Source organism: Eulemur rufifrons, chromosome 4 (genome assembly GCF_041146395.1).
Source record: "Eulemur rufifrons isolate Redbay chromosome 4, OSU_ERuf_1, whole genome shotgun sequence".
Classification (NCBI taxonomy): Eukaryota; Metazoa; Chordata; class Mammalia; order Primates; family Lemuridae; genus Eulemur; species Eulemur rufifrons.
In genome coordinates, this window is record NC_090986.1 from 63,706,548 (window position 1) to 63,994,905 (window position 288,358).

Genomic DNA, 288,358 nt, shown 5'->3' on the forward strand with positions numbered 1-288,358 from the left:
TGTGGAAGATTGAATAAGCAAACGTGACTCTAACTTTCTAAAAAGACTTCTTTCCACTTTTCCCCTGTTTAACTCTTTCTTCTAATTAAAAAAGCTTAAACTGTAAAATCATAAACTAGTCTACCTGCTTTCTATATACCTAAGGTTAATATCATTTTCTCAATAACATGATTAAGTCATGTTTAGAAATATGCGAGCACCAGCTGCAGGATGACACCCTGCGGGGTCTCTGCTGCCAGTTTAGTCCAGGGACACCTGCTCAGGATCCTGGTGTCAGGTCAGTGTCCCAGTCAGCACCTACTGCCCATTTTCCAGCTGATGCTTTCTCGGTAGACAATCCTTCCTCTCCAAAATGTTTACTATTTGCTTAGAACAACGGTGGATAGGTCTTCATGTGACCCACTACCCAAACAATCAGCTTATGCTATTTCTCCAAAGCACAATTAATTCACATAATTTTGTCAAGTCACCTGGACCTCTTCATTGCATTAGAAAACATTTAAGATATCACCCAACTCTGGCCTGAAAGTTCTGGAATATCTTGTGTTATCACCATTTCTAAGTAGCTTAGTGGTCTAATGGGCATAATTAACTTAATCAGACAAATATAAAACCTATTTTATACTGTCCTGAGAGGAGTCAAATTCTTAATGTATTCATAACTTAATAAATTACAAGTCAAGAGTTGAGACACCAAGTTAACTTTGCTCCGGCCCTTGTTAGTTCAGGCTCCCAGATTTCTGCTTCAAGTTGGAAATTGCCAATACAGTGTTCAAAACATGTCATACCCACGAGTCACATCTTATCATCTTTCATATCCATATGACAGACCAAGCCCCATTTGCTGTTTAAATTTTATTATCATTGTTATTAATAATAAACCAATAGAAATAGGGTAACAAGGAAAAGTTCAGGATAAATAACTTCTTCCTTACAAATCAGAACACATGCGGACACACACATCCTCCTCTGGTGTGAGTTATTTCCTACCCACATTCTGTCCTACAGCACAAATAGTCATACAAAACAGTCCACAGAACAATGTGAGCAGCTCAGCCCAGCTGTGTAAAGCCTTGGGCTGATTCTTGGTCTAGATTACCAGCTTCTCCACACTAAGCGTGCTTGTGGTTTCATCCTCTTCATTTGACCCGAAGTATCCCGGGAGGTCCAGCATCCTCTGCTCGGCCTCTGTGAGGCCAAAGGAGGAATTGTCATAGAAGGCGAACTCGGGGTGGGCGGGGAAGCTCTGACACTTGTCTTTCCTACATTGAGAAGGGCTCAGAGGACTGACCCGCTGGTAGCCTTCTTTAGGGGATGTGGGGGAAGACTGCTTTCTTGAGACACTCCTGTGACTGGGGGACGGTCCCCTGCGGGCTCTATGAGGCTCTGTTCTCTCAACTCCTGCCACTGGTCCTGCCTGGCGGTCCCCCAGGTCCGGTTTCCTTGAGGACTGCCCCACGGTGTAGGATCTAGGGACAGGGCCTAATGGACCACCGGTTCCGCCTGCCCCTTGGGAATGCTCCAGTTTCTCGGGAAGCAGGTGGGCGCCCCGACTCTGAGGCCTAGATCTGTCCTCCGCCTGGTCCCAGGTCCGCGTCCTGGAGCTGTAGGCGGGGGCCTGCCGTGGCGTCAGGGTGGACATGCTCCTCTCCCTGAACGGCCGGGCTTGCTTGGTCTCATGAAAACTGGCCGTCCTCCTGAAGTGGGGATTCCTGGGGTGGCTCCTCTCCGACGGGCCCCCTCTGCTGCCCACATGCCTCATCTGGGACTTGCGGATCAGGGTCTGGCTGGGGCTGACAGCACAGCCGGCCTGCGACACACTGAAATCCAGCCTGGAGGGGGGCCTGTCCCCGGCACCGACCGCAGGCTGGTCCAGAAACGGGGATTTGATCCGGAACTTGTTTGCTGCCGCTTCTTCTGAGCTTTCCAAGTCTAAGGGGGGGCTGGCGGCAGCGTCAATGGCAGTGTCCGTCAGGGGACTCTGAGACACGTGGTACACCTTGGTGGTTTCCGTCAGACCCTTCTTCTTCATCTCCTTCAGCTGCTGCTGGGCAAGGCGGTAGCTGAACAGAGGGGGGATTATCTTCTGGGCATTGGACTGGAAGCTCTCGCTGCCGGAGGCATCATCCTCGGGGGTGGCAGGAACGCTCCGCCTGTAGGTCAGAGGGATGCCCGCGTCCCCCGGGCTCCCCGCGGGCCCGTCGCCCCCATCCGAGAAGCTCCCGCGCGGCTCGCTCAGCTCGCAGATGTTCTCCTCGTCCGAGTTCTTGCGGAAGCCGGGGGAGTGAAGCGAGCTGTGCCGAGCCGGGGTGCTACACTTCGGGGGGCGGCCAAACCTCCTCCACAGCGTGATGAGCACGGTGGCGACGATGATGAACAAGCACAAGGATATGCCAGTGACCGTCACGATGTTGTTGGACTTCACCGGAACCTGGGGCTGAAGAGGAGACGGGCTGGATGGCCAGAAAGCTGCAAAAAAAAAAAATGGGAAGAACAAATGTATTCTCCGGTATTGTTTTCTCTGTGTTCTAAGAGCTCTGAATGGCTTGACCTAATTATCTAGCAGTTAAGGAAAGAAGGAAAATAAACAATTTCTGGTCTTACATATGGATGTCTGCTGGCAACTGAAGCCAGACAAGGTCACCACCAAAGGGGGAACACCATAAAAACAGAGACCCATAGAAGTGAGGTGACTGGGTGAGCCACCATCAAGGCGACGCCTGTGCTCGCCAGCTCCTGCTGAACTCACCTTAAATTTTCTGCACAAAAGCAGCATGCAGGAAATTTCAAGGGAAAATCAAGGTTTTCACTTACAATAATGTAGACATGGTATCTAGTTAAACATACCTATGAGAGGCACATTGGAAACTTTTACCAATTATAAAATTTGAAATGCAAAATGATTTAGATATGTTAAATTTAGGTAGCCTAATTTGCACATTGTAAGAGAAACTAACTGATGAAAATAAGATTGTCGGCAATATAATACAACTCATTTGCCCTTCTATTTAATAACCAGAAACTGTCTTTGCTAAGTGCTAAAGCCGCTGCTTTCTCCCTCTTCTATTTTCAGCTGCTCACTCTCCTTCCTACTTTCCATGTGGTGTGGGTTCATCTTCTTTTTCCCTGCTCTCTCAAACTGCCTTGTCCCACGGTCATCAAAATGTTTCATCAAGTGCAGGCACCACCTGGAGCTGCCTGATTGCTCTGGCTTGGATGTCCAGTACTATGTTGAATAGAATTGATGACAGTGAGCATTTTTGTCTTGTTCAAGTTCTCAGAGGGAATGCTTTCAACTATTCCTCATTCAGTATGATGTTGGCTGTGAGTTTGTCACATATGACTTTTATTATTTTGAGGTATGATCTATCTATGCCTAGTTTGTTGAGAGTTTTTATCATGAAGAGGAGCTGGATTTTATTAAATGCTTTTTCTGCATCTATTGAGATTATCATATGGCTTTTATTTTTAATTCTGTTTATATGATAGGTCACATTTATTGATTTGCACATGTTGAACCATCCTTGCATCCCTGGGATGAAACTCACTTGATCATGGTGAATTATCTTTTTGATGTGCTATTGGATTTGGTTTGCTAGTATTTTGTTGAGGATTTTTGTATCTATGTTCATGAGGGATATTGGTCTGTAGTTTTCTTTTTTTGTTGTTGTGTCCTTTCCTGGCTTTAGTATCAGGGTGATACAGGCTTCATAGAATGAATTGGGGAGGATTCCCTCCTCGATGTTATAGAACAGTTTTAGGAGAATGGGTACCAGTTCTTCTTTGTAGTTCTGGGAGAATTCAGCTGTGAATCCATCTGGTCCTGGGCTTTTATTTTGGGGGGAGGCTTTTTTATTATAGTTTTAATCTCTCTACTCATTGTTGGTCTGTTCTGGATTTTTATTTCTTCCTGATTCAACTTTAGGAGGTTCTGTGTTTCCAAAAATTTATCCATTTTATCTAGATTTTGGAGTTTGTTTGCATAGAGGTTTTCATAGTAGTCATAATGATATTTTATATTTCTCTGGCATTGGTTATAATGTCTCCTTTTTCATTTCTGACAGAGCTTATCTGAGTCCTTTCTTTTCTATTTCTGGATAATCTAGTTAATGGTCTATCGATTTTGTTTATCATTTCAAATAAACTTTTAGTTTCATTGATCCTTTGTATTGTTTTTTTGGTTTCCATTTTGTTTAGTTCTGCTCTGATCTTTGTTATTTCTTGTCTTCTGCTAGCTTTGGGTTTGGTTTGTTCTTCTAATTCCCTGAGGTGTAACATTATGTTGTTAATTTGTGCTCTTTCTGTCTTTTTGATGTAGGCATTTAAGACTAGGAACTTCCCTCTTAGGACTCCTTTTACTGTATCCCAGAGATTTTGGAAGCTTGTGTATGTCTTTGTTGGTCAATTAGAAGAATTTTTATTTCCATCTTGATTTCATCATCGACCCAAGAACAAGAACAGGTTGTTTAACTTCCATGTATTTGTATAGTTTTAAAAGCTCCTCTTGGAAGTGATTTCTAGTTTTATTCCACTGTGGTCTGTAAAGATACATGGTATGATTTCGATTTTTCTGAATATGCTGAGACTTTTTTGTGGCCTAACATACGACCTATCTTGAAAAACATCCCATGTGCTGATGAAAAGAATGTATATTCTGCAGATGTCTATGGCCATACCACCCTGAACATGCCTAATCTCAGAAGCTAAACAGGGTCAGGCCTGATTAGCACTTCGATGGGAGAATGTATATTCTTGCAGTTTTGAGTAGGAAGTTCTGTAAATGTCTGTTAGGTCTATTTGTTCTAGAGTCTCCGTTTAAATTCACTGTTTCTTTGTTGATTTTCTGCCTTGATGATCTGACCAGTTCTGTCAGTGGGGTGTTCTAGCCTCTGGCTACTATGATGTTGCTGTTTATTTCTTTGCTTAGATCTGGTAGAATTTGTTTTATAAATCTGGAAGCTCCTGTGTTAGGTGCATATACATTTAGGATTATTACATCTCTTTGTTGAATTGCTCCCTTTATCATTATAGAATGATCGTCTTTGTCTTTTTTTATTTTTTTACCATTGCTAATTTAAATTATGTGCCTTGGTGATGTCCTGTTTGCCTGAATCTTCCAGGTGTTTGATGCCCTTCTTGCACCTGGATGTGTAAATCTCTAGCGATACAAGGGAATTTTTTTCTTCATTATTCTCTCAAATAGGGTTTCTATGCTGTTTGCTTTATTTCTTCTCCCTCAGCGATACCTATGATTCTTATATTCATTTGCTTAACATAGTCTCGTATTTCTCAGAGAGATTATTCATTCTTCTTGATTCTGTTTTCTACATTTTTGACTGGCTAGGTTAATTTCAAAGTCTTGTCTTCAAGCTCTGAAATTCTTTCTTGTGTTTGGTCTAGTCTGCTCTTAAAACCTTCTCTTATATTTTAAAATTCCCTAAATGACTCTTTCATTTCTAGAAGTTCTGTCATATTTTTTCTTATATTATCTATCTCATTAGTAAATTTTTCATTCATGTCCTGAATTGGGGGAGGGGTGGTTTCTCTGTGTTGGTTTTCAACTTTGTCATCGATTCCCTTGATCTTATTTTCCATCCATATTCTGAATTCCATATCTGACATTTCAATTTCCTTTTAGTTGAAGTCCATTGCTGGAGAACAATAATGATCCTTTGGGTATGTCAAAACTACCTGTTTTGTCATGTTGCCAGAGTTCTTATGCTGGTTCCTTCTCATCTGGAACCTCTTCTCTCAGCTCAAGATGGATAGCTATGTGGTACACCTGATCTCTGCTGGGAACTCTGTTGCTCAGTGAAGAGGAGGAGAGGCCCCTGGATGGTGTGCCTGAGTCCTACTCTGGAAGACTGACCAGAAAGTAGAGGGGCAGGTGCACTGTGAGCCCTTAACACTGCTGCTCTCCTGCATCTCCCCATTCCCCTGCAGTTGTCACAGGCAGTCAGCATGTGCAGCATGAGCATTTGCCCTGGCCCACCAGGGGCAGTGGGGAGGTGGCAGCAACAGGTCTGACACTGGGATAGACACAGCGCTCTGGAGCTGGGACCTCAAATGGCACCAGCTGCAGCACCCTAGGTTCCTAAGCCAGTGGGACTCTGCTTTACTTTCTCTCTGGAGCAATGCTGCTGCACAGTCTCCAGTCAGCTCCCTGTGTCAGTCTAGAGGCCAGCTGTGATGGGGGAGCCCTCCTGCAGCTCTAATTTCAATGTTTGCAGGGGAAGTGTGGAGCCCCAGGGTTCTCTCCTCTGTCCCTTCCCCATGTGTGGATGCCTTCCCCAGGTACCTCCGATCCTGCCAAGCAAGTCGCCCCATTTCCCTCTCCTTCACTTTGGGAGCCTCCCTTTACCTTCCTGTTGATTCCCAGTGTTCTCTCTTGGTCAATCAATCCAAAGGTGAATATCTACCCGGCACCTTCAATCCTCTCCATGAGAGCAACATGTGCAGGCTGCTTCTAGTCTGCCATTTCTGCCCCTCCCCCTCTTCTCACTTTACAAAGACCCTTCTCCAGTCCTTCCACACTGCCACAGCCATATTCTGTTCCTGGTCTTCTAAACCACACTTACAGAAAAAGGAGTCCATATTTGCTAGACTTACTGGTCCCATATTATCACCTCTGATCTCCTGCAACCTGTCTCCAGCACTCCAATCGACCAGCCCCTGCCAAGGTCATGAATTTGGTTTTAGTATACAAATTCAAATTCATTCTGCAGCATTGGCTACCGTTAGATACTTCTTGCAATGTTATCTCCCTCTTGGTGTCAGTGAAAACACTCACTTGTGTAGTTTAGAGAGAAAAGCATGGATTTTGGAGCCAGGGAGATCTAGATCCCATTCCTGGCTCCACTAGCTCTACGGGCTCCATTGAATGTCCCACCACCTCCACCTCAACATTCCCAAGACTTGGTCTCTTCCCCCAGCATCTGTGCTTCCTCTGATATACCTGATCTGAAGGGAATGGCACCAGGTCCACGCAGTTGCCAGTACTAGACCCCTGGGTTTCATCCTTCATTCCTCCCTCTCCATCACTCGCCAGAGTCTTTGAATCCTCCTCTCCCACATCACCACTGCCAGCACTTCATTTGTCACATGAGTGTCTGAAAAACTCTCAACAGGCAACTCTGCTGTCATGCCTACCCTTCTGATTTATACTCTATGCTATAGCCAGGGAGATCTTCAAACACACAGGTCCAAACCTCTGAAGCCCCTCAGGATCTGGCCCCTGCCTACTTGTCAGGCCTTGTCTCTCCCACTCCCTCCTGGCACTCTATCCTCCAGCCACACTGAACTATTGCAGTTCTCCAGGTCTCTTAATGTACCATCACCTTCCATGCCTTCATTCACTGCTCCATTTGCTGCAACTCCCCTCCTCACCTCGTTCACCTGGGAGACACCTTCTCCGCTCTCAATCTTTAGCTCTAGTATCACCACTTCCAAGAATGGAGGTATTCCCAGCATGGATTATCACCCCTTCAAGCTTTCATAGCATGCTGTGGATACCTTTCTCATTGCAGGCCCTATATGGTACTGCGTATCAGGCCTATTTATGTGCCTTCTGAGCTACTATATCATAAGACCTTTCAAGACAGGGCCATGTCTTATTAATATATTCCCAACCCCAGTCACAGGAACTTGCACATAGTTGGTTCTCAATAAACATCAGTTTAATTAATTGATTGATTCATTGTTTAAAAAGTATTAGTAAAATGATCAACGTTCCACTAGACGGAACGTAGGTGCAACGGCAATTGGATCCTCCTACTCCCTTGTTGAACAAGATAGACCAAATAACATAGAGCTACAATCAGACCTTGGCATAAAAACATTCTTTTAAGGCCAAAAATAATCTCTAAACTCCTAACCAAGTGAAATAGTTGAATGAGGAAAGACTTGTTCCCTGTTGTATCACTTCTTTCATCTGAGATAGCTGCTGCTGACACTGGGTAGCAGCATTGCTATTCCACATTTTGAACCTCTTCACTTAGCTGTTATCTTATGACTCTAGCGAGCTCCCTTAAAAACCACAGCTGGAGAAAAGCCCAAAAGCTGTTGGGCTTTCCCATCTCTTCCTCAACTAGTCTTTCCCCTTTCACCCGCAGTGAAGGAGATTTCCTGATGCTATGCAGCCTGCAAACAGATCTTTACATTCCCAAGGAAAGGAAAACAGGTTGAGAAGAAAAAAAGAACACTCAGAAGAAAGGATCATTTTACCCACATATTCATTTATCTGAGGAACACTTAGAGTAGAAGTAGGGGAATCTCTGGCACTTACCCTTCTTGCTAATTTATAATGTACAAATTTCCAGTTCCCACACAGTATTAAAGAATTAAGATTCCAGAATATGAAATAATATCATGATTTTTTTACATGAGATGATGTATTTAAAATGCTGGCACACAGCAAGTAGTCAAGAAATGGTTGACACTGTTGTCACTTCTAAAAGAACAGTAAGACAATGCCAGTGGAAACTGATTTTAAATTCATTTAAGTATATGAAAGTCTAGATAGAATGTCTGAATACAATATGCCATCCCAAAATTGAGAGGATAGGATGTATAGGAAGGAAGTTATACACAAAGAAGGAGCTGTGGAAAGTGAAGGGGACTTATTAAGAAAAGAGGAGACAGAGAAGAGAGCCTTAGAAAACAGTATGAGATCTAATTAAAGAAACAATGGATTTGGGGTGGGGCCCAGGACTCATGAAAGAAGACAGGCAGATGGAGGGCTGGGAGAAGAGCCTAGGTCTGAGGCTGCCATAAGAAAACAACAGAAGGGAGAATAATGTCCTCAAGATGCTGGAATGAAGGGAACAAGGTTTATGGTACTGGCTGAAAAGATGAAACAGCAAGAAGGAGTTTCTAAGGCCACAGGTGAAGACAATGGCTGAGATATTTCCGGGTGCTTTGGCTAAAATGTGCTCTGAGATCCAAACACAGAAAAGCACCTAACTCCTCCAGATCCCAAAGAAATAAGGAACTAAGGATGGTTAACTTAGTTGGAGAGCAGAAGGTGGCAGGACTTGACAGTAGGACTTTATCTAAGGGTCAGAACTAGAGCAAAGGCCGGCCAACCAAAAGGAGGTTGCATATCAGAAGGTGGGATGGTGTGTGGGAAGAGGGAGGATAGTTCGTTGCTGTAACTTATGGTAAATGAATGAGATTCGGCTCCATAAGCTGAAATAAACCCAATTCAGCCACGTGTGCAGCACATCTATAGGCCACTTACATCAAATACTCATTGAAGAACTACTAGTGTGTGCCTTATAAATGCTTAGAAAGTGTGGGAAGGGCCAGTCCCCAGGTGATAGCAAGAAGAAATCTCCTGGCTGGGCTTGGTGGCTCACACCTGTAATCCTAGCACTTTGGGAGGCCAAGGCAGGAGGATTCCTTGAGCTCAGGAGTTCAAGACCAGCCTAAGCAAGAGCAAGACCCTGTCTCTACAAAAAACAGAAAAACCAGTCAGGTGTGGTGGTACAGCCTATAGTCCCAGCTATTTGGGAAGCTGAGGCAGGAGGATCGCTTGAGCCCGGGAGTTTGAGGTTGCAGTGAGCTGTGATCACACCACTGCATTCCAGCCCAGGCAGCAGAGTAAGACCCTGTCTCAAAAACAGAAAAAATAAAATAAAAGAAAGAAAAAGAAAAAAAGACAAAGAAATGTCCCTACCTCCTCCTCCGGCATAAGGGTGGTAAAGAATAAACTTACGCCAGTGAGGGGATAAGACAATGAGTCTTAGCCCATTTTTTATAAATAATGGTCTATGTGGTCCCCTTGGGCTTATCTGGCATTATGGGGAGAAAAATGAAGGAAAACTGTTTTCTATAGTTTTGGTGGGGAGAAGCAGAGGGAGAAATAACAAAAAATGTTAGGAAGAAATGATTATTCCTCCCCCATTTTTGTATTTTTAAAAATTGTTTAATACAGCTGAATCCTTACTTTAGGTATATTTCCTTGTCATTTCCCTATTCTCTACAGTGTTAAATCCCATCCTCTCACTGGTAGGCTTCTCTTCCAGCTACTCCCAGTCTTAGCCACACTCACAAGTACAGGGTTAGTAGAACCAACAGCAATCACAGAGCATTAGTGAGTCCACTCCTGAACTCATCCTAGTGATTCTTAGGCAGGCCTGGATTCAATACTCCTTCTGATGGAGGCTCCGTGGAGACACTCCCAAAGGAAGCAAGAATACCTACCAGCACACTCCTCCAGGGAACACAGGGAGGTCTCCGAGGACATTCCAGGGCAGCCAGGTCTGGAGGGGAAGGAAGTGAGACACACTCGGCGACGCTCTCTGACACCATCCCCACATGTGGTGCTACACTGGCTCCACGGCTGCCACAGTCCCCAAGTTTCTGCAAGGACATAAGTCATGCTTTTAACGCTAGTTCATTTGAGATTCAGTATTTAACTGTACCCAAATGAAGCAGCAAAACTCAAATCTCAGGCCTTGAAAAGTCAGTGAGTAAAAACATTCCCAGAGATGCAGAAAGCTGGAAAGAGTGTTGCTCCGAACCTTAAAACAAAGAAAAGCTGCATAATTTACAAAATCTCAACCTTCCTAGAACAAACCAGAGAGCTGAGGTCATAGGACAACCAACTATCTTGCAATATAAGGAAAGACAGGCTCCTCCAAGGAAAGATGGGATGCAACGCTTGTTTACCTGGGGCAGATACCAGCCCCCATACAAGCGGGGGAGAGGAATTCATCTAAAAAAAAGCAATGAATTGCTAAAAGCCTAATGTGGACTAGCATAGAATATAGAACCCTGAGGAGCCACATATACGAGCAGAATCTACAACCACTTGTAGGCTCTTCTCCACAGATCTCACCAAAGGCTCACAGGAAGGACTGAGGGCAGGTGCAAGCCCAGACAAAGCCTCCCTCATGGTGGAGGCCTGAGGAGGGAAGGGATAGCACTGTGGAAAAGACACAAAGCCTCACCCAAATCCTTCTCCCCAGCTCCTCTACCAAACAAAAGCCTCAACCACTGGGGGAAAGGCAGCAAAGCCTGTCATCCTAAGAGTACAAGTAGAGACTAAATGCTGCTAAGGAATGAAATAAGAAAAACTCCTTCACCCTTGGGGAGGAGGCAAAAATATCCTGGGCCCAGACTACTAGAGACCTAATGGGGAGGGGCAGGATCACCAAGAAGGCCCCATCCCTGATACTCATGGACATAGCACTTGCCTAAGAGTGAGGCTGAACCACTACAAGAGAATTCCCTTCCCCTACTTCAGGCTAGCAAGTACCAAGTATCAAATAACAGCAGTCCACTGTAGGAGAGAGGCAAAGCAAGAGGTGAAAACCTCTCTGATGTGCAGGCTCAATCCTAAAGCTGAGGATGGAAAAGAGGCACGGAGAAAAACCCTCTGGCAAGGCAATACCTTCCCTAAACACAAAGTAACAGCAGAAAATTTTGAAATCTGTGATGCACTGAGGGCAGCCCTAGCAACAGGAAAAACCCGAACATGGCTCAATTCCTTACTACATTAACCCAATACTCACACTAAAGGCCTAGCAACAACAGAGGTATGCCCATTTCCAGGCATAAATACCTTAGTGTCTATAGTTCCAAACTAGATATCCAGCTTTTGACCAAAAATTACAAGACACACAAAGAAGCAAGGAAAAAACGATAAACTATCAAGACAAAGTAATCAAGAGAACTAGAAAACTACCAACCCAGTAAAAATATCTTCCCAAAATTAAAGGAGAAGTACTTTTTCAGACAAATAAAAACTGAGAAAATTTATTACCAGCAAGCCTTCACTACAAAAAATGTTAAAAGAAATCCTTCCGGCAGAAGGAATATGATACCAGACAAAAACTTGCATCTCTACAAAGAAATGAAGAGTGCTAGAAATGGTATATATAAACGTAAATATAAAATCCATTTTTCCTAATTTTTAAATGCTCTAAAATATAATTGATAGTCTAAAGCAAAATTGTAGCAATGTATTATGTGTTTAATAGCATATATAAAGTAAAATATATGACAACAATTACACAAAGAATGGGAGGAATGAATTGGGAGTGTACTGCTCAAAGGTTCTTATACTACACGTGAAGCAATATAATACTTAAAGGTAGATTGAGAGTAAATATATACAATGTAAACTCTAGGACAACCACTAAAAACATTTTAAGGCATAAACAATACACCAATATTATAGTTAGAGTAAATTATAAAAATATTCAATTAATCCAAAAGAAGGCAGAAAAAAAGAAAAACAAAGAACAGATATTACAAACATAAATCCAGCAAAACAGATCTTAATCCAACCATACAATGATAACACTAAATATAAATAATCTAAACACATCAATTAAAAGACAGAGATTGTCAGATTCGATTTTTAAAAAGGTATAATCCAACTATATGCTGTTTTTTAAAAAAAAACCAGATTTGCCTGTAAAGACATATATAGGTTAAAAGTCAAAGGATAGAAGAATATATGCCTTATGAACAATTATAAAAAGAAAAATAGAGTGGCCATATTAATGTCAGAAGAAATAAAATGCAGAGCCAGGGATAAAGAGGGACATTACATAATGATAAAGGGGTGAATTCAGCAAGGAGCCTTAATAATCCTAAATGAGGATGCACCTAACACCAGAGCCTCAAGATACACACAAAACCCTCCCAGAACAGCCATTATTGATTGATGAATGCAAACTTCTCTTCCAAGCAGATACATAATTATTTCCAGGTAGAATAACTGAATAGTTCTCTATACACAATTAACCTAAATCTCCTCTCTATCAGCACTCATCCAACCTTAAAACCTATCAGGTCCTGCCAACACCAGGCACCAAAACATCCTCTGCATAAAGGTTGTTCTTCATCCTTTATGGAGAAAAACTTCTAATGCAGCCAAAGGTATATAAAGCACTACAAAACATGAAAGTATAGGGCAGATGCAATCTCTGGTGAGCCAAGTGGTGCAATCTTTGGAGTGAGTAATGGAATATGAGTTCTTTACAGCAATTAAAAGTCTCTGAGGATTTTCACAAGAGTAGGAGCATTATAAACCAGTATCCTGGAGCAGCGTCAACTGAGGCATGGTAATTATGTTCCATCCAGAGGTCCAACTAAACACAATATTGGTTCTGTGCCTCCCAGAGCACACTGCAGCTCCTCCTATGGCAGAACAATGAGCTGGCTTTGTCCTCAAGGCTTCAGAGCTGTTCCAACACTAAGCCTCCAGTGCTTAAAAAGCTTTGAGAATCTCATATTAAAATCTCTCTGAGTTAAAGTATTGTGATTTTTTTTTAAAATCTACTGGGAATCCCACTACTATGAAATCGAAATTGAAAATTAAGTCAATGTATAGTTTCCCCTTCCCTTGTGCTCATATTTAAGACAACAAAAAGTAGAATTAAAAAAACTAAAAATCCTTTTGTTATTCTTTCTGAGCCCTTCTTTTACTTTATATAAATATAATTCACTTAATTACATAGAGTCATTTGTCAAACTAAAAACAAAAGTCCTGTTAGTGGGGATCACAAAACAATCAAAGTTTTGATAAAAGCATAAATATTAATGTCAAAAAATTCCATTTTGAAATGTTAAGTATTCTTTTCCCTTGAAAATAAAATCAAAGCTTATAGGATAATTAACAATAAAAATAAACATTTGACCTAAGTTTTTTATGTCTTTATTTCTAAATCAAATTAATCAAACAAGAAACACAGGAAATCACTCAAATAAAGCAATGATCAAATTTAATCAGAAAAATTTAAAAATGCCTTAAGTAACTCTATCTCATCCCTGAAGATCTGAGCTAATAACTTTGAGGAAACCAGGAGTGATGGCACCTCCCTGTAAACCCAGCTACTCGGGAGGCTGAGGTGGGAGGACTGCTTGAGCTCAGGAGTTTCAGACTAGCCTGGGCAACAAAGCAAGACCCTATCTCAATTGAAAAAACAAACTTTAAGGAAAATACCTGGCAAAATGAGAACTCATGAGATAACTATAGTTTTTGTATTAGAAATGAAAAGCAAGATGACCGATACCTCAAATGGTCTTACTTCAATCTTACTGTTTTGTTTTGTCCTGCTTAGATGTCCACACGTACACTCATGCTGTATAACAAACCTGCTTGGCCAGGCTAAATGCCTTTCAGGCTATTACAGAGGATATTAATTCTGAATGAGCAAAATTTGTCTGGAATGTGAAAAGAGAGATTTGTTCTTGCCCACAACACTACCTGAAGGAATACAACCTATGAAATATTCATATCCGCAAGACATTTTGCTCTAAAGACCAAGGTAACTAAAAAAACTATGCTTATGAGAAAATTCTACAGACATAAGTGAGTAGTTACAAGGAATAGCAGGAGCAAAGGGCCCTGTGATAAGCAGTTCAGATTTTCTTTGCATAGAACAAGGCTCACTTACACTGAACAAGTCATGCTTATGTCTGGGTCAGTGGACTCCCAAGTGGTTACAGGTCTTCCAAGAGGGCTGGGTGGCATAAGATGAGCCAGTGAGTTGAGGAAAAAATAGAATTTCTGATTTTCCAATCTAAAAGCTTTACATTGTTTAATACACGGATTGACAGTTGATTATATGGAAGGCAGTTATAGAATAATGATAAAAGCGAACTCTCAAACTAGTTTACCTGGGTTTGTGTTCTGGTTCTACCACTTAAACACCATTGACCTTGAGCACATTACTCAATCTTTCTGTACCTCCATTTCTTCACCTACAACATAGACAATATAATGAGCCTAATTCATAGAGTTGTTATGAGGACCAAATGGGTCTGTAAAGAACTCAGAACAGTGCCCACTGCAAAGTAATCATATTATATAAATGTTATTTATCCCATGGAAGGGATTAAAGATCATAAATAGTCATTTTTGGCAACATACAGTATGTATTTGCTTTAAAATGTTATTTACATACTATCCTAAGGTCCTAAGACATATTTGGAGAAAAGAGACAAACATATACACATTATTCCATTTTCAAAAGGAACTGAGAAGAAATTCAGTGTGAGTCAGTGGCTCACACAAGTCACGGTGGGTCCCTAAATGATGCCATTTGGCAAAAAAGACACTCTTTACTGCTTAGAGCTATCAATCTAAATAGAAAATGAATAAAAGGGAACTCGCTCAGTTCAGTCATAAATTTAGCCACTAAAAACACAGGAAGTCTCTGAGATCCCTATTGTGAGCCTAAATTTCATCTCTCAGCCCCACAGAGCCAGAGCTGCTGTGGGAGAGCCACACAGAGAACTGGGGGTCCCCAGGTGTGCTTAGCTCCTCCAGTTCCTGCTCCAGGAACTGGGTGTGTCTGGCAGCTGCTGCGTGGGGCAGCCCCACACGGACCACCCTCAGCCTGGACACGCGAGAACCACCCCCCGTTCTGCCCCTTTCCAGCATCTTTCCACTGTTTGTGCTGCGGGTTGTAAGAACCCCAGTCTTTAGACACTGAATCGAACCACGCGTGAAAAGCCCACCAGCTTGGGAAACCAACGAGGGAGCCCTCCTGCCCCCAAGTGCCTTTAATCAAATGGCTCAAATTTCTTGACTTCCCACCATTCATAACCATTAAATTCAGTCAGAACTTTTTTCACTGAACAAGTATCTTCTTTAGAAAAGGCAAGAATGTCTTGGATGATTAAATTAGTTCAATCTAATTGTTTTTCTCCTCATACCTAGCTGAGACTAGCCAGACCTGAGTTCAGTTTTCATGTTTATAAGCACGTACTGAGCACCTATTAACGTGCCAGGCACACTGAGTGGGCCAAAGAACATAAAAAGCTTCATGGCAGCACGAGTCGAATTTTGCCATCAAATAAGCTTCCCCTGTCTGTGGGCTCAGGGAAAGGCAGGGGGAGGAAGACATTACACAAGCAATGGCAGAAGTGATAAACGCCATGAAAGAAGACCTAAAGAATGCTGCACCAGCTTACAGTAAGGGAATCGAACCAGCTCGAGGTCAAGGAATAGTAACCTTAGTGGAGACTTGGAGGATAGGTGATTATTAACCAGGGGCATGTGGGAGGACAGTGTCTTAGGCGCCAGCCCAGAGATGGTGGCTGCAGAGATGGGGGAGAATCCATAGAGGATTCCCATCCTCATGCCAAGTGAGGTGACTGGAAGCTTTTAAGCAGGGGAATGGCCTCAGCTGACCTGAATGTTAAACAGTCCCTCTGGCCGCAGTGGGGGAAGGAAGCGGAGGCAGGGAGGGAACCAATTAAGAATCTGTTGCAAGAGTCCCGGTGAGGAGTGGCAGAGGCTTAACCCAAGTAGGGCAGTGGAATCGGGGAGAAGTGGAGAGGTTGACACCCAGGAGACAAAGCCATCGGACGCAGTGGTGCATTATATACAGGAGGACACAAGCAGGACTCCTGGTTTCTGGTTTGAACAGTGAGATGGGTGGTGGAGTGCCACACTGAGGAGCAGGGCTGGGCATCCAAGGGTGAGTCCAGTTTCAGACATGCTGCTTTTGAGGTGCCTAGGAGACACCGGAAGGATGCCAGCTATTCTGCAGTGCTTGGATGCAGGCCAAGAGCAGGGGACGACAACCATCTGGTTAGCATCAAGACTAATCACTTGGCAAGTGTGTGACATAAAAGAGAAGGTGACTGGCACCTGGGGGATGAGACAGGTGGAACTGGCAGGCAGAGGCAGCTGTGAAGGAGCAGCCAGGGAGGAGGGAGGTGAGCCGGCGAGTGCGGGATCCCGGAATCAAGGTCAATGAAGACGTGGACTGAAGTGCCCCTGGGTCTGGGGACTTGCAACTTATTCCTGGCTGCTTCTGTGAGAGCATTTTCAGGGGAGGAGTCGGGGTGGAAACCAGTTTGCAGTGGGTTGTAAAGAGAATGAGAGGCAAAGAAATGAACCCAAAAGGGTAGGCCATTATTTCAAACAAAGTTTTTGGGCTATAAAGGGAAGAGGAGAGAAAGAAGGTGATGTCTGGGGAGAACATGGGGTTAGAGATGGTTTCTGTTTTGATTTTAGATAACAGAATTAAATATATTTCAAAGCTGATGAGAATGAGCCAGTAGAGGAGGGACAGTTAAAGACAAGAGAGAGAGGAGTACTGACTAGCAGAAGGTTCCTGAAATGAGCAGAGGGGCTGGCATCCACAGTGCAGGGGAGGAGTGACAGGTCACGGTGACAGGAAGGAGAGGAGAGGGTGGGTCTGACAGATCTTTTGGTGGGAGGGTGCAGAGTTCCACCTAACAGCTCTCAGCCCCCTGTGTGGCAGTTGGCAAAGTCAACTCTGAGTTAACCAGCAGGTAGGGGCTGAGGTCTGAGGAGAGTGGAGTAGGCCTGAAAGCGCTGTTGTACAGACCAGGAGCATGGCCTGGCCAGGGTGACACGCCGGGCAGCATTCAGGCCCCGTTGATGGTGGAGGTATTATGCACGCATAGGGTAACTATCTGCCTAGGTGTGACCTTGTCATGCAGCCTTGGCAGCCTGGGTACAGCGGGCGACTGGCAGATGGCTAAAGTCATGCAGAGATGGGCAGGTGCCTGGGCAGGTGCCCTGAAAGGACAGCAGGGTAGAGGAGTTTAGGATGTTGGTGGGAGGGTAGTGAAAGGGATGGATCACAGAATCCAGGCTCGATAGAGAGGCGAGTGCAAGCAGGGAAGTGCCCGGTGGACGGGGAGAGAGCCGAAGGAAAGGGACTTCTGGGAAGAGGAAGTGGGTAAATTTACAGCAAGGAACACGGGGCTACAGACACACACAGTCAGAGGCTTGTGCAGTCGGGGGCACTGGGCTTAGTGGGCATGAAGACAAGAACAGCAGGCAAGCGAACTAGACCATCTCTGCCAAATTAAAACCATGCTGAGACCAGGCTTGTACCCAGGAAAAGAGAAAGAAATGCAAAGAGCTGTGTGGAGAATGGATGGAATTGTCACAACCCCGCTTCTCTGTGAGTAGGCAGGGCCTTACACCAAGAACCCAGAATCTGGAGAAGTTTTCAGAAATCTGTTTTGATTTCTCACTAAGTCTTCATTCCTATAATGAATGATGTAAGAGAAAAGAGAGAATGCTCAGCTAGAGGCAGACAGAAATTACTAACTACAGTCTGGGATATAGCTTTGAGTTCTAGTCATGTCTGCCATGGACTTACAATATAATGTAATAATGGGATTTTTAAAATATAACAACAGCTAATGTTTATTGAACACTTTCTGTATGCCAGGTAGCAAGCTGAGAAGGTTACATGTTTATTTCATTCAACCCCACAACTCTGAGGTAGGTATTTTATTATCCCTATTTTACCAATGGGGAAACTGAGACCTAAAGAGGTTAAGTGGGTCTGTTTACCACTGGTCTTAATTTTTCAGATAAAGATGATAATGTCAATTGGTACAGTATGAGGAATGAACCATAAAAATGATAGTACAACCGCCTAAAGTTCACCTAAATTGTAAACAATAATTTTGATTACATGAAAACACAGATTTGACTTAAAAATGTTTTAAAATCTCAATACCAACCTATATTTCTCTGGATTAGCATGCACTCCTTCTCCTTTGTGGAAAAATGGCTTCTGCTTGAAATGCCAAAGTCAAAGCAGTATTTATTCTTCCCCATGTCAAACAAAGTACAGTTAAATACTGTTCTCCTCTCTCCCAGGCGCAGGTTGTTCTCGGCCAGCTGAACAGTCCTCCCCGCAGGGTGTCCGGGGGTGTCCTTGAAGACAGCGATCACTCCCTGGACGAAGATGCATGGCGGGGGCAGTACCATCACCTCCACGCCGGACTCACACGTGAGCTCTGGCACCATCACCAGTTTGTATCCGAACTTCTGGGCCAAGTCAATGGGCCCCGTGGAGGTGATGACCGAGTCTCGCCCAAGCAGCCTCAGCACCACAGTGACATAGGCTTCTGGCCCCACAGGTGCACAGCCAAACTCAACCCACTGACCTTGAGCGAGTTCTGTCCTTTTGCTGGCTCTTATCTCCAGCGGCTGCCCCGGACTTGTTCTTGCCTGGGGAAGGCTGTTGGTGAAGATGACGTCCACCATGATGTCGGGCTTGTCTGCAGGAAACGGGCATAGCGGTTGATTGGTGAAAAAGCCCACCTGGAAGGTGCCTTCTGCTGCCTTGGAGGTCCTATTCAAGTCAACGTGAAAGACAGGCCACTCCACCCTCAGAAAGGCACTTTTCTCCCACCAGGAGACTGGAGTGCTATTGTCTGTCGCTTCTAGAGTCATTGTGAACCAGTAATCGCCGGCCTCCTTGAAATAGAAGCACTCGAACTCCAGTGTTCCCTGGGACTGGTTGGTCAGGAGGTACTTGGTGGTAACAGTCTGATTGGTGTTGGCCTCCAACAGCAGGACAGATACATTCCTCAGCGTCCCATTAGCACCATCAAAATACCGGAAATTCACAGACACCGTGTTGTTGCTTAGTGCTACATGGCCTGGCTCTCCCAAGAAGAGATATTCAGCTTTTCCAAGAACTGAAATAAAATGGTCAGGATTGGTTTTTAAAAGGTGCGATTTTTTTTTTTTTTTTTTTTTTTATGAGACAGGGTCTTGCTCTGTCACTCAGGCTGAAGTGCAGTGGCACAATCATAACTCACTGCAACCTCAAACTCCCAGACTCAGGCAATCCTCCCACCTCAGTCTTCCGAATAGCCAGGACTACAGGCACACCCCACAATGCCCGGCTCAAAAACAGCACTTTAGACAGACTAGAAGTTAGAACTGAGCCAAGGGTAATGTGAAATGATGCCGAGTACAGATCTGGGAACTGGGTATTGTGCGCTTTCCATTCTAAAGTGGCTCTGTTCTGTCATCGTCATTTTTCATAGTTGTGTTTAAAATAATTAACGATACTCCGAATTCACAATGCTCAACAATGTAATATATCTGTAATGAAAATCTATAAAGCTAGAATAACTGACAATTCTCAGGACAAAAATCTAATACCTCTCATTTTCCATTTTAATCATATTCTGGTATTTAGGGAAAATGGATATACAGAGAAGAGAAAGCTTTATTTAAATGACACAATACAAACTGCTGTAGATTATTTTAAATCTAAGACTCTAAATTTACTTTAAAGTTATTATTTTCTGATATTCAAGACAAACACTTGGGAATTTTTACCAGCAAAGGAACCAGTGTCCTCAGTTTGTGTGAGGCAGAAATTTTTGGATGGATAAGAAATATTGACACTTTACTCTGCATGGGTAACCCCAAGGACAGGGTGAATGTTTACGAAATAACTTGGTTTGTCCTTGGCAATTTTAATGACATTATAGCGAGTGGTATTGACCTAGATAGGACAGACGACTACTGGCTTCCCAAGTATCATTCAGTTAGGATCAATTATACCTTTTAAAAAGATACCCCACAGAGCAGCTGAAGAGGACAAAGAACACAGACACACAAGAATCCTTGTTTCTATTTTGAACCCTATCCAAATACGTATCAAAGGAGGCAGAATTTGGCAATGCAACAATCAGCTGGCCCATGGTGAGAGTAAGAATTCTAGATTTAAGGGACTACAGTGCCCTTTAGGTTTGAAAAACAACTTACATAAGTATGAATTTATTATTATAATATATGTATCATACATATATAATACATACATAGTATAAATGTCCAAAGGATGAAAAGGGGCTCATGTGTTTTTGGTTTTGGCTGGTAGTCTTTAAAATACCCTTATAGATATTCAGGCAATGATTATTAGAATCAGCACATGACTATCTTGGCACACAGAGGTGGGTTTGTTTTTTTTTTTTTTAAATTAGCTCAGCACTTCACCTAGTTCTTATCTGAGATAAGGTGAAATAAAATATCTAAAATTGGGATAGGCTTGAATTCTTGATCACTTGTTTGAAAACTATAACAGGATAAAGTTCTTTTTTTTTTTTTTTCCATTTAGGCAAAACAGAAGTTGAGGAAAATTCCCTTTTGCTTGGAACTGACTCAAGGTTGAGGAAGGTGGCTGATTCTGGTGCAGCTTGTGCGCTAGTTCAGAGCCGACCTGGCACCTTTCGTGAACTAGGGCTAAAGAGACTCCAGCACTTACCACAGCCACAGGGAGAAGTTAAGACTGAGAACAAAATCAGATTAATTTGAATCTGAAGGGGGCAGGATGGCTCTATGGTAGCATTTTAAGATTAAGAGACATACACCACTTAGTTAAGTAATAAAAGTCTATTATGAATGACAGAAATTGTCAATGAGGCAGATCAGATTCTGACTTAATGGGAAGCCAATCAATGAAATAGACACGGATGCCCAGTTGGAAATGGAGAACAAAGACGCAATTGATGGATTGCAGCAGCAGCAGATAGGAGGTGTGTATAAAGGGAGAACTTGCTACTTTACTCCAGAACTCCTGTTCCTACAGACAAGAATACATTCTCATTTAGAAAACTACGATTTGGTTCTTTCACATCCTGACTACTATAATAGTTTTCTCTATGCTTTCATCTTCCCTCTCCCCATTTCTTTATTGTATTTAAAGTAACTGATGTCTCTATATAAGCATGTTGCTTAAAAAAAAAACACAACTAACCTGTAATGGTATATTTTGATCAATATGAAGTGGAGATAAAGGGAAAAAAACATATCTATGAAAATACCTTCCTTTCCATTAGTGACCTATACACTCAAACTTTATGCTCTATTTTACACTCATTCAACTTTTATTTTTATATTCTAGTGAGATATCTTGCTCTTAACAACAACAAACATCCTTGCACACTTGGTTTAAATGGAGAATTTTGATGTTTTATTTATCATTATGCAACCAAGGAGACTTATAAATTTTTGTAGAAGACTGTTACATGTAGAGCAATCTGGTTTTAGGTAGGAATCAATTACTTTAACAGAATTAAATTCCACATTAGTTTTCCTTAAATGAAGCATCTTCTTGTTTAAATAAACTTCTTAAAAAAGAAAAGACTGAGAAAGGAGATCTACTAAGTGAAATGAACAGCACATGCTCTGATCCATTTAACTGGCTGTAACACTGATATTATACAAGTCAGTATTCTTTATCTTTGGGATCACAATTTTTTCATCAAATTTGAAAACAATTTCCACTCCCATACCATCAACTGCTTAGATGTCTATGAAGTATCTGGAAATCATCAAAAGAAAAGTAGTGAAGATTATGTCATATTGTTGACTCTATTGGTTCACTAGTTGCATAAAATTCTGAGAATGGAAACAAAATGAATGAAGAGAACTAACTTTAAGCACCTACTATATGTTCAGACATTCAAGGTGTTTCATATTGTTGGTTTTATTGTATCACAACAACCCTGTGAAGTCAATATTATTGCTAAGGTTGAAAGAGACTAAGAAACTTGTCTAAGAGCACACAACCATCAAGGATTGAAATTCAGATTGGTTCCAAAGATACTTTAGCATCAAAATTCTCTTGTCAAGTGAAACCTTATGTAGAACCTCAATATACAAAACATCACACCATGTTTGTGATTTATTATACTGAATTACTGGAAAATCAAAGAGAACTCAAGGTAACATGCTTGTCTCCAATTTGTTAAAATGGAAGTAAGCTGTTGTTTATTATTTTTAAAAAGAGTTAAAATATATGTAAAGTGAAATTTGAATCAGTCATGCAGAACCCCTGAAGCCCATAAGAGAACCCAGGATTGCAAAGATCACACTTTAAAAGATATTGCACTATAGACCCCACCCTGCGTCTTTCATAAGAGTCATCAATATAATACATTTATAAACCTCACACTTATGTTTATTGCTACCTGCAGCATTAAGTATACTCACGATACTCACCATAGTCACAGAGCACCACCAACAATAGATTTGAGAAGTCTTTCAACATTGGTTTCATTCTGATCAGCAAAATCCCAGGTCTTTAGTCTCCTCATGTCCTTTCTCACATTCAAATTGTGATTTAAAAAAAAAAAAAAAACACCTGAAATTAGAACCTCAAGAAATGATGGCTCCACTCAATGTGATTCATAAAATAGTAATCATGAAATGACAAAACTATCCAAGAAGTCAAACTTCATAAGTGATACTGGAAGGAAACTAGTGAGGACACAAATTTTCCCTGGGGCAATGACCTGTAAGCCCCTTTTATTCCATTATAGCTCACCTGTCAAGAACATCCAGGTATGCTCAACACCAAGATTATCTTTGCAAAACACCAAAGTCTCTTCTCTTTATAGCATATCCTTAAGCGGAGAGTTTATTATTACTAGCTTAATTTTATCAAAGCTAATAGCCAATTTGGATAATACATTTTCACACTATGTATCTGCCTGGCATTTCACACTGATCCATTTACTAAATTTTTGCCAGACTTTCATTTAGTGTTGTGCTGTGTACACCCAAACCATCCCTGCCTGGCTTCCACAAGTGGGCTATTAACACTTCCTTGCCCAACCGATGTGTCATCTGGATTATTTCATTTCTGGATTCCTAGGAGGTACAGCAAATGATCAAAGCTTTAAAAAAGATACTCACTGTATTACAATTAAATGTGAACTTCACGTGGCCCTGACTTTCCTTGTTTAGGGTAGTCTAAGGAGAAAACACGTAAATTACAATTATCATCCTCTGTCAGCCATGCAATACCATTGCTGCTGGTACGCACCAGGAGACAGATGATTCACACAGCAGTCTTCCAGACCACCTAGGAGGGCAGGGAAGACCTTTTTGGCCTGTGGTTCAGTGTGATTTGTGGAAAGAAGCACTTACTTTGATACAAACAGACTACTAGACCATAGAATAAGATGCAGGGCATTTAAGAACAATTTTTTTCATACTAGAGTCTAACAAACTATGTGTTTTTAAACATAACCAAATAATATATTTTCTTAATATTTATAGTCCCCCCATTACTTTTAGTTAACATATTTTGATAAGCAAGTATAGTATATTCCATATACATGTTACATCCCTTCAGATAAGAGCAGAAATTAAAGGAATTAAGAGGACTGGTTGAAATAAGCCAAAATTCAATGGAAAGGAAACTGGTGTGTCTCTATTAGCTTTCTGTCAGTATGAGTCGCTTGAACAAAGGAAATACTGTACTTCCTCAAAGGGAAGCAGAGATTTGAAGGATGTGAAGTGTAATTATGAGGATGATTAGGGCACCCTCCTTTCCTCAGCAAAAAAAAAAAAAAAAAGAAAAGAAAAAAGAAAAAAAGAAAGAAAGAAGGAAAATGAAAAAAAAAAAAAAAAACCCAGAAAATTCTGTTTTAGTGGAATTACCCACAGATTTGATCTAATCTTTTCTTTGAACACGGACTGGGAAACCTGGCCAAAGATAGCAGGTGAGGCCCTTGCAGAAAGCATCACCATATCCCTTGGGCAAGTGTGGGTACTCTGGGAAATCAAAATGCTTCCTTTATGTAACTGACACTCAGTAACCAAACTAAGGAGAAGCTGGTTCCCCAAAGTTGAACTGGCAACTCCCAAATTGCTCACTTCTACCACTATAGAAGTTAAAGCCCCTGATCGTAAATGATTTTGTGATTATAACACATTTTCCTTCTGACGAAAATGACCGATAAAACAGAATTGTGTGATAATCTACGTTTAGAACTGAATGGAAATGGACTTATAAAACAAACCAGCCTATCAATTATTGTCATGTCAAAATCATAACATGCTTCTGTAATCTTTTTTCCAACCTTACTTGCTTATTTTCTTTGAAATGTTGTTCCCAATACCATGACTTGCTACTTAAAATGTGTGGCTTGAGAATAGTTCTCAGAAAATAAGAACTTAAGTATACTTTAACACATTTGAAAATAGTTTTCTATAGCATTCACATACATAAAAGTTTATAGAGAAATTCTAAATGTATCAGCTTTGAGGGTGGGGAGAAGTGAATATTCTCAATGGCTAATAGCATCACTCAACCTTAGACCCCACGTTTATGCTGAAACCAGCTAAGATAGACGCTTCTATATCCCCCTTCACTAGCTGCACACAAAGAAAATGAATTAGGCTAATATCCATGGGAACGATGACTTGTCAAAGAATAAAAGGGAAAACAAAAAGAAGCAAAGTGATTTTGTCCCTTCTGACAAACATGCACATGCTCATGTGTATATCTAAAAACAATACTTATGAGAAGAAAATCCCTAATTCCAAAGCAGCTGGTGTAAATAGTCTTTCTTTATGTATTCAGTGCAGCCTGCTATGCCCTGGTCCCACGGTTTGGGTGCAGCTTCCCTGGGAACCTGCGCGCTCGCCCCATCTACTCAACTTCCCAAAGGCCCGCAAGTCAAGTTCAAGCCTGGAAATCTAGCCCCGGGGTCGTCAGCATAAGGTCCTCCTAATGAGCACCGTTTTGAAATGCTTATTCTCTCATGCTGTTTGTGTCCCAGAAAGGATTTTATTCGGGGGTGGGGGAGAAACAAACTTATTCTGCAACGCTCGTTACTCCCAAGACGCGGTTTTTCAAGTCTCAACAGTGCGGTCTCAACACCGGTCTGTCTATGGCCGGTCTCAGTCACTCCGCAACACCTGCGCCAGGCGAGAGCCCGAGTCAGGTAAAAGTCGGGGCTCCGACCCGCGGACACGGACGCCTTTTTAAAGCCTGTCCCCTGGGGCGGAGGCGGGTGCATGGAGGCAAAGCCACCGTCCACCTGCGCTTTCGGGCTGCGGGGAGGCGGCAGGGTCCGGGGGCATTTCCCGACCCCAGCGGAGCCGCCGAGAGCCCCCGCGGCACAGGAGCGCCCGCCGGGGCGCGGGCACCGGGCCGCGGAGCGCTCTTCTTACCTTTCGGGACTGGCGAAAGCAGCCCGGGGCCGGCCGGGCGAGGCGGCTAGGCGGGCGGGAGGCCTCAGGGGCCGCGAGGCAGAGCGCGGAGCATCCCGCGTCCCGACTGTGCGCCCTGGCTCCGCGGCGCGCGGCTCCCGCAGCCCCGCCCGGGCCCGCCCCCTACGGCGCAGGGAGGGCGGGTACGGGAGGGCTGGGGGCACTGGGGACCGGGCGCGGCCCGCCTCCGCACCTTCTGGGCAGCGCATCCCTTCCTGCCCGCCCCCAGCTCGCCGCTGCTGGACAGGAAACCCGCGGGAAGCGCGCGCGGCGCGCCAGGGTCCTGCGGAGACCGGGTCTGGCCACCGCAGACGCAGATCACCCCAACACGCACCCGACCCGCAGCCCGCCAGGGTTTTAAGGGCGAACCAGCAGTCTCCTGACACTTCAAATTCAATCCCGCCTCCCCTAGTGTCATTTTTTTCTGGAAGACCACAAAAATAAGTCATTTTAGCGGCATAAACATTCTTTCCCAAAAGTTATTGAAGGATTTCAACAGAACACAGTTCAGGTAAATGGCATCTTCGTTTTCCTTTCCCTGGAATCAGAATTGGTTATTTAATTACACTACACTTTTTTAAAAACTGTACTTTGCAAGTGTTAAAAGTTGTCTTTTAAAAAGAATGAGAGGATGGATTCCGCCTTAACAGTTGTGTTGGTTACCGAGTAACCAACCGCATGTGCAACCAAGCCGCATGTGCAATGCGACTTACCATTTGCTTTTCTTTTACACAAAATATACCACTTAACGGACAAAACTAATGTCTGATGATGGAAATCAGAGCACAGTTGTGGGCTCTGGGGAGCAGGCCACTGGAAAAAGGCACCAGGGAACTTTCCGGGGGGTGATGGATATGTTCTATTGGTACGGATTTACTATGCATTTGTCAAAACTCATCTGGCTGAAGATGTATACATTTAGGTGTTTGTAAACTTTACCTCAATTTTTAAAACGTTAAAAAATATGCCATTTGCAGGCCCTTGAATCTATCACTTCATTTTTTAAAAGGTATTACAATTATTTATATGTTATCAGAGGTACCAAATTTTCTAAGTACTTACCTTGTCAAATAGTTAATAGTAACAGTACTAATAAAATCCAAATTTTCAAAGGCTTTAAGATCATCATCCAGTTTCACTGCCAGTAGGATTATCTAGTCTAATATCCATTCATCAACTCAAGTTGGGGTTTCTTTTCAAATACATGCCACAAGATCCCTGGCATTTTCAGTTTTGAAAGCAAAAGCTCAATGGAGTGAGCTTTGGAGTTAGATAAATCCTAACTTGAATTCCAGCCCTTCCTCTATAACCTTGAGTAAATTACTTAATCCCTCCTTGCCCATATTATAAAAGGCATATACTAACACTTATTTTGAAATAATGCTATTTTTGAAATAATGCTATTTTGAAAATCATTTTCAAGTATTTTGAAATAGTTACTTTGAAATCTTTAGATCTGTAGTGATTAAGTGAAACATATAGAAGGCAACTTGCTCTGCTTTAATCCTTCAGACACACTCTCGTCAAAAAGCCACTCTTCAGGGGTGGGAGTAATCCAGATACAAGTGGCTATGTATCAATGTGCTTGGTCATTTTTAAAATAACAGCTTTACTGAGATGCTTGGGCAATTCTGTATTCATTAGAATTCCCGCCAAACTGTATTAACTGTCTGTACTGGGCAATTAAGATACAGTTCAATCTTTTTGAAAAGGAAATATAAAAGTGAAGGGGGAAAAAGAAAGCTTTCCAAAGAACAGTGGTCATGGACTTGTCAGTATTGAACTAAAACTAATACAACTCTCAAGATAATTCTCTTTCTGGGTCAGTGACTGGTCTAGTGACTGATCTGCAAATTGTGTATTTATACACCATCATTTCAATTACTCCCATTATACAAATGGAGAGATCTTTTATTTCCTTGGGTAATATGCTGAGATGAAAGCTATAACTGACTCGTGATTTCTTATCAGGACACAAAGAACACAAATGACCCAATTTTCACACTGTAATCACAGCCTGTAATATCAAGATCTTACATGTGTGTAACCGGACTTTTGAGTGCTTCCCACATCATGGATGTGGCCCATGTCATGGAATCTGAATAAGATCTCAGATGGGCTGAGCCATGACAAGTCTGGGAAGCCTCTTGGGAAGAGGGTGAAAGACATGGATTTAGGTCTGCTAGTCAACTCACAACACAGTACTACAATCCAACCATCACTCAACTCAGTTAATACTTAACTAGGAATCTACCATGTATAGTTGCTGACTAGGCCAGTGAGAATTCAAAAGAAATGTTATATGTAACACTCTCTGAACTCAAACCCAATTTCTCTATTTTCTTATGGCATCAAGACAACAATTAAGAAACCAAGACAAAATATAATCAAGTATATGGGACAGACAGGAACTTTTATTGAGTTTAGAAATAGTATTAGTAGAGCTGTGTACTGGACCTCGATATTCCTAGAGCAGGTGGGATTCAGCAATGTATAATCTGGATTAGTGGGGGTGGGGTAGGTAAGTGAGTGGGAAGAAGTAATGAGAGGAAGTCTGGAAAGACAAGGGAAATGTGTCGAGGAACAGGAAGGGCACACTTCATACTGTTCCCTTGACCCAACACCTTCCACTTACAATCTCTTGGTCCCTGTGGGTCTTGTTTACCAGGCCCTTCCTCTCCCTCAGAGCCTGCCCAGAGCCCTCCCTCAGGACTAAAGGCTCCTGCTGTCTCCCACAGCAGGGCTCCCATGCCCCTTCCACAGCATTTACCTCGTTCCTTCTTCAGTGAAGTTGCTTACATGTCTATTTCCCCAACTAGGCCACTGCCCTTTCTTAAGGGCAAGGACACATCTTATTCACTTCCTGCCCTCACTGCCCCACAGAGTTCCTCACGCAAAACTGATGTCTATTCAAAAAAAGGTTTTGTTTTCATTGAACTCAATGGGAGCTAAAGTAGGATAAAGTGAAACCAAATTATAAAGAGGTATATACATTAGAGTTCATTCACTCAGTAAATATTTATTGAATGCTTAGCATGTGCCAGGCCCTATTCTAGGCTCTGAGGATAGATCCATGAATAAACCAGATAAAAACCTCTGCCCTTGTGGAGCTTACACTCTAGATCTATCATAAGGGATAGGATTAGCAATAAATATACATAAATTCAACCATACCTATTGGCAAAAGACACACACATTTAAAAAGTGTAATTATTAATGCTATAAAAGTCAAATGTTGATATGCAGTTAATATATATTATACTTACTATATGCATAATATATTCATACCTACACTCCCCAGGGATTTAAACTTTAAGACTATAAAGAGAATTTTATTGGCAATTTAGATTTTCAAGGATCATTTTGAGCGTGCTCGATTTTGTCCTTCGGCACAGTCTTTAAAACCTAACCACTTTAAAGTTGTGACTCCACTGTACCAAAATGAAGACTCTCAGACTGTTGGACAAAAGAGAACCATTTTAAGTACTTGAGCACGAGATTAATGACATGAAAAATCCATGTTCTCTAAGTCTGGTAACAGGGAACAAGAGAAAGTACATTTATATGAATACACATGGTTGATCAATGGTGAAATTCACATCAAGAATTTTAAAATAACCAAACCAATTCATGACTCATTTACCATCCTTTTAAGACAACTAAAACAGTAAGAGCTTGATGTCATAAATATTTATAAGCAACTCTTGATTATAAAATCTAAAAGAATTCTTAACATACTGGCTTAGTATGACCAAAGGTTTATCATTTTCATATATTTTTCAAAGAGTATTTAAAAAGAACACCAAGTTAAGAAAAATCATTTTAAAATTTTGCAATAATTTTACTCTATATACATTAATACCAATCATTTAACCCTGAAAACAATCTTCACTTGTACAATGTAAAAAATTTGTTTTTGACAGTAAATGACTAGAAATATTCCATTACCATAAAGCTATAAAGAGATTCATGCTCCTAAGAGCAAAGTTAGGAAAACAAAAGGAATAATTATACCGTGATAAGCACCAAGACAGAACTTTTTTGCACTTAGGGCCTGATTGGTTGTATTTAAAAATAACATTTACATTACAGGGAAAAAAACACCTTATTTGGCAAAAAAAAAAAAAAGGATATAAATACATACAAAAGTCTGGAAACAGTGAAGAATGGCCACTTTAAAAATAACAAAATCAATCATACTTGTTTTTTAATTAATGTGACATTTGCAAAATATATTCATATGTTACTTTTGTTCCTCTATAGTTCACCTTACATAATTCAGATTGCTCCATTTTTGTTAATCAGTTGTCACACGAAAGTAAATAAATATGTTGAATTATGTAGGTTTACAGCAATGAATCCAAACCATTACAGCTAGATGTAATAGCTCCAATAATCTTACTTGCAACTCATTCCATCTGGTGAAACAGATTATTGTTTATCTTTGTAAACTTTTAAAAACCTTAGCCAGGTGAGATAGTGTGTGTGTGTGTGTGTGTGTGTGTGTATAAGTTTGCCAGAGCAGTGTGAGTGTGAGTGCAACCCAGAGAGAGGCAAGACACGCAAACAAACTTACACAATGGTCCAACTAACCCCTAAAGACTTGGGTGGCCAGATGCTGAATTACCCCCAAAATAAACCTGAGGCTGAGCAATAGGGGGAATCAGGGGATCTGTCACCACAATGAAGAGGCAGTGACAGGTTTAGAAAATGAAGACTAAAGCAGGATGTCTTGGCCACAGCATTCCTGTGACACTGGAGGACACAAAGCAGCAACAGTGACTTTTCAGGCAGCGATCAGAGATTGGGATCCCCTGGGTCTGCAGCTGAGGGTCCCTAGCACTTCCCCAGAGGTCATTTGCAGCAGCCTCCGAAAGTGGCTCTCCCTCCACCTCACGCAGTGACAATGTCTTAGGGGTCCTAGAATGTGACCCTGGGCATCTCTCCTCCTGGTGCCAGGGGTTCTCCCAATGCACACACTATCCCTTCCAGAGGCTTGGGCAAAACCATCATTACCATTCCACTTCCAACTCAGTGTCATAAAGGGAGTCTCCTGTCCTGTGGGGTCCCTGAGTTTGAGGTAATGCCAACATACTGCAGGCAGTAGCGCAGTAACATATGAAGTCAGGCAGTCTACTTAAAACTCAAGCAATCTACATGCAGTATTAGCCAGCTTTTGTTATCTCAGTAAGACTTTTACTGAAATATTTTCCCCACACAACTTATAATGTATGGGGCAAAGAAAAAAATATTGCTGGAATATGATAGATTTTTTAAAGTTCAGTGTTGAAACTCCTTAAAGGAAAGAAAAGGAGACATATTACTTTTCCAATTCTATTTCCTGTCTGTGGCTTTGAGGTAAAAGAGCACTAAGGTTCCTGTGAAGCTATTTAAAGGTTGCCTCTGGCCTTCCACATACGCAACAGTCCTAGGGAATTCCTGAGCTGTCTGCCTCCCAAATTTGTAATCATAACTCTGGGCATGTCTATACAGCTTTCTAATTCAGTTTCAAAATCCACAGCATTTTTTAAATAAAATGACACAGTTGCATTCTTTAAATGCTAGCCATGAAATCATCACTTAAAAAAATGAAAAGAAGCTAGCTGGAGTATATAGTAAGTCAAATAAAATTCTCTCCTTTCACAGAGGTGTTTATTTGATCTGTTGAAGACATGCCTATGACTGTTTCTAAAAGCCCCTGGGAGGAGCCTCTTAAGGCATGCTACAGTTTGATATTTTGTTCCAAGGTTGCCAGGTTCTTAAACTGCCCTTCAGGGTATGACTTCCCTCATGAAAACCCCCCAAAATGGGCACAATAGGCCCAGAGAAAAACCTCATTTATAATCCAGTGAATTTTAGTCACACCAAAATAATAAGCTAACCTGTCCCAACATGCCACTTCTCTTTTCCTTCCCTGCAAAACTAAATTCCCTTCTTTATAGAATGGTTAGATTTGAGGATCAAGTTAAAATCTACCATATTTCAAGTTAAACTCTGAGGGTTCTGCACAGCTATGGCATGATTTTAAATTCATATTGGCATTCATTTTTCTGTATTTTCCTATATGTATCCTAAATAAACTTCCCGGATCATAATATTTAGGGAGAAATTAAGAAAGTTTTATATTCTACTGCGAAGTTCCAATAAATTCTCAGGTGATCAGGGTTTGTCTCTTAGTTCAATGTCATACAGCCTCTATATGACGCAAGCACATGGACAAAAAGGATTTCAAATATAAAACCCTTAGCTCTGTGTCATAAATAAATTTGGGTAAAAACGCAAGCCTTCCACTGAGTCATCTCGGCAAAGATGGCCCATCTTCTCTGCAAGCAGCAACCTAAAAAAAAAAAAAAAAGGAAAAAAACACAATTATCTGTCCATGCAGAAACACAAACACACATGATGTTGAAATGAAGGGCAAGGACCTTACTTACCTTTCTTTGGCCAGGAGGACAGACATTCCCACAAGCTTAGCAAACTCTTCTGATGTTAGGGATCCCTTTTCTGAAACCTAACAGAGAAATACAGCAGGGAAAAACGTGATTAATTTAGAACACCCAGGTACTGACCTTAGGCAGAATGTATACCAGCATATGCAGGAAATAATTTACTGAAATTTCTGCTAAAATCCAAAGAATATTCACTACAGAAGTCAGTCTTAATGCTTAATCCTACAGAAGTTGAAGACCCCAGAACAGATATACTAGAGGCTAATATATCAAGATGAAGCTCTCTGCAATGCAACAAAGGCACTGTACTAAAGCCTATGAACTTATGAACTATTTGATAGTCTGAAAAGGAACATATAACAAATTCTAACTGAGTGTGTATTACATGCTCCAGTAAGGGAACCTATATATAAGTTTAATTTAAAATATGTGGTAAAAATATCCAGTCTTGGGGTTTTTGTCTAGTTAAAAATGAGAAGTTTAATAAATATATTATTCAAATTATACTCACATAGACTCATAGACTCATATACTCACATAGCTCACATAGCTCACCATAGAGGCTATGAAGATAGTACTATTTCAAGTATCCTAATGAGAGATACTGACAGTTTGGCCAGTAAAATCCATCTAAATTACAGTTGCTTTTCACATTTTTTGAAGCAATTATTTCACAAAACAACTTGTAGTGTTTTATAATGCTGTTTAAGTAGGTGTTACTGAAAGAAAAAGTTCAACTATGTTTAATATTCTGATTAACAAAGTTAGAAAGCTACTCTCAAAACTGAGCTTCAATAGAAAAGAAAGCACCTCACTAATTCTACTTCTCCTTACTTATAAGATGTTAAGAGTGTCAAAAAGTTTCAAAAAGCTCTCAGTGTATGACTTAGATTAATACTCATTCATTGTTAATGATAAGCCCTTTTTAATTGAGTCTGCAAATGTTACTTTTCAGTAAAGTTAAATTCAAAAGGAAATCCTGTTTCTCAAGTTGCTAAGCATTTGGGTCTTGGTGGCAAGCTCTAAAGACTGGAGGAAACCAGCTTCACATACTGTCTCCAGGGCTGAGGCCACCATTTCCTCTTCCTTGTGGGACTGAAGCTCGATCACCATGACGCCGCTGTCAAAAACGCGGAGCCTGCAAACCACAGGTGCAAGAACAAAGCAGGAATCATCTAGGATATTCAGCCGCTAAGGAGGAGCACATCTTTGTTACTTTCTTTGATTCCCAGAGATGAAGGCAAGATTAACACAAAACAACATTTAAAACCTATCCAACACAAGCAACTATGGCATAACTAAAAAGCTTATGAATAAACAGATAATAAAATTATGAACTAGAATCTACATGCTAAATAAAATGTCTGGCTACCTTTTTTGTAACCTGAGGATAAAGAAAATAAAATTCACAGCTGAATAGCTCCAAACACTAACACAAAATGTCCAAGGGAAGAGGGGCTAGTTATTCTGACCTCATGGGAGGAGCCACATTCTTTTTCCTTCCCCTAAGTGGACAAGAGTCTGCCTTCTATCCCTGTTAGAACATGCCCGGCCCTGGTAAAGATGAAAGCCAGGATAACAGAAGATGCATGAAGTGCCAGGTGAATCCTGCTCACAGATAATATAATTTCAAGAGGGCAACACTTTGGCTCAGCACTCAGGATGGTAACCTTGGCTAGGCTTTCCCATCCACCCTATGCAGAATCGTGGTTACAGGTGGCAAACTTCCTGCAGAGATTCCTTTACCTGAGAGGTAATTTCAGTGCTTCCAGCATCTTGCATGCATTCACTAAATCTTCTGGTGAGAGCAACTAATGGAGAAAAAAATCCAGTTTACACTGCAAATTAATAAAGTAATGCTATATAATTATAATGATCACTAAAACAGAAGAGGAAATAAAAAAATTATCATTTATCAAGGATTTAAGGTGACTTAATCATTGCAAGACAAAGCAGATTAACTAAGTTTTCATTAAAGTAGTTAACTATTAACGAAGTATTCATTAAAGCAGTGCTAGCCCCCCCCGAAATATAATGCAAGCCACATACGTAATTTTAAATTTTACAGTAACCACATTTAAAAAGTAAAAAGAAACAGGTCAAATTTTTAACACGTATATTTTATTTACCCAATAGATTGAACATGGTACCAATTCAACATATAATCTATAAAAAAATTATTAATGAGATATTTAACATTTCCTTATTCTGTACTAAGTCTTCTAAATCTGCTGTGTACTTTACACTTACAACACATCTCGATTTGGATTAACTACATTCCAAGTTCACATTCACCACACATAGGGAGGTATTAATAGCTACTGGCTACCCTTTTGGACAGTGCAACTTTAACAAATCAGCACAGTACAGTGGTGGTAAGTACAGCTTTGCGTCAAATAGAATGGCTCCAGAGCCAGTCCAGCCTGGGTCCAAATCCCTGTCAAACCACTGTCTCTGGGTATGGCCCTTGTCACATTATTTCATCTTTCTAAGCCTCAATTTCATAATTCCCAAATTATCCCCTATGTGAGAACAATAAAAGTAGCTATATCACTGAATTATTGGGAAGATAAATAAGGTAACACATGCAGAGTGCCCAGCAGATAGTAAATACTAACTGATAGCCATTATAATCACTATTCAAATAACGAACAGCAAAGGCTTAACTTGTGGGACTGGGGTGAGTCATTTGCATGGAGGTGACTGCTAACACCACAAGGCTTTGTTTGATTGCTAGGGCACAGAGTACCTGGACAGAACCTTGGAGGCCAAGGATATCTGGATGTGAAGGGACGAGAGCTGAAGAATAGCCACTGCTGATACACAGCCAAAGGGGCAGGGCAGCGTCCCCTCTGCATTACCTACCAGGCAATCAGTCAACCAAGTTAACTGAAGAGTTAGCGATTGCAGAGAAAGGGCTTCCTGAGCAACCTTACTCATCACATGACAGAGACAATTAGAGTTGAAAGGTATCACTCAGTCCAAACCCTTATTTTAAAGGTAAGAAAACTGAGTCCCTAAACAGCACTATTCGTAATAGCCAAGATATGGAATCAACCCATGTACCCATCTACAGATGAAGGGATAAAGAAAATGTGGCATATATACACGATGGAATACTATTCAGCCATAAAACAGAATGAAATCCTGTCATTTGCAGCAACATGGACAAACCTGGAGGATACTATGTTAAGTGACATAAGCCAGAGAGAGAAAGACAACCATCACAGGATCTCACTCATATGTGGAATCTAAAAAAGTTGATCTCATAGAAGAAGAGAGTAGAACAGTAGCTACCAGAAGATGGGAAGGGTAGGAGGGAGGAGGGGATGGAGAGAGGTTGGTCAGCGGGTACAAAGTTAGAGTTAGGTGGGAAGAATAAGTTCTAGTGCTCTGTTACACAGTAGGGAGACTACAGACAGTAACAATGCAGTGTATATTTCAAGAGAGCCAGAAGAGAGGATTTTTAATGTTATCACCACAAAGAAATGTGTTTAAAGTGACGGATAAGCTCATTATCCTAATTTAATAATTATACAATGTATACCTGCATTGAAATATCACATGGTGCCCCATAAAAATGCACAATTATTATGTGTAATTATAAACAAAAATAAAATTTTAAAAAGAAAAAAACTGAGTCCCAGAGAGGATAAGTAAGCTACTCAAGGTCACACAGCAAATCAGGAATAGAATCTACCCTCCTGGATCCCAGAGCAGTATTCTTTTCATTGTACCACACTGCTTCTCAAAATAGCTTTGATATTCACAACCCTTCCTCAAATTGTATTCATTGTAGGGGAATTTGTATTATTTCAAGAAAGTCTATATTTAGTTAAAAGAATATCTAAATATTCTATTCTTACTTCCATTCCTCGAGCTCGGTTTACTAAACAGTACACCTCCGTCAGTGACATTATTCCCCCTCGTTCCTGTTAAAATATGAAAAAATTTTAAAAATATTATGTTATAATTAGCACCAGTTAGCATTTCTTAACATAAATCATAATCAAAGGGAAATCAGAAAATTTCTTAAAAAGCTTTGAGAAACTATATTTATACACAGGAGAACCTATTCATATACCACAAAGCACTTCAAATTCAATATTTGGACTTTAATGTCATTATTACTATTTTAACAGTTACTTAAATGAAAAGAGGGTCTCTATATCATGTTTCAAAAAGTACATTTAAATGTTTTAAGTTATTCCAGCTAATAAATGAGGAAAGCATAGAATCAAATAAGAATATCACCATTTTGCAACCTTAATGAAGTAACGGTTCTAGGTAATGACTGTCAAAGCACACTTCATAAGATAAACAATTTGTTTATTCAATAAATAGATTGTGGGGTGGGAGGTAAGAGAGAGAGGGGAAGGAGAAACCCGTGGAATTAAAAAAAAAAAAACCAGACTTGACAGAAAAGTTGACTAACTGCAATGTATCCTGATTTAAGCAGATGGACTGTGAACACTAACTAGATATTTGATGATGCTAAGGAATTATTTTTAATTTTTTAGATGTGGAATGGGATTATAGTTATGTTTAAAGGAGTCTTTATCATTATAGTTATATACTGAAATATTTACAGATAGAGTGATGTGATGTCTGGGGTTTGCTTTAAAATAATTTTGAGTGGAGGTTGGTTTACAGATGAAGCTGGATGATGGGCACGTGGGGATTCATTATGCTATTCTCTTTTGGCATAAATTTCTGATTGCCTGAATACTATGCGACTAAAAGATGAATCTGTATTATGGAATTATTAACAGTATTATATAGTAAAGACTAGATATATGGAAATATATCTATACAAACATCTATTTCCTTTTGAAAATAAGAAAAGCTTCATAAAAAATAGATTCAAAAAGTTATACATGGGCCGGGCGCGGTGGCTCACGCCTGTAATCCTAGCACTCTGGGAGGCCGAGGCGGGTGGATCGCTCAAGGTCAGGAGTTTGAGACCAGCCTGAGCGAGACCCCGTCTCTACTAAAAATAGAAAGACATTATATGGACAACTAAAAATCTATATAGAAAAAATTAGCTGGGCATGGTGGCGCATGCCTGTAGTCCCAGCTACTCGGGAGGCTGAGGCAGTAGGATCGCTTAAGCCGAGGAGTCTGAGGTTGCTGTGAGCTAAGCTGACGCCACGGCACTCACTCTAGCCTGGGCAACAAAGTGAGACTCTGTCTCAACAAAAAAAAAAAAAAAAAAAAAAAAAGTTATACATGTCTAAGATGAAAACTGAAACAATGTAGATTACAAAGAATCCTAAGTACATTGAACTAATTTAGTATTTCTGAAAGACAAAAGTAACACGTCAGTTGACGATAACCATATCATGAAAGGAGTTATGTTCTTGTTAACATTTCTGATGACAGAATAATTTAACACAGTTTTAAAAGAACACTTAGGTCTGGTTTTTACCTCTAAAGGCACCTGCAATATTCCAGCCAGCTGTTTGGCCAGCTGCATGTGGTACTGTGTGCCTGAGCCGTAGGTTTCCCTGGTAACTGGGTTAGCTATTCCCATGCTCAGCAAGTACGATTTAAACCTGATGGTCTATAACAAGAGAGGAGAAAATGCACAAAAAGACTATGCAGAATTAGTTTCCCCACCCCAATAATTGAAATCCTTCCATCATAAATTCAATTTCACTCAATTATCTCTATATACACCCTTTTCTTCTACTGTGTTTCTGTACTGTGAACTATAATGGAGCAGATTTCTAGTAGTTCCCCGCATAAATCTAATTGCTCTCCTTCCTTCTATCCAGGTCTCTCATATGCCATTCACTTCACAAGGCTGGTGTGAGAGGAGACTTAGATAACAACTCTGCTGTATTTAATGCTAACCAAATGATACAACTGAAAACTGAGGAAGGAAAATGGCTGTTACCAGAATGCAGACAAATTTAATGAAACAGACATCAAACTTAAGGATATGTATGAAACAGCCATTCCTTACACATCTCAGTATGTCTGTTTTCCACACTCCAAAAAAAGCATGGAAATAACCTTTAATCCCAACAGAATTTTTATGGTTGACTTTTTCCTTTAGCACATTGACATAAGCCCCTCAAGTCCCAAAAGAAATAAAACATTACATTGAGAAAGCAAACTGGTAAACCACAAAAACCTCACTGCATTATTTGTGTAATCTAGTTTCTAATGCCTTAAGAAAAGCAACCTTTTTACCTCATCTTCTGTGATGTCACCTTGTTTGTCTTTAATTTTATTAGCAATTGACTTTGATAACTCCACCATTTCCTTAGCCTGTCAAATGAAAGTAAAGACTGAAAAGAAATAGTCCCCAAAGTGTCTGCTCACAAAATATATTTTCAAAACAATATCATAATTGGTATGAATTTAATAGACGTAAATGACATATACCTTGATCATTAGTTTGCTGAGGTCTTCAAAGGCCTGGAATGAGAAATGAGTTTTGGTTGAAATCTGTCTAAAGAATTTAAAATGTTTTAAAGCAATGAAGCACCTTCTATTTTTCCCTATGATAAAAATTTATGAAATTTTCTTACAAATACCAATTTATTAATAAAATATTTATATAAGTAATCAATCTACCTTATTATAAAATTTCAGTTTAGCTAAGAAACCATAAATTTTCCAAAACAAACTGCAAAAACAAAAAAACTTCAAGTTTTCAAAGAGAAAATTATCATAGATTAAACAAACAAAAGGTGACATAACTAATAGTTCAGAAAATTTTATTTACTGTTATTTCACACAAGTAAGAAAATCTGTCACTGGTTTTTCCTAAAATCATTTCCTGATAGGAAATAAAAAATCAAAGGCACTGCAAAGCTTTTCTGGTTGAAAATGACAATACACAGCTGCAGGAATACTTCTTTAGGCACAATAATTTTGGCTTTAATATAAAGCAGATGTGATTTAACTGAAACAGTAAGCCTCAGCTTCTAAATATTAAACACATTATACCTGCAGCTTCAGATGTAGTGGCCATCACAAAAGAAAAACTTTCAAATATCACCAAAACGAACCTAAATAAAATCCATCAATTTTTTAATTTACTACAGCAAGTATCCACTTCAAAGGCCCTTGCAAACTTAATCAGACATATTTATAATAAATTATTTCAAGTTACCGAAAATATACTGCCAGTGCAGAATATCTTGTCTAATTAATGTGCACGGATGCTATTTTTAAAAACCAAATAAGCAACTTGTCATAAACTGAAAAATCGGTCTACACAGTGTTCTGATATATACAATGGTGGCTCCGATCTGCTTATGCCCATCTGCAGGAAAGTACTCCCCACCTGCAAAAGGATTTTGCCAGAAGAATAGTGTGTTGTGAATTCTTATGGCCAACTCACTGAGGCTAATACTGAAAACAAAGGGGAATGTGCACACACCTAACAGGAATTTCCTCAGATAAACAAAAGGCTGAAACACTGGCTTCTTATCAGCAAGAGCCAGCAGATGCAGGAAACCCTTTGTGACAAACTCTGGGCACTAGCTCTGAAACTAAGTCAATGCTAACATTTAAATGGAGGGCAAATCACACACCAACCTAGTTTTCAAAAGTAAAACACATGAACATTTTACTTCGGATATATAAAATATTAATAGATTTCTTTTACCTGTGTAAAGAAAACTAGTAAGACAACACTATTAAAATTTTACGTGGTAAATAATTTTATTCATTGTAGTACATTTTTGCAGAAAAAAATGCTAAAATAATAAAGTCCACATAGAATACATAAATTAGCCCTTATTACTTATAAATATAGTCAATAAAAATATAGTAAATATTTTAGTGCCTTGAAAGAATTGTCTATAAAATATTTTAAGTAATTATAAAACACAAATAAAAGCTTCCTTACTTTTATTTCTATTATTATTCTAAAATTTGGTATTAGCCAACTATCAAAAACTGGGTGGAAAAACTACAATAAAAATTAAAGCAAAACAGATGCATATACCCATTCTATTATTTTATCTGCCAGTTTACAGAACCTTCTATCCCTCCACCACACCCATAGTCAAATTGCCACTACAATTTTGATAAAAATGGCATCTGTTTTAATACCATAATGTACCATCTTAAGGTGAGTTATAGCACTATTTCTTAGTGACTTTCAGTCATTATTTTGGTTATTAGTTTCAGTGACTATTAATATATTCTTGAACTGACTCCTGATTCTGTGCCTTTGCATATTCCATTCCCTCTACCTGGATCCCTCTTATCCCTGCTGGTTATCTGCCAGAACCTGCTCATCTTTCAGGCTTTGACTTCCATGTTCCTGCTGCTAACAAGCCTTCCCTGATGCCAACAGAAGTTAGAGGCCATGTTGTACGTCCCTGCTGCAGCCAGTACATTCTCCTCACAAGGAAATTCTCCCATGGTAGACAATGCCTCTTTGCCTGCCTATGTCTGGTGCATCACCACAGTATCCACAGCCTCTGACGTAGGGCCCGGCACAGGGTAGAGAGAATGACTTCCTGATGAATAAACCAATGATCAATAATCAAGGATAGAGCACAATGCTTCGGTAGAATCCTCTGAGCTATGGGACTCCGTGAAAATTAGGCAGAAACAGAGTAACTTATTTCATAAATTAAGAAAAACATTATTTTGGATATAACACTAACTTATGATGGCAGCAATCAAAAAAGGAATACAAATAATGCAAAATTAGTTCACTGCTCCATGCCATCTCTGAAAGTGGGAAAACAAAGACGATGACAATAGGCGTTGCTGAAAAAGGACAGAAACAGCACCTTCTGGGTGGCGATGCTGCGTACTGTTAGCACCTGCAAACCAGGAGACCTGGGTTCTCATCTGCCTGGTTCCAAATCTAGTCACTTGCTCTGAGACAAAAACCTTCTCTGGATAATAAGAACCCTTCTAATGCTAAAATGATGGAATTTTATGGGAATAGAGGACTCTGAGGAGATGGTGACTGTGGCAGCATAGTTTCTGAATTTCTCAAAATCACAACATAAAAACGGAAGGATTCAGAGGAGATAGTGACTGTGGAATTTACCTTACAAGCTATTATAAAACACTAAAGAATTACTTTATAGCATCATTTCATAAAAATTCAAGACCATTTTTATATAAACATGGAAAAACCAATGATATGGTTAGATGTATTAACTAGTTATAGAATTTAATGCATAACTAGTTTTCTTAACTAGAGTTCTTTCCCTGTCACTTGAATTTCCTCATATATGATGAGCCTTCAGAAACACTGTAATGTACATGCTTGGGGTTGTCTTCTAGTAGATGTGGTGGGCTGACTGGTTTGGGCCATTCTTACTGTGTCTAGTGCCCAAGTGGTCATAAGCATAAAACTGTGTGGTGTCTGGCCAGGGACAGAGGCCACAGAACACCATTTTTCTCTCAACTAGCTTAGCCAAACTTCCAAAATAATGATACAGAGGACCCTGAGCTCATTAGGAATATCCTCCCATCAATTCCATCTAGACTTTAAAATTTATATGCAACATTCTGATGTTTTCTAACAAAAAACAAATTTGTGTTTTTTATTTCTTTTTAGAAAAAGCTTTTTAAAACTTGTTTCGGTTAAACTCTGCCAACCCAAGGTAGATTTGCTAAAGGGATTAAGAGGCTATGTAGCTTCAGGCAAACTATTAATAAATATACTCCAAATTATAGAATGAAATTAGTTACAGATGCATCCAAATGAACAGACGCAAATGGCTGAAAAAGATGGTGAACCAGAACTTGTTTAAGAGTTACCTCAGAAATGTTTTTGTCAGTTTCTTTTCTTTTTTCTTCCAGTTTCCTTTCAATACCTACAATTCCTACAGCCCTTATTCTTCCTGGCTGGAAAAAAAAGTAGAAAATAAAATATACAAAATAGGAAGGAAACAAAATCTTTTGTAACCCACCCCATTGTGTTTTCAATGGCGGGAAAGGACTCACAAAGAACCAAAGAAAAACAGCATACAATTACAGCTAGCTTCCTTTCAAAACATTTGTTTGTTTTTCTGCTATATGTAATGATCTTCAAATCATTAAAGAAAAACCAAATATATAATAAATGGCATATTTACTTTGCATTTTAGATGTAAATTAATTTTTCTATTCTTTTTTGTTCTTTGGCAAGGTATTATGTATCACATATTTAATAGGGCCTCAAATTTACAGAAAATTATAGTTAAAAATTCTGGTATTTAACAGTTATTATCCAAGCTACTTTTACACATTTGAGTGCCTGTCTATACTTGGTAATTAATTTAGACTAGCCTGGAAAATATCACCCGGCTGCACTATCTATTTTCTCAAATGCCACACTAATTATGAAGAACAGAATGCAATGAGTGAAATCTAACTTCTACCACCTTCGAAATTACTCTGGTAAGTAGGCATTTATATTTACTAAGTGACTACTGTCTTTAGAGCACTAAATTAGTGATGTGAAAATAAATTTTTTATCAGAATACTATTACAGGATTTTGTTTTTGACAAGTTCTATAATCACAATCTTTTTCTTACTGAAGATGTAAGTACAGAGTTGAAGATACAGATGAACAAATAGTTTAAAAAATACCTGGGGTCCTCTATTTGTTTGTAATGACTGGGAAACTGGCACGTTCTCCCATCTTCTCTGTGTCATTTCCTCTGATAAACGCCTGTAAAACTGTTATGCAAATACACACACTTGAAATGAGTCACTCAGGTTGTGGCATCCTCACACAAATCATTACTTAACATTTCTTTAGTTTAAAGGTCTGTTCAGTCATTTGCAACAAGCCTAGAATTCTCAGAGACATCAAAGGAAAATCAGAGGAAGTTCTTTTCTTGGATCAACTTCAGAAAGCACAAAGGAAAAAAAAAAAAAAGAAGGACTTGACCTTCTATAGAAAGTGGACTATTCTCAACAAAGAGATGAGTGACAATGAAATAAACAGACTTACTTTAAACAATCCTGTATATATGGATTGTTTTCAATCTACAGTGAAACAAACACAGTACCAGGAAAAACATGCCACTATTTTCCATGAAGGAAGCAGAGAATAACTGTCTAGTTAAAATCTGAAGCCAAAACGTAGGGCCAAAACATGTCCATGCCCATGAAAATCAAATATATTTTTCAACAACTGTGAGAATGACTCAGTCAGTCACTCATATTTTAGTGACTATGTGTGAGGAACACTGGGTGAGGTACTATAGAAAACAAAACATATATAATTTATTATATTGATGGGGAGAATAAAAACACACTTCTAAGTGTATTAAGAATAGATGTATAGCAACTTATTAATCAGAACATATAAAATATTATTAATATATTATACTGCAGAATAAGTACTTTAGTGATTAGAATCATATGGCGTTAAGATAAACCGCTTAAGTTGACCAAACTTTCAGATACTGAGGTAGTTTAACATTTCACTGCATTTATACTCTGTCCCTTTAATCTAACTATACCATTAAAAATTTTACTAGTAGCCAAATATTTAATAGCATATTTCCAGCCTCTGCTCCTCCTGCTTTCCAATCCCACTGAAACCTAAATCTTATATTCTCCATTCTCTGAAAAGTCTTAAGATATAATAAAAATTTCATTGTAAAAATATGGTGAAACCTGGTATATTATGTAATAATGCTTTCCATTGTATTAACAAATCACAAGAAAAACACACACACACCCCTTTCTCGCACAATTTTATTCATATAGAAACTTACTTCAATCTGGCCATGTTCTTTGAAGGAGAGTTTGATGTAGGAGTTCCTACTACTCTGGAATGGGCCAGGTTCTTTGTTAGGAGGAGCCGTGTGAAGATGAACCACTATTTTGGCACTGAAGAAAGAGCAAATATAATGTATTTAATTGCCTTAAAAATCACTAATTCTATTTTCATAACTTTTAATATATTTCAAATCACTTTTAAAATTCATGCAGAGACAAAGAACAACCTGAAAAGCATCCTTTTTTAAAGTTTGTGTTAATTCACCATTAATGAAGCTTTCAAAAATATCTCTTAAGCTATGAACCAAAAGTTTCAAGTTACTAACTCTATAGATTAAATTAAAATGTGGTTTAGAAAATATGCTCAAAATAAATTTGCAAAATTCTGAGTAGTTTATGATGAGGGTTTTCCATCTACAATCATCCCCAAAGGTTATAAGGGGGCCTATATTACTGCCAAAGCATACTACCTTACTCAATTTGAAAACAAAATGTGAAAACTTATCTGTAAAACCGGCCAGCTGATATTTTATTAAAACTCCATCCAAAACTAACACTCTACAGTGTCATTTGTTGGAAAATGCCACTCTATCACAGTATGATGTAGAAAGATACCCAATAACAAAAACAATTCTCAAATACTGCTGCTCTAGGAACACAAACTACCATTGTCTTTATGACTACGATTATCTTCTATGCTATTAAAAATACCACTGTATTTGTTCAGCTTTATAAGTCTGTTTTCCTCTTTTTATCCAACCTGCTCAATAAGCACTCTTCTATAAAGATTAGGGAAACTAAAAACTCATATTCAAAATATCCTGGACACCCATCTTAGAGCTTTTTCTCTCTGATTGCATTACAGGTACACACCTATAACTCAATTTTACTTTTCTTTGTGCCCATTTGGTTGCCTAAATACTACTATAAAACTGAAAAACCTGGAGTTGGGCCTCCTCTGCGTAATGAGTTCACTCCTTAGTGAACTGGGGCCAGCCTTGTGAGCACTCTTCATCTATTCCCTTGTGGTTAACATCTTTAAGTGAAGTGAACAAATAAACTGCACGAGCAGAGTCATAGGACTGTCTGAAATAAATCTTCAAGTACAACAAGAAAACTATGACAATTATGATAGGGTGGCTGAGCAAAAGCATTTCACAATCTTTGAAACTAAAAACCTCAACCATACTATCAGATTTTGTCAAAGGACACCCAATGAAAAGCTAAAAGACAATGACACAAATAAAGTTTAAAAATCCCAAAGCAAGCATAAAAAATTCATGCCACATTTTTCATATATTCTTTTATTGAGTCATTCAATCACTATATTTCACCAAATTTAAAATCTATGAAATGAAAGATGTTGAGTTCAGAGACATTAAAAGGTCAAAAAATACATATTCTTAAATCAATACGGTAATTCTTTGAGGGGCTGGGAACTAAAGAGAATCTTTGAGAAAAGTTAACTTGGCATATTACTGAATTCCTCCTCACTGGAAATGTTTAAAAAATAAGACCACTAATGTGAAGGCAAATATTTTAAATATTTTTGTTACAGAATTTAGATTTCCTTGGAACACAAAAGAAGAGAATTCAAATGATCTGGAACAACCTTTAAGTTTAGTTTTTAGAACTTGATAAGAGGGAGAAAAATGACAAGGGGGAAAATATACATTATCGGAGCAATCCACTCTTAAAAATCTATGGCTTATTAATCTATTCGAAATGTGTTAGTTTCTCTTATGTCAAATAAGCAACATTTTATGGTAACTATAACATTATGATTAAGGCATACATTGCATGTCCAGTGAAGTTCAACATTGTTTAACCTCTGTTGAACTGTCTAATTATGCTAAACTTAAAGATGAGCCTACATGGGAAAAAAAAATTCTATGCCAAAAATATTTGTTCATAAGTCTTCTCAATTACATGTACTTAAAATATAATGCCAAGTTTTTGGTACATTTGAATAAACAGGAACATTTGAACTTACGCCTTTACACCAGGGTGGCCACATCTCCTGATTTGCCTGGGACAGTCCCATTTATGCTCATTACCCTGTTCTAATTGTTCATTGTACCCCTTATTATTCTTACAAATGTCCCATTATGCACAATAACTATTATGATATACTATTTAATCCTGATATCGGAACAAGTTGAACTTGAGAAACAAACTTAATGACCAGCTAGAAACAGGAGCAAAGTCAGTTATTTTTGTCAGTTGGGTTATTTCTGATTTTAAGTATGAAATGACAGGTATACAGACATGTGAAAGCAAAGTGTCTGTGGAAATATATCCAATGATGGCTGGGCCACAATTCTTTATTATGTCCCATGTACAATAATACAAAGTTATTATAGCAAACCTTTGTACTTTACTCATGCTTTAAGAATGACTTTATACATCAATAAGTCTGAGGTAGGACCATGCCTTACGGGACCTCTTGACCAAAACAGCAGGACAGGAAATATTTTTTGTGAATAAAGACTGTACTATATAGACCTCACCTCTTCCCAATTCCAGCTGCCTGTTCTTCAATGAACACAATTTGAGAAAGAGGAATGGCCATGCAGCACTCCTAGGAGGAAATGAATAGAAAACAAGATCCATAACACTTGTCAGAAATCCTTGTTTTATAGTTTTAGAGTGCCACATACCTTAATAATGAAAATAATGAAAAATGATATTATTTTATTTCTTTAATGAACTTAAGGAAAGATTAAATAAAAACAATATGGTGGTGGCATTTTGCTGCATAGAAGAACATAAGAGGTTTAAAAGCAGCTGAAACTACCTTTGTTTTTGTAATAGGTGCATTTTCTAAGAGAAATATTTGTATGAAAACTTTTCACATGTAATATTTTCTTATATAGAAAGCAAAAAATTAAACCTTCATCAAAACAATTTTAGGGAGTACATTATATAGGTGATTTTTCATCTTTTTTATAATTTTCCATACTTCATCCATAAACACAAATAAAATTAGTTTTAAACAGAAAATATTGAAGTAGTTTCTCTTTGTTAGTACATTTAATTTTAAAAACTAGTATACATGAACAGCATATAATAGGTCTAAAGACTTCTCCAAATTGGTCTCTTTATATGATAATCAAAAAATTATATTAAGATTAATCAACATATAGTTTAAGTTTAATAACCAACACACCCACCCCATCCTTCCCCAAAAGATTTCTTTCCTGAATGTACATTACTTTTAAAAGAATTAGACAACATTAACAGGCATGCATTATCAGCAGTGGCAATATCAGACTTAGGGGGCAAAAATTAGTTCCTGGAGAGAAAAAAGGTCAGATATTGCAATGGTTAATATACTTTCAGGGGCCACAGTACAGTATATATTAATAGTTTATTTGTGGTATTAAAATTTCATGAAGGGGAGCAATTAGGAAAATAAAAACATGATGAGATCGCTATCTAACCAGCAACACTGAAATTAATGTATATATACTTTCAAGTTGAAGCTCTTCAGAATAAAGATATCAGCTCTATATGTAAAACTTTTTCTTTCTAAAAAAATTGGGGGGAGGAAGTGGCTCCTCCTCTTGCTGACTCAGAAGCAGTAATACCTAGCAATATCTCAATATCTAGGTAAAAAGTACGCACTTCATGGCAGACCTGTCCTCCTGATACTCAACAACAACATGGGAGAACCAGTAGTTTTAAGGACACAGGAGCCCTTTTTAAAGACTTCTCACAACTGATAACAGAATTATTCCCCTGTTACACATGTGACAGTCAGGTACAGAGTAGGATTTGACTGGCATTTGCAAAGCAGGAGTCTCCAGGATTCCCCATCCAGTAACTACACAGACTTTTCTGAAGCTGAATAAGGGACAACACCTAACTCCTATCTCTGTACTCCATTCAGAGAAATCATATGGGACACACTTTTTGATATTTTGAAAAGGAAAATTTATTACATCCATTTATAGTTTTGCCAGAAAAGCAAAGAGAAAGAAAAACTTCAGTGATTTAAAATCTACATCAGGGCCAGGCACAGTGGCCCACACCTATAGTTCCAGCTACTCAGGAGGTTCAGGCAGGAGGATCACTTGAGCCCAAGAGTTCAAGGATATATTGCGCTATGATTGTATCTATGAATAGCCCCTGCACTCCAGCCTGGGCAACATAGTGAAACCCTGTCTGTATAAGTAAATAAATAAACAAATAAACGTACAACAGATGCAAAAACTATATCTTACATGATTTTTATGATCTCTCCAAATCAGTCGATGTGTACTAAGAAGGAGTGTCCCAGCATCAAATTTTATCTAAAAAGAGCATCATAAAATATTAATAACATGTCACTCAATGTGTTCCAGATTTTTATCCTCATGAATTTTACAATACTAAGCCAATCATGTAAGTAAACATTTTACTTTTAGAACAGGCTTATCACAAATCAAAGAGAAGCAATGCTATATACTTCATAAGCTATATAGCCTCTATAGAATTAGGAAAAAAGTGCGAACAACCAAGATGTGTAACAATAGAGGAGTGCTAAAATAAAATATAATAAATCCATACTATGCAATCAATGCAGAGGTTAGAAAGAATGATGAGGTAGAACTGTATAGACTATCACAGAAGTCTAAGACATCAAGTTCGTGGGAAAAAGAGCAATTTAGAGCATATCATATATGTTGTTTGTGTGTGTGCATACACACACATGAATAGTAGAAAAAGGTCTAAAAGGAACACACACTTACCTGTTAACAATCATTATCTCAGACAAAGTGTGAGGGAATGGGTGGAAGGGAAGCAAAGAGCCCATTTTTAACTCTACACTTCACTAGAGCATGAATTCATGTATAACACTCATATAACTGTTTTTAATAAGAAGAAAATCCAGAAATAGAAACAAACACATACAAAAATAAACATGGATTGAGACTCAATCAATGGCACTGGGACAACCAGGTTGCCAGGTAGGAAAAAAACCCATAAAGTTGGATTTATACCTAATATATTGCACCAAAATGAATCTAGATGGATCAAATATTTGAGTAAAAAAAAGAAAAAGGAAAAAAATTATAAAAACACTAGAAAAAATCATGAGAGAATTTTTTAAATGATCTCAGGATGGAGAAGGCCTTTCTAAGAAGGCATTACACCCATTGGCATTAGAGGAAAACACTGATAAATTCAACTCCACACATCATATACAAATTTTTCATGGCAAAACCCACCAAAAGCAAAGACAAAAGACAGATGGCAGATTGAGAAAAATAAATGCAGCTCACATCAGCAATGAAGGGCTAATTTCCTTAATACATAAAGCACTCTCACAAATCAATGAGGAAATAGCCTATAATCCACTAGAGAAATGCACAAAGACTATGCACAGAAATTTGACAGAAAAGGAACTACAATTGATTCAAACACATTAATAGAGGCCCAACCTCCCTAATAGTAAGAGAAAACCAATTAAGAGAATATTAAGATACCCCTTTTCATCCCCTTTTCATCCAGATTGGCAGAGGTCCAAAAGGTTGATAACATTGTGCTGGTGAGGCTGGGAAAACAGGCATTCTTATCCATTGCTGGAGGGACAAAATCTGTAGAGGGCTATTTGTTAATATCTATCAAAATTACAAATACACACATCCTTTGAACCAAGGGTACTTGTCACTTCCAGGAATTTATCCTAAGATAAATTCACATGTGCAGGATGATATAGTACTAGGTAATTCATTGCTGTTTGTAAAAGCCAAAGACAGGAACCAATTCAAATGTCCATCAACAGGGAAATGTACACCCACGCAATGGATTACTGGGTAGTCATTAAAAAGAATATGGAGAATCTTTATGTATTTATGCTGTATTTGATAAACTCTGAGATACCAGTGATTTCCTGATTTCAAAATTGTTAAAATGTGGGGGGAAAAATACACTTAGAATTGATGAAATATGGTATATTCTCCAGATACATTATTAGGTGAAAAAAGCAGGTTCAGAACAGTATGCAGAGTACATTACAAATTTATATTTTAAAAAGGAAAAAACAATATATTTCACACAAATACCTACATATGACATAGATACATAGGTCTCTCACTAGTGGCCTCTGAGGGAGAATTGGATGACGAAGAGGCAAGCGTGGGAAGATTTCATACTCCATCAAGGACTGCATGTTGGTGTCCCCGCTAAATTCGTATGTTGAAGCCCAGACCTCCAAGATGATGGCATTTGGAGATGGGGCTTTTGGGAGGTGATCAGATTTAGATGAGGCAGTGAGGTGGGGTCCTCATGATGGGATTAGTATCCTCATAAGAAGAGGAAGAGACAGGAAGGCTTTCCCTCCATTAGCACACACTGAGAAAAGATCATGCGAGCACACAGTGAAATGGCAGCCATCCTCAAGCCAGGAAGAGGGCTCTCACCAAGAACCAAATCTGCGAGCACCTTGAGCTTGTACTCCCCTAGCCTCCAAAACGATGAGAAAGAAATGCCTGTTTTTTAAGCTGCCCAGGATAGAGCATTTTGTCATAACAGCTGAGCTAAGATATACTCTTTGGGAACTGTATCACCTATTCAAACTATAAATTTAAGAATGTTTTTTAAAACTACAATAGTCACAAAAAAATGCCAGCTCGGTCTTCAGAACCAAATCTTTTAACTCTCATGATTTGTTATGATATCCTGAAAATTATATAAATAAGCAAATTTAACAGTTGGAATCCAAGAGATTAATGAATTAAACCCCTTCATTTCTGTTAAAAGCATGAAATACATCAGAAGCTTCTACTAACTCTAATTACTAGAGAATAGAATTTGCAGTAAGTAGGACTTGCTTGTATCCTTTCTAGGAATATTCAGTTATTTTAAAAGTTACAAGGCTGGTCCCATTTACAACACAAACTCTAAGGAAAGCATTTGAGTGAAGGTCCAGTTTATTAAAAATAATAATGAAATTCTTTTGAGTTTAAAATAATGTGGTTAAAAATGTCTGTCAAGTTAACCAACTGGAGTATTATTATATATCATTCTTAAATAAAAATAATCATAAATTATGCGTACAGTTGACAATACAAGAGACTCATGATATTAATATACAGTAGGAAAAAAATCCAAGTTTTAAAACAGTATATATAGCATGATTACACACACAGAGAATATGTCAAAAGTAATTGTTTAGGGGGAGTAGGATTACTGATTATTTCAAGTTTCTTCTTTTGGCTTATCCATATTTAACAACTTTATTATCTATCTAATAAAATAAGAAATTTGTCACAAGCATATATAACTTCATGTAACTCTGAAATGTATATGTTATTTTTTGTTAAAGCAATCACACACAGGAACATTTGTCAGAAAGTCCTTGTTTAAAAATAACCAACACACTTTTAGACATATATTTTAAAAAATTGTTTTCTAAGAGTAGGGTCTGGCTGTATTATTGTTTTAATATTATTAAGTATTAAATAATGATATGGTTTATCAACTTTAAGGATAAGTACCGCTGAACCATTTAGTCTAAGTACACTTTGTGAAAGACTGCTCGACCAACACACTTCAACACATCAGAGAAGAGACCCTATGAGTTCCATGTTTTCCTCTGAATCAGAGGTAAAACGTAGGTACTCATAGCACTTAATACAGTTTGGCTTCAAATGTTTTGGTTAACCTCATTTATGCAAAACCAAATAATTGAGCTTAAGATATTTTTTAAATCTTTTTTGCCAGTGAGTAAACTTTCCTTTTCTAAAAGCAAATACTTTATTAACTTGAGAATACATGATGCTGCATTAGAACATGATAGTTCCAATTAAGAAACTTTGCATTTTCTCTTATTGAAATCCAAGCATATGGATGTTAATTTAAAGCTCAGGCCAGAATATGTTCCATAGCTACATCAATTAACAATGCACAAATGTTAAATGTTGCTGCTCTAAGTGAAGAAATTGTGTAATAGTTCCCTTCAGGGATTTCAATGGATTGTGATCTAAAGCTGATAGACAAGTTTAGGCTGGTTTACTTCTATTACTCAGAGCTAGAATAATTTTAAATACTTAAAAGTTGATCTAAGGCACTTACTATTTTTTTAATTGACATTTTTTTCTGTTATAAAAGGAATACATGTTCATTGTTGAAAATCTGGAAAATATTTAAAGAAAAGTCTGAAAAAGAAAATGAAATCTCTCATAATCACAGCAGCAAGTGTGTGTGTGTGTTTATATACACACATACATATATGCATAATCTTTAAACAAAATAAAATATTTATAGTTTTATAACTATAAGCATAGTTATAAAATGTAGTTAGCAGCCTATCTTTAGCAATTCCTCATGCTAATTAGGGCATGCCATAATTTATTAATAATTAACCAATTTCCATGGTGCACATTCAGATTGCTTCCAATTTTCCCCTATACATAATAATATTAGATATAATATATAAAAATGCTGAGATGAGGATTCTCATATGTAATATCTTTATGCATCTCTGATTATTTCCCAAGGGTAAATTCCTAAAAGTGAAATAGTTAGCTGGAAGAGAATAAGCATTTTCTAAATCTTCTGGTATATGCTGCCAACTTGACACTTTACACATTACTAAACTTCTTACATTATTTTTTAAATTAGCTGAAGCTATGGAAGCGTCTGTGAAGTCAAACAAATGACCTGTCTACCTTACTTAACAAAACAACACATTATCCCGTCATAATGGGGCCATGAAAACTGTGCCTGTATAAACGAGCAAACATGCATTTATTCATGAGAGGCACTTGGGCATAGGAAAGAACAAAGTCCATTGGATCTGGTTTGGAATTCTAGCTCCACCCATCACTAGTTGTGCGACCTTGGACAGCTCACAGTTTTCTTAATGTTCAACAGTGGGTCTCAGTTTCCTTATCCTGGGGAGGATTAGCTGTATTTAACATTTCACCAAGAGTGGCACTGGTGACCACCATATTTTGAAGTGCTGAGCACCAGCAACAAAGCACAGGCTTTGGCAGTCTGAGCAATAGAGATTTAAATACTATCTCTCTCTGTGGATCTTAGGCAAGTCACTGTATTTCTGTGTATTATTTTCTCATTCAGTAAAATACCTCACGTTTCTGTTGAGAGGATTAAATGAGATCATATATACAACTCCTGGCACACAGTAGGTACTTTAATTATTTGGATTTTTTTCAAATGTGTCTCACATTCACAACAAGCCAGAAGATACAAGGATGAGTAAGGCACACTCTCCACCCTCCAGGAGCATCTAACTGGTCTAGAAGACAACCATGTGCACATAGTTTGAGGTTGCAGTGAGCTGTGATCACACCACTGCACTCCAGCCTGGGAGACAGAGCAAGCCCTTGTCTCAAAAAAAAAAAAAAAAAAATGCAAGACCCAATTTGAGATCAAGGTAATAAAAATGTTAAGGCAGTAAATGAAGTAAGTCCAAAAAGATTATTTAAGGAAACACCTTGACTCAATAACAGAAGCAACATACTCCATGAGAAATGCCCCCAAGAGAGTCAGGGGGCCCGATCCAACGCCACCTGTGCCTGCAAGGTAGCTGTAAGCACAGACCAGGAAATGTATACAGAGGGAAGTTCCTTAACAAAACGGCAAGGAAGCAGAGGTAACAAGTAAAAACTTCTGGAAACTAAAAATGCTTGTGGGTGACTTTTAAATTTTTTCTAATTCCAGTTTACACATTTCAATCCAAGATGGGATATTTTGTACTTTCACCAAGTATCCACAAAATGTTTACATTTCATATTTCTCTTCTCAATTTGCAAACCCATCTCCTAAGGTTTGTGCTTGCCTTACAAGGCGTGGCCTACTGTAATACATCACTTTACAAAACATGCTCAAAACTCCTTTTTAAAGAAATTACCAAAAAAAGAAACAACCAACCCCCCCCCCCCCCCGAACATAAGGCAAGGACACTCCAATGAGGAAGACACAGCTACATCTCTCGGAAATCCTTTCAAAGCAATCTCATCTCTTAGCCCAAAGCAGCCAGACTAATCCCTCCGACTCCCATAAGGTCAGGCCAAAGCCACCGCAGGGTCAGGGAACGCAGAACCACAGCTCGTTCCCAACAGAAAGGGGGAACTGGGCTGTCCCAGTGATTGCGCCTGAGACTCAGTGTCATTAGAGGTTCTGAAACCAAGCCAAAGAACTCAGCTGTCCTTATCGCCACCCCGCCGCCTGCAGACGGACAGCAAGCCTTCTCCCAGGCGCACCCCGGCTTTGTCCCCCTCAGAATTTCGGGGGGCGGAGGGAAGTGGCCCCAATCCGCGCCTGCTGGGAACCGCTCCAAAGTTGGGCACGTCCGGGTAAGCTCGGCTGGCGTGGACGACGCCGGGGAGACGCCCGGGCGCCCCAGGCCACTGGCGACCGGCCGGCGGGGAGGGGACCGAGCGCGGCACCCGGCACACAGAGGCCGGCCCGGGCGCTGAGGGCCCAGAGCGAGGCCGGGGGCCCGGCCGGGCCGAGCCGGGACGCGCGCCCACCCGAGCCCCTTCCGCTTCCGCCAGCCCCTCGGGAGGGCCGGCCGCGGGGTGTGGGGGGGCTTGCTGCCCTACCTTCTCCTCGCCGTCGTAGATGCGCACGCCGCGCTGCTGGATCACCAGGGTCTCGTTGATTTCCAGGAGGCCGCTGGTCCACACGAAGCGGTCCATGGCCGCCGCCCGGCCGGCCTCCGCCGCTCACCCGCTCCCTCGCGCCGGCGTTCCCGGGCCGCGAGCCGCGCGCCGGGCAGCCTGCGGCGCCCCCTGGCGGCGGGCGGGGCGGAGGCCGGCCGGGAGGGAGGAAAGGAGCCGAGAGCTCTGCGAGGGCCCGAGCCGGCGCCGCGCTGAGGTGAGCCCGGGTGGAGGCAGGCGTTCGTGGAGCGCCCCCGGGCGCTGCGTCCGCCGACGGCCTTTTGGAACCCTTGATTGGCAGGCGGTGCACCCCATCCTAAACCCAGAGTTTAGAGGGGACGTGGAGGGGACCCACACCATAGCTTGGACTTCCTTATTGTGCATAATGCCTGCATTGCCTGCACATTTGTGGCAGTTTTCTTGTCACTGCCCAGCGTGTTGCCATGCTCATGAAAGGCAATAACCTTTATAATAACCTTTTTGTCAAATGAATATTTATGGCACAAATTGTTTTTATAGAGCTATAGGCAGTATGTTAAGTACTACTTTGTGCTACTCTTTTTCCCCCTTAAGATTATTTTTATTTAGTCAGGCGCGGTGGCGTGTGCCTCTAATCCCAGCTATTCCGGAGGATGAGGCAGGGGGATCGCTTGAACCCAGGAGTTGGGGGGGCCAGCCTAGGCAACATAAAGACTCCCCTGTACCCCCAACCCTGTCTCAAAAAAAATACTATTTAAACATTCATAATGTTAATATAGACCTCATGAATTTACTTTAGAAAATGTTTCAATATGTAAATCTTCCATAGTTTAGCTGTTTGTTGGTCTGTCCATGGCCACTGCTCACACCAGCCAGGCCACCACCACTAGCCCTTCCATTTTATTTATGTATTTTGCCTTATAAATGCAGCACTTATATTTGTCCTTCTACAACTAACATACATTTTTCTTTTTAGGATTATTTGCTTAGCGTGTTTTCCCAAAATAGAATTACTGTTTTAAGGGGTAGAAACACATTTTAGAAAGGCAACCAGATATTGGTGATTGACTTAGCCAGGATGCAGTGTCACCAGCAAATTGGTCTCTTCCCAGGACAGGTAGCTCTGACTAAATAGTCATTAACATTTTTGTTAATTTTTACTACTTGACAGTTATTTTAATTTTGTTTCTTTTTTCCCTCACTACTAAGGCTATTTCTCTATAACTTTTAATCAAAAGACAATCATTATCCTAAAGAATGGCTAACAATGTATGAAAGTTGAATATCCTCCATTTAAGAGCATAGAAATATTACTTTAGACCAAATTAACGCGGGTCATAAGAAGAGGTCCAGGAAAGGAGACCAAGAAGTAGGCACCATTGAGGCAGCAGGACAGCCAGGAGGGCGTGGTGTCCTGGAAGCCAAGTGAAGAAAGTGTGTCAGGGAGGAGGAAAGGAAAATATCTCTTAACATGTCAAGTGCTAGCGGGACCAAGAATTGATTGCTGCTTTTAACCACGTGGAGTTTGGTGACCTTAACAACAGTGGGCCCAGTGGAATTCAGGAAGAGAAAATCTTATTGGAGTGGTTCCAAAAGACAAAAAGGGGAGAGGAATTGTAGATGAGGAGTAAAGACACTCTTTGAGGAGTTTTGCTGCAAAGAAGAACAAAGAATTGGTTGGTAATAGGAAAGAGAAGTGGGGTAGAGAGGAATTTTGATTTGTTTGTTTTTAAGGTGGAAGAAATAACAGTATGTTTGAGTGCTGATGGCAATGATTGAGGGCAGAAAATTGATGTATGAGAGAAGGGAGACTTGTTCGAGCAATGTCCTTGTATAAGGGAGAGGGAACGCACAAAAGAGCGTCAGAAATGTTTCTTAATGGTGGAGGAGAGAGGAGTATGTGAGTGCAGGTGTGCAGAGGTGGGTAGATACTGTGTTGGGGTTCTGGGTTGTTAACAGTTACTTAGAGGAGGAAGCGAGGCTGAGAGAGAGGAGGTACGGATGCAGTAAGGAAGGTATGATTGCCTGGCCCACTTGAGGTTCCCTGACATGCATGTAAAGTGAAACCGGGGTAGAGTTTCTCCAGCCCACTGAACAGCAGGGAGGAGGGAAGAGGCAGATTTAAACAGGCAACACTAGGCATTGCCAAGGAATGGATTGAGAGCAGAGAGAGGGAAGTGTGTAAGCAGGCCTGGTGCTAGACTCCTCTTCTTTTCTGAGAGACCTGCTCTTTCTGCCTGGCACCTGTAAGATTTTCGCCTCATCCTGGAGGTTCAGAAATTTCACCTGGTGCAAGAGGTGGGTATCCTTTTTTGATGTTCTGCCTGTGAGTTGGTGAAGCTTTTTAATTTGAAGATTCAAGGTTTTTTTTCTCTTCAGAAAAGTGTTCCTCTATTATTTATTTGATTATTACTTCTGGTCTTTTTTTTTTGCCCCTTGAGACCTTATTATTTGTTTATTAATAAGCCCAGCAGAGCTGTCTGTCTCCCATGTCCTTACCTTTTCCCTCATGATGGTCATTTCTGTACATTTTTAGACTGAATTTTGTTTTCTTTTAAGAGTGACCATTCACTTTTCCAGTTCTTCTATTTGGATTTTTAAATTGGGAAAATGTTTTTGAATGTTCTAATTGCATCTGCTTGAGAGTTCTCGTTCCATTTTTAATATCGTTTTCTTCTATTACATTCCTGAGCTCTGCACTCCATAGTAGCCCCCTATTCTGGTTCATCTTGGTCCTTCCCCTTTGAGCTACTGTTTCCATAAGTGGCTTAAGATCACTTTTGCCTCTAGGTATCAGTGTATATGAGATCCACCAACACCTGTGCAGGTCAGCCTATCAGGGGCTTACATGGCAAGAACTGGCAGGTGTTTTTGTTCACGGGACCAGAGGTAATTAGGTCAGTAGGTTTGAAAACCTCTCTTCAGAGTCATGTCAAGAGAGCCCTCTCAGTCTCAGCCTACTTACCCATTCAACAAATATTCAAGAAATATTTGCTGAGCACTTACTATGTGTCCTGCACTGTTCTGGGTATTTCAACTCTTCTCCATTGCTGCTGGCAAGAGAAACAGCTGGTTTCTCCCAATTGGGCTGAGCTGGGACTCTAGGGTAAGGCAAGTGAGGCACTCCTCCCAGGGGCAAATTTAAGGGGCCACCAAAAAACTCATTCATCAAGAGAAATGATATTTTAAATCATTTAAAAAAATCAAAATTAATGCAAAAAATCCATGATAAATAAAATATCCACTTTAAACAAAGGCAGAATCCAACAGGCCAGGATCAGAGTAAGCAGAGTGCCTCACTCACCTCCCCTCATCTCAGTCTTTCAGGTCCAAAGCTGCCTGCCCACGTGGGCAGAGGGCAGATGGCAGGCTCATTCTCTGCTCCCAGGGCTCCACATCCACCATAGTCATGGAGTCAGTGGTCTGTTGCCAAGCTCCACAAGAAAGGTAAGGCTCTTTCTAATGAATATAAGCCATCTCTTCCCCACTGAATTGAATTGACCTATTCTAAAATTCTGTGGGTATTTTGGTCTATTTCTAAACTGTCTGTTCTGTATTTCATATTTTTTAATTTATAGCATGACCTTATGCCCATATAACTAAAGGTTCTTTGAAAACATTTTATTGGTTGTAATATGCCATCATTGTATATCACAATACCGTCATTTCTTGATTTTTGAGCATTAGATTGTTGATAACTTTTTAGCCTTTTTTCCCCCCATTGAAAGTAGCATGTGACTAAGTGTCCTAATCAGATGTGGAAATGTGCATTTTTGCCTGGGCTTTGCAATGATCAAAATGCTAGGCAGTGGGGACATGAAAACGAGGTTATGTTTTTTGCCCCTGAGGAACAGTCTGTAGTACACAAATAAGAAGATTGACATGATAGCTGGTGGGATAGACAATTGTACAAGAGTTTCTTATTTCTAGGCTAGAGCCAGGAGAAATGTCACATGTCTTAGATATGCCAAGAAATGAGAACAGAGGCCACCGCACTGGTCTGGGTGATCCATCCAAAGAGGAGAACAAGGCATGTGTATTCTCAGGGTACTCCAGACAAACAGAATCAACAGAATTTATTTGGTTTTATAAAGTTATCCTTTGAAGAGCAAAAGATTTTCATTTTGATGAAGTCCAGTGTATTTTGTCCTTTAGAGTTCATGTTTTTTGTCTCCTGTTTAAGAAATTTTTGCCTAACACAAAGTCACTAATATTTTCTCCTATGTTTTCATTTGGAAGTTTCGGAGTTTGGATTCTTACATTTAGGTCTATGGTTCGTTTTGAGGTTGTTGAGTTTGAGGTTTTTTCTTTTTTTTTTTTCCAACAGTTTACCCCGACAGAGGTTTTTTGTTTTTGGACAAGGGTTGAAGTAAGGGTCAAAGTTAATATTTTGCACGTAGATATCCAGTTGCCCCAGTACCATTTGTTGGAAAGATTATCTTTCTCCTCTGTTGTCTTAGAAACTGTAAAAATCAATTGGCCAGATAGGCTGGATTACATTTTTTGGAATCTCTGTTGTATTTCATTGATTTTGCTTTACATCAGTAGCACACAGTCTTCATTGCGGTGGCTTCACAAGTCTTGAAATCAGGTAGTGTTAGTCCTCCAACTTTGTTCTGTTTCCAAATTGTTTTGCCTACTCTAGATCCTTTGTATTTCCATTCAAATTTTAGAACTTGTCAATTTCTATAGAAAAGCCTTCTAGGATTTTGATAGAGATGGGATTGAATAGATTAGGAGAAAATGGGCATCTTAACAATATAGGGTCTTCCAAACCATGAGTGTGTTATATCTCTCCATTTATTTAGGGTTTCTTTAATTTTTCTCAGCACTATTTTGTACTTTTCCACAGAATGTTTTTACCAGAACTTCCTACCTTCTGAATCCAATGATTCCTTTCAATTTCAATCCTACTGGACTTCTGCAGCACCCAACACTGTGGTCAGTTCCCTCTTCTTCAGCCTTTCTCTTCCCTGGACTTTGTGCCATCACCCAGTCATCATTGTCCTTCTATCCTTTGGATTATCCCACCCTGTTCTCTCACAGGTGCCTTTCCTGCTTCTCATGACCACAGGAGGAACAACTGAAGCTAATCACTGATACTCCAGGTGCCTACAGTTTATGATCAGCTATGTTGGCAAAGATCTGTTCTGGAAGAAAGTCTTTGGATGTTTTAGAAAAGAGTCTGCCTTACTTCCAGCAATTGTGGGATGATGATATTAAAAAGTGTTTCAAAAAGTATACCGTCCTTGAAGTGGGTGAGTCTGGAGATTAGGAGAGAATTGCCATATAGGAAAATCTAGCAGTTTTGCAGGTTTTCCTACTCACCATCTTAGCCTATTGATATCTCCATGGTATCCTTTGAGTCACTTTCTTTTTTTACCATGCCCTCTTAAAAAAAATTATTAGGTGAAATTCACATAACATAAAATTAACCGTTTTAAAGTGAACAGCTCAGTGGCATTAATATATTTACAATGCCACACAACTACTACCTCTATTTAATTCCAAAACAGTTCCATTACTCCAAAGTAAAACCCCTTCCATGTTAAGCAATCTCTCCCCAGGTTCCCCTACCATCACCCTCTGACAACGACCAAACTGTGTTATTTCTCTATGGATTTCTCTATTCTGAGTATTTCATATGAATGGACTCATACCATATGTGACCTTTTGTACCTGGCTTCTTTCACTTAGCATAATATTTTGGAGGTTCTTGAGTCACTTGTCAACTGTTCTATTTTGTTAAACTGTTCTCCACCACTTAATGGGAGTCCCTGGTTACCCAATCTGGTGAAATTTAGGAAATGATCAACAGTAGTGACAGCAGTATGTAAACAGCAGTGATGTCTTAAGGATGGTGATGGGCACTGTTTGGCTGTTTGTTCTCCTACAAGTGGCCATAAGTGTAGGCAAAGTTATGCTAAAAAGGGGACATTTCATCAAGTAAAAAACTATTGAAAATTCCAAACCAAATTCCTCATTAGCAAGAAGCAACCATAGGATGTCAGAAGAAGAAAAGGAGACAAAAGTGGGAAAAACTGACCATCAGACCTGGGAAAGAGAGACAGGGGAAAATCACATCCTCCTGCCTCTGCCCCCACACTTAAAACCTGGCTGGCTGGAACAGAGTTCAGTCCAGCCTTAACTGCAGTGATCAGACAAGAGGGAGAAATGTGAACCCAGTCCTTAAAACCAGGAAGGCATAGTCCAGATTCTCCCCTAACTTCTCCATTCTCACCCCTAGGACCTTATAGCTCCGAATTGTTTAGTTCTGTCTTGTGTATTGGGTATTTATGTGGGTTTTACGAAGGTGATATTTTTAGACGACGAGGACTGAAAGATTACGGCAGCACACAAATGCACAAAATCTACAACAAATGCTATTTTATCTTCACAGGAGGATTATATGTAACCTTGGGGAAAGGGTGGGCTCTATTCTCAGTTTACCCGGTTCTCCTTCTTTCCTCCCTTTTTTGCACCTGATAATTCCGTAGTATAAAGGAATGGAAAGTAGATCCCCAATTTAGTTCCCCTTTGCAAACATGGACAAAAAACTTCTAAGCCTGTCTCCTCATCTGTGAAACAAGAGATGATAACCTCCCACTTCAGAGTTACGATGCTCAAAATGAAGGAATATTTGTGAAAGGGAAATCCACATGCTTTTGGTACGTGTTTATGTCCTCAGTGAACACGCTGATGTCTGGTAAGAGGCGCAGCCAACCAATACTTTGTCTTTTTCTCGTCTGCCTTCCTCAGTGGACTGTGAGGGTCTGAAGATGTGTCCTATCTTGGATCTTGGTCAACCTAGTCCCGCTACACGGTGGGGACTTAGAAGGCCGACTCATTCCAAGTCCTGGACGAAGAGCGTTATTTAGGTTTGAAACCTGCAGACTTAGCTCCAACCGAACAGGGCACACGCCAGGCCCGCCCCCGGCAACGGCAGTCCAGGCTCCGCCCCCTGCGCCCATTGGCCCATTCAATTCACGCAGGCACCAATGGGCGGAGGCGCAGCCGCGCCATCACAGCCAGAGTCGAACCGCCGTCTGCAGTCTCCGCCGCAGAACCGCGAAGGAGTCTGAGGTGGTCAGACCCGAGACATAAGCTCCGACCCCCGGCTGCGTGCGATGAGCACCCCGGCCGTGCCCCAGCACCTGCAGCTGCCCCCGAGTCAAAGGGCCCAGCCCGCGTTCGAAGGTGAGGGGCCGCGGTGGCGGCAGCGGCGCGAGCCGCTTGTTTGCTTGAGGGTACCCGGCGCGGCGCGGGTGGACACGGGCCCAGCGGCCAGGACCTCTGGCTTGCTGACCAGCTTCACCCCTAACCGGTTGTGGGAGAGCCCTAAACGGGTCGTTCGGCCTAGTCCAGTCGCGTTCTTGGCATTTGTGGAACGGGTCATAAGAGGAGTGTCTGCGGCTGCGGAGAAAGACCTCCTGCGGAGGAATCCGCTTAGCGGGGGCCATGCGCTAGGCTCGGGTTCAAACCCACTATTGGGACCCGGGGTCCGCGTGGGCTAGGCTGGGCGAGCGCCCAGGCCGACTGCGCCTGCGCCGCCCCCCCCCCCCCCCCCCCCGTGCCCCCATCTCCTGAATCAGAAGCAAATTTCCTGGACGGGCTGGGATCAGCTGATCTGTTGTTTACAATTTCACACCTTCACCTTGGACTCTGTGGAAACCTAGGGTTGGATGAGTTTTAAAAAATAATATTGTTATTCCTTTGTTATACACATGGGAAAACAGAAAAAAGAAATTCTCACCTAACCCAATTCTGGTAAATTAGAACTTGGGAGTCTAGAGTTTCTCATCTCTACCATTTAATTTCTTAAAGCTTGGCTTTCAGTAACCGTATGCTGAAAATGATTTTTCACAGAAGAGAATGTGATTCTTATGCAGAATGGTGGTGAGGACCTTTTATGGTAACAACGTCTTATTAATGGGATTATTTCTCAAAGGCAATATGGAATTGGGAAATTTTCTGTTATATAGAAGATGTGATCTCAAGTGGAACAGTAAAATCTTCGTATAGTCAACAGTATTGCTGTTTTTGATGATTATTTGATATTTTAACTTGTGTTGACTTGTAGCTCTTTCCTTATGTTATTTAGATCAAAGAAGACAAAAACTCAAGGAACATCTCTTGAGAAGAAAAACATTGTTTGCGTACAAACAGGAAAATCAGATAGTATCTAGGTGAGGTCAAGTTTATTTCTTTTCAGTTCTGTAAAATTGTATCAGAGCTGTCCAAAAAAAATGTAATGTGAGCCACATCTGTAATTTAAAATTTTCTAGTAGCCACATTTTGAACATTTTTTTAAAAGATGAAATTTAATAACATTTTAATTAAACCAATATATCCCCAGTAGTATTATTTCAACATGTAATATTAAAAAGTACTGAGTTATTTTACATCCTTTTTTGGTACATCTTCAAAATTTGGTATATGTTTTACACTTTCAGCATATCTCAATTTGGAGTATCCACTTTTAAAATACTTAATAGCCACATTTAGCTAATGGCTACTTAATTGGATGGTACAGCATTAGATCATGGCTTTCTGTATAAATTCATAATTTAAGAGAAAACAATTTGAAAGCAAAGTATGTATATAAACCAGATTATTCACTTATGGTTTACACAGTGCTACAACAATCAGTCTTTATATAATTTAGCAAGGATTTTACCCAGTATGTGGGGAGTCGTTATTCAGGGAAGGGGTGAGTGGCCCTCCCAAATGCTTGGAGATTATTTATTTTAGTCTCAACCCTCTATAGAAATATCCTTGTATTATTTCGTTAAAATTTTTTAAATGGTACATAGTTGTGGCAAAAACAAAAACCCATGAAAGTAGATGAAGCAGAAAGTCCAAAGGTTCCCTTACTCTAGAGATAACTAATAACATCCTTCCAGGCTCTTTGCATCTAAGAATAAGTACCTGGGCTAAAATCTGTAAGTCTCCTACTACAGCTGTGTAACTTCAGGCACGTTACTTGCTGTCTTTCAGTCTGTTTACTTATATTAAAATGGGATAGTAATGCATACTTCTTGAGGATTAAATGAGATAGTGAGTGCATGGTGTTATGCTTGGTATATAGTGAGAGCCCAGTAAGTGGAAGTATTTTTTAATAATCTCTCAGTGACATTACATACAGTGGACTGATTCTTGGAATAGTTAATTCTCCTGGTTTCCTTAATTTTCTTTCAGCATCATTGTCATCCTTACAGGTTAAAAAAAGTCTCACTTTCATCTGCACTTCTTTATGTTAGGTACTTTATTTATTGATACATTTTGCTTTTATGAATGCTTGATACCCTTTCTTATGGGAGAATATGGTCAGATTCTGCTAATTTCTAGGAGATGGAGCTGGTAGGACTTAGTGATGGATTAGGTATGGGATGTAAAAGAAAGAATGGACTTAAAGGATATCCTGAATGTTCCAGATTAAAGAAGGCTAAAGAGACGTGACAACTAAATACAATACTTGACACTATACTGTCTCCTGTATTGGAGGGAGGAAATGGTATAAAGGACATTGTTTGGTCAGTTGGCAACTAAATTGTGGACAATAGGTTAAAAGTAGTGTATCAAGATAAATTTATGAATTTGATAACTGTACTGTGGTTATGTAAGAGAATGTTCCTATTTTTAAGAAATATTTTGGGATAAAGAGCCATGGTGCATGTTACTTACCTTTAAATGGTTTGGGTAAAAAATTGTATGTACTCCATACACATATTTGGAGGGTGTAAATGATAACACAGATGGGATAAAATGTTAACAGTAAGCAAATATGAGTAAAGAGAATATGGATATTCTTTGAACTATGTATATTTTTGCAACTTTGTATAAGTTTGAAATTATTTTGACATAAAAATTTAAAAATAATTTCTAACTTTACATTAATAAGTAGATTTAGTTTAGAATAAACATTTTCTCCTTCACAAATCTTATATTTTTTTGTTTAAGACAAAAAGATGATCTTAGGTTTTTGGTTTGAATAACTAAGTGGATGATGATACCACATATTGAATTGGGGAAGACTGAGGGAAGAGCCAGGGTATCAGGATTTCTGTTTTAACTTAAGTTTGAGGTACCAACAAGATATGCCAAATAGTTATGTGTCTAAAGTTCAGGGGAGGGGGTTAGAGCTGGATACATAAACAGAAATTATTAGTGTAAAGATATTTATTTAAAACCGTAGGATAGAATGAGATTACTAGGGAGTAAGTAAATGAAATATTCAAATAAGTTGTTGATTCTTTACTGCATATTTAAATAAGGAATCCAACAGGGTCAAGGGTTTATAATACTCTTAAACATAATAGGAAAAAAAATTCTAAAACATTATGGAGCAGCAAATTATTAAATAAGACAACCCATCAGAGTAGCAGCTTTTCAGAATTAAACAGTTGTATTTCACAATCTGTAAAGTGTGGATATGCTAAGACTTCTTTGTTTACATAACCCTTCTGAGGGCAGTTTTAGAATAACAAGATAGAATAGGATTATATATTTTCATTTAAGTCTCCACACTGGACAGGTGAGTACAATGGGTTCTCCTTGTCATCCTGAATTTTTGGCTAGCAGTTAGCTACCCAGATACGCTGTTCAATGGCACATTTTGATCCTTCTTCACCATCATCAAAAATGTATATAGTACAAGCCGTGTCAAAGCTTTGCCCCTTCTCCAAGCTGACTGGGCAAATAGATGTGAAAGGCAATGTAACCAAAATTATTAACTATGAAGGTACCAAATTTTATTGATTATAAAATGTACTTTTTTTCCACATTTTAACATGATCTCTGAACTTGGGATCTATCTTAGAATCAATGGCATGTCTAAACGACAGTATTTTTTTCCTGTCTTCAGAGTACACAAAACTGTTAAAATTACCTGCTAAGAGATTCTCGGGGCTTGTATTTGCCAGGTTTATAACTGTGAAAATGAGTTTAGGTCAGATTCTTGAGGAAGCATTTGCTTTGGATAAATAGCCTAAATGCAATACCACCTAAAAACTAAGGTCCATATTCTAAATGTATCCTAATGTAGATTAAGCTGTAAATGGTACATGGTAGATTTTGGGTTTCTTTTGGGAGGGCTCTTTTTAAAAATTTTTTCAATGTGGTATGTCTGTTTCTAAGTACTTAAAACTAACCCAAGAAGGTGGTATTAATAAAGGTTTATTCAAAGACTTGTTTGAGTGACTAGAGAGGAATGGTTTGGAATAAGTTTATCAAGTGTTTACACATTCTATGGGGAATCCTAAGCCATTTGTTTGCACTTTAAAAACTATTAAGTCTTGCTTAGGACAAATAAATCTCAACTCGAGTCTTGATTAAATTTAAAATATAAAATTATGAGGTCTGTTAATTGTTAATAATTCCCTATTCTTCTTTCCAAAAAGGAAACCATCTTGGTACAGGATTAATTAATTATTTTATTTTATGTTTTTTAGTAGAGGCCACAGAGTAGCGACTTCTGAGAATCAAGTCCAAGAAGGGACAAAAGTTCTGAAACCTAAAACAAAAATGGTAAGAGGTGGACATAACACTCATAACCTATCTCTTTTGCCCGTTTTCCTTTTCTAAACTCTTTCTGAAAGAAATAAGTTCTGAAATACTGATTTGTTTTAAATAACTCTTTTAGGCTGATAAAGAAAATGTCAATAGACCTCCAGGAAGCAAAAATAATACAATAGTGGAAAAAAATTGTATTCCTTTAAAACCTTCTAATGAATTAGCCAATTCAACTATAGTAATTGACACGGATAAATGTGAGGATAATAATAAAACTCTGCAGTTGTTACCAAATGAAGGTGATCCCCAAAGTCAACATATGACATTAAGCCAGGCATTTTACCTTAAAAACAACAGTAAAAAGAAACAGATAACTACAGAAAAATCAAAGCAAGATGCTAACATGCCCAAGAAACCTGTGCTTGGATCTTATCGTGGCCAAATTGTTCAGTCTAAGGTTAATTCATTTAGAAAACCTCTACAAGTCAAAGAGGAGAGTTCCGCAGAAACAAAGAAACTTTCAACTACTATCATTAAAGCCACCAAGCCTCAGCCTATAAACACCAGCAGTGTCAAAGTGAAAAGTGATAGACCCTCAAATATTACTGCTGTCACTAAATTTGTGCGCACTACATCTCAGAACACACAACTTGCGCGACCTCATATTAGAAGTCACCATGATAATACCCAGGACTCCATGAAACAAGGCATCAGTAGACCCTCTGGCAACATTACGATCTGGAAAAGGCCTCATGAAAAAGAATTATTACAGTCAAAACCAGTTTTATACAGTGTCAAAACCAGTTCTTCTCAGGACATAAAAAGAAATAAAGTACTATCAAGAAGCATGGCATCTGAAATTGTAGACAGGCCTGCTTTTTCTTCTAATACCAAACTGATGGAAAAGTCAAAACTCACTGACCAGCGAAGACATACCATAGCAAAAGCAACTGTTAATGATAGATCAGCTCAGCCCAAAGAAACCTCAGAACAGAGAAAGTAAGTAGATGTAATTTTCTTTATTTTATTACTTTAATTTCAATAGAGTATTATTGTGGGTTTGGTTTGTAATTTCCTTGAATGTATTAGAATTTTCTTTCATGGTTTTTTTCTGTCATATGCAGGCAAATTTATGTTGTGAAACAATATAATCTAAAAGTTATTGTGCTTAAATGTGTTTTATTAGGCTGCGTTGTTTTGTTTTTAAGAGATAGGGTCTTGTTCTCTGGCTGTGGCTGGAGTGGCACAATAATAGCTCACTGCAGCCTCCAACTCCTGGGCTCAAGTGATCCTCCCACCTGGGTCTCCTAGAGTGCAGGCACTACAAGCATGAGCCACCATGCACAGCCAGAATGCCTTTTTTAATCTAAATTAAATGCTTAATAATAATTGGGAAATATTTTATAACCTCTCCATTTAAAAATGCATTTGTGGGGTCTTTGAGCATGTAATTGACATGGGTATGTTTTATTTTTCTTGTATTTCAAATGTGTATTATGTATATGCTACTAGTATAGAACTACTTAAAGATCTGAAATACTTTCTAACTTTTCCTGTATTTGACAGAGTTCTATCAGCAATATCAAAGTAATGTTTATATGTTGCTTCTAACTGCAGAGCTCATCTGAATGAGTGGAGAGCTGGCAAAGGAAGAGTGCTGAAAAGGCCCCCTAACTCAGTGGTTACCCAGCGTGAGCCTGAAGGACAAAATGAAAAACCAGTTGGGTCCTTCTGGACTACCATGGCAGAAGAAGATGAACAAAGATTATTTACTGATAAAGTAAACAACACAGTTTCTGAATGCCTAAACCTGATTAATGAGGTAGAGTCATTATCTTATATTTGTATAATATCTTACAGTTTGCAAATTACCTTCATAAACATTATCTTACTATATTGTCAATCTTTTTGACAAGGTGATGTCAGGGATATTATGTTGACTTAACATTAATTGTGAGATTATTCTCACAGTCAGTTAATTGTGAGATATACTGCCTCATTCATTCATTGCGAGATTGTTAGCTTTTAATTGACTGGATTTTTCATTGAGTTCATATTAATACACAGATTGAGTATCCCTTAGACAAAATGCTTGGGAGCAGAAGTGATTTTGGATTTTTTTTGGATTTAAAAATATTTGCATATACATAATGAGATATCTTGGACATGTGAGACCCAAGTCTAAATACAAAATTCATTTATGTTTTATATACATCTTTTACACATAGCCTAAAGTTAATTAATTTTGTGCATTAAATTTTGTGTACATTGAACCATCAGAAAGCAAAGGTGTCACTGTCATCCACCCATGTGGACAATCTATAGTTGTTTGTCATCACCATTATTCCTGACTCTGAATTTATATGCTACCTATAAGCAGTCATTTTCTCACACTTAATCACACATAAGTACACATAACAGTAAAAAATAGGACATACCATTAATAGTGAAAAAATGTGTTCAGGGTAAGTAAGCAGGATAGTAACATTACCAGAATACCTGTATCAGCTGTTAGATAGTAACAAACAATGGCAGGCTTTCAGTCTCCACCTTTGATGCTATCTTGTGATTAAAAGGTTACTGTACACTGTCTTTATTTTTTTATGTGAGAAGAAACATCAGAAGCAGTTGTGGGACCAGGAATTGTGTCCTCTAGGGTTGAGGAGGCATTCTGGTAGAGGGGTTTTTTAAATGTTTTCTCTAGAGTCACTGCCTCATTAACAATAGTTTTTGTCTTAGAAGTCTCTTTTTGATTTTACAAACTGACATGATTTGTTGTTCTGTTATGAATTCATGCCACTCTAGTCCTTCAATAAGTCCATTATAGGTGATCACCATGTTGTCAATGAGCACTTTTTCTGCAGTGTTAACATCATCATCTTCATCGTCATGTCATCATTCAAAAGGTTTTGGATTTTGGAGCATTTCAGATTAGGGATGTTCAACCTGTATCAAAGGAATAATTAGGTTTTCTGCCTGAGTTATAAATATTGTTTTCCTCTAATATGTTAACATAGAATAGACTGGGATGGATATTTACTTTTCACATCTAATATTTTGTTTCTTACATTTATTAAATATATTCACAAATTTTTTTCCACTCATTACATATTTTACAAAGGATGGGGACCCTGCAAGCCTTGGGGCCACACTGGCTTTCTGGATCCTTGACTGCAACCTTTTGACTGAATCCAAATTTTACAGAACAAATCCTTTTATTTAAAGAGGTACAGCAGAGAAAGATGAAGCTTTTCTTGCCTCCGTTGTTGCTCAAAAAAGAACAGTCTGAAAATAAGAAGGCTGCAGGTTCTCATCCCTCAGAATTTTGCTTATTTGGACCAAAATCCCATAGGGAAGAATAATCAACTACAGAATATTTGCTTTATTTCCTTGCTACTCTTTAATCTTATTTCGGTCACTCACTAGTGTCTAAAATCCACAGCAAGACTGAATGCAAGGTATGATTTCAAACCTTACTCTACTCTTCATGAGCATCTTTAAACCTTTTGTGGTTCTGAGGACCAGTGAAAGTTACAATCATGAAAACTCTGATTCTATTCTTTTCTGGCCAATTGAGGTTTTTTTCATTTTGATAATATAGAATTTTTCTGTGCTGCTATTTACCTATATATAATTCTTATATAAACCATTATAGATTTATTTCAACCTTAATGTCAAAACCTGACAAAGATAAGGGGAAAAAAACCCTGCAGACTATCCTTGCTCATAAATGTTTGGTAGAAAGTATTAACAAATGGAATCTCACAATATATAAGAGGATAAATATCAAAACCAAGTAAAGCATTAGTCATTTTTTGCTAATAAATATCCCAACTAATACTTCATTTTTGCTGCCTTATGCTCATGGCTGATATGCTTCTTGTTAGCTATTCAAAGTAAGTTTGGGGTAAGGAGGATGATAATAGTGAATGTTTTTATGACTATCTATCAACTTTTTCTGCCTTTATCGCTTATCTTGATTATAGTAGACCCAATTATTAATTGTTCTCAGTTTGTAGGCTAAAATACATCACACTCATTATTTCTTGCTGTTTTAGGGATGCCCAAAAGAAGAAATACTGGTCACACTGAATGACCTGATTAAAAATATTCCAGATGCCACAAAACTTGTTAAATATTGGATATGCCTTGCACGTACTGAACCAATCACGAGTCCTATTGAAAATATTATTGCAATCTATGAGAAGGCCATTCTGGCAGGGGCTCAGGTGAGATTAAAATTTGCTGATCTTTATTATTACAGTGTAGACGTTTCACAATTATTTTGGACCACATCACAATGTAACTTGATGATATGGTTGTATACGTACTCGTAATGAATGTTTAAAGGCCACAAGGATTACATTATAAAAGCTGTTTCTTAGCCTTCTAAAACTTTGCTCCTATACTAGGGATAATCAGACATTAGGAAATGGATATAAGCTGAAATGTAAATTTAATGAACCTTTCTATGAGAAATATTTTAGCGTGTCATTGTGTACATTTCCTGGTTGGGAAATTTATCTGGGAAACTAAATTTTTAATATTAAAATTTACTTTTTGAATATAAAACAAATGGAATTAAATTAGCTTTTAAAATGTTATCAAACTCTCATGGTTTTATGAGAGAACTCTTTCACTTTAGGCGTATACCTGAATGTATTCAGTATAAATTGGTCCTGCCTACATATAAATGATAATAAACTAGTTTCTCTAACATGATTACTACCATGGTGGCTTGATACCATACCTCTCTCACCTTTTCTAGTCTGTTGATATACAAAGCTTTGGGTATGGAATAAGTCATTTCTCCAGAATTTTGTTTGGTTGGATTTTGTTTGTTTTTATGGATAAGTGTTCCTAAAACTTACTTCCTTTTGACCAAGTTTCTCAGAAACACATTCTTGGAGATTGTTTACATAGAAAACTTTTTTTAATTCCTCTATTTAGCCTTTTTAAAATAAAGGTCTATTCACTTTAGTCTCACTAAATCCAACAAATGCTATTTGCCTTTTCACCTGAATCAAAAATCCGATATTCAGCAGATAGTCTCTCAGTGGCTATCATATGTAAAACTCTTTCTAGAAGGTTAATTATATTAACAGAATGCTACCTGGAACGGAGTGTTAGGTCTCTACTACGTTGACTCAGAAAGGACATTACTTAGGGCAGTTTATTGCAGTGCAGCTAGGATACAAAATTGGAGCCAAGGCTCACATAGAAAGCAGTAATGTAAAGAGAAAGATAGGAAACTAGAAACCAAGAATCAAAATTAGCCAAGACAGCCAGGCACGGTGGCACATGCCTGTAGTCCCAGCTACATGGAAGGCTGAGGTGGGAGGATTGCCTGAGCCCAGGAGTTCAAGTCCAATCTGAGCAACATAGCAAGACCTTGTCTCTTAAAAAAAAAAAATTTAGCCAAGAAAATTGAAAAGGTAACTGAGGATTTCAGGACTAAGTTCTGGAACTAAGACTGTGAGCCAGAGCTTCCCTTACAATATCTTGAATACATTGAATGGAACATAATAAGTGCTTATAACATCTGTCAAATAATGGACACAGTAAATTTTTTTTTTATTTCAGCATATTATGCGGGTATAAAAGTTTAGGTTACATATATTGCCCTTGCCCTCCCCCACCCAATCAGAGCTTCAAGCGTGTCCATCCCCTAGACAGTGCGATGACATCGCACTCATTATGTATGTATACACCCATCCCCTCCGCCCCCCACATCTGCCCAACACCTGTTTAATGTTATTCCTAAATGTGCTCTTAGATGATGATCAGTGAAACCAATTTGATGGTGAGTATATGTGGTGTTTATTTTTCTATTCTTGGGATACTTCACTTAGTAGAATGGGTTCCAGCTCTATCCAGGAAAATACAAGAGGTGCTATATCACCATTATTTCTTATAGCTGAGTAGTACTCCATGGTGTATATATACCACATTTTATTAATCCACTCATGTATTGATGGGCACTTGGGCTGTTTCCACATCTTTGCAATTGTGAATTGGACACAGTAAATTTTTGAATGAATGAAATACATCAGCCTTAAGCTGTTCAGAGATACATTTAAAACGTGAAACAAAATATAATAACTGAGTTTCAGTGTAGAAAAAAAATTATTAAACTTAATATAACCAGCTCTTTATCTCTTCACTAATTTTGTTCATACCAGGCAAGCAGCAATAGTTAACAAATGCTTAAGAAAAAGTATGAAGGGAATTTTCAAACTGATGAAATTCTATCCTTTAAGTTCATTTTTATTCTATCAGTGTTCTGAGAAGCATGGTTTAAGTTCCATGGCCTTATTTTAAAAAACTGTATGAAGTTTTAATCACTGGTTTTAATATTTTCAACTTGGACAACCTAGTTAATGTCTGAGAATGTAAAACTTATATGAGTATGCTTTTTTCATTATAAAAAATTAAGCCTATTGAAGAGATGCGACACACAATTGTAGATATTCTAACAATGAAGAGTCAAGAAAAAGTTAATTTTGGTAAGTTTCAGTTTCTTTTGTTTCCTTCAAGTGAATTGTGATTTTATTAAGTTTCTTTGCTGAACTTTTTTATCATTGTTATTAAATTACTTTTAAAAATATATAGGTTCTTTCTTTGTACATACTTCTGTTGACCTACCTCTAAAATAAGTGGCTTTATGTAATATAAAGAATTTTTAATTAGGAGGTCTGGTTTAAAACCCAAATTTGTCGTTTACCTCTCTAGGCCTTAATATCCCATCTTAAAAATGAGGCAGTTTGATGATGATCTCTAAAGACCTTTCACCTATTAAATTCTGTGATCTGTTGTATGCTGTAAAAAAAACTCATTCAAGAATTCGCTTTGCTAGATAGTAGATTCATTAACTGTCAGTCATATAAAAGGTGTGAACATTTTCTAGATACAGATGAAGGTTGTGCCAATTACTATGACGTTAGGCAAAAAATTAACCGCTGATCTGTAAAATGGGGATTATTGGGACCACTGAATGAAATAATGTTTATAAAGCAAGTATCATAGTCTGTATACACATAGTAAATTCGTTAAATTTTAACCATGAATAGTAATTAACACTTAAGTAGGAAAGGAAATCAACATATAATTGTAAGCTAATTGGTACCCATGTTTACAAAAATTATTTCTAATTTTTTCCTATAACATTATATATCACCTAGTCAGCAAATATTTCAGTGCATATTATATACAGTCTGTTTGTAGCTGGTTATTTTCTTTTGATTAATTTTAACAAAAGTCAAACAGTTTAATTTTTTTTTTTTTTTTTTTTGAGACAGAGTCTCACCCTGTTGCCCGGGCTAGAGTGCTGTGGCGTCAGCCTAGCTCACAGCAACCTCAAACTCCTGGGCTGAAGCAATCCTACTGCCTCAGCCTCCTGAACAGCTGGGACTACCTACAGGCGTGCGCCACCATGCCCAGCTAATTTTTATATATATATATTTTTAGTTGTCCAGCTAATTTTTTTCTATTTTTTTAGTAGAGATGGGGTCTCGCTCTTGCTCAGGCTGGTCTCTAACTCCTGAGTTCAAACAATCCACCCGCCTCAGCCTCCCAGAGTGCTAGGATTACAGGTGTGAGCCACTGCGCTCGGCCTCAGTTTGAATTTTTTAAGGCTTTTGTTATACGCTATCAAATTGCTTTCCAGAGCAGTTATAGTACTCTTACTTTTTTTTTTTTTTTTTTTTTTTTTTAAAGATAGTCTTTCTGTATTGCGCAGGCTGGAGTGCAGTGGCTAGTCACAGGGACCGCAGCCTTGAACAACTCCTGGCCTCAAGCCATCCTCCTGCCTCAGCCTCCTGAGTAGCTGGGACTACAGGCACACACCACTGCACCCAGCTGTGTACCCTTATTTTTAGTACACAAAACGAATTTAAAATGTAGAGACCTAGGTCAAGGGCTATACTTTAAATAAAAGCAAAGATCATACTGGAATTCTAAATTGTGTTATGTAAGTTTTTGGTTATCTGTTATTACCAGAAAAAAAAAAACATACCTGTTCAATGCGGTTAATATGTTAATGGCTGTGTTCCAGGAGGTCCTACTTCTGTTGGCAGTTATGCTTTGTTCAACAGGGATTATTTCAATTTATGGTGACTGTTAATATGCACTTGGGAACAAATGGAAGATGTATATGATCTGATCTTACTAATAGTGTTTATTGAAGGAGCTTGAGAAGGAATGGTCAGGGAGAGAGGAAAGAAACTCAGGAAAGGCTAGTATGCCAAAAACAGAAGGAAAAGTTTTAAGAATCACCCGATCATGTCTCTTACTCACAAAAGACAGCAAAGTGGAAATAAAAATTTCATTAAAAAAGCCTTCTTCCTCATAATTCTTACTGGCTGTAAAGATAGGTGGAAAGATAAAACCAGTATTTAATCTGATTAAGTTACTCTCTGTATCTTATTTTTCCTTAATAGAATAACACTAGTTTTTTCTAGCAAGTAGGATATTTGTTAGTCGTCAGTTAGATGGGGGAAAATAAAAGCTATCCATAAACTGTTGGCTTTCTGAAATGTATAATTATAAGTGCTGGATATAAAACCAATTTTATAAATCAAAGTTACTTGTAAACAGCAAGAGAACTTATGTGGGAAATATAAGCTAAGTAATACTAGAAACAAGCACCACTTGGGTGTCTCTCAGCTACCTCAAACCCAAATATCCAGACTTGAATACCATTTTTCCCTAAGTCTGTTCCTTATCTCAATGAGTAGTGCTGTCAAGGTGTCCAAGTCAGCATCTTGGTGTGATTTTTTTTTTTTTTTCCCTCTCTTTCCTACCTCCCAATCCCTTTTCCCTAGCCAATCAAATTCAGTTTAACTTCCTAAGTATCTCTTAAAATCCATCCACTTCTCTCCATCCTTACTCTCATTACTTTAGCCAAGATGACCTACAACTCTTACCTGGACTACAGTGTAGTTTCCAAACTCAGTTTCTTACCACTCTGCTCTTGCTTCATTCCAGTCCATGTCAACACTGCAGCCAAAATGCCCTGTCACTCATCTGCTCTAATTCCTAACTCTAGCTTCTTCTCGTTACTTTCCCTCTCCCCAACATCCCTGAATTTCTCTCTCTCTCTCTTTTTTTTTAATTTTCTACAAGGGATTATACCATCTTTTCCCTCCAGAACTCTCCAAGCTAGTCTTCTACTTTTTCTTAACCTAATTGCCACTTATCCTTTAGACTTTAATTCAAATCTTACTTCCTTGGAGTGGCCTTCCTTGATAACTACCCTGATACACCTTCCCTTCCCTCTGTAACCTAGGTTAGAGGTACCTGTTTTGTGCTCCCTGTTTTTTCCCTATGCAGTATGTGATGTACTTGATTGCGTATTTTACTGTCTTGTCTTTACACTGTGAACTTGATGTTGATAAGGACAGTGTCTGATCTTCCTGACCACTGTATCTCCAGTGCTAATGCAATGCATGGCATATATTAGGCACTTAAATATTTGTTGAATTAATAAATCTATATTCTGTCTTTCTTTTTTTTTTATTTCTTTTTTTTTTTTTGAGACAGAGTCTTGCTCTGTTGCCCGGGCTAGAATGCCGTGGCATCAGCCTAGCTCACAGCAACCTCAAGATCCTGGGCTTAAGCAATCCTTCTGCCTCAGCCTCCCGAGTAGTTGGACTACAGGCATGTGCCACCATGCCCAGCTAATTTTTTTCTATATATATTTTTAGATGTCCAGATAATTTCTTTCTATTTTTAGTAGAGACGGGGTCTCGCTCTTGCTCAGGCTGGTCTCAAATTCTTGAGCTCAAGCAGTCCTCCCACCTCGGCCTCCCAGAGTGCCAGGATTACAGGCGTGAGCCACAGCGTCAGGCCTCTCTCATCTTTTTAACTTCTACTCACTAAAAAAACCATAGTTACATCATTTCAGCAAACGTCTCTTAGTAAAAATCTTTAATAATTTTGCTAATAATTAAATCCAGAGGTCTTTTCAGTTCATTAGATATACCAGGATGTATCACAAGTATTTCCCATCTACCATGTTTTATTTTGAACTCTGTCTTCTCTCATTGCTTCCCCATACCCATTTCTCTCAAAAAAGAAAATGAAAAAACCCTCCTCTCTTGTTAATGACTCCTAAGCAAGAAATTTTAGAAGAGATGTTCCTAAAACATGTGCATACTCATTGAGACACAGACATGCATTCATTTGTTCATTAAGTTCTCACACAGAAATACTTCTCGGCCGGGCGTGGTGGCTCATGCCTATAATCCTAGCACTCTGGGAGGCCGAGGTGGGAGGATCACTCAAGGTCAGGAGTTCGAGACCAGCCTGAGCAAGAGCGAGACCCTGTCTCTACTAAAAATAGAAAGAAATGATCTGGACAGCTAAAAATATATACAGAAAAAAATTAGCCAGGCATGCTGACACATGACTGTAGTCCCAGCTACTGGGAGGCTGAGGCAGAAGGATTGCTTAAGCCCAGGAGTTTGAGGTTGCTGTGAGCTTGATGCCACGGCACTCTAGCCCAGGCAACAAAGCAAGACTGTCTCTCAAAAAAAAAAAAAAGAAAGAAAGAAATATTTCTCATTTGCACCCTTCCTTCCTATCTGACCTCTTACTAACTTCCTTTGGCTATTACAATCAGAGTGTTACTTTTCATTCCCTGCCATCCTAAACAGTCTTTTACATTGACCAAATCTAATTGTCTCTCTGATGAATATTTTACCAAACTTCTTGCATATAAAGCTCATTACAGTCCAGCCCCTGCCTACCTATCTGAGCTCATCACCTCCTGCTCCCACTCCCATCTTGCTTCTTACCCTATATTCTAAACACACTGCTCTTTAATGTTATCTTAATAGACAATTTTCTTTTATGCTTCATACCAAGATTGTCTTCCTCGGTCTCATCAAGTACTCATTTTTCTAGACTCAGCATAAATGTTACTTGTGAAGCCTTCCCTAGCCACAAGAAAAAGTTAGTTCCTTTTTATGGGTTTTAATAAACCTTTGTTCAAGTGTGTCTCTTCCATGGCATGTAAATTTAAGGTACAGGGATGATTTCATTCTTACATTTGTATCTATAATCCCTGACACATACAAGATAGTAAATATTTGTTAAATAGCTAGCAGCAGTATTTGCTTAGAAAAAGTAATGGTTAGGAGATGGCAGTTTTGTTCTTTTATTTTGAAACTTTGGCCAACTAGGAATAACTTTAATGTCTTCTGATTTTGTTCTTAAAATTTGGCCAAAAAAGCTTAACCTGTACATGTATTTTCTATAGGCGAAAATATTGAGGTTTGTGCAACCAAGGAACAAGTCCAAGACATCAAGTGTGAAGATATAGGTGTTAATGTAGAGCCAGTAAAATCAGAAATAGAGAATAAACATCATAGAGATGTGCTATTTCAAGATTGTGAAAAAGAGCCAACCAATGATGTTAAAACCCCCAATACAGGAACTAGGGGAAGTTGCTTAATTAAATATAATGTATCTTCTACACCATACTTGCAAAGGTAAGCTTTTAAAATGTAATGTGGTGTGATTTGTATTCATGCTTAGGGATAATAAGGTATTTTTAAATCTTTGAGATAGTTTCAGATTAGAACTACCACTTATTAATATAGAAAAATTTTCAAACAAATGGAATGTCATTGGAACATTTTACCTTTTTAATACTATATTTGCTTTCCTTTTCTTTAAATGTTGTCATTTTGAAAAAGAAAACTTTTGGGCCGGGCGTGGTGGCTCACGCCTGTAATCCTAGCACTCTGGGAGGCCGAGGCGGGTGGATCGCTCGAGGTCAGGAGTTCGAGACCAGCCTGAGCAAGAGCGAGACCCCGTCTCTACTAAAAATAGAAAGAAATTATATGGACAACTAAAATATATATATACAAAAAATTAGCCGGGCATGGTGGCGCATGCCTGTAGTCCCAGCTACTCGGGAGGCTGAGGCAGTAGGATCGCTTAAGCCCAGGAGTTTGAGGTTGCTGTGAGCTAGACTGACGCCACGGCACTCACTCTAGCCCGGGCAACAAAGTGAGACTCTGTCTCAAAAAAAAAAAAAAAAAAAAAAGAAAAAGAAAACTTTTACATGATTTTACTTTCATCGCTGTGTTATTAACAACAGTTGGTCTTGGAATTGAGGAATTAAGTCAATTCTACTGATACTCAGGTATCTATTATGTACAAGTTGTAACAACAAATAGAGAAAAGAGTAAGTTCCTCACTACTTGCAGTACCTCTTCCTTTCCATAAGACAACCAATCACATGCTTATAACATACAAGTTATAGTATGATAAACAGCATGAAAGTACAAAGTAAAAATGTTGTTAACATGTTTTAGAATTCTAGGAATAATTTTGTGTTTTTTCAGTGTAAAAAAGAAGGTGCAATTTGACGAAACAAATCCAACATTTAAAGAGCTGAAGTTCTTAACACCAGTGAGACGTTCTCGACGTCTTGAAGAAAAAACTTCTAAATTGCCAGATATGTTAAAAGACCATTATCCCTGTGTGTCTTCATTGGAACAGTTAACAGAGTTGGGAAGTGAAACTGATGCTTTTGTTTGCCGCCCTAATGCAGCACTGTGCAGGATATACTCTGAGACTGAAACAACAGAAGAGAAATAAAGCTCTGATAAGAAATAGGGTTTTTATTATTCCTGGGGTGTTTTGTTTTATGTAGCTTTGAATTTCCCTAGTATCTGGAGTTGACCAATTACCTGTGGATCCTAAGTATTCATGGCAGGGAGCTCCTTTACTAACATTCATTTTATAGCAGGAGTTGTGCACAACCCAGACTGTTGTGCCTGTGTCCCGTGGACTGCCTCTGGGTCTTCACTGTCACTTTTCATCAATGATAGTGAGTCTGCACCTGTAGTCTCTTGGCCTCTTTCTTTTGATTGTACTTGAGGCTACCAGGAAGGATTGTTAACTACATACCCCATTTGTAAGAAAAGGTACTTTGTGTAAGAAAGAATAGGTGCTAAATTTAGTGGATATTCAAAACATTAATCGGAATTCCTTTTGTAACTTGACTACCTAAAATTTAAAAATTTTAACTTCCAAAGTTTCATTTGATAGTTTATAAAACTATTAGAGTGGAGTTAGGGAGGAATATAATATTTAATAAATATCATTCTAGTTGGTAACATTTCCAAAATAACCATCACTTACACTTGCTTTCTTCTCCATAATATAAAAACATCACTGTTAAATCATGTCCCCTGAAACATGACAGTTACATACAGTAAATAGTTTTCTTCTCCCCACTCATAAATACCACCAATAATATTGTTTTATAAGATCCCAAACTAATACTTAAATGGCATACTTCCTCTATCAACTCTATAGTTTCAAATAAGTGAATTTTTAAGTGTAAAAGATGAGTTTAGAAACTATTTATGTAATATGAATTTGATTAAATATCACATACATAGTCTTATGTTCATTTCATTTGTATAATATCTCTGTTCTGTTTATTGTCTCATGTTCTAGAGAGTAGGATTTTTATTTTTTAACTGTGTACCTAATACTTATATAATAAATATGTCTGTATAATGATGTCCCAGTGATGTTTATTTCAACAAATATTTTATGAAATGCAGTTGAACCACAGTGAATGAATTTGAGCTTTGCTTTTGAAATACATTGTAGTAAGATTTGACTTGGGGTTTTTGACACATGAATTAAGTATATGCTTACTGGTGAATTTCCTTTTAAAAAATGATCATCAAACTACTTATCTAAAAATTAGTTACACAACTTTTTTCACTTTAATAGAAATAACTATCGTCTTTAGTTTTTTTCATACCTTGTATGATGAATAACCCAAAATATGTTTGGGGGTTTTTTTTTTTGTTTTTTTTTTGAGACAGGGTCTCACTCTGTTGCCCGAGCTAGAGTGCCATGGCATCAGCCTAGCTCACAGCAACCTCAAACTCCTGGGCTCAAGCAATCCTTCTGCCTCAGCCTCCTAAGTAGCTGGGACTACAGGCATGCGCCACCATGCCCGGCTAATTTTTTCTATATATTTTTAGTTGTCTGGTTAATTTCTTTATATTTTTTTAGTAGAGACGGGGTCTTGCTCTTGCTCAGGCTGGTTACAAACTGCTGAGCTCAAATAATCCATCCACCTCGGCCTCCCAGAGTGCTGGGATTTCAGGCATGAGCCACTGCACCTGGCCTCCTGGCTAAGTTTCTTAAAAGTGTCCTACACTCCTTGCTGCCTCTGACCATCCCACCTCAATCACTGTAGTCTAGTTTCTCCTCAACACATCAAGACCACCGTATTGCTAAATCCAATGAGTTTTCTTCTGACATCGTAACTGTCAGCTTCGAGCACAACCACTGTTTATGGCTATAATATCTCTCTTTCTGACATTGCTGAAGTGTTGTAGTTATTAGCCCGACTCTGGAATCACACTACCTGGATTCTAATTCTGGTTCTACCACTTATTGGCTGTGGATCCTGAGGCTTATAACTTAACCTCTCTGTGCTTCAGAGGTAATAATTGTACCTACTTTTAGAGTTATTTTGAGGTTTAAGTGAGTTAATAACTAACACTTATCTGGTCCTAAGGTAAGCACTTTACATGTATTAACTCATTTAAAATAGTACCCAACCCTTAGTAACTCATATGTTGTCTATAATAAGAGCATTTTATTATATATTTCTGGCTATTACCCAGTTTAGAAGCTCCCCTGGCTGGGTATCCATAGCTTGGCAACAGCTGCATAGAAAAGAGGCCAGACCTTCTCTCGCTGTTCCCTCTCCCTGACCCTCACCAGTCTATGCTTGCTGTGATATGGGTTGAATTGTCCAACCCTCCCCGCAAAAGGTATGCTGGAGTCCTAATGTGCAACACCTCACAATGTGATCTTATTTGGAAACAGGGTTGTTGTAGATGTAATTAGTTTAAGATGAGGATTAGGGTGGGCCCCCCAAATGATATGACTGATGTCCACATGAAAAGGGGAAACTTAGACTCAGGGACAGCACCCATGAAGGAAAGATGATGTGAAGAGACACAGGGAGAGGGTGGCCACATACAAGTCAAGGAAAGTGGCCTGGAACAGATCTTTCTCCCCCAGCCCTCAGAAGGAACCAACACTGTCAACACCTTTATTTTGGACTTTTAGCCTCCAGAACTGTGAGACAATAAATTTGTTTGTTTAAGCCATCCAGTTTGTAGTACTTTGTTACAGCAGCCCGAGCAAACCAATACGTTGATGGGACAAAGGGAGGAATCCTTTTCATGACTGTCAACACTAGGTGGGAAAAAAGGAGTTGGGCACCTTTGTCACCTTCTCCCCTGATGCCATTACTAACTTAAGGTGATCGAAATCTGCCCATTGCTCAATTCTTAGGAGCAGTAGTCCATCGGAATGCAAGCTATAGTAGCATTCTGGGTACAGGCATGTGTAGTAGTTATTGCTGTTGTTTGTTTCTACTTGAAAGCAGTCTTTTTTTTCATTGAGTACAAAGAAAGCAGTGCAGATGTTGCAAATGTTGACCGTTTGTAACATTATACTCCAGAGTCCCTACTGTTATCACCACACTACAGAGTGTGTGGAACAAAGCCAACTAGCTGACCAGAGCAACGCCATTTTGTTCCTGAGTGACATTTTGCAACTACCTGACTGCAGAATGACTTGCTGATGCTGCAGACAAAATTGCTGCCTCTTATGAAAAGGACTTTATGGAGAGTACTGAGTTTTTTCCAAATTCCTGAATCAAGGACTTTTGCCTAGAAACTAACGAACTGATATGCTAGCCCTCTACCACCAAGCAAAACAGTTGGTCATGAATGAACTAATGAGTACTAACTTCCCTTTATTTCCTTTAAAAACCCTACCCCAAAATAGCTGGTCAGGATACAACTTGAGATGCTTCTGGAATCCCCGCAGCTGGATTTGCAATTCTAAGACCACTGGTAAACTTCTTTACTTGGATTTCGGTCTCTGTGACTCTTTGGTTGACACTTGTTATAGTGAACACATTAAGCACTTACAAGTAAAATATGACTAGATATTGTTCACAATAATCCTGTAAGCGAGGTACTGTATTTTTACATAGAGAAGTTTAATTACTTTGCTGGTGTCACCAACTATCACAAACGTAGTGGCTTAAAACAACATAAATTTATTACCTGAAAGTTCTCAAGGTCAGAAATCCGTAGTAGATCACACTGGGTTAAAATCAAGGTGTCAACCGGACTTGCTTTCTTTAGGAAGCTCTAAGGGGGCAATTTGTTTCCTTTCCTTTTCCAGCTTCTTGGGGCCCCTTCCTCCATCTTCAAATCTCCCTCTGACTCCGACCTCCTCTCTGGCCCACCTTCCACTTTACAGGATCGTTGAGATTACACTGAGCTCACCCAGATAATCCAAGATCATCTCCCTATTTTAAAGTCAGCTGATGAGCAACCTGAATGCCATCTGCAACCTTAGTTCCCTTTCGCCACGTGAGGGAACAAATGCACAGGTTCCAGGGAGCTGGACGTGGCCACCCTGGGGAGTGGACATGGGGAAGCATTACTCTGCCCTCCCCACTTGCTCAAGGTCACACGGTTGGCAAGTGCTAGCTAGCCCTCAGTGCTGTGGCCCAAACCTACCTGCATAGGCTGTTCGCTTAAACTGGAGACAGAACTCATGCTACGGGGAGAAGGGGGGGGGCACTTTCCCTCAATATTATTAGCATTATTCCAAAACAACCTGGAGCAACAGCTTTAAAACGTGCTCTTTCCTAGGCCCGGCTACTCCGAGAACAGCGCCTCCCGCCTGACCCAGGCGGCTTCCTTTACCGTAACCAGAGAGACAACCGGCCCTGCGCGCTCCGCGGAAGCCGCCAGTGGCGGGGCGGGGATTCGACGCGGGTCGCCAGGGACGCGGGTGAGCAGCGCCTCTGGAGGCAGGAACGTGGCGGGTGGTCGCGCCGTGGGACCTGGGGAGCTGGGGGTTCCTACGAGCGGGATCGAGTGGCAGACGCGCGCTCCGGCTCCGCGCCACCGTCCGGGCCGCAAATCCCCCGCAGCCCGCGGGGCTCAGCGCGCGGGTCCCGGCCAGATGCTTGGGGGGGTGGGGCGGTGGTTTCCGGAATAAGGATTTGGTCGCTGGTGAACGGGGTGACGAGTCCCCCCGCTAGTGCGGTTACTGCGCGTGCACTTGCTAAGCTTAACCTGTCTCACCGGTGATTCCACTTCTGAGCATTTGCAAAACACTTTATTAGGGTTTTTTTGCCTTTTTTTTTTTTGTTGTTGTTGTTGGTTTTTTTTTTTTGCTATCGACATGCGAAGTGACCAATAGATATACTTGACACTTTCAGATCATACTCAGGTCTTGTGATGATCTTATGGGTGTGATATTGAGTAAGGGCAGACAGGACAAAATGTGGTTTTCAGCTAAGAAAAGTCTGGTTGCTCTTGCTTTCCAGTTACTCTCCGTTGCATAGAATTAAGGCCCCGAAGAAACAAAGAGCAGAAACATGGGAAAACTTGGCTTCCTTGTTAAATACCAGGGGTCAGTTAGTATAGTGGCAAAGGACTTCTTTCACGTGCCTAAACACACTTCAAGACCTAAATGTTCTTGAAAAGAATTGTTTTTGAAGACAATGCATCTGATTTGGTTGTATGGAGAAATTATTTCTAGGATTTCCTGGTAATTCCATGATAAGCAGGAGTACAAACTGGAAATTTTATAGGTCACTATGTTACAGGGTTTAGTTTGTGACTTTTTCTTTACCTGTCATGCTTTCTCTGCCTTATGATTCTTTGTGGTGTGATTTTTAAAGCAAAATAAAAACACTGTAGGTAAGCTTTTTGAAAATCCAAGTATTCATTATAGTGTTTTTTCCTGTAATTAAAAAAATGCATCACCTTTCTAAGGTTTAGTAATAATAATACCTGCCACTTATTCCGGACGTTCTATGTACCAGGCAAAGTGTTAGGAACTTATTCATTCATTCATTTGCTTTGTTGCCTAGGCTGGAATACAGTGATGCAATCATAGCTCACTGCATCCTCAAACTCCTGAGCTTCAAGCCTCTGGAGTAGTTGGGACTAGAGGTGCGTGCCACCACACCTAGCTAATTTTTTAATTTTTTGCAGAGACAATGTCTTGCTATGTTGCCTAGGCTGGTCTCGAACTCCTGGCCTCAAGGGATCCTCTTGCCTCAGCCTCCCAAAGTGCTGTGATTACACGCAGTACAGGCATGAGCCACTGCACCTGGCCCAGAAACTGTCTATTCATTTTCTCTTATGTATGAAGCAGTCCTATTAGCTGCTTCATCCTGGAAATGCAGAGGGGGAAGCTGAAGTCAAAGACTCCAGATGTGTGTTTAATATCTCTTTTGAGTCCCAGGCACCTCCAGCTCAACATGTCCAAATAAGAACACATTGTCTCCCTTCTCCCCCATGTTTTGCCCCACCCCTGCCACACTCCCACCACCAGAAAAATCAGACAAACAAAAAACCAGACATAACAATCATTGTGCCTTTCCTCTCTCAGGAATGGTATCACCATTCATCCAGTTCATGCCAGAAACCTGAGAGTCAACCTTGCCTCTTTCTCCCTGGTTGTCCTGCATAAATTTATCACCAAGAATCTTGTCAGCTTGTCAGCTGTTACTACATACTTCCGTCCCATTTTTTCAGCCCCATTTCCACCACCCTATTCCATTTCATCATTATTTGCCTGCCTTATCTATTGTGGGGGCTCCTAACTGGCCTGTCTCTGATCTGGCCTCCTGCGCCTCCACCATCTGGTCCATTCAGTCTGCAGCCTGAGTGAGTGATTCTTCTAATATGCAAATATGATGATTTTATATTGCTTCAGACACAGCCCATTAATTATCCTGAGGATAAAATCCAGCCACTTAAATATGGCTTACAGTGGCCTTCAGATAAGACCCTGTCTACCTTATTAGCCTGTTGTTATATTCTTTCAATTTCTGGTACTGAACACAATCTCTTTAGTTTTTAAATATGTGATTGCCTCTTCCTTGATCGTTCTGTCCCTCCTGTTTGCCTAGCCAACTTCCATTCATCCTTCAGGCTTCAGCTTAAATATCATTTTCCTAACTCCCCTGGATGTTTCTGCTGCAGGCCAGCATAGATCTTTCTGTAAGACTCACCACCTTACATTTGTTGAGGATTATGGTTATTTCTGCATGGGATGTCCACAATGGCAGTGACTGTGAGAGATTTATTCAGGATTATAACATCTGACTCAGAGTTGGTGCTGAGAGTCTACCTTGAAGAGAAGAAAAACTTTTTTTCCACCCTTTTAAGCTCAGTACATGGAGCCCTGCAAAATAAATGAACAAGAGACAGGTTCACAGGAGAAAAAGTTTATTACATATGCATGAATGTAAAGAAGTGTTAGACTAGGGAGCTTATATACCATTTTAACAAAGAGTGGTAAATTATGGAGAAGGAACTAGGGAGAGGGAAGGTTGCGCTTCTTGGATAAATTGTAGGAAGAAAAATATGTGGGAACTAACAAGATAAGGGTTATTTAGTAAAGTTTGTTATACAGACTCAAGTTGGTGCCTTCCTCATTGATAAGTATTATTCTCTTCCTAGTACTGGAGAGGAAGACACACTTATAAATGGAAATTTGTTGCTTGTACATAGGAAAATTTGTGCCCTACGTTTAGACAGAAAGGAGGAGGGCAAAGAGCAAATTGCTTTCAGCTCAAAACAATTCATACACTGAAGTGGCGTATTTTGGTGTGACATACACCGGTCCCTTTCAAAAGGAATAAGTTGCTGTTGTCATGATGAATTACACAACTTTGAATTCATTCTGCCTCTTGAAGGTAAATTTAATACTCAGTTGTTTCTGTTTTTGAATGTAGTTTGGAAGAGCCCATGATGACTGCATGAGTGGAGCCCAGCTGTGAGGCAGCCCCAGCATGGATGACTACGTAGTCCTGAGAGTGATCGGGGAGGGCTCCTTTGGCAGAGCTCTTTTGGTTCAGCAGGAAAGCAGTAATCGGATGTTTGCCATGAAAGAAATAAGGCTTCCTAAGGTCACTGCTAAAAAAATTCACTTACATTGAAAGTGTACATGTAGTTTGTGTAAGAGAATAACTTCTTGATGTTTAACATGGAACTTCTCCTTCATGCAAGACATAATCACTTTATTCATTAGTTTTACAAGGGCTTGATATATTTTATGTGATTCTTAGGATATTGTAATTAACAAAGGGAGAAAAATTTGGTGGTGATTACTGTTTATTTTATCTCACTGAGTGATTGGTAATAATTTACACTTTTGTACACCCGACAGTGTATACAAAAAACAAATCAGGTGCAATATTAATGAAAAAGGAACCTAAAAATAAAATGAAAAACAAAGACCTAAAATGGTAACCTTTTAGGTTAGGAACCTATTCTGTGGATAAGTTTATGGGTTTTATTTTTCCGTAGACTAATACTGCGTATTATAGTTGTCCTATGAAAGAATCCATGCCATGGAGACTACATACTAATATTTTGATTAATTTTTTTAAAATACATTTTAATAAAATTCTCAGAGTGGTAGGCCTTTTTTTCCCAATGTATTCTTAACTCGTTCAGTGATTCTGAAACTTGAGTGGGCATCATAATCATCTGGAGGGCCTGTGACAACAGATTGCTGTGCCCACCCTCAAGAATCTGATCGGGTAGGTGTGGGTGGGCCTGTGAATTTGCATTTTTAACAAGTTCCCGATATGTGCAGATTCTGCTGGTCTGAGAACCCTTACGCTACTGCATAATCAGTGGCAATTTGTTGGTTGTAAAATAAATAAATCATTGAGGATTTCATCCTCATAGAGTAAGTTAGAGATAAATAGTTTGGGAAACTTACTTTTTATATCATCTTTTGCATCCGTGATGTAGTAATACACCAGCATAGTCTTTTTTTATTTGGGCCAGTGAACTGATGAAATGCAGACAGTCAAAACATGAGATCCTTTTTTTTCTTTTAGGACATACTGTTTTTGGTGGCATACTGGTTCTCCAAGTCAGATGACACTTAGGCTCATATTAAAACTAGTTTATGTTCTGCACGTGTAAAGAATGAAAAAAAAAAACGTAAAAATACAAGGAAGGGGTCAGCTCATGCATGCGAAATATAGCCATAGTTGAAAAAATCACCACATATTTTCTCCTGGAGTTTGATAAACTTAAGTTGGGTCAAAGTGTAGTGTTACAAAACTATGTCTAGCACTATATCATACACTGAGGTATTATATAGTATTATATATAATAATGTAATTATATTATTAGAAAACTATTTTTTAGGCATAACATTAAATTTGTGTTTATTTAAAATCTTTTCCTAGTCTTTCTCTGATACACAGAATTCTAGGAAGGAGGCTGTTCTGTTAGCCAAAATGAAACACCCCAATATTGTTGCCTTTAAAGAATCATTTGAAGGTAACTATGAATTCCCCCAAATACGTGCATTTCTGATTTTGATTTATGGCCACTATTGCTTTCCTAAAGAGTCTTATATCTGTTTTAGCTGAAGGACATCTGTATATTGTGATGGAATATTGTGACGGAGGGGATCTGATGCAAAAGATTAAACAGCAAAAAGGAAAGTTATTTCCTGAAGATATGGTAAGAGGTTGACTTATATAGTTTCCCTCAGGGTTTAGAAGCAACTTTTCTCGTGAAGTTTGTATAAGTTAAAATAAAAGCATTTATCTGTGATTACCTGACACACTAGTTAGAAATGACTGATTCCTGTATCGGTGTTAACTGCTTAGTGTCTGCAGGATGTGGCCACCTGAAATGGTTTTAGGAAGTAAAACTGGCACAGATTATAAAATATTAAGGCATTCTTGCATGCTTAGAAGAATTTCAAAATTGCGTTACTCATCATATTTTGTACTAGGTATTTAAAATCTTGATTTTTATTGTACTGTAATTTTAGAAGGCAGGTGGATGTTTATTGTGTATTGCTAGACCATCAGAAGAATGAAGCCTGCCATTTCTTTTTCTTAGAAGTACCTATACTCAATCTTTTTCCTTCTAAAGCTCAGAATGTTCCCATAAGTCCAGGACTTGCTACATTTTTAATCGCATACTAAATATTTTTGTAATGAATTGGCTAAGGAAAAGATTTAAATAAACAGCACCAATGGGCTTAATTTGATTTAGATTATAGCTAAACCATGAATGTACAATCAGTAAATATAAATCAATATTCTTCATTTAGAATTTGTATTGTTAAAAATATGGGCTCCATAGAACGAAGTCAACTTTGGCTTCAAATGGATGAATCTCCATAGCAAAAATGGAAAAAAAACATCAGTTTGACATTTAATTGTAAGCCCCCAAGGCACCTAGAGATTGTGGGTACTATTGACTGGGGATTTATAAGCAAAAATTGCTGACCTCAAAGGATTGTTTATAATATAATCAAGTCTTTTAACACTGCCATTTGAATATTCTGAAAAAGTCAATGAAAACCCAATGTAATGATTACACTAGGAAAACTGTAGCATATTTATTTCTAAGTAGTGAGGTATCTTTATGTATGCATTTAAGAAATACTTTTATTTGGTTAAATATAAGAAAAATATAGTGCAAGTTTTATTAAAATAAATTGCTGTTTGGATCATACATAAGATAATGAGACATGAGAACCACAGCTTTTCTGAGTTTGTCTAGGTAATACCGAATCTTAGTTGAACTATTACTTTCAGGAATTCTGTACTCAGAACTTATATAAAACCTTGGTCAACTAAGGCCTAGAGGTGATTTTTGGAATTTTGGGTTAAAATGAAGAAGCTATTTGCATTTTTGCAAATTGTTCATACTTTTTTTCTTACAGATATTTAATTGGTTTACACAAATGTGCCTTGGAGTAAATCACATTCACAAGAAACGTGTGCTACACAGAGATATCAAGTCCAAGGTGAGTGGAATACATTTTTAGACTTAACACTGACTGCCACACTAGAAAAAAATTTTTTTTCCGTGGGGCCATGGTGTTTTATTACGAAAATAGAACAGAAACTTTGAAAACAAAACGATCCTTTCTAATTCACTGAAAAGTTTATTTTTTTTATTGTTTTCTGTGTTTTTTTCAATTTAAAAAGTAATATAAAAACTTAGGAATTAGTAATGTAAAAAGTAATGTGAAAACTTAAAACATAGGTCGTAATGTAAAGTGTTTTTCTTGATTTGCCCGGCTTAAGTATAATTTAAAGGTAAACATAAATGGAAAAACGAAATTTATTGACTTCTATTCATTTAATCCATGTTTTTAGAATTAAATTGTCAGTATTAATTGTAACAATAAGAACATCAACAAGTAAGATTTTCACAAACCAACTGCAGGGTTTTGCCCAGGTTTGGCTTCACAAGGCCCCGGGCTCAACACTAGTGTCAGTTAAATACAACTCACATAGCAGTTGATGTGTTAAAAAAGAAACCAAGACTATTTCATTGTCTTTTTCTATGTTATTCTATGTCCTTTGGGGACATATTTATTTAGTTTAGAAGTATTTTTCAGCCTAATATTTATTTATATAGTACTTACTTTTTAAATTTAAAAATATTTTCCCTTAGCTTTATTAAGATATAATTGACAAATATAAATTATATATATTTACAGTGTACAACATGATATCTTGATGTATATATATGTGTATATACACATTGTAAAATGATTAACTCAAGCTAATTAACGTATTTATCGCCTCACATACCATTTTTTATGGTGGGAACATTTAAGATCTACTCTCTTAGCAATTTTTAAGTATAAACATACATTATTATTAACTATAGTCAACATACTGTAGAGATCTGTAGAACTTAGTTATTCTAACTGAAACTTTGTACTCTTTGATTTAATATTTATATTAACCAAATAAGGTACTACTTGAGAAAAAGTCATTGAAATCTCTGTGGTAGTACAGTCACGTGTTGCTCAATGACAGGGGATACATTCTCATAAATGTGTTGGTGGGGAATTTCGTTGTGTGAACATCACAGAGTACACAAACCTAGATGTTATAGCCTACTGCACACCTAGGCTATGTGGTATAGCCTATGGCTCCTAGACTACAAACCTGTACAGCAGGTTACTATACTGAATACTGCAGGCAGTTGTAACACGGTGGTAAGTATTTGTATAGCTAAACATACCTAAAATGTAGAAAAAGTAGGATAAAAATACAGTATTAAAATCTTACATGACCATCAGCATATATGTATTCAGTCTGCTGTTGACCGAAATGTCATTATGCGGTGCATGACGATATATGTTAATGTGTTCTCAGCTCTGTTAGTGACCACTTACAAAGTCCATATGTTGACACTTGGGCCTGCCACCAGGTGAAGTCACTCTAACACAGGTTCCTAGTTGGTTGATTGGGTCTGCTGATACAGCCTGAAACCTGCTTGCTAGATTTCGAACAGTCATCCTGAATTCCCACACAGGGGAACGTGCAGCTGTCAAGAGGGGATGGTGCCATTCCTCTCAGGGACTTGGCTGTCAGCATTTCTACCCTTAATCTCCATCGTCAGCAGGCTTTGGAAGACAGCTTCTCTGCAGACCTCTGCCTCGTAGTTGAATGACAGCAGACATAATCTGAGTTCTTCTTTTTAAATGCAGAATATCTTCCTCACCCAAAATGGAAAAGTAAAATTGGGAGACTTTGGATCTGCCCGTCTTCTCTCCAAGTATGTATCTCTGCTCTGTCGTAGTGACAGTAATCAAAATGTCTATTTTCAGGAATGCTCTGTAATCATTCTTTGCCTTTTCATGGTTTTAGTCCGATGGCATTTGCTTGTACCTATGTGGGAACACCTTATTATGTCCCTCCAGAAATTTGGGAAAACCTGCCTTATAACAACAAAAGGTAAGTGGTGTACTTAATTTGGTGCATGGGTGACTGGTGACAGGCATTGTAGCCTGCAAACAATGCTAGAATCTGGTGCCACTTTAAAGCAGATGCATGGCACATGTTGGTTTTTTAAATATATATTTGAAAGTAGTGTGGAATCTATGTTTGTAGGCTTCTAGATGAAAGTCATAGTTTTCCAACTGTTTTTAATCAGAGCTGAGAGGAGCTAACTGTAAATACTGAAAGAAAGACTAGTCATTTCTAGGGACAATATGAATTATATCACGGATTCCCAAACTTTGCTCCTCCTGCTTTTAAAAATCCCAGAGCCTAGGTTGCATCCATACCAATTAAATCAGAATGTCAGTGAGTGGGAAGCAGGCATCAGTAATTTTTCAAGATCACCAGGTGATTTCCAACATTTGGGAACTGATAGATTATATCATTGAGTTAACATTTATATGGCTAGATCATAACCACTTGGTTACTAGTTTAATTGAGTGCAGGAAGTTAGTATGAAGACCTTATAATTTAAAACAATATTTTTTCTGAATGTAAGTTATATGTGCCCGTTGTGTGGATGGGTGGATGGGGAGGATTGGAAATAGAGAGATGTCTAAGAAAAGAAATGGAAATCACCCACTTTTCACAACTACGAATAACATTTTGATGGGATTTTTTTCCCCATCCATTCACTTTTTCCCCCTAAAACTATTGATATATTCTATATACAATTTGGTCTCCTGTTTTTTTCACTTTATCTTATATCATATTCATTTCCCCACATAATCATTCCTCTGGTTTTGGCTGTATATTTCCAGTTTTCAGTACCATAAACAGTGCTGTGATTAACATACCTTTTGTGCATAAGTATGACATTGTTTTATATCACATTTTTGGCATGGATTCTTAGAAGTAGAATCTCATTACTTTCTGCTGACTTGCTTTTTGAAAATGTAAATAGATTCCTTTTAGAGTAGAATTGACTGAACTTGGGATAAAACAGTTCTAAAGGGACTTATTGGGACAATTGGGGAAATTTGAGTATGGACTAAATATTAAATAATGTTATTAGGCTGGACATGGTGGGTCACCTGTAATCCCAGCACTTTGGGAGGCCAAGGTGGGAGGATCGCTCAAGGCCAGGAGTTCGAGACCAAGTTGGGCAACATAGCAAGACCCCATTTCTACAAAAAATAAGAAAAATTAGCTGGGTGTGGTAGCACGCACCTGTAGTCCTGGCTACTTGGAAGGCTAAGGCAGGAGAATTGCTTGAGCTCAGGAGTTCAAGGCTGTGGTGTGCAATAATCATGCCTGTGAATAGCCACTGCATTTTGGCCTGGGCAACATAGCAAGACTCCATCTCTAAAAAAGAAGCAAAGACAATGTCTAGAAGCTGACTAGTAGATGGTGAGAATGATGGAGGAAACAGAGCAGGGTATAGGGCCAACTATAAAACTCTTCTGATTTTGAAGAGCTATTTTGTGGAAGAGTCAATAGTCTTGTTCTCTCTTTGTTTGGGAACACAGAAATAACTCTGAGGGGTAGAGAGATTTCCCAGAGTTCCCAGAGACACATTTTGCCTTTTTTTTTTTTTTAAGAGGCAGAGTCTTGCTCTGTCATCCGGGCCAGAGTATGCAGTGGTGTGATCATAGCTGACTGTAGCCTCAAACTCCTGGGCTCAAGCGATCCTCCTGCCTCAGCCTTCTGAGTACCTGGAACTACAAGCACGTGCCACCAGGCCCGGCTATTTTTAAAATTTTTTGTAGAGACAGGGTCTCGCTGTTTTACCCAGACTGGTCTCAAACTCCTGACCTTAAATGATCCTCCCACCTTGGCCTCCCAAAGCACTGGGGTTACAGGTGTGAGCCACCACACCCAGCCACATTTTGGCTTTTGGTAAAGAAGAATGCTATCCCTTAGAACTGTCAGGCAGGGGAACAGACTGTGACCGAGTACAGAGCTGTCCATTAGGAGATGCAATCAGAGGGTGCACAGGGCATTCCGAGAGGAAGCTGCACTGAATGTCTTCCAGAGTCCTTCTTCCAGCAATGATAATCTGAGTCTGCAAATATTCCCTCTTGCTACTGAATTCCCGTATGTTACTGGAGTGATATCTGAACCACTCTCATTTGGAGGGATGAGGGCTGGGAAGCAGAGAGTTTTATTGCAAACATTACTCTTAGTAAGTGTCTACGTATTAGACCAAAATTACTGTATGTTTTAATACCTAGGAATTACTTGTGATATCTATTCTTATTAAAGGTAGAATAATTTTTCATTTTCCTGTGTAGGAAAATCCATATATTTTCACATGTTAACTCATAATCCACTTGTTATTACACTGCTTCTTTGTGCTTCCAGTGACATCTGGTCCTTGGGATGCATTCTGTATGAACTCTGTACCCTTAGGCATCCAGTAAGTATGGCATGCAAAATGGAAGAGGCAGCTTGTCATATCTGGCTAAGTCCTAAGTAATGTGCCAAATTCCAGCTGGCAGTTTGCTTTTCTAGGATGAAGTCATTATAAAAGTTTTCATATGTTTCCACTGCCATCATCTTTGCCTTGAGCTGCTTTGTAGCATATACTAGTAGGAAATTTCCATTGTTTATTTTCTGTTGTGCCATATATCGCCTGCCTGTCTGCCTTCCCTCTTTCCTTCCCTCCTTCCCTCCTTTCTTCTCCTCCCTTCCCTTTGCTCCTCCTTCCCTCCCTCCCTCCCTCCTTTCCTTCCTTCCTTCCTTTCTTCCTTCTTTTTGCTGCTATTAATTTTTTTATCATATTTTGGTAAAATATATATAACATAAATTTTCCACTTTAACAATTTTTAAGTATACAATTCTGTGACATTAATTACATTCACAATATTGTGCAACCATCACTACTATCTATTTGTTAAACTTCTCTATCACTCCAAACAGAAACTTTGTAACCATTAAATAATTACTCCCCATTGTACCTTCCCCACAGCCCCTGGTTACTGCTATACACATTCTTGTTTCTACTAGCAAGAGTAAGTATTAAGGACTGCAGTGCCCTGAATAGTTGGCACAAGATCTGTTGTCTTTCGTCTACTTGAAGGCAAAAGTCATTCTCAAACCTGTAGGAAATGCAGAAAATCAGTATAATGGCTAAAAAAAACCAGAGGCAAAGCAGATTCAATCTTATTTTTCATTACCTGAATTTTTCTTTAGTTATTTGTTGGTTTTTCTTTTTTGATATCTTCACTTGCATTTTTTATTAGTAGGGCAATATACTTTCAAGGCAGAATGCCAACGTGTTCTTACAAGGCTGATGTCTAATGTTAGTTCCAATATATTTATTATACATTGAAAACTTTTAAAATGTTACTCCAGTCTGTTATGCATTATCCCACTCTGTCACTTATGAAACTTTAATCTTGACTTTAATGACAAGAGTGATGAAAAGGATTTTGCAGGAGAACTGGAAGAGTCTGAAGTGTGTGTTGCTTTGTAGCCTGCCTGGCAGTTTCTGGGAAAGAGTGGAGCAGAGGAATATTATACTTTTTAGAGGCCTGTTACTATCATTTGACTTTTTAAAAAGCCATATGTATGTATCACTTTGATTTTCAAAATATATTAAAAATATATATCTGCAAAAACATTGATTGTGACAAATAAAGTACCCACAGTAGGAATTGATGGAAAGACTTTCTCTAGAGGGGGCAGCTTTTTATTATTCACGTGTTGCCTTTCTCCTGAACCACCATAAAATTACAGAACAGTATCTTAAGGATCCCTCTAGAAAGAAAAATGACCAGACATCTGACACATTTATAAAATTAAAATAATTTATATGCATTCAGTTCTGCTGGTAGTATCTGATTTCCATCTTCTTTCTCTGTATCTGCTTTTAAAGTTAAATTTTTTACTTTTCAGTTTCAGGCAAATAGTTGGAAAAATCTTATCCTGAAAATATGTCAAGGGCCCATCAGTCCACTGCCCTCGCATTACTCCTACGAGCTGCAGTGTCTCGTCAAGCAGATGTTTAAACGGAACCCTTCACATCGCCCCTCCGCTACGACGCTGCTCTCCAGACGCAGCGTGGCTCGGCTTGTCCAGAAGTGCTTACCCCCTGAGGTGCGATAGTGTATGATAAAACAGTGTGTTACCTTTTAAACACAATTACAGGGTACATATACTTGTGAAAATTCAGATGATGGGCTGGGCGGGGTGGGGATGCCTGTAGTCCCCGCTACTCGGGAGGCTGAGGCAGGAGGATTGCCTGAGCCCAGGACTTTGAGGTTGCTGTGAGCTGTGATGACACCACCGCACTCCAGCCCAGGCAACAGAGTGAGAGCCTGTCACCCCTGCCAAAAAGAAAAACATTCAAATGATGCACAAGTGTACTAAACACTAAAAAGTTAAAACTTCCTCCCCGTCCTCTTTTCTCCCCCACAATGCTGTTTCCCAAGTATAATCACGGTTCCAGTTTGCATATCCTTCCAGGCCTTATTCTAGACATAAATAAATGTCTATGTTAGTCTCGCCATCTAAATAATATGTATTCTTTAAATGGCATTTTTATTTTTCAACTTTAAGTATTATTTTGCTGAGGAATGCTGACAATTAAATGACATTATGGCAATGTCTATAGAACAGTAGATTTCATATCTTTAAATTTTCAACTTTACATTTCAGATCATCACAGAATATGGTGAACAGATATTAGAAGAAACAAAAAAAACTAAGCATAATACACCAAGCAAAAAGGGTAAGAATGTTGGAAGGACTATTTATTACTAAATGCTCTTAAAAATACAGTAGAACAGAAAAGGAAAATGTAATTTTCAAATTATTGAAATCATTATCAGAGATACTCCTCAAATCAAAATTTCCTTTTTGTTACTCCAGACATAATTTTATACTGAATCTTATCTTTTAATTTTATTTACTTTTATCTTTTTCCCTGGAATAACAGGGATACAAAAAAAAAAAGCCTAGTTTGGACACTTTAGTGTGTAAAGATTGTTCTCTGTGTAGTGTTGGTACCATATTTACTCTGGCTTGTTGTGGGTCAGGTAGACGGCTTCTGTGAGCTGGCCTAGGAATCTAACCATGAAAATATAACACTGATCTTACAGGAAAAATACATCCCCAGGTTTCTGAAGAACCACCATTCTTTTAAAAACACAGAGCCTTTTCTAATATGAACTGGGGGCTTTGGGTGATAGTGATGTGTCCATGTGGGCTCATAGATCGTAATGGTGCAGTATGGGGGAGGTGGCATGGAGGGGACAGGGTTATGTGGGAATGTCTGTACTCTCTGATCCATTTTGCTGTGAATCTAAAACTGTGCTAAAAAAAATAAAGTTTATTAATTAGACATAAACAAAAGCCAGAGCCTTTTTAAAAGTTGGGAACCATCCACATAATAGCTGTAGTCTATTCTGAGCAAATATCAAATTTAATTTATTGTCTCTTTGGAAGTTGTCATCTCTGAATTTTTTCAAAGATATTTTTATTCCTTTTCATTTGTCATCAATGACTTCCTTCTGAAGAAATCCAACAAAGATAGTAGATATGAACAGAATAAGGGAGAAGAGCTAACAAGTGTAAAAATCACTCACTGTTGGGACATGCGCAACACCTCCATTGTCTGGTGCTTTTTACTGTAGTGTTATACTCAGGTGCTACAAAAGAAACATTGGGAAAACTCTATTGTTTTCTTAAAGTTAACTGTTAACTGTTATTTTTGGAAGGATATAACCCCTTCAGTCTTAATAATTCAAGCTTTTCCCCATTACTTAAGAGATAGCCAGTTTTCTTTGTTCTACCAATTTTGCTTTAGCATTAATTTTACTTTAGATACTATTAATATTTTGTAGCTTTTGTTCACATCCCAGCATAGTGGGAAATTAGTTTTAAAATGCTGGGCAAAAGGAAACAGAACTAAGAAAAGTTTCAAGATAGTTTGGAAAAGTAGTTTTACAATTTCTAAAAAGAGAGGACTCAAGTAGTTTATTGAGGAATAGACCCAGCCTCCCGAGTTAGAGAAATGCCACTGTATTGAAACCATGCGTCTGGTGACGTCTCCAATGTAGTCCATAGATAGTGACACTAGAACAATGAAGTGCAGGGATCATGTCTGACTTGCTCACTCTTGTATTCTCAGTGTCTGTCATCATAGATATTCAAAGCAATCTTTAAAATGTTGAGTGAATAAGGGACATGAACTGCGGGGCTCTGCCAGAGGAAAATGAGGCAGGAGCCATCCCTGCCAAAGGGATCAGTTGCCAGAGTTCTCTGCTGACTCCTGCCGGTCCCTTGTGAGTGAATCAGCAGCTCACTTCTTGTTGGGTATACCTGCTCCACCTGCTGTGACAGCTGTCAGGAAAAGCACAGGCTCCACTAGCATCCACTGAGGGGGATAGCAGCCTTCAAGTATGCAGAGTGTATTACCACTTAGTGCTTAAATAGGTTGGCATAAGTCAATAGAGATGTCTTTTAACGTTCAGATTTTAACACTGGGAATAAAACAAGAGAAATAGCCTCTTTCAACAGCTGGGGTGTATTACTGGGTGCCTATAGCTTGATATCCCTATTGAGGATAGCAAAGAGCTTTGGCTCTTTGACTTTAAAAATGTCACTTGTCTGTCAAGTTTTATGCAGGTCATATTAGGAACTGAATGAGTCTTTACATGCCTTCTCTTTCTATCTTCTCTCTCTCTATTTTTAAGCAGACCCCAGCAGAATCAGAATAGCTTTGGGAAATGAAGCGAGCATGATGGTAAGTGGTTTAAAATTGATTTATGAAACATCTGCTGGGTACTGGGTGCCCTTAGGTGCTGTGAGATCTCTGGAAGACTATGACCTGGTTGCTGCAGTGTTATCATGGGAGTGATCTGGAGCTGTTGTCTTGCACTGCCGGGTGAGCCACTTCAGGTCACCATTTATTGTGCTTGAGTTTTTAAATTTTTTTAGAGGCTTTTTAAGGTCTTGCTGTATTACCCAGGCAGGTCTCAAACACCTGGGCTCAAGCCATCCTCCCGCCTCAGCCTCCTGAATAGCTGGGACTACACATGTGCACCATGTCACCCAGCTTACTGTGCTTGTTTTTTCATTTTTAATTATTGATGATACTTTTAATATGGATACAAGAGAACTTTGTCCTCCTTTCAGTCATGAATATCTTGTTTCAGCCTGCCTTTTTGTTTGTTTTTTATTGTGATTATATATATGAAACATAAAATGTGCTATTTTAGCTGGTTTTTAAGGGTACAATTCAACAGCATTAATTACATTCATAATATTTTACAACGATCACTGTTATCTATTTCCAAAACTTTATCACCCCAAACAGAAACTCTGTACCTGTTAAACAATAACTCTCCATTTCCATCACCCCAGCTCCGGGTCTCCTCTAATCTACTTTTTATCTCTATGAATTTGCCTATTCTAGATATTTCATCTGAATGGAATCATAAAACATTCATCCATTTGTGTCTGGCTTCTTTCACTTAGCTAATGTTTGCAAGGTTTCTCTGTGTTGTAGCATGTGTCAGAACTTCATTCATTTTTATAGCTTAATAACACTTACATGACGATTCTGGGCTTAACACTTTTCTGTTCAAAACTCGTAGTGCCTCCCTGTTAGCCCACAAATCATTTTTCAGCCTGGCACCTAAGCCTTGTTCGTCTTGTCCAGCCCTGGGCAGCTGTGATGCTCCTTTACACTGAAGGTGCCATAAAGTTGTGAATAATAATATCACACCCACCCTAGCAACTCATGTAGTATTGACGATTTTTTTTTCAGTATTTTAATTCAAAAAGGAAAAGATGTACTGGCAACAAATTATTCTGTACATGGAATGTACTAATAAACTTGTAACTTGTTTGAATGAACCCTAGATTATAAATAAATAACAATATACCACCGTTACATTGCTACAAATGGAATATATCCTGCCCCTGCACTTTTTTTTTCTTTTCATGGTAATGTCTGGATAGTTTTTTTTTCCAGCTTTATTGAGGTATAATTTACATGTAATAAAATTTACCCATTTTTAGCATACAATTTGATAAATTTTGGTAATCGTATTTGTACAGCCATGTAATCACTGCCACAGTCAAGCTATAGAAGTTCCATCCCTCTACAAAGCTTCCTCATGCCCTTTTGCAGAAGGTCCTGACCCCTGCCCTAGGCAGCCACCACTATAGTTTGAATTCCACCTGTAGTGGACACAGCGATGCGTGTTCGCAGAAGGAAAAGGGACGATACATAAACAGAATGGAGACAAGACCAATAGTCAGATAACAGAGGGCTTGAGATAGGCAGAGGGTCACGTGCAGGCCAGCATGGTGCGCGGGAAGAAAGAAGGCAGAGTTGAGCCTGCCCAGGCGGAAGCTGGTGGAGCCACAGGGGCAGAGAGCAGTGCTCCTGCGTGGGGAGGGAAGGCTGCAGCCCCCTGGGGGTTTTCAACAGCCCCTCACCGCTCCTCCAAGATTGTGATGTCTTTGGGTACTGGGGTGGGGGGAGCCTTTGAAATGACTGCTATCGTGAGCCACCACTGTTAAGTGATAGACATTTCTGTGTCTCCTCATTGTGTGGGAAGAGAAGTTTGAGAACCTCTACGTAGCAATAAGAAAACTCAATGTGCCAGCCGAGGCCCTAGTGTGCCTGGGACTGCCTAGGTCCTAAATCTGTATTCCTTCTGAAAATATATGCAGATTTAATAAAAACTACATAGTGTTGGCCGGGCGTGGTGGCTCACGCCTGTAATCCTAGCACTCTGGGAGGCCGAGGCGGGTGGATTGCTCAAGGTCAGGAGTTCGAGACCAGCCTGAGCGAGACGCCGTCTCTACTAAAAATAGAAAGACATTATATGGACAACTAAAAATCTATATAGAAAAAATTAGCCGGGCATAGTGGCGCATGCCTGTAGTCCCAGCTACTCGGGAGGCTGAGGCAGTAGGATCGCTTAAGCCGAGGAGTCTGAGGTTGCTGTGAGCTAAGCTGACGCCACGGCACTCACTCTAGCCTGGGCAACAAAGTGAGACTCTGTCTCAACCAAAAAAAAAAAAAAAAAAAAAAAAAAAACTACATAGTGTTACTATACTTTGTGCAATATATCAAGGGCTTTGATAATCTGAAAAATACTGGAATAGGTGGGCATGTTTTGACCATATATAACAACTTTATAAAATAGCTCATTTTTGATATTACAGCATGAAAAGCCCAGTATAACAAACCATAATGAAATGTTCCATTACTCTTTTCCTCAGTAAAGACCTGTCATTTATCTCTGTCATTTTTGTATATCCTCTTCATATTTGTAATCATTGATATTAATAGCTATTAATGGATTAATATATAGCTATTATTAATATATATTTACATGTATATAGGTTTATGGTTGTTAATATACATATACGTATATGCATTTGTTTGTTATATGTGCTATATGATGTAATATACAAGTATTTGGTGTTCTATGACTATTAATGTTTTTTAATCCATTAATTTTTATTTAAAATGAAAATAGCTGACTTTGCATATTTGTTAACCTTTTCTGTAGCAATTCAAGCATTGAGTCTGTATTTTTTATCTCTTTTAAAGCAAGAGGAAGAACAAGACAGAAAGTGTAGCCATACTGATTTAGAAAGCATTAATAAAAATGTGTCTGAAAATACACTGAGGAGAGTAAACAGAGAAGAAAAAGGTAAGTTATTCAAATTTTGATCATTGCTTAGGTGGGAGTTAGGTAATATAGAAGGAGTCCCAATTTTCATGTTACTAGGTCTTAGTTATCATAAGCAAGTATACAGGCAGATATTTGCTTATCCAGTAATTTATTTAATGTTACTGGAATATTTTATTTACTCACCAAAAAAATTAAAAAGAGTGACTAGTATTTAGAGCCATTAGGAAAAGTAATATATAGTGTAGTATACACATAGCATGCTGTGTGTATGTAAGTCCTTCAGGGGTTCATTCTTATACAACGTGTAATATGTAACTATATACATATTGTTTTTTTAAAATCACTTTAATGATTTCATTTTATCCTTTTCATTTTGGATTTTATTTTCATTTCTTTTGCTACTTAGACTTGAAAGAACCTTGTTGTTAGATCTGAGTTTGAAAGAGAAAAGAAATACTTCCATGTTATTGTTAGAGTATGTGCGTGGATGTAGATGAATGAATAAAATAATATGCTTAGCGTTCCTTTTTCACACTGTAAATCAGTCCACCTGAGGAAAGCCAGTTCACCAAGCCCTCAGAGGCGACAATGGGAGAAAGACGCACCCAATACAGCTCTTACAGCTTTGGAAAACTTATCCGTACTTACCTCCAGTTTACCTGCAGAGGACGATAGAGGTTAGTGGTTAGATTGAATACTATTACTTTATTATAGAACATTTTCTAATAGTTATTCAATATGCTAGAGGTTTTTCTTTGATGTTTTTAAAGGATATTTGGTATCACGTATCAGAGTGCTTGCTCATACAGGTGAGTGAAATAGATTTTAGATGAAGGCCAAATATTAACTTTGCTTGAAATATGATCTGGAAAATAGATGCTGAAAAATCTTTTTTTATTTGGCACTAATTTTTATCTTCTTACAACTAGGTGGTTCTGTAATAAAGTACAGTGAAAATAATACTCGTAAGCAGTGGCTCAAGGAGACCCCTGACACCTTGTTGAACATCCTTAAGAACGCTGATCTCAGCTTGGCATTTCAAACATACACAATATATAGAGCAGGTAATTCATGTGTGTTGTGTGACCATGGAAATCTTTTGATTTTTTTTTTTAATTGTGGCAAATATATATAGCATAAAATTTAACATTTTAACCATTTTAAAATGTATAGTTCAGTGGCATTAAGTACATTCACGTTATTGTGTAGCCATCAGCACCATCCACCCACAGAACTTTTTCATCTTCCCAAATTGAAACTCGGTACCTCTTAAATAATAACTCTTCATTCCTATTCCCCCTCCCAGAAACCTTTTAGTTTTTAAGTTATAAAATAATTCATAACATTGTATTTTTCAGTGTTTTTTTTCTTTTTTCTTTCTTTTTTTTTTTTAAAGACAGGGTCTCACTCCATCACCCAAGCTGGAGTGTAGTGGCATGATCATAGCTCACTGCAGCCTTGAACTGGGCTCAAGTGATGCTTCTGCCTCAGCTTCCCTAACTAGCTGGGACTACAGGTGCATGCCACCATTGCCTGGATAATTTTTAAAAATTGTGTAGAGTTGGGGTCTTGCTATGCTGTCCAGGCAGGTCTCAAACTGCTAAGCTTCAGCAACCTTCCCAAAGTGCTGGGATTATAGGCATGAGCCACGGTACCCTGGCTTTGTGTGTTTTTGAATCTTTCCTAGCTAATCTTCAGCAACAATTAAAATTTTCCATTGAGCTACTTTACTTCTATTTGCTCATTAGTTTGCTTATTTTAATAATCATGCTACTACTTCCTTTAAAAGTAGCCTATTTTTACCATGTAAATATACCACTGCTTTAGTGACAACTCTAAGATTTCTTTTGTTGTATACTTGAATTCTGTTACATTGAATAGAGCTCAAAAAGGGTGAACAATTAGATTTGATTTTTAAATCTTTTTCTATAGACATTTTTACTAAAATATATAAAATAACCTTTTATAATACTATCCTTTGGAATCTAGGCCAATGGACTACATTAAGGATGTGCGTCTGTGTGTAATATTGATAATTCAATTACTAAACCACCTGGCTAGGTTAAGATCTAAGATAAATTGTACCAAGTAGAGCATGTAATGGTATGGCAAGTCTTAACTATATTTATTGTAACAGGTTTAGTCGTATTTGTTTATTTGGTCAATATTTATTGAGTGCCTAATGTGTATTAGATTAAGATAAAAACAGAATAAAACACAATTCCTGCCCTGAGGGATGAAGGAGTTCATTACCTGGGAGCCCAGCACACAGAGAACTGTAGTGCTCTGTGGTGTATGCATTCTGATAGAGCCGTGCACAGAATATCATGGGGGCCCCAAGGAGAGCAAGATGTTAAGGAAGATTAATGGTTGTGAATTTCAATTTAGGAATTTTAGATCCTGGATTTTGTGTGTGGTCTAATAATGATGAAGTCTTTGTCTTTTGGGAAAGTCCCTGTTTAAAAAATATATCAAAGTTCCATTTTGAAATGACTTTTACAAGATTTAGCCTGTATTTTTACATTAGGTTTTTATTCTGTAAGCAAAAAACCTAAAAGCAATCACTGCCTACAAAATTCTTTTAAAGCAAATGCATGTGGTCTTCATTTAATTCTCTACCGTTCCTCCCCTCCATTGTGAAAACTGGGGAGGGGAAAGCTCAAAGGAAAAAAAAAAATTCACTGTAATCCAACTGCCAAAGACAACTTTTAATGCCTTAATGTAAGTTCTTATATTTGAAGGTTTTTATTTTAACTTCTAAGTTTTTTCCCTCTTGAAGAAACTACTGTTTTTAAATTTAATCCACGTACTGATGCTTCCTGGGCCTGTTTTATGCCAAAAATTATGCTGGGTAATGTGAGGAGATACTGCAAAAGAAATATGGAGCATGGCATTGTCTTTAAGTAGCCAGCAAGCTTGTAGAGGATTCTAGTCGAAATGCAGGAAATAAGTAAATGCTGTTTCAATGGGCATACTTTCTGTTAATATTCCCTGAAGGCTCAGAAGACTTCTTGAAAGGCCCCCTGTCTGAAGAAACAGAAGCATCAGACAGTGTTGATGGAGGCCAGGATTCTGTCATTTTGGATCCAGAGCGACTGAAGCCTGGGCTGGAGGAGGAGGACACGTACGTTGTGATGTACCTAGAGAGCTTGAGTTGTGGTGTGCGCGCCTGTGGTTTAATTTAAACCATAAATTTAGACCATAACAATTTCAGGTTTAATAGGACCTTGTTACATTACTTTTGATCCTAAATGAATTTTTACATCCTGATCTTTTGTCTGGGATGGGTAATGTGTTCCGTTATTACAAAATTCCCAGCCGAGCCCTATACATATAACCTTTCAGCTTGGACTAGTTATTTTTAATATATTGGATTGTACGTTGAAAAAAAAATTTTTAGAAACATGAAAGAAGTGATCTTTTGGAAAAACTAACAATTATTTCTCTGTTCAATTGCCTTATGGAACTCATTTCTCAAAAACTTAAATATTGTTCTGGTGGTGTTCTGCTTTGAATCCATCAATAAATACTGTGCCCCTAATAGAAAGACTTATCATCCACATTGTTTTTTCACAGGGACTTTGAGGAAGACGACAACCCCGATTGGGTATCAGAACTGAAGGAGCGAGCTGGACTGCAAGGTGTATCTAATGTCCCTGAGTCACACTGAGGAGATGCTGCAAATGAGGAATTCATGTTGGAATAATAATTAGTTCGCAGGATGTATATTTTCCTTTGGAAACAGAATGAAGAGGGGGGAATTGTTAATATTTAAAATTGTTCCTGATTAGTATCATGGAGTGTAAAAAATCTAGAACTCCTGTGAGTTTTTGAACTCGAGGGAGAAGTTATAGCAGAATGGAATGAGCTTTGGGCTTTGCAGGACAGTAGAACAGAAATTGGACGCTAGCTCTGCCACTAACTAGTTGTGTGATTGTCGGAAATTACTTTAACCTCTTTGAGCCAGAATTTCCTCATCCATAAAATGAGGATAATGGTGCCTACCTCAGGGATGCTGACCATGGACCATCACAGCAGCCCTTATGTTATTATTGCAGTTACGATTCGAGTTTATTACTGTGTAACTCTTTTTACATTTCCTAAAGGGCTAAGGATCTAAATATATTTAATTATAGCATAACAATATGTGCCATTTTTCAAATAGACCTAGTTATGGATAGTTTGAAGATCTTCACCAACTACCAGCTGTCCTTAAATACTGTCCCTCACAGGATGCACAGAAGAGCCCAGGGTGGAGGGCCAGCCATGGGAGGGGTGGTGTGGGCTGCAGATCTCTCAGAAGGTGGCAGCCCTGTAGGTGACAAAGCCATGAGGCCAAAAGTGAGAAGATAGGGAAGTGTCAGAAACTGGAAAGTGATGTGGAACGAGTGGGAGGACTCACGGCACACATGCTGGGTTCTGGCATGTGTTAACCTCAGTTAATACCATGATACTTTAGTGAGATGAGAATACTTTACTAAAGAAGAAACAGGCTTTTCCCAGTGGATCTGTTTTACAAGGGTGTAAAACTGGTATAGGAAACAGCACTAAAGTAAAGAATAAGGGGAAAATACAGTAGTGACATTAATGAGCATCTGCTAAAATCTGGACTATATACATCTTTTAAAGATTTAACAGTTTTTTTAATCTTAACATGCAAAAACTGTGGTGTAGACCCCCATCCCCATCATACACTTTACTTAGACGTGTAGTCATCTTTACTCTCCTCTGCTCTTGGCAGTCTCTTGCTCTTTCCTTGTTTCATAGGACTTTGACATTTTTGAGGAGTGCTGCCTAGACAGTTTGTAGACTGTCCCTCAATCTGGGTTTGTTTGATATTTTTCCCATGATTGGACTGAGCTTAAGGGTTTGGGGGAAAACAACAAAGGTGAAGTGCCCTTCTTATCACACCCTATCAGGGAGTAGGTGACATCCACGTGACATTACTGGTGGCATTCACCTGATCACTAGGTTAAGGCAGTGTCTGCCAGCGCTCCACTGTAAAGTTGCTAATTTTCCATTTTCATGCTCTGTTCACCCTACGTGAGTCACTAAGTCTAGCCCATACTCAAGTGGAGACAAATTGATCTCTACCCCTGGGGAGGAAGTGGGGGTATAATCCAGTACTAAGTCATTTGTTTTGTGGCTTGAATTTTTCTAGCTTGGGCCACTGGGAGTTTTTTCAGGTTGGCTCTTGTGTCCTTTGACGTGCTCCTATCCTTTTTGAACACTTTCTTCCTTTCGGGCACTATAAGAAGATAGTCCAGGCTCATCTTGTACCTTCTCTGCCCCAGCCTCAGAATCATCCATTTCTCCAAGGAACCTTGGTTCCCTTCATTGGTTTAGAAATCAAGATCTAGGTGCTGGGTACGCTTGTTCTACTGGTATGTCACTTCTTCTAGGTCCTCCCAGCAAACAGAGCTAGGAAATACATGCATATACTAACTCGTGGACCCACACATCTCTATAGTTATCTCTGCATCTGTCCATCTGTATTCATATTAAACTAAGGGTGAGTTCCTACTGATGCCCCGACTAATCCTGTGCCATAGGTTCATGCTAGCCTTCCCCACTTGCTTTTCTGTAACTTCTTTCCCTGACAATGAGAAACCCAGCTTGCATCATCCGCCATCCTCTTAGCTGTTCAACCCCAGTATACTTGTAAAGCAGTTTCCAAATCATTAACCCTGTGAGAAACAAATTTACAGAGTTTATGTATCTTTCCTATTGTCTGCCTTGCAGTTTGCAGTCAAACACTGTTTTCTGATTTTACTTAAGTTAGCTCCTCGAACGGTAGCTCACCACTCTTGAAGATTTTTCACATTAAAGCAGGCATGGATCATTTTAAGGATCTTTCCAGATACTCAGTTTCCATATATATAGTACTCTATACCTCTTAGTCATCTCAAATCTTAGCATTGACCCAGGATGTGAACATTCCAAACCACCGAGCAAAGGGAACTTAAAATTATGTATAATTATTGAGAGACTGAATGAGTCTTGGATAATAAATCCTTTTGAATATCAGATGGTTTGCAAAGTTTTGCATTTAATACAATTTCAGAAGACTAATGAATTATCAGTTGATGATTATAAACCATAAGCATTTTTGGTGATAGATTGCTATATGCTTTTGAGACAGGATCTTGTTCTGTTGTCCAGGCTGGAATGCAATGGCAAGATCATAGCTCACTGCAGTCTCAAACCCCAGACTCCAGGGCTCAAGCTATCCTCCTGCTTCAGCCTCCCCAGTAGCTAGGATTACAGGTGCATGACACCTCGCTGGGCCATTTGTGTGTATGTGTGTGTGTGTGTGCGCGTGCATGAGTGTGGAGACAGACTCTTGCTATGTTGCCCAGGCTGGTCAGGAACTCCTGGCCTCAAGCAGTCCTCCTGCCTTGGCCTCCCATGGTGCTGGGATTACAGAGTTGAGCCACTGTGTACTGGTGGTATATGATTCGGATACCCAACCAGGCAAAAATTGAGGGTCACTTGTAACAATACTTCCATTCTTATTTACTTATTTGGATGAGATTTCTCAGCCTTCCAGATTTTTTTTAAAGAAAAAAATGGAAGGAAATCAGTGTTGAACCTTGTCTATTCTAGCAAGAAGTTAGCATTCGTCAGTGGACACAGGTAGTAATGAGGCATGGGGAGCCCATCCAGGTCTTTAAGAGATGAATTTCCAATAGAATTTTACTTGTCTATATTTAATAAGTATCAAAAATCCTTAAGATTCTATGATCAGGAAATATAAATTAATTCCCATTTATGTACTTCTTTGAGAGCAGTATGATAGGGTGATCAGTAAGACTTTGAAGCGTGAAAAAGATAACCTTGGGATAAAATTATATCAGAAAAGGATGGAGATAGCATTCCAAGGAGAAAAAGTAATGATGTAAACTTTCTGGTTCTTAAGAGTTTTGTGCTGTTTTCTTTTTGATGGACGATGGAGGGTATGATACCACGGTGATACTTAGATTCCACTGGATGTGTTTTACTCGTGTCAGTATTTACAACTGCAGAAAATTACATCCTTTTCAACTAAACAGATGATGAAACGTTTTAGACTGCAGCCTGATTGCAAATAGCGACTGAGGCATGGTCGGGTGGGAGGCGTGTGTGTGCCGACCGCTGGGCCTGGGCCGCAGCCTGTTTCGTTAGAGGACCCGGCGGGAGGCCGCCCGCTGTGGCTAAAAGCAGGATGAGCTTCCAGTCTCACGTCTACCTCTTGGCAATATTTGAGACTCTGCACAAGAAACGCTCTTCCTCTCCGTTTTCGGAGGCTACTACCTTGCAGGGTTGCTGTAAAGCACAGAGATGATGTACCCGAAGCACGTGGTGCGCGGTAAACAAGACGGGGAGCGGTATTGTTGAGTGTTACGCAAAGGCGTTCCGACCGAAGGCAGCGGGCGGTGGGGACTCCGTCGGGTCGCCAAGCTCCCGGGCCTCCGACCGCTCTTCGAGGTGGACGGTGTGGACAGGTCCTCCAGCCACTCGGGCCCCGCCCGCGCTTCCCCGCGCGGCTCCGCCCCGGCCGCGGTAGGCGCTGCGCCCCGAGAACCGGATCCAGCCCGGACGCCTGGCTTGCCCCGCAGAGCAGGTATGCTGCAGGTGGGCCGCCTTCGCCCTGGTCCCGCGCCGACCCAGGGCTCCGGGAGCGGCGGGGGAAGGGGTTGGAATCCCGCCGGGGCGGACGTGGGCGGCAGAGGAGCGGCCTGGCGACCCGGGCGGCGTCGGTCTCCATGGCAACGATCAGCACGCGGAGCTCGGGGGCTGGAGACAGCTCTGCCACCCACCCGCCGGCCGCCGCCGAGGGGTGGCCGTAGGGGGGAAGGATTTTTCCCAGACCTGGGGGCTTCCACCTCCTGGTACCACCTGGGCGGGAGGATCGCGGGCCCTCAGTTCCCGGGCCGGTCGCCTAGAGCCTAGATTCTGCGTCCGCCTCCCACAGAACCGGGACCTCGGGTGTCCACGGCCTCTCCTGGCTGCGGAGCTGGTTCCCAGCCCCATGCAACCCATTTGTACCCACTTGCTACTCTGACATGAAACTATTTGAAAACAACCTGCCTGCTCACCCAATTTTTAAAAACCTGTGTTATGCTGCAACTGTAGCATAAAGGGGACATATAGGAAAGCAATTTATAAATAAAGCCTGTGTTTCGGTCTGTAAGAGCTTGGCACCACCACCCTCGAAGAAGTAGTGAAGAAGCCAGGTGCCCGCGCCTGGGCAGAGTCCCCTGAACGTGGCGGCAGCAAATGCAGATTGTTAGGTCTGCGGTCCCAGGAGCAGCGTGGCCAGGGGAGGGCGTGATTTTCCCAAATGGTGAACAACTCTTGGTAAAGTTCCAAACACAACAAAGTGCATCAACCCTTGATTTACACGTAGTTGCATTTGTAGAAACATCCAGTGTTAATTAAAACTGTGCAAAAAATATTTTGTATTTAGATGTTAAATGGAGTTTGGTTCTATCGCCAGATAGTTATAAACGGATTTTTGCATGCACACGAATGTATGGAAAGACTTTCAAGGTTGCAGGGCCGCGGAAAAATCCTTCATTGTGCGCGACTGTCACTCGCATTGCAGAATCTTAGCATCTCAGGCCCCAACCACCTCTAAATGCCATCTGGATCTCGGGAGAACAGAACCCCACCGCCACATATTTCCAAAATGCCCCCTAGGGGGCAGTGCCTCCTCACTGAGAAAGGCTGGACTGTGAAACCACAGAAGCCTGAGGACATTCCTGCTTCTTACAGAGGAGCCAAGCACTGGAAATACACCTTTCATTCTCAGACCAAACTTACAAAACAGGCACTGTTATTTCCATTTCAGCAATTAGGAAAGTGAGATTTTGCGAAGTTAAGTGGCTTGCCCAAGATCACAAGACTACAGTGTATCAAAGCTGGGAGTCCACCAAGAAGCTCTGTCTCACTTTGGCTGCTACCTGTGGACACAAGGGGTTATTTGTCTCTGTCTTGGCAAGGCTGGAAAGTTTAGCAAAGCGGGTTCTTTTACACTCATCATCAATTTTCTGACCTTGTTAGTCATTATGAGAAGTGTGTGGTACGTTTCCATTACTTTAATTGCAGGAACCTCCGTGCACTGGAGACCATGGATAAATATGATGTGATAAAGGCCATTGGGGAAGGGGCCTTTGGAAAAGCATATTTGGCTAAAGAGAAATCTGATAGCAAGCTCTGTGTCATAAAAGAGATCAATTTTGCAAAGGTAAAGTTAAGAAATTAAAATTCTTGTTACTTTTCAGTGGGATATTCAGCTGACTTTTAATCCAATACGAAAAGGAGACTTTTTTTCCCCCAGGGTCTTTGTCTGCCAGTCTCCAAGCATCAAAATCCTACTTGTTCAAGGCTGAGCTCCGCCATACCTGCCAGTATCTTCCCACTCTAAATCTTTCCTTCTCTGTAAACTCACGTGGCTTTTATTGGTACCTCTGTTTTGATACTGACTGCTTTGTACTTTGCTGTGCTCTGGCTTTATTTTGTGCCTTCTCCCCCTTACAAAGCTGTATGTTCTTTGTAGGCAGAACCCATGTCTGATTCGTGCTGGTGGTCCACACGGCACCTGATCACGGTTGGTGCCAGTAGGTAGTCAATGAGTTCTTATTGGATAAATGAGTCAATGGGTAGATACTTCCAGGCCCTATTCCTCTATTGTTAAGCTGGTACATACTTAGAAATTATAAAACCATTTTAATTCTAAGTAAAGAGAAACTATTTGGGAGGTGAATCTTCTATAAAAATATATATTGATTCATTTCATAGCATTTCTCCTATTCTATAAAAAAATTGACTATATTTTTCTAATACAGCACTGATTTTTTCCATCATTTTTCTCATGAACTACTCTTATCTCCATGCTATAAATAAGTAGAGTGTTATATTAGACCTTATTATTCTTGCTCTCCCATATCTTTTTATGTTATCAAATTTGCCTAGTAACATCTGTGTCACAGCATTAGCATTTATTACTTCTTTCTTCCTTTCTGCTCTAATGTGGTTTTTTATTACTTCTTAGCTGGAGAAATTTACATTTCTTTTCATCTCTCCAATCCCTCTCTACTCAGTAAATGCTACACACCAGAACTTAAATTGCTTATTTTCTTACAAGTACCAAAAAACTAGTATTTTCTCTCATCAACCTATCATTATCAAGCATGTTCTTTCATTTCTTGCCTCAGAAAAAATGTTGTATCTTTTCTTGATTATAAAAATTAGAATGTTCATTGTAGAAATTGTGAAACAAGCCAAAGGGAAAAATAAGACCATTTAGAGAAAAATAAGAATAACTTATAACTTCTCTCTTAATCACTATTAACATTTTGTGAATTTCTCTCTATTTTTAGTGCATAAATATACTTTATAAATTATTAGAATGATTGATGTCATGATCAATATACTCTTTTGTAACATCCTTTTACACTTAGCAACATATTGTGAATATTTCCTCATGTCATTCAATGTCTTTATGTAATAAAATCTTCTCATATAGTAATATTAAATGTTCACAATAATAATAATGATAATGGTTACCACTTACAGGGTGCCTATTATATGTTACATCACCCTAGGTGTTTTATTTTATTTATTTATTGAAACAGGGTTTCACTCTGTCACCCAGGCTGAAGTGCAATGGTGTGATCACAGCTCACTGCAGCCTCAAACTCCTGGGCTCAAGCGATCCTCCTGCCTCAGCCTCTTGAGTAGCTGGGACTACAGACATGCACCACCATGCCCAGCTAACTATTTTTTGCGGGGGGAGGGGCAGGGCTAGAGGGTGGTTCTTGCTATGTGGCCCAGACTGGTCTCAAATTCCTGGCTTTAAGCTATCCTCCCGCCTTGGCCTCCCAAAGTGCTGGGATTACAGGCATGAGCCACCACACCTGGCCAGTGTTTCATATATACCAACTCAATTTAATCTTCACAACTACCCTAATAGGTAGATCTCACTACTCTCCTTATAAAGCCAAGGATCCAAGAGGGTAGGTTGGTATTCAGCTCACAGATGTTTAGTAACCGGCAGATCCATCTAACTCTCTGCTCTTTCCACTATAACACGTTGCCTCCCTTGCTTTTTAATGACTGCATAGTATGACTGTATATAGGTTAAAAATACTGTAATTTAGCCAGGTGCAGTGCTGCATGCCTGTAGTCCTAGCTACTCAGGAGGCAGAGGTGGGAGGATTCTTTGAGCCCAGGAGTTGGAATCAAGCCTGGGCAACATAGCAAAACCCATATCTTAAAATAAAAAAAGCCACTGTAATTTATTTAACTCTTCTTCTATATTCAGATAGTTATGTTGTTTTATTTGGGGACCATGATTAAATATTTAATATGTAAAGTATGACTCATTTTTATTAAACAAAACTATGTATGTATGTTTACCTATATATGCGTGAAATAAGAGTCTAACAATTAACAGCAGGTATCGCTGGAGAATACCCCACATGGGACAGGTGGGGAAGAAAAGGGGACGTTTCACTTTTACCTTATTCACTTCTATCTGACTTAAAATATTTTTTAAAATCACAAGTGTGCATTGTTAGAGTAACTTAAAAACTAGCAATAAAACACTGTAATGAAGAGTTTTTGTATGATAACTCTTAGACATACTTTTTCTTATTTTCCTTGGATAAATTTCTAGAAGAATTAGTCAAAAATAGGAACATTTTGAAGTTTCATGTTATGTACTGTACAATTGCCTTCCCAGAAAGATTTTACCAATTTGTATCTTTTACCAGAAAAATATGAGTGTCCGTTTTGCTACATCCTGGCCAATAGTGTCTAGTAGTAACATTCTTTTTGTCTTTGTCAATTTCACAGATGAACCATAATAGCAAATTTTGTTTTAGTTTTCATTCCTTTGATTACTGGGTGAGGTTGAATATCTTTTTTATCAGCTTTTTTTATTTCTTTTATTTTTTTTTTGTGAGTTGTATATTTACGTACTTTGCCATTTTTCTATTGGAGTGTTTGCCTTTTTTTCTCATTAATTTGTCATAAGACTATGTATTATATATACAAAAATATCATGTATGTTGTCAATTTTTTTTTTTTTTTTGAGCCAGGGTCTTTCTCTTGCCCAGGCTAGAGTGCAGTGGCATCATCATAGCTTATTGCAGCCTCAAACTCCTGGTCTCAAGTGATCCTTCTGCCTCAGCCTCCTGAGTAGCTGGGACTACAGATGCACGCCACTGCACCCAAATAATTTTTCTATTTTCTGTAGAGACTGGGTCTTGATCCTGCTTAGGCTGGTCTTGAACTCCTGGCCTCAAGTGCTTCTCCCACCTCAGCCTCCCAGAGTGCTAGGATTACAGGCGTGAGCCACTGAGCCTGGCCTGTTGCCAATATTTTTCCTAACTTATTGTTGTCTTTTTGTTTATAATATTCTTTTGAAAAAATAGTAGTTAACATTTTTTAAGTTTCTAAATCTATCAATCTGGTTGAAGTAATTCAGTTATTTTTGTTTTGAAACTCATAGGTACTGACTCGTATGCAGTTTAAATTGGGGTGGAAACACTGAAGCTTAGACAGGGTAAATAACTTACTGAAGGATTATCCTTCACCTGGGGTGTAGTGAAGCTGGAATTGAGAATGTTCATTTAAGAAAAATTCTTAGGTCTAAATGAGAATGGGGTATTTGGGAACTCACATACCACGTGTGGGCCAGTGTGGAAGAACATTAATGAGTGGAGGCCAGAAAGGCATGGCAGCCAGGGGCGGGACGTCAGTATAGAAATGACACATCGGTAAAGTGTTGAGGATGAGGAAGGAAAGGTAGAAATGAGGTGTGGCCAGAGGTATTGGCTGCAAAACACTTGAAAAGTATTGTCTATAGATGACAGATAGAATAATAAGACAACACAGCAAATCTAAAATGAAGTCACAAGAGGCAATTTTTATTTGACGATGAAAAATGTACTAATCTTAATACAGACTCTTACTGGTCTGATTTATGTGGTATATGGTACATTTTCTTTTTTTAGATTTTATTTGTTTCTTCTCGGCGGTGATTGCTGCTGGGACGTTGCATTTTTATAAAGAATTCCTTTGCCACTGAAAGATAGATATTACAATAACTTTCCTCCAGATGTCTAGATAATGAATATAATACCACCAAGGCAACTTTCAATACAGCAAATTTCACCAGGAATATTTATTTTCTTGATTGATTGTTGACAATTGATTAGACAAAGGGTACTCTGCTAATTCTAGAAATGTCGTTTCCTGCCATTGAGTAATCAGTTTTAGAACTGACACTAAAAGCCAGTGAAATCCTGGAGAATTTTAGATGGAAGTGAAGAAAGCATGTTCTTAAAAGCAAGTTGCTTTTACAGACTACTCTGTCTCTTGCTGTCATTTAGATGCCCATCCAAGAGAAAGAAGCTTCGAAGAAAGAAGTCATTCTTCTGGCAAAGATGAAACATCCCAACATTGTAACCTTCTTCAGTTCCTTTCAAGGTTTGATTTTCCAATATTCTTAAAGGATTTTAATCAAGTATAGGGATGCTGGATTACATAAAAGATATGTTCCCGAGAGCTGTGTATAAATTATTTTTTATAAATGGATCATTTCCCCATTTACTTAAATTGCAATCTGTGACATGGTCATTGTTTCCTCTCTAGTGAGTTTTTGTAAACAGCTTTCGTAGGTTTTCTTAAGTTTCTCCACCTCTTCTTAATTCCCACTCCCCAAATGGTTAATGATTGAAGTATTAGCTTTGCTGCAGTTGCAACCCCCAAATTTCAATGGCCTACAATAAATAATACTATTCCTCACTCACATTACATGCTGGCTGTGATGCACCTGGGTCTTAAGTCTGGGGTCCAGGCTGAAGGAGCAGCCCAGGTGTGGAGCAAGCTGTTGTTGTTCTTGTGAGCAAGAGGAAAGAGGAAGACAAAGTCCTACCGCGCCATCACTCTCAAGCCCAGCTAGGATGTAGCGTGTGTGTGTGTGTGTGTGTGTGTGTGTTTGTGTGTGTACTCTTCCTGCACGAGGCCCTGCAACAGGTGAGGCTGTGTAATCCTCTTACGGAGAGGCAGCAAACAGCCACACAGCACAGCCAAGCAAACTGCTGAAACAGAGCGGGGAGATTTTAAGGAAGGAATTCCCTTCCTCTGCACACCTGAATACAATATCCCTATCACTCCATCCCAAAGCTTAAAAAATACAGAAAGAAAGAAATAACAAATGAAGGAGCATTGGTCAGAGACCATTCATTCCCTTAACAGATACTTACTGAGTGCTCACTGTATGCCGGGCAATGTTCTAGGTGTCAGAAACCTAGCAGTGAACAAAACAGATAAAAATCCCTGTCCTCATGAAGTTTATGTTCTAATGGGAGGAGACAGGTGATAAATAAATATACACTTCGTCAGGTGTTCATTAAACTGTGACAGGGCTGTATGTGCTGACAGTTGACCAGGGGACACGCCCCAGCCCAGCCCCCAGCACTGGACTACTTTAATTCAAGAGTGTTAAATAGCTCCTGGAGCATGAGTGCTAACCTAGGTATCTTCAAGCATCATCAGGTGGGTAAAAATTTGTACGCAAATAAATACAACTACTATTTCTTGAGTTTTTACACTGCAGGACACTGTTCCTTACTGGTTAAGACTACTGCATTCAGATTAGTTCTCTGCGTGTGCCTTTCTTTAACTCCTGCGTATTTGAAAGAGCTCTTGGGACTCTTCTGAGGTCTTCGTGGGAGCAGAGCAGTGCACACGGTCAGGGATTGAGTTGTACAGAACGACTTTTAAGGACAGCCCTGCATTCCTGTCGACTGATTCCTAGCAATGCCGTAAGATGATCTTTCTTTTTTTTTTTTTTTTTTTTGAGACAGAGTCTCACTCTGTTGCCCAGGCTAGAGTGAATGCCATGGTGTCAGCCTAGCTCACAGCAACCTCAAACTCCTGAGCTCAAGGGATCCTCCTGTCTCAGCCTCCCGAGTAGCTGGGACTACAGGCATGTGCCACCATGCCCAGCTAATTTTTTCTATGTATATTTTTAGCTGTCCATATAATTTCTTTCTATTTTTAGTAGAGATGGGGTCTCGCTCTTGCTCAGGCTGGTCTCGAACTCCTGAGCTCAAGGGATCCTCCTGTCTCAGCCTCCCGAGTAGCTGGGACTACAGGCATGTGCCACCATGCCCAGCTAATTTTTTCTATGTATATTTTTAGCTGTCCATATAATTTCTTTCTATTTTTAGTAGAGATGGGGTCTCGCTCTTGCTCAGGCTGGTCTCGAACTCCTGAGCTCAAACGATCCGCCCACCTCGGCCTCCCAGAGTGCTAGGATTACAGGCGTGAGCCACCGCGCCCGGCCAAGATGATCTTTCTTTCCCTGCTGTTTTGATTTATTATTGTGACTCTCTCTGTCTAGCTAAGTGCTGCTCATCCTCAGGCCTTCCCTGAACGCATAATTCAAATCATAGCTCCCTTTGCTGATCTTCCACAGCACTCTTATACTTATGTGTGTGTGGCTATTTGTGTACATAATTATGAATTTGTTTAATATTTGTTTCCCTTTAGACAGTAGATTTAATGAATTTCAGGACTTCATCTTTTTTGCTCACCACTTGCATCTAGCACACAGTAGCTGCTCAATGCATATTTGCTGAATGAGAGAATGGACTGGACCCTTTTCCTAGACTGGGGTATATGTTTATACCATGCAAGATTGATTTTTGAAGATAGCTTACACTGGATACTGTTACAGAACTAAGTCACTTTTACAATATAAACGACCTCTGCTGAGTTTGTTTATGTTGTAAGTTTAAATTTTCTTATGACCTTTTTTTTAAAGTAGAGCACCCCTGTGTTTAGGAAAAACCAGAGCTATTGTGATGCCTTTGAGTGTGCTTGGCAGATTGTTGGGACTTGAACCACCAAGCTTTTCCCAAAGCCTCAGAGGGCCTTGACGCACCTGCCTGTGAGAGAGTGTAGACAAAGGCTTTGTTTGCCCTCAAACAGCTTACCTCCACGAACAACATTAGAACCGCGGCCGTAATGTTTGTCTACGGAAAATATGACGTTTTTATTCGTTTGAAGCAACATGAAAATAAGAAGAATGTAGTGATATTTTCCTAAGGCTAAATTAATTCCACTTAAATTCTGTCAGTAAATATTCAGTAAGTGTCTATTATGTGCTAGGCATGTCTTAGAGATATATCAGCGAACAAAATGGTCAAAAATTCTCACACTGTTGTGTTCGTTTTCTATTGCTGCATAACAGATGACCACAAATTTAGTGTATAAAACAACACCTATTTGTTCTCTCTTCATTTCTGTAGATCAGAAGCCTGGGCTTGGCTTAGCTGGAGTCTCTGTTCAGGGTCTCACATAGTGGCAATCAAGGTGTCAGCTTGGGACTGCTGTCTCATCTGCGGCTCATGATCCTCTTCCAAGTTTGCTTAGGTTGTTGGCAGAATTAATTTACCTGCAATTGTAGGACTTAGGTCCCCACTTATTTGCTGGCTGTGAACTACTTCTGCAGATGAACCTCTGTTCTCTTCCCTATGCCCCCTTGAATAGAGTTGGGAATCTCTCCCTTGCTCTGGCCCTGACCTCTAGCCCCAGATTTAAATGGCTCATGTGATTAAGTCTGAACCACCTGGATAATCTTTTTTATTAACTCAAAGTCAGCTGATTAGTAACTTTAATGATATCAGCAAAACTCCTTTGTTATATAACCTAGCCACAGGAGGAAGGATATCCATTATATTTATAAGTCCTGCCCTCTCTCAAGGGGAGAGAGTTATGCAAGGTTTGTCCACCAGGGCCATCTTAGAATTCTGTCTATTACAACTATGAAGCTTATATTCTTGCACTGTGGGAGTGGTGAGAGACGGATGATAAATATAAACATAATTACTAAGTACATTATAGAGTGTGTTAAAGATGATAAATGCCGTCAGAAAATAGAATGGGGTGAGGATGCAGTTTTAAATAGGGTGGTTAGGATGGACCTTATCATGAAGGTGACCCTGGAGCCAAGACTTGGAGGAGATGGGGAGAGAGTCCTGAAGATGCCTAGGAATGAACCTTCTGGGCTAAGGGAACAAACACTGTAAGGGGATGAGGCAAGAGCAGGCCTGATGTGTTCAGGGCCCAGCCAGGAGGCTATTGGGAGAGGCAGTTAGCCATGGATCCCAAGCATCTCAGTACATTTTTGCTGGATGTGCCAATAATGCAAGGCGCTGACCACTGTCTACCTGGGCTATTTCTCTGGACTGTGTTTGCAGTGAGAAACTTTGAAAGATGAGGTGACATCTCCCCTAAGACAGAGAGTGGGCTTGTTTACTGCTCACTATAAAAGTGACAGCTTCCCAAAGCTCAGTGTTCCCCTCCTATAATGCAGCCCACTCCATGGGCAAGTGTTCATCTAGGCACAACTGTGTGGCCTCTGTGGGATTTGGGGGACACAGGGAACCAGTGCTAACATGAAGTCCTGGCTACTGCTTTGGCCAAAAGTAATAATGTGCTTTGTCTCTGACCAGGAGTCTCATGTCTTCTGCCAGCATCCATGAAGTAGATAGAATCAAGCTAGTAGATAGGGTAGAATCCCGGATCCTCCACAGAACCCTGATTGAATTCAACAAGGGTAGAGTACAATCAGCAAGGGGAAATAGTAGGAAATATTTTTTATTCTTTATTCTGATACTTTCTAGATTTTTGGTAATAAAATGCCTTTGTTTTAAGAAATGATGATAATAATGGATAGAATCTCATTTCATCAAATCTAAGATGTCATTGATTATAAGATGCACCATTATATGCTAATTAGAAAGAAAAAGTGCTATCAATTAGACTATGACACAATGCCTTCTTAACACTTATGACTTTTATTTTATATGTATTGAAAGAGCTCTTTCAGACTTAAGCATGGAGTTTTATATTACTCTTGTGCATACATAAAAAGGAAAATATAAGGAAATAAAATTGGTTAAGGTATTTTAAAAATTATGCAAGCAATGAAAATGTAAAAGACGGTTGGGCCTATAGCAATTCATTAGAAGATGCCAATGTGTGTAAGATATAATTTTGATTTTTTAAAAGTGCATTTTAGAATGAATTAATTATAGTAAATGTTTAATAAATATTGTAACTTAGCAAATGAAAAGGTTGTAACCTTAATGTTAGTGTCCCTCAATTGTTTTGAAAGGTAAATGATCAACGAACTTTATGGGTCCAGAAACCACTGCCCTATAGTGTACCTTGCATGTCCTCTTTGGGATATCCTTTTTCTTTTTTTCTCAATTTTCAAATATTATACATCCTTTAAGAGCAAACACAGATCCCTAAACCTTAAGTGATCTCTCCCACCTCTGCTCTGGGCACTGCTAAACTCTCCCTGTCCTTATCGTACACTCATGTGGCATTTACAATATGCTGTATTGTTATGTCAGCATATATTCTGTATTTCCCTCAATGAGACTGAAAATTCCTTGAGAACAAAAATTGTTTCTTATAACTTTTCTCACTTCCTACAGTTCTTACTTTTTAAACAGATGGAAAATTTGAAAGCATAAATGATTTTCCAGACAGTTTTAACCTAATAAATATGAAATTAACAGTGGCTAGTGGGTTAAAAAAAAAAGTGCTTATTTTAGAGCCAGGTAATGCTCATTGACCCGAATAGTTTCTGTGAGATGGCTAAGCCATGATTAATCCATTTATGGATTTAGTCCATTTCTTTCACCAAATGCCAGTGTAAGGTTGGGTGAGTTGGAATTGGTGGAAAGGAAGTGAAATGGAACCCTTTCTCCTGACGTTCCTTCCCCTGACTCTTCCGTGGCTTTGAAATTGCCATTCCTTCATTGCCATGGCAACCCCTTCAATGACTGAGCTATAAGAAACATCAGTTTTTCTAAAAGTAATACATTTCTGGAAATAACTGATCTCTAGACATTAGGGTATACCAGGAAGCATCTTCTCAATACCCTTTCTGGATCTCCACTCTGGCTTTCACACACTTTCTCTTTGTTCTCACCCGAGGCTGGGTGACTCCCCGGCTAGACTTTGCTAGACTTTCCTTAAAGGCAGGAAGGATGGCTTCTTCCCTTTTTATTTCTAACACGACATTCCTTGTTTATTGCATGTCCTCAATAAAAGTTTGTCGATGACTGAGTGGATCCGTTCCTTAAAGAAGGGAGGTGGAAAAATGGAAGTGTTTTGTGCAAGAAGCCTGGTTTGTGAATAAGAAGAAACCAAGAGCAGATGCTGCCTGGTTCCTAGTATCTACTTTAAAGTTGTTTTACACTACTTGAAAGAAAAAGGTAGCAAAAAACACATATTTGGCAAGAGATTCTGGCATTTATTGGGTACTCAGTAACTATAGGGGAAAATACTGGAAAGATTAACAACTGCTTATAAGCCTGATTTTGGTGTGTATGTTTTTTGTTCCTTAGGTATTTTTATGAGTCCACTCAACAAACCTTTATTTAGCCCCTTTCATGTGCCAGCTAGGTACAAAAGAATAAAGTGTACACAAGCAAGTTCGTTGAAGCCGTTTTTTTCTAATAAGATCCCAGCTGGTAGTTGGTTGGCTAGGGAACAAAGTTGGTTAAAGCAGGAAATCATACATCTCATTCTGTTCCAGCTGCTATAACAAAATGTCATAAACTGGGTGGTTTATAAAAACAGAAATTTATTTCTCACAGTTTCTGGAGGCTGGAAAGTCCAAGATCAAAGTGTAGGTAGGTTTGGTATCTGGTGAGGATCCACTTTCTGTTTCATAGATGGTTCTTCTCATTGTGTCCTCTCATGGTAGAAGGGGAGAGGGGTCATTTGTAAGGACACTAATCCCATTATGTGGGTTGGACCCTTATACGCTAGTCACCTCCCAAAAGCCCAGCCTCCTAATACTATCACCTTGGGGGTTAGGATTTCAACATATGAATTTTGGGGAGACACAAACATTTAGACCATAGCAATCATACAAACATATTTTATATAAAAATACAATCATTTACCAAACTTTCAATGCAAAACCAAAGTCTTGTCTTTGATTATGAGTCTACTAACTGTAGTTCTGAATATTCTTTTTTATGTAAACTATACCCCTTGTTTAGAATTTCCAATTTCCTTTCCTTAATGCAGAATGAGAATTTATGGATAATCTGTGTCCGCGATCCTTTTAGAGGTTTTCCAGTTATATTTCACTTGTCCCATCCAATATGTGGGTCAATGTTTGTTTGTTTTTTAAAGCTACTCACTGTTACTGGTCCTCCAAAACATTCGATGTAGTTTTTGTAGAAATAATCACCTCTTTCATTTTCCATTTATATTTCATCAGTTTATGTAATAATGACAAGAGTAAATGGCATAAACAGATTTGGGAACAAGCACAATGATGTTGGTAAGAATCAGTTTAATTGGCGGGAGCAGAGGTCCTTGGACATACGAGAGAGCCTGGTAGCCGCTGGTGTCTGCCTTGAGGGACAGCAGTAATGGCGAGTGTCCAGTACCCTAGTGCGTGGTTAGGCAGAGGTCAGTCAGTACTCAATGGCATGGCTGAATAATATTATAGAAATTTCCTAAGAGAAAATTTCTATATTATTATGTCCATTTTACAGATGAGCTAATGAGGCACAGAGGAATTAAAGTCACTTGCCTGGAGTCACAGAGCTAAGAAATATAAGTGGTAAAGTGGAATTAGAACCCAGTCCATCTCGATTCTACAGCCAGAATTTTTACCTATTATATACTACATTTTTCTGTTATATTCTCCACCTTCTAGAACTTGAAATGACTGATAAATATCTGAAACCCTTCCAGCACCAAATGATCCCTTTTCTTACAGAGAACAGCAGGCTGTTTATTGTAATGGAATATTGTGATGGAGGGGATCTCATGAAAAGGATCAATAGACAACGGGGAGTGTTATTTAGTGAAGATCAGGTAAAACCTCTTCTAATTCACGTTCTAATTTATATGTGTGTGGGGGGGAATTAAATTTATAATAGCTTAAGTAGACCATGTTTATATGAAGCATGACTTTTGGTGGAGAAATTCAAACCATAAAATAGTGGATCACTATTCTTGGTAGATTTTAATCCTGAACAAGTTTGCAATTGAGCTTAAACTGAATCTGTTTTTGAGAGTGAAATTTTCTGGAGAAAAGAGTATCTCTTTGGACAATCTCATGTCAGATGCCTCTGAGATAAATCTTCATGGCTAAAAAAAAAAAAATTCTGAATGTGGATTTCCTTAGCCATTTAAAATGTGACATATTTATAGCTTCACTCTTCTTTCTTTTACCATTTGATACTCTGTTTTGAAATGGTTATCCCACTTTGCCAGGGAGGATAGAAGATCTTAGCCATGCCCGTTTAGTTTCATTGGTTATTAAGAGGGGGAGAGAAAAGGTAAAGAGTAATGGCCTCAGTTCCCATTTTCTCTTTGCACAAACATTTTTCTTCTATACTCCAAAGCCTCCTTTGGAACCCTCTTGGGAGTTGTGCTCATGAAGGACACAGGTATGTGTGTGTGGAGAGGAATCCGAATTAGGATCCGTGTGATTGATGGGGAAGGCCATTGCCTCGAACAGCACACGGGAATGGCCCATCTTTCTTTTGGCCATTTGTTTCTTTGTTTCACTTTTGCGTGTAGGAGCCTCATGCCCATATAATTTCCTCCCACAGTTGAATATTTTGAATATATGAATGATTAAAGAATCAATATCTCCAGCCTCTGTGAGATTAATCAAGCATTCTTCTCATGCTCATTTACATTATGTATTAAATTCCATATTCATAGAAGCCCTCTTTTCTTCTCATCTAGGTATTATTTTGCCACATTTTATAAAAATCCTTTTCATGACAATTTCAAATTACATTTCTCTTTGTTGGGAATGAATTAAAATTACAACTGAATAGTAATGTCTGGAATATAGCTTTTATTCCTGTTATTTTCCTCTTCCTGTATTATTTGGGAGACAAAGAACCAGTGAAATATTAGAATAGTTTAAATAAATCCCCGTAGGCATAGAACACATTTTCATAAAGAGGCTCATGGCCAACAGAGATAAAATAAAATCATGACTGAGAAATAAAATTCAGCTTTAAAAGTAAAATATTTGTTGGTTTTATATTAGATAGATAGATATTTCATTACAATTGCTAATAACCTCACAGATTCTCCATGTCTTCCTCTTTCTCTCCCTGAGATCCAATGTTCCCAGGCAGGTCAGAAAACAGAGCTGCCTGGCCACTATCCCTGAGGCAGTCAGCAACCCAGTGTTAAATAAGGAATCAAGAAAATCACTGACCTAACCTCTGTCTTTCCCTTGCTTCTACTTGTCTTTTGCTGCATGTAGAATTCCCTTTGATACCAGCGATGTTTGGATTGTGTTTCCATTTTTCTGTCTGTACAATGAAAATAATAATATGATAAGGTGAATCTATTAGCTTTATTCCTATAAATACACATACACACTGTATAATTTCTCTCTTTTTGCATGTTATCATGAAGACATTTCAATGACTACCAGACTTTTCCATAATTTTGTTTCCTATTCCCTCTGCAGATCCTGAGTTGGTTTGTACAGATCTCTCTAGGACTAAAACATATTCACGACAGGAAGATATTACACAGGGACATAAAAGCTCAGGTAACAGCTCAGAGAGGAGACCAAGACAGAAATCATCTTTTCTTTCCTTGAAGTATCTCAAACAATATAACATTTTCTCCATTTATAGAACATTTTTCTTAGCAAGAATGGAATTGTTGCAAAGCTTGGGGACTTTGGTATAGCAAGAGTCCTGAATAAGTAAGTACTTTTAAAAAATAATTTCTCTTTCTATTCAGAACAGCCACTATATGATATTTTAGGTATCATGAATTAAGGAGATAGTAAAAGCTTGGTTGCCCAAATAATTTTAGGTAACTTTATATAAATGTATGAAATCATTCAGATGGTACTTTGACATTAAAATTCCCAAGATAAATTGTGACATAATAGAATGATGTTGGTAATGTTGTGTAGTGTGATCTTATTACTCTGTTAACCAATGTACAATGTTTACTTTCTTCTAATATGTGCATGCATCATATTTTGTGTTATCCATTTTTATACTTTTTTCTTACATGTCCATGTCTTTAGCCTTTTCTTGCTCCAATAATAAATCATGCTATTTTATTATTTAACGTATCTTACTAGTTCCATGGAACTTGCTCGAACTTGTGTTGGAACACCTTACTACCTGTCCCCAGAGATCTGTCAGAATAAGCCCTACAACAATAAAACGTGAGTTGCTATCAGTTTGAAAGTGTCAGTAAAATCTGACGGATGATACTGAATTACAATTCCAGAAACTAAAATTCTAATTCCTTCTTTCTTTCTTGTGGTACTTTTGTAATTTCATTTTCTTCACGTGTGAAATGGGGATCCCAGGGACTGTCTCTGACCAGTGTTTCCTGAAGCTTTTGAATTTATTTAGAAAGAGAGCCCTTTCTCTTCATTCAGAGATATAAATGATATAAGAAAATAACATCGAAAATCACAGTCACTGTGCTATCTGTGCATTTTATTTTCATACCTTTTAAGCACTGTTTCTTCTATTGCAGGAAAGTGTTGTAGAGTATCAGGTAGAAGGCAATGTGATCTGGTGACCAAGCACTGGTTAGGAGCAAGGAATCCTAGTCTGGGCTTAGTCACTAACTTCACCAAGTCAGTTGACCTCTGTGGGCTTCAGTTCCCCAACCTGTAACAATGAGAGTATTGGCAAGGAAATCTTTAAGGTGTCTTCCAGCTTAAAAATGCAACTAGTTTTTATGTATGTGACATCAGAGTCTAGTTCTCAGCAGTAATGTTAATATACACAGCAACAAAAGGTGAAGAGGAGGTAGTTTTTACCTCCATGTAAGAAGGAAAAAACTTCATTTTTCAAAGCTGTCTGCAATTGAAGAAGTTGGCCTCGATAAGAGTGAGTTTCCTTTGAGAGTTGATTGTCCATTTGTTTAGGAAAGTCCAAGGGATATTTGGCTGTTGGACTTTAGAAAAGATAACTGGAAGGCAAAGCCCATGTGATAGAGATTTACAGATAGAATAGTAAGAATTTTTCTGCATAATAAAATAACAGATTTTTTTGGAGCCATCCCCTGGCACCAAAGAGTTTGGCCTCAAGTTGTGCAGTCATATAGGCAGGGTGTGAGGGCGTGCTGATGGCAGGCAGGCTGTTCAAAGCAGAGCTTGGTACTGCCAACAGGCAGCCCTAGGTCAGCAGCTTGTTTTGCATTCTTGTACTGCTTTTTAAGAATTTGAGTCAACATTTAAATATGGAAAGACTTTAGAACATGCAGATGTGGTGCTCCTGAAAATTGGAAGATCTTAGCAATAATCAGCTGGGTAGCCCCGGGCCCTTTAAACCAGCAGATCATTTCCTGGTTCACACAGTCCGCACCAGGCAGAGGTGGGGTCAGGTCTGCAAATGGCCCCGCTGGCCCCCAGGTGGCTTCATCACTGGCCTGAGTCCTGGGCTTGTGAATTCATTACACTGGCCACAGAGGGCAATCTGGAAACAGAAGAGAAGTTGGGGTCCTGTGGAAGACTGAGTAAAGAAAGACAAACTTCTGTGTGGGCAGTGAGTTTCTAGAAACTCTGGAAAGCAGTTCAAATTTGTTTCCTATCAATTCTGGAATCACCTTCTATTATACTCAAACCTTCAGTATAAGCCTCTCTCTCACACACACAGAGGAATTGTTGCAACGTAGTGGAGCCATTTACCTCACTTTAATGAATCATCCTAATTTTGGCACTTTGGTCTGTTAGATTTAATTGTGTTTTTGTTCTATAAAATAACTCCTTATTAAACCAATCACATATAAATATTTACTACATACCAAGTCTGTAAAGAGCAAAGCTTGAGTCATATATTTTAAGTACATTTTTCAAATGTTTATTGAGAACCAAATGCTGTGTTCATCATGTAATATAACTTTGATTCTGTCAAGAGCCTTGGGTAGAATATACCTTTTAAAATCAACCAAATATTATCTTTTGAGTCAAAACAAATCCATATTTGAGTCCTGCTTCCCTGCTCCAAACTGTTCAAAATTTCCTCATATACACATTTTCTTTCATCATGAAACTGACATAAATATTGAGCCATCAGATTGTGGCAAAGCTTGTATACTTTTTGTCTACTAGCATTCTGACAAAATACTCATGGTTTTTATTTTTCCTCTTGTTTTAGTTAAGAGTAAGAATTGATAATATATTTAAAAGCATTTGTAAAAACTAATCAATATATATAAAATTGTTAAGCTACACAAATTTAAGGTGCTGTAAAGATAAAGCTTTTATTAAGAATTATGGGCTGGGCATGGAGGCTCAGGCCTGTAATCCCAGCACTTTGGGAGGCCGGGGCGGGAGGATCACTTGAGCCCCGGAGTTCAAGGGTACAGTGAGCTATGATTGAGCCACTGCACTCCAACCTGGGTGACAGAGCGTCTCTAAAAAAAATAAAATAAAATAAGAATTATGGATATATTCTTGGCATATAAAACTCTTATCTTCCCTAGGGATATTTGGTCTCTTGGCTGCGTCTTATATGAGCTCTGCACACTCAAGCATCCTGTAAGTATGTTAATCATCAGATTAATCTTGAATTATTGAAATCACATAAATGAAATTACTTCTGGGAGAACAAGGTTAATGTTTGCTTTTATTAGATTGTTAAAAATTATATGGATAAGCTACTAAAAAGAATGATAGATCTGTATGTCCTGACTTGGAAAGAAGTTCGAGCAATATTTTAAAGTAAAAAGTCCAAGTTGGAGAATAGTATGTGTAGCATATTTCCACTAAAGATAAATTGTGTGTGAATATGTACCTTTAGCAAAGGAAAAGGTGCATGGGGCAAAGTCTGTAGGAAACCAGGCACAAGCTTCTAAGAGTCTTCTCCCAGTGGTCACGCAGGATGTGCTAATTCCTCCAGCAACAAGTTTTGACAACACCGAAGTGTTACCTACGAGGGAAGCTCATTAGGTACCCACTGCACAGGGTTTTCATTGGGCACTGGTCACGTGGGAACCCTCTGTCTGGCATATACCAAATTCCCGGACTCACAGAAAGAAAGGAAGTAGTCAGCATGAACCATATTGTTTGCATAAATAGTTTAGACAGAGAGCCATTCTTAACTTAGGGAATAATGGGAATTCTCCAGATAGCTAAGTTCTCAGATACCAGCCAATGGGCCAACATTGTAAGCAGACCTTTCTAAGGATAGCCTGCTATGTCAACTCTTTTCTACAGAGCTGTCAACATTACTATTATTATTAATTATTGTTGAAGTCACACAGCTAGTGGTCTGACCAAAACCTGTACCTTTATTGCCACACCATGCTATTGAATATTATTATTATGTATAAATAACTGATGGTTTCATACAATAGGAGATTTTCTGGTTTATGAAGGTTTTTGAGGAAATGAAAAAATGTTTATGTAAATTTAATAAAAATAAGACATAAAATTTCATATTAGTATGACTTCAACTTTGTTAAATAAACATTACTTTTAAAAAGATCAGAGGCTGGGCACAGTGTCTCACGCCTGTAATCCTAGCACTTTGGGAGGCTTAGGCAGGAGGATCGCTTGAGGTCAGGAGTTTGAGACCAGACTGAGCAAGAGCAAGACTCCGTCTCCACAAAAAATAGAAAAATTTAGCCAGGCTTGGTGGCATGTGCCTGTAGTCCCAGCTACTTGGGTGGCTAAGGCAGGAGGATCGCTTGAGCCCAGGAATTTGAGGTTGCAGCAAGCTGTGATGATGCCATTGCACTCTAGCCAGGGTGACAGAGCGAGACTCTGTCTCAGAATAAATAAATAAATAAATAAATATAAAAAAGATTGGAAGGAAATATACCTCTGAGTGGTAAAATTATATGTATTTTTCCTGACTTTATAACTTCCTATACCTTCCAGGTTTTTTTTTTTTTTTTTTGAGACAGAGTCTCACTCTGTTGCCCAGGCTAGAGTGAGTGCCGTGGCATCAGCCTAGCTCACTGCAACCTCAAACTCCTGGACTCAAGCAATCCTCCTGTCTCAGCCTCCTGAGTAGCTGGGACTACAGGCATGTGCCACCATGCCTGGCTAATTTTTTCTATATTTATTTTTAGTTGTCCATATAATTTCTTTCTATTTTTAGTAGAGACAGGGTCTTGCTCTTGCTCAGGCTGGTCTCAAAGTCCTGAGCTCAAACGATCCTCCCGCCTTGGACTCCCAGAGTGTTAGGATTATAGACGTGAACCACCGCGCTTGGCCCCTTCTAGTTTTTTATAATGAGTAAATATTATTTTGATCATAAGGAAAAAATTAAAACAAAAAAACTTGTTTAAATAACATGGCATCTCACTAAGTAACTGTTTGTAATATCTACTCATGAAAGATGAGTTGATGAAAACAAGTTAGGGTGGGCCATAGTGTATAACTGCAGCTTAAAAACATTGTTTTGTTTCTTGGCATATTTATTATAGTACTAGTATTTAACTTTTCTCTGATTTAGTGTCATTACTCCTTGTCCTTTCAGTTTGAGGGTAACAACTTACACCAGCTGGTTCTGAAGATTTGTCAAGCACATTTTGCCCCAATATCTCCCAGGTTTTCTCGTGACCTACAGTCCTTGATGTCTCAACTCTTTAAAGTATCTCCTCGAGATCGACCATCTATTAATTCCATTTTGAAAAGGCCCTTTTTAGAGAATCTTATTGCCAAATACTTGGCTCCTGAGGTGAGTTTGAGGTGACTGGATTTTGACAGAGATTTTGGTGCGTAGGTCCTTGACTTGTGTGTTCGATTTTAGGTCATTCGGAAAGAATTCAATCACACGCTTATACATAGGGCAAGAGCGTCAGCGTCTCGACCTGCTGGGAAGGTGGTCCAGGGTAAGAGTGACTTATGCATTTATTACAAGTGTCCCACACAGCAAGTTATCATATACGGCTGGCAACGTTAGCTGGGAAATTCCACCAAATATATCGAACATAGACATTTAAAAATATATATCAGCAAAGCCGTGTGTGGTGGCTGATGCCTGTAATCATAGCACTTTGGGAGGATCTCTTGAGGCCAGGAGTTTGCAACCAGCCTGAGCACGAGCGAGACCCTGTCTCTATTAAAAAAAAAAAAAAAAGAAAGAAAAAAGAAAGAAATTAGCCCAGTGTAGTGACGCCTGCTACTGGGAAGTCTTAGGCAGGAGAATCACTTGAGCCCAGGAGTTTGAGGTTGCTATGAGCTATGATGACACCACCACACACAAAAAAGAAAAAAGTAAGAAAGAAAGAAAAAAGGGATCATCTGAAGTGATGAAGTGCCCTGTGGTGGGGTAGAGAAAATTACTAATTCCACTGATGCTGTGAAAGAGCCCCAAGATTTAGCCTTAACCAAATATCTGGACTGACAGGTTCAGGAGGAACAGAAAATCCCTCCAAGGAATCTGCAATAGGGACATGTTATCCACTATGATAGAGAAGGTAAGCTTCAGGAATGTTATAAAGGGAAAATGAATGAACCTCTTTGCCATTTGGTTTGACTGGCGTTGTTATTTACCAGTCTAGACTGAGAATGTTTAGAAAGTAGGGAAGTAGAGGATGAGAGAAAGTGTATTGTCCACACTTCTAATATAGAAAAGATAGGGAAACGAGAATAAATTTTGATGGAGACAAAGACAAACATATTAGAAGACCTACTCATACATCTTAAACAACAATGCACATGAATGGCATGGCCTGCTAACTCAAGCTTTGATGACTTCATTTCATGACTTTGACTATTATTCCATGCATATTGTTTCTGTAAATGTCAATGTTAATTCCTAATTTTTAAAAAAGTAATGTTATGTGTTACTAAAAACATATAAATGAACTCTGGAAAAGAATGGTTTTCTCCATTGAAAGAAAATGCATAGTGGTTTTTCATCAGTACTTTTCTCACTGTGTACGTAAAACATCTCTGGCTAAAGTAAACTTACTTTATGAAATGTAGCTTGTGTTTATATTCTTACAAGTATCAATATTAAATGTGTAGAAATTTTTAGAAATTGAAGTTGTTTTATTTTGGTTAAATAAGAGTCTAAAATACAGAAAGTGAGATTCCAGGAAAAGTGCCCATCAAGATCAAGGATATCAGTGCCAATTAAAAGGAAGGACATATCACACAGAAGTGAATGGAGACCACCAGCTGGAGCCCAGAAGCCCATATCTGTAAGTCATCCTAAACTCTCTCTCTGGTCCCTTAGCTATGGTGTATTCTGACAGACCTATCTGCACATGTTCATGAGGTACAAGCTCATTAATTTGAAGTCCACTAGTTTTGTAGTTATAATAAAATCATTCTGTAATGAGCATTAAAGTGGTACTTCATTGGGCAACTTCTAGTTTTTATATTTTATAAAGCAATACTATATTTTCTTATCAGGATATATTCATTTTCATTTTCTTTTTATAATTAAAATTCTTCCAATTTCTTTGAATAGATAAGGTTTTTCTGTATAGGACAAGTAATGTAGCAACAGAAAACACTTTGCATTTCATACACTTAATTCTAACATGTTATATATACAATTAAGAGGTTTTTATTATATAATAATTGATCTTTTCATAGGGATTCCTTATGCTTAGCTATTTGAATCCACTTCGGCAGTGCTGAATCTTTTAGCTCATGCTAGTGAGCTAGTGAAATGCTTCTGGTATATAAATGATAAATGGCTATTGTCTTTTAATTGAAGAATTGTACTTTTAGAGAAGACTTATGATATATTTAGGGGACCATTTGGAAGTATATTTACTAAGTGTTTACTTAACATAGAAGCATTTTAGAAATTGTGTTGCTGTGTAAACAGATTTTTTAAAAAAAACTATTGGTTAAATTATTGCTCTTCATTTAATAAAAAGTAGTTTATTAAAGAAATAAGAAAAATATGCCATGATTCAGAATGCTGTGTATCAGACCTGTAGAAGAAAAAAAAATCCAAAAGTTTTGAGTATGGAATAAATTAGGAGAACTGTTGAACAAGTTGACATTTTTTCTAATCCTTTGAAAAGCTTCTGCTGATGGAGTGAAATAAGTGGGTTTCCATGGGAACCACCTCTGATGTTCCCATTACTGCTTGGGATTTTAGAGAAAATTTTAAAGAAACTGTTTATTTCCTTCCAATATTTTTTTCTATTTCTAACCATTTTTCAACAAGTAATTACTAGTACCTTCTTCTGGGTTACATGCAGGTGAAATTAACAAAACAAAACAAAACAAAAACTACTTCTTGCTTTAAAGGATTCTAAAAATAAACATATAACTTATGCTTAAACTAATAAACCAAATTTTATACAGTTACATTAATATTGAAATAGAACTATATGAAAGTGTGATTTTTGTAGGTTAATGATTTGACCAATATATGGTCCAATCTAACGTATGTACAATCCATATAGCATTAAAAAGAACAAAGAATGTAGTGTGTTACCTCTTTACAGTGAGAACATTTCAGTTTTAATGATTTTTTAGTTATTCATATTCCCAACTACCAGTTCCTAGGTCTTTCCAGTGGTTTGATCTTTTCTCTTTTATTATCAGCTGTGAAGTAGGCAGAGTTGTCACATTTAATGTTAAATTGACCCTACTTCGCTCTTTAGTAACAGGGTCTTGACTGCCTTTCATATCTTAATTTGATCTGATTCCTGTCTTCTAGCTCAACTGCAAGATTCCTATCTCTACTCAGCTCTAAGATAAACTTTTGTTTCCAGTTCGCCTCCTCTCATTCTGTTCTGGTTGGAGGAATGGTGAGGAGCAGCTTGGGGTGGTAACATGCCTGTCACAGCTGTTGTATCACCTTGTGTTTCTCGGGAAGAATGACTCAGCATCTTCTTTCCTTCAAATCATGACGCCATTTTGCATTTAGTCAATGTTGCAAATCCCCAAATTTGTGAGTTGGACAATAACATTTATTCTCCCATAAAGTACAGTAAGGTATAAACAAGTTTATAAGAAATAGAAAACAATAGTTTATAGTTTCAGACCTTGGGTTGGTGAGGCATACTCACTAGCTAAGTATTTTTCACACCCTAGCCGTGAAGTATGCATGATTCATATCCACACTTAGCAAAATTACAAACTATATACTACAGTACTTAGACTTCTAAGGCCTTTTTCAACTCTAGGATTTAGGACTTCTAAGATTATTTTACTCTGAAGACAAGTGCAGAGCAAAAACAACAAAAATATGCCTTCAATATCTTGTCTTAGCTATGGTGGCTATCAAATTGTCAATGATTATAGATTTGTGTTACTTTAAAAAAAAGTATTCTCTCTTCTTTCCCTCAGATAAAAATGATAGAAAGGCCCCAACTTGCTGCCGCATGTGAACATTATGATTATTATTATGCTCGACTTGACCTGTTGAGGAAGAGAACCCATGGACCAAGTTATCACTCTGTTCCCCAGAAAGATACTGGAATGGAGGAAAATTATAATCGAGAAGAAAGGCTTGACCCATCCCCAGGTCAATGGTAATACTGTAGTCTACCTTAAGCCTTGGTTCTCTGAGAATATCTTTATATATCAATATTTTTTATTATGAAGTCCTTCCAAATTGTTCTAAAATAAATAATCCAGGGAGAACTTTCCAAATCTTCATTTTAAATCCTTAATCCACAATTCTCTCCACCCTTTTTCATCTCAAGTCTGATGTAGCTTATCTTCTTATTCATGAAGCCATTTAACTATAGGCACAGATTCATACTCTTGAATTTTTAATATTTTTCTTCCTCCTAGTAAATTCCTCTATCTGAGAGATGATAAAGATAGTTGTATATGTTCCATTTTTCAAAGAGGTTATTAATGTGAATCAATAATTGAATGATTGAAATCAAATGATCATTTGAGACATTTTGAAAATTGAAATATATTTCATTTAGCATTTATGTTCTAGAGATTTTCAAAATATAGATATGTTATAAAGAAAATAATATACTGCAATTTAATATTCTTAAGGCAAATTTTCAAAAAGTTTACTCCATAAACTTCGTAACAGATTTCTGTAGATCTACAATATTTTCAATTTTTTTTTTTTTTTTCACACTGATGTCAGCATTTCTGTGTCCAGGATCATTGACTCCTGGCACAGGGCTGAAGACCTGTGTCTGAGAGTTATTTTTTGTCATCAAACTTTTTTTTGTTCACAGTTAGGAATTTGCTAACTTTGATGACTGTGGTTATTTATTGTTGAAATTTTGGATGTCATGAAAAATACAAGAAACTATGTGAGAGTGATCTTATTAACAGCTAATGAAAATTAGGTAAGCAAGAATGATGAAAGAATGATTTCTTCAGAAATGCATCATGGGAAAAGTAGATGTTTTATTTTAATTTTATATTTTTAGAGACAGGATCTCACTGTGTTGCTCAGGCTGGTCTTGAACTCCTGGGATCAAGCGATCCTTTTGCCTTAGCTTCCCAAATAGTTGGAACTACAGGCACATGCCACCACACTCAGCTAGATGTTTTATTTTTAGAGATACTGGTTGCTCTTATGATTTTATCCATCTCTGTAACACATTTTAAGTCACCCCCTTGATTATCAAAAGTTATGTGTTCCATTAGTTCAAATTGTAATATCCATGTCAGACTCAATTAATGAAGGACATACATTTTACACATAAACTGGAAGCTACAAAACTGGCTACAAAACTCCCTTTTCCTTTGCTCAGCCACTGGAAATATATATCTTCCCCTCTTTGTCTGGATTTGAGAACTGACAAACTATCAATTATTTTGATTACATATGGTTTTATCTCCCAAGCTCTTACGTGGAACAGTAGAAAGTTCCTTCTCTTCCCCATCATAGCCCCATCCCACTGTCTTCCAGGATGCCCCTCTGAGGACCAGCAACCCCTCCTCATTGTACACTCTCTCCCCAGCTTGCTCTCTCTCTTGGAGACCTGATTCCAGGCCATGGGATGGAGGAAGAGGAATTTGTACAGGGTTGGAGAGGAGACCTGGGGGTGCAGGGAGGGGTAAGGAGGAAGAGAAACATTGTTACATGTACAAATTGGGTTTTTGAGAGGGATGAGTGCTACAATTTAGTGCTCATTTGATTCAGGCACTATCTATGTGTCAGACACTAGCTGGGAACCTTCACAGCCCTAATCTCTTCTAATCCCCACATCAACCCCTGTGAAATGGTACTGTGTCCATTTTACAGATAAGAAACTAAGACCCAGAGACCTTAACTAGCTTGACATTTCATCATTTTTCTAAACTGATTATTAACTTGATTCCAATAAATTGAGGACTGCTTATCATGATGTTCCTAAAGGAGTTATTTCTGAAATGATAGTTCTATCTTTGGAGCCTTAGAAGTTACTGGCATTCCAAAACTCTTTATCATATAGTTTATCCTACGCAGTCTTCATTTAGCAACCAGTAATGACAGAAATTCTTTGCGGGAGATTCTGCAAAAAAAGATGGATATATAAAATGTAAGTATAAAGCTGAAAATGGTTTGACCAGAATTGGCCAGAATTGTGCTGGCAAAATACCTTAAACTTTTGCGATACAGCGAAAGCATCACTGCTTTGTTCATTAAGCATTTGTGTGCCAGCACCTCAGGTAAGGTAAAGGGATGAAGGACATGTTCTGTTCTCAGTTTTCTGTGCAGGAAACAGACACACAGCCATTGTCAGATCAGGAGTGACAACCTGTGCATCAGACACCTGCGCAAAGCGTGAGGAGACCTGGGCATGGGTTTGTTTCCCTCCCCCCAACATATTACGGACTACAGAAGGACAGAATCCTGCCCTGAAGAGAAATCACTGGATCAGAATCTTTTTCTGTTTAATTCTCTCCTGTATCCCTAACTGTTACTCTTCTCTTTCCCCCTCTTTCTTCTTGATTCTAAAATGTTCTTTTCCAATGTAAATTTTCTGTAACTTTGAATTGCTTCTAGAACTTGGAACTTCAAACCATAGGCGAATTGTGAATCTTAAGCTAAGCTGAAAATCCACTTGTCAAATTGGTGCCTAAGACTCATTAAAATTTCCACTCAAGCTGAACATTCTTATTTCCTAAGGCCTGCTGAGTACCTTCAGAGGAAATTTGAAGCTCAACAATATAAGTTAAAAGTGGAAAAGCAATTGGTAAGTCAAATATCAAATATGGGAGGCAATCAGGAATTTCCTAATAGTTTCTCTGCTCACAGATATTCATAGATTCTTAAGTCAGAATTCATTCCACTAGAAGGTCAAGACTACTCTTCATTAGTCCCCAGTTTTTAATAGCTAAAGAAAATAATGGGAACAGGCTTGAATCAGAGTCTCGGAAGGCTGGTTTTTTCCTTGGCTCTATCACTTGCTGTGTGATCTTGGGCAGTTGATGCAACTTCTCTGAGCCGTAATATCCTTTTCTATAAATGACAATTTTGAAGTATGAACTTCAAGTTCCCTTTCAGTGCTGCAGTGCTTTGATTCTATTTTATTAAAGACTCTTATGCAAAGTTGCAAAAAGTGACTATTGTATGTTATTTGAAATGAAAGTTAACCTTCACCCTGAAATACTGTGTCAGAATTCTGGGACTGACAGAGACTGGATATGCATCCTGTGTGTGACACTCCTATTTTGAACTGCTTAAAAGCTGTAGTTCTATTCACTTACCTAATCTCATCTTCCAAGGTTGCTAAACCTTTATAGAACTTTAATATCACAATTATAATTTACAAATTCAGAAAATGACTCTAGGTAGTATAAAATATCAACTGCTTAGAATAAATAATGGTTGAATAAATTTGCATAAATTGTTTAATATTTCATACTTAAGGAACTTCTGCTACTTACCGTAAAAAACTCCCAAATACTTAGTTTGCTGGTGATATAATTCTTGTTTACAGGGAAAAGTCAAGATCAAATCAGAAGATGTTTCCAAAATGCAAGTTGCTTTATAAATTATTTCATTCAATAAATAGGGTCTTCGTCCATCTTCTGCTGAGCCAAATCACAACCAGAGACAAGAGCTAAGAAGTAATGGAGAAGAGCCTAGATTCCAGGAGCTGCAGTTTAGGAAAAACAAAATGAAGGAACAGGTTAAAACCAGTCTTATTCCAGGGCTACCATTGTACTCATATTGTCTTCTGTTCTGCCGTAGGGTGTTACTTCTATTACGTTTTCTACAGAATACCTGGGAGGGTGCTGTTGCACAAGTGCTTGTTGGACACACTCCGTATGTAAAGCACCATGCTGGGTGTCACAAGGGATACAGAGTTATGCATTTCACTTTCTCAGAGAATGCAACATAGCTAAGTTCATAAGGCTTTTTACCTTGGATTGATAAAATAATTGTCCATCATCATTTACATATTTAGGACTTATATTCGTTTCTTAGAGCTGCTGTAACACAGTACAACAAACTGAGTGGCTTAAAACAACAGAAATTTATTGTTTCACAATTGTGGAGAGTGGAAGTCCAAAATCAAGGTGTCAGTAGGGCCAGGCTCCCTCTGAAACCTATAGGGGAATCCTTTGCCTCTTCCTAGCTTCTGGTGGTTGGTTAGCAAACCCTGGCATTCCTTTGCTTGCAGCTGCGTAACTCCATTCTCTGCCTTTGTCACATGGTATTCTCCCTGTGCCTCTCTGTCTTCACAGGGCCATCTTCCTATGAGGACATTGGTCATGTTGAACTAGGGGCCCACCCTACTCCAGTATGACCTTATCTTAACTAATTATATCACAATGACCCTATTTTCAAATGAGGTCACATTCTGAGGCACTAAGGGTTAGGACCTCAACATATCATTTTTGGGGGGAATACAATCCGACCCATAACAGGATTAGATATAAAAGTGGGACTTGCAAAGTAACTGTATGTCGTTAACACACTTGGAGCTATATATAACAGCGAGATCTGTATCTCAATCCGCTGTCTCACAGGGTGAGAAGTACCACAGCCAAAACATACGGCAGATTATCATCTTTGGGAGCAACAGATTTTCTAATTCCCATTTTATATTACACGTTTCAAAAATTGTAGGCTGCATAGAGATTATTTTTGTGAAGGTACAAACGTTTAAAGTTTTTGGAATGGGATTGCTTTCCAGGAATATTGGAAGCAGTTAGAGGAAATACGCCAACAGTACCACAATGACATGAAGGAAATTAGAAAGAAGATGGGGAGAGAACCAGAGGTAAATTCATTCTTCTAGAGGAAAAGTTGTTCTATCGATTTAGAGCTAACTAAATTGAGCTTAAAACTAATGATCTCCTTATAGAAAAGATAAATTTTTATCCGAGAGGTCATGATGCAGACTTCTTTTTTAATAGGAAAACTGTCAGACCTAATTGAAGCTTCATTTTATTATGGTTTACTGGAGACCTCACAAGGTGATAGGTATGTCTGAGATTCTCGGTTAGGAATGGCTGTTATTAAAAGTATTTGTTGATTGTCTTCCTCGTGAATCAATGAGTATTTACTGAGCGGCTGCTTTAGGCCAGAACTGGATTAGATGCAGAAAGTTCATGCCCAGGAGGGGGGGAAAAACTAGCATTTATTGAATTCAACTGTCTGCAGAGGTAAGGTTCTCAAGCCTGTATAAGGTCACATCTGAGTCAGTCGAGATGATTCTAGAAAATCTCTTAAAGGAGCCACATGGGAAATTCATCTTTGCAGTTCTCAGGAAGGTCTCTAGAGCTGGCACAGATCGCTGCTTCTTCAGAAGAGGTCCAGATGAAATAGCTAGCCTGTGTTTGGAGACTGTGCTGTGTGAAACATGGCAAGAAACCCTCAGGGACCTCACACGCTCCTACGAGAGGCCTGTGGGCCCCGGGACGCTGTTTCCCGCCTCACACGCACTCAGCGACACATTCATTGAGTAGGATGGCCACGCTGCTGAAATAGGTCTCTCTCTCCCTCTCTCCTCCTCGCCTCCACCCCTAGTGCATGCAGATGAATTAATAAAAGGCAATGAGCTTGTACGATTCAGCTGTATATGTCAGGCTGTGAACTAGAGCTTTCACACACGAACTTCCTCTCATTTACCCTCCAGAGTGGAGAAATGAACTCATCCAAAGTCAGGTAGATATTACAAGGCAGACTAAATGTTCAGATATCTGACTCTGAAGGCCCCGACTCTTTCTAGCACATGCAGTTCTACTCACACATAGCTGGGGAGATACGACACACGTATGAAACACTGAGAGTAAGACGGAATACAGCTAAGCCCTGCAGGTGCACAGGAGCGAACATGAGCAAACATGATGAGCAGGGTGCAGGTTTTATGGAAGAAGCGGGTGGGTCTGAGAAGAAGAGTGGACCGTAGAGGGGCAGAGCCAAGGGGGAGGCATTCTGAAAGAGCCACGCGAAGTTTCCCATAGCGTGTGCCTGCAGGGGCAGCTTGGGGGTGGTTCTCTCCGGAGCAGAGGTTTGATTCGTGGTGGGCAGCCCCGGGCCACCGTCCACCTTGGATTTAAGGCAGGTCTGCAATGGGAAGCCTAGTCCAGGAAGGGTGGGTAGCAGACGTTTCTACAGAGACTATGAAAGAAGCGTCTGGGGGATGAATACTGAGGCCGCCGCAGGGAAAGGGAGCAAAGAGGGCTCTACCCCGCCCGTCCCACTGACAGCGCCTCCGCCATGTAGCCTTCAGAACTCACGCAAAACCAGTGGTGTTGACTGTGTATAATTTGTGTTAAAGGAGAACTGGAAAATAAGTCCCAACACCTATTTGGTGAGGAAGAGTGACCTGCCCGTCCACCAAGATACATCTGAGGAGGACGCTCCCGAGCAGGTAGTGACAGCTGTTGTTAGACGTGTCTGCTGCCCAGTGAGTTGCCTCTGGCCACTGGTTCCTACCCCTCGCTGTCAAATGGAACCCTGCGGGGAGCTTTGAAAACACTCAAATGTCTAGGCTCTGCCCCAAATGGTGTGGGTGGGACTCGGGCATCCTGTCTGCAGAAGCTTGCCAGGTAATTTAGTGCGCAGCCAAGTTTGAGAACTGCTGCTTTTTTAGCATATGTTCAGCTCTCGGGATGGTGGGAGTCTCAGACACATTGGTTGTGAAGTCTGGTGGTCACCTGGTCTTCCATTTCAAAACCTTACATTTTTGATGGGGACGGGAGGCCAAGGCAGATGGATCTCAAGAGAGACTTTTTTCTGAGAAAAGATTATAGGATTATAATGCCAAATGAGTCTGTTGATTTCAACTAATTCTGAAAATTATTCAACCTGTGAAATGACCTCATAAGCAATACTCTTGTGATCACGTTTTACTTTACAAGGAGTTGTACTGATTTTGTGAAGAAGCCCAAGAGTGCTTTTATTTTTGCTTAATGAGATTCTCAATGATATGGCCTGTCCTGGGAATTAGTATTATCAATCAACTTATCTAATTATATAGAGTAGTTCTTTAAATGTTAAATTATATTTATTGTTAAAGCTTGGTCCGGAGTCAACTAGAAATTGGAAATCCTTAACATATTGTCAACTTGTAACATCTTTGGAAACATTCTAAGATGCCAGTAGGCTCATAGTCAAACCCATGGAAAGACAGCTCAGATTTTACAGACATTTCTTTCTCTCATGTTTTAACCTGGTTTTAGCAATACAAAGAAATCTAATACCTTAATGTTAAAAAAAATCAAGTATCTAAAAATAAAGCATAGGAAAGAACGCAGACAAATGATGATGCCTTCTCTTAAAAAGTTGATATCATAAATTAGGTGAATAAAATGTCTTATGTTTTATGGAGTAACTTTGAAAGAAAACATGCCAAAATGCCAACAGTGTTATTTAGAGGCATTTAGATTGGTGTGGTGAATAGGGGTGATTATTTTTTCACTACCTTCTAAATTTCTTATAAGGAGGTTACAGCACTTTTGCTACAAAAAGTGTGTAATAAAGTATCTGCTCCTTAGTTCTGTCAGCATCTTCATCAAAATCTTCACACAGAAAAGGCATCTGATGTTTATTGATGGCTGCTGGGCTCCAGAGGAATCCAATAGCAGATCCCTTTGCAAACTTTTGTAAAGGAAATAATTATCCCCAAATTTGTCCACTTTTTGAATTTAGGTTTTCATTGTCTTATTTGAAGGAAATATGCAACTATATAATAAAACAGGTTTTTAAAGTCTCTTGTGCTACTTGTAGAGTTTCCAAAATACTGATTTGAACACGTTTACCTCTGCTTGACAATCTGTGGCAACTCCCTTTTGTGGATAGGATAAAGCCCATTTTCTTAGCATGGCATTAGCAAGCCCCTTTCTTAGAATGTTCCAGCCTCATCTCTCACTATTCCTCCAAACACACCCAAAGGTCTAGCCATCTCAAACTACTTTCTTAAAAAAGCTTTACATATTTACAAAAGGCAACTTCCTTTTCTCCTCCAAGCCTTTGAAAAATGCTCATTCCTCTACTAAAATATCCTTTCCCTTTCTTCTTTTCTTGCAAAACCCATCATATCAGACTTCCTGGTGAAGTTTCTAGCACAGCTTTTTTCTCTCTCTCCCTTAGAATTAACGAATGTATTTCCACGACATTTCTGTATACTTCACACACACAGTGTGTGTCAGTTTGAAGGATTATTAGTTGTTTGCCCTGCAACCTTGGGAAGGGTGTTTTTCTGCCTTGCAATATTATGAAGCCTAAAAACAGGACTGTGACTTACGTATCTTATATTTGTGAAGTTGGTTGTCATTTAATTGGGTAGCCTGGTTGTCTCAGTTGTACAATAAATGTCATATTGCTTTATTTTCCTTAAAATACAATGATCTCAGACTCCAACCCTTATCCACCCCAGTGGTTGGGAAATTCAGCCTCAGGCTGCTGTAGAGTTCCCCAGTGTCATGTCGTGGGAAAGGCCCTCGTGGCACTGGGAAGAGTGATGACCGTGCAGCCTTGGGGACTGAGATCTTTGTGGAGTGGGAGCTCTAGGTTGGGGTCCAGTCTCTCGCCCGCCGCTCCACTGTACTGCCACAGAGCAGGACTTGGGTCCCCCTCCCTTTTTAAAAACAGCTTTACTGAGGGATAGCTGCCTATAATTTCAGATCTATACTTTATAAGATTTGACACATGCACCCAGGAAACCATCACCGTAATCAATATGGTGAACATATCCATCACCCCCAAAAGTTTGTTTATGCCCTTTTGTAAATTCCTCTCTCCCGTTTCACCCTGCCTCTCCTCCAACCTCACCTCCAGGCAACCACAGATCCGCTTTCTGTCACTGTAGATTAGTTTGCATTTTCTAGATTAGTTTGCATTATGTAAATGGAGTCATACTGCATGTGCTCTCTTTTGTCTGGCTTCTTTCATTTGCATAATAATGTTGAGATTATCCATGTTGCACACAGTAATCATTCCTCATTCCTCTTTATTGCTGAGTATATTCCACTGTATGAATATATCAAAGTTGTTTATCCATTCACCTGTAGGTGGATATTTTGGTTGTTTCTAGCTTTTGGCTATTACAAATAAAGCTGCTATGATTATTCATGTACAAATCTTTGCGTGGACGTATGCTTCTTTTCTTTCATTTGGGTAAATACTTTGGACTGAAATGGCTGGATCATATAGTAGGTGTATATTTAACTTTTTAAGAACTGCCAAATGGTTTTCCAAAGTGGTTGTATTGTGTTACCCTCCCACCAGCATCGTATGTGAGTTCCCTACTGTCTTTGCGCGGCTCTTTCCTCCCTGGGACTCTGTCCTTCAAACTCTAGCAGCCTTACTATCCCAGGTCCTCAGCTTTGTCTTACCAACTCAGGGAGGCTGCCAGGCTCAGCCTGGGCTCCCCATCCCTGCACCAGAGGCTGCAAACTCTCTCAAGACAGTAGCCTGGGGCTGGGGCAGGTGTAGGGCTTGTCTCATTTGTTTTCCATTTCTCTTTCTTTGCTAGATATCTGATGTATTAAAACCCACTGTTTCTGTATTTGATCTGGCTCGTTAGTTGTGTCAGGTGAGAAAGTGAATCTGGTCCCCGACACCCCATCTTGACAGGAAGCAGAAGTTTGCAGCAGCCACTGCTTGGGAGGCATCGGGGGCAGTCAAGCCCATCTGGGCTGCTTTAGAGAAGGTCTGAGAGATTGCACCCCTGCTTTTGGGCCTTCACCTTGCTGTTCCCTCCACGTGGAAGATGCTTCCCCCAGACCTTCATATGCCAGGGGTTGTTATTGTTCCAGGATGTAAATCAAATGCCAAACAAGCTTTGCCCGCCTTACTCTCACCCCCTACTCGGTTTCCATCCTATCACCCTGTTTCATGTCCTTGATGACACGTAACACTTTCTGAAATTATGTCATTCATCTGTGAACTCATTTATTACCTATCCTCCCCCAGTAAAATGCGAGCTCCATGTCAGCAGGGGCCTTCGGGGTCACGTTCGCTGTGCCAACCCATTGAGTAGATTTCTGGCACATTGGGAGTGCTCTCGAGGAATTTGTGGAATGAATATTAAAGTGAAGGGGATGCTGAGCAGGCAGTTGGATATGGGAGTCTGAAGCTGAGAGGAGAGGAAACGTGAAGACTGAAGATGTTTAAGAGTCATTGTATAGGCCGGGCGCGGTGGCTCACGCCTGTAATCCTAGCACTCTGGAAGGCCGAGGCGGGCGGATCATTTGAGCTCAGGAGTTCGAGACCAGCCTGAGCAAGAGTGAGACCCACTCCCGTCTCTACTAAAAATAGAAAGAAATTATATGGACAATTGAAAATATATACAGAAAAATTAGCGGGGCATGGTGGCACATGCCTGCAGTCCCAGCTACTCGGGAGACTGAGGCAGGAGGATCGCTTGAGGCCAGGAGTTTGAGGTTGCTGTGAGCTAGGCTGATGCCACGGCGCTCTAGCCTGGGCAACAGAGAGAGACTCTGTCTCAAAGAAAAAAAAAGAGTCATTGCATAAAGGTGACGTTTAAATTCATAGGCATGAATAAGACCCGCTCATATTGAGGAAGAGAGAAGCAGGGGCCGGAACCCTAAGAAACCTCAGCATACAGAGTTCACCTCTCTGCTGATCCTTTGAAATTCTTGTCATCCACTTTTGCAGTTTTCTTCTCTTCCTCCTTGAAATCGCCTTTCAGTTTTTAGAGTCCTCTCCTTCCTTTATACTATTGTGAGTTGTGCACTTTTCTTATTTTCCTGATGAAGATCATAAGCCTCTTAAGGCTTCCCCCTCTTAAGGGGAAGCTCCTATAGTCAAAATTCCATTCTTGAATTGGATTTGGTTTGACTGGACTGGACAGGAATAAGCATTGTCACATTATAAAATTTTATCCATTGAAATATTAAGTGTATTCATATTTCAAGTTACTGGATATCGTGCCCAAGTTTCAGCAAATTATTATTAACTTTCCTTAACAAAGGCATGTTTTTATTCTCAAATCAATCATCAATTTCAATCCAGAAATTCAAACCATGTAGACATTCAGTGTTGTGAATTCAGGGGTTGTGAAAATATAATTTTTTGATCAATCTTAAACGACAGGATTGTATTTTTCTCTAAACTTTCAGGACATTGAAGGAGACTTGAAACAAATGAGGCTTCAGAACTTAACGGAAAGCGAAATTCCAGAACAGAAATGTAAAGCTAAGGTAATAAGCATTTTTGCCTTTTGGTTCTATATTGAAAAGCTGAGGAATCTACACTTTGCAATATGGATGATTTTCCCTGTACTATTTTATGGAATTGCCCTATTTTATGATGTTAGACTAATGGTTTTAAGTATCTGTAACGTCAAATAAAATTGAGCTAGGGAGTTGTAATGTTAAGGCTTTTATTGAATTACCAAACTAAGATTTTTTTTCTTATTTTTTTCCTAGAGAGGGGTAAAGTTTGAAATTAACTTAGACAACTGTATTTCTGATGAAAACACCCTCCAAGAGGAAGAGGTATGCCATTAAGTATACATTTCCATTAGTAGGTATGAGAAAATGAGTATATCTTACTAGCATGTTTCATGAAATTATTCCACAGGCTGTAAGAAAAATTTTCTTAAGTATTCCTAGGTGGGTCTCTGATGTTTAAATGAGTCTTCCAAATCTTTTTTCTCCTATTTTTAAAAATAGAGGTTATTTCCTTACATGGATTATTCCATTTTAATTTATTTTGCTTTTATAAAGCAAAATATCTATTTTCCACATATCAACTTTTTATCATAGCCACATTAAAAGACACAGTCAACACAGTCAAGAACTAATATATTGATATACTAATATAAATTCAACAGGTACCCTAAAACTATGAACATTTATTTTATGTCTTAATTAGTTATTGATAACTTTGTATGGATCTTTGGTTCAATCTCAATTATGCATTTGGGCTGTCCTTGCCACAGCAATAAATACATGAATACAGTAAATAAAATCTTATTTTATTATTTGATTTTAACATCTTGTTTATTCTACTTTTTATCAGACTTGCCAATGTCAAAATTAAGTAGTTTGTTTTTCCATTTACTTTCTCTGAATTCACTTTTTTTTTTTTTTGAGACAGAGTCTTGTTCTGTTGCCCAGGCTAGACTGCAGTGGCATCAGCATAGCTCACTGCAACCTCAAACTCCTGGGCTCAAGGAATCCTCATGCCTCAGCCTCACAAGTAGCTGGGACTACAGGTGTGCACCACCACGCCCAGCTGATTTTTCTGTTTTTTGAAGAGACAAGGTCTTGTTCTTGCTCAGTCTGGCCTCAAATTCCTGGCCTTGAGCGATCCTCCCGCCTTGGCCTCCCAGAGTGCTAGGATTACAGGCATGAGCCATGGTGTCCAGCCTGAATTCACATTTTAAGTTAGTAAAAGTTAAGTTTGAATAATCATACCTGATACTCAATTTTTTCTTTCATGTTCTTATTAGCTTAAAATTTTTAATGTTATCATTTCTTATTTTTACCAGCATTTTGTTACATAAAGACTTCATTAAAGGTCAGGCGTGGTGGCTCACGCCTGTAATCCTAGCACTCTGGGAGGCCGAAGCAGGAGGATCGTTTGAGCTCAGGAGTTCGAGACCAGCCTGAGCAGGAGCGAGTCCCCGTCTCTACTAAAAATAGAAAGAAATGATCTGGACAGCTAAAAATATATAGAAAAAATTATCTGGGCATGGTGGTGCATGCCTTTAGTCCCAGCTACTTGGGAGGCTAAGGCAGGAGGATCGCTTGAGCCCAGGAGTTTGAGGTTGCTGTGAGCTAGGCTGACGCCATGGCACTCTAGCCAGGGTGACAGAGTGGGATTCTGTCTCAAAAAAAAAAAAAAAAAAAAGACATCATTAGAGTGGGGATAGTTAGTGCTCACCTGTATTCAACCTTTAGACCTCTAAGTGCCCCTGGGCTGTGAGATCAGAGAGGAGCAGACCTGGGGACCTGTTTCTGGGTTGGAACCTGAGGCGTGGTGCAGCCACAGAGCTTCAGTGGCAGGAGGTGCTGACACTGCCCTGCTGGAAGGAAGGAATGGAGTCCAGAAAGTTTGAACTGCCAGGCTGGTCATCCTTCCTTATTCTGTGCTTCAATATGCTTGAAACGTAGTGATTATTTTCGTATCAATTACGGAGTATTAGGAGCAGCTTCAGGGATCTGGTTAGGAATGTCGTATACTTAAAAGTGGGGCATGGGTGCGAAGACCTGGAGAGTTCTGTGGAATGGAACTGCAGTAGAATAATGCAAAAGCAGAAAGTCTGGATACAATTAAGTTGCCCTTTGACCAGTGCTTGTCACTGTTGACAAGGAGAAGAAATGAAAACATTCCCATTTCTAGCTTATTCCAACATAGTTCCAGTTTTAAAACTCTACAGATTTGTTTATTAAACATATATTGACTATTTACCATATATCTTGCTAATTAGTATTATTAGGAATACAAAATATTTTAAAGTATTTTTTTCAAAATATGGCTTATTTCTCATGAAACACTGTGGGATTGATTTAGGTAATGGATATGCTAAATGAAACTTTGGCCTTCGAGGACAGCAGGAAGTTTAAGAAATATGAAAGTATAAAGGAACATGAAGATTATACAGACAAAGCATTTGAAAAACTCTGTTGCCCAGAAGCAGGTATGTGTCCTCTGAAAACTGGAGACGAGAAGGAACTGTTTACTTAGCAACCATCTTGAACTCTGTCCCCAGGTGTCTGCTGTGGCTCTGCTGTTACCTGACCCTCTCTGCTTTTCCCTAGCTGGACAGAACCTCAGTCCCTCTTCTCCTGCCCATCCGCAGGATATCTGGGGTGTCCACACTCCCTGAGACCCAGCTCTCTGCTCCTGCTCTGCACTTTGGCAGTTTCACCTGCTCCTTCTCGTAGCTTCTGCTTCTCCCAGGAGCTCCACACTCACCAGTCTTTCTCATTGTCCCCTGGAAAGCTCCATGGACAAGTGCCACCAGCATCTCCAACTCAGCATGTGTAAAATCGAGCTTTTCTGTACCGTCCCTTCCCAATGACCCTTTATTTTGGTCAATGCCATCACCAGTATGCACCCCCAGGGTGGTTCCTACTCTGAGATGTCTGGGAGTCTTCCTTCTCCTTCATTCCTTCTGCCACTGGCTTATGGCTCTGTCGTCACAGCTTCAGCAGTGTGGTGTGGTAGGCCATGCGTGGGCTTTGGAGACAGACGGGAGTTTGAATCCCAGCTGGCACTGCTGCTTTCTGGTCATGTGACCTTTCTTTCTCAAGTTACTCCTATGCCCTGAATCTCGGTTTCCTCTTAGGAACAGGGGATAGCAGTGGCAGTAATAACCACACAGGGTTATTGTGACGACTAAAGGGAGATTTGACATATAAAGTACCTGGCACCTGTTAGGTGCTTAATAAATGCTGTTCTATTAATTTTCCCTTTGCTTTCCCCCATTGGATTGTGTTATTCTCTTATGTGACCTCCTTTTCTCCAATATTTGTCCTTCATTCTCTGACTGGTTGCTAAATTTATCTTGTCATATTATTACTCTGCTCAGACTTGCTTCAATACCACCTGCAGGATAAGGTCTGCTCCACGCAGTATCACATTTAAAGCTGTGCGGCCTGATCCTGCAGTGACGCCCTTTCCTACCCCAGCCTTCTTTCTTTCCAGTGTCGAGGGGACCCACACAGCCTGCTGGGGCCCCCATATTCTCTTATAGCTATGTGAGCATTTACGCAGCTGGCTGGGCTCACTCTCCTCTTCCTAGAATACCCTCTGCCTCATCTCCCTCTCGAAAAATCCTCATTCAACTCAGCAGGCATTTTATTGAGGGTTTTCTTATGCCACAGTCTGTGCTTGGTGGCAGGGAGCTCAAAGATGAACGAAACCTGGACCCTGCCCTCGATATCACAGAAGTGTCATAAGCAAAAGAAAAGAGGCACAAAACATGTTTTCTGAGCCTGACATGTTAATCGTTGTCGGAGTGGGAGCAAGCTGGAGAGTCAGGGGTCCCCACTCCTCCAGGGCGTCACGTGCCCTGGAGCTTGGGCCTTATCCTGTGTGGGTGGTGGATTAAATCATATTTGCGATGAGGAAGATCATGCTGGCTGCGGAGTGGAGGATGGCGGGCAGGGGCAGGGCTGAAGCAGAATAGTCCAGGTGGGAAACCACAGGTGCACGAGCCAGAGCAGGGCAGGGAGAAGAGGCACTGAGTGTGGGGCTTGGGGAAGAGAAGGGGCTCAAGGACACTCCCAGTTTCCTAATTCAGATGCACAAAGCTGTCCCCAACCAAATACGCAGTACATAGAGGGTGGTCAGTAGAGGTAACGTAGTGATCTAAGTTTGGAGCATGTTGAGGGTTAGGTCTCTAGGAGCATCAGCTGGAGATGCTTAGCAGGTACCACCTGTGTCAGACTTAAGGCCTGGGCACATCAGGGCTAAAGATACAGTTCGGCGGCCTTAGCGTATCCACGGTATTCAAAGTACCTGGGCGGAGGGGCTCCAGTGAGAGGGAAATGGAGCTTGGGAAAGAACGCTAGCGTTACTCAGAAAAGTGGTGAGAGAATCAGGAGAGTGAAACTGAAGGAGGAGATTTCATGAAGAAGGCACAGGAGTCGGCAGCATCAACTGAAAGAGAAAGGCCAGGTGAGGAGGGTGGGATTTGGCCTCTTGGGAGCCCTTGTTGGCCTCAGTGAAAGCGGTTAAGGCACAAGCGGTGAATTCAAAGGTTATCTTTGCACAAGTTTGCTGGAAAGAGGACAGAGTGTGTTGGCTCTTTTTTAGATGAAAAGAAAAGAAAACCCTTCATTAGTCTGATACTGCAAACTGTCTCTCATTTAATCTGCATTCCTGTAATTATCATTCAGGCTGAAGAATTTTTCTATATGTTTAGTGACCATTTATATTTCTCATGTGAATTGTATACTCACAGCCTTCATTCATTTCTCTACTGAAAATAGCATATTTGTTTTTTTCTTGGCAAGCCTGATTTAAATCAAACCTTTGCCTGTAATACATATTGCAAATGTTTTCCCCAGTTGGTCTTCAGATCTCACTTACAGTAACAATAGCAAATGTGTGTATATGTGTGTGTGTGTGTGTGTGTGTGTGTGTATTCTCTTAGAAATAAACATAACAAGAAATGTGCAAGTCATATGAAGAAAACTGTAAAACCTTACTGAGGTATTTAAAGACCACTTGAATAACTGGAGAGAAATAACAGTGCTATGTACTAGAAATATTCTTTCCAAATTAATATATGAATTTATGGCAATTTTAATCAAAACCACAATAGGATTTATTCTTTTCTGGTGTAGGGAGATCTTGGAATATTGGATAATCTTGAAGTTTCTTAACTAGCCAAAAAATTTTGAAAATGAAGGACAGTAAAGGGGCACTGTACCCTTCCAAACATTACAATATATCATAGAAATTATAGTCATTGAAACAATATGATAGTAGCACCAGAATAGATAAAGCAGTAGGAAGAAGAGCGAATTTAGAAACAAACCCTAGTATGTATCATAATTCAGTGTGTGCTAACAGTTACATTACAAGTCAGTGGGAAAAGAAAGGAGTATTCAAATAAATGCTAGTGGGCCATTTTGTTAACAATTTGGGAAACATTGTGAAGTCAGACCCTATATACTATGATATTTAATACAACAAAACGAATTTCCCCCAAATCAAAGAGTTTATGTGTAAAAAGTTATACATTAGAAATGAAGTAAAAGAAAATATAGATTAAAAAAATTTTTTTAATAAGAAAGAGCTAGCTTTTCAAAATACATACAAAAAATCACATAATAAATTAATAATAGATTCAACTTTAACAATGAAAAGCTTTGGTGAAGCAAATAATACTAGCCCCTGGAAATATCATTTTCAATAATTTATCTAGGGTACATAATCATAAATGTCCACAAAAATTCAGCTCTAAATGAAGCAATCATACAAAAGCATTATTTATAATAGTGAAAAATCACTAGCAACCTAAAAGTCCAGCAAAAAAGAATTAGCTACATTACAATACATTCATGAGACAGCATACTGTGTTTGCTTTAAAATGGTTGTACAGAAGAATATTTAGTGGCCTGGATATGACATGTAGCTGATTGAAAAAAGCAAGTTATGAGAAGGTATGTAGTATATGGCCAAATTTTCATTTCAAAACAGAGCAAAAACTATATGGAGGGGAAACTATATGGACAATGAGATTATAGATGATTTTTATTTTCTTCTACTTATCAGATTTTGAAATTTTCTCTAGTGAAAACATAGTAATAGAGAAAAAGATAATACAAGTTATTTTTTAAATTAAGAAAATGGAACAGATTGCATTTCTGCAGAAACTGATTCAAGTAAAACTTCTCATAGATGCCTCAAAGAATTTGTCCATTTGTGTCACTAATATTTCCTTAGCATTTAGCTATATGGGCTACTCAATCAACGTTAATAATAAAAGTGAAGCCATTTTACACCTGTTTATAATTTCAGTCATATAAGTTATGATCTATGTTAGAATGAGGGTGGTCATTCTCTAGCCTGAACTTACCAGCTGATAGATAGACCTCTGGGTTCCTAAGAACTGTTTGGTGCAGTTAGTCAACACTTTGGCTGCTGTTGAGTTAATGAGTTATTTTCTTACACTCAGGGTTTTCCACGCACGATGCTGTTGCTGCAGAGAACAGGAGGCAGTGGGATAGAGGAGCACCTCAGACTCTGCTGCAGATGATGGCAGTGGCCGACGTCACCTCCACCTGCTCCACCATGCCGGACGGTGAGTCTGTGGTCAGCTAGCATCCGTCGTCAGCAAGGGAAGACCGAGGCCCCGACACGGCTGTGTTGGTCGTCCTGATGTGACAGTCCTGCTTCTCAGTACAATCCCTGTAGATTTTGTATCAAACACCTTTCAAAGACATTGTTTTGGTTTCTCCCCTACCCCAGAGAGACTTGCCTGCTAATTATCCTAGACCAATCACCACCCTAGCCACTAGATGTAAAGGAGGACAAACCCAGGATGCCACCTTCCTCAAAGTGAGGGATAATGCACAAGGAAGGGCAGGCGACTTGATTTACCTTCCAACGCCAGCTCAACAACTCCCTTGCTATTTTGCAGAGGGTCATTTTTTTTATCACCAATAAAATTAGAATTAAAAGAAGAGCTGGGCCAGGTGCTGTGGCTCACACCTGTAATCCCACTGCTTTGGAAGGTCGAGACAGAAGGTGAAGCCAGGAGTTCAAGATCAGCCTGGGCAATATAGTGAGACCCTATCTCAACAAAACAAAAAATAGAAAAATTAGCCAGGCGTGGCAGCACGCATCTGTAGTTCCAGCTACTTTGGAAGGCTGAGGCAGGGAGGATCACTTGAGCCCAGGAATTTGAAGTTACAGTAAACTATGATCATGCCACACTGTACTCCAGTCTGGGTGATAGAGTGAGACCCTGTCTCTAAAAAGAAAGAAAAGAAAAGAGAATAGCTATGCCTACAAGATTTAGAGAGCAACAGTGTAAAGATACATATAAGTTGTTTTGTAAGCCAATGCGCTATTTAAATGTTAGGAGTGTTTAGGATATGATGATATTTTCAACCTAAATTCCTTTGTTTCGATTTGAAATTCTGACATTGCCTTTCCTTAGAGGGCTCATAGTAACCTCCCACCTCTGGGTGTTAGTTTCACAGGTGGTAAAGATTTTTATTACTTATTTCCTATGTTCCTCTTGATAAATGGGGCTGAGAGAGCTAAAATGTATACCTGTACCTGTGATGAAAGCTGAAATATGTTAGTGTATCACTGAAATTAGTAATGATAGGTATGTGATTGACTTATAATTCAGTAAGACAATGGAGTGAAAACCCAACTTGGAATAAGTAAATAGAAAAGAAAATTTATCACACCAAAAAAGCTGGTTTACAAAGCAATAAATGACTCTTCTACCCATGAGCTATGTGACAATAAGTCACTAAACTTTTCTATATCTCAGTTTCTTTATTAATAAAATGAGGAGTGGGATTAGGTTACCTCTAAGGTTCTAACATTCTGTAATCTTATAAAAAGTCAAATAAAGAAGCATTTTTATTTTCTATAACAAAGTTTCCTCTTCAGATGGCCAAGTTATTGTGATTGAAGGCATTCCAGAAAATAGAAAACAGTGGCGGCATGAGGCACCAGGAACTTTAATGAGTATTTTGGCTGCAGCACATCTAACGAGTAGCTCATTTTCTGCCAATGAGGGAGAATTTGGTATGTAGTTTATTTTTAACAACATGACCAGTCCCCAGAGGAATTTCGTCAAAGATTTGCAAATGCAGAAAGGGGATAAAAATACCTTCAGCCTGGAGAGAGAATTGGGAGGGTGTCTAGCCCTTTCAGACACTGATTTGCTTTGTCCAAGCCTGTTCCAAAAGCTACTAACAAAAGACGTGAGCTTCCAAGGAGAGTGGTGTAATGTTCTTTAATGTAATCAGCTGACAACTGATGAAAAGTTAAGTAAGTGGGACTAATGGCTTTGTAGCTGAAGATCTACTATTGCTTAGCTCTACCTGACACAGTCAGTTTATTTCTGACAGCTATTCAGTGGACTCAAATTACTATCCTATGGGCAATAAAAATATATCATAATATAGTTTGAGGGTTTTTTTTTTTTTTTTGGTCTCCAATTTTTAACAAGATTCTGCTTTTATTTACTTTAAGAGAAGCCAACCGTCATTTTCTAAAGTTCTAGGGAATTCACATCACAATGGGAATTTGGTTCTGTCGGGCATTCAGGTATGAAGTGCCACAAGAAAAGCCACTGCAGGCAGGCAGAGATTCAACAAGCATCTGCACAGGTGTGAGCTTGGGGCCTCGCATTGTGATGTGAGGCAAAAGGAGATAAACTAAAAAACTAGGTGACTACCTAGTCAGTCTGACAGAGACTGATAAATAGCACTACAAAAATACATATACAACATTAGCCATGCCTGTAGGGGGTGTGTGCCTGTAGTCCCAGCTACTCTGGAGGGTGAGGTGGGAGGATGGCTTGAGCCCAGGAGTTGGAGGCTGCAGTGAGCTATGATCGCACCACTGCACTCCAGCCGGGGGTACATATTGAGACTCTGTCTCTAAACTATATATATATATATATATATATATATATATATACACACACACATATATATATATAAAAAATATCAAGAATAATGCAAGAGGGGTACCTAAATAATTACCAAAGAGTGGGTCAGCTAGTTTGTGAAGCCCAAGAAAGGGGGAATATGAAATTCCAGCTGCCTAATTGACTCTTAAAAAATGTACAGGATTTTGCTGAGACGGGCATTGTAGGTGGGGAGGACCATGTGAGGAACGGACTTGCAGAGGGCAGATGGGTGCTGGCGACTGCGAAGGCCAGTTTGACTGAAATCTAGGAGCAGTAGAAGGGGCCAGAGTCCCTGAGGATATGAAGTCCTTTGATGTTACTACTTATCTCATGGACACACTGTTGTTTCAAACTTAGGAGGAGACACAGACAGAAAGGCAGAGATGCTGCCTTCGATCCTCATTCCAGTACCTTCTAACTGCTGCGGTGTAATTGGCTGCCCCCTGCTATCTGGGGGTAAAGCATCATGTGTAAGAGGTGGCGTGGAGGAAGCTCTGGGCCTGCGTGGCCTCATCTGTGCATTCCTGTCATGTTTTCTCCCCACTTTCCCCCTACCCTACCAGACTGGGCTTTGCAAAGATGTCTGGAATGTAGTAGATTCTGAATAAGTGGTTTTTGAATGAATGAGCGAAAGCCTGTAACTTCATTGATATGCTTCTGTTTAATCCAAAAAAATTCTAATAAGCTTTCTCAAAGTCCTCAAGTTTGTCTACTGTCTCCTTGTCTTTTCTCTGTTAGCTGCATCTGAGAATTACACATTCAGTCTATTAATGAAATACTGTAAGATCTGCAGAGGAAAAAGGGAGAGCTTTATTTTCTTTTAAAAACAATCTGCAGACTGGGGAGGCACAGCCTTCAGTACAAGTGAAAGTGTGCTCCCCAAAGGACAAAAGGAGGCTTGGCTTAAATAGGGAAAGTTCTTGCCCTGGTTCTCAATCAGGCCCATTTATGCAAATGAAGGATTCAAACTTGTTCAGTCCTGATTGGTTAAAATAGTCCAGCCCTGATTAGGTGGTGTCCAAGCCCCAAACCAGAAGTCTCTGTCCAATGATTCTTTCTAATGGCCATTGGGGACTGCGGCTGGAGGGTTCCAGCCACAGTTTATCTCAGCACCAGCAACAGGAGCTGGTTTGGCTTGATTGCAGAAAGGGAGGTCCCATGACACTTTTACAACATCTTTCTGAGAACACAGAGTATGCGACTGCTCCTTCACCCAGCCATAGCTGCCCAGTTCATTTAACCTTTCTGTGCCTCAGTTTCCTGAAATACACCAATTCTGAGATGCACCCTCCTCCCCTTTTTAATGTTTCTGAAGTTGGGATGCAGCATACAGTACATGGTGTTAGTCTTGACATATGTCATGCCTGGGCCCCAGTTAACATTAACACTTGTAGAATGGGTGTCAGTGGGTAGAGATTTTCCTCCTGGAGACTAAAGTGAAACACTCTTTTAATCCCTAGTAACCAGATAGTTGTAGATCATGTATGAGAGAGGTAGCTTATGGTAGATTGCAAAAATAATCATAGTTCTTTACTCTTCCTTTGTATCCATGCCCTTTGTGATACAACTTTGTAGCTCCATCATTAAGAAGATTCCCTTACCCCCTTGAAATTGGACTGGCTTTGTGATTTCCTTAGGCCAGCAGAATGCAATGGAAGTGGTAGTGTGCTAGGTCTGCATGTTCAAGGAGCCTTGTGAGCTTCTGCTCTTCCTCTTGGAACCTGTCCAGCTCTCAACTAGCCTGAGTTGACCTGCTAGAACATGAGAGACCGTGTGGAGCAGAGATAAGCCATCTCAAGTTAGGCCATCCTAGCCAGCAAGCCTCCAGCTAGACTAGCACGCAATTGCACATGTATGAGGGGACTCAGCTGAGACCAGAAGGGCCAACTAGCTGTGCCCAGCCCAAATCGCCTAACGGCAGAATTGTGACTTAAATAAATGCTTACTGTTTTAAGTCACTAAGTTATATGGTGGTTTATTATTCTGCAAAAGTTAAGAGATGTAGACATATTTAGCAAAATTCTCAAAGTAGAAGTCCAAACTAGGCTAGCTCTACATCATTGTAAAGCCAGGTTAAGAAACCAGCATTTTTAGTTTTTTTGTGAATTCTTTTAGTTCTGTTGCAGATTCTTTTAAGAAAATTTCTCTCAACGATACTTTTGACTGCATTAAGGTTGAAATTATGTTAAAAAAGAAGACCCAGAGATCAATGACAATGTGAGAAAGAAGGAAAACTTCCCCTTCACCCCTAGAAGGTTCACTGAAAGATCAACTCACAATAAGGCAGATTAATAAAAGAAAGAGAGTACAAATTTATTTACCGTGCACACAGGAAGAATCACAGAGTAATTACCCAATATCCCAGTGGGGTCCAGAAGTTTCATTTTAGAGAGGAGAGGGAGATGAGGAATATAGATAATTCTGTTTACTAGGGTGGATGAATAGATACTTGGGAGAATGAATGGATGAGGGGACACAGATTGACTTGTAAATGATTCTCTTTGGAAATTAACCTGAGAGACAGGTATTATCTTTAAGGGGGGCGGGGGGGGGGAGGAGGAGCAAAAGGCAATTGTTCTTTTTGATGGATCCGTCTGGTTTTATGCAGATAGAGGGGAAGCCCCTTCCAATGCCTATTGATCTCTAAGAGCCTTGAATTCAAAATACTTCTTATACAAAGGAGTCATATTTGGGGGTGAAATTCCCTGTGCTCCTTCACAAGCATGTGAAAAGATGCTCAACATCAGTAATCATCAGGGAAATGCAAATCAACACCACAATCAGATATTACCTCATACCGATTGCAATGACCCCTATAAAAAAATGACAGAAAATAAGTGTCGGCAAGGATGTAGAATAATTGTAACCCTTGTGCACCGTTGATAGTATTGAAAGATGATATAGCTGCTGTGGAAGACAGTATGGAGGTACTTCAAAGACTCAAAAATAGAACTACCATATGATCCAGCAATCCGACTTCTGGGTATATATCCAAAAGAATTGAAACCAGGATCTTGAAGGAATATTTTTGCACACCCATGTTCACTGAAGCAGTATCACAATAGCCAAGATGTAGAAACGACCTAAATGTTCATTGATGGATGAATGGAGAAAGAAAATGTGGTATATACATACAATAGAATATTATTCAGCCTTAAAAAAGAAGGAAATCCTGTCACATTGTTACAGCAAGTGTTACAGCGGGTGGTTCCGAGGACAAACCGAGCAGCACACGGAGAGTTGGAGAATCAAGGTTTACTTGCCGGGAGACTCAGAGGTGTCTCGCCACCAAATTCTGAGCCCCGTCTACCCGATTTTTCCCACTTTTATTAGGTTGGGGTGGGGTCTTAGGTGGCAAATGCACCAGGTAATAGGTTAGTAGTATGTTGATGAGGGTCTTCCGAGGGGTGGGGGTCTCAGGTGGTTGATGCGCCAGGTAATAGATGGGGGTCTTCCTTATCAACATGCTCTAAGGACTAAGAAAACATTGTGTCAGTTTATTGGGAACATTTTATTTGTGACTGGTATATAAAATAAAAGCACATCTTATAATTGATGGAATCTTGAAGTAGTTGACGGAATGTGATTGCCATAAAGAAATGAAATATTGGGCTATCTTCAGTCTAATCCTTTTCCCAAGAGAAAAAAGGACATTTTTAATAATAAGAATAAATGCAAAAATGAAAAAAAGGTAAAATTACCCGTGTGTGCTTTGGGTTTTCTCCCTGGGCATTAATGATGAAGCCTGCCCACAGCTGGATACTCAGTTTATAGAAACAGTGGAGAAGAAGAGTGGTCCAATTTTGGCAAATCTTAAGTTTTTACATGCAGATTTTCTTAAAGTTTTTATACAATCAAAGCATCTATCCCCAAAGTAGGGGTATTTTGTGTCTTCCTCTGTGCTTCCTCTCATCCCACTTCTTTTTCTTGTCTGGTTGTGTTGCCTCCTACCTTCAGGACAATGCCGAATAGTTGAGTATCAATTGTCACCCTGTCTTATTCTCTGTTTTAGTGGAAATGATTAAAAGGTTTTACCCTGATGGTTGACATTCACTATAGAATTTTTGGTATATACTCCTCATTGGGTGTATAGGCCGGGATGCTTTAATATGTCTCTCTGTCATTTTGTTAACAGTGGGGACATTAAGACGATGGCTTCCTAAAGAAGAGGAGGAAGGGAAGGTGGATACGGCCCCTGGCATTGAAGTAAATGAGGAACAACTAGATCCAAGATCTGATGATGATGATACGTAAGTAGGTCATGTGCAGATACTGAAATCAAGCACTGGTAGAGAGTTAAAATGCTGTTGTTGAAAGAGCAGATAGCCCATAGAAACCTAGCTAAGGTTCTTCTCCAATTCCCCAATACGTTGTTTTATATATTTGCAGCACTGATATTCTGTCTTAATTACTCCGGCTTTGTCATACGTTTTGATATCTGGTAAGGCTAGTACCCACACGTTCTTTTAGTCTCCACACCTTTTTCTTCAAAATTATCTTAGCCATTGTTGCTGGTTATTCATTATATACATCTCTGCATACTCTTTTTTTTTTCTTTTTGAGACAGAGTCTCACTCTGTTGCCCAGGCTAGAGTGCCGTGGTGTCAGCCTCGCTCACAGCAACCTCAAACTCCTGGGCTCAAGCGATCCTCCTGCCTCAGCCTCCCGAGTAGCTGGGACTACAGGCATGTGCCACCATGCCTGGCTAATTTTTTCTATATATTTTTAGTTGTCCGGCTAATGTCTTTCTATTTTTTTAGTGGAGAAGGGGTCTCGCTCTTGTTCTTGCTCAGGGTCTCGAACCCCTGAGCTCAAATGATCCTCCCACCTCGGCCTCCCAGAGTGCTAGGATTACAGGCGTGAGCCACCATGCCCGGCCCATCTTTGCATATTCTTGTAAAGTGTCATGAGAAACTTTATTGGGATTTTGGTAAGAATGACATTACATTTGTTGATTAAATTATGGGAATTGCCCTCTTTGTGATTATGAATCTTTTTAAAAAAATTATTTTTTAGCTGGCAAATAAAAATTGTGTATATTTATGGTATACAACGTGATGTTTTAAAATATCTATACATTGTGGAATGGCTAAATCAAGCTAATTAATACATGCATTACCTTACATAATTATCATTTATTTTGGTGAAAACACTCAAATTCTACTCTTAGCAATTTTCAAGTATACAATACATTGTATTGCTTCCAATTTTTTGGCTATTATAAATAAAGCTGCTACAAATATTTATGTACATGTCTTTGTGCAGACATTGAGTTTTCATTTTTCATGCGTTGGTAAATATCTAGAAGTGGAATGGCTGAGCTACATGGTAGGTGAATTATTTAAGTTTTTAAGAAATAGCCAAACTTTTTTAAAGTGGTTATGCCATTTTACATTTCCACAAACAGTATGTGAGTTCTAGTTATTTTACATCTTTGCAAACACTTGGTATGGTCAGTTTTAAATTTTTTTGCCAATCTAATGGGTGTGTAGTGGTGTCTTTATATTTTTTGGGTTTTGGGAATTATTCATACATCCTTGCTACCAGTTCTTTGTCAGATACCTACTTTGCCAATATTTTCTCACTGTTTGGGTTTTCTTATTCATTTTCTTAATGGTATGATTCAAGTTTTAAGTTTCTGACTGGAATATTTTTTAAAATCATTTTTTTAAAAATCAGTATTTCTAATTTATTTGCATTTTGGACAGAAACTATCATCTGAATTTTAATGATTTTTTAAAAATTCATTGGGACTCCTTTTATGGTTGAGCACAGGGTCAATTTTATGCCTGTTACAAATGCATGTTCTTACTATTTGGGGAGTACATATATTCTATGTAATTATCTATTACATCAAGCTTAAACTGTTTTTGTTAAAGTGTTCTGTAGTCTTTTTTTTTTTTTCTTTATCACTTCCTAATAGAGGTGTATGAAAATCTGTAACTATGTTGGTGATTTTGATGATTTCTCCTCATAATTCTATCTCCTTTCCAATATACTTTAAATACATAGAAGCCATGTTCTAATTTATGATTGTTATATTAATTTGGTAAAGTGTCCCTTTAATGCTGTTTGCCTTAAATTCTGTTTTGTTTGATACTGACATTGCTGTTCCAACTTCTGTAATTCTTCATTTTATATTATTTTTATGACATGTATTTTTCTATTCTTTTACTGTCATTTCTTTGTAGTTTCATTATAGTGTATTTTTATCATGTGCATGTAGCTGGTTGATGTGCTCCTTGTCATGTGATAATCTTTTAATTAGCTTAATAGTAAAATTCATTGTAATTGTTGACATATTCGGGTTTCACTCTACCATATCATTTTGGTTTTCCAGTTACTATCATTTCTCATTTGCTTTTTTCCCCTTTTTTCCTAGCCTTTTGTTAGGTTGACAAACTTTTCTATACTACTTTTTTCCCTCTATTCTAATTTTGAGGATATAGATTATATTTCTTTTCTTTTAATGGTTAGCTTTTATACACTACCTATAAATCAATCGATCTAACAAATTCCAAAGTTGCTCAATATTTCTTCCTTCCTCCCAAATGTGACAAGCACAATCTAAATAACCACTGAAACTCTTCCATTCTGATATTTTTTAAATCTAGAATTATAATTTTACTTAAAAGCTTTTTTTATTGTGGAAAATTTCAAACAATGGTAAAAGTAGAGAGAAGAGCATAATGAACCCTTGTGTAGCCATGATCCAGCTTTATAAACATTGTTTATTCTATATCCCCACATTCTACTTTTTTTATAAGTAGAATATTTTAAGTTTCAGACATCAAATCATTAAACCCAATTTTACCATTTTTAAAACAAAAATTTATATATTTTATTCTATATAGTGATGTAATATATATTATTCCCAAACTTAACTCAATTTGCCAACATAGTTTATTTTCTGAACTTGCCACTTTTTTCCTATCCCATCCTTTCCCTCTGGTTTCATTTTTCTTCTTGTTGATGTATATCCTTTAAAAATACTTTATGATAGGTCAGTGGGTGGTAAACTTTCTTATTCTTTGCATATCAAAAATTATTTTTATTTTGCCTTTAATCGTTAGCAGTAATTTTGCTGGGCACACAATTTTAGGTTGACAATTATTTTTTTCCTGGCCTCTGTTATTGTGGATGAGAAATCTGCTTTCATCTAATTGTTTTTCTTTTATAGACATGCTAGCTTTTTCCCTGATACTTTTATAATTTCCTTTTTATCTTTGTGTTCTTATGTTTTATGATAGTGTGCCTAGGTCTGGAAATGTCTTTTATCCTGCTTGCTTCAGTTTCTTTTAAGAATCCATGACTTTCTTTAGTTCTGAAAAATTTTTATATTTGCTGTTCTTATTTCCTCCATTTTGGTCCTCTAATTAGATATAATTTGGAGCTTCTCAATCTATGCTTAATAATACCTAATTGTGCTTTCATATTTTTTATTCTCTTTGTCCCATTCCAGATGTTTTTTGTTTATTTGTTTTGTTTTGTTTTTGAGACAGAGTCTCATTCCGTGGTCCAGGCTAGAGTGCAATGGCGTCAGCCTAGCTCACAGCACTTCCAACTCCTGGGCTCAAGTGATCCTCCTGCCTCAGCCTCCTGAGTAGCTGGGGCCAGAGGTGCACACCACTGAGCCTGGCATCTCCTGTCTTTTTAGTGTCTATTACCTCCTTTCCCTCAGCATATAAACATGCCCAAATCTCTCCCATCTTATGAAGCCAAAAAACCATTGCCCCCAGGTTCTCTAGATAACACCGACCCTCTCAGAGCCAGGCTCCCTGAAGGAGGAGTTTAATGTAAGCTCACTGGCACCATTTTTTTCCCTCTCATTTCTTTTTCAACCCATGGTACATTGGTTCCTGCCACATAGAATTCCTCTGAAAGAGTCTCTCAATGGACTGTTACCTTGAAAATTGCCAAATAAGATCATCATTTAGTCCTCATCTTATTTGACTGCTCCCTTGGCTCCCATGATACACATTTTCTTGGCTGTTATCACCTCTGACTCAGTCCTGTTCACCTGCCATGTAAATATTAGTGATCTTTGGATTGTTTTCTTGGTCTCCTGCCCTCTTCCCTTCTAAAAATACTAATGTTGTAGTTCTTAGGCATAATTTCAATTCCTGGTTTTGCTAATTAGTAGCTGTGAAAACTTGGACACATTTTTTCACCCCTTTGAGTTTTGGTATCTGTGATGAGGATAATGTCTACCTCAAAGTATTGTCAGTAGCAGATGAAAGATAGAATGTGTAAGTGCCCTAGGACAGTGACGGGCGTGCAGGAAGGGTCGAACATATGGCAACTGTTTCCCTTTTTCTTCTTTCTTCTTCTCCTCTTAATCATACCAGTGATATTAAGCATAAGATGGATATTAGTATATATACTGAAATGCGTTTAACACAAACGCAACTAAACAGAAGACTGATCTTCCCAAGGTTGGTTCTTTATTACCTTTAGAAAAACCAGGCTGATATAATAAATAATTTATTACTTGAGTGAAAATGCAACTTTCATATTGCTCAAGTGGGGACGGGGAGTGAAAAGGAAAACTAGTTTTCATATGTATTCTTCAGTGCTTTCACATCACAATGTTAATTTTTACTGTTTATTTCAGAAATTTTGAAGAATCTGAAGATGAGTTGAGAGATGAAGTAGTAGAATCCCTAGAAAAACTTGCTACTTCCAAAGAGGAAGAAAAAAGAGAAGAGGCCTCTGGTTCCTCTATGGTCTCCGAAAAGTCAGGAGAGAGAGAGGGGAGAAGCATGCTGAAATCTGAAGAATTAAATGAAGGTTTGGAGGATATTTTGACTCCATCTAATGACCAAATTTGTATTGTTGATGAAGATCAAGGAACATGAACAACCAGTCAAAACAGACAAGTGTGATTATTGTATTTTCTTAAATAATATCCATTAACTATAGTATTTTTTTGAGTACAGTCATAAATGTCCATTTATTGTAAAGGTTTTCTAGTAATCCCAAGGATTTATTAATTTTTCTTTCAATTTAGACAATAGAACCAACTTTTAAGTGTAGAAATTATTATTTCTACTTTAAAGCTTTTGTTAAGAAATCTTTTAGATAATATATGTTGTACGCAGAATGTGGCTCAAACACCCGCCTCCAAAAGACATCACATCCTAATCCTCAGAATTTGTGAATATGTATTGTTACATGGCAAAGAGGAATTAAGGGATGGCATTAAGTTTGCTAATTAGCTGACTTTAATATAGGGAGGGTCCTTAAAAATGGAAGAGGAAGGCAAAAGAGAAAACCAGGGAGAAGGCAGCGTGAAAAGGACTGAGGCTGATGTTGCTGGCTTTGAAGATGGAGGACGAGGCCACAAGCTAAGGAACGCAGGCAGCTCAGAGAATCTGGGAAAGGCAAAGAAATAGCTTCTTCTCTAAAGCCTACAGAAGGAACACAGCTCTCCTGACACCTTGATTTCAGCCTAGTCAGATCCATTTCAGACTTCTGACCTGCAGAGCTGTATGATAATAAATTTGTGTTGTTTTAACTAAGTCTGTGATAATTTGTTAGGATGGCAATAGAAAACTAATACAATATACAGATTCATTCATTCAAAATAATGAATCTGCCATTTTATAAAACTGTGATTTTTGAATTTCTTTTATTTATTTTTTTGAGACAGAGTCTCACTCTGTTGCCCGGGCTAGAGTGCCGTGGTGTCGGCCTAGCTCACAGCAACCTCAAACTCCTGGGCTCAAGCAATCTACCTGCCTCAGCCTCCCAAGGAGCTGGGACTACAGGCATGCACTACTATGCCCAGCTAATTTTTCTATATATATTTTTACTATCCATATAATTTCTATTTTTTTTTTTTTTTTTTTTTTAGTAGAGACAGGGGTCTCACTCTTGCTCAGGCTGGTTTCAAACTCCTGAGCTCAAACAATCCGCCCGCCTTGGCCACCCAGAGTGCTAGGATTACAGGCATGAGCCACCGCACCCAGCCTTGAATTTCTTAAGTTATATTGAATGCACTTTTTTTGAAGCTGATGTTGACACTCATGTAAGGCAAGTGAGCAAAGTGAGGAACAATGCATGCCATGTTAATTATGCACTAAATAACCATTTTATTATGTTTTATTGAACTATTTTCTAATAGTTTCAAGTGTATAGGTTGTAAACTTCTTGAGGGCATGGAATGTATTTGGTTTTTATGTCTTATGATGGTCTTTTTAGATACAGTTAGTAGCATAGTGCCAGAAATATCTTGAATTAATAAATGCTAATACATTTTCTTTGTTAAGACTGTAAACTCTGTGAGGCAGGAAATGAGACTTAAACTTTTTTTTGTATTGATCATAATCCCAATGTTGAACATGTGCCTGGAGCTTAACAGATGTTTCCTCAAATCCTAGGCGGTGTGTCTGCTGCTGGGAAGGAGAGGGTGGTTATGTTTCATGGTCGTAGAATTCTGCCTGAAATATTTGCCCTATGATAAAACAAAAACTGAAATGGCACATTGATACGTTGTTAAGCTAAGAAAACAAAGATGAGGAGGGGTTGGTCAGATTATTTCTAGGTTTTACTTAGTATTTACAGTTGGTATAATTTTTATTAAATTCGGGGAATGTGGCCAAGCACAGTGGTTCATACCTGTAATCCTAGCACTCTGGGAGCTGGAGATGGGAGGATCACTTGAGCTCAGGAGTTTGAGACCAGCCTGAGCAAGATCCAGACCCCACCTGTACTAAAAAAAAAAAGAAAAAGAAAAAGAAAAAAAAAAAGAAAAAGAAAAGAAAAAAAAGAACAGTTACCTTGGCGTGGCACCTGCAGTCCCAGCTGAAAGGGGCGGCCTTGCCAAAGTAACAGGAAAATACCTAATCCCACAGTTTCCCCAGTAATAAAGATCAATCCTATGAGTTCTCTCACTAACAGGCACCCTGCAGGAGTTCTGTTTTGCACAACTGAAAACAGTGACATCTTAGTGGAACAGTCCTCCAGAAGTTCTCCAGACTCTAGCTGACATACCACTTTGACACTTTTTAGTTTTATCAGTCTTCCAGAAAAAATAAAAATGCATGTAACACCGTATTAGGAACATTGAAAGTGAACATATATGCAAATTGTATTTTTCAATGATATGTTTGTGATATGAAAATCATTTAGAAAAAGCTTTAAAAAGTTTTATGGAATTCCTAGGCCGGGCACGGTAGCTCAGGTCTATAATCCTAGCACTGAGGGAGGCTGAGGTGGGAGGATTGCTTGAGCTCAGGAGTTCAAGACCAGCCTGAGCAAGAGTGAGACCCCATTTCTACAAAATAAAAATAGAAAAAATAGAAAAAATTAGCCAGGTGTGGTGGCAAGCACCTGTAGTCCCAGCTACTCCGGCGGCTGAGGAATTCCAGAATGCTTTCTTCCTTCACTACATCCTCTACTTTTGCTCTATTTCAATTTAGCTTTGGTCCCATAATTTGCATAGATTAGGAGGTTGAGTGGGCAACAGTATGAATCTTACCTCAAAGACTAGGTATAAAATGAGCAAAGCACTGACTGTATATCCAGGTTATAATCCTGATTCTTTCATCAAACAGCTTTGTGACACTGAAAGAGTCTACTACATTCTTTAAATTGTTCTTGTCTGTAAAGTTGAAAATAAGAGAAAATTGGACCAGAGAATTTGTAGACTTCCTTTCACTCCAATTTCTACCAATCTTTCTTTTCTAAATGGAGTCATCTCGAACACAAAGCTATGCTGGTGTGTCAGACGTCCTGCGACTGACTGTTTTGCTTTTTGATCTGATGACAGAAGATGGCCTGCAGATGAACCAACGACATAAGTAGTAGATAATGAAGCTGGCCCGACTGATGAATGGTTGAGAGGAGACTGCAAAGGAGTAATATACCTCTTTCCCATGCCCCAACACAAAGATGAATCACACCGAAGGGTTTCAAGTTACTGAACTAGAACAAAATGCTATGTATGCAGAAAAAAAAGTTGTAGGTCTTTACAGCCATTATCTGCACACACACACACATATTCACTTTTCCATGTTAGTTATTCAGGATAGAAATCATATTAAATTTATACCAATTCCTAGCTATTGGCTTAGTAACCAAGAATCTACATAAAGTTGTAATAATGCATTGATAAAGATAGGATTACATAAAACGTTTACTATATATTGTTACCTTTAATTAGAGTAACTTTTATAATTTTCAAAGTAGTTTCACACACTTTCCACCTCAGTATCACAACTGTAAAAGGTAGTGAGGATAGGTATTTAATATTAACATCTCCAGGTTATAAACGAAGACTCTGAACTCAGAAAGATTAAGGAGCAGCTTTGGTGTCAAAAGGTCAAAAGTTTGTAAAAGAAGCTAAAGGTAGGCTCAGGAATGCTAACTGCTTGTCCAGTGCTCTTTTCAAAATGCATTTTGCAGATGGCTCTCTGTCAGAAAAACGACTTGGGGTTCTCTTGAATGACTTCAAAGCTGACTTCCAGCCTCTGAGATGTGGAGCTGTTAAGGGATAATGAGAGATCCACACAAATGGGCTGATCGTCCTGAAAAAAAAACAATTTGCACAAATGCCTAGCTATGGAAAGGACTGCAGGCAGTACTTCGGCTTCTATATACTTATACACACTGATAAAACATCGGTCTCATCTCTTGACTATATGCTTTGGGAACATCATTAAATAAGCCTGTTTACAGTTTCTTTCAAGAAAATCACAGGAATATGAAAAAGTATCACCCACAATATTGTTTAGAATTTAAATGTACCATAATTTTTCTGTGTTCCAAAAATGTCAGAACAATTCTAAAATGCCAGTTATCAGTCATCCGTTTTCTTTTCAACATTTCCTTTCTTTCTTTCTTTTTTAGCACAAATAGACACTGACAGAAAATTTTCTTCTAAAAGGAAATCTTCTTTCCTGTTTCCTAAAGTGATTTGAAAAATGGGATTTAAAAATATGGATTATAGCAAATTTCATTAATTTTTTCCTTTCAGATTCGTATTTTTCAGAATTTAAGACCAAATACTAATCTAAAATTTTTACATTTAAGCCACATAAGATTACCTTTTCCATTTAAGTAATTTTGCCTTTTTTCAATGAAATAAATACCTTGCCTATATACATAATGCTAAGAATACAGCATAGGCTGACTTTATTATAATAGGGAATGAGTTTAGAAAAATATTTACATATGAAGGTGTTTAACCATTTTATATAAAATATCTTTAATTTGTACGTGTATGGCATTATTTAAATAACTTTTCCACATATGATAGGAATGTAACTTCAAACTCCTGATCAGAGAATCTGCTTACAGATGCACGAGCATTTTTTCTGATTTGGAGTCTCTTTTCTGCAGACATAGACAGAATATGAGCCATAGACTCAGCATAGTCATCTTCAGTCTCAGCCAGAAATCCAGTTATGTCTCCTTCGTGAGGAACAACAATGTCAAGCTTCGGGCCCCCTGAATTGTGTGCGAGGATGACTGTCCCAGCTGCCATACACTCCACAACTCCTGAGAAAGAAAAAAAATCATGTAGTCTTTTAAGTTTTTGAGTGTGTTCCCAAGAACAAGGGTGAGCAGAAACCTTCAAATTTTAAGAGATTCATAAAAAATTTAATTCAATGTCTGTGTGTCTATAAATTTGCTCATTTAACTTTGGTGGTGCAAAATAAAAAAATTTTAAGCTTAGTTTTCAAGTCTTCACGATACTGCCGCTTCATTCTTAATTAAAACAGACAAGTAGGTGGAAGAATAGCCTACAACAAATAGATCTATCATAGATTAATTAAACAAAGTAGAAGACTAGAGAAAGTTAGCAAGGTGGCAGAATATTAATAGGTATTAGATAAAAGGAGTAAAAAGATAACAAAAGCAAAATCTTAAGAGTTCAGATTACATTATTAGCAAAAAAAAAAGAAAATATGCAAAGCACCTTAGTGAGCCATACTATTGCTGGTGGTTATGTTACTGCCCGGATTTCTGGCACATTTGAGACTACTGTATGCCCAATAGTAGTGTTGAACCAAACGGAAGTTGTGGTTACTTTCTGCCAAATGACACAGGTGAGGCTATAAATCCCTCTAGCCAGCCTTTCTTAGCCATAGTCCTAGAATTAAGCCCTTCAGAGAATGATTTAAGTGACTGCTTTCCCAATTTTCTGAAAGATGGTACAGAGCTGATATCATCCTAGATACCACGGAGGGAAGTTAAATCATTCCAACTGTTTATTTAACAGTGGCAAAATCCCTGCAGAACACAGTTGAGCAGCTCAGACTGTACTCTGCTTGAGGATGCAGAGCATGCCCCGGTCCTTTCTCAGAGACTGTCTACCCCTCCTCTCTCCTGTCCCCTTCCATCAGCACTGAAGCACTAGTGTGCCACGCGTTCCTCAGGTGCTGCAGCGGCCTCCCCGGCCATTGTCTCTCCCTACCCCTCTTTTCACAGTGTGGTTTGCACTCACCAACTCCACTTGCTTGCCTCTTAACGCTCAACTTTTGACTTTTTGCTCACAGTCTTTTGCTTCCACTTCTCCCTTGAGACTGCTCTTGAGCAGGTCACCAATGACTGCCTTACCTCTCCCAACATCTGGGTGGCATTGGAATCTGTGCCCTTTGCCTTCTTCCCGAAGCACTGTCTTCCTTGGTTTCTAGGACATGGTGCTTGGCCAGGTTTCCCCCTCCATTTCTTCTCCTGACCACTTCTCAACTGTTCCTGTTCCCTGCATTTTGTACTAGGAGCCTCTTCCCAGGCTGCATGCATCCCCCAGACAATCTTATCCATACCCACGGGGGCTTCGGTAACTACCTGCACAAGGACACTGCCTCGATCTGTAGTACCAGACAGATCCCTCTCCTCCACTTCAGAATCCGCTATACAGCTACCTCCTGGACACGCGCTCACAGGCCCCACAATCCAAACGCTGCAGATTCGAACCCTGGCTCACCAACTGCCTCTGCTTGTGTGTTCCCTCTCTGGGGGCTAGTCAACACCGTTCACACAGCTGCACTACCCAAAGACCCTAGGAGGTCATCTAGGCCTCCTCTTCCTCCCCCATTTAACACATCAGGTTAGCCACCAAGTCCTGTTTAAGACTACCTTGGGATCTCTCGCCATAGCGTTCACCTGCCAAGTTCAGTCCGCCAGCACCTCCCCGCTGGGTTGCTGCAGCAGTCCCACTCCCGCCTTCCCAGCCTTGCTCTCTCTGTCCTCACCAATCCACTCCCCACGTCGTGGCCAGAGTGGACTTTAGGAAACAGCTTTTATTTTTTAATTCTTTTATCTTTTGAGACAGAGTCTTGCTCTGTCACCCTGGCTAAAGTGCGTGGTGTCAGAATAGCTCACCGCAGCCTCAAACTCCTGGGCTCCTGCCTCAGCTTCCTGAGTAGCTGGGACTACAGGTGTGCACCACCACACCTGGCTAATTTTTCTATTTTTTGTAGAGATGGGCTCTTGCTCTTGCTCAGGCTGGTCTCAAACTCCTGAGCTCAAGTGATCCTCCCACCTTGGACTCCCAGAGTACTGGGATTACAGGTGTGAGCCACTGTGGCCGGCCAGAAACAGCTTTTAAATGCAACACTTAACATCCTTCCATCCTTTCCCACTGGCCTAACCTGGCCCAGATCACCTCTCCGTAGTCTTGCCGTCTCCCCTTCAGGCTCTGCCTGCTGACACTCTTGTGCTCGCTCCTGTCACAGTGCTGTTGCCTCTGCTGGAAACTCTACCCTCTTGCCCAGCTACCTTCTCATTATTGTTCAAGTCCCAGCTTGAGTGTCACATCACTTCACTGAGCAACAGTTCCCTGCCCGCTAAGTCCATGGAAGGTGTTTCTCTTTGGTGCTTTCACATCACCTGCACTCTCCTAGCACAGCACTTGGCACGCCGCATAGCACGTGTGGCCTTCCCCAGGGCAGGACGCCTCTGACAGGCAGAACAGCTGCCTTCTCCGTCACATCCCCAGCACCTGCTTGAGTGCCTGGCATAGAGTGAATGCTCAGTGAGTATGTGTGGAAGGAAGCACAGGAGGTCAGAACCCATGCAGAAGGTTGGGTCAACAAGTTCCTGCTCAATGTCTGGGCCAAGTATTCTGCCATTAACTAGGGATAAAAAAGTATAAAAGGGCCAGGGGCAGTGGCTCACACCTATCATCCCAGTACTTTGGGAGGCCAAAGCAGGAGAATCACTTGAGGCCAGGAGTTTAAAACCAGCCTGGGCAACATAGTGAGACCCATCTCTACAAAAATAAAAAAAAAATGAGTCGGGTGAGATGGCGTGCACCTGTAGTCCTAGCTACTCAGGAGGCTGAGGCAGGAGGATCACTTAAGCCCTGGAGTTTGAGATCACAGTGAGCTAGGACTGCACCACTGCACTCAGCCTAGGTGATAGAGCAAGACCCTGTCTCTTAAAAAAAAGTATAATAGAAATTGTAGTCTTAGTATAGGAAACTTCACTTTGTTTTCCTATTTTCCCCTAACAACTAGCAGTGTGAGGCACAAAGTAAGCCTTTGAGAAATATATGCTGACCCAAATTGGACCCAAAGCAGTACTTAATTTTATAACAAAATGCGTGCTCAACAGGAATCAGGATAGAGATAGCAATTTGTGCTAGAATAAACAAGAAAGGCTAACAGGCAAGGAGATTAAAGTTGAACACTTATGGGATTTGGCACAAAGAGAGGGGGCCGATGCAACAATGAGTAATAGAATCAATAAATGACCAAGAGAATTACTGTGAGAAGCCCATCTGGAGACAGCAGTTCTCAACTTCTAATGCACAATGGAATCACTTGAGCAGCTTTATCAAAATAACATCCACCTGGGTCCCGTGCAGCCATTCTGATTTGGCCAAACAGTAGGGACAGGGTACATCTGTAGGAATCTGTACCAGTACATAGATGGGGTTAGATGGGAGACAAGATGTGGCAGCTATGAGCACGGGTATCTAAGTTAGAATCTGACCCTACCACTTACTTACTAAGTGACTAACCTTGTGCAAAAAGCTTTTTATGCCCGAGTTTCCTTATCTATAAAAATGGGAATAATAATTCCTATTAAATAGGGTTTTAGAGAGAGTTAAATTAGATAATACTTGAAAAACCTCAACACAGTGACCTGCACACAGTAAGGGGTCAATAAATATTAGCTGTTATTAACTACTGTCTTACAGGGTCTCAAATGAGGAAAGCAAGGGAAGAGAATCAGGACTTGAGGCAGACTTCCAGAGTATTATTTTACCAAAAGAACCTAAAATGTACATCTTGTGGCATCAAAGAAGTTGTTTAAAGGCCAAACTCACCAATCCCAAAATGCTCATTCCACATGGTATGCAGACCAATTGTTGCTTCAGACAAGTAATTCTTTAATTCATTAAATGGAATGTTTATTTTAAATTCCACATCTTCTTGAACTCCTAAGTCCTCAGACAGCCTTCTCAGTTGGTTTACCCTAAGTTCATCTTCTTTGTTACGACAGCCTCCAATGAGGACAAGTTTAAGAGAAGGAGATGACTCAGCCACCTTATTCAGCAATTTAGCAAAGGCTCTGATCTGCAAAGGATGATTCTTTTCAGGCCTAAACTGGCCAACAGAAACCAGAAGGTGTCCTGGGGTCACCTTCTTCTCATGTAAGGGAATGTCCAGAAATGTCTGCACATCACAAGGTGGATAAACAATGTTTGTGCAATTCCCAACCTTCCACAGGGACAGAATATGCTTCAGTGTCCACGAAGAATTGACCATGACTACGTCACTGCAAGAACCAACAAGTCCATAAGCAAAAGCAAATAAATAGTAGTAGATGAGCTTTACTTTGCTGAGAAATGGATTCTTGGTAATGAAGGCTGCATTATTAAATCCAACATTTTGATTCTTAACTACAGAGAGCATGTCAGTGCTGATAGTGGGATAATGAACATAGCTTCCAACTCGGCAACCCCCTATGTACTTAAACAGAGGAAGTGTGAAAGCGTATCCCATTGAATCGATGTAAATGTCCGGAACACACTGCATCAGAGCTTCCCAGCCAAGAAAAATGGATCCTAGACTTTGGCCCAGCAATGTGAAGTGAGGATAGAGTGAATCTTCCACAAGGTACCGTTTCCTTAAGAAAACAAACTGCACCGGGCGAGTTAATCTGATGTTAAATCTTCTGAAAGCACCTTCTAATATCTGTTGACCACTGACGTTTATGTCGCCGGTATAAACAACATAAACTGCTTCAGGATACCTAAAACAGAATATAATGGTTAGAAATGCTATTAGCTTAGGTTAAAATCAAGCAAAAAGTTGTAGATATTTATTTTCTCACAATCATAAAGAACCTTATTTTTATACTAACAAAATTTTTCCACTGTTTTTCTTTCATTAAATTAGAACTACTTACCTCACCGCCGTTTCCTGAGTCTTCCACTGCCCTATGACTAAAACGTTGGTCCTTCAAATGAGATCTTGTCTTCTAGTTCTTTGCTGTTTCCTCCACTGAGGGTTGCATATAGAGCAGGCATCAACAAAAATTGCTCATTTATGAATGCGACGTTTTCATTTTTAAAAAACAATAAATTTTATGTTGACAATGTTCTCAGTATAAAAATGGTAATAAAATACTCATAAATAAGAGTTAAATTCACCAAATCTACCTTTAGATAGGATCATAATGCTAAAGCATTATTCAATGAGAAATGCAAAAAGGTTTTAAAAGCTAGATCTTTTGCCTGCATCACAATTTGATATATTAGAATGGAAGCATCGAAAAGTATATTCTTTTGACTTTTAATACTTTGGCTTCCCCCTCTGTGTTTATACTTATTCTCTGAGTCATAAAACATTTTTTAAGCATCTAGTATGAGATTCTGGGGATCTGGGGATGAAAGAGTCTTTATCCGCAAGGAGCTCAGTCCAGTGGAAAAAAGAGACATATAAACAAATAACTGCACAACTGTGTGGTATGTATTGATAAAGGTAGCTACAGGGCTCTGTGGTAGCCTAAAGGATGAGAATCTAACTGCTCCTCTCTAGCCACTCTGCCACTCTCCTAGTGACTCTTTATCGAGCAGCCACATGATCCTTTTAAAATGTAAAAACAGACTTATCTCTGGTAGGTTAAAGATGGCCACAAATTCTTTGACACTTTTCCCAATGAGAGGTGGCATCTATGTCCCCTCCCATGGAATAACAGTGGGCTTTCTGGGACTGTTGTGACCAGTAGAATATGGCAGAAGTGTTACCGTGCCAGTTTCTGAACCCAGGCCCTAGAGACTGGCAGCACCTACTTCTTGTCTCTTGGAATGCTCACTCTAGGAGAAGACAGCTGTCATGTAAGGCACCCGACCATCCCAAGACTGCCATGTTGTATGCAAGCCCACTAGTCACATGGAGAGGCTGCTTGGTGAGAGAGTTGCCCCAGAGCCCCTAGCTGTTCCAGTCATCCCAGTCCAGGAACCAGATATATGGGTGAAGAAGCCTTCAGATGCTTCTAGCTCCAGCTGCCATCTGACTGCAACAGTATGATGGACTCCAAACAGGGCACCCCCAAAACTATGTCATAGGACATAGTCAACCCCCAAATTATGAGAAATAATAAAGTCTTGTTTTAAGTCATTAAATTTTGGGGTGATTTTTATGCAGCAGCAGATAATCAGAGAATCATCTCTCTGCTGACAATCTTGATATGGTGTTCCATAACACTTAGAATAAACTCTAAACTCCATCCCCTGCTCACTCAAGTCCTATGTGATCTAGGCCCTGCCTCCCTCTGTAACCTCCCACTCCATGCTCTCCGTTGCTCGCTAGGGTGCAGCCATACTGGCATTCCTTTCTTTGAACAAGCAAAGCTCCAACCTGGCCTTAGGGGAATAGCTGTGGTTGTTGCCTCTGCTCTGAATACTCCTTTCTTGTCTTCACTCTGTCTTTTTATAAGGCAGCCAGGTTAGCATGTGGTTCAGAACTTGGGCTCTAATGCCTCAGTTTCCTCCTCTGTCAAATGAGGGTAAGAGTAATAACCACATAAGGTTGTTATGAGGACTGAGTGGGCTAACAGATGTAACACACTTCAAACAATGCCTGACAATATAATAAGCACTCAGTGAATGCAGCCATTTTTGTCACTTAGATTTCAGTTAAGTGTTGTTATCTCCTCAGAGATTTTTCCCTGCTCACTTAATCCAAAGTAGCAAGGCACTCTTATATTATCCTATTTTAACTTTTTATATAGCACTTCTATTTGGTATTTTTCTTCTTTGCTTATTACCTTGTCTCTCTCAACTGAAATCTAAGGTCCAGGAGAGGACTTGATCTATCTTGTTTATTACTTAATCTCAACTTCTAGAACAGTGCCTGATACATAACAGGTCCCCAAAGTGAAAATGAATAGTGTACTATAGCATATGCTGAGTCAGGAAAGACCTGTGGGAATTAACTGGGGAGAAGAAGGTTATATTTCAGAATAAAAAGAACACTGTATAGAAAGGAAAGGAATCGAGAGAGAGCATGATGCCTTAGGGAGTTGCTCCTACTTCACCATGCTGGAGCAGAGAATATGTGAAGGAACCTGGAGGGATAAGAAACAAAATGTGGCCAGAGCGAGCTGAAAAAGTATCTTCTATGTCATACTAATTATTTAGACTTTTTTCTTGTAGGTACATTAGGAGTAATAGGGGTTGCTGGTGGCTTTGTGTACAGATATCATGATACTTTACCACTGCCCTCAGGAGTTAGATAATCTAGTTAGAGAGACAAAGCTAACGCACAGTTATAAGAAAAGAGCAGTATTCATTAGAGTAGGGAAGGCTTCAGGGAGCTGGTATTGAAGAGAATTCTTTGGAGTTTGGCAGTTACAGAAGATGGCACAGCAAATACAGTGGTGGCGGCTGGAAGCTAGGATAGGCCAAGAAATAGAAATGCATAGCTGAGGGAAGTATGTGTGAAGGCTTTGGAACTGAATGGAGGGTGTGTGCCAGGTAGTAGGGTAACCATAGAAGGATAACAGATTTCCTCATATGATTAAAGAATAATAGAACCTATACTTTACTATGCTTTTTTCTTTCTAAAAGGAAATCATAAATACTTTGGGGATACAGGAGGTGGGGATGAGGAAGCCTAAAACATTAAATGATTTGTAACACCTTCTAACATGGTAATTTAAGACTATACAACTGGTAGTGACATCAAAATTAGAATCAGACAGATGCTTTTAGAGAGATTATTTCTGGTACCACCACTGACTAAAAGTATTCAGGTTTAAAGTGCTGTGCAATACTTGGTGTACTTCTGTTTATTATTTAACCTCTTCTGCATATATTCTCCTAAGGTGACTAGTTATCCCCATTAAATTATGCCATAAAAGGGCACATATTTTCTCCGTCCATTTCTTTATTATATCAGCTAAAATTCAATAAGATCATACAAGGCAGCTGGGCATATGAAAGAAATAGTTTCTTTCTTTCTTTCTTTTTATTTTTTTAAATAGAGATAGGGTCTTGCTTTGTTGCCCAGGCTGGAGTACAGTGGCGTGACCATAGCTCACTGCAGTCTTGAATTCCTGGGCTCAATTGATCCTTCTGCCTCAGCCTCCCAAAATGCTGGGATTATAGGTGTGAGCCACTACACCTGGCAAGAAATATTTTTTTTACTGAAGAACAGTAAAAGGATTTCCTGGATATCAATAAAGTACTAGAGAAAGAGGAATTTCTGGCTAATAATTTTTTAAACAATGGTAACAATATAGCAAATTAACTAAGAAAGATGCATACCTACTTTTTCTGCAGGGCTCTTAAGGCACACCATAAAACTCTTTCTCCTCCTCCACCAGCATTGCAGTACGGATGAAAAAATGCAACCACCATTTCATTTTTCCCATTTCTGCCAGTTGACACGGACTTTTTCTTTCTGTGTAGCAGCAGTCTGATCCCCCAAAGGACAATGACCAAACATATACATAAAGTTCCACATACAATTAGCCCAGGGAAGAATAATGAATAAAAAAACCTGAAATAAGAGGAGAAAATTGAAAATCAATATGACCATTTAAAAAAAAAAGACTACAAATTAAAGTCTACTTTTACATATCTACTTTATATCTATATGTAGCAAAGAGAGAATTGTAGTTTGCAAGTCTGCTAATGAAATACTCAAGTATTAAATTTTTTTCGATTATGAAAATTCTAATGCTACCAAATATCCAATGTTGAAAGTGTAAGTCCCCTTTAATTCCACTCTTCATAGCATGCAATTTCATATACTTTAATGAGCAGCAGAAACCAACAGTGAGCCATCTAACTCTGTGTATACATTAAAGGATTAAAAACAAATCTATTAACCTAAACAAGGCATGATTAGGAATGGCATCCAATTCTCAAAATGACAATATGTAACCCAGAGAAATATTCCACTAGTTAAAAGTTGCATGAGATAGTAAATAATTTTTATTCTCTCATTTCACCTCAAGTAGGGTAAAAGAAATGGAACATAGATTTCTCCAGTTCTATTCTCAGTTCTGCATTTGATCTGTTTATATGACTTAATACCACTACTTTCCCTTCTGTGGCTCTGAATGATCTCTAAAAACCCACTTATGTTCTACTTAATGCACATTAGTAAACTCATTCACAAATTGACTGTTAGAAGGTTCCCTAATACTGTCAGGTGGACTGAAGCTCTGCAAAAGCAAGGACCCAGGCTTGCTCACTATTGTGTCCCCAGTGCCCAGCATAATGCCTTTCAGAGAAGGCATCCAATAAATATTTGACTGAACATACAATTTTATAACCTCTTCAGATGTCTCCTAAGGTGTATATTAAAGTTTCCAGTATGTTTTTCTTTTAGGATTGGCTAATATAGTTGGTACCTAACAATATTTTTTGTACTCTGACTACCCCTTATAAAGGATTTGAGGAACTTATAAGATATAAAAACAACATAACACTAAAACTTAAATACAAAGTCAGGACCAGGGAAAATAGAGTGAAAGATGGTGTGTATGCTGGGTCAAGGCTGATGGGTGACACAGATATGCAGGCTCTAAGTTTGTACATAGTAGTAAACAGCAGATTGGGCTATGGGTTGCTTGCTTAGTGACCAAAGCAAATAGGGGATATACTGTGTAGTTATGTAGTTTTCATAGTCCATAAGTAGAAAAAATATAAATTCTTCAGAGAAATATTTTATTGGTATTTAGTTTTAAAATAAATTTCTCATGTGAGATTTCCTACTGTGAACAAATCTATTACTTGAAGAGGTATTGGACTTGTTAAAATAATTTGACCTCAGGATACCTTTATACTCTTAAAAATTACTGAGGACCCAATACAGCTTTTGTTTATATCTGGGTTTCTCAATCTCAACACTACCCACATTTTGGACTAGAAAATTCTTTGTTGTGGGGGGCTGTCCTATGCATTATAAAATATTTAGTAGCATGTTTGGCTGTGACCCACTAGATGCCAGTAGCACCTTCCCAATGATGACAGTAAAAAATATCTCCAGACATTGCTAAATGCCAAATGTCCTGTGGAGGGCAAAATCACTCCTGGTTGGGAACCAGTGGTTTATACTGATTATATCTACCAATATTTAGCATATTAAAAATGAAAGCAGGCCGGGCGCGGTGGCTCACGCCTGTAATCCTAGCACTCTGGGAGGCCGAGGCGGGCGGATCACTGGAGCTCAGGAGTTCGAGACCAGCCTGAGCAAGAGTGAGACCCCGTCTCTACTAAAAATAGAAAGAAATTATCTGGCCAACTAAAAATATATATAGAAAAAATTAGCCGGGCATGGTGGCGCATGCCTGTAGTCCCAGCTACTCGGGAGGCTGAGGCAGTAGGATCGCTTCAGCCCAGGAGTTTGAGGTTGCTGTGAGGTAGGCTGACGCCACGGCACTCACTCTAGCCCGGGCAACAGAGTGAGACTCTGTCTCAAAAAAAAAAAAAAAAAAAAAAAAATGAAAGCTGAAGAGGTTTTTAAAAATTATGAATTCATGAAAATAACAATAAATCCATTATATGTTAATATATTTTTACATAAAAAACTGTATTTTCCAAACCAAAAAGAGAAATTTAGTAAGAAAGGTGTCAGTGTTTTACATTTTTGCAAATCTCTTTAATGTCTGGCTTAACATTAAGGCAGATAATGGCTTTTCCTCTCTGCTTCTGAATTCAATCTGGAGTATATTTCAATATGTATTTATCTTATGTGTATTTAACTTTTCAGATAGTTAAAGATATTCTTTTATGCTATACCAAATTAGACAAGTTAGGCAATTTCATAATGGTCAGTTGGAACACAGAATCTGAAAAACCTATCAACATCCTTTTCATATTGTTAGTTAAAATCCATGGGTCTGTCTTGTACTTTGGATGGATCTTTTACCCATGATTTTGTAACATCATGACCTGATAATCAGTCATTCGTTCAAGTAAAAATGGCGTGTCATTAAAAAAAAGTGTCTAATTTAGCTTGCAACTTAGACAATCATATAAGGTTTTCCTTGAGACAGCCATCATATTTCATTCAGTATGGAGAAGTGCTTTATGTATACTCTCATTTTGTTATGAAGTATATTAAAAAGATATGTACTCAAGGGGCCGAGATTTAACACAATTAATAATTTTTACTGTTTCATCAAGGACATTCCCTTAAGTAAACATGGCTTTAGTAAGTGATAGTGGTGAAAAACAGAATGAATATTAGTGCAGTTTGGTGTCAGTGTCTTCATCCGTGCTACGGCAGTTTTATCCACTATTACTTTCGCACTGATCAATACAGTAAAAAAAGCAAATGTTTCCTCAATATTATTATAAAGACATTTTTGACCTTGAGAAACCACTGAAAGGGTCTTAGGGACTTGCATGGGTCCACGGAACACACTTTTAGAACTACTGCCTTAAAAGACGAACAGAGTTTGAAAGAAGTGGTAAGATTTGTCATTTATTTAACATTTGGAATATGAGTTCATAAAAGCAACACTATATGGGACAGTTTGTTTTCCCAGGACAAGCTTTCAAAAGCCCATTTTATTTAAAATGTAGCTGACCCATAGGATCTAAAGGTTTTTTATGACAATTCTATCAAATGATTTAGGTGGAAAAATCATGATAGGCTTTTCAAATTGAACTATTCCAGTCCTTTGAATATGGTTAGTTTCAAAGATACACTTAAAGGTTCTATAAATAAATTTATTAAACTACCCCACAGTATTTGCACATCAAAATTACCCATTTTAGAATATGCTTAAATATAACTAAAATATGTACTATTTTTTTTTTTTTTTTTTTTGAGACAGAGTCTCACTCTGTTGCCCAGGCTAGAGTGAGTGCCGTGGCGTCAGCCTAGCTCACAGCAACCTCAAACTCCTGAGCTCAAGCGATCCTCCTGTCTCAGCCTCCCGAGTAGCTGGGACTACAGGCATGCGCCACCATGCCCGGCTAATTTTTTCTATATATATTTTTAGCTGTCCATATAATTTCTTTCTATTTTTAGTAGAGGTGGGGTCTCGCTCTTGCTCAGGCTGGTCTCGAACTCCTGAGCTCAAACGATCCGCCCACCTCGGCCTCCCAGAGTGCTAGGATTACAGGCGCGAGCCACCGCGCCCGGCCTAAAATATGTACTATTAAATAATGTTTACCCATATTTGAACACAAGGTTTTAAAGAGACAACTCTTATCAACAATGAGTCATTTGTTCAGCAAATTTATTTAGCCATTATAATGTAAAGGACTGAGTCAGAAATATTTCCATTTGGCAGGAAGAACAAAAAGGCTCTGAGAATAGAGTTTCCCATTTAGAATGTCTTAAATAATGATCCTAGAACTTGAAGTAGAGGGGACATAAATGAAGAAGAAATACCTGAACTTCGGAGAGAATATATATGTACATACATACCTCTATTCAGGAAGCTATGGTGTTAACTATAAATTTTCAACCTGAACAAAAATATGTGGGTGTTAAAAGAACTAGGTAGGTAGAATACACGAGGCTTTCTGTTTTATTAGTTTAGGGCAAGGCATTTAAAATGCAGCAGTATTACAACAACAAAGGTGAAAAAATATGTGGGAGTTTTTTCACCAAAATGTTAACAGTGAATAACTCCGGATGGTAGCATTCCTGGAGACTTTTCTTTTTGCTTATCTATTTCCTAACTTTTCTAGAAGAAACAGTGTATTTATTATCTATGTAATAAAAATAAAGGTAATATTTTATATAACTATTCTTACATTAGTAAGAATAAATCGATGGATGATAAAGCAGCAGAGAATTCAACATAAGCTTTATATTTAAGTGACGTGTTAACCATAGCAGTTTTGGTGAGTTAAAGTGGAGAAACTAAGAGATGACAAGGAAGGTCCGGTTTCTTCTTTACCGAAAAGAGAGACATGATTGGGAAATCTCTCGTGGTTCAATCGCAAAGGAAAATGAGGAATGGATATGAACAATTTATGACAGACTAATTGGAGTGTGAAGAAGAGAAAGAAAAACTGAAGCAGGGAGGGAAACTAAACCCCTCAGCCAGCAGTGAGGCAGGTGAAAAAAAGGCGGTACACTGAATCTTTAATACCTAGTCTGCTCAAGCCTATATCGAGGACTCCCCCGGAAGGGAGACGAAGACTGCTCATTGGCTTGAGAAAATGACTTAAATTCAGGACAAGGAAGGCCATTCCCCCTAAACTTTAGCTACACTGGACGGGTAAGTGCCAGCACGGAACAAAAAACGCCTCTAAGCCCGCACCACCGGCTCCTCACCTCAACAACTCGCACAAGCACCAGCCACTTTCGGCGGCCGCCATCTTCCGCCGACCCCCGAACTCAGGAAACGCTTCATCGTTCCTCTTCTCTATTGGCTCCTGAGAAAGGGTGCGGCTCTTATTCCCGCCCTCACGGACCAACTTTGCGTTCCAATTGGTTGCTGGTAGCAGCTTCCCACGGCCTTCCAGCCAATAGAATCTACAGAGGCGTAGACAACTTTTTCGTCGTGGCGCACATGGGTCCCGCCCCCTTGGGCAGGACCGTAGTGGGAGTTGGGCTGGGGAGGGCGTGGCCTGTGATGGACAGCTGGTGCTCCCGCCTTCGGCCCCCTCCTCCACTGGAAGCCCCTACTCGGGCGCCCCCGCCCCCGGCGCGCGGTCCGCCGCCAGTTGAAGGCCAATGGCTGGCCCTTGCGCATTACGGGTCGATTTTCCCCGTGCGGAGTTCACTCTCGCCGCGGTCGCTGCGCTTGGGACCCGCGGCGCCCTGCATCCTGGCGCAGAGCCCGAGGGGTGGCTGCGCGGAGCAGACCCGACGCAGTGCCACAGCACACGTTGCCCCCAGACGGTGGGCGAGCCCTGGGCGCTCCAGCTCCGGCCCGGGTCGGCACCGCTTGCTCGCCCTCCCTGCCTCACCAGCACACGCCTGAGATCCGAGGACCGACTCGCAAGCGCACCAGCCCGAGGTAACGGAGACCGCGGAGGGAGGACGGTCCCCGATCTGCGGTGCCGGCTCTGCTGGGGACACTGAGGCACCGGTCCGGCAGCACCTTCTGCGCGGGCACCGCCAGGCCCCCGCTCCGAGGCCCGCGCTCTCATCCCCGCGCCCCCGAAGTCAGGGGCACGGCGGCGCGCAACTTTGAATCACTCGCTGGGGGGCGGCTGCGGATTCCCTAGACCTAACGAAGGGGCGGGTTCCCGGAGCCCTCCTTGGATCTGAGCCGAGCCGCACAGATGCCCCCACACCCCTTTCTCCTGCTCTCCCTAGGTTTTAACACCGCGCTTCTCCTCCGCTACCCAAGTGACCTTTGGGCTGTCGGCCGGATCGCAGAAGAATCTGGTGTCTGCGGGGGACGATGCCTGAGCAGGAGAGACAGATTACAGCGAGAGAAGGGGCCAGCCGGAAAGTAAGTTTCCTTCCCACATTCGGTCCTTACTCGGCTCCCGGCGCTGCGCAGGGAAGGCCGAGAGCGAGAGCCCCGGCTCCAGGGAGTCGCGGTTTGGGAGAAAAGCACCTTTTAGAAAGGACGTGCTGTGAACTGGTGTTCAGGAACAATTGAAAACCCAGCACTTTTTTATTCATCTTCTTGCCGTTAAGGGGTCTGATGCTGGAGAGGTAAAGTGGGCGTCGAGTTGTGTGTTAGAGCCCTAACTGCGCAAAACAACAAAAGTAGTTACTTGGGGAAGTTATTCAGAGTCTGGTGCCTGGACCCCTTTATGGTATATTTAGGTCCTGGAACTTTTTTTTTTTTAAGTAAGTATTTTTAATTCATTTTAATTATACAAATAATACGTTAATGTGGCCACTTAAAATGCAGAGATGATAGAAATACTTAGCATGAAAAGCAGATATATTTTCTAGACGTTTTGTATTCTTGTACATATGCCTTCATTCAGCTAGTATTTAACGAGAACTTAACTGTGTTTCAGGCACAGTGTTGAAGCGTTGTTACAGTGGTTAACAAGATACATGTCTATCTATGTAAATATGTACACATACTCAGAAATCTTTAGGTTTTGTTTGTGTGTGGTTTTAAAATTTTCATTTTACCTAAATCAGATAACATGGGGTGTATTCTCCAACTTTTTTTCAATTTAACAATATCTTTTAGAGATTGTTTCACGAAGTGCGTGTCTTAGTCTAACCTCTACACAGTATGGATGCAACATAGTTTATTTCTCTGTGGGTGGACATTCTGGTTGCTGCTTGTTTTTGTCTCTCTCACAGGTGGACATGCTTGTACATGATTTTTAATGCTGACACTTCAGTATTTCTTCAGGGTAGACACCTGGGCCTTGGTGTCCACCTAGGCTTCACAGAAGGGTAGGCTATTCCTTTTCCACAGATTTTTGAAATTAATTCAACGACCTTGAGTGCCCGTTAGTAGTGAGATTCCTCTTGGCTCTGGTGGTATAGAAAAGAAAGATAAGTGGATTAATGGAGGGGCAGAGAGAGGCTGGTGAGTAGAGGATTCTTGCAGTGTGATGATGACTCTGCATTCCATAGGGTTGTGAAGAGAGCACTAGTCTGGAAGGCGTGGCTAGTGTGGAGGAGACACTTTCAACTCCCTGCAGTGTCCCCAGCTAAAGAAAAAAATCCTTATCCTTCCAGATCAAGCTCAAGACCTGCCTCCTCCTTGAAACCTGTAACTGCCCCTGCCCGTGTTAACCTCGCTTTCTTCTGGGTTCCTTTGATGATAGCATTGGCCAACATTATTGAGCTTACTTTGTGCTAGGCATTGTATTAAGGATTTTGTATCTCTCTCATTTAATCACAACACCCTTTGTTGTAGGTGTTATATCTTGTTATTACCATTTATTCAACAAATATTTTTTTTGAGTGCTGTGTGCCAGGCACTGGGGCTCTAGGTAAAACCAAGACCCTGCCCTCAGGAATTTACATCCTAATGGGAAATACAGGAAAAAGGGTAAACAAGTAAGTAGGATAGGGGCCAAGGGAAAACTTCCCCTTCATGCTCTGAAGGTTCATTGAAAAATCACCTGATATAAGGTAGGCTAATGGGAGAGAAGGCATATAAATTTATTAATGTGCCAAGGGAGTCTTACAAAATAGGATCTAAAAGAAAGGCAAAGTGGTTGCCACTTTTATACCATCTTGAGGTTACAGAAAGAATGGGGGCTTGAGGCATGACCAAAACCAGGTTATGGTGGTAAATCAGGTTATGGGAGGGAGAGAAAGGGTGGCCTGGCTAGCAAAGGTGGTCTCATTATCTAGATGAAACCTCACAGGTGGCCCTCCTGAGAGAGATTAAATATTTCTTTCAGATCTTAAACTGTCAGACTCTCAGTTAATCTTTCCTAGACCCAGACAAAAGGAGGCCTCTGAGAAAGCCTGGCTGTATCAACGCAGATTCTCTACAGATGCAAATGTCTCCCCACGAAAGACAGCTTTGTAGGACTACTTCTGTCTCCAGGCCTTCTGAACAGCCATCTCAAAATATGTCAAAGAAGTATATATGAGGGTGAAATATTTTGGTTTTCTTCTATAGTGTTATTTCAGGTACTGGTAAGTGCTAGGGAGAAAATAAAGCAGGATGAGAAGCTAAGGAATGACAGGGGTGGGGAACAAGATGCTGTTTTAAGTAGGTGGTCAGGGAATGATTTCTCTGGGAGGGTAAGATTTGAGTAGAGACCTGAATAACTCAGATTTCAGGGACATGTTCTAAGTTGAAGAAGCAGAAAGTGGTTAAAAGTCCTAAGGCTGAAGTGTGATAATAAATACCTGTTTAGTCTTTGTCCCAGGTTCCTGACATAGCTTCTAAAACCCGTGGAATTTCCTAAGTCATAATGATGGGAGCATCTTTTGTTATTCATAACAAGCTCCTTTCCCCTTACCTCAGTTTCTGCTAATGAGGCTGGCTCTTGATGGGCCTCTAGATAGCTTCCAGATCGGGGCTGGTTGCCAGAGAAACCAACCATGTGATTGAGGATTAGAACTTTAGCCCCATCCCGCAACCTCTGGGCAGGTGATAGGAGCTGGAGTTAGTTGGAGCTAATCACCAATGGCCAGTGATTTAATCAAGTGTGCCTGCAGAATGGAACCTCCATAAAATCCCTACATGATGGGTTTGGAGAAGGGGTTTGGAGAGCTTCTGGGTGGGCGAACACATTGAGTTGCTGGGGGGTGGGTGGCATGTCCAGAGAGGGTGTGGAAGCTTCTTCAACCCCCCCTCCCCATCCCTTGCTCTGTTTCTTCCATTTGGCCTTTCCTTAGTTGTATCCTTTATAATAAACTGATGGTGGTAAATAAAGCGCTTTTCTGACTTCTGTGAGCTGCTCTAGCAAATTGTCTAACCTGAGGAGGGGGTTGTAGGAACCCCCTGACTTTATAGCCAGTTAGTCCGAAGGAGGGGTGGGCCAGACTTGGCAACTGGTGTCTGGAGAGCGAGCGGTTCTGTGGGACTGAGCCGGGACCCTGTGGATCTGTGCTAACTTTGAGTAATCAGGGTCAGAATTGAATTGAATTATAGGGCACCCAGTTGGTGGAGAGTGGAGAATTGGGTGGTGTGAAGAAAAACCCTACATGTTTGATGTCAGAAGCATCATGAGTAGAAACAGTAGAGAAGGAGTGACTTTAGTGTTTGAGGAACAATAAGAAAGCCAAGCCAGAGTGGCCAGAGCAGAGGGAGGGAGGGTGGATTGGTAGAACATGACACCAGAGTTTATCATCACTTTATATATGGGGAAACTGAGGCAGAGAGAAGTTAAGTAACTTGTCCAAGTTACCTTGCTGACAAGTGGCAGATCTAGAATTGAGTCCTAGCCAGTCCTGTCTGACTTTCTCAGGTACGTATTATTTTCCAAACTTACTTGACAGTTGGTTATACCACCTGGGATGATTATTTAAACTAGTGAATATAGCTTTTATTTGCAACTCTGTGCTTCTTGAATGTGGGGACCAGGTTTGTACTGCTGAAAAAATATTTTCCACAGGATATAATAGATGCATTGCAGTTGTCCTTGAATGAATGAATCAGACTGTGATTTCCTTACTTTGTTTTCTCTTCAGAGGCCTCTCTGTGGGGCAGTAGTGACCAGGTGACCTGGGTCATTTGACCTTCAGTCCACAAACATGGAGCACTTTCTGTTTGCCTGGTATTGGGCCAAACAGGGGGATGCAAAGATGAAGAGAGGTGAGCCCTGTGCTTGAAAGGTGCTGGGCCAGAGGTGTCCACACAACACAGCACCCATAGGCAAGAATGATCTGCCCCTCCTGGGCGGAAGGGGCACAAAAAGGAAATTAAGAGGAGGTGGTGCTCTCGTGGGTCTTGCAGGAAGAGCCAAGGCTGGGCACACATAGTAGTGCAGAGAGAAAGGCGTTAGAGGCAGAGACCAGCATGTGCAAAGGTCCAGAGGACTGGAAATGGACAGGTGCATTTAGGGGGCTGTGAGGGGGTTGGCAAGCCTGGAAGAGTGATTGTGGAAGACCCTGTTTATCAGGCTAGGAGTTTGGACTTTACCCCAGGGGCTGGAGACCGTGAGTGTAGGAAAACTGCCTGAGGCACTCCTGCCAGGAGAAGGGCGGACTGGGCAGGGAGCTGCTGGGAGACCAGCTGGAGGCTGTTGAAAATGGTCATCTCCATCCCGACAGAGGGTGGCTGAAAAGACTGAAAAAGAACTGGAAGTTGACTGTTCTATCCTGATTTGTGGTGGAATTGTCTTCTCAGTAGAGAAACTAAGCTGTCCAGATTCAACTGTCAGAGGCCAGTAGTAGTCCTAACAGCAGAAACACAAAGTGCAGCTGGTGCCTGTGTAGCTGGGTGATAAGCTAAGGGAGTTCGAGAGCTGGATTTTAAATGCTTCTTTACTGGACACACATTTTCCTCTGAATGGGAAGGATGGAGACTGCCCAGTGACGTGGTCACTACTCACTGATGCCACAGCGTGGGTATCAAGGAGGTATCCACTTCAGCCTTATTTTTATGTGGAGGAGAAAATTGGAATCATTGCCAAGTGAAATTCTGAAATGTCTGTGGCTTTTTTTTTGGTTCAGACTTTTTTTTTTTAAGACTAAGTTAAAAGAGAAAATCTGAGCAGATCAAAGGTAAATGAAATAGAGGGCAAAGCAAGGAGTGACTTATTGTGATGTAACTAACATAGCAAATTTGACTTTTAAAACACCAGGAATTGTGAAATCTGTCATTTTAGAACATATCAGTTTTGTTGGAACCAGAAAATCAGGTAAGCGTGTGGTTGGTGCTGCCAGCAATTTCTAGTTTTTAATCTCAGTTGTGCCTTCAAATGCCTTTTACTTGTTCTTTGTCAACTTCCTGTGATTCTTGCAAGCCTTCACTACTTGCAGGCCCTCTGCTCAGTCTCTGCTGTCCCTTATTCTCAGCAGGTGCTCTGACTCCTTGCCTCAAGGAAATTGACGCCATTGGGTCTGCTTTTTGTCAGCTTTCTGCCTAGCTCTACCCACCTTCTCTCCAAATTTTACTTAGACCTACAACCTGGTTATTTTCTTATTTAAAAAACTTTTTGGAGAGGTGGGGTCTGCCTGTATTGCCCAGGCTGGTCTCAAACTCCTGGCCTCAAGCAGTCCTCCTGCCGGGGCCTTCCAAAGTCCTGGGATTACAGGTATGGGCCTCCACCTGGCCTAAGACCTGTTTTTATCTCCTTATCTCTAGAATCAGAGGATGGGCCTGCCTTCTTTTCAGGGTCATCCCCATTACCAGTGTCTTTGTCCCCTTCCTCTCTACTTGCTCTGGAGCTTTTATTGGTCATGTCTTCTCTTCACCTGCAGTCTTTCCCTTTCTCTGCAGGCTTCTCCCCTTCTGCCTGTGAAGCCATCCAGTTTGCTTTCATTCTAAAATCTCTCTCATTACCTGTGTCTCCCACTAGGGTTTATACTATTTCTCTCCTCCCTCTCTTCCTCATTTTCTAGAAAGAATAGTCTTCACTTATTTGTTTCTATTCCTCCATTCATTTTAAGGTTTTTCCTTTGTTATTTTATCAGTTTATTGGCTATGAAAGATATATGTGTGTGTGTGTGTGTGTGTGTATGTATATATTATTATAAAGCATAATTATATAAAGCAGCAGTCCCCAGCCTTTTTGGCACCAGGGACCGGTTTCATGGAAGACAATTTTTCCATGATGGGGGTGGGAGTAGGAGGGAGGAGGCAGAGGCTGCGGTGTGGCCTGGTTCCAAACAGGCCACTCTGCAGCTGGTAATGGGGGGTGGGTTGGGGTTGGGGACCACAGACATAGAGGACACCTGGGAATCCCTACCTGACCCAAGAACAAGATCATTACCAGTGCCATGGCATCCACCAGCTGCTCCTTCGGCATCTTTTTGCGTGACCCATAGAAGTGCCCACTACAGAGGTAACAACCATCCTCGGTTTTGTGTTTGTTGTAAGCCAGGTTTTTATTTTTTATTTTTGTAAAGTTTTCCACATATATATGAATCCTTAAGCAATACATTATTTAGTTTTGCTTGTTTGTGAGCTTTATAAAAATTATATTGTAGTGTGTTTAGTCTTAAAGGACTAGCTTTTCTCACTTGAATCTTACGTTTCTAAGATTCATTGCTGTGTTATATGCCATTGTGGCTACATAGCACGCTTTATCCTGTCTCCTTGGAGCATATTGGGTGGTTTGTGGTTTTTGCAGTTACAAGCAGCAGCTCTGCCATGAACATTCTTATTTGTGTCTCTTGGTGCACAAGGACAGTTTATCAGTGCTTTGCTCAGTGTCCTCTGGTGTTGCTTTCACCACTGTCCTGAATCCTCTCTTGTTTAGGTTTCCATGAATGCCAAGGGCATATCCTCCCCAACCCTTATTTTAATGGCTTCTGCCATATTTTGAATGTTTTTGTTCCTCTAAAATTTAGATTCCTAAGGCAACTGTATTAAGAGATATGGCCCTCATGAATGGGATTAGGTGTCCTTATGAAAGGGCTTGATGGAGAGAGTTTGCCCCTTTTTGTCCCTTCCACCATGTGAGGACACAGTGTTCCTCCCCTTTGGTGCTGTGGCAACAAGACTGCACCGTAAAGCAGAGAGTAGCCCTTACCAGAGACTGCCTGGCCTGCCAGCACCTTGATTGTGTATTTCCCAGCCTCCAGAACTGAGAAATAAAATGCCATTGTTTATAAATTACCTGGTCTGTGGTATTTTTGTTATAGCCGTGCAAATGGACTAAGAAATTGGTTCTGCGAAATTGAGGTGTTGCTATAACAAGTACCTGAAAATGTGGAAGTAGCTCTGGAACTGGAGAAAGGGTAGAGGCTAGAAGAGTGTGGAGTACTAGGAAAAGCCTAGATGGTTATGAATGACGTGCTAAGGGTGATTCTGATGAAGGCTCAGAAGAAGAGGAGAGCTGTAGACAGAGCCTGAATCTTCTTGGAAATTGCTTAAGTGATCATGATCACAATGGTGATAGAAATATGGACAGTAAAGATCATTCTGATGAGGTCTTAGACAGAAATGAGAAATACTTTACTGGAAACTAGAGGAAAGGCCATCCTTGTTATAAAGTGGCAAAGAACTTGGGTGAATTGTGTCCGTGTCCTAATGTTTTGCAGAAGGCAGAATTTCAGAGCAACGAACTAGGATATTTGGTGGAAGACAGCTCCAACCAAAGTGTGCAGGGTGCTGCATGGCTTCTCTTGATTGCTTGTAATAAAATATGAGAAGGTAGAATGAATTAAAGATGGAAATTATAATCAAAAGGGAAGCATAACTTAAAAGATTTGGAAAATGCTCCACCTGGCCAGGTTGTAAAAACAAAAAGGCTGTTTGGAAGAATGACCCTGAAGGCATCTGGGAGATCTTGGTGGTGGTCAGGGGAGAGGGGAGCTACCACTGGCCCAGACTGCCTGGGCCTTGGGGGCAGAACAGTTTCAAGGGAGTGGCCCAAGGTGCCAGTGGGGCTCACAGCCCAGCGCCACCTTAAGTCTCTGCTCCCTGCAATCCAGTGCAGTGCTTCTTGGGCACCCCGCTGTAGCTCAGATGTGGCGTGGGCCACTGCTGTGGAAGGCACAGGCTTTAAACCTTGGAGACGTCCATGTGGTGCTAACTCTGTGGCTGTGCAGAGTGCAAGAGCTGTGGAGGTATAGCTACCTCTACCTAGAGTTCAAAGGATATCTTGGAGAGCCATAGGCCCAGGCAGAAAAATTCTCCGGGGGGCAGGGCCACCACAGAGAGCCCCTGCTACTGCAGTGCCCAGTAGAGTCGTGAATTGGGCCGCACCAGATGGGTGCACAGTTCAGGGCTTCATCAGGGGGTGTGAGGGGAAAGCTTATGAAATGTTCAGGGAAATAAAACAAAGAAAATATTTGATTGGTTCAAGTGGAAAAAACCATATGTAGAGGTTAGTTGGTGGTTTCTGATTGATGAAGTCTTTAGTTAGAGATTAGTTGGTGGTTTCTGATTGCTTAAGCTTAAGTTTCATTTTACTGTTTACACTGAGTTGAATTTGTGTTTGCTTACATAGGAACCTGAGGCTCTGGGCTGTCTCAGCCTAATGGTCTCCCAGTTAATTATTTTTAAACACAAGCTAGGGTGCAACTCCATCTTTCTGAAATCTCATGGCCTGAGACGGCCGTCAGGGCTCCAGCCATCTATTTCATGTTGCACACAGCCACAACAAGGAAAGGAAGATTTTCAACATTTTAAAATTACAAGATTATACTGTATAAAACTCCATCTATCTACCTCCTCTTAGAAGCTATGGTGACACGAGGCCTTTTGACAGCAGTTGGTTGGAGTTCAGGAACAGCTTCCTCTTCCAGGTAGGGCATGAGCTCTTCATGTGGCCACAACCCCCCACCCAGGCTGTTCTACTCTTTCAGGTCACTGCCTGCTCCTGAAAGCACAGGCATTCCTTTGCTTTATCGCCCTTTTCAGGTACTGCATTTTTTACAGATTGAAGGTTTGTGGTAGCCCTGTGTTGAGCAAGTCTGTTGGCGCCATTTTTGCTATAGCATGTACTCATTTCATGACCCTGTGTCACGTTTTGGTAATTCCCGAAATATTTCAAATTTATTATTATTATATCTGTTATGGTGACCTGCGATCAGTGATCTTTGATGTTACTACTGTAATTGTTTTGTAACCCACAAACCTTGCCCATATAAGACGGTGAACTTAATCAATAAGTGTTATATGTGTTCTGACTGCTCCACCAATTGGCTGTTCTCTGCCTGTCTCCCTCTCCTCAGGCCTCCTTGTTCCCTGAGATGCAACAATATGGAAATCAGCCAATTAATAATCCTACAATGGCTTCTAAGTGTTCAAGTGAAAGGAAGAGTCCACTCCCATTAAATCAAAAGCTAGAAATGATTAAGCCTAGTGTGGAAGGCCTGCCAAAAAGCCGAGATAGGCTGAAAGCTAGGCCTCTTGTGCCAAACAGCCAAGTTGTGAGCGCAAAGGAAAAGTTCTTGAAGGAAATTAAGTGCTACTCCAGTGAGCACACAGATGATAAGAAAGCAAAACAGCCTTATTGCCGATATAGAGAAAGTTTGATTGGTTTGGATAGAAGTTTGAACCAGCTTTAACATTCTTTTAAGCCAAAGCCTAATCCAGAACAAGGCCTTCAACATTGAGGTACGACCCTCCACCAGCAAAAAGATTATGACCCACTAAAGACTCAGATGATCATTACCATTTTTTAGCAGTAAAGTTTGTTTTTTGTTTTTTGTTTTTTGAGACAGGGTCTCACCCAGGCTAGAGTGCAGTGGCGTCATTATAGCTCACTGCAACCTTTAAACGCCTGGGCTCAGGGATCCTCTTGCCTCAGCCTCCCGAGTAGCTGGGACTACACATGCATGCCACCGCACCTGGCTAATTTTTCTTTTTTTGTAGAGAGGGGGTCTTGCACTTGCTCTGGTTGGTATTCAACTCCTGGCCCCAAGCAGTCCTCCCCCCTTGACCTCCCAAAGTGCTAGGGTTACAGGTGTGAGCCACCACACCCATCCTAAAGTATTTTTTAATTAATGTATGCACATTGGTTTTTTTTTTAGACACAATGTTATTGCATACTTAATAGACTATAGTGTAAACATAACTTTTATGTGCACTGGGAAACCAAAAAATTCCTATGACTTGCTTCATTATGATCTGGAACCAAACCCACAATATCTCGGAGGTATGCCTTTATTTGAGCTTAGATCCCTGGCTTGGAGGAGTAAAGGAATGAGTAATTGAAGGAGGAGGGACCAGCTTTGCATGGGGCGCCATCTATTTGAATGTTGAGTATTTGTCTGAAAGTTTAGCCATCTGTTTTACAGCAGGCCAGTATGTAAGTTGTTTTTCGGCATGCTCTGTCATTCATTCATTCATTCAACAAATATTTATTGAGAAACTTTAAGTATCAGGAAAGCACTGGTTTAGTCCTGGGAATACAGCAGTGACTAAACAAATAGATGAAGCATTCCTGAGCTTCTGGAACTTATATCCTAGCTGGGGAGATAGTTATTAAACACATATGTAAAATATATATTATTATATCTTGTGGTTCTTGAGTACTCTGGAGAAAAATAGGAGAGGATGATAGGGAGCTGGGAGTGTTTGAAATTTAAGTAGGGTAATTTGGGGGAAGTCACTGAGAAGCTGACATTTGAGCAGTGGCCTGGAGGTGAGGAAGTGAGCCACCTGGACATGGGGCACTGGGGGCAGGTAAGTTTAAGCTGAGGGAACAGCTTAAACCGTGTCCCTGAGGTGGTAGTATGCCTTGTTTATTTCAGGAACAGCAAGATGGGAATGGTTTAGCAGAGGGAGCCAGGGAGTGTGAGGATGGATTGGAATGTAACGGGAGGGGGCAGACCACATAAGGTCTTACAGGTCATTGTGAGGATTTTAGGTTTTAAGTACGTGGGAACCCCCTGGAGGCTTTTCAGAGGAATGGCATCTTCAGACTTCCCCTTAAAGGGATTCTTCTGGCTTTTAGGAGGTAAGAGCAGAAGCTAGGAGGTCACTTAGGAGATTTTTTTTTTTTTTTTTTTTTTTTTTTTTGAGACAGAGTCTCACTCTGTTGCCCAGGCTAGAGTGAGTGCCGTGGCGTCAGCCTAGCTCACAGCAACCTCAAACTCCTGAGCTCAAGCGATCCTCCTGCCTCAGCCTCCCGAGTAGCTGGGACTACAGGCATGCGCCACCATGCCCGGCTAATTTTTTCTATATATATTTTTAGCTGTCCATATAATTTCTTTCTATTTTTAGTAGAGATGGGGTCTCGCTCTTGCTCAGGCTGGTCTCGAACTCCTGAGCTCAACGATCCGCCCACCTCGGCCTCCCAGAGTGCTAGGATTACAGGCGTGAGCCACCGCGCCCGGCCACTTAGGAGATTTTTAACCCATTGACTGCCACACTAGAAAAAAAATTGTTTTTCTTTGGGGCCATGGCCTTTTGTTACAAAGATAGAATAAAAACTTCGAAAACAAAATGATCCTTTCCAGTTTAATGAAACATTTGTTACTTTTTATTGTTTTCTGTGGTTTTGCGCAGGGGGCAACCCATCACATAACATGTATGCTGCAGCCTGGCAGCGTGAGTTGCCTGTGCACCACGTGGCTCCCAAGGTAAAGAGATGTGTGAGTTACCTATGCTTGATGGGCTCCGGGCTCAAAACTAGCATGAGTTAAATACAATTCACATGGCAGTTAATGTGTTAAAGTAACGCAGGCGAGGTGTGCTGTTGGCTTGGACCAGGATTGTAGTGGATGTGCTGAGGAATGGTTGGATGGTGGATGTATTTTGAAGGTGGAACTGACAGGATTTGCTGAATATGTGGGCTTGAAAGAAGGTGGCGATTCTTATCAAGGAGGAATCCAAAATTTTCCCCCTAAGCAGGTAGAAGGAAGGAGTTGCTTAACTCAGAAGGAGAAGACTGTGGGAGGAAGCAGGGGAGGGGCAGCACATTGGCAGCTCAGTTGTAGACAAGTTGGGATGCATATTAAACTTCCGAGGAAGATGGTGATGAAGCGTTTGAGTCCGTAAGTGTACAGTTTAGGAGTCGTTGGCTATACATAGTACTATGGTCTGATTATATGTGTCCCCCACCAAAAGTCATATGTTCAAACCTAACCCCCCAAATGATGGTATTAAGTCGTGGGGATTTTAGGAGGTGATTAGGTCATGAGGGCTCTTGCATCATTAATGGGATGGATTAGTGCTCTTTATAAAACAGGGTTTGCTCTTCTTCCATGTGAGGACGCAGCAAGGCTCCATCTATGAAGCAGAGAGCGTCCCTCACCAGACACCAAATCTGCTGGAGCCTTGCTCTTGGATTTCTTAGCCTCCAGAACCGTGGGCAATAAGTTTCTGTTGTTTATAAATTACTCAGTCCAAGATATTTTGTTATAGCAGCCCCAACAGACTAAGAAAGGTGACATTTCTATTGCACTGGATGAGATCATCAAGGAATGAGTACAGATGGAGAAGAGATCCAAGTCCTGAGCTGGGGGCCCTCCAGCACTTGGAGGTTTGGGGACTAGGAGGCTCTGGTGAAGGACTCTGAACAGGACTTGTTGGCAGGGAGGGTAGGAGGAAAACCAGGAGGGTGGGGTAACCTGGAGGCTGACCTTGGGGACAAGTCCAGGTCACCCTGGGCAATGAGAAGGTCATTGGCTGAGAGTGAGGATGGGGATGGGGAGTGGAGTTCTGAGGAGCAGGGATGGAGGCGTAGGATCATCTTCTAGGGCAGTGAAGGGGGGGAGGCTTGGGGGATGTAGTTGGATTGCCAGTGGCACCAAGGGTCCTCTCCAGGTTAGTGGAGCTGAATCAGAGTGCAACCAGCCACCCTGGACATGTGTTCGATCTCATCCTTGTTCAGCTGCAAGGAGACAGGTGTGGAACCGATTGGAACTTAGAGTAACCAGTGTTGGAGTTTTGCAGGTAGGCGCCAGCACGATGATGAGGACAGCCAAGGGAGTTGAAGGTGCACGTTATGAGTGGTGAAATTGAAACATTGGTTTTTACTTTTGATAATCTCTGTGTTTCTCTTTTTGGCCCCATTCACTCTCTTTGTAATTTAGAATTGTTGTAATTTTTTTCCCTTAAGATTGTTCAGCCAAGTGCAATTTTAATTAAGAGCTCTCCTTCCAGTGAGCTTGCATAAGTATCGTGTTTGTTTGTTTCTGTCTCCCGTTATGTTGATAAGCTTGTGTAAAAGTGCTGTAGAACTAGCTGTTTCAGTCTGGAAATCACCAGCCACTGGTGGTGGGAGGAGAAGCCCAGCAGCTCTCCAAGTCCACTGATCCTTCCCTCCCCCACCCCTAGCACCTAATGTTTGAATGATTTTTCCGTACTTTAGTACTTTAATATTGCCTTCGGCTGTTCTCTCCTGACTTGCTAATAAACTTCTGAGGGCAGTATGTGTCTTCTGTTGTGCATACACTTAAATAATTGGCTCTCAGGCTCTAAATGATACCCATTTTGTTCCCACTTGCCTCTGTGGTGAAGGATGGGCTGGTGGAAGGCTGACTGTTGGTGGACGTGCTGTTTGCAATGCTCTCGTTCTCAGTATGGGAACCTTCCGGGCTGCTGCTTCCCAGTATGCAGCTTAGTGTCGGATTTTGCCATCCTGTCCTATCACAAGATCCAGGACTCCTCTGCCCATCTCGGGAGTGCTGGCCCAGGGTGTTTCTGGGAAGCCCCGCCCAGTGTGAGCCCCACCCATTGAGCAGGTAGTCTTTGTGAGTGCTGAAATATTTTAACCAGACGTCCCTCCTCCAAATAGGGTCCTTTGTCCTGGAGGTTCATGGAAACATGAGCTGCCCATCTGCCTTTGGGCCCAGGCTTCTCAGGTTGCAACAGGATTGTTTAGGACACCAAGGAGATTTTTATTTTTATACAGAAAAGATCCACAAAGACTGAGAAGGTGACTAGGAGGTAAACAAGATGAATTTTTTTCTGGAAAATGGCTGGTGTCATGTGCACATGTGGAAGGCAGAATAATTTAGTGCCCGGAGACCCTTGAAGACCTGTCACTCTGGAAGGACTGTGTGAGAGACCAACAGAGTTCACCCTTGTATTGTGATAAGGGGGTAAAAAAGCACCATTAAATTCTAGGTAGAAAACACATTCTGATCTGTATATAGTTCAATCCATTTATTTGAATAAACTTATTTAAATATAGTTAAATATGTTTATTAAAATTTAAACATGTAAGTACTTAACCACTTATTTAAATATACTTATTTAATGTCAGATATCCATCACCGTATTAGGTCTGAGGCAGCTAAAATGTAAGATCCTTGTGTTCCAGGGGCTTACTGTGCTTCCCGGAGTGAGCACATGCTAGACAGCGGTAGTAAGTATGAGCTGATCTGATTGCAGCCTCAGTGGACAGAGAAGGCTTGTCCTCCAGTAGTGATAAAGGCTGAGTGCCTGCCAGCTTGCAAGTGGTGTTGGAGTTAGTGATGTTGAAATTCAGATAAGGGAGAGAGCCCTGCCGCCAGGGAGGCTGTCAGCAGCTCCACGGAGAGGCAGGACTTAAAGGATAAGGAGGATTAGATGGGGGGCGGGGGGGCAGGGACCTAGGGGTCAAGAGTGAGGAGAGGGGAAGGTGCCAGAAAGAGGAATTTGGACTTAATTCTCTAGCCTGGGAAAGTGGCTCATGCCTAGGTTGTTCCACAGGTCCCTTAGATTCTACGGGAACGGGGAAGATCCACTGTTTTCACCCCAGACTTGCTTTCTTCCCACTGTTTCTTCTCATCTTGGCTTACATGTCACCATGTACCCAATCTGCCAAACTAGAAATGGCATTGTCATCCTCAGGTCCTCTCTTTGTGTCACCTCTTGTGATCCATTGATCACTGAGCCAGATGGTGTATTTAATCCTGCTCTACTATTAATTTTCCCTGCCCCTTGTAATCCCTGCCTCCTTTCAGTCTCCATTCTCATTCCTGCCCAAACTGCACTTCAGATCACAAATAGAGATTCTGCAGTTCCTCTGCTTTAGCACTCCCGTGGCTCTGCACCATGCATCCACAGGACCAAGTCTAGACTTCCTGCCCTTTCAGACCTGGCCCCAGCCCCTTTTTCTGGTTGTGTTCTGGGCCTGACCCATCTAGGAGACGTGGTTTGGATGGTAGAGTATTTAAATTTCCCACGGTTCATGGCTGTTCAAAAGCCCTGAGGACATAGGTTCCCAACATACTTTCCTTGTTTGCCATTCATAGCCACAGTACAGAAGAAGCTTTTATGTTTATAATCTCATGTCATCAAGGAAAAGTTAAAATATGTTTAATAACTCATATTTTAAAAGGCAGCAGAAAGATAGATGCCAGATTTGGGGAGGATTTTTACCCAAAATGGCTGAAATCTTTAAAAAATCTAGTGCTTAAAAGAGATAAGCTTCAGTTACCTGGAAAACCCACTTACGACATCCAATAAATGAAATGTGGTCAGCAGGGCACGTGGAGATCCTGTTAGATCCTGTCAGCAAGAGAGAGCCGTAGATAAGCAAGCAAGACTTCGGGGAGATACTCAGTCATCTACACTGGCTCCAGACGCAGGTGCTCAGCCCTGGGCGGTGCTGGGCTCAGGCAGGGAGGCTGGGAGTCAGGCCCCAAGGCCTTTAGCAGAAAATATGCCTTTCTGGTTTGAATGGCGTTTCTGGGACATTGAGGCACATTCTTTTTTTGGCTGAGCACTTGGAAGATAAGCAAACACAAAGGCATTTTGGGGGAGTTTTTTTGGTTACCCTGAGAGTGCTTTAGAAGCACAAGCAAACATGTCCTCCAATCCCCAGGGAGTAAGATGAGAAGCTGCAGAATAGCGAAGGTGCAGAGGACCTTTGGTGAATGGAGCAGCTGTGAGGCCACCTTCCCTCAAATAGAACAGATCTCTTGGTCAGGAGTTCTTGGAGACAGCGATGGCAGTTTTAATGGGGGAGGAAGGGTCATTGTGGGAAACCCATAAGGAGGCAGAATCCTCAGTGACCGTGGGACTGTTTTACCAACCAACCCAGTTCAGTCTGCAGTGTGGACATTGCATATACATTTGTAGCAGGAGGTGTTGGCAGGATTAGCAGGATTAGCAGGCAGACCTGTTCCTCCCACGGGGGATGAGGTCTCCTCTTTCCGGACTTGGAGCTGGTGGGGTGGGGTGGGGTGGGGGTAGGAAGGAAGTCAGTGCTGCCCGACAGAGCAGGCGGCTGCCTGGATTACCACGTTGTCGTGTGTCTCCTCCTATTAATCCTCATGTGGAACAGCAGGTAGCCTGAGAAGCCTGAATTGTGTATTGGTTCCCCGCTGTTGTGCCACATATAAAAACAGATGAGCCTTGTTAGCCAGTGAGTTTGTGCAGTCAGTTCGTACTGAAGTCAAGCCTTTGGTCCAAGGGAAAACAAAGCTTTAGGATACATGGAACTTTCTTACACCTTCTTGAAAATGCAAGTCATGTTGCCTGGGGAATACTTCTCTCACCAAGTGTTGTGCACCCTGCCAACCTTGGAGCTATGGAAGAGGCAGCTGAAGTTATTCCAAGAAAACACTGGCAGTTTGGTAATAAAAGGAAGTGTCATATCTCCCCCGCCTCTAGGCTGGGTTTCTAGGAGTGCACATGGTCAAAAGGAAACTGTGCTTAACTCTGGGAAATGATTACGTGCTGGGCTTATGGACAGACTGGCCGGGTATCCAGGCAGTGCTGGGCGACAGTGTGCTCGGGCCGTGTGCAAGATCCACAGTGCTGCATGCAGTGTGATGAGCGAGAGGGTGCCAGCTGGTGGGACGGGTGTAGATAAACAGAAGCAAATAGGTGCAGTGGTGTGCAGCCTGTCCAAGTCGCTGAAGCTTGCTGCCAAATGAAGACTGCCGGCATCCTCCTGGGCGGGCTCCGGAGCAGACGGGTGCCTTCTCCCTGCTAATTAGGAGGGCACTTTTAAAGCCCTTCCTTCTAATACAACCAATATTCTGGTGACGGTGAACTGTGTTAGTGGGAGTGAAGGTGTGACTGGATTTGGTGATGGAGAAAGCTGGGGGCGAGGTGCCCCAGGCCCTGAGCAGTCCTTCCTGGCAACCGAGTGACCACATGTGACTCTGCTCTCTGTCCACAAGCAGTGGTCCTTTAGGAGGAGCCCTGGGGCCAGTCGCTCAACCAGGCCAGTTTTTTCAGAGGAGGAAGGCATTTCCCGTTCAGACGAGGGAGAATTTCCACAGAGAGTTTTGAACGGAAGCTGGGAAATGAGTTCCAAGCAGGTCAGTGCAATTGCAGGCGGGCTAAAAAGCCAGAGGGGGCTTGGACCAAGTTTAGCATGGAGGTTTCTCTCCAGTTTCTCGTAGGAGGGGTTGGGAAGCAGTCGGGGTGGGAAGTGAGAGCAGGAACGTAGCAGTGAGCAGCAGTCTAGGTGATTAATCCCACCATGGGTGAAGTTTGGGTTTTGTGGCTTCCTAGTTCTAGGATATTTTGTAAGCTGCTGTGGAGCCGTTTTCCAAAATGCAAGTCAGACAAAACTGGGCCCTTCCCCCTTTTTATTTTTTTAAAGTGACTACCATATTTTGTTAATCTCCATATTTCAACTAAATAAACATTTTGAAAATGTTGCTGCATAATGAAGCTGCTTTTCTTAAGCAAATGAGAGTTTTGTTAATCCAAAGGTCAGGTCATGCACAAAAGTAGGGCCATGTAACGCTTTGTAAAATGGTGCCTTAACATTTCTGAGTGGGACTGGTGGTCTGCATGGGGTCTTTTTCATTGACATAGATGGAAAAAAAAGTACTTTGGAAGGCATTCTACTAGTTAGATACAGAGGAAAGTTCTTACAAGTACTTTGCCTCCTCTAAGACTTATTTTTCTGGTGTTTATTGTTTTAAAAGTCCCAAAAACTAAAGAAAATTTTGTGAAAAGAGCTTTAGGAAATGTGCTGTGTGTGAGATTTACATATGTTGAAGTCCTGTAGTACTTGAATATTGAAGACGGAAACTCTTTTTGAGTAAAGATTCTGCATTTTGCTGTCATGTTTTTAAACCAAGGATATAATTATGCTCTGAAGTATTTATTTTAAAATACCAAAAATGTTTTTTGGTGTGCTGAATTTGTGGAAAATTCCAAGAAGTTTCAAGGCTTCTTTCCAGGCAAATTTAATAACAGGAAGTGTAGAGTCATTATTCAGTGGCTGCCAGTTTGGGTAGCTTTGACACTGAGTAGGGGTTAGTGTGATTTGGGGGTGGGCGGACGGGAGCCAGGTGATAGATACAATCCTGCAAACTCCATGCTCAGTGAATTTTAACTATTCTGCTTTCTGAAGTTACAGTTTTAATTTTATATCTCTTAGCTAAACTAGTATGTGCTAAATCATTTAGAATCTTAAGGAGTGACGAAGCATTTAATGTGGATTTTCATATGTTGCCTATTTATGCAATACAGGGTGAATGTTTATATTTTTTAGCTGAGTATTTAAGATAGTGAAATATTAAATATTTGTGGTGGGGGAAGCTTGAGAACATGTCTTTAAAATGCCCAAACTATTACTTTATGAATTCCAACCTGTATCTGAAGTTTGGGGACGTGACATATGCTAGTGATTTTTAATGGCCAGCATTAATCTGCTGTGACTAGGGGCGCGGCCTGAACCTGGTTAGAGGATCCTCTTCAGAAAGGAGGGCTGGGGAAGAGGCCCTGGGGGGCAGATCTGAGTGCAGATCCACACTCTGCTGATTACAGGTGGTGGGGCCTGGGAGGGTGAGTCTTGGACTCCCCGAACTTCCCATTCCTCATTGCCTCACTTTGTAGATTATTATACAAATGCAAAATAGTATTACTTTTGTCAAAATTATGCTTTTCAGTAGACTTTCCAACTCTGAGATCTATTAGGTGTGCTGAGTGTCTGGATGGGACTGTGTTAACACAGTAATCTGTCTGAGCACAGTTGCAACTGTTTTTTCCTAAAGCTCTGCTTCTAAAAGTAGCACATGCTCATTATAAAAAACAAATTTACCATGGTGCGAGGGGAATAAAAAAGTATAAAGAAGAAAGTCAAAGCAACCATTTTCTCCTGACACGTATGCAAATATGTTTATGTGTACATACATGTATGTATCTTTTTATAAATATGGGATCAGATTATACATACTGTTATCTGCCTTGCATTTTTTACTTCATATTTTGTGGACAATTTTCTATGTCTATATATATATATATATATATATCTCATCATTTTTTATTGCAGTCCATTGTTAAATTTAGTATTATTTTTAGAACTTATATTAATTATCCTCAAATAGGGGAAATTTGTTGTAGCTCGTTTATAATTATGAAAACCAAACTAAAATAGTCCATTAGAGTTGAGTCCTTGTTCACTGTTAACAATATGTTGACTTAAAGTTATAAATCAAACTTTGGGCCTTGGTTACTAACACTTAGCACTTGGTATGTGGTAGGTACCTTGCTCTGTCACTCAATTACTTTAACAACCTGAGGAGGTATGTCACTCCCCATGGTTCTCATTCCACAGATGAGAAAGTAGAGGCTGAGAGCTTAGGTTGCCTGAAGGATTTAATTCCAGGTCCATCTGACAAGAAGCCCTTGCTTTTCCTTTGGGACGTGGAAGTCTTATTTAATATACTGAGTGAGACAGTTTTGAAAATATCTGAGTATTGAAAAGCTGCTAATTTATAGCAAACGGAAAATTAGCTTTCAGGTGGCACTTTATTCACAAAAGACACAGGTAGCTATGGATATTTAAAAATTGCTATTAATGGTTAGTGGATTTGCTCACTTATATTTTATATTTCTTATACAGTGTAGATAGATTGTACATTTTGGGGTGGAATCATGACTTTGAGAAAGCAGTAAGTTTTTTTTATTCTTCTATGTTTTGGACAGGCAGAGGGAAAACAAGTCTTTTTTTTTTTTTTTTTTTTTTTTAAAGGCATAACTAGTAAAAACTGGAAGTCTGGAGAACGCTCCCCCATCCCATTAGAAAATCTCTCTTCTTTGCTGTTGTGAACAGGGGTAAGCCTGGGGAGATTCCTGGGCAATTCATTATGAAAAGGGGAGGGATAGGGAAGAGACCATCTCCCCATACCCTGCTGGGGAGAGCATGCTAACCAGAGAGTAGAAGGCAGGGGCCTCACTGCCTGGGTCTAAGTGTTCTCATGGAAGCTTCTATAGACTTCAGGGCTGCCTCCCTGGGCCACGGCCTTTCAGGCCCAGGAGGGTGGATAGTGCCTGCCTGTGAGACTCCCCCTTCTCCAGCTCCTCCTTACCTCTCTACCTGCATTGGGGGGTGGGGAGTGGTTGGAGGTTACTGGGAACTTGTTCCAAGTGTGTACAGAATTCCTCTTTCTTTCCAGAAACAACTGCCTAAGCCTCACTACATGACCGTATTGACCTCTTTGGCCACGCTCGGCTGATGGTTTTATTTGTCATCGTATCCTGTATCTGGCAGACCTCAGTCCTCAGTATCAAACTGTTGAATGAGTGAACAAATGAATGAACTAGAAGAGAATTTATATTGCAGCAGAGAGGACAGACGTTGGACATGTTGAACTGATGATGACCCTAAGGTTGTGTGGACTTACCATTTTTAGAAAGCAAGATACAGAATTTTGTCTTAGGTGAGGGGTGGTTAGGTTGGGTTTTAATTTTGCCTAGACGAAATCAAGATGACTCAGCTGGCACAGGTATATATCCCTTCTAAAATAAAGGGGAAAAGATGAAGTGGGGTGATCTAGTCACTTACAGAAGTAGAAGTGACTATTGCCATGGAATGATCATCTGTTGTTACTAGAATTTTATTTGCTTTTCTAGAGAACATAACAATTGGATTCTTTAGTTTTTCCTAAAAGTGGTATCTGCTGGATATAAACATCAATAACAAAGTATAGAAGTGTGGAGTTTTTTTCCTCTCAGACAAATGGTACTAACTTTATACAGTTCTGCATTTTTTTCCCTTGCACCTATCATGGATGTCTTTCCATGTCAATGCATGTGAATTCACCTATTTTTTTTAACATTACATAGAATTCTATTGGATGGACTATATTTTATGTAACCAGTCTCTATAGAAGAATATTTAGATGGTTTCCAGTTTTTCGCTATTTAAATGTAGCAATGAACATTCTCACTTAATTGTATATCTATATGATGAAATTCCCAGAAGTGGAATTACTGGGACAAAGGCAGTGAGCATTTACTATTTTGATAGATATTGCCTGAATGTTCTCCAAAAAGGTATAAATTTACCTTTCTATAAACAGTGGTTAAGAACTATTTTTCCTTATACTCTTGTTGACTATGTCATCAAACTTGTAAATTTTTACTGGCCTATTGAGTGAAAAGTGATAACTTGTTTAAATTTGTATTTTATTAATTTAAAAAAGGTTTATCAGATACTTGTATTTCTACTTCTGAGGATTATTTTAAGTAGCAAGTTCCCATGATGCATTTATAGAGTAGTGCTAACTTGAAAACATTAGGTTTATACCTGTCTTTTAAAGAATATATTTGTTTTATGTGTAGCTGGTCATGCCTGTAATTCTAGGCAGAAAGCAATACATTCATTAGCCATTATCGCCTATATTTTTGTGTGACAAAATAAAACACTAATGGCATTATTTTATCAAATCTGAAAATCATTTGCAGTCTATCAACAAAAATAATCCTGAGTCAATTGACTTCTGTCATGTAATATCTGAATTAACTTAATGTCATTGGTGTTGACATTTCTTCTAACTAATGATAATATTTCACGTATCTCACATAGGTCTTTTACATCATGATTTTATTCATAATTCTGGGAAATGACATAAAGGAATTAAGACTTTATGGTTTTGAATTAGACTATTTCATTCAAGTGTAAAAAAATATTCCAAGCTACTGACAGTTGCTTGATAGTGACGAGCCTCTCATTTAAAAGTTCTTCATTTGGGGAGAGCCTCGAAACATGGAGTGTTATCAGAGAAGACTCCGAAGCAGAAAGGTGCTGTTGATTGATAAAAGTCTGATGGAATAGTTGTTACAGTCAGCATAAGTTAAAAGCAACGAATTCTCTGGTCTGAAATGGTCGATGGTAAAGCTGTGTGGCAGGAGATTACAAATGGGTCCTCTGAGATAATGCTGTGAAGTGCTCCTTCAAGAGGTTACTACCGTTGTTTCATAATTTGTGAATTCCTAAATTTTATTTTGTTGTATGTCGAAAACAACACATTTGTATGTATGTGTGTATTGACTGAGGTTTGTCAATTTTATTTGTTGTTAATATTTATTTCCAAGGCAAGTATCAATATGCTGCATATTGGTTCTTAGTGAGATTAACATTTTCCCTTGTGGTTGAGAGAAGGAAACAGGCAGTGGAGAGCCCTTTGTTCAGAATTACCCAGAAAGTGTGCAATCTGCCCTCTGGAGGGCAGAGATCTGGTTAATGCATGCACAGCCCAGGCACATAGTAGGCTCTCATACATGTTTGAATGAATGCCTGAGTTTTTTAAGTAGATAAAATTTAGGTTAATTATCATTGGAAGTTCTTTCTGGACCTTTGTGAAACAATGTTAAAGGACAGGGCACAGGTTGGAGTTGGGGGTTGGGAGGAATATGTACACAACTTTTAATGATTCCTTTTCCTTATCAGCAAAAGGGGGGAAATGTAAAGTGCCCTGTAGCCTACTTGTTTGGCTAAGTTTGTCCTCAGTTCATTATCAAACATTTGCAGTGTTAACCTTTTAAGTCCCCTTTGGCTCTCAGGCCTCCCTGCGCTACTGTAGGGTGGGCGTTATTATTACTTTCATTTTATACCTAAAGGAAACAGGCCTGGATTTGCTCAGACAAGGTTGCGATTCATACCCGAGACTATCAGACATACCCTCAAGAAATTCACAAGTAGGAAAGACAAATATTTAACTAAATATATGCGAAAATGTTCTTTAGAGTATAGAGCAATGTACATATGTATCATCAATTCATCATTGTGATCATCTTTATCACAATTATTAACGTTGCCCAAATTAGAGTGATTTAACAAAATATTTTCTTCCTTGCCTTAGACAAATGGCAAAAGCACATTTATTTTCTTGTTATAAAAGTAACACTTGTTTTTTTAATTTACGTTTTTAAAAATTGGAAAATATATACAGATATTTAAAAAATCAATATGTCATAACTCATATTAACCTCAATTTTATGTATTAATATAGAAGTTTATACCCCTGTATACATACATACCTAGAGATTTAACACAGGGACATTGATTGTTCCTCAGTTCTTCCTCAGTGGGGCTTTTAGAGACTGACACCTGGATACCTGGATACCTGGGGTGGTTTGGTTAACATCCTTTCTTGAGTCAGGCATTCTTTCTGACTCTCCCTCCCCTGTGAAACTGTGGTATCCAGAGAATTCTTAGAGAAGTCTGAGCAAGGCACTGATTCATTCTCAAGTATTGAGGATGATGTAGATGGTGCAGGAACCGTTGCCACCTCTGCCTGTGTCCAGCCTCCCTGTGTAAGTGGGGCTGCCTGCAGTGTGTTTGCAGTTAGAAATTGAGGAAAGCAGAGCGAGTGCTTCTGAAGTGACAGGTAATACTAAGGGCTGAAGTCAGGGCTCGGCCCAGGCGGTTCAGCTCAACTACGTGTTAGCCCTGCTTGTTATTGGCAGGTGGGATATGGAGCAACTTCCAGTCCTGCAAGCTCCATTCACGGTAAGTACCCTATACAGATGTACCACTTTTTATCTTTCATGCCATATTTTTACTGTACCTTTTCTATGTTTAGATACACAAATACTTACCATTGTGTTTCCATTTGCCTGCAGTATTCAGTACAGTAACACACCATACAGGGGTGTAGCCTAGGAGCGATAGGCTGTACCATGCAGCCTAGGTGTGTAGTAGGCTGTACTATGTAGGTCTGTGTAAGTACACTCTGATGTTTGCACAGTGACAAAATCACTTAATGATTCATTTCCCAGCCTGTGGTCAAGTTCCAGGTGGAGGGCATGACCTGCCAGTCCTGCGTCAGCACCATCAAAGGCAACGCATGACTGTATTTGTTGAATTCAATAAACACTTGAATTGCTGTCCCCCAAATTACTTAATTATTCCGTTTTTCTCTGCTATCTTAGGAAATGCTACAGTGATTATTTTAAAAAATAATTCTTTATAATGATTAATCCCAGACTGGCTTACTGTTCCCTTTGTAGATATACAAATCAACATGTATAGTCTCCATTTTAAAAGTTATCTAAACCTTCATCTTGTTAAGCTGCTCACAAGCCTAAGTTAGAAAGACCTGCATTTTATGTGTAGGGATACAGAGATGATCCATCCATGTAATTGGGATTCATCTGAGGATAACCAGGATTGTGTACAAGTAGAAAGAAACATGATTTTTTATTATGTATCATGTATAAGAGCCTGTTCCCAAATTTCTGAAGCACACATAATAATACTGGTATAAAAACCATATCTAATTGAGAGAGTAGAAGGCTGGGAGCCTGTGAAAGGAAGATTTTGTCCCATTAATAGAGTGGCTGAGGCTACATCAGCATCTGTAGAAATCAGGAAATAACACTTGTACTGTGGTGCATTGAGAAAATAGGTCCATTTAATTTGGTGATGCACTTAAAATTTTAGGTAACGACTATCACTCTCCTGAACACCCCGGAGGACAGTGACAGAGGCAGAGCTGTGAAGTTCCTTGTTAAACTTAACTCCTGTACTTCCAGCATTTTCCCTCTCGCCTCTCTTGGCCCAGCCACAGTGCTCATTTCGCCTTGCCCAGAGAGTGTGTGTACCTACAGACTCTTTTCACAGGCATGTGGCCCACCTGCAGGTTCTGATCCTGGGGGCCTGGGAGATCTGCATTTGGAGCCTGCACCCAAAGAATGTTAATCACATTTAACCCCTGCTAAGAGGATCAGACAAATCCCCCTAGAAAGAGATACAGAAATGTGCTGTTGCCTATTCTGGGACTTGCAATTCTGCAGGACCCCCAAAGTCTGAGCTGAAAAGACTAAGTTTTGTGGGGAGGTTTCAGGTATCAGCCAGAGATAGGGAGCTCTCTTGTGACACCTGTGCCTTCCCATCTTTGGCCACAGTGCTGTCTGCCTCTGCTGCAGGCTGGCCATGCTACGTTCTGTGCATAAAGCTGCATCAGACTTTCCTTCTCTCCCTCAGAATCCTCCACATCTGCTGGATGACAAAGACGTTTCATTAGGGAGAGCAACCAGTTGGCTTCTAGGTTCAGAATCACAGAATGTCAGAGCTAAAAGGAACTCATTTGAGCCCATTCATTTTATAAATGATGTCTTTAACTTTCCTTCTCTGTATTTTATGTTCTCATACCCTTGGGATGTTTTTACACCAGTGGCTTTGTTTTTTATTTTCTCAGTGCCAGGCAAACTGGAATATTGTAGAAAATATTTAGTTATAAGGATAAAAAATGTTCTATCTTTTCCTTTTAGATCTTGTCTAAACTTTCTTTGCCTGCCCGTGACTGGGAACCAACAATGAAGCAGAGTTTTGCCTTTGACAACGTTGGCTTCGAAGGTACTGTGGACGGCCTGTGCCCTTCTCCTCCAGTGACCACCAGCATGATCCGGATTTTGGGTATGACTTGCCAGTCATGTGTAAAATCCATCGAGGGCATGATTTCCAGCTTGAAAGGTGTGGTAAGCATTAAGGTTTCCCTGGAACAAGGCAGTGCAACTGTGAAATATGTGCCATCAGTCATAAGCCTGCGACAGGTTTGCCATCAAATTGGGGACATGGGCTTTGAAGCCAGCATTGCAGAAGGAAAGGCTGCTTCCTGGCCCTCAAGGTCCTTGCCCACCCAGGAGGCTGTGGTCAAGCTCCGGGTGGAGGGCATGACCTGCCAGTCCTGTGTCAGCTCCATCGAAGGCAAGATCCGGAAACTGCAAGGAGTAGTGAGAGTCAAAGTCTCGCTCAGCCACCAAGAGGCCATCATCACTTATCAGCCTTATCTTATTCAACCCGAAGACCTCAGGGACCATGTAAATGACATGGGATTTGAAGCTGCCATCAAGAACAAAGTGACTCCCTTAAGCTTGGGACCAATTGATATTGGGCGGTTACAAAGCACTAACCCAAAGAGACCTTTAGCTTTTGCTAACCAGAATTTCAGTAATTCTGAGACCTCGGGCCAACAAGGAAGCCATGTGGTCACCCTCCAACTGAGAATAGATGGAATGCACTGTAATTCTTGCGTCTTGAATATTGAAGGAAATATAGGCCAACTCCCAGGGGTTCAAAATATTCAAGTGTCCCTGGAGAACAGAACTGCCCAAATACAGTATGACCCTTCTCGTACGAGCCCAGTGTCTTTGCAGAGGGCCATTGAGGCGCTTCCACCCGGGAACTTTAAAGTTTCTCTTCCTGATGGAGCAGAAGGGAGTGAGACAGATCCTGGGTCTTCCAACTGTCACTCCCCCGGCTCCCCGCAGAGAAACCAGGTGCAGGGCACGTGCAATACCACAGTGCTCACCATTGCTGGCATGACCTGTGCGTCCTGTGTCCAGTCCATCCAAGGCGTGATCTCCCAGCGGGAAGGGGTGCAGCAGGTATCAGTCTCTTTGGCTGAGGGGACTGGAACGGTTCTTCATGATCCCTCTGTAATTAGCTCAGAAGAACTCAGAGCTGCTATAGAAGACATGGGATTTGAGGCTTCAGTCATTTCTGCTGGTATGTAGTTGTTCTGTGTTCGAAGCATGTCCTGGGGTCGTCTCCTCTTGTCTTTGTGTCTTATAACATATTTCCTGGATGGTGCGATAGGTGAGCCCTGCTCACTGCCTCACATACCGACACTTTAACAAACTCCTGCCACCTTTCCTCACATGTTACATTTGTCAGGGTAGACGAAATACAATTTCCCAGTGTTTAGATTTTGCCTCTCATGTAGTTGGGACTTTGTATTCATCCGTTTCTGTGCTTATAACAGAATACCTGAAACTGGGTAATTTGTAAAGAAAAGGAATTTGTTTCTTACAGTTATGGGGAAGTCTAAGGTTGAGGGGTGGCATCTTATGAGGGCTTCCTGCTGGTGGGGACTCTCTGAAGTGTGCCATGGTGGGGGACAGGGGCTGAGTGTGCAAACATGTTTTCTCAGGCCTCTTCCTCTCCTAGAGCCACCAGTTCCCCTCCATGGTAACTCAATAATCCATTAACCCATGAATGAATGAATCCGCTCACCAGGCAGGGCCCTAATGATCCAGTCACCTCTTAAAGGCCCCACCTGTCCATGCTGCCACATTGGGGATTGTGTTTCCAACACATGAAATTTGGGGGATACGTTCAAACCATAGCGCACCCGAATACCAGTAACTCCTTGGATTTGGGCTTCTTTGCGGGAGAGAATTCTAACTCTGTGTTCTGAAATAGAGCATTCAGGTCCTTCTCTTACCAAAGAAACTATTATCACCTCCAGAGATTGCCCTGTTAAACAAAATAGAATAATAAAAACAACAGAACCTTAGTTTTGTCACCCAGAGACCATTTTGTTAGAAGTGGGAATTAAGAGAAGGGTGTGACAGTGACTCCCTTTGCCCTTTTGATGGCTGTAAGAGAAGAGGGAGAGGCCAGGGAGCCCCAGAGGGTCTAAAGCAAGGAAACACAGGTCAGATTATGTTTCAGAGGCCCAATCTGGTATCTGGCACGGCATGAATTGAGGCAGTGAGACCACGTGGGAGGCCGAGTGAGGAGCGAGTGGGGCTGGAGTGCAGGACGTGGAACTGAAAGACATGAGGAGCTTGGCTCCACCAAGCTTGGGGGCCGACCAGGGGCTGTGATGGGGGTGGCCATGGAGAGAAGAGGGGGGTTCTGGGTGAACCCCTAGCCGAGGTGCTAGAGGACAGTGAGTTAGAAGGGTCTTGAGTTTCAAGGGAGAGCGTGGGCTGGAGATGCAGATTTGAGTGTGGGGGCCCTGGGAGATGACAGAAACCCAGGGAGAGAGAGAGTATGGGATGGGAAAGAAGCAGAGGGAGGAAGGGGGCACAGAGGAAGGGCATCTCCCAGGACTCCAGAGCACAGAGGCTAAGGTCTGAACCGTGTCTTTCAGGGTGAACTAGGGGGAGGCCATCAGAAGCCTTGGCAGCTGCTTCAGGACCCCAGGAAGGTGGGAGCCCCCCCTGCCTTGTGGGGAGGGCCTGGGGACCACCAGTAGTTTAGGCAGGGAGTGCTGGAGAGGTGGATGGGTGTGGTGGTTAAGAGAGAGGTGAAAACAGGAGGGAAGGGCAGGTGTTGTGAAGGGCAGCTCTGTGGGTGGTGTGTTTTAACTGTTTAGGTCCCAGATGCAGGCCTTGTAAGTCCGTGTAGCTCTATAGCCTGGACTTGGACGTGACCAGCTTCATCGGCCTTTGGCTGAGCGTGATGCTGCAGGGAGCAGCGGGCCCAGCGCTGGAAAGAGCTGCTGTCAGCATCAGGGACAAGCCCTCCAAGGCTCAGGACAAGCCCCCCAGGGCTCAGGCACTCAGGGCCAACTGGACTTTGGTTTCCCACATCCTGTTTCCTATGGCCACGGAGATAACGTTTGTTTCCTTGAAAAGTTCACTCTATTGTGATTCTTTCCTGCCTCCCCTCTGTACACACAGCACATACCCTGTTGAAGGGAGTGGGTAGTCTTGGAGTGGCTAGGTGCTTTGTCTCTTGTACCAAGTTTCAGGAAGGAGTTTTTTTTTGTTTTTTTTTTAAAGAAAAATCAATAAGGAAAACAACAGAACACTAAGTCCTGTACTCAAAAGGTAAGAAATATAGTATAAGGTCAATATCATCTGTATTTGTGTGATGTTTAAAGTCTTTCCACAGTGTGGTCAGGTTATAGGTGGTAAAGAGAAATTAGCATTGAACTACATATTACATAATAATTGAATTGAGTATTTATGGCATACTAAAATATTATTTGTTTCTTATCTGAAATTCAAATTTAACTGATGTCCTGTATTTTACCTGGCAACTTTAACTTAGAATAAACCATTAGTGTGCTAATGACCATCTTTTATAACCACTTAAATGCTGGTTAAGTATTTGATCAGTCCTTGATTGATTAGGAGCCCCTTGAAGACAGTCTTCAAACCAGTGTGATTTGTTTGTCCTTGGACCCACTAACACCCAGCACATAGTAGGTATTTGTGAAGGAGATGAAAGAGGAAGTTGTGGGCTGTGACAGGCAGAGTCGCAGGTACCCCAGTGGAGGGATTTAATATAGGGAACTAATGACAAAGGTGTTAGAGAATTGAAAATCCAAACAGGCTGTTGTTAACACCAAAGATTAACAGCAACAGGAAGCCACCTTCTCCAGGGCTGGAGGATCCGAGGGACCAAGGGGAGTTACTCAGGGCCCCAGGCTGAGGTTACCTGGTGGGACCTGGGACCACGGGAACCAGGAAGGGAGAGGCAGCAGCTGGGATCCTAGTAGATGCGGAAACACTTTGGGTTTTTTTCCCTTTTCTATCCTACAGTTTTCCATTTGTTAACCTTCCATGGGCCAAATGTATTCAGAAACCAGTTGGCAAGGAAGCCTGGGAAGAACGGTTTGTAGGGTCAGGCCCCTCTCCCACCAACCCCCACTCTGTGATAGTGGAGCAGGGGGAGGGAGGGGGACGGGCCTGAGAGCAGACAGGCAAGTGACAGTCATTGAAATTCACCCCACTGAAAATACATTTAGACCTGGTTTTTACCTAGAAGGCAGCTCTGCATTTGCTCACTTGCTTGCGTGGTGTTTTTTTGAATGAGTGGATGAACGGATGAGTGGACAATATGAATGTAGTGTGAGGAGGTCACCGTCATGAATGACATGTTCCTCCTGCTCTTGTAAATAGGTACCACTTCAGAGGCACCATTCCCTCATCCCGCACGTGCTGAGGGTCTGCTGGGTCCCAGACACCATGTGACTCATTACCTCAAACTCTACACAGGAAGTGATTGAAGTGCATTGTAGACTTTAATGTGGAATTTTAAAACAGTAAAGCTTTTAGAAGAAAATGTCACGGATATTTTCACACTGTTGTGTAGACACATCTATTAAGAGAGCACAAGAAGTACTAACTATTAAAAAAAGATTGATAATTTGGACTTCACTAACATTAAGGACTTCTTTTATTAAAAGATACCATTAGTCGAGTGAAAACACAAACCACAGACTGGGAGGAGATGTTTGCAATGCATACAGCTGACAAAAGCGTCATAGCTGGAATTTATATAGAACTTGTACAAACAATCAGGAAAAGGCAGACAGTAAAGGTGTGATTCTCATGGAGAGGGAGCCAGAACTCCCAGAATGAGGGAGCGGTTAAAGGGACAGAGCCTGGAGATGAAAGACGTGGTGTAGAGGCTGGCTTCCTTCCTTACTGCCTGAGGGATCTGAGGCAAATTAATTGCTTGTCACTCATTTCTTCATCTATGAAATAGGGATAATAGTATTTACCACATGGGGCAATTTTAATGATTAAAGGGGATCATACTTAGCAGAGTGCCTGCTGAGTTACTATTACTATTATTGTTGTTATTATCATCTAATTAGAGCATTCGCCTAATCAGAAGAACAATCATTCTTGAAGTATTGGTATATTTTTGTGTATTTGTAATTGTGGGCCTGTCTCTGGTTGTGGGGAAGGAGAGACAGAGATGGAAACACCAACCCCCATGTAGCCTCTCCAAGAGCTTTAATCTGAGTATTGTCAGGCGTGAACCTCTTGTTCTGAAAAATAAATTATTGTTCTTCTAATTTGAATTATTTCTGACATTTTATCCTAGGAAACCATTCCACCAACCCTGTTGGAAACCTCAGTGCTAGCAATTCCATGGTGCAAACTACAGGTGGCGCACCTGTGTCTGTGCATGAAGTGGCTCCCCATGCTGGGGGGGCCCCTCAACACCACGACCCCAGCCGCTCACCAAAGTCCCTTCAATCCACCAGAACAGTGGCACCACAGAAATGTTTTTTACAGATCAAAGGCATGACCTGTGCGTCCTGTGTGTCTAACATTGAAAGGAATCTGCAGAAAGAAGCTGGTAAGAGATCTACACCCATGTTGAACTTGGGAATGCCGTCTGTAGACCTTGTATTCTCCCTTCAGAATCTCCATTAACTGTTTATCAGTAGCCCTGATAACCTGGAAGCAAGTTCATCATATGATAGTATTAAATGTTTGTCTGATGTTCTTGTACAGTCGGCATTCTTTTCTTTAAGAAGTATTTAGTTTGAGATAAAATACGTCTCTGAGTAAGTTAGCCATGGAAAATCCAGTTTAAAGGTCATGGTACATGCTACGGATACACTTCTCAATTGGCTTGTCTTAATATTATTCTATATTTTCCCCCTCCCATCTATATTTTCCCCCCTTATTATGAATCGATAAATAGCCTGCTTTTTGTGCAGAAGTTCCATTTTCAAATATTCTGTCCTATTGTCCCTGTAAACCATAGAATCTTGTGGAAATGCCAAAGTTTTGTCCTCCAAACTACATTCCCAATACTTCTAAGCCTGAAAGTGCAAGAAAAATCCTGTCCCATTTTTTTGTTTGGAAAAATATCTTAACTGTGACTCTACCTTGCCACCAGAGTCACTTTCTTTCCTCATCCCAGTGGCTCCATGTATCTTTTTGCTGGATCTCTCTGGCGTTTAGAATCAACCCTGAATTTGAATGACACATTTTTCCAGCCTCTCGTTCACTATGTTTTATACCTTCCTGGAGCTCTGGAATGACTGTTCTCAAACTGAGGCGTTAATAGGAGTTTCTTCCTCATTCGTAACCTATAGTTCCCTGATGCCTATGTTTCTGTTCCTCACTTGGATGGCTCATTTTTGTCCCCTGTGGCATTTTTGTCCCTTATGGCATGCTTTCTAGCACATCATTCCTTTCATTTATTTGAATGAGATTTCTCCCCACCCTCCATCCCCCCAAACTAACACAATAGTGTTAGCAAGATAGGCTGAAATTTCTTTTTCACTCCTGATAGCTATTAGAAACTGAAAAAGTATAAGGAAAACCACTTTTGAAAATTCTTAATTTTTTTCCTTGTATGAAAGTATCTGGAGGAAAAACCTATATCCTTTCTGTAACAGTAGCTGATGGCATCATGGGTGACTGACCTAGAGTGTGGCCCACAGGCCAGAGCATGGGCATCACCTGGGGCTGGGCAGACATGCAGAATCTCAGACCTCATCCTAGACCAACTGAGTCAGAATCTCTTTTTTAACAAATAGAGATTCCCTGGGTGATTCATATGCCCATTACAGTTTGAGAAGCATTGTTCTAGAATAGTGGTTTTCCAACTTGCCTGTCCATTAGAATCACCTGGGAAGCTTTTTAAAACAAACGATGCCTGGCACCTACACTGAGAGATGCCAATTTGACTGGCCTGGGTTAAGGGCCAGGCATGACAACTGTTAAAAGCTCCCCACACAATCCTTATGTTTGCTTATCCCAAGTTTGGGAACCACTGTTCTAGAGACTTCTGGGGAGATGTTTTTCTTCGTTAGATCACGTTGAGCCCCAGAGGCCTTGGCCAGCGTGTTACAACCATGACCCGATGGTTCCAGGTGTTCTCTCCGTGTTGGTTGCTTTGATGGCGGGAAAGGCAGAAGTCAAGTACAATCCGGAAGTCATCCAGCCGCTCCAGATAGCTCAGCTCGTCACAGACCAGGGCTTTGAGGCAACAGTCATGGAGGACTACGCAGGCTCAGTTGGTGAGATCGAGCTGATTGTAAGTGTGATAGCTGTTTGCAGATGAGTTCTGGTAGCAGATCATCTTTGTGATTAGCAAATTTCCCCCACCTTCGATATATCCTGTTTGTTGTTGTTGCTGGGTTTTCTGTTCTGTTTTCTTTTGAAGCCAACAACGACTCATTCATTTTGTGCAGGAAGGTCAGTCATATTATCACGGGGGGATCCCACCAAGTGCATCTGGGGTGTCGGGAGGAAGTGGTGGTGACTCGCAGGAGTACAGGAGAAGGAGGAATTAAAAGCAGTGGGCTGTCCTGTGCTGGGTGCTTTGGGGGAGGCTGAACATGAACACAGTCTTTCCGTGCTAAAGAGAACCTGGCATACCTGCAGGTATCTTGAGGCAGACCAGGTGAGGCTGCGTGGTAGCAAGTGCCGTGCAAAGATGGAGTGGGCTTGTTTGTAGGCACCCTCAGTCTGAGGCAAATGCCCAAGGTGGTGGTAGTTGCCAATGTGGGCGGGGAGGTGTTGTTTCCCATCTGTCCGTTGTTACCTGCCACACATGTCAACAAATCATTGAAAACATCGGGTGTGTCTGGCACCTAGAACATGCTGTGTTTGAAAGCACTTCTGTACACAGCTCTTTCTGTGTAAACAAAGAGTCTTAGGAGAACCCACAGAGAATTAGTAACGCTGCTTTACCCAGATGAAAGAGTCTTCTACTCGCCTCAGTGCACGTGGTCACTGCTATCAGTGCTAAGTAAATGTTTGAGGGAACGTGTTGAGGGTAGAGTGGCATGTGAGCTCCCGGAGAGTGGCCTTCTCTGTGGAGCAGGTCCTGTGCTCTGGCTGGGCGCCCCTGGGAGTGGAGGGTGCAGCCCGGGTCAGCCAGGGAGAGGCACAGGGTCCCTGCTGCACAGCTCTGGCTCCACGTGTGGACCTCTCTGCCTGCGCAGACTACTGCATGGAAATAAATACTGCAGGAGTGTTACTGGAAAAGGGGAAACATTTTTTCCAACAGTTTTTTTATTGCAGTGTTCTTTTTTTAAAACTCTGCTGTATCAATAGTTATTTTGTCATCACACGTTCACAGATATTTTATGGAAACGCCTATATTTAGTATTCTAGGAAATGCTGACTGCTGCTACTCAGAAGAGTGAACTGTTTGATTTGCCTGATGCAGTGATATACCCCAGCACTGGCACGGCACCCTGAGACTCGCCTTCTCACGTCAGGGTGCACAGCGTGACATGGCAGAAGTGGCTTCGGCTCCGGCTGGGTTTGAATTCTGGCCCTGTCGCTGCAGGGACATTTCTTAGCTTGCTCTGGGGAGGCTCACTTCATGCTGCAGCCGGTGGCAGCTCGCAGCAGACTGGACTCTGTGCCTTGCTGGTCATGCGACTTTGGACAAGTTCTAAAACTGCAGTTTTGAGACCTACCTTGTGGGGTTGGTGTGAGCAGCACGGTGCCTGGGACAGTACCAGGCACGTTGCAAGTGCACAATAAATGCTACCTCTCATTATTATTATTATAAAAATAAAAGGAGAGCATAGAGGCACCATTGGACTATTTGGAGACTTGATAAAAAATTCTGTTAGTGCAGCAGGTAAGCGCCTAAGTTTGCTTGATGGTCCTCGCTTTCCAGTCTTTTCCTTGGTCTCATGCCGAGTTGAATGCATTCTGATTCCAGATGAGCTGCCCTCGCCTTCCTCCCGGATTCCAGATGGGATTCTCTCATCTCTTGTGGTATTTATTCTGGGGTCACTGATGCAAGTTTCACAGTGTAGCTCCAGTCATGTCATTCCAATGCTCATTGCCCCTTGGTGACTTCGCGTCGAGTGCCGGCTTGGCAAAGTTTTCAGCTGGCTGCTCAAGGGCCTTCAGGCTGTGGACCTAACCAACACTACAGCCTTCTTTCCTCTTCCTCTCGCATCCTGGGTCAACCAGCCTGGCTGTTGATCGCTGTCTGAGCACCTTGTGCTGTCGCTGCCTTTTGTGTTTTCCAAGCTTCTCCCTCTAGGGGTACCCTTACCTTCACCTGTCAACACCCTGTCCACACTTTGGGCCTCCGATCCATCTCCTCCATCAGTCCCTTCCTAAGTCCTTTCCTCCTGCTGGTATTGACATCGCCAGCCATGGAGCCAGCAGAGCACTGAAGTAGGGAGGGTACAAGCAGCAGCTGCAGACCCCATGCCAGCGACACTCGGGATTACAGAGAGTATTTCCGCAGTTCAGAGGGTTTTGCAGAGGTGCACATGCTTACCCTTTGGAGACAATTTTTATCCCAGTATTGCGATGAGATAACTGAGACAGGGTGGAGAGTAGCTTATGAAGGCCCATCATTGTCAGGGCCAGAAGTCATGCCCTGGTCTATTGTCATCTTCTTTGTGAGTGACTATCTCCTGTACCCGAGTGGACAGAACCACTGTTTATGTCCCTGAAGCCACTAGGGGCACCCTGAGAGTCTTGCACATGGGATTTAGAGGTAGGGTCCAGAGTCTCGTAGGGTCCAGAGACTCAAGAATGTCACTGCAGAGGGGAAAAGGCTCGTGGCTGCCTGTTACCCAAGCTCCCTGAAGTGCCTTTGATAACAGGCTCATCTTGATCTTAGGTCTGTGGGTTTCTTGTCATCCTGTGTTGCAGATCACAGGGATGACCTGCGCCTCCTGTGTCCACAACATAGAGTCCAAGCTCACAAGGACAAATGGCATCACCTACGCCTCTGTGGCCCTTGCCACCAGCAAAGCCCTTGTTAAATTTGATCCGGAAATTATCGGGCCACGGGATATTATCAAAATCATTGAGGTAAGTCATTCATTAAAAAATTATACTCACCTTTTTAAAAACAGTAATATATAATCATTGAAGGAAAATGAGAAAATAGAGCTAGGCAAAAAGAAGAAACAAAAATCACCTCAAATCCTTCAAGTTTTTCCGCAGAAATAAGCTCAATCATTTTAAAATAAACTGTGAAGATAAGTAAATATTAAATAATCTGAGGGGAGATATCAGTGAATGGGTAAGAAAAAGGTGGGAAAAAGACATTATCTTTGTTTTAATTTCAGATATTCCTTGAGAAATAGCAATATTGTCAAGATACCTAGTACATAGGGTTCAATCGCCTAATTGTAATTTTTAAGTATTCTTTATGTCTGTACCAAGTATCTACAGATGGGAGAAATGTTGGCATTGCCTTTTCCCACTGTGGGAGGCCTGTCTTGTGGGGAGTTGGGTCATTTCTGTATTAGAAAATCAGAATCTTCACGCATGCCCTACCTTCTGCTCCCTCCCTCAGTTTGTCCACAGACGGCATTTCCTTGTTAAAATGTAAACCAGAGCAGATGCTTAAGAGAGTGTGTGTCAGAGCTGAATGGGTTAAGACAGTCAGAACTGAACAAGGTTAACCTGCAACAACTAGTGGCAAGAATAAGTTTAGTGGGAACTACTGCTTAATGCACCTGCTTATGAAGTGAGACATCTTGTACCAGGCTTAATATAATGTCCTTAATTTTCTCTTCATTTTATGTGGGGTGTGTGTATTTAAAGAGAGACTTTGGTGCACGGCCTAGTGGTGCTTTTTGACATGGAAATGTTGACACTTCCGCTGATTTAGGGCCTCACCGTCGAAGGCAGATAACACAGCTGTTTTACCAAATGAGGGAAGGTCCTCAGAGCGGTTAAGTGACTTTGCTCACTGGTACCCAGCACCTAGCACTCCAACCCAGACTTAGGGCTCCAAGCTCAGCAGCCTTTCTGTTTCTCCTGCACCACAAATCCTAGAGAACGGTAGTGGTGTGGCATTGGTGAGGCTCCGCTGTCAGACGATGCAGCCAGCAGTGAGGAGAGCGGTACCTGCAGACACGTCTCCGTGACCCTTTCCGGGCTCTACTACCCTCTCGCGCCTCCGCCCAGCCCACGAGCGTGGCACGGCATCCTCTCTGTCCTCACGAGGCACAGTGCCAGTGTCTGGCCTCCATTCTTGCATCTCTGGGGCATCTTTTCCTGATGTATTTAGGCTGGTATTAGATGTGAAAAGATTTGTCTTTAAACAGTCTTAGATTCTCTTTCTCCCACCATAACGTTTAATTCTGGGGTAAAAGTCCCAGCACCAGAGTTCTGGGGTCCCTCTATATTGTGCTGACTGACATTTCCTAACAGTTGTCCTGCATATATTCATGAAGAGTATCAGAGACTTAGTGATCAGATTAAAGTGGTGACGGAAGTGCTTGAATCCATGAGAAAAGCACAAGATTTAGGCGCAGTCTGTCGGGCCACAGTGGAAGCCACGTTCAGCTCCAGTGGGAAGAAGCCAGGGCTGGAAGCCTGGAGACTGGAGCTCTGATAACACTGTGGCTTTGGGCACGGCCTTTAACCTCTGACCTTCAGCTTCCTCGGGCATGGAATGAAAGTACCTGATTATTAAGTATTTGGGATTCTTTAACTCAAAAATTCTGAGTTTTTAAGTCAACACTGATCAGCTTTGGGGCCTGGTGATGCTATCGAGCCAAAACCCGCTGTCATCTCTGCTGACAGAAGGAATAGGAATTCCCATTCAATGCCTTCTTCTTGGGGATGGTTCAGTCCCTAAGCATAACAGGGTCCTGAACTTCTGAACAGGGTTCGCAGGGCAATTTGGGTAAAGAAGTTGTGAGAGGAAACCCACTATAGTCGTCTGAGGCACTTTTAGATTCTTTCTCATTTCCAAAGCTGTAAAGTGCTTTCTGCCAATGCATGTTTTAACCAGGTACCCCCCTCCTGTATCTCTACCCTCTCTTTTAATAACAAGGAAATTGGCTTTCGTGCTTCCGTGGCCCAGAGAAACCCCAGCGCTCATCACTTGGACCACAAGATAGAAATAAAGCAGTAAGTAGAACCCAAAAGATGAATTGTAGCTCCTGTCTAAGTGTCTTCCTCTCCCTGGGCCTCTGTGGTTCATGCCTGCCGGTGTGCTTGCTGCCCTGGCTTCCCCCAGTGCCTCCACCTGGGTTCGTGGCCTTTACCCTGGGAACCTTAACCCTTTAATACAGCACTGTCCAAATGGAGTTTCTGCGATGATGGCAGTGCTCTATGTCTGCACTGCGCAGTATGGAAGCCACTAGACACATGTGCCTAGTGAACACTTGAAATGCAGCTAGTGTGACTATGGAGATGAATTTTTAGTCTTTATTTAATTTTAATTTAAATAGCCACCTGTGGCAGGTGGTAACAGTGAACAGTGCTTAGAGTGGGAGGGAGGAAAAGAGTGTAGATATTTTCAGACTTTATTTGTATGGGTTCTAGAACAAGAATTTGAGGACAGGCATCCTGGCTGAGTGGAAAGAAAACGGCCTGGGAGCAGGAGACCTGGGTTCGTTCACTATTTCAGATGGTCACTTATTCCTTCAGTAAACTAAAGGTTGCTGTGGTGTGCAGGGCGCTGTGCCAGGTGCTGAGGATGCCTAGGGTGTCTTTCCACCTTAGAGGGGCTAGGAAAGAGTGAGTGAGCAATGACAGCAATGTTTCAGGCAGATTCTGGAAGGTCTAGGAAACCTCCGACCAGGGGACTTAAGATCTAAGTTCAGAGAATGAGTGGAATTTTGGAAGGCTGAAGGAGTCGGCGGGGCTGGAGGTGGCAGGCAGGGAGTGAGGGTCTTCTAGGGGCCTTTGGAGACTTCTGTGACTTGGTGTGATTGGCATGCTGGGCACAGGAGAGGCATCTAGGGGGTCATGGGGGGTGACTGGCCATGGGCAGTGGCCTGAGAGCCTAGGACTTCAGCCTCACAAGCCACTGGTTTCCAGGCCGTGCCTAAGGTGCGTTAGAGGTTCTGCACCCTCTTGGTTGGAATTTCATGAATGCTGCAGCTAATGTGAGGCCACAGCTGGCGGCCATGACCCCTGATTTCAAGGTTTGGTGTTCCTCAGGACAGCCGCACTCTTCTCACTGACTCTATTTTAAGTAATTGTTTAAACATTGAATATGTAAATAAGTTTACACTAATAAAATGCTGCTTTTATATATTTTTTTTCTTTGGGGGTTTGTATTTGATTGAATTTTGAACAAAGAGCTGTAGACAGCCATAGGCTGAGGATATTAGACCTCGTTCGGGCCGAGTGTTCAGCTTCTGGGCCTCAGTTGCCTCACCTACGAATTGGAGAGGACATATCAGCATGTACAGGCAGGGGCCGGGCCTGGACATCTCCGGGACATCCTTGCAGCGATGTGTGACCTTTCGATGTTCCCTCAGATGGCTGGTGTCAGGAAGTGATCCTTAGTTTCATTTTAGCCCTTGCTGGTCTGTCCTAGACATGTGATAAAGGCTAGTCTAAAAGCCCGATCCTCAGGAGGGGACCTGCCTGTAATCCAGGTGACAAGTGGTGTCTAATCTATCTGTGTTGCTGCCTTTGCTTTCCAGGTGGAAGAAGTCTTTCCTGAGCAGCCTGGTGTTTGGTATTCCTGTTATGGGTTTAATGATCTATATGCTAATACCCAGCAACGAGCCCCATGAGTCTATGGTCCTGGACCACAACATCATTCCAGGACTGTCCATTCTAAATCTCATCTTCTTTATCTTGTGTACCTTTGTCCAGGTGCGTGTCAGAAAGATGGGCAGACCTCTGCCTACATGCCTGAGTGTGACCAGTGGATATTCTGCCTCTTAGGCTAAATACAGTCCTTTAGCTTGGTTTAAGTGGCACTGTATTGCAGTCTTCCTGCCCTACCCAGGAAGCTGCTGCTTTTTTTCCCTGTCTTATGACCAGATTGGAGGGTGGAGGTGTCCTCCAGTGTAGGGGACTAAGAAGGTCTTGGTTGCACTGTCAGTTTCACGGTTGATTGCATGTGATCAAAATTCTCCCTGGAATAGCAGCATTCTCCCTGCAAGAACTGGTGAACCTGTGTGTCACCAATTGGCATATTACTTAGCTTAATGTACCATTGTTGTTAGAAGCAGCAGCTGGATCACTCTGGAACTCATGCTTCTATCTTGAAAGACAGAGATGTAGTCCTTACCTTTGAGGAAATTATAATTTAAAAGAGACCCACCTCAGGGAATGTCTCCTCTGGTGGTGATAGTAAGGAACTAGATGTGTGCCTGGTGGGAAGTGTGCCCTCTACGCATATATTTTGGAACATAAAACTAAACTCAAAACTGTAATGTTTAGGAATATTTGGGGGCAAGCATTTATAGGCTGAATTTGGTTTTTTTTCTATATTTTTAAAATTACAAATATAATGTACACTTCCTATAAACAATTTAAGCCATATTGAAGTGTGAAAAGGGGAAGATACTCTTTTACTAAATGCATCCTGCCCCAAGCCCAGTGCCATTCCACAGTGTTGCCATAGTATTATTAATAGTTGAGCATGCATCTTTCCAGATGCTTATCTATACGGAGAACATGCACACTTGTGTTTATCTATGTATTGTGTATGTACGTGTTCACATAATACATACAGACTTTTTAAACTGAAATGGTATATAAGATATACTGATGTGTAACTGATTTTTTTACTTAACCATGTATCATGGACATCTTTTATGTCAGTGGTTTATAGATAGAGCACATTCTCTTTAGGGACTGCATAGCAGTGTCCACAGTATAAATGAATCATAATTTTTTCCACCATTTCACCATTCTTCTGTTAATGGACATTTGCATTGTATGCTCTGGGTTTAAAGGTCTGTCATGTTCTGGTTCATCATTGCTGTAGCAGAAAGTGTGTTTCATAACCATCCATCACAGAGGGAAAAGTGATGTCAGCACTGTGCACACAGCTAGAGCTTTCCTTGTCTTGCAGCTCCTCGGTGGGTGGTACTTCTACGTTCAGGCCTACAAATCTTTGAAACACGGGTCAGCCAACATGGACGTGCTCATCGTCCTGGCCACAAGCATTGCCTACGCCTACTCTCTGGTCATCCTGGTGGTCGCAGTGGCCGAGAAGGCTGAGAGGAGCCCCGTGACGTTCTTCGACACCCCCCCCATGCTCTTCGTGTTCATCGCCCTGGGGCGGTGGCTGGAGCACGTGGCAAAGGTACCAGCAGCTTCAAGGTCAAGAAGGAGCTGCTCCTTTAGTAACACAAACCCCAGTTCCTCTGAACACTGTGTTTAGAATTACTAATTATACACAATATAGAGACAGACTTAAAGAAATAGGAAACCTCCATATAATTAGGTGCTCTACTCACTAATCTCCAAATTGGATGCTACTTCTGAAATCCCAGCTAATCTGGTTAATTATTATATTAAAACCTTTGTTCAGGTGTGTTGTGCAAAGGAAAGAACCCTGGCCTTCAGGTCAGAGCCTATGTTGTCTCTTTGTGCATAGCTGAGTACATAGCTGTTAGTCTAGAAATCCACATCTCCACCTCAGGGTCATGCCATTTTTAACACCCTCCAATGACCCCAGCATCGAAATGTCTTCTATAAGACAGTGCCACTCAGGCCCTAAAAGAATAAAAGAAAGTGGTCAGTGAGCAGCCTGGTATTTGTCTCCGATCTGAAATGTAATTCCTAGAATTCAGTTTCACAGGCAGTGACAGTGTGTGGCAATGACTCACATGGCTGCGGTGCGTAACGCCTGCCCTGCAGAGCCTTCTGCTGTACAGCGTGGCTGTGGTAGGGAGCTGCCTTTTCTCCAGCTGTTTCTCTCACACCTCTAACGCCAGGCTCTGGGTCTGGGGCAGGTCAGCTTATGATAGCTCTCACGTTACATTCTGGTCATTTCCTAGAGCAAAACCTCAGAAGCCCTTGCCAAACTCATGTCTCTGCAAGCCACAGAAGCCACCGTTGTGACCCTTGGCGAGGACAACTTAATCATCAGGTGGGTTGTCTTCCTCAGAAGTCTTTGATGAGTTTACATCAACGTGTGTGGTACGATTCAAACACCCATCACGTAGCGACGTTGCACTAGACCTTGTGAGGGCGAGCAGAGAGACGCTTCTGGTAGGATCCCTCCTCTCAATCCAGTTATAAAACAAGGCATTTAAGTATGAAAAAGCAAACGAGTTGGAGGAGGTGTCTGTATGCTAAATGGCAAATAAGAGGCATAGATGACCAGTATGCCCAGAACTTGGAAGAGGAAGGCTAATGGTGGTCAAGGAAAACCTCACAGAGAACATGGAATATGAACTGGGCCTTCCTTGCAAGATTTGGATTCAGACAGGCAGAGAGATAAGGGCTTCAACTTGCCAAAAAGTAAAAATGGGAGGAGGGGTATTTATCTTCCTCATAAGGTTGCCTGATATTAGAAATAATAATCATTATCATTATTGCTGGAAACTCATATTGCGTTTACTGTTTGCCAGACACTATTCTAACCTCTTTGTATTTCATCTAACCAAAGGGGGACTAAAAACTTTTATGCATGGGACTGTTAATACCCTTAGTTTGCAGATGAGGAGATTGAGGTTCAAATAGGCTAATCAATTGGCCCATGGTCACAGAGGTATTAAGCAGTGGAATTGGGATATTCCAGACTGGTGGATCCAGAGTCTATGTTTTTAATCCTTATACACATTGAACCTTAAAGCATATTTAATAACATGGAAATTTTTAGAAATGAAAGCTTCTGTATTTCCTTGGTTAGCCTCTTTTTTTATATTTGGAGCAATGGTTATTTCAGGCCTCCTTCCCATTCCTAAATCTCTCTCTGGCGCCACCACTTGCCCCTTTAGCCTGTGGTCTCACTTCTGACTCTGACAGTAGAAGCATTGAGAATGGAAACCCACCAGTCCCCTGTCCCCTGTCACTCGGCCTGCACAGCTGGCCTCCTCCCCACACCTCCCCCTCCTGCCCAGTGGAAGGCAGTGGGGGAGGGGCGGCTGCTGGGGCCTCAGCTCAGGAGCCCTTCTCCGTTGGTTTTCTCTGTGGTCTTCAGCGGCTCTGTCTTTGCTGATTCTTACCATCCAGTGTGATGTGGACTCCAAACTCTCTGGTTGTCAGAGGCGACAGCCTCTGGCTCCCCCCCGCCCCCCATGCCCGGTGCCCACTCATCAGTCTGTTACCGGTGCCAGTCTGCGTAATCGTGTCCTCTGAGGCTGGGAGGGCCAAGGCAGCGCCCCTGCTTCCCCGTGGGGTTGGTGAGCCTGCGCAGAGTAAAGGGACCAGTGAGGGCCACACAGGTGCCCGGGAAGTTCATGAGGCGCAGGCTGGCTGTAGCACAGCACTGGTTTTGTTCCCGGCGCAGGCTTTTAAGTAATAATCATAATTACAGTAGTGAGAGCTGAGATGTGAGTCCCTGTGATGTACCAGGTACACTCCTCAGCACTGTGCACAGATTGTCTAGTTTAATCCTGACAGCCATCCCGTGAGGTCAGTACTGTCATCGTCCTGCTTTCGTCAGGAAGAGCCTAAGTTCAGTGAGGTGAAGTAACGTGCCCAGAGCCCCCGTTAGTCACCATGCCATACTGTCCCCGGGGGGGACCCTGCATGATGGAGCACTTGGCGCTCTGCGCTCCCAAGGCTGGTGGCTCTGCAGTAGTCACTCACTTTGGCTTCTTATTAAATTAGTGACATGAAAGTTCCTGAGGAGTGAACACGTTCAGACGGGGAGCAATGTCTGGACTCCCCTTTCCTCCAACTCGCCCTGCTAGATCCGCTTTTCAGTTGGAAAAGCCAGTGGTTGCTCTGCTGGCAACCGCTGGAACTGCTCCAGTGACTGAACACAGGGGATAGGCATCTGCCTGAAGGCACAAGCCAGCTGAAATGCCCGTGACACGGGCCACACCTGTCATTACTCAGCTCCTTTCCAAGGATGGTGATTCATTTTCGGGCTGAGGGCACACTGGGCCGGACTACTGCCATCACAGCATGGCGGGAACATGTTGAAGCCAGAAGCCAGAAGACCACAGTTCGTTCATTCTGGCTTTTCCTCAGATGGGCTGTGTGCTCAGAGCACCTCCATTAACGCTTGCTGCGCAGTTCCGGGGTGGTCATTCCTACCTGCCCTCCCGACGGGGTACTTGGGGCCCATGGTCATCACACTCTGCTCTCCTAGGCCGAGGCCACTCCCTCTGCCGCCCAATGCAGCAGTCCAGGCCTCTCCTGAGGGGCTCGACCATTCTGTACTGCGAGGCATGTTGGGTACTGCCCCCCACCCTCCAGTCACCTCTGCCTCCAGCAGGGAACCTCCTACATCTGGGCCTCTGTGTGTGTGAACAGTCTGTGATGCCTTCTGAAGGCCCCTGGCGCTTCCTGAATAACTGGCTCCTTTAAGCCAAGCTCCCTCCCTCCCTCCCTTTGCCAGGACACTTGTCGGTTCTCTTTATCCTCAGTCTTGGGTGATGAGAGCATTTATAGGTGCAGTCAATCTGGCGCATTGTAATTTCTTCCCTTGCTGCTGCTGTTTAGTCTCCTTTGTGGACTTTCTTTGCTCTCCCTATGCCTTAATTATGGATGCTCTCAGGGTTTGGGTGGTGGTCCCTTTGTATTTTACAGACTTTCTGGGACATCTTGTCTCCCCTGTGTCTTCAGTTAACAGCCTTGGGGAGCTCATTCCCAAACCCGCCTCCAGATCCGGTGGGAACCCTTCTCTTGAGTGGCTCGCAAGGGCTCAGAGCTCCCTCCCCTTTCCCTCCAGATTCTCCCACTTCCCTGGTGCCTGTCCATCTCAGGGGGTGCCAGCCTCACACCAGCTCCCTGGGCAGAGCCTGCACATCCTCTGCAGCCCCTCCCCTGCCTTCCCCCACACTTCTGGGCTCCCTTCTCATGGCTCTAGCTCCTTGATCTCCAGGGCTGCCATCTGCTGCCCCCACGGCCCCCACACTCATCCAGGCCCCTGCAGCCTACCCCTAAAGCACCAGAGAGGTCTTCTCGTTGCCGCCAGCTTGCAGCCTGTCTCCTTCTAAGCATTTCCATGTTCAAATCAGTGAGCTTTTGGAAGGCACAAATCAGATCACATTACTCTATAGTGGAAAATCCTTCAATGACTCACCGTCAGGCCTGGCTCAGACTGAGCACTGTGTGACATACACGCTCCCAAGCTGGACGAGTGAGACTGCTGTCAGATGTTAAGGAACTGGCTGCACACACGCACATGCTTGATATTAAAGGCTAGCACAGCCCGGTCCCCAGTCCCCCATGTTGAAATTTTCTGTTATAATTAGAGGGGAAACAAAATTACAAGTTTTATCTAGAGCAGTGACCATTGCTTTTTGTCTTATGTTTGCTGAGGAAGGCGAGTAGAGAAGGGGAGGTAAGCGGACTGCTGGCAGAAGCCTTAGACCTGAAGAAATACTGAGGAAAGCCCACCACTCAGCATGGGGGGGGGGGCGGGATCAGCTTCTGAAGAAGAACTGCTGCTGGGAATTCGCCAGAAGGAGCCATGCTAGCACCCATAAAGGGCTGTTCACTTTAAGCTGTTTAGAGTTAGAAAGATGTGCTTAATTTAGATCAAAGGAGAAATTCAAAGTTAGATTAAGCAGAGATTAGCATTACTAAAGATTTCTTAGGCACCAGTTGGACTGTTGTGCCAATTTTCTGTAAGTCTCCCTGCAGGAGCAGACATTTTAAAACTGAGTAATTTCTGCTGAGGGAAGGGTCTGCCCTTTAGTCCTCAGGGTCTTTTTTTCCTAAAGTGAAGCGGCTGCTCCTGCTCCGCACGTGGTGACATCTGGGATGAGAACTCTAGGTCGCAGGGACGGGGCCTCAGCAGGGGTGTGAGCTGGACCTCTCCATCGCTGGAAGACTTTAAATATAAGCTGAGAATGTTCGTGAGTGGTCGAGGTCCTTCCCTCTGGCTTGCTGACCCACCCCAGCCACCAAACTGATTTTCACACACCTGCTCCCCGCGCTGAAGGCTCAGCCTTTGAGAGCGGCTTTTCAGTATTCCATTGATTATGTTATTGCCATTGCCGAATTCACTGTCTTAACTGCCCATCTACGTCTCTGCTTTTAGCTCATGAGGCTGTAAACCCCCTGAGAGGAAGGCTGCACTTTGTCCCCTTTGTAACCCCAGCCTGGCCTGCTACCTGGGTCACAGAGGCCAATCAATAGTGAAAATGTGATTAGTAAGAATCGCCAGCATTCTCTGGGCACTTACCGTGTGTCAGGCACCGTGCTAAACACTTTACACGTGTCTCGTTTGATCCTGGGAACAAAATCGCCATTGTAGAAAGGAGGAGACTGTGGCTGTGAACCAGGCCTGTTTAGGTCGGAGGCACCTGCTCTGGACCCCAGGTCACACTGCTGCCCGGGGACTCTCCCCAGCATCTTTAAGGCTGACTCTGAGTCCCAGAAGGTCAGAGCTAAGTCTCATTTGCTCATTGTCCTGATACCTGGTGCACAGTGGCCCACAGCGATGCGTGGTAAATCTTGGGGGCTTAGTCTTATCAAGCAGCCTTCATTCCTCAGCACTTGGCACCCCTTAGAACTGAGGACCTGGCTGAAAGCAGGATGTGTTCACACCCTTGGAGGGGAGGTGGGAGCATGGTGGGTGGAGCTTGGCCTTGGGAGGCCAACAGTCCTCTAATCCTCACTGCAGAGAGCATTCCTGAACAATTTTTTAAAAGGAACTTATGGATGCATTTTAACATACCTGTCTGTATATGCTGATTACTAAGTTTTGTATATTTATGCCTAGCAACATCTAAAGAAGTATGTTCAATTTTGTGCCTTTCTAAGAAGTCTTCAGATTTTTGCTCAAATAAGGGTAATATCATTTACCTTGTATGTTTTTGGGAAGATTCAATGAAATAAAACATGTAAAAGTCTAGCATGGTACCTAGCACTCAGTAAATGTCTATTTTTTTCCCAAATAAGGTGGCCTTTTGTGCCCATGATAATTTAAATGTAGTCTTTGTAGAGTGAAAGGAAGGTATAGAATAGCCCCCAGGCCTGCTTTTCTGACTTTTTCACCATTTGCTCATGAGCCCGTGTTAAAATACAGTTACTTCTATCTGGGCCATGTGGTGCTTCCAGAGAGGTGCCGTCCGGTGGCCTTCAGTCCCCCGATGCCTCCCTCCCCTCCTCTCTCTCCAGCATCATCTCTCTCTCTGCAGGGCCCTTCCCGCCAGCGTGCAGTTCACACACACACACACACACACACACACACACACACGCAGTCCCCACCTTGACCCAGCCCTCCCCTTCTGCTCTGTTTCCCTGTTTCCTTTCACAACAAACCTTCATTAAAAACTTGACTTTAGCTGCAGTCCGTGTTTCCTCACCTCACATTCTCTCTGCCCATTCCAGTTGGGCTTTTGACTCGAACAGTTTCTGAAATTGTTTTGGCCAGTGCCACCAAATAATCTCCATGTGCCCAAATCTAATCCTTGCTTTTTTAAAATCCTCATTTCAGCCTCATCAGCATTTCCCCCCTTTTCTGTTTCTTTGAAATTTTTTTCTTATTGCTATATAACTGGCATGTACTGCGACACAGACCCTAAGTGTAGAGTGTGATGAATTTTTGCGTGTACTTGCCCCATGGAGCCACTTGTGCAGCCTTTGGTGGAGCTGATGGGTGCTCCCTTCTCCCTTCTCCCAGCTGTCTCATTTTTCCCCTGTGTCACTGGCTGATCCTTCGGCTACTGCTCAACCTCCAGATAGTGGAGTATCCCAGGGCTTAGTGCTAGGACCCCTTCTCTTTTCCCTTTCCACTCTGGGGAAGCTCATACCGTTTCATGGCTTTAAGCACCATCTGTGTGTGACAACTCCTAGATTTGTACCTCTAGCTCTGACCTCTTCTCTCCACTGCAGACTCATATTTTCAGCTCCCAAGTTGACATTTCTATGTGGAGGTCAAATAGGCATCTTAAACCCGACATGTCCAATGAAGCTCTTCACGCCGTCCCTTCCCTTCTCTTCCCTCACCCTCCCTCAGCTGTTTCTCCATGGTTGTCTCCATCTCATTAAATGATTTCTCTATCCACCCAGTTGCTCAAAATAAAAATGTGGGGCTCCTCTTTGATTCCTCTCTTGACCTTCATATCTATTGCATTTTTCACATGCTGTGGATGCATGCCCTGGAAACAGCCTGCCTGTTTCTTCTCCACCTCCAGTCCAAGTCACTGCTGTCCTTTGCTGGGGCTGCTCTTCTGGCTTTTGTCATTGCCCCTACAGCTCATTCTCATGCAGTGGCCGGAGTGATCACTTGAAAACGTGAATCAGATTGTATCACTTTCCTGCTAAAAACCTCACATCCAAAGCCTATTCTTGGCTCTAGGAGACCCGTCAAGAGCTGGACTCCACTTGCTTCTCTGACCTCACCTTGACCTTCACTTACTTCCTGCCAGCCATGCTTCCTTCCTGCTTCTCAAACACATACTTCCTGCCTGCCTTAGGCCTTTTTGTTTTCTCTCCCTTGAACTTTCTTTCCCCACATGTTGGACCTTCTTGTCAGTTAGGTCTCAGCTTAAATGTCATCTTCCAAGAGAAGCCCTCTAGTGACATTATCCTGGTTTAGTCCCATCCTAGCACTTATTTAATACCTGATACTGTCTTGCTTGTGTGTTTCTACTGCAGAATTTGTCTTCTTGAGGGTCAGGATTTTGTTATGCTGTTCACAGCAGTATTCCCAGTGCTTAAAACAGTGCCTGGCATTTAGTAGCTGCACAATAAATATTGATTCAATCTATAAGTGAACAGATAAAGTGAATGCTGTTGTCCATTTTAAAGCAAATGTAATGTAACTAGCCCAACAGTTCATCTAGAACCTGACCTGGGTGACAGTGCAAGAGGGTGAGCTGCTGTGAGTGGCTGGGTGTGTGACTTGAGTGGCATTTGTTGCAGAGAGGAGCAAGTCCCCATGGAGCTGGTGCAGCGGGGTGACATCATCAAGGTTGTCCCTGGGGGAAAGTTCCCAGTGGATGGGAAAGTCCTGGAAGGCAATACCATGGCTGACGAGTCCCTCATCACAGGTTAGGTGGCTTGTTTCCCTTTGGTGGACATCACAGCAGTTGCCAGGTCACGGGAATGCTGGACGGGACTGAGTGAGTGTTGGTTATCTCCTCTCTACCTCCAGGTGAAGCCATGCCAGTCACTAAGAAACCCGGAAGCACCGTGATCGCTGGGTCTATAAACGCACACGGCTCTGTGCTCATTAGAGCTACCCACGTGGGCAATGATACCACTTTGGCTCAGATTGTGAAATTGGTGGAAGAGGCTCAGATGTCAAAGGTAATGAAGAAATTTAAAAAAACAGTGTCATTTCAGTTTCCCCATTTTAGAAATTATTTCAGGGGTTCCATAGAATCGGGCAATTTTATTGAGTAAAGATTGATTAGTAAACGAGGGAGGTAGGAATCCCAGTCTTTATCCATGCGTGTGGTGTTTCATTTCTTTGTAGGTTGTAATTTCCCGTGGTCTTGGTGTTTTATTTTCGTAGGCACCCATTCAGCAACTGGCTGACCGGTTTAGTGGATATTTTGTCCCATTTATCATCGTCATTTCAACTTTGACGTTGGTGGTATGGATTGTAATCGGTTTTATCGATTTTGGTGTTGTTCAGAAATACTTTCCTGTAAGTTGAATGCCTTGGGCTATATGGTTGTTATGTTTTAAATAATCTACTGCCATTAATCCTACTCATTTGTGTCTTAGACTCACTGAACTCTAATTATTCATTATGTTTTATTTGCTTGCTTCACTTATTGGCAACAAAATCTAAGCCAGGCTAGGATGGTCAGTCACTTCCCTTCTGCAGGTTCTTATTAAAGTTGCCCTTTGCTTTCTACCTAGATAATTTTCACAGACACCAACTGGCTCTCAGTTGTAATGCCGGCACTTACAAAATGCATTATTGGCCATTTTTGAGGTTATGAGGCATACATCATAGAAAGTAGTTCACTTCGAATTTTCATGGCATGATAATTTAACAGATTTTAAGAAAATGTATTTTTTGCTGTTTCCACAAGTACCATTTTTGACCTCCCAACTTTCCAAGTAATGCTAATAGCTGTTTAATAATTAAATATTTGTTAAATATTTTTAAGTGAGACAATGGAGTATACATTTTTGAGTTTAAAAAAGTGGATAAAGAACAGTATCATAGAAAATACAGTTTTTATCAAACTTCAAAAAAAAAAAAAAAGTGGGAAATACAATCCCTCCCTCAAGACTTCTCTGCTTGAGAAGTAGGAACTATATATGTCAATGATGCTCCACTGGGAGCTATGACAATTTTGGTTTCTATAACTGGGGGAGGGGATGCTATTATACTTGCATCTGGTGGGTGGAGGCCAGGATGCTGCTTAGCATTCTACAAGGCACAGGACAGGCCCCTACAACAAAGGATTATCTGACCCCAAATGTCAGTAGTGTCAAGGTTGAAATCTTGATATATGTAAAAAGCTATTTTACAGCTCAGAGTGGTATTTAAAGCTGCCCAATGAGAGAAACGGTGTTTTACTTTATCTCATACCTAGCCCCGCCTAATGCTTATTTTACTTTAGAGCCATCGAACAAGAAGCTACAAATAGGGAATAGATAATGTTCTTCTTTTTAAAAAAAATTCTGCCCATATTTAAAGATATATCAAATGTTAGTGTGCATGTCATTTACTAAAATGTCATTTTCTCCCTCAAATTTCCTATCTTAAATTGAAAAATGTCCAAGTTAAGCACTTTGTGCCATCTAAGGGAAGCTCAGTGCTTTTCAGAGTAACCTATGAATGTATTCCTAGAATTTGCCAGCGGCTACTCATGGCCCCTGACTGCCTAACATTTCTGCTTTCTGGGGAGAGCAGCACGTTTGGCATGTGGCCATGGGAAGACTCAGTCCTAAACAAGTTAGAATATGTGGCTTTCTACTGTTGCATGCCTCTCTGTCTTACTTTGCCTTCTTTTGTTTTTATCTGCAAAATCAGGGAGGATGCTGGCAAATGAGGTACTGCATGTTCCTGTAAGATACTATCATCACTCTGCTACACAAAAATCATTTGTAGGGAAGGGTTCCTGTTAAATTCCAGAAGTCTACCCAGTTTGATCACAATGCCAGGTGTTATTTTGACAAGAATTAGTTTGTTCGTTTCTTAAATCCCATCATCTTTATTTCTACAAATCTTACCTTAAGCAGGGGTCCTTCTAACTAAATACAACTGTTTCTGTGAAATTAAATAACCCTTTAATAAAATACTTTATTTTGGAATCCTGCCTTTCAAAATCAAAGAGTAGAATGTAAGGGGAAACTAAAGAGATTGTGGTCTATATCCTTCATTTAGGAAACATGCTTTTTACTATAAATTAAAATTATAAAAAATTACAAAATTAAAATTAATCTGTTAATTATACCCCATAGCCACCAGCCATTTTAAAAAACAAACGAAGACAATTCAAAGTCTCAGAATTCAACTAATAATACCAATATGTGCCACTATCTGGAAAAGTGGACCCATATTTTATCTGTCTATTTTGGGTTTACAGAGAAAATAATAGTGAAAAATATAGTGAAGATAATAAAGATGACTCAGAATCACATTCCCAGAAGTAATTGTGTTTACCGTTTGGTGGACGTCTTTCCAGTACTGCTGAAAGGCTATATGCAGGTGTAGATAGAGATTTTTCCATGAATAAAATCACAGCACATGCCTTTTTGTACTTGCTTTTTAATTTCGCAGTATTATGGTATCTCTCCATATTAGTAAGTATAGATACGACGTGTCATCATTCCAACTATTGCATAATGTTCCGTTATACACACCATACTCAGTTTAATTAACTGATCTCCTGTTGGTTGTTTTTATTTCGCCTTTACAAAAACAAAACAAAACACTGTGATAAATATCTTTGTATCTTTTTTCCCTTGTATGATTATCACCTTAGGAGAAATTCTTTGGATGCCCATCATTTTTAAAGCTTTTGTAATTATGATAAAAATGATAAGGTAATAGTTACAATTTCTTAGATTAGATGCCTTTCCTATACCATGTGTTGTACTGTGTATGTTTATATGTGTTTGTATGTATATTGCCTCATTTAATCCTTACAACCTGCGAGCTGGGTATTATCTCCGATTTGTATATGGGGAAACTGAGGCACAGAGAGGTGAAGCTAGTGTTAGAGCCAGGATGTGGGTTTACCTGGCCTGATGCCAGAGTCTGTGCTCTTTCCCCTGTGGAGGAGTCTTTGCGAGACTCTGCTCCTGTAATGCCTCTTTGAGGAAAGCCTGTGGGATCGAGTTGGAAACTGGGATGTGCGACAGTGAAGTGAGCTGTCACTGAAGCAGCGCAAAATGCGATCGTGTTTCCTAAACCCAAGTTCGCCCCACTGTCTCAGGCCCCGCCAGCCTGGCTGAAATGTCCCTATGTGTTGAGAATTCTGGGAGGTTCTTCACTGAACTCTCCACCCGCCTCTGCCTGTCTCCTCTTCTCAGAGCCCCTACAAGAATATCTCCCAGACGGAGGTGGTCATCCGGTTTGCCTTCCAGACGTCCATCACGGTGCTGTGCATCGCCTGCCCCTGCTCCCTGGGGCTGGCCACGCCCACGGCGGTCATGGTGGGCACCGGCGTGGCCGCCCAGAACGGCATCCTCATCAAGGGAGGCAAGCCCCTGGAGATGGCGCACAAGGTCAGCCCTGCACCGCAGCTCTCCCGCCCTCCTCTCCGGAGGATGATTTTCTTAAGAGAGTCTTGAGGAAAATAATATCTGTTTACCATTTCAGATAGAAAGAAAAACCTTAGAGCCACCTGAGGGTAACAGTGTTGATTAAGTAGAACAGGAAACCAAGTCTAACTGAGAATAACAGCAGCAACAACTGCAGCAGCTTAACAGACACATAATAAAATGCCTTGTAAATCTTAATTGATTTAATTACACTAACAACTCTTTGCAGTAGGTGCTTGTTATTCCCATTTTGCAGATGAGGAAACAGCAGCGGGAGGAGGCTAGGGAACTTGCCCAGAGGCCTGCAGCCAATGCAGGGCCAGGCTCCAGGAGAAAAGTATCCGTGGGATTAGTGGCAGGTCCTGTGACCCTGGGAGTGAAGAGTGAGTGACAGTGTTGGTGGCGAATCTTCCTTTTGCCCGACATACCAACCTTGCCTTCCACACGTCCATTTATTTATTCAGTGTGTGTGGAGCACTTACTGTGTGTGCTCGACAGAGGTGCGAAGAATGTTCTGGCAGTGGAGATAGCAGGTGGAGAGGGCCTGAGGAAGCTGTACTGCCAGAGTGTGGGCTCCACAGATCGGGGACTGAACTTTTCCTCCTCGTATCCCCAGCATCTAGCCCAGCACCTGCTCATTCAAAGCATTCGGATGTTACTAGCTGAGTGAATAAATGAGGGACTGGAAGAAAATCATTGAGAGAGAGAGAGAAAGTGGAGATGAAGGTGTTGAGGGAGGGCCGGAACACGAAGGCTTGAAGGTTTAGTGAGGGGTTCTGAACCTCCCTAAGAACGACAGGAGCCGTGGAAGGCTGTGACGCGCCTGGGTGATGTGACCGGACTCCATGTCGGGAAGATCATTCTGGCTGCAGAGTGAAGGAGGCAAGAATCAGTGGAAGAAGATCAGTGAGTGGTGTTGAAGGAAGAGGCCACCACTCAGCATCAGAAACAAAAAGCTGAAGCCATTGTTTGCTAGTGAGGGAGAGCGGTGGGAATGGTCTGGACAGAGCAGCGTGCTGGCCCTAGACAGGGCTCAAGGAAGCGTGCAGTCCAGGGCTGGTGGACTATCCAGAAGCAAGGGCTCGGCTGGCCACGGCCATGGAAGTGCAGATGCTGAGTGTGGCTGCCGCTGTCAGACACGTGGGGACTGGCGCAAACTGCCATTGACCAAGTGGGACGGATTTAAAACTGGCCTCTTGGGCAGGGGGGCGGGGGTCACTTGTCATTATGGCCACAGAATAGTCCTTTCCTTTCTTGCACTTGGAGTGTGAAGACTGTATTTCCGGTAGCTTTTGCACTTAGGCAGGCAAGAGAAAACGGTGCTTGGGCTCCGTGGATAGCAGTTGACAGGGAGGCAGGAAGACACCCCGGGTCCTGACTCCCGACCTGACAGGAGGAAGTCTGCAATGATGTCACTGTGCAGGAGACAGTGCCACCCCGTCACCTGTACAGCCAAGTGAGCGTTTCTGGCTTTACCTGGTCAAGGTTAAGCCACAGTGTGGGTGTTTTTGACTGGGCAGACAGGAAAACAGCTTCTTCAGAGCAGCAGCTGTTGAAGCCCTGCTGTAGTCCGACTGCAGAGGGTTATGCTGAGAAGTTATGAAGGAGTACTGTTATCTTCCTGAGGCAGGTGGTTTAAGTTCTGCCTCAGCGTTGTGTGGACTGTGAAAGCCCCTCACATCTGTATCGTGGTCACGCAGACACGGTTGTTTTTGGCAGATAAAGACTGTGATGTTTGACAAAACTGGCACCATTACCCATGGCATCCCCAGAGTCATGCGGTTCCTCCTGCTTGTGGACATGGCCACGCTGCCCCTCAGGAAGGTTCTGGCTGTGGTGGGGACTGCAGAGGCCAGCAGCGAACACCCCTTGGGTGTGGCAGTCACCAAATACTGTAAGGAGGTACGTGGACCTGGGTGTGGCCCTGCCCCGTTCCATGCCTCACCAGGGGCCTTCTCTCCTAGCTGCCCCGAGGGGGCCTGCCACTGTGTGGTCTAGAAAACCACTGAGCAGGCTCCTGGGCGGCCCTTGTCACAGTTCCAGGTTATCACAAAGGAAGTTCAGTGTCACAGTCATTTGCTGAGCATCTGCTTGGCACTGTGCTTGGGACAACAAAACTCATGAGAGACAACTCTGCCCCCTGGGAGCTTACAGCCCGAGGGGAGGACAGGCAGTCTAGAAACTCAGTCCTTGGCCAGCGCTTAGTGCTGACAAACACAAAGGTGACATGGGAGTATTGGGGTGAGGGAGGGAGAAGTGCTCTGCACCGGGGACATCTGACATGGAGAGGAACCAGCAGGGCTAAGCCAGAATGCCCCGTGGGTTCTTGGCACAGGCGTGGAGAAGCATTGCGCTCCTTTGGTCTCTCCGTGTAAAAGGTCCTATTTCTGTTTTCTCTGTCTTCAATCTGAATATACAGGCGGCAGAACGTACTAGGATATTGCTCTGACAATTTTTAAACGATTTGAGCAATACTGGTATTACTAATAGTAAACGTAGAAAGGTGAGATGGAGGCCTTGAAAAAAAGTTGGCACCTCTTCCTGGACAGGAGATCTTCCAGAAACCTCATTTCTGGTTTTGTCCTTCGTGGAGGGTCAGACAGACCAAGGGCTCACACCCACCCTTCACGTGGGGCTTTGCTCGCTTCGCTCCCCGCCACCTCATGCCCTCCTCCAGGGCCTGCTGCATGGGCACTTCTCTCATGAGCCTCAAGGTAGCTTTGTCACCACTTGCTTGTTCCATCGTTTTAATGAAGTTGTTGGCAACATAAAAATGACATCTTCTTCTCTTTGGCACCTGCACCCTTCTTTGATTGGAGGTGTTTGGTGTGAATCACCTCTCTCCTTTCTAGTCTGCAGCCTGTTCACTAGGTGAGGCATCACCCAGGCAGAGACTTTAGGCTGATCAGTCTTACTTAATTCACTAGCTATATCGGTGTCAGAGGAGAGAAAATTAATTGCTGAGTTCCCAGTTGCGCTCTTATCCTTCCCCATCAGTTCCACTTCCCTCTCCTGCCTCACGCTGCTCCTACTGCCTTCACCCTGTGTCCCTGTCCTCCCTCCCACTTCACCCCTCTCGGTTTTCTGGTCTCAGCTCCCTCTCCTCTGCTCTCCCTGCCTTTGCAGGAACTCGGAACGGAGACCTTGGGGTACTGCACGGATTTCCAGGCAGTGCCAGGCTGTGGAATCGGGTGCAAAGTCAGCAATGTGGAAGGCATCCTGGCCCACAGTGAGCGCCCGCCGGGTGAATGGGTTGGCAGCCTTCTTGCAGAAAAAGGTATCCTTGGCCTTTGTCTCTGTGCTAGATCTGGGCCCGGCTGGGTTAAAGTGGAGTGTGCCGAACCACAGAGAGCACCCAGCTGGGCCCGCCTGCCATGATTTCCCTGCTGGGGGTGAAGGTGGCTCATGGCTGGGGCACCTGCACCTGCCTCCCCAGGGAAGCCTGCAGTTTCTCCCTTGTATTCTTTGATGCTTATGGCCTGCAGAAGTAGACATGACTTAGATTCATGGAGTACTGCTTAGCTGACCCATTATTTTGATTCTCCTCTTTCTTATCACAAATCGAGTGTGCTTCTCATAAGCTGCAGAGTAGACAGATGGGACTTCTACTTTTGTTCTTCTTGTTTGCCTCCCATGTGGTTGAACCATGATGGGATGCGTAGTATTTACAGAGCTGGCAGAAGGATTCATGGAAAACAGATGGAAATGTCCCATCCAAGCCAGGAAGGGACGCTGCTTGGAGCGACGCCTCCTTCGAAGAATGGCCTTTCTTATTCTAAGGGAAGCTTGCCAGCCATCAGCGTGGGGGGAGGGGGACACCCAAAACCCCGTGTCTCATTTTTCTAAGTATGTAGGTTGTGAAATCTTGATTTAGATTGTGTTGTTAGACACCATCCATCACCTTCTAGCAATTGAAAGCCCCAGGGTGACCTTTCCACTATAGCTTTCAGGGGCTGGTCGTGCAGTGACGCCTCAGTCAGCAGCACACTGATAGAAGGTGACAGGTGAGAGATGCGCCTGCCTTTCAGGAGTTATAGGGTAAAACATTTCATAGAAATAGACTTTTCTGATTATTTGTTGATTACCTGGGGTCATTGATACCAAGCAGTAATGAATCTAGTCAGCACTTGCTTTGGGTGTGGGGCTAATAACTAAGTGCTTGTAATCCCTGTGAAGAAAGTCAGTGGATACCTCTACAGGCAGATAAGGACATCGTATGACAATGTCCTAATATGCTTATAACGTCTTCACACATATAGCATGTACTATTATCACCTCATTTTAATTCATACCCACCTGTCCTGCACAGGAATTGTACTTCTTCCCCTGGTCTTAAAGGATGATGTTACAAGAGGCACTTACCAGGTTATCGTTTTTTCAAAACGGTTAAATGGATATTTTGCTGTGAAAAGGATAGCATGATTTTCAGTTCATAGTGAAACTGGACTATTTAGAAATAACCACAGTCTCTTTTGAATAGATGCAGCCCCCCAGACCTTCTCTGTGCTGATTGGAAACCGCGAGTGGCTGAGGCGCAATGGCTTAACCGTGCCCAACGATGTCAGTGACGCGATGACAGACCATGAGATGAAAGGGCAGACGGCCATCCTGGTGGCCATTGACGGTACCTCTTGCTCGGACCTTCCTTCCAGTCCCTTAAAATGCAGTTTTCTGTGGATGTCAGACAAAAGGAGCCCTCCTTTTTTTTTTTTTTTTTTTTAAATGAATCTTCCTCTTGGTTAGTTTCAGGTCTGTTTTCCGGAAGGTTGTCTTGCCGTCCTTTGTCTTCATTCCCATCCAGAGCCCTTTCTTTCCATCTGACTGTCTCCATCTGACGCAACAGCCAGCTCTGTTCTGGCACTGGTCTTGCCGTTGGAATCCTAAGTTATCTTTGCCATCATCATTGCTCCTGTCCTAGTGGGTCGTTCAAAGTCATCCTTCTCGTTCATCCCTGCAGACAATGCAGGAATTCACTTCCCATAGCTTTAACTACAGGGTGTGTTTAAATAATGTGATCCCCGCAGCTCTTCCCTGTCTGCTGCGCACAGATTGTGTGTGTGCAGAGCCTCTCGAGACTGCATGTGTCTTAGTACTCAGATTCTATCTGTCTGTGTCTTAAAGAGAGTAGAATCTTTACTTTGTTAATGTTAGTTTTGCTAATAGAAGTAAAACTATGTGCAAATAAGAAATAATTTATGTGCTGTATTTTGAATGCTCCAACTAAATACATCTTCCTCTCCCCTTCTCTCTTTTTTCCTTTTTCTAAGTGTTTGTAAACCCACAGTCCCCTTGGTTAGTCAAACTAGAATTGGCACAACTATGCCCCCTCATCCATCGCTCACTCTGTTCCCGTTCACACCTTGGCCCTAGAAACCTACTTCTCTGTCTAAAGATGCACTAAAAGAAAAATTCTGCAGAAATGTTTTCTGTAGGAACAGACAAAAAGAAAGGATTGATTTTTTTTTTCTAGTTTGGATGTTCATCACTTTAACATTTGTTATATTTCTCAAATTTTAATAGCTAACATGTATTGAGTTCTTATTATGAGCCAGATACTTTGCAAAATAATACATGTTCCTTGCAGAAAATTTGGAAAATTCAGAGAGCCACAAAGAAGAAATGAAAGCACTTATAACCCTACCCCTCAGGGGCCTCTGTGAACATTTCTATATTGCTTCCAGACTTTTGTGTGCATCTTTAAATGTGTACAACTAAGAAAAACCATATCATGTTACATAATCATGTTTTGCGCGTAGCATTACATGGTGAGAACTGTTGTAACTGTCATGACGTTACACTGGCTTGGGGTGCCCCGTCCCACGCGCGCTGACGCAGGCTGCTTTGCCCCAGGTGTGCTCTGCGGGATGATCGCCATCGCAGACGCTGTGAAGCAGGAGGCCGCCCTGGCTGTGCACACGCTGCAAAGCATGGGTGTCGACGTGGTTCTGATCACAGGGGACAACCGGAAGACAGCCAGAGCCATTGCTACTCAGGTACGGCCCTTCAAGACTACAAACTGTTAAGTTCACAGAAGCATCTAGGGACAAAAATAAACAGCAAGGCACCCAGCGCTCAGCTTCGCTTCTGCTCTTCCCAGGTGCTGTTTGCCCTGAGTACTCTGTTCTGCTCCGAGCTAGGCAGCATCTGAGACTGCTGTGCTGCCGCCACCGAGGTCTTGTCCCTGGGGCCGGGTGCACACATCCCTGGAAAAAGCAATTCTAGTATTCTATAACCATGTCCCAGGCTTTGCAATAGGAGAAAAATAGTTTATGGCTTGAGGGCTAAAAGACATCTTCATGTTAAGGGAAGGTTTTGCCAGCTTGGCTCTTGTCACTCGTGTGCCCAGATAGCTCGGTTCTGGGCAGGGCTCCAGCGGCCCTTGGTGCTGAGTTTGGGCCAGGAGGACAGCATGGCAGGGCGGCTGCCTGACTCCTCACACAGCAGCAGCTCCAGCGTGAATTCCTGAAAATTGTACTCCCCCCTCTCCCACAAAGGTGTGCAGAGCTGTATGCTTTGAAAATTAATTGCATCCTACAAGGGAAGCAGCAATATTTCTGTTTTCGGTGGTCTTCCTTGCTAATGACAGAATTGTTGAGTGTCCTCCCCCTATTTCCTGGTTAAAACTGGTTCATCCACACAAAACACCGTGGGTGTGACACACAAGCACAGGGCCAAGCACTGTGAGGAGTGAAGAGGGGCTCGTGGCCCTGCAGTGGGGTGGACCAGAAACGGGGCAGAGCAGTGACGGGGCGTAGACCTGAGAAGCAGGAGAGGGCCTGGGAAAGGAGAACTGAGCCTTCCTTGCCTGTAGCAGGCAGCGCGAACATCACCCAGGGGCACAGAGTGACACGGTGATTTGGTGATTTGGAGAAGCTGCAGGGAGCTACATGGTGCAGAGCCTAGTGTGGCCCTAGCTGTGGGTCACCAGGAAGAGGCCAGACCCAGGGGCCTCAGAAGGCAAATCCCTAAGAGTTTAGCTGTTGTCCCCAGGGAGGTGGGTTGGATCCACTGGAGGACGTGAAGCAGGAGGTTAACACGATTGTTGATTAACATGATTAATGATTGTTTTGGAAAGACGTCCAGGACGGCACGTGGAGAGGAGAGTTGGGGGTCTGAGATGTGGACAGAGAGGCCAGCAAGGGGGCTGTTTGCCCATCTGAGAAAGGACAGGGCCTAAGCCAGTGCGGGACATTAGGGCGGCACCTGGGGAGAAACGTGCCCTGTGACCGCAGACCTGCAGGATGTGGTTGACTGACTGGTCCTGGAGGCCGAGGCCAGGGGGAAAGGGTGACTTAGGGTTTCTGCCACTGCCTGCTGTCTTTGGCCAACACCAGATGTTGCTTTCCTTTCCTCTTAGGTTGGCATCAAAAAAGTCTTTGCAGAGGTGCTGCCTTCTCACAAGGTGGCCAAGGTCCAGGAGCTCCAGAACGCAGGGAAGAAGGTCGCCATGGTGGGAGACGGGGTTAACGACTCCCCGGCCTTGGCCCAGGCGGACATGGGTGTCGCCATTGGCACAGGCACAGACGTTGCCATCGAGGCGGCCGACGTCGTCCTCATCAGGGTGAGTGCGGCTGTGTGCAGGCCGTGGGAGTGGTGAGGTGTGGAGCAGACCCCTCCTCACCATGTGTTTCTCCCCTCCAGAACGACCTGCTCGACGTAGTGGCCAGCATTCACCTTTCCAAGAGGACCGTCCGCAGAATCCGAGTCAATCTGGTCCTGGCGCTGATTTATAACCTGGTCGGGGTTCCCATCGCGGCAGGTAGGGGTGGCCCTCACCTGCTCCGTTACCTGTGGCCCCAGCTGGGGCCAGGAAGGCTTCCCCCTGCCAGGTTCCTGCCACGCTCAGTGAGGAGCCCGCCCGCTGGCTGGCCAGAGGCCTTTTAGAAAGGCTGGTGTCCTTACAGTCCCTGCTGAATTTACACGTCTCTGACGGGAAATGAGAAACTGCTGAGAGGACCCCAAACCTTCCTTCACACTGGTCCTTTCTACAAAGCTGGTCGAGAGGCTTGGCTCTTTATTTGTGTGGCCCCATTTTCTGAACCATTTATTAAGACATAGAGTCTGAAAAATCATCATTATTAAGAGTTACGGGGCACCTGCCACATGTAGACACCACGATTGGTGTTTCAAAACCTTGTTTTAAAGTTTAATCCTGCCCAGAGGCTGGGTGCAGTGGGGAGAAACGTGCCCTGTGATCCCATCAGGGGAGAGTGCCTGTAATCCTAACACTTTGGGAGGCAGAGGCGGGAGGATCCCTTGAGACCAGGAGTTCAAGACCAGCCTGGGCAATAGTGAGACCCTGTCTCTACAAAAAACAGAAAAATTAGGTGGGCGTGGTGGTGCTGCCTGTAGTCCCAGCTACTTGGGAGGCTGAGGCAGGAGGATCACTTGATCCCAGGAGTTTGAGGTTGCAGTAAGCTGTGATCACTCCACTACACTCTACCTAGGGTGACAGAGTGAGACTTTCAAAAAAAAAAAAAATTAATTAATCCTGCCCAGGACAGCTGGCTCCTGTGCCTCCTGCCGCTTTCCCTCCTCCCCTGCACCTCTGCTCCCCAGAGCACTCCTGAAATGGGGTTCCACCCGTGGGTGGTTCTGGGAAGGGCAGGGTAGGTGGAAGAGAGCCAGGTCCCTGACAGTACCCCATGCCCAGCTTTCTAGCACAGCCTCCCCTCAGGGACCTGTGGGTGCAATGTGGGCAGGGGTGGCTGAGGGTGGGTCCCGGCACCCCCCCATCCCCTCTCCCCTCCCCCCAACCCCCATGCCGGAGATCTGCTCCTTGCTCTTACCTCTGCTTTGGTGTGAGTGCGTGTCCTTCCCCCGGCAGGTGTGTTCATGCCCATCGGCATCGTGCTGCAGCCCTGGATGGGCTCGGCGGCCATGGCGGCCTCTTCCGTGTCTGTGGTGCTCTCTTCCCTGCAGCTCAAGTGGTGAGTCCTGCGGGGTGGGGCGTCTGTTCGAGTCTCCCAGGAGGCCCCATCACTGTGTGCTCATGGCAGGTTGGGCTCACCAGTGCACTGCCTGGGGTAAGAATGGGCGTGCGTGCTGGCTCCCCATTCATTCACCTGAGGCAGACGCCACAGTGGCAGCCAGGGGTGTGTGTGGAGTGATTCATCGGGACCACGAGCAGCTGGTTTACCACTCAGCAGTCAATGCACTGGACTGTTCTCACTCTGCTGCTCGAGGGCTGTTTATGTGAATATCACATAGATATGAGATACCTGTGTATTATCTTTTTTCATTTCTTAATGTATTGATTTAACAAAAGTTAATGGCAGCCTACTACATGTAAGGCATTTGCTTACTAGGAAGTTTCTAAATCAGGTGAACTTTACTGAAACCATTGGCGTTTAATGTCTGTTTTCTTTAAAACACATGAGGTTTTGATACTGCATGTTATTCAAAGATGGATGAGAGGCCCTCACCAGGCTTCAAGGAACAAAAAAGAGCCCTGTGTCCTGAAAGGCTCAGATGCTCTTGCATTCTTGCGTTCCAGCTATAAGAAGCCCGACGCGGAGAGGTACGAGGCTCGGGCCCACGGCCGCATGAAGCCCCTGACTGCGTCCCAGGTCAGTGTGTACATCGGCATGGATGACCGGCGGCGAGACTCCCCCAGGGCCACACCGTGGGACCAGGTCAGCTACGTCAGCCAGGTGTCTCTGTCCTCCCTGACTCCCGACAGGCCATCTCGGCATAGCACTGCAGTGGACGACGGTGGGGACAAGTGGTCTCTGCTCCTGAATGACAGGGACGAGGAGCAGTACATCTAGAAGCCCTAGGCCCAGGGCAGGGCAGGGCCCATCTCTCTCCAGCGAAGCAGCCGGCCCGACTCCTTCCGAAAGGGAGCTGGCATCCATTCGCTGCTTGAGCCGAGCAGGTGCAGCGCCAGCAGCCAGCAGCAGGGTGGGCAAAGCTTGCTGCGGCCTTGGGGACTTGTACTTCCTGGACGTTTCTGGTCATCCCACCCTGCAGCACGTGGCGTGGCCTGTGGAGTCCTGCCCTGCCTGGGTCCTGCTGGTGCGGGGCAGAGCGTCATGGCCTCAGCATGCTGTCGGCGCGGGCTTTGTCAGAAGCCTTGCTTGGACTCTGGAATACAAGAGGCGGGTCAGTGCTCCTCACAGACCTCTGCTCACAGTATTTGGGACGACGACTTACATAATGAGGAACAATCTCAGTAGGACCGAAAGCCTAGCGGGGCCTTTCCAGACCTCCTGCAGAACTCGCTGTCAGGCTCTTTTTGACAATACCTATGTGCATCGTCTTTCCGAGACCACAGTTTACCTCAAGTGCACCTGTTGTTTTCTGCTGGCCCAACCTCTTCCTTTTCTCCCCTCTGTGTGCTTGGCGTCCTTGATGCTGGGGACCCCCCTCCCCGTGCCTGTCACCTCTGAGGACAGGCCCATTGGCCCTGTGGCCCTGCAGACGCTGTGGCGTACGCGTGTCCAGCCTGAATCTGCCGCCTCACTCACACGCGGCCCGCACACCCCGGCCGGCAGCTCGCCACGCCCTGTTCAGGGTGAGGGGAGCTCTTTCTCGCTTAGGAGCCGCTTCTCCATGGGGTTGGGGCTTCTCCTCTCAGAGCAGGTTGCTGTTGCTGCCAGCGGAAGTGAGAGTCTCGGAGCCCGGCCTGAGGGTCCAAGCCTGGCTTCCTATGGGGTCTCGGTGCTCACGACCAGGGCGTCCTTCCGTGTCCCTGGGCAGCCTGTGGTGCTTGAAACAGGTGCCCTGTGGGAGGGGTGTGTATGCAGAAGCCTCCCCGCATGGTCCCAGGAGCTTCATGTACATGGTCTTCTGTCACCTCATGGGCTCCAGCAGAGAATTCATGTCACTAGTGCCCTGGCGACTCAGAGAAGCAGTGCTGCCTGAGTAAGGAAGGCACAGCGCTCCCCCATGAGCCTACACGCTGCGTGGGCCCCTTAGGGAAGGGGTGGCCACAGCTCCCCAAAGGAGAGTCTGTTTTTACCTCTCGGTGGCTCTTTGTGATCGTGTGACATCAGAGGGGCAGGAACAGGCCCAGTTTTAGACTCTGAAGTCCGTGGCGATTGACAGAACCACAAGGGACCAAGTACTAGAATCAGATTAAATTCTAAAGTGAAGCCTTTGTCTCACACACAAAATAATTTTAGTTATTTATTGAGTGTCCATTATTTGCCAAGGGCAGTGTTCATAGCACTTTTTTTCTGGGTTATCTCTAATCCTCCCACCAAACCAGCAAGGTAGCTATTATTGTCTACATTTTACAGGCAAGGAAACAGGCTCAGAGAAGCCGAATCTTGCCCGGGATCACACAGCCAATATATTAACACACGCCTTGTCTGTTGGCTCTGAAGGCTTTTCTCCAATTCTGCTGCTGCTTTGAATATCAGTTTGCTCGATAAGAATAAACAAGGCAAAGGTCCTTGCCTCCTGGAAGAACACGTCAGCCAGGTGACGTATTAGCTGTATCTAGTTCAGATTGCAGTTGATTCACGAGGTCATGTCACCTCCACCTTGGCTGATTAGTTTCAATTTTTGCATTTAATGTAGTTTTTGCCAGGTTTTATCTTTTAAATCCAGCACAGGGTTTTGTTATGTTTTCCTTGTTTTTAGTCTCTGCCTTGGCCTCCCCGCCCCACCCCCGCTGTCTGTCCCAAGTTGTATCCTCTCTTTATTGTTGCTCGGGGAATGTGTCTTGTTTTCTAACGAGGCGAATCATCATCTAAATAATTGTGTTGATTTTTAAAACTTTTAGGACCATAAACTCCATGTTCATATATGGACATGAAAATATTTACGTAATTTTACAGAAAATAACCTTCTAGATGTTCGAGAATAAAGGATTTGGTCAGGTAATTCTTAATTCAAAAACTTTCCATGCAATAATAGAATAAAGTTTCTTTTATTCCTCTAAAAGTCTGCCCTGCTGGCTCTGCCTGTGAGAGAACATGGCCAGAGGCCAGTGGGGCCCTGGGTGCCGTGATGGCCTTGAGGCGCTGGCTCAGCTCCTCGCATTTACCGGGCGGAGAAGGATGGGGTCTTAACAGCGGGGGACGTGAGGGTGGCCCTTGATTTGCCATCCCCGGCACTGGTGTTCACCCCGCTCTTGAATGCCGAATGTGGCCGGCCTCAGTGGTGTGTGGGGAGGACTCAGTCCCCCCACTGTGCCAGGCACAGTGCACCCCATCATGTGGCTTCTCTGCTTCAGGGTGATTTTCTGCAAAAGGCTGCTCTGAAACATACACATCTTAATCAGAAGGGATCTATTTTGAGTTCCTTGGCCCTGGAAGAGTGGGGCAGGGGGAGTAGCAGAAAAATCTGGACCAAGGGGCTCTGCCCGGAAAGCTCTGTGGGCATCTTAGGGTAGCGAGGGGGCCCTAAGTGGGGTACACCGAAAGGGAGGTGACAGTATAATTTGTCATCTGAACCAGGACACTTTTAAGAGTAAAAGGAGGCACTATTAATAGTTATGCCGGGACAACTGGCCTAAACTAGGACTATCTAGACAAACTGGGACATGTGGCCACCTTTCTTCAAAGGGAAATAGACACTGGGAAGTCACCATTGACACAAACTACCTACTTTAGAGCTTTGCACAATTGTAGATTCCAGAGACGTGCTGGTGACGTAATCCTTTATCACATTTCAAGCTTTCCCCCCATATCCACGTCTTGGTACCCACACTTCTCTGTGGAATCATTGAGGTGATGATCTTGTGCTCAAAATGACTGCGCTGCTAGATGGCCAGCCCTAGGGCACCATGTGCTGCTGTGCCACAGTGCCCGCTGGCACCCCCTGGAGGACTAAATGCCTCATGCACGTGACTGATTTTCTGGATGCCCCGGTATGGAAAAGCAAGAGTTGATACCACCTTAGGAAGGGATCCCACTTCTTTAGAAAATAACATGCTTTCTAAAACTTGAGCAAATTTCCCTGATAGATTCACCAAGCACCAGAATAAATCACAGCATTCCTGATAAACTTTCAGTCTTTAAGACTTTAGTGGAGAATTGTGATGGGATTACCTTTTAAATAAATGAATGTGATAATTCTAGCTTTCTTTTAACAAATGGTATCTGGGCCAGGCTCACCCCTGTAATCCTAACACTCTGGGAGGCCAAGGTGGGAGGATAGCTTGAGCTCAGGGGTTTGAGTGAGACCAACCTGAGCAAGAGCGAGACGCTGTCTCTACTGAAATTAGAAAAAATTATCTGGGTGTGGTGGCGCCCACCTGGAGTCCCAGGTACTTGGCAGGCTGAGGCAGGAGGATTGCTTGAGCCCAGGAGTTGCCATGAGCTATGATGACACCACTGTACTCTAGCCTGGGCAACAAAGTGGGACTCTGTCTCAAAGAAAAAAAAAAAAGCCATCTGGAAATTGACATGTGAAAAAACCTTCAAATTATTCTGTTACTTTTCTAAGGAACCAAGATTAATAAAGGTGACCTTTATTAGAAAAATAATTTAAATACAGAAGGGTGTTTTTTTGCTTTAAAAAATTTGTATTTCAGTAGATAAATTCCCTAATGTATATGAAATTGAGTTAGAAAATTGTTGTTTGCATACAACTTTTTCTTATTTATTTAAATAAAAAAAAAAAGCAAGGATCGTATATACAAAGAAATGCTTCAAGCAACCACTCGTGCTAACTCTTGGTTCCCTGTTCAGACTACGTCCGTGTGTGGGAAAGCTGATTCGGTACTGGGCAGTATTGTGGAGCTGGTAGAAATGAAACCACTCCACTGTCTTCATTTTCAAACTTGGCTTGGGCAGGCATATAAACACCATTGTCTGCGTTTCATTCCAGAGGGAGATGTCTACTCGTCTGCTGTTTTCCTTTGTGTGAAGACAATGACAACGGTTGAAATTACAGGATAGAATATGAGAATGTTAAGTAGTGCTGCGAAATCCCAGAATCTCCTTTCTTCTATTCAAAAAGATGAATAAACAGATGTAAAATCATCCAAAGGCTAAAATGAAAACAAGAATTGACGGAAATTTAGCATTTTTTTCCCTCTGAAATAGAAATGGCTATTATTTCTTCTTGGTTATAAACACAATTGCTTATAGCAAAAATTTAACCATAAATATAGAAAATAGGGGAGAAAGGCTCCCATAATGCTTTCCCCCCAGCCCCAAAAGGAAAGCTCATGAACATGATTTGTATCAAGGAGGGATGTCCTTTGTGGGTGGACCACATTGGGACACTGAGGCAGCAAAGCCTTCCTACCCCTTGGAGCCCAACTCCTGACCGAGTTGCAGCCATCCGAGCACAGAGGTGCCGCAGTGGGCCCTGGGGGGACCTGTTGTGAGCTGGTTCAGGTCCCGGTCAGATACCTCCAGGCTGCTGGGTGCCAGGGCGGGTTCCGTCGCTCATCTGGTGGGCCTGCTATTTGCACCATGGTCCCACTTCCACAGACAGGAATCAAGCCTCAGGTTGTGGAGCTGGCTGTCGGGGAGGCAGCGGGGCCTTCAAAGCCACTTGGCTCTGGCCCCAAAGCCAATGCTCCCTCTGGAAATCTTCCTCCTCCTCCCAAAAGTGAACGCCTTTGTCCCCCTTAGAGAGGCCAAGCTTCCTCGCCCCCACTTGGCCTCACGTGGGCCAAGAGGTGCCTTTTGGCAGGACAGTGTGGTTTATCTCAAGAGCCACCAGGTGTCTCTCTGACCAAAACAACCTCCCAGCCTGCAGCCACAGCCAATTCTCTTCATCGCTTTTTATGTATCTGGAAATTCAGATGAGCATGATCGTAATGAAAACACAGGAGAAAGGGAAGAGGGTGAGGCTGGGGTTCAGCCCTGGCACTGGGCACCTCTACGCTACAATGTATGTAACACCTGTGCTCGCAGCCCCGGGGTTCAGGGCCTCCTCACGTTTGCATTTAGCCGTGCAGAGTAATGTTGGGGTGACTTGGCGATCGTCATATTTCTCTTTATCATCATGTGCTGAGCTTCATGTTAAATATGCTTGTATGTTTGGATTAATTTTTTTTTTTTTTTTTGTCTTGAACTTATCTAAGGGGAGAAAAAGGTTTTTAAAGGGCTCACAGTGCTCCGAGTTCTGGCTCCTGTGTTTGGCTTGGGACTGCAGGAGTCCACCTCAACCTCTGGGCAGCAGTCTGTCCTCAGCAGTGTCGACTACAGAGCTGGCACCCTAGTGGCCTGGAAGGTAGATCCTCACCAAGGCCCCTGGGGGCTGCTTGACCCTGAGGAGGGTTCACCTGCTCCAGCCCCCTGTTTTCTCACCTGTCCTCAGATACGGGGATGGAAGGGGCAGTCCATAGGCAACCTGCATGGCCCAGTGGTCCCAGGTAATCTCAGTGGGCAGGGAACGTGTTGTCCAGTCTCCAGATCATCTACCTCTCTGCAAATGAAAAAAATAACAAAAGTGTGATCTGAGGCCTCAGCCTTCTCGTCTACACAAATGGGGGCAATAATAGTTCCTGTGTCACAGGGTTGCTGTGGGCATGAGGTCGTCTGAGTAAAGCACTTAGGACAGTGCCTGGCACATCTGGAGTGCTCAACCTTAGCTGCTGTTGTCATCGTTGCTGTCATGAGTGATAATATCTGTATTCTAGAAAAAAGAAAACCAACAACAACAGCTCAGCCTTTCTCCCCTAAGCAGGTAAAAGCCACCTTCGTCTGTTGGGCCCAGGAAGCATCTGTTTATTTATAGGTGCTGCTAAGACTTAGAAGAACTGTTAATGGAAGTTTGCTTAAAAAGGAGCTGCCTTTGACCCTTTGCTAGACGCCAGGCCAGACCCCATTCTCTTGTTTCCTGGTGGTCCTAGCGTGTGACCTCTGCCTCAGTGTGCCCTGTGTTCAAGGAAGGACGGAAGGCCACATAATGTGGAGGAGGCTAAATAACTGGCCTTGGAGTTGGGCAGACCTGAGTTCAAAACATGGCTTCCCCTCTGAGGAAGTCACTTGCCTTTCTGAGCTCCTGAATCATTGGCTTGTGACGGTTAAATGGAATTATGTGTGTTCAATGCCTAGCACGGTGCCTGGCACACGGTAGACCCTCTTAAAAGGCAGTCATCAGTAAAATGACACTGATGCGGGGTCCCCAAGGAGGGCCTTGGAGCAGAGGCTCTCGGGGAAGATCTGGGATGGTCCCGGAACGGGGTGCAGGCTCTCGGGAAATACTGACTGTCCGAGTGATGCAGGTGCTCGGTGGGAATTGAGAACACGAGTGTAAAGGGTGCTAGCGAACAAGAGCTGCGGAAAAAAGGAAAGTGGTTTATTTTTAATGTGACATTTCAGTCTGGGCTTAGAAGGCAGGATCTTGTCTCATTCAACCCACCTGAATTATATTCAGGAATTTGATCATTTTCACCAATCTTTTTGGATGTCTTTCCCCTTTCTCCTGGGTAGAATTACATCACTACCTTCAGGTATGGTTTCCTAAAGAATGCACTAATTTTTGATTAAAATAGAACAATCTTGCTCTGCTATTTCTGATGACCCAGCTTTGGGGGCTAAATATAAAACCCAGCACAGTGGTGAGGTATTTCCATCACAGAAGCAAGTGGGCTGTGGCAGCATGTGAATGTAGTCACAGAATCACCTGCCTTTAATAGTTCCTGGGGTTGGGGGCAGTGAGAGCATCTTTTACTTATTTTTTTTCGAGGAATGTAGGTGTTTTATAAACTGACGGCTTCTCTTTGCTGATTAATGCTCAGAATTAAGGCCAAATACATATGAGCTTAGACCTCAGTTAAATGTTGGCACGTATCACTTCTGGGAACCTAAAGGAAGTTGATACTGCCTGTCTGTGACGTTGGTCACACCTATTTGGGGTCTAGGAGGGTTTCCTGTAAAGTATGAAATATACTAGATGCCTCAGGCTGGGGGGTTTGTTTCTCACTGAAAACTCCACCCATCTCTAAGTATTATAATATTTTTTTTTTTTTGCTGGATAACAGTGTTTTATATTTTTTGTTTTATTTTATTTTTTAAATTGACCAGTAAAAATGTATGTATTTATCACGTACAATATGATGTTTTGAAGTATAGATACACTGTGAAATGATCTAAGTAATGTTTGGATGTCACCTGTGCTTTCACTTTCAATTATCCTGGCTCCCTGTCCCACCTTACGGCACTCCCAGCCCGCCTCCCGCCCCACCTGCCACACGCACACAGACACTCATGCAGCCGACAAAGGGTCCTTACTCTGCCTCTCCTGCCCCCTTCCTTCCTCCGGAGCCTAAACACTTAGGCTGCTCCAGCCCTCCAGTGCTGTCACCTTTTAACACCATTGCTTTTCGCAGACTGTCCTCCCCTCAGCAGTGGGGAAGGACCCGTGAACTGTGTCTGTTGCCCCATGAAGCGGATCTCCTGGAGGGATCCAAGTAACCTTGGCCTCCCCTGGTGACTAGGCAGTGACCAGAGCAGGGGCTGTGGCGTTGGCGTGGCTTTGTCACGGCCAGTGAGGAAGAGCAAAGCCACTGCAAGGAGATCACTGCAGGACGAGCTCAATTCACCAGGTGTTTCTTTAGATGAGGCCTGAGCCCGTGCGAGGCTTCAGGTAAGGCACAGAGCCTGCTTTCACGATCTGAACACACAGACACGCCACACATGCTACATACCACACACACACATGCACACCCCAGACACTATATAACACACATATATGCACATCACACATACTACAAACAACACACATGCTACACACCACATATATACACACTACATACCACGCACATATACATACCACGTACATACCACACACTACATATAACACACATATACACACCACACTACACACCACAAACACTACATAACATATATACATACCACACATGCTACATACCACACATACACCACACGCTACATACCACACACATGCATACACCACACACATGTGTATCACACATATATACACTCCACATATGTACCTTATACATACATGCCACACACTCCAGATCACACATATACACATACATCACACCACACACACACACACACGACACCCCCACACCACTACACACATATACACATGCAACACTGCACAGACAGCTAATGGCAGAATGACATCCTGTGTCTTAGGAGAGGGATTTGGGGAGGAAGGGGAGCATTTGGGCTGGGCACTGAGTGTGATTTCATGGAAGACCGTGAAGGGAGAGGCCTGGAGGGGGCAAGGGGTGTTCAGGGGAGAGCCAGGGGGCCAGCCTGGTTGGTCTGGGCTGTGCTGTGAGGCAGTGTGGCCTGGCTGTGTTGGAGGTGGCCCTCAGAGGCCTGGAAGCACCCGTTGGCTGGAGTTCAAGAATGGGCAGCAGGCCTCTCCTTGGCAAACTGTGGCAGAAAGCGTGGAAGGGGTGTGAGTTACAAGAAATGTTCCTGTCTCTGTGTATCGCTCCATAACTAACGGGACTGAGAGGACATTTGGATATCTCTGTATCTGTGTGTATGTTATATTATGTGTGTGTGTGTTGATATTGTTAAATAGTCTGTATTAGTAAATGTAAAGAAAATTACTTCTACCTTTGTTAGCATCTGTTAGAATTCCTTGTTTCTTTCAAATTCTGTGGAAAGTGCTCACAGGCACTATTGGTGGTGATATAAGAGGGCAATTAAGTTGAGAAATTATCAGAAAGCCAACCCTATTTTCCATTGTTTTTTTGTTTTGTTTATTTTTTGGGGACAGAGTCTTGCTCTGTTGCCAGGCTAGAGTGCAGTGATGTCATCATAGCTCACAGCAGCCTCAAACTCCTGGGCTCAAGCAATCCTCCTGCCTCAGCCTCCCGAGTAGCTGGGACTACAGGCGTGTGCCACCACCATGTGATTAGATCATTGTCATTGCTTCCTGATGAGTGGAGTCTGTCTCATCAACAGGCCCCTTTCCCCTCATTCCGACCCGGGAGACTGTGGCACTGAGAAGGTTCTTGAACTCCTTTTTCACTGCCCAGCTTCCCTCCCACACCTGCGTGGGGCTCCTCCCATGGGCTGAGTAGCTTCCACAGACCATCACTAACCTCCCAACCACTCGGCTGCAAGTGGGCACTTTCCCATTTTGCTGACAAGAATCTTGCCACTCTGGAGGTCGTGTGACTTTCCCAGGGTGGCAGGGTCAGTGGCTGAACTCACAGATCCACCTTACCTGGCGGCAGGTGGGCTAAGTGGGGAATCTTCGAAGTCAGCCCAGTGTCCCCAAGAAGAATGTCCTTTCTAGCCCCCACACTTCCTAGGAGACCTGCCCCTCTCCTGTCTGCAGGTCCCCTGTGCCCTGTGATGGGCTTTTGTAGAGCACTGGAATTTCCGGTGTGACAAACGTACCTGGCTGGCCGCTGCTTGCCTGGCTGCCTCCACCGTAGAGACAGAGCTCCTTGCTGAATGTCAGTTTCCTTGTGCATTAAATGAGCTTACCATAACCCACCTTGCAGAGATATTCAAAGATTAAATGAGGTGTTATATGACAAGTTACATGATACCACCCCGTGTGTGTTGGCCCATAGCGCCCGCGAGACTGGTCACAGTTGTTCCTGGGCTAAGCTGACACTGGAAATCAGGTCACTACTTCTTATAGCATGTACTCTCGGCTTCCTTTTTCTCAGTGTACGTGAAGAAGAGACCGAGTTAGAACACAAGGACATCTGGAAACATCTCGCACCCTGCAGAGGGCTGAGCAGAGGCTAAGGGCTTGATGGCAGCTAATTGTTCCCCGACAGATGTCAGCTTTGCCTGTCTGTCTCAGTGTGTTTGCAGCTGTGCAGCAGGCTGCCAGCCTCGGGCATTCTCTTCCTTCCTCCCCCCTCCCCAGTGCACCAAAATTCCTGGCCACCTGATGACAACAGGCTGCGGGGATTTTTGTCGTCTTTCTAGCACGTGTAGCTGTATTACTTGTTTCCTAGAGGCTGCCGATGTTTGTTCTGTGGACACATTTTCCAAGAGAAAATGCTAAGGGATAGGGCAGGCTGTGTTTCCTTGCTGTCCCAATCGTCTGGAGGCTTCCTGGTCGTTAGCATCCCCCAGAAGGACATGCTCCGTAAAGGCTGCAGGCTCTGCACGGTGCTACCCTCAACTCTGTAGCCGAGAGGGTCTAACATTCCCTCACAGCCTGGCCTGGGTTTGGGTTCTTCTAAGCTGTCCCTGCAATGAAGATGCAAATCTAGAAAAAGAGGAATATGGGACTTGCTCACCAGGGAACGGCTTGCTAAGCACACGCTGACACTGGCTTGGAGAGCAGGGAGATAACATAATTACAGTCATTCCAAGAGACGTGTTCTGCTGAATGGCCCCTTTTGGGAGCACCCCTCCCATTTCTTTGGTGCCAATACAATTTTTTTAAAAAAAATCTTCTGGTAATTCTCAAAATGCCACAGGTAAAAGCACACTGCTTCACTTAGCTCCTTGATTATTTGTTTAGGAGTTAATGTATCTCATTAGAATGGTTTTTGCAAGGGACTGAAGCCCCTGACCCTGCCTTTTGGGGAACGAGGGTGTCCAAGATTAAAGGGAGGAGTTTTAACTTAAACCTGATGACCTCGACTGTATTCCACGTAAAGCGTTAGTTTCAGAACAATGTGAGCACGGACTGAGCCCGGGGAATGCGATTTGCCCACTCATCGATTTCTTAATTTGGTGTCTGAATCAACAGGCTTTGTCCAGAAAGAGGAAGAGGGGAAGTTGTGAAATTCCTTTCCTTGCAAAGCTTTGTTTAACGGGCACCTGTTCGTCCAGAATGTCAGACAAAACCCTGAGCTCACGTCTGTCTGTCGTCATTTCCATCAGTCTGACGTTACAGACCCCTCTGCTCCATTCGTTCATGTGTTCGTTCATCCATTCAGCAAGTGTTCACAGAATGTGAACTGTGTGCCAGGACGGCACTGGACACTGGGGAGACTGTCCCTGCCTTTGATTTGCTTACCAGGCAGTGGTGGGGAAGGTCAGTGCTGCTGTCGCAGAAAGCTCAGGGTCGGGGGCATGTTTGGGTCTAGAGGGACAGAGAGGCTTCCTGGAAAAGTCCTGGAGAAATAAGTTAGGGATGGCTGGGAAGGAAATTTGGGGAAAGATAGAGAAAGCTGTTGAAAGGGAAATGTTGAAAGTGTGGCCAAATGGGGTACTGTGTACCGTCCCTCTCCAGGACCCCGCAGCCTTTAGTAAGAGATCTGTCTCCCAGGCCCGCACCGTGTGCTGGCAGCTCTGTCGAGGATGCACTGCGTGTGCTCATCATGCTGCGGGAGTCCCCACGCTGCTGCGCCCATGTGACACAGAACAAGCACAAATGGGAAAACACAGGTCCCAGGAGCCCTGCCTCCCTCGCATGTGTCTATTCACTTTTCAGTAGGAGCTGAATACTGCTATGCGCGCTGTCCTCAGGACTGGGGGTGCAAGCAGAGAACACAACCGCATCTCTGCCCATTTGGACCTTTCTGTAGTGACAAGGGGAGGCTGACAATCAAAAACAAGCAAATCTATGGTCTGTTGGACCGTGATGGAGAATGACGGCTATGGAGAAAGATGAAGGAAGGAAAGGAGACGGAGGGTGCAGGGCTGGGGTGGGGATAGAGGACACCACACCAATAGGTGACATTTGAGCAAACTCTTGAGGGAGTAGCCATGGGGAGATCAGAACTACCGTGTTCCTGGCAGATGAAACAGCAAGTGCAAAGGCCCTGAGGCAGCTCATTGGGGGGTGCTGGGAAATGCCGGGAGGCCTGGGAGGCAGGAGCAGAGGCATGGAGAGAGCGTGGTGGGAGGGGAGGAGAGGGTGCTGGAGCCAAGCACAGAGGGCCGTGGAGCTCTGACCCAGGGCGAGGCGAGAAGCCAGTTGAGGCTGCAGGCAGAGGAGTGGTGTGATGTGACTTATGTTTCAATATGAGCCCAGTCATCAGAGCAGCAAACTGGTGCTAGCAAAAATAATAATAATAATAATCAGTGTCTGCAGAAACCAGCTAAGCAAAAATATTTGTAGAACATCTAGTGCACAAAGATGATGATGACTCATTGCCGGCAGTACGGCATCTGTGTTGAAGGAGTCACATGTCTTAGAAATGGCCACACAGCAGGTAAGTTTGGGTGGGCAGGCAAAGAGGAGTGCTCGCTGTGTGCTAGCACTGTTCTAAGTGCCTTGGATCTTCCTGTGGGGACAAGGTTGGTGAGTTACAGTTGTACATGGGACAGCTGAGGATCATGTTAGGCAGAGGTGAACCACTCTGCCCTTTCCTGCAGGGGTCTAATCTGGAAAGCACGATCTGTCTTATTTGGTAGGAGCTATTGAGCTAATATATCTTCAATAAAGCAAAGATCAATAAGAAAATTTGCATAAAAATTTGTGTAAAACTAGTCAAGCACCCAAACCAATGATTTCAGACCACAAACACCAAAACACCAAAGTGATAAGGTGGCAGGTGTTTCAGTTAGTTACGGCTGCATAACAAATGACTCCAAAACTTAACAACTTAAACAATGATTTGTTATTCCTTATGATTCTGTCAACTTGGAGGTTCTTCTGCTGGTCTCTCCTGGGCTCGTGCATGTGGCTGCATTTGGCTACAGGGTCAGCACACAGATGGGCACATCTGGATCACCAGGGTCTTTCTCTCCATGTGATATTGTTTTAAAATATAGGTTTTACTATTATTATTTTATTTATTATTATTTAGGTATGGTGGGGCCAAGAGATCAGGTGATAATTACCACTGATAAGGTAGCTTGTTACTCACAGATCCAAGAGAAGGGGACATGCTATGCCACCCAGGGCCACACAGGGAAGCACAAGTCAATCAGCAGACAGAAGGAGTGATGGACAAACATGGGCAAGAGGTTTTTCTTGTGGTTTCCATGGGAAGGAATGGGTGAGGCAAGGTGAGCAGATTTACGATTGGCTAGTGTGAGTGATTTCAGCAGGCTCTGGGGGTAGGAGCTGTGCCTAGCTGTCTGGTACCTGGCCCTGGGGTAATTAGGGCAGATGGATAGTCACCCAGAGGCTGATAAAGTAGGTGGTTAGGGGTATGGGATCTGGATTGGTTGGTTTGTGTAGGAACAGCATGCTCAAGTGCAAGATTTTTACTATCTCTAGGAATTGGCTAACCCTGGGAGGGACAGTCCCTCCAAAGTCAGCAAACCTTGAGGTGACAAAGCATCAGGATACAGAAAATGGTTACTGTACGTATCGAAACCTCTCCCTCCACATGGCCTCTCATTAAGGGCTCTGGAGGGAGCTTCCCTAAAGGATGTCAAGGGCAGTTCAAGAGAGCAAGAGCAGAAGCCACAGGCCACGGAAGGCCCAAGCTTGGAAGTTGTGCAACATCACTCTGCTGCATTCCACGAGCCAAAGCAAGTCACGGACCCAGCTCTCGATGAGAAGAGATGAACACCACCTGCATGGGGTGGGAGGGTTGTTGCAAACATCTTTGCAAACAACCTACTACAGAAGATGGGGTTTTAGGATGCTGCCGGGGCCTTTCTCAGCTGATTAGATCCAACAGGGAGAGCAGAAAGAAGTTGAGCTCCAGCTCGTTTGTCTCTGCTGTGTGTGGACAGGGTATAACTTCCCAAGCACAGTTGGTCCCAGCATTGAGGGTCAGTTGGGTGTTTGCCCAGGAGCCTGCAGGGACTTTTTGTACTTTTCGAGATGAGTTGGCACAACTTTGCGTTGCTGTCCCTCCGACTGCCCCAAGGCCTGGCATCCCGGGAGAGTGCCTGCCTGCTCTGGCAGGGAGCCCGGGCCTGTTTGCAAACTGTTTGAATGCCTTAGGGTCAGGCTTTCTCATGGGCATATGATTTTCTTATCAGGAGTTAAAGTAACCCTATAACTTTTCCCATAGAAATGCAGATGCTTTATTATAATACAATAAAAATGCCATTTGTAAAGCATGTAGAATTGGGCCAATAATAACCAACATTTATCCCACAATTTAGGGCCCAGGAAGCACTTTCTCATATGTTCTTTCATTTGTGCTCGTAGCCACCTGTGGATTAGGCCTCATTATCCTAGTCTTTGTATGAGGAGCCTGAGGCTGAGGGGCTCAGGGACTAGCTGGGGGTCTAGGGTAAAGCTCTGGGGGCCCTACCGTGCCTCCCCACCTCACACTGGGGCTTCAGTGAGTCACTTCTGTCCCTCATACCTTCTTGCTCTGTGGTTGTACTCACTAGGAGATTATTTCTCCCTTTGAATTAGATGCTTTGGGGCATCCCCTGAGGGTACTGAGGAGTTAGCCTTTGCCAGGGGATGCTACCCTGACACCCCCAGACACAGCCCGGCCCTGCCTGCTGCTCCACCAGCTCTTGCTCTAAGAACCCCAACATGGTCCTCCACTTGCTGGAAGAAGAGTTCTGTCCCTCCAGAACACACAGCCTGCCTGTGAAGAGCCAAACAGGCTCTCAAAACCCAAGCCCCAAGTCGCCTCTGGGGAGCAGTGAATATTCCACCTTGCAGTGATGGAGACTCATCCTGGTGAGTCATTTGTTCTGAGTCTAAGAGTCTGAGCTAGACACCCACCTGTCGGCCTCAGAACCCCAAGTGAAGCTGTTGTTATCAATCGGGTTGGGGCAAAGAGGGCTGAATCATGGCTTGAGTCACTCTCCCATGTTGTACACAGCGGATTGTCCTCAGACACACACTGATGGTAACCGAGGCTGATGAGGACAGAGTCTCCCATAATAACACCCTGTTTCTTTGGAAACCAGAGCGTGGTCATATAAATGCTGCTTGCCCCATGAACACACTCTGCATGTCCTAGAACTCAGAGGTTTCTAAAATTCCTACAGGGACCCAGGAGGTTTCAGGTGCAGCTATATTTCAGGATTCGATTTCCAGGTTGGAGATCGACTCTGCTACTAGGAGGTGCCCTCTTACCTCTCTGCTTCTAGGTGCTTCCTTTGTGAACAGAGATCACCAGACTGCCAGAAAAAAAACCTCAGATATCTGCTGAAGAGGAATTCTGGCTTCCCTTAGGAGGCCGTGTAGAAGGCGCTTTCCAAATGAAAGGGGCTCAAGAGGACTATGGCATCTCCCTGACTCGGGGAAGAGCTGGGGACAGGTCCAGCCAAGGTGGGCAGGGCCCGCCGCGTCCTGATGCGGCAACAGCAGGTTCATGGCTGCTCTGGAATCATGGGCCTCTGCAGCTGTTGCTCCTGAAGTCCTACTCCTGTGTCTTGACAATGCTTTTCTCTGGAGGAGGACAATCTCTTTCTCCCTGCATGAGCCACCTTCAGCCTGACTTTTCCTCTCCTGCACAGGACTCTTCTCTGCGGACTCCTCCATGGTGTCTGCCTTTCCCCTTAGCTCAGTGATTTTGACCTCCCCTCTGATGGGGCATTTGGTAATGTTGGAGATAGTTTCATTGGTAACTATTAGAGGTGTGCTACTGACATCAAGTGGGCAGAGGTCACGGGTGCTGCTAAACATCCTACTTGCACAGGACCGGCCTCCACAGCAAAGCATTATCCAGTCCAAAATGTCAATAGTGACGGGGCTAAGACAGTGGTCCCCAACCTTTTTGGCAGCAGGGACCAGTTTCATGGAAGACAATTTTTCCATGGAACCTGGCAATGGGGGGTGGGGGAGGTGGAGCTTATGCAGTGATGTGAGTGATGGGGAGCGGCTGTAAATACAGATGAAGCTTTGCTCACTCACTGGCCACTCACTTCCTGCTGTGCAGCCTGGTTGCTAATAGGCCACAGACTGGTACTTGTCCAAGGCCCAGGGATTGGGGACTGCAGGGTTAAGAAACCCTACTGATGACGGGGTCCCCTTTCCTAGAAAATAAAGCCAAAGACTGCCAACTTCAGCATCAGTATGAGTTGAGTATCTTTTATCCAAAATACTTGGGAACAGAAGGGTTTTGGATTTCAGATTTTTTTTTGAATTTTGGAATATTTGCATTATGTATGCTAGTTGAGTATCCCTAATCTGAAAATCTGAAATCTGAAATGCTCCAAGGAGCCCTGGCTTTGGGCATGACCTTTGAGTGTCATGTCAGCACTCAAAAAGTTTCAAACTTTGGAGCATTTCAGATTTCAAATTTTTGCATTAGAGATACACAATCTGTACTTTTTACAATACCTTGAAAATGGACCATGGCTTGTCCTATCTCATTTGGTCTAGAGCCTCCTTCTCCTCCATGCCCATACCAGTAATTCCTATATAAGCCCAGGGAAAATCATCCATTACTATATCCATTGCTATGCGTTGGATAGCTATGTGGAGGCCAGGAGGTTTTCCAGATCTATCCCTTCATCATCAGCAGCAGCAGCAGCAACAACAATGACCTCAGGGTCATCATAGGATTGCATATAAGCTACCCAACAAGCAGTCATCAGTCCATTGCCTATAGCTGAATACTGCCTGAATTCAATTCCTGCCATTATGTCTGTCTTTCTGTCTTTCTTTCTTTCTTTCTTTATTTCTTTATTTTTTTTTTTTTTTGAGACAGAGTCTCACTCTGTTGCCCAGGCTAGAGTGCCGTGGCGTCAGCCTAGCTCACAGCAACCTCAAACTCCTGGGCTCAGGCAATCCTTCTGCCTCAGCCTCCTGAGTAGCTGGGACTACAGGCAAGTGCCACCAGGCCCAGCTAATTTTTTCTATATATTTTTAGTTGTCCAGTTAATTTTTTTTAGTAGAGACGGGGTCTCGCTCTTGCTCAGGCTGGTCTCAAACTCCTGAGCTCAAACAATCCGCCCGCCTCGGCCTCCCAGAGTGTAGGGTTACAGGCATGAGCCACCACACCTGGCCCATCATGTATTTCTTAATTTCAAGGTAGGCAGTACTAAATCTGGTCCATGGGCTCATCAACAATGACATCTTCATCATCATCACCATGGTTGGCACCACTGTTGTCATCATCGTTGCAAACCGGGCTGGTGGGGAATGGGGAACAGTGCAGCAGAGCTCCACCACCCTGCCGGCAGCCCGGGGCCACGCCGGTCTTGGGCTCGAGTGTTCACTTCGTCCAGTGTGAATGCATGTTCGTTAAGAGTTATTGGCATCTGAGCCCCTAGTGACCAGGTCTTTCTTTCTAAATATGCATTTGTGCACACACACACATACACACACACACACGGAGAAACCCACATCACGTCAGTGAATATGCACATTAGAACAGGCTGCCCAACTAGGTACGATTCTGCCAGAGCAAAAGCCCCTACTTGGTTCCTCTTTTCTGTCCCCACCACTGCACTGTGGCTACCATTGGTCTGTGGAAGCCAAAATTTGGGCATTCTGGGGCATCCTGCCGCCACCTGCACCCCACAAGTCTTTCCCATTTTTTAATTACCACTGGAGTAGAAATTGCACTTTGCCTTTTACCCTGGCCCCCAGAAACTGGGACTCTTGGGTGTCTTAACTTAGCATCTGACTCAGTTAGATGCTGAGGCCCTCCTGCCTCTATACCTAGAGATTGAGACAAAGGGTGTGCTGGGGTAGGTTGGGGGCAGTTTGTCCTCTATTTGGTGGCTTTCCTGACCTGTGCATTGGAGAAAGCAACCAGAATCTGAAGTGACAGCTGAGGTACTGTCAGCCACGCTGTGGAGTCTCTCTCCTCCCCCGCCTCTTCCCGGGGCCACCCCTCCCTCCCTCTCACTTCCAACGGCACACTTAGGAGTGAGTTATGAAGTGTCACATTGGGAAGCAAGACTTGAATAGTAATGAAAGGAAGACACTATAGTTAGTTATTATTGATCATCTCTGCATGCACTTTCTATATTGCAAGCACTTTTCAGGACCTAGTGAGTAATAAATAAAGTGCCTCTAGATCACCTTGCTGCTTCCTGCCGCCGCTGCCGCTGCTGCTGCTCCTCGGGAATGCAGTTCTGGTTGTGTATGTACCTCCTGGTTACACACACTAGAGTGATGGTACCCACGAGAGGAGTGCAAAATATTTCCATAATCGCGTGTGTGCTTATGTGCATGCAGAACTATCAAAATCAAAGCTATGTTTAGATAGTTTGTAATCAATACCTACAGTGGGTGCCACTGGTGCCTCACCCAGGCCCCCCTTCCCAGGCAGGTGCACTCATCCCCCAGCTTCTTTGAGTGTTTGCTCGCAGCAGCTGCCAGTTTCCGGAAGAACTGCCTTTGGCAGAACGGGAGCCACATGCTTGGGAGGTTATCCACTCCCTTGGCATCCCACAACAGTGACTGATTGCCATCAGGGCTGTATTATCAATAGTCACCTGTTTCTCCAAATAAATTACTCCAAAACTTAGTGGCTTCAAATAACAATAAACATTTATTACCTCCCGTGGGCCAGGGATCTGGGAGCAGCTTAGCCGGGTGGTTCCGGCTTGGGTTTCTCAAGAAGTTGCAGGCAGTAAGTCCACAAGGGCTGCAGTCATCTGCAGGCTCGACTGAGGCGGGTGGACCCGGGGGCCACTCTGTGGATCAAACCATCACAGGGGCCAACTCTGTGGATCAATTCATGGTCAGCGCTTCCCCGTGGATCAGGCTGTGTGTGACTCCAGCCGAGACCACCTGCTGGCTTCCCTCCCCGACCCCACCCCCTACCACCCCCCCCACGCTTATTTCAATTCCCTCCCTCCCCTAATACATCGCTCAAGCAAGAATGTCCATTTCAGGCTCAGCTTCTAGAGAACCTGACCTACAATGACATACTTTTTAAAAAACCTATATTCTAAAATATTTAATTCAGCCTTGCAAGAGAGCAAGAACTCACGACTGCGGAAACAGCACCAAGCTATTCATGAGGGATCTACCCCTGTGACCCAAACACCTTCCACCAGGCCCCACCTAGGAAACGTGCGATTAATCCAGTCTTGTTCCCCACGCAATTCCCCAGCACAGGTGGGGTGTGTCTCTATCCGTTTAATTTCTATTTGACAGTAAGCACATGGTGCGGGCCTGTCCAGGGTCCTACACTCTGTCCTGTGTGATGAACCTTTCTTTTCTCACTCTGCTTACAGCATGGATGTTTTTTTCATTTATTATCATCATTATGATTTAAATCATATAAAGTTTGGCATTAAGGATTTCACGTGTTCGTTTTCTCCACAAGATGGCAAACTTTTGGGATGATTTTTACATTTTAAAAAAACATCATTTTCAGGACTGATCTTAATTCTGGGCATGGATCCAATAAACAGTAATATTAATTAAATAAGAAACATTTTTCCAAAACACAGAACCGACTGTGTGGCCTCCTCTGAGCACTGTCACACTCCCCGGTGATCAAGCCTTTGGCTGGTGGTGATCATTTGAATGTTCATATTCTTGGGGTGGAGCGGCCAAGCAGAAGCACATATGGAGAGAGCCGGAGGAAGAGATTTTTGCACAATTTCTCTAAAATAAAAATTGTTTTTGGAGAGCCCCAGAAAAGCACACATTCCTTGTTGATGCTGTTGTTTTTCTGACGAGTTGTAGGACCGAAGTGATTCTGAGGCAGCAGGCCCTGGTTGAGCTATAAGGAAGGAGGGGGTCTGAGATTGGTGGTAGGAGTGGGGCGGGACAGTCTGCGGCACAGGAATAAGGCCAAAACTTTCTAATTCAGGATGCTTTTTTGCGTCTGCTTCCTTACGGAGGCAGAGGGAACTTTTGATGCGTTTAATACTGGCAAATTCTTTTTAAATGGCTAAAACAACACATATAGTTTAAACTCCCCCTTAATCTCCTAAACAAATCTTTGAGAAATGCAATGAAAGCAAATTAAACTAATTTCCATCTGAGAAGGTCTTCCTTGGTTGCCTTCTGTTCCTGTGAACCCTTGGAGAGAAGAACCCTGGTACAAAGCCCCTGCTGGGGAGCTCAGTCAGCACTGCACAGGACAGGTGGGTGACTAAGGAGTGTGTGCAGAGGGAGGCACCAAGGCCCTTGCCCTAAAGGTTCACGGAAAAATCACTGCCATGCAACAGTGGCTGATTAATAGGAGAAAAGGCATACACGTTTATTTAATGTGTATACGTAGGACCCTTCAGACGGAAGACCCAAAGATACAGGGTAAATTGTTCATTTTCTGTGCTTAGGCTCAACAAAGTATGCACACCATGTAGAAATATGACTGGACAAAAAGGGGTATGATCTAAGGCTAATAGACAGAGTAGGGAAACCCAGCAAGGCCTGTCTGTCTAGATTCTTCTTGGCCTCTCTGGGTAAAAGTTATACCCATTTATAGTCAGGTTTCTCCTTGCCTACTTTATAATTCCCAGACAGCTCACACCCTTGACAGACAGAAACAGAAGGACCAGATCAACAAAATACCAGATGGCTGTGGAGGCCCATGACTGACTTTTCCACCAAGAAACACACTTGCAAACTCCTAACCAATCATAAGTTACTTTTTAGAAAATACAATAAAATCAAAACAGCTCCTGGATCTCCAGGTAAATAAAAAGCTGTTCCTGTCTCTGAAACCAGCCTCTACCTGATCAAACCAGGAGCCTAGAAGTAGATGACAATTAAGAGACAACTTGCCCAAGATACCCCAGCAGGCCTATATTAATTCAACCTGATCTTTACGTTGTTGTCATACACACTATTCTACACTATCTAACTAGTCGTCCCTCCCTCCTTGATTTAACCTCAAAAAATCAGTCAGAAACTTTGATTCCTCCCTTGGGTAGAGTTTCTTCTAATCCTTTTCTTCCTACAAGTCAATTGTCTCCTCCCAGATGGACTGAACCATTTCCTCTGTTAAAAATGCCCCGATTCTCCCTCACTTTTTGCTTGCTTTAAATTCAGCATGGAAGGATAATTCCTTGGTGAGAATTCCCCAATTCTTAGCTGCCTCAGAAAATTACCTAAATGTTGAGTGTGTCATCCCACACCCTCCCCCATCCGCCCTTGGTCCTGCTGGTCCCTGGTTATCCCTGTGACCAATTTCTCTAGTGTGCCAAATGTCACAGTCACCTATGATCAAAAACCCACAAGTACGACCTATCGGGCTGAACTGGCTGACGGAGGATGGTCAGTGCCCTGTTTCCATGAACGTGCCCTGCAGCGACGCCTGTGCTGGCAGCTAAAAGCAAGGTAAAGGCAGAGGGGCCGGCGCCCGCACAAACCGACCTTGCCTAATGGAGGGACAGGCAGTCATTGGTCTGCCTGGCAACACCTACTTTCCGCTTCCTGTTTCCCACCCTCTGGTCCGAGAAAGATGCGCTAGCGCATCCTCAAACTGGAAGTCTACACACTTATGTCAAAATTCTAATAGAAAAAACATCGAGTATTCCTTCAAAGACTGCCCACTTCCTTACCAATTTGTAAGTTATAACTCCTCCAAGACACCACTGTACACAGACCCCTGGTTTGATCAAGTCCTAAATAAAATCCCTAAAAATGAGACCATAAATTTTAGGAACATGTCTGGTATCCCATGTGCCCCTTCAGGGTATATGTTTGTCTATGGAACGAATGCCCGACCCTGGGCTTATAAACGCCTTGACAGCTGGCACCTGGGAGGCATCTGTTTACCAGGGTACCTGCTCACTCCTTTCTCTGTCCATAGCATTTGTGGTGGTCGGCATTAGACTAACACCACGAAACTGTTTACAAAGGCCACGAAATCTATGTTAGACTCCCTCCTAGATAAATATTTACCAGGTGGCCTACTAGAATGTAAGATATTTCTTTGGGCAAACTCTGTTGCCGTGGTGGGAAGGTGCCACTCATAATCACGTGATTGAAAACATTTCCATCACCCTGGAAAGACTTGCCAGTGAGACCACAGTGGCCACAGCAGCTCAACGGAGAGGGCTAGGTTCTTTGGCTACAATGGTACTGGATAACAGAATTGCTCTGGACTATATACTGGCTAAACAAGGAGGTGTTTGCACTAGGGCTAATTTGTCATGCTGTGTTTGCATCAATACTTCTACAAAAGTTGAGACCCATCTAAATAAAATTAGACAAGAAGCCGCTTGGTCCCATCAAGTGACCCTTAATAAACCTAGGTATGTTAGAAAACCTGTTTTCATAGTTTCCACTGGGAATAAGATCTGTCTTTGAGGGCCTACTTAAACTAAGAATTATAATTCTATGTCTGTTGCAAATTCTCCTCATTCTTGTCAAGGTCTGTACCTGTTGTCTATCTTATATTTTTAAATTAATTCCCCCTTACTCATAAAATAACTATCCAGTATACAAAAGAGTTCCCTGTTTGGCCACAACCTGGGACCTGCGAGTATTTATAATTAAATACAAAACAATTTTATTCCTTAGACCCAGACCTATACCCCTTGTCAACAAAAAGTAGCTAGAGCAATTATTGCCCCAGGTACCTCAAGATTGAGGAGTAAACCAAAAACAAAAGGGGCAGGGGGTGTTTGTGACCATAACCAGCCCAAACTGGACCTACTCTGTTGATGGCAAAATGTCAAGTTACCTTGTAGGTATAACAGAGCTAAAAACTGCAAGTCATGTACCCCAGGCATATGCAATAAAAAAAAAGAAAAAAAGAAAAAAAAAAAAAAAAAAGCTTTGACCTCTAATGACACCCAGAACTGACAATTTCTCCCCTTGAAACCAAGAATACCAGGACATGATCTGAACCTGAACGCCAGAACTTTTTCAAAGGTGAGGGGTCTATGGGCCCACAAGATCCAGGGCTAAAATCTTCCTCAACATACCTTACCATAAATAGTCAAATTTAAAGCCCCCCGATCGGACCCAGCCAAGCCAGCATTCCTAAATCCTTCCCCTCGCCCTTCAAGTCCATTCATCTGTCCCAAACCCAAACTGCGGAGATAGATTTGAGCCTGCTCCTGTCTCCTTGCTGACCAGTTTTATAATAAAAGCCTTTCTTTTCTCCAAAGCCGGTGCCATAGTTAGTGGCTTCTGTGCACAGCGGGAAGTTGAGCCTATTTGCGCGCTAACAACCCCTCTGTTGCTGAGGGGCTGCTCTTCCTGAGCTTCCCCGCAGCCAGCAGCACTGCAGGAGACTCAGATGAAGCAGGGAAAGGAGAGTCTTTCAGCCCCCTTCTCTGGCCCACATTTTCCCCACCCCTTCCACCTCCCAGCATGGAAGTAAGACTTTATTTTCACTGGGAGAAAGCAAAATCCCTAAAAGTGACTTTGCATCACACTACTCACTCACCTGATCTTCAGAGTTTTGGTTAATCCAAGTTTATAAATATTTTCAAAAAATCATTGACCTTCCAATGTTTTTATTGACTTCCCAGTTCCATTCCACTGACTGTCCCTGCCCCACCCCTAAATAACCCTGATCAAGTTCACTCTTCTCTACAAATACTCTTTCCAAATATACTAATTGAGCATCTACTAAGGGCTAGAAGCTGAGCATTCAAAAATGAATAAGATGCAGTCCTGCCTCTTTGTCCTTCTGTTTCTCTAAAACAATAGTTGCCCCTCTTCCCCAATCCACCCCTGCAGAATCCTTTCCGCAGACATCACGGAGGACAATAGTACACAAAGCAGGGAAAGCAAAGCTGCTGTGCTTGAACCTGGCACAGGAGCCTGAATTTTGTACAACCCAAGCCTTTCCGCACCCCTCCCGACCTGGGGACCCTGAGACACGTTCTTGGCATCCCTGAGCCTTTTCAAAGCAGAATTTGTACAAACTCCTGCTCCAGGGCAATTCGGTAAAAGAACATAAAACTCCTTAGCAAATCTGTTGGGAGACAGAACATAAATTAGGTTTGTCATAAAGATTGCTAAATTTTACTATCTGTGTGCCCCTTGGCTAATATGAGCCTGTCGGATGAGGAAAATAATCTCTCTTCTCAAGGGACAAGGCTTTGCAGCAAAGAATCAAATGAAATAATCGATTTGAAAGTGGTTTGTAAACTGTAAGTTCTGAACCGATATCAAGGCTTTTCCTTTGGTAATTTTCTTTTCCTTGAGAGAAATTTCCAAGAAGATGGAAGAGAAAGGGACGGAGCCGCATAATGAGGGCATTTCCTTCATTTTGGCTACGGCTCGCAGCGCCTGTGGGCCCCACGCACAAGCCCATGACTTACGTTCGTGTCTGGTCAGTGATCTGGCCACTTCCCTGGTCACGGCCCTCCTGACACAGAGGTGGCCGCAGCAACACCTTTCCTGGGACGTCACGTCCACTCCAAGAGACGTGTGCACAACATTCATGAAAGGAAACGTTCAAAAGCAAAATTTCAACAAATTGAGTTTAAAGATCTAGTTGGCTTTTATTAGACATTTGTGAATGGAGAAGCATCGGCTCGGCTGGGCTGAGTGGAGGAGGGAGAATAGGCAGAAAAGGCTAAAGAAGCAGAGACAGGGAAGCAGCAGCAGCTTGGTCAGTTCAGAGTGACTTTCCTTACAGGGATAAGGCAGAGGGGACTTTCTCATCACGCTAGCTCGGGTTCACGGGGCCCCTTCTGATTGGTTGCTGTGAATCTCCTGTGTTTTTCTTGGAAAGCTGGCCTGTTTTAAAGTTAGGTTTGACTACATTGCACCTAGCACAAGCGACTCCATCCTGGTTTGGTCTGTTCCACTGCATCCTAGTTCAGGAGCTCAGTCCAAAACAGTGGCCTCTCTTAAGTTTTATTTAACATGCGTCTGTGTGCACGCAGTTTTGGGGGGTGGGGAGTGTTGACCTCGTCTCCATTGAGCACCTGTAGCTCCCACCATCGGTAGAGTCCTTGGAGACTCTGACTGCACCTCTGTATTTCTAGCTCATCCTGAGCCGGGAGCCCCTCACAGCCATCGCCATGGTTGCTCAGCACTGCGAGCACCTGGCCTGCACCCCCGAGGGCTCTGGGGGGCCCCGCCACCCGCACCCCTTGCTCTATGTTGCTGCCCTCTCTCTCAGCTGCTGTAACAAAATCCCACAGACCGGGTGGCTCAAACCACAGACAGTTATTTGCTCACAGTTCTGGAGGCTGGAGGTCTAAGCGCAAGGTGTCAATGGCGTTGGTTTCTCCAGAGGGCTCTCTCCTTGGCCGCCTTCTTGCCATGTCCGCACATGGCCTATTCTCTGCATGCATCCCTGGCGTCTCTCCCCCTTCGTATAAGGCCATAGTCTTGTTGGATTAGGGCCCCACTCTGGTGACCTCATGTAACCTCAATTACCTTTTTAAAGACTCCATCTCCAATTACAGTCACAGTGGGGATTAGGGCTTCAACATACGGCGTTTGGAGGGACACAATTCAGTCCACAAAAGCAGAGATATGAGGAAAAGTGTGAATACTACAGCCTTTCAGGAAAATAATTTGGCAATATCTATTATGTATGTTAAAATTTTAAAAAATATACTCTTCTACCCAGCAATTTAGTCCTAAGAAATTATCCCATAGCTAGAAAACCACTGGTAAGGCTGAACACGACATGTGTCCAGGGATACTTAACACAGCACCGTCATAGTGGCAAACAGTGACACCTGAACACAACGTAAATGTCCATCAGTGGGAAAATGGTTAAAAAAAGTCACGGTGAAATGCACATCACCAGAGACTACGTGATTAAAAAGAGAGAATTTGAACTGTACCAATTTACTTGGAAGGATTTCCATAATATGCTATTATATGAGAAAAGCAGGATGCAGAAAAGCATGCATAAGGTGATTACAAACAACTAGAAAACAAATCTAACACGTGCCCATGTTGGTATATGATTACAAAGGTTTTTAGCAAGGATTGCCTGGAAGCTGCTGGGGAAGGGGACTAACATGACATTGATGTCACCTGGTCACGACAGGGAGCTTACAGAGGTGGGGAACTGTGAAAGAGAAAATGAATTTTTATAAGGTTGCATCGAGTAAAAATACCATATGTGCAAGATGATCACATTTTATCATTTATGTAAAGCTATATAGGTGTGTGTATGTTTAAAGATATTTTTAAAGTCAAATGAAATGAACTAAACTCAGAGCTGCCCCAGAACACTAGAGGTGGCTGGCGCTGGGGAGTTAAGAGGCGCTGTGCAGGGCAGGAATCAGATGAACTAGGAAAGGCCCAGCTCACCTCTCCACCGGCGCCTCCTGTTCCCAGACGGGCCTGCAATCTTCCAGAGTGGGAGGAGAAGGATTGAGAATGGCTGACAGAGTCTTCAAGAATTTACCGTCCCAGAGGACTCCCAAGTTTCCTCATGCTGTGGTCTGGTCATGGAAACAAATACCTCTAATTCCTTTTAAGTAGGCCCCAAATGAGCCACACGAGGGTATGCATTACTGGATTAGCGTGAAGAAAACAGCTCAAAGCCAAGGACTTTCACAACAGAAACATTCACTGTTCGGCCTGTCCTCTCTGTCCTGGGCAGCCCGTCAGCTAGTAAAGCAGGTGTATAGCATGATGGACTTCAGTTTTGAAATGCAAAGATTTTGGTAATATCATCCCTTTTTATTTTTAAAAAAATCCTAAGAAATACAATAAAGAAGGCTCAAATTGCTGTGCCCTGGACACTCCTTTACCAGTCTCAGGGGGCCCGTTCTTCAGAGCTGTGCAGCCAAAGTGCACCTGAGAATGGAAGCAGTGCTCAAGGTCATTGCCAAGTAGTTGCCCAGGTTAGTCAGTCAGTGGTGCTTACGGAGGGACTGAAAGGAGTATGGGTAGCCCAGCACCAGATGGTGAAGGCATTCCCACTGTCAACTGTCAGCTCCCCCAAAAGACCACCAGACACGCGTACATACCGAGCAAAGCCAAGTTTATTAAACTTACTGCAATAGAGAGCACACCACCTTGCAGGGTCTTAGTGTCTCAGAAGGGGAAAACAAAGGGAAGATCTTTATAGAGTTGTAGGTCTTTGGCTGGGTGATTTTAAGCTGGGTCTTGCAAGCCGGGAACTAGTTGGGACTGGGCAGAATTTCTGACATAACAGCTTTGGATGGTGAGCACAATATGGTAAGCATCTTAAAGTTAGTTTGGAGGAGTCAGCTCATAGTCCTCACTAGTTAACTATTTTAGTTGGTTTGTAGTCTTATCCTCCAGAAACAATGACTTCCTGGAGCAAGTAACCAAGTTATTTTTGCTTGGGCTCAGCATTGTTTAACTCAGGGACAAGAAACTATGTTTGGTTTTAGTTTTCTCCACTAAATTTTATTTACTCCCTCAAATTTCCCATAACGGGGAACTTACTGCAGATGGAATATCATGACAGTGAACTTCAAGGCACTGCCCCAAATTTTTGCTTATAATGGATTATGTTGTAGTAACTATGGCTTAAAGTCAGAATGATATAGAGAATGTGTATCTAAGGAAACAAAGACTTTATTTATTGAATCTGCCAACAGTGGAAATGTTAAGAGTGTTGGTTCTGGAGATAGACTGCCTGGTCTCAAATGCTCTTCTGCCATTTACTAGCTGGGTGGCTTTGAGTAAGTCACTTAAACAGCTGTGTCTTATTTTTTTCATCTTTAAAATGGGAACAATATAAGTCCCTTCCTCATAGGGTATTTTGAGGATTAAATGAGTTAATATACGTGTGGCATTTGAAAGATTGCCTGGCACATACTGACAGTTCAACAAATGTAAATATTATTGCTTAATAACTTGACAGTTATTTAGAACTAAAACCAAAGTCCTCCACCTGTTGGCTCTTTAATCCCAGTGTCTCCAACCAGCATCTCTTTCCTTGTTTTCAGAGTCTGTTGTCATGTGTCCGTTTGTCGCCTGCATCAGTCTTTGTCTCTTCCCTCTGGATCACTCTGCTACTTTCCCAGGCCAGTATCTTGAGAGGAAAAGCCTTACAGTAAATAAGGAGAGTGCTGGGTGCGGTCAAAGGTCCAGGCACCAGGCTGGGAAACTGAACGTGAGGGAAAAAAAACCTTCTGAAGATGTAATGGTTCTTCCCATACGGAGTTTTCAGTGACCTAAGAAACCTCACGATCCTCAAGTTCTTATTGGGAGCATAAGGCAAGCAACCTTTGTGTGTGTCCTTTGCCATTTTTTTTAGAAACTCTCTGTTCTCATTGGACATTAATTTGTTTGGCTAGATTTCAGGTGGGACAGAGATTCAAAGCTGGAATCCTGTGGTGTGTGTAGTAGGTTGTGTTTCTAAGACACTAGTTCCACAAGACCAGTATCTGCCTGTCAGTATCCTAAGGGGTGTCCCTTGGGGGGAAACTTGCTTCTTACGAAGACTAAAGCTAGCCCAGAGCCTGGCTTCCTTACAAGTCTTTTTGGTCTATAGGAATTTTATTCTACTGTAATTTATTGGCAACCACTTATTTTATACATGCACATTCATTTGTCATTATACTGGAGATGAGAATTGAGTAAAAAGGATGAGAAGTGTTACATCTAGCCACAAATCAGAGACAGTCTCTTCCTGTGGCTCTCTCTTAGGAGTGACAAAAGGTTCCATGGAAGGCCCTAGCAGACTGAAGTTCAAGTCTTATTGGATGGAAATGGCTCACGTGCTCATCTCTAAACTTACCAGTGGCTGGGGGTGGAATGACCATGACTGGCTTTAACTGGCGTAGGAATCATGGCACCAAGCCCACCGATCCTGAAAGCATCTGCCACACCCCAGGCAATTGTGCCAGGTGCTGAAGCATTCTGTCATTTAATCCCATACCAGCCCTGTGAGCTAGGTATTATTTGCCCCATTTTACAAACAAGGAGACGGGGGGGCTTGGCGAGTTTAATCATCGTCATCATCATCATCATCATCATCAGGCATTTATTGTGTTCCAGGCACTGTCCTAAGTGCTCTACATGTATCAGCTTAGCTCATCCTCATCATCCCCACCCCCCACCACGCCACCCTTGCACCTCTTCAATATTCATTCAAATACGGGAGTGGATTAGGATATATTCTGACCACGCTTTGGTCTTTCTACCCGTCTGACTTTTAATTCTTAAGAAGTTAATTTTTGCTGTAACAGCTTATAAAACCAGGGCTAGAGGAATGTTAAGGAGGATCATTTGAGGTGCTAATACTTCAATATACTGTTTAAGATCAGACAATAGACTGGACTTACACTTGAAGATAATGTATCTAGCTTTTCTTTCAATAGAAAGTAAGAAGTCCCAGCAATACGAGGATCCAACAGTCCGGTTCCAAAATGCCACTAAGCATACATTTTTGGTTTTTCAAATTTTTAATTATCTGGGGTGCATGGTAGTTGTATATCTTTATAGGGCACATGTGATGTTTTGATACAGGCACACAATGTGTATTAATCAAATCAGGGTAATTGGGGTGTCCATCACCTCAAGCATTTATCATTTCTTTGTGTTAGGAACATTCCAATTCTACTCCTTTAATTATTCAATTATAGTCACTTTGTTGTGCTATCAAATGTTGTCCATTCTATTTCACTAACTATATTTTTGCACCCATTAACCATCCCCAATTTGTCTTTCCTCCCACAGCCCTTCCCAGCCTTTGATAACCACATACTACACTCTGTCTCCATGAGGTCAATTGTTTTTAATATTTAGCTCCCACATATCAGGGAGAACATGTGAGATTTGTCTTTTTGTGCTTGTCTTATTTCACTTAACATTTGCTCCTTCTCCTCCCTCTCTCTTTACTTTCTATTAGATAGATTGATTTCAATTCTTCCATTCCTCCTCCTACCTTTCTAGTCCTTCCTGTATTTCCCATTCTCTGGTTTGTTTTTTAAAGTAATTATTGGGAAAAACAGTAATAAACTACCGAGGAGCATCATGTTCTCTATACCCTTTCAGGCTGTTAATGTTAGAGCTATCCCTGCTGGATGACAATTCACCTGTTTTTGAAGCTCCAGAGAAGGGATTTTTCATTCTTTCCATTATAGAACGACCGTCAGGGTAGGCGCCTCAGCAGGTGTGACCTAAATGCCCACGAGCTACGGCTTCCACACCTTGCCTGTTGGCATTACTCCGTTGCTTGGGCACACTCGGAACACTCCATGACTGTTACTGACTCCCCATCCTGCCTCCTTTTCCAAGGCTGAGCAAGCTCAGTTCCCCCAACGTTTCAGCACAAGCTTTCAACACTTCAGTCACCTTTTCCCGACTTTCTCAGGACCTTGTCTAGAATTTAGATCCTGCTAACTGAAAGGACCTGTGGTTTTCTCATGATGCCCATGGAACTTAGAGCTTGTCACCTGGGTTTAAAAATGTGATCCCACTGGAAAAAAATAGTCTTGAATCATTTCCACTTATAGATTTCCCCTTTTAGTCATTAGTATTTGTGTATTTTGTCAATTTGTTTTTTTTCGCTAAAGTAGGATTGCTATAGGGTGGGAGGGGAGTGTGAGAACTGACTTTTTCCTTTGTATTGTTCTTTGTTGTTTAACTTTGTACAACAAAAAGTATTAATTTTTTAGAATTTCCCCAATATGTATCATTATTATTTAGTCTCTTAAAAAACATACCAATTGCATTCTTAAAAATAACCAATTCTTGTTTCCAAATATTAATACTTTATTAGTACAGGCCCCTGCCTCTGGGAAGGGAATCATAATTACAGAGGTTCTTTTTAATTGATTCCCAGTCCTTCTTTGTTCATAGCTTAGCTTAGAATTCTTCTTTTGGGTGGAAGGAATTGAATTTAAAAGTCAACAATCTAGAAGCTTCAAAATTACTGCAGCCGCCTACTGCTTTCCAAAAATAAGCACCCATCAAAACTACAGACTCTATTATTTATTACCATGCCTGTTCTAGTACTAATGTTCTCAAATCAAATTGAAGCTTAAAAACACTCTATAGCTTCGTTGACCACTCCTCCCACCCCACCCCATCCTCCCCGCCCCATGGCATGTTAGAGGAAGCGGCAGTGAATTCTGGTTGTTACAAGAGAATGTTTGCAGCATCGAACTCTTTTGCTGTTACCAAGGGTGTCAACTTGGGGCTTCCATAATGGCTTGATTTCCTTCTCTTAATCTCTAGAGAGCCCTTCCTGAACCCTCTTCTTGTGCTAAATGACCATCCTCCACACTCCCAACCTCTCTTTGAGACCCTACCACATTCTGTTGAAATTAAGTCTCATTCCCCCACTATATTTTAGTGTCTTTGATGACAATGACTATCTACAAGTTGCCATTGTATGTTTAGTGCTGGCACAAAGCAAGTGATCTGAAATTCCAGGTGGAAACAGAAGGGCCGTGTGTATGCTGGAGGAGGGAGCGTGAGAAGGTGAAGGACACATTTTTCATTGGCCTTTATACAGCTGCCACTCATCTTAACTTCAACCCATATTCCAAATCTTCCCCTGAATTGTAAAGATTTTTTAAATTGTTATAGGCTCTTTAGGCTGGTTTGGATGACACAGGGAACACCTTAAGTCATCAGCAATATTCTCATCCCTGAGTTGATGGATTGCTTGTGCGATCGGCGGTCATAGACAGCTCATGCAATCCACAGCCCTTCTTGTTACTTAGGCCTTTTTCACTTTCTGAAATAGGAACAACATGAGCTAGTGTAAGAAAAAGGGAAAGTCTTAATAAGGACCCTGGAGTATCTCACAGAGTAAGCTGGGCTGGAGAACGTCAGGGACCAGAAACCTGCGTGCTGTAAGGAGCACAGAAGCCCCCTGTCCCTGGCTTCTCTCTGCAAGTGTGTTTTTTCCTGCTGCAGACTGGTTTTCTCTGTTCCTCAGCCATGTGAACAGAAGATGCCCGTTGTCAAGAACTCCTGAGTTTATAATCTCTTTTCAAGACAGCTGTCGAACTGAGGCTGGGGTGCTCACCATCTTCTGGTCTGGAAGGCCCAGTTCTGCTCACAGGTCTTCTCCCATCATTCCCTTTGACGGAAGTAGGTACAAAATTCAAAAATCTTTGTTGGTATTTATAATCTGTGCGGCCTGGGGCTGGGGCTTCTCCTAAGGGAAGAAGCCTTAAACTCTTAGGATCTCTGCATAAATACAAATCAACCTGCCATCAGAACCAAGAACAAAACCAGGAGGCCCAATATTACCATTTTTATATACTGTCCTCTTCAAAATTCTAACAAATGCAATAAAGCTTTAAGCAGAAATAAGAGATACAAATATCTTACATATAAATTTAATGTATGACAAGGAGGCTCGACATAGAGAAAGGAAGAGTTATTTAATACCATGCAAGGGAATTCCTAATTAGCAATTCATAAAAATATCTATGGCCCTTACCTCTATCTATATACCAAGTACCAATTTAATTCACATACATTCAAGAGGTACCTACTTAAGAATAAGATGGCGGGGGGCAGGGGGAACAGAAGAAAATAGAAGTGAATATTTACCAAACTTGTGTATGGAAGAGACTTTTCAAGGATAAATTTTCTGGAAAAAAAATCACAACTTCCAAGTTTCTTAAAAAATAAAGGTGACCAGAGCATCAGTACTTAATAACACAACAAGCAGCAGAGTGGGAAAAGAATTTGCAGCAAATAAGACAGGAGTTAACACCTATAATACCTAAACACTTCACATAAATTGGTAAGAAAAATGCTAAAAACTTCAGTAGAATGATCAATATAGACATCTCAGAATATAATATGGGGAAATTTACCTCTCAATATACTATTTCTACCTTCTTGAGTCTAAAGAAACAAACCAAAGTAGGAACAAATATATTCATTGTGATGTTTATAATGAAGAAAGATTTAAAATAAACACAAGGTTCAGTGATTAATAAATAGCTTAGTAGAATAGCTGAGTAAATTACGGCCCATTCTCTCAAGCACAAGCATTCATTGAGCACCTACTATAGCCAGGCTCTGTGCAAGGAGCTGAAGCTACAAAGACAGACAAAGCACGGTCTCTGCCCTGCCTTATAGTGCAATGCAGCATATTGTTTGGCGATGGGAGAAAAGGCATGAAGTAGACATTTATTGAGGGACTACTGTGTGCTTGGCATTTTACATACATCATCACATTTAATCCTCTGAGGTGTTTAGCCACACAGCATTTAAGTGATAACTTGGGGTCACGCCATGCAGCTTGTACCGAGTCGTCTACATCTTGCCAAGTTCCATTCTCTCTCCCATCCCTTGTCCTCACTCTCTGCCTCTCAGGTCGCTCCTGAGAACAATGATGAGTATCAAGTTTTGGCCAGAAGAAGGCACTTTAGCTTCAGGTCTCCCTTCCAACCAAATCTTCAGTTTCCTGCAGTGTACAATTTTGGAGTCATCACTGCCTAGGACTCCCAAAGGCTTTTCCTGCCAGCATCTAGAGAAATTCCTCTCCCTCATCCTACTCTCCAGCTTGCCTCTCAAACTCTCCAGAGTGTTCCTCAAACAAAGGCCCCTCCATTTGATGGAATCCCATCTCCTGTAAGTTAGCTGGGGTTCTACACAGCAGAAGAAATTTTCACATGCAAAAACAAGCAGACAAACATAAACCTGTAATGGTTCCCCAATACCTGATAACAAATTTATACACCAAAAATTAAATTTCCAGGCCCTCCAGTACCTGCTTTCTCCCTACCCATTGTTCCCGAAAACATCCTCTCTATTTCATCAAATTCCATTTAATAAGCCACTTGGTAGCCAATGATTCCATTTCAGAAATGCGGATATAAGACAACACAATAATAAAATCAGAACATGCAAATTTAACAAAAGTAAATAGTAACGCAAATACAAATGATATGAAAAGAAGTTAAGTGAGTATTAAGCCAGGCACAGAGTAAACTTTGCAGCACATGTGAATCTGTGCATGCGTAATGATTATTAAGAACCTAACAGGATTTCTGTACTCACGATTAAGCTTCATTTCAAATGGGTAGAATGCATGCTAATGAAAAGCTTTCGTGACTCTCCGCATCCCATGCCTGAGGACCCCTTAATAGACAGGGGCCACACCAGGGGTCACACAGTAGTCTGCTGACCACGCTTCAAGGAAAAATCCAACAGGAACTATTGAAATGGAACATAATTTGGGAAGAGGTTGTGGTGGAGTCTAGTGAGGATGGGGAAAATGTTCCAGAAGCCAAGAGGCCAGTACTCTGCCAAATGGTTCCTGGTCGCCCTCTGGTAACAAATGGTCCCTTCTTTCCAGGAGCACCCCCAGGAGAGCTGCAAAGAACAAACTGGAGGGAGGGCACAGGGCTGAGGAGGAAAAGGAGGCAGCCAGTGAAGCCTCAACTGAGAAAAAGAGATCTGTTCTAGGAACAGCAGCCCGGCTGCCCAGAGGCAGACAGTGAAGAGCAGCTAGAAGGCAATCGCCGTGGGCTGAAGGCCCAGGAGGAAGGGAGGGCAGGGGAGGAGTAAAGAGCTCTGGTTTTGGAGTCGGGATCTACACAGATCTTTGTGGCTGAGGAGGAAGAGACACAGGTATCCTACCTACTCGCCTTCAGTAAGGGGCGTCCTGCTGGTTTTGCACAGGCAAGTAGGAGCTGGGCCCGACCAGGAGGTTGGCCCCGGGCCCTGGGGAGGGCTGTGGTCTTACCCAGGTCAGCAGCTCCCACAAGCAGATTCTTTGCTTCCAGTTCTCTGCCCCCAGCTGGGCCCCTTGTGTAGCCACAACCTCTCCCCTGGGGACATTGGGGTCAAGAAATGACTCCTGGGCCAAGGCAGAATTTGGGTGGCACTCTGCCGGGTTTGAAGAGGGGTGGGTGGGAGGAGGCTCAAGGGAATTGTCATCAGAATATCTCCTTGGTGGTGTGTCATGTTGTGGTAAGGAACATGGTTGGCATCAAAACCAGGTCATTCACGATGAGAGCACTTGAGCCGTAAGGAGCATGTTGAGCCTAGCTTAACTTTCCACGCAGCTAAAGAATGCACATCTGTCCATCAGATAAGCTTCCTGCCTCAGCTGCTTTCAGGGAAAGGCATCTGAGAGTGGCTACGGAATGGGGCATTTTAACTTAGTTGAAGAAAACTTGAGTTCTGGAGCCAGACGCCCTGGATCCAAATCCCAATTCCACCTCATCCTGGTTGTGTGACCTTGAGCTCCCTGTGCCTCAGTTTCCTCATTTGTAGCTAAAGCTAACACCAGTGCCACTTCACTGGGTTGGTGGAGGATTAACTGAGATGTAACATGGTATATAGCACTTAGAACAGTGCTTAAAGCAGAAGTTCTCAACAAACCTCAACGACTGATCTCTGTTCTCCAGGCTTTGCTGGGGTCTCTGCTCTGCAGCAAAGGGTTAAAGCCGCATTGATTAGAGAAATGTGGGTCTAGAACTAGTTAAACCAGCATCTCATTTTGTTGCCAAGCAACCAGCTCTGAGTTCTCCAAATGCGCAGCTTGTAGCTTGGTGTGCTGGGGCTGCCCCCAGCAATCCAGCCCCGTCAGGCTGCGGCTAAGCATGGTTTTATATTACTTTTGAGCTCATTTCAGATTGTGGAGGAGGAGGGGGGCAGGCACAGACAGCACAGTCATAAAGTATGAGGAAAAACAACGGTTCCAGCTGGAGGAGCTCACAATGGGCAAAAAGATGAGAAAACAAATGATGAGGTATGCTCCCACCCACCTGGAGCAGTGAGAGAAGTCGCCCAAATGACGCAACCTTCCCGGGGTTAGAGAGATGATCATAATGTTCAGAATGGGACCCTGCCTGGATCAAGGGGCCATCTCTCCTTCCTTGGATCTGAGGTTGCACAGCCTGGGCGCAAACCTGGATATGTGGTTCTATGTTAGGAAGGGGCAGGATGGGCAGTCCCGACCGTGGTCCCACACCCCTTCTCTCAGGGAAGTCAGGAGGAGTGTTCTTCCCTCAAATATTCATTCATTCATTCATCTACATAATTAAACGTGTATTAAGTATCTATTTCATACCCAAGATTTGCTAGGCACTGAAGATAAAATTCAAAGCAAGACAGTTACTCTCTATCTTGTCCTAGTTCTTAGTTTTAAAAAAAAGAAAAGAAAAGAAACCTACTCTAGCTAGCTTATTAGATAAGGTATTTGTTGAAGGGCATTCAGTAGCTCAGGAAATTTCCCCAGCGTTCAGAGAGTTAGGCTAGGTGGCTACACAGCCAGGAACAGTGTGTAGAATACAGGTCTGGATTGCTCCAACTGAGCCCCTACTGCGCCTGCAGCTGGGCATGGGCTCTGAGACTCACACCACGGTCCCAGGCAGGGACCCTTCTTCCAGGGCCTCTGTCCCCACTGCCTCTGAAAGCTTCATTTCCTGCTCTCACTCCATGACTTTCACGTGGCATCTCTTTCTTCACTGAGGTCTGGCTTGGGTGCCTATGATTGGTGAAGTCTGGGTCACATGTCTGTGCCCTGGCTGCAAGGGAAGCTGGGAACTAAATTTCTTTCACTTACGAGATAGGAAATTCTCCAAACATAAGAAGAGTGTAAACAAAAGTTCTCTGCAAAGGAATTTGAAGGAAAGAGACTTTATTCCAGTGAAGAGTTTACAAACCTGAGAGACATAGCCTTTGGTGTAAAACAAAGATATGCATTCCAGAGAACAAAGAGAGGGTTCACTCAGGCTTTAAGTTCCCAATCAGGTCAGTTTATGAAAATGAAGGATTGAAACTTAGTTCCAATTGGTTGACACAGCTAAGCCCTGATGGGTTGGTTCAGGTGAGCTCTAACCATCCCAATGTTGAACAGAGCTATGTGGGTTTCAGGGAACTCAGAATAAGTGTGTTAACTTTAGTGAGCAAGTAGCCACTTGGCTCTATTTTACATTTAGGCCGTTAGCCACACAGGGTCCATCTTGAAGGGTTGACTCTTTTGGGTTCACAGTTGTTCACGAGGGTATTCCAAAGTGCTGGGCAGCCACAAAGCCTCTCAACTATTTCCTGCATCCTCCTAGCCTTCTGCAGCTCACAGTCTGCTAGAGGAGTCCCCTCAGGGTAGCCAGTGCTGGCCCAGGGGAAGCACAGATGCAAGAGGGACCCCAGAACGATCCCCCACTCGGATAACGAGGTCGAGGAAGGCTCCCCAGGGGCAGCCCAATCCAGGCTGATATTCACAGGTTGAATGTGAGCTCATCATGGGGAAGGCTGAGGGAAGTGAGGAGTGCAAGAGTCCAGCGTCACAAGGGAGCGCAGCAGGTTCAGGGAAGGGAGAGATGTTCTGTGTGGCTGGAGCAGAGGAGGGTGGGGCAGAGCAACCCTCTGGATGCCCTGAATTAACAAGCCCTCCCAGTGATTCCGTGTATGGGAAATCTTGAGAAACATTGCTTTAAATCATATGCTTATCTTGCAACTTTTTGAATTTTCAGTATTAAGCATTATGTAATAATTTCCCACAATAAAAAAATGAGCAGATTTCCCATCTCCCCTCTCATTCCAGTATTGTGTATTGTAATTTGGGTTGATCACTATCTGGTATGCATGTTTATATAATTATGTAAATGCAATTCACAGCTGTGTATGTAGTATTCCATAGCTATTTTTCTTTCCTGCACAAATCTTTATTTTACATTAATATATAACTGTTGTTTTCCCCCCAGTTGCTGAGTTTTCTCCATACTTACCACTTATTTATGCTCACACTCTCTCCTCTCAACACATTCAATTACTTTAGTTATTCCATCAATTTCACTTCTTGAAAAAGTCTTTTTTAATGACTTCTGGACTGGGATCCTGTCTGGGCCTGGGCCACAGCTGTCCCCTGCTGGCTCCCCTCCCCTGGACCCTGTATTGGATTTCCTGTTTCCTGGGGTCACTTCTACCTGTGTCTCGCTTAACTCCCTTATTGTGGTGGGGCTTCCCAGAAAAGGATGTGTTAGTGGTCAATTGAGATCCCGTGTGCCTGAAAATGCCTTTAGGCTACTCTCTTGATAATTTGGCTGGGTATAAAACTTGTAGTTGGAAATAGTTTCTCTCAGAATGTGGACATTGTTGTTTCCTTGTCTTCCACTATTCCAACATCATCCTGTGGCATGTGAGGAATCTGAAGCTATTTTGGTTTCTGGTCTTTTTTTATGTGACATTTAAAATTTTTTGAATTTTCTACTTTTTCTTGCTCTCTTCCCCTCTCTCTTTCTCTCTCTGGGAGACTTTAGGATCTTGTTTTTGCCCCCAGTGCTCTAAAATTCCATAGTGATATGTCCTGGTTGGACTATTTTCATCTACTGTTCTTGGCACTCATGTGCCCTTTCCATCTGCAAACTTGTGTTCTGGGACATAGTCTTGAATGATTTCTTTGACCATTTCTTCCTCTACATTCTTTGCCTTTCTTCTTTCTGGATCTCATTATTTGGAAGATGGAACTCCTGGATGAGCCCTCTTTTTTTTCTTCATGTTTAACTTCTCCCACTTATCTTTGTCTAGGAGACTAGAAGTATCTTCTATGGAGAATTTGACCATCTCAGGAGAACAGACCTAGAAGTGCTAACTCCGGGGGACTTACCCATGCACAAAAAACTTCCAGTAACTGTTTTATTGCTCCTCTCTTAAATATAAGCAGATGTCCAAGGATCATCAGGCACTTTAGGAAAGCCTCTGATATGACAAAGCCTAAAATTAACAGATAACTGTAACTTGGAGAAAATAGAGACTATACAGAGAAAAGAAACTTTTAAAAGTTAATAGATTATTATTAACATCCTTAGGGAAATAAGAGAAGACATTTCATTTCTAAAACAAGAACAAAATGCTTGGAATATTCAGAAAAACGAAAAAGAATTATTAGCAATATGACACAACAAGAATGAAAAGTTCAAAAAGTGGGTTGGAAGATAAGGCTGCAGAACTGTTTGAGGAGGGTGAGCACAAAGACATGGGAGCCGAGTGGGGAAGGAAGGCTGGAAATTATGTGTGTTGGGGGAGGTGGTGGTGGTTGGGGAGAATCATTAGTTATCTATTGCTACATAACAAATTACCCTGAAACTTCATGGCTGAAAAAAATAAACTTGTATTATTTTACAATTTCTGTGGGTTAGGGATCCTAGAACAGCTTAGCTGGGTGATGCTAGCTGAGGCCTCTCATGAGGTTACAGTGAGGTGTGGGCTGGCTACAGTCATCTAACTAGTCTGGGTTCTATAGAGATGTAACAAAATATTAAAAGGAAATTTTGGCTGAAGCACTAGGAGACAATAGATACCAAATTCCAGAAGAGGTGCTAAACCACACGCAAAATTTACCAAGGAAGTTTCCAAAACCTGTTGACATAACTTCTAAACCCTTACTCACACACTTTGAAAATACTAAAGGATCAAAAGCAGGAAATTTCTGGGGAATTTTGGAAGATTTCTTTATAAAGAGAATCCCTCTACTGCCACCAAAGGGAAAGAGACGGGGAGAGGCTACCTCCTACCCCAAGTCAAGAGAGAGAAGGGCTTTCAGGAGATCACCTAGAGGGCTCAAAATATGCCGCCTACAGTTTGGGTAACATGGTGTTCTGGTGATTAAGCATCCTTGATCCCTGCCTCTCCTGTCCTGCCCAAAGCCAACCCCCCTTTCCCCTAGTGAACCGTCATTTCCTCCCAGCAACTCTCCAAGCTACCTGCCCCTCTTCACCAACCCCACTGCCGCCTGGGGGGGGGGGGTCCAGAACCTTCCCCTGGTTCCTCCACAACCCGCTGAATGTCCCCATCCTTTCTCCACGCCAGCCTCCCTCCCTCGCTCACTCTGTGGAAATGCGCCTCTGACTCTAAAGCCATCGCGGACCTTGTCCGAGAGCCACATTTCCACAAGCTGCCAGGCGAGGCCAAGGCTGCTGGTCCATGGAGTAGCCAGATGTTGTGTCTAAAATTTGAATCTAAGTATGTTATTCCCTTCTTGGAAATTCTTCAGTGGCTCTCTGTTGCCCACAGGCGTTGTGTCAGCTATGTTAGTCCGATCCCCTGTCCTGTGTCCCGCATGATCCCTGACAGGTTTGTAGCTCCTCAAATCGATGGGCTCTCTCAGGCCCTGACCTTGCTTGTTAGGCATCACCCAGCCGTCACCCCCTTCCTGCCCCCCACTACCCCCACTCGCTCAGTAGGTAAAAGTCACCATGGGAGCCCCCCATGGGCTGTCTCTCCCAGCCCTCACTGCCTCGAGGCACTGGTCTGTTCACCTGCCCACCTCCCCACCTACACGGAAGAGGACAGCCTGGGGGCAGAAGTTCACAGCTGTTTGCTGGGCGAAGGATGGAGTCCCAGAGGGACGCACCGTCCTCTCCTCTGTCAAACAACAGCTGTCTGCCCCAGTGGATTCTAGGGGACGCTGTCAGGGGTCATTTCTACTCACTGCACCTCCTACCTCCTGCCTCTATATTTCTTTGGTCTTAAGACCAACACTCTGATTTTGTCTTTGGCAGAATCCCTGGGGATTGTCGAATCTGCAGCCTTTGCTGTGCCGTCCACTGCGGAGATCTTGAGTGTGGGCCCCTGGCAGCCTCTCCTGGAACCTGATTCTCCATGCCAGCCTGCTGTGCCACAGTTTGCCAGCGTCTTTGCACAGGGAGCCATGGGGAGCTGAGGATGGGACTATGGCCCAGGAGAAACTGCTCCTACTGCGCAGGACCGAATGCCTCTGAGAATCAGGGGTCTTACTCAGGGAACCCAGAATTTTCCAGAGTGACCTAGAGCCACAAAGGCCCAGCTGCTCCTGGGAGTCAGCCCACTCTCCTGACACCAGGAATGTCTGTTCAGCATGGCTAGGAAACTTCGTAAAGTCCCCTGTCCTGTCCTCTCCCCATCTCCCCACCACCACCACCCCAAGACATAGTGAGATCCCAAGACATTTTAAGGCTCACCCAGGATTGACACCATTGTTGGCCGAGCCGCTTTGCAGTCCCATCCCATGAACTAGGGCAACGTTAGGGAAGGACTGGAGTGCCAAGAGGCAGATGGCAGGCGTGGGTTCTAGTCCCCACCCTTCAGTCTGCCACTTGCTGGCCACATGCAATCACTTCTCTGCTCTGGGTCTCTGTTTCCTCATCTGTACAATGGGTTTGTGCACCTTCCCTGTCAGCCCACAGAGTTGTGGTGAAGGTCACATGAATTGGCAAGTGTGAAAGTGCTTGTAGAAGGGGACCCACAAAGGCAAGGGAAGCTCATGTGTTAATAACGATGAGGACCAGGCCTAAGAAAAGGGACAGCAGAACATGTTTGCCTTGGCATTTGTTACTCCCCCAGGTCTGGTCGTTTCTGGACCAATCCCCATTTAGACCATCTCATCACTCCCTCCCCAGAAGAAAAGTTGGGCACATAAGTTGCTTGACCACATTACTGTGCATTCATTTACTATATTACCTCCTGAGGGCATTGTAATTTTGAAATGAATGAAGGCAGGAAACCCAAAGGAAGGAATCGATAATGCAGAAACACAGACACAGTGAGATCTGTTTGAGTGGCACCGTTTGGGAAGACTCTCTTATAACTCTCAGATCATCCCATGGGTCACTTAACCCCATTGTCAGGGAAGCTCCATGCTTTTGTGGGCTGCACTCTTGAACCTCAGCCCAATGCTAAGGCCCCTTTCTCATGCTGCCAGAGAGCGTGCAGTTGAGAAGCGTGATGGACTCAGAACTACCAGTGAGTGGACTGTTATGGGATTCTGCCTGCATGTTCCAAGTGATCTGCAGGGTGAGGAAGAGGCACAAATGAATTGTTGACAGCAGTGTGGCTTTTTCTGGAAAGATGAGAGCCCACTCCAGGCCCCCAAGACTATGCAGAGTGAAGGAGAAGAGATTGCCCCCCGTGTGGCCGAGGCAGAACAGTCTCAGCCCCTCTCCGTCCCTGTGTCCTCTGGTTGTGCTGCCTGAGCCATTCCGTCCCAGTCTTACTCTTTCAGAGAAAGCCACGGTGTCTCTGCCCCTAAACACCTGCACAGGCCACGGTCATCGTGAACTGCCTGGGACAGGCCTCTATGGCCCTCAATACAGCCTGAAAGTGGGAATATGACCTTGGAGAAACACAAAACCTGGAAAAAACACAGCCAGCCTTCCTTCAGGAAGCTGGTTTTCCAAACCTTTCCTCAGGATTTTATTAGGTCTTTCAAAGCAAGGAGACGAATAAGTGCATTTTTTCTGCAGCACATGGGATCACCCTGGACTTGAATCTCAATCCAGCAGTCTGGACCCCACGCGGCCATGCATGTCCTGTGCGCACTACGCCCTGCCTCGGGAGAAGGCTGGCGATCGCTGCCCTCCGAGGGCGTGGTAGGGCCCTGCCTCTGGCATCTGCTCCCCAGCAAGGCGGCCGCCACCTTCTACCCAGAAGGCCTTCTCTTCCTCCCAGAGGGCATTCTCTTCCTCCCAGAGGGACTTTTTGTCTTCCCACAGGGCCTTCTCCTCCTCCAGGAGGGCTCTTTCCTCTACCCACAGGGCCTTTTCTTCCTCCCACAGGGCCTTGTCCTCCTGAAGAAGGTTCCGGTCTCTTTCCCATAAGGCATTGTCCTCTTTCCAGAAGGCCTTATCCTCCTTCCAGAAGGTACGGTATTTTTTCCAAAAAGTTTTCTCTTCTTCCCGGAAAGATTTTTCCATTTCCCAGAAGGTTTTCTCCTCTTTCCAGAAGGTTTTCTCCTCTTCCCAGAAAGGTCTCTCCTCTTCCCAAAAATCCAAGATCTGGCCCCGGAAAGCAAGGATCTTGCCTCGGAAATTCCACATCTCTTCCCTGAAGTCTTCTATTTTCTCACGGAAGGTTCTTATCTCTTCCCGAAAAGCCTTTTCCTCCTGCAGCTTGTGGATGAGTTTCTTCCGGCGAATGCTGGGAGGGGACGACACCAGGGATCGGACGCAGACAAGCCCTATCCATTTGCCCACCTTGAAGGGGAACATCTTCCTCGCCAGCCAGAATGGCAGGGTGGCCGCGATGGAGGACAGGGCCGCTGGCCAAGTCCAGGTCAGCTGGTTAAAAACCCTGTGGGGGCACCAGAGAGAACATGTCCATGAGTACCACGTGCCAAGGACAGCCCTGGGGTCCGTACTGTTCAATTTGGGAAAATTGGACCCCTGCTCTCTTTGTCCTCGTGGTGGCGTTTGTGAGGGACAAGCTTTGGTAGAGAAACATGCTGGGTGGTCGTGGCCTTGGGCTGAAGAGGCTGTCAGTACATTCACACTCAAGGCTGCACTGATTCTCAGCCAACAAGGACAGTGGTTCTAAACCAGGGCATCAGAGCACACAAGTGTGACGTGGTAAAAGGTGTGTCACTAACAGTACCACAGCCCAGAAAGAACTAACTTTTGTTAAATCACTCAGAGCTAACTTAAGGTTTTGGCCTTCTCACTTGGGAAGTGCTCACATCCTCCTGGGGTGGGGGTGGGGGGCGGGTCCTCACAGCAGGGGCCTCACAGGCGACAGTGCTCTGCTCCCAGCCTCCTGGGACACAGAGGGTGAGGCCCACTGACCTAGGGGAGTCTATCTTAGTAGAGGAGTCTGTTTTGGGAACGGAGGTTTAAAACAAAAAGGAGAGAGGCAATGGCAAACGTTGGCAAGGATGTGTGACGAGAGGACGCTCACACAATATTGCGTAATAGCTGACAGTTATGAAGACGCCACATTTACCCAGCAGCTCCAGTCCCAGATACAAGCCCTGAGGAAACTTACGAACTGTGACCAGGATACACATACAAGCATGTTCGAGGAGCTTTGTTCATAGGAGCTCAATATTGGAAACAATCCAATGATGGTCACAATAGAATGGAATGAAAAATGGCGGTATCTCCACGTGATGGACGCACGGCTACCTACTGCAACAGTGTGGAGGAATCTTATACACGCAATGCAGAAAGAAGCAGGAGCAAGGAATTTCAAAGAGTAAAGTTCCAAAAGAAGCAAGACTAAACTCCATTGTTTAGAGGAACATACTTAGGTATGTTCACAAAAAGGAAAAGCAAGGAAGTGCGTCCCAGAGTCAGGACAGCAGTTGCTCGTGTGGGGGTGGTGGGTTGGGACTAAGGGCTGTGATTAAGTGAGTACTTGCGAGGGGCTTCTGCGGGGCTGGCAGTGTTCTCTTTCTTTGCGTGGGTGGTGGTTTCATGTGTGTCATTATAAAAATGTGTTAAGCTGTACGTGGATATTTTATGTACCTCAGTTAATACAGTATATTACACAATGCAATCAAAGCCGGGGCAGGAAGAGGCAGAGGGAAGAAAAAAGGAAACAGAAAGAAGGGAGGAAAGAAAGAAAGAAGGAAAGGAGAGAGAGGGAGAGAGAGGGAGAAAGATTTCCAAATTGTTGTCATGTATCTGAGGTGTCAGATGTCAGAACTAGCCACAAAAATTCCAGTAACTACAAAGGTGGGGTGAGGGGTGAGGAAAAAAACAGGGCAGGGGCTATAGATTAGGGTGCAGGGAAGAGCTCAGAGCAGCCAGATACAGGGCGCATGCGCACGGCAAGAGCTTTGGTTTCCATTTTGTGCTTTCTGGAGGAAGCTGCCAGCGTCCAGCCCACTCAGTGGACCTCACTAAACACCATGCTGTGGAGCAACATGAGACTTTTCAAGGGGCTTTCCCAGTGTGTGTCTTTCCATTTCTAGTTTGGGAGCAGGGAGTGGGGGAGAAGGAAAGACACACAGCTAGCGTGTGTGTGTGTGTGTGTGTGTGTGTGTGTATGTGCACTGTGGGCAGCCACCCAGTCACACAAGCCAGAAACCTGGGACTCATCCTTGACCTCTTCCTCTCCCTCACCAGACTTTTCATCAGCCATCAAGCTCTACTACTTAACATTTCTTAAAGCCACATCACCCTCCCATCTGCCCCCTACACTGTAGCCCTAGGGGCGTTTCCAAATCACTGTCCCATCATCTCACACCTGCTTACACACCTTCAAAGACCCCATAGCACAAATATCAAAACTGAACACGCTAGTAAGGTCCTGTGCAACCTGAGTCCTGCTATCCTACCCAGTCTTCCCTCAAATCTAAGATTCAGTGACAATGAGGTATATTCAGTTCTCAGGACCCTGTCTGCAGTCTCCCGCCTCTACGCAGAAGCACATGCCATGTCCTGTAAGGAGATTACCTTTTCCTCTTGCTGTGGGCTTGAATTCCTATTCATCCCTGGCCCTCTGAAAGCTCCTCAGACCCTCCAGACAAGGTTCCTCACCACCTCTCTGATGTCCCTGTCTCGACATACTCCTGTTATTAATACTTTTCAAGCTTGACTGAAATGACGTGTGGATATGTCATCCTGACATCCCTGTAACCCAACATCTAATATAAAGCTGTGCATATAGGAGGGAATTGATAAAAAAATGTTAGTTGAATTGAGCTGAATTTAATTGAGGTTTGGAACTTTGATTTGCTATTATGTCCCATTATGGTTCTTTGTCTAGGATCCCTCAAATATGCTAAGTTCCCCCCCACTTCCATGCCGTGCTGCTCTCTCTCCATGGATAGCCTTGCCTAACCTCACTTCAGTTCACCTAGATGATTCTTCAAGACTCAGATAAGGAGTCACCTCCTCCGGGAAGCCTCTCCTGATGCCCCCTTGCCAAGCTCAGACTGAGTATATGCCCCTCCTGTCCTGCTAGGAACACCACATCTCCCATCTCCATGTCCTGCATCCAGAACAATGTCTGGCACAAGATAGATGTTCAGGAAATATCAGCTGAATGAACGACAGTTTCGTGGGTTAGAATGTTGGAAAAAATTCATTCTCCAAGTTTTTCTCAAGTTACTACTAAACTATCTTTGAGAAAGAGATAAAATAAGTACCATATCAAATATGTAGATGTATACTTAAATATAAACTACAATATAAAACTAGATGTGCATCTATGTAGATATAAAACATGAATTAAAGAAACATGCCTAGTCTTCATAATTATACTTTAAGACTAGGAACTTATTTTTAAAGGAAATGTCATATATTACCTTATGATTAGAACAAATACTAGACAATCTAAAGCCAACAGTTACCTACTGTTTAGCTGTTTCCCAACTGGGCAAGTCCTGTAGCCCTCAGAGGTCAGGGCATCATTGTCGTGTCAGATCCCTAGTGATGTGGGTGCGGGCTCACCCCAACACTGCCTGCAGTGACCCTGTGGACCTCTCCGTCCTGCCCCACAGGATGGAGAGGGCCAAGATGGGGCCCTGAACGAGAGACGTGAAAGAAAGGAGAGAGCACCTGAAAGGTCTGAAAGACTTCGCCATCTTCCATCTTTGACTTCATCAATGGGATGGTGCAGTTGATGACTCATCAATGATTATGATCTCAGATTCTGTCTGGATTGTCTCCAGGAGTGGGCTGCTAGGAGATCACTTGCAGTGAGGGATTTGTACGTGGTGAATGACTTCCCTCTCTGCTTCTAAGATTCTTTGTCTTTGACAGTTTGCTTGTGATGTGTCATGGTGTGGATCTCTTTTATCTCACTTGGAGTTTGGTGAGCTTCTTGGATATGCAGATTTGATGCAGTTTTTCATCAGATTTGAAAGTTTTTGGCCATTATTTGGCAGATGTTATGGGCTGAGTTGTGTCCCCCCCAAAATTCATATGCTGAAGTCCTAATCCAAGTACCCCAATATGACTGCATTTGAGATAAAACCTTTAAAGAGGTAACAGGAGCTGGGTGCAGTGGCTCATACCTAGTGCTCTGGAGGACCAAGGCAGAAGGATTGCTTGAGGTCAGGAGTTTGAGACCAGCCTGAGCAAGAGCAAGACCTAGACCTGATCTCTACCAAAAATAGAAAAATTAGCTGGGTGTGGTGGTGCACGCCTGTAGTCCCAGCTACTCGGGAGGCTGAGGCAGGAGGATCACTTGAGCCCAGGAGTTTGAGGCTGCAGTGAGCTGTGATGATGCCACTGCACTCTACTTGGGGTGAGAGAAGGAAAGAGGAAGAAAGAAATAAAGAAAGAAAGAAGAAGGAAGGAAGGAGAAAAGAAGGAAAGAAAAGACAAAGGAAGAAAGGAGGGAAAGAAGGAAGAAAAAAGAAAAAAAAAGAAGTAATAGAGTTAAAATGAAGTCAATAGGGTGGACCTTAGTCCAATATAATGGGTGTCTTTATAAGAAGAGGAAATTAGGACACAGACACACACAGAGATGAGATTATTTGAAGACACAAGAAGAAGGTGGCCATCTGCAAGATACAGAGAGGCCTCATAAGAAACCCATTCTATTGACACCTTGATTTATTGATTATTGACTGAATAAATGAATAGAGTTTCAAATAAGAAGCAGAGGAAAAGATCTCTACTTGCAGGTTTTCTCTCTCTATATATGTGTGATTTCTATTCTTTTACTCCTTGCCATTACACTTTTTATCCTTGAAAAGTTTCATCCTTGCCTTCCC

General features: G+C 42.0%; 8 protein-coding genes across 21 annotated transcripts; 4 read left to right on the forward strand and 4 right to left on the reverse strand.

Annotated features, from left to right (window-relative positions):
- Positions 1–840: 840 nt before the first annotated feature.
- Positions 841–25,865, reverse strand: THSD1 (thrombospondin type 1 domain containing 1). Of its 2 annotated transcripts, XM_069467243.1 has the most exons (5): positions 25,727–25,865; positions 22,763–22,904; positions 18,478–19,443; positions 10,204–10,362; positions 841–2,469 (listed from the first exon to the last, which is right to left on the reverse strand). In XM_069467243.1, exons 2-5 carry the CDS (start codon positions 22,818–22,820, stop codon positions 1,091–1,093), a joined length of 2,562 nt encoding a protein of 853 aa, XP_069323344.1. In that variant the 5' UTR covers positions 22,821–22,904; positions 25,727–25,865; the 3' UTR covers positions 841–1,090. The 2 variants fall into 2 exon arrangements, with proteins under 2 accessions (XP_069323344.1, XP_069323345.1); XM_069467244.1 differs by lacking the exon at positions 10,204–10,362.
- A 3,986-nt stretch (positions 25,866–29,851) lies between these two features.
- On the reverse strand, positions 29,852–54,576 carry VPS36 (vacuolar protein sorting 36 homolog). Of its 2 annotated transcripts, none has more exons than XM_069467691.1 (14): positions 54,505–54,576; positions 48,148–48,216; positions 46,432–46,502; positions 43,918–44,032; positions 42,779–42,868; positions 41,965–42,051; positions 38,608–38,640; positions 38,413–38,490; positions 37,643–37,777; positions 36,081–36,146; positions 33,961–34,025; positions 33,268–33,352; positions 32,200–32,276; positions 29,852–32,102 (listed from the first exon to the last, which is right to left on the reverse strand). In XM_069467691.1, exons 1-14 carry the CDS (start codon positions 54,571–54,573, stop codon positions 32,009–32,011), a joined length of 1,134 nt encoding a protein of 377 aa, XP_069323792.1. In that variant the 5' UTR covers positions 54,574–54,576; the 3' UTR covers positions 29,852–32,008. The 2 variants fall into 2 exon arrangements, with proteins under 2 accessions (XP_069323792.1, XP_069323791.1); XM_069467690.1 differs by having other exon boundaries at positions 54,478–54,576.
- A 3,320-nt stretch (positions 54,577–57,896) lies between these two features.
- Positions 57,897–79,017, forward strand: CKAP2 (cytoskeleton associated protein 2). Of its 4 annotated transcripts, XM_069467686.1 has the most exons (12): positions 57,899–57,960; positions 59,366–59,454; positions 59,560–59,771; positions 61,273–61,710; positions 62,615–62,699; positions 65,964–66,039; positions 66,155–67,023; positions 67,642–67,846; positions 70,083–70,253; positions 72,461–72,530; positions 77,285–77,516; positions 78,378–79,017. In XM_069467686.1, the coding sequence occupies exons 4-12, from the start codon at positions 61,641–61,643 to the stop codon at positions 78,631–78,633; spliced, it is 2,034 nt and encodes a 677-aa protein (XP_069323787.1). In that variant the 5' UTR covers positions 57,899–57,960; positions 59,366–59,454; positions 59,560–59,771; positions 61,273–61,640; the 3' UTR covers positions 78,634–79,017. The 4 variants fall into 4 exon arrangements, with proteins under 4 accessions (XP_069323788.1, XP_069323789.1, XP_069323787.1 ...); XM_069467687.1 differs by lacking the exon at positions 59,366–59,454 and having other exon boundaries at positions 57,897–57,960; XM_069467688.1 differs by lacking the exon at positions 59,366–59,454 and having other exon boundaries at positions 57,897–57,960; positions 65,967–66,039.
- Positions 79,018–85,863: 6,846 nt separating this feature from the next.
- On the forward strand, positions 85,864–106,444 carry NEK3 (NIMA related kinase 3). 5 transcript variants are annotated; one of them, XM_069467247.1, is made up of 15 exons: positions 85,864–86,032; positions 87,332–87,425; positions 87,514–87,611; positions 88,831–88,914; positions 90,619–90,686; positions 90,779–90,865; positions 93,215–93,269; positions 94,751–94,951; positions 95,513–95,585; positions 97,552–97,601; positions 100,431–100,537; positions 101,035–101,192; positions 101,445–101,579; positions 103,513–103,639; positions 104,092–106,444. In XM_069467247.1, exons 1-15 carry the CDS (start codon positions 85,916–85,918, stop codon positions 104,183–104,185), a joined length of 1,548 nt encoding a protein of 515 aa, XP_069323348.1. In that variant the 5' UTR covers positions 85,864–85,915; the 3' UTR covers positions 104,186–106,444. The 5 variants fall into 5 exon arrangements, with proteins under 5 accessions (XP_069323348.1, XP_069323350.1, XP_069323351.1 ...); XM_069467249.1 differs by having other exon boundaries at positions 100,431–100,533; positions 101,061–101,192; XM_069467250.1 differs by having other exon boundaries at positions 97,555–97,601; positions 100,431–100,533; positions 101,061–101,192.
- Positions 106,445–109,627: 3,183 nt separating this feature from the next.
- Positions 109,628–160,871, forward strand: NEK5 (NIMA related kinase 5). The gene is made up of 23 exons (XM_069467251.1): positions 109,628–109,744; positions 113,898–113,994; positions 121,337–121,434; positions 123,062–123,145; positions 123,234–123,304; positions 123,695–123,781; positions 126,058–126,112; positions 128,061–128,261; positions 128,334–128,415; positions 129,599–129,732; positions 131,849–132,033; positions 134,595–134,661; positions 135,484–135,600; positions 136,612–136,698; positions 138,202–138,294; positions 143,009–143,089; positions 143,318–143,386; positions 145,410–145,536; positions 149,530–149,655; positions 150,984–151,121; positions 152,102–152,104; positions 156,149–156,263; positions 160,628–160,871. The coding sequence occupies exons 1-23, from the start codon at positions 109,628–109,630 to the stop codon at positions 160,869–160,871; spliced, it is 2,478 nt and encodes an 825-aa protein (XP_069323352.1).
- Positions 160,872–165,081: 4,210 nt separating this feature from the next.
- Positions 165,082–178,774, reverse strand: ALG11 (ALG11 alpha-1,2-mannosyltransferase). The gene is made up of 4 exons (XM_069467252.1): positions 178,731–178,774; positions 173,751–173,981; positions 169,298–170,226; positions 165,082–165,516 (listed from the first exon to the last, which is right to left on the reverse strand). The coding sequence occupies exons 1-4, from the start codon at positions 178,772–178,774 to the stop codon at positions 165,245–165,247; spliced, it is 1,476 nt and encodes a 491-aa protein (XP_069323353.1). The 3' UTR covers positions 165,082–165,244.
- A 361-nt stretch (positions 178,775–179,135) lies between these two features.
- Positions 179,136–244,959, forward strand: ATP7B (ATPase copper transporting beta). Of its 5 annotated transcripts, none has more exons than XM_069467693.1 (23): positions 179,136–179,418; positions 179,721–179,859; positions 204,814–205,564; positions 205,898–206,050; positions 210,116–210,373; positions 211,905–212,068; positions 214,669–214,830; positions 216,812–216,888; positions 218,418–218,592; positions 219,803–220,036; positions 220,734–220,825; positions 227,731–227,858; positions 227,963–228,117; positions 228,326–228,460; positions 231,310–231,504; positions 233,260–233,442; positions 234,667–234,817; positions 236,021–236,164; positions 237,391–237,533; positions 238,898–239,101; positions 239,182–239,299; positions 240,368–240,470; positions 241,037–244,959. In XM_069467693.1, exons 2-23 carry the CDS (start codon positions 179,809–179,811, stop codon positions 241,308–241,310), a joined length of 4,050 nt encoding a protein of 1,349 aa, XP_069323794.1. In that variant the 5' UTR covers positions 179,136–179,418; positions 179,721–179,808; the 3' UTR covers positions 241,311–244,959. The 5 variants fall into 5 exon arrangements, with proteins under 5 accessions (XP_069323794.1, XP_069323793.1, XP_069323798.1 ...); XM_069467697.1 differs by lacking the exon at positions 179,136–179,418 and adding an exon at positions 193,271–193,305 and having other exon boundaries at positions 179,694–179,859; positions 205,898–206,046; XM_069467692.1 differs by having other exon boundaries at positions 204,814–206,050.
- Positions 244,960–283,235: 38,276 nt separating this feature from the next.
- On the reverse strand, positions 283,236–283,904 carry CCDC70 (coiled-coil domain containing 70). The gene has a single exon (XM_069467253.1). It carries the CDS (start codon positions 283,902–283,904, stop codon positions 283,236–283,238), a length of 669 nt encoding a protein of 222 aa, XP_069323354.1.
- Between the last annotated feature and the right edge of the window lie 4,454 nt (positions 283,905–288,358).

What these genes read in the sequence shown, in the direction of transcription:
- THSD1 (XM_069467243.1), bottom strand. Translation starts at nt 22,820, where the DNA reads ATGAAACCAATGTTGAAAGACTTCTCAAATCTATTGTTGGTGGTGCTC. An exon ending in GCTAATCCAGAGAAATATAG is followed by an intron (nt 10,363 to 18,477) that starts GTTGGTATTGAG and finishes ATGTCCTTGCAG; the next exon opens with AAACTTGGGGACTGTGGCAG. An exon ending in TTCCCTGGAGGAGTGTGCTG is followed by an intron (nt 2,470 to 10,203) that starts GTAGGTATTCTT and finishes TTTTTTTTGCAG; the next exon opens with CTTTCTGGCCATCCAGCCCG.
- VPS36 (XM_069467690.1), bottom strand. Translation starts at nt 54,573, where the DNA reads ATGGACCGCTTCGTGTGGACCAGCGGCCTCCTGGAAATCAACGAGACC. An exon ending in GGAGAGATCATAAAAATCAT is followed by an intron (nt 46,503 to 48,147) that starts GTAAGATATAGT and finishes ATTTCCTCCTAG; the next exon opens with GAGTGCTGCATGGCCATTCC. An exon ending in TGGCCTCAGCCCTGGAGACA is followed by an intron (nt 32,277 to 33,267) that starts GTATGTGAAGCT and finishes TTTCTCTGTTAG; the next exon opens with GTTTCAGAAAAGGGATCCCT.
- CKAP2 (XM_069467687.1), top strand. Translation starts at nt 61,641, where the DNA reads ATGAGCACCCCGGCCGTGCCCCAGCACCTGCAGCTGCCCCCGAGTCAA. An exon ending in GGCCCAGCCCGCGTTCGAAG is followed by an intron (nt 61,711 to 62,614) that starts GTGAGGGGCCGC and finishes TATGTTATTTAG; the next exon opens with ATCAAAGAAGACAAAAACTC. An exon ending in CCATTCTGGCAGGGGCTCAG is followed by an intron (nt 70,254 to 72,460) that starts GTGAGATTAAAA and finishes TAAAAAATTAAG; the next exon opens with CCTATTGAAGAGATGCGACA.
- NEK3 (XM_069467248.1), top strand. Translation starts at nt 85,916, where the DNA reads ATGGATGACTACGTAGTCCTGAGAGTGATCGGGGAGGGCTCCTTTGGC. An exon ending in ACCTGCAGAGGACGATAGAG is followed by an intron (nt 101,193 to 101,444) that starts GTTAGTGGTTAG and finishes TCTTACAACTAG; the next exon opens with GTGGTTCTGTAATAAAGTAC. An exon ending in GGGCTGGAGGAGGAGGACAC is followed by an intron (nt 103,640 to 104,091) that starts GTACGTTGTGAT and finishes GTTTTTTCACAG; the next exon opens with GGACTTTGAGGAAGACGACA.
- NEK5 (XM_069467251.1), top strand. Translation starts at nt 109,628, where the DNA reads ATGGATAAATATGATGTGATAAAGGCCATTGGGGAAGGGGCCTTTGGA. An exon ending in AAAACAAAATGAAGGAACAG is followed by an intron (nt 135,601 to 136,611) that starts GTTAAAACCAGT and finishes ATTGCTTTCCAG; the next exon opens with GAATATTGGAAGCAGTTAGA. An exon ending in ACTCTGTTGCCCAGAAGCAG is followed by an intron (nt 145,537 to 149,529) that starts GTATGTGTCCTC and finishes TCTTACACTCAG; the next exon opens with GGTTTTCCACGCACGATGCT.
- ALG11 (XM_069467252.1), bottom strand. Translation starts at nt 178,774, where the DNA reads ATGGCGGCCGCCGAAAGTGGCTGGTGCTTGTGCGAGTTGTTGAG. An exon ending in TGCTTGTGCGAGTTGTTGAG is followed by an intron (nt 173,982 to 178,730) that starts GTGAGGAGCCGG and finishes CTCTTATTTCAG; the next exon opens with GTTTTTTTATTCATTATTCT. An exon ending in GAATGAGCATTTTGGGATTG is followed by an intron (nt 165,517 to 169,297) that starts GTGAGTTTGGCC and finishes TTTCTTTCTCAG; the next exon opens with GAGTTGTGGAGTGTATGGCA.
- ATP7B (XM_069467692.1), top strand. Translation starts at nt 179,809, where the DNA reads ATGCCTGAGCAGGAGAGACAGATTACAGCGAGAGAAGGGGCCAGCCGG. An exon ending in TGACGAGTCCCTCATCACAG is followed by an intron (nt 227,859 to 227,962) that starts GTTAGGTGGCTT and finishes CTCTACCTCCAG; the next exon opens with GTGAAGCCATGCCAGTCACT. An exon ending in CCAGAGCCATTGCTACTCAG is followed by an intron (nt 237,534 to 238,897) that starts GTACGGCCCTTC and finishes CTTTCCTCTTAG; the next exon opens with GTTGGCATCAAAAAAGTCTT.
- CCDC70 (XM_069467253.1), bottom strand. Translation starts at nt 283,904, where the DNA reads ATGTTCCCCTTCAAGGTGGGCAAATGGATAGGGCTTGTCTGCGTCCGA.